Genomic DNA, 270,000 nt, shown 5'->3' on the forward strand with positions numbered 1-270,000 from the left:
TACCAGAGTTTTTGTTTATCCATTCCGAGAAATATCGGATTCCTGGGCAGGTGCAATCCCATGGGTTGTCAGGAAGAAATATAAAATATAATAAACATTTTCTAATTGTAATTGTTGTTTTTTTTGCCTAATCAGGCATTTTAATATTCTGCCTTCCAATGTGCAAATACGGTATCTCATTCGACACTTGCTTGCACTTTGCACTATAGAAACACAAGCCAATCAGGATTTGTTTTTGACAAAATTTATTTGATTCGCTGTTGGTTGGTTGTGATCTCCACATGTGGTATGGGTTTAAAAATATGGAACAGAGTCCTCCCAGGTCTCACAGTATCCAGATCTGTTTCAGTAAAGGGTCACAATTCATTGACCAAGTTGGGAAGTTTTCTTGTTCTCAAAGTTGTGTTCCAAGGGCTCTTTTCAGGATCGTGGCTGAGCCCGGACAACTTCCAACTGCAGTTCGTTTGTAGTAATATTACCAGAGATGGAGTTTTTTAAAGATGTCCGTGAGGTTCTTTTTCATCATTCCCATTACTCCAATTATAACTGGTACAATTTTGGTGTTCTTCAGCTTCCAAGATGTTTCATTTAATTGTTGAGGTCTGGTGGTATTTGGTCATTTTCTTGATTTCTGCATTGTTTAGGCCAAAATTGCTGGGGAAAGAAACTTCAATTCACATTGCCTTCTTTTCTTTTGTTGTCTTTTTTTTTAACCTTAGTACTATATTTGGTCATAATGCTTTGTTATCGATGATCACGAACGACTGGATCATTAGGTCGTATGTGAGTGTTACTTCATCGTTTTCAGTGAATGCTTTTGGTTTATGTTTACATTCGTTTTCTGGAACTGGGATATTGAGACTTTGGCAGATGTGTCAAGGGATTACTCGACATACTTTGTTGTGTCTTTATGGATATAACTGTTCTGGCATGAGTTTTTTACATCCCGATAAAGAGTTTCTGTTTCTCTTTTGAAAAATCTACATTTGTCTGATTGACTCAATCCTGCCATTTTCTTAACACCATTCATGTAGTGACCCTGGTCTTGAGTGTTTATGATGATTCATTCTCCATCCCGGTTGAACTGACCTCTTATTTGCCATTCCAATGAGCCTTCTTTGTCTCTGCCTAATCTGGCCAACTCTTCTTTTTTTTTCTTTTTCTTTTTTATGCCTTCTGCTCTTTTGTTGTTTTCCCAGTTGTCGGTGTATATTTGTTGATGTTTTGGTTTATATTTTTCTTTATTGGCAGTCATTGGGGCTATATTTGTTGTTTCGGTTTAATGTGTGAAACCTTCCATTTGCACCCGTGTTTGGAAATGTTTTCCTTGGTGGGTTACTGGGTTAAAGATACCTTCTTTGATTTGTTGTCTTCATGTTTGCTTACATATTGGAATTGGTAGTCTGTTGAACTTTTCACATACTCAACCAATCTTACTGTTGTCATTCTGTACACTTTGTTGAGCTCCATCAGGCCACTACCTCCTCGTGTTGGCAGGTACATCATTGAGATGCATTGATGTTTGTGTAACATTTTGTGGATGGTGAGGAGTTTCCTTGATATCCCATTTATTGATGTCTAATTGTGGCCAGTTTATTACTCCACAGCTCTACTGGAATACTGGTATTGCGAGTTGGTTACCTTCGCATTCTGCGAAAGGTTATGTATTGGTCGCTGTGTATTTATTTATTTATTTATTTATTTGTGAATATGTGTGTGTGTGTGTGTGTGTGTGTGTTTGTTTGTTATTCGCATAACTCAAAAGTATTAAACCAAATCGCTTGAAATTTGGTGGGATGATGGGTTATTATCCAAGGAACATTTGAATAGATTTTGAGAGCGATCGGGTCAAAGGTCAAGGTCAAGGTCACGGAAAGGTCAAATTCGTATTTTTACCATAGCGCGGTCAATTTTGATCTAATTGGCATGCAACCGATGCCAAAATGTTCAGAATTCATTGCCCAATCTTGTGTTGGGCGACATGACACAATTATGTCATTACCCTTGTTAGCGGGTGGGGGTCAAAGGTCAGTGGGGTCACGACCTTTCTAAATATGCGGTTTTTGTCATAACACTGTCAAATCAAAATCGATTTGCATGAAACCAACACCAAAATGTTCACTGTTCTGTTCCCCCCACTCTCATGCCAAGAACAAAAAAGTAGCGGAGGTGAAGGTATGCGCTCTACCGAGTGCCCATTCTAGTTTGACTTTTATTTTGTTCCTCGGAGAAAGGTATATTTTCAGTATCAGCCTTGTTCTATGCAGGTATTCTTTGGTAACTGTTTTGCGTGTTTGTTTGTGACAATATTTTGTGTCCCTCTTCTATTCTGAGGTATTTGTATGATGGTTTGTTGTCTCGCTCTTGTATTGTTGCATCTAGGTCGATTTTTATGTCGTCCATTTTTGGTGCTTTACCTTGTATGAATGTGTGTGCACTTGACACACTTATCTCGGTCAAATTCCATTTGAATGTCATCGGAGTATTGTTTCACGAAGTCGAGTTGTTCTGCCAATATTTCGTCATTTGGTGCAAATAGTTTTAAATCGTGTACAGTAGATGTTTCACCTCCCCTGTCTCTTTGAATGCTTTTAGCATATAATTCAGGTGTCACTGGAAAATGAATGGCAGCTGGGAGGGATCATTGAGTGTAAGGTTTGTGGGTCGGGAAGTGGTGCATGTCCACAGGTGATGAAGCTCTTGGAGAAAGTGAGGACTGCGGCCCCCTCGCCATGCCTCACCCCCAGTAGCCCAGCATGTAACTGGGATGGAAAATCCCATAGGGAGGAGGGTTGGAAAAGTTGGTAATGGGGCGTAGGAGCCTTGGCGACTGCGAAAGGCCAATGGGTAACCCCCTCTGGCAGGGAATACAGCAAAATGAGCTGTCATGGTGATTGGGCGAGTGGGAATTGAAGGGAGGGGCCTGAGGAATTCTTGGATTTTGGGACTTTGTTTGTGCTGTTTGGGACACAACACACTGCCAAACCACCACTGCCACAATATTATATGGGACTTCACCGCTGCCGAGTTGAGGCCACACCTGCAGGTAATTGCGATGGCATGGCCTTGCAGGAAATGAGTGGTTATTTTTTAGTGTGAATGTGGGAGTGTTTCACGCAGTCTCATGTGATTTGAAATGTGCTATGGAAGGCAGGTAGCCTGTGAAATTGGCTCGGTAGTTTCTAAATTGGGAATTTGAGATCAGCTGATAGCTGGAGCAGATGACGTCCACTAGGAGATGTCAATTAGATGGGTTTGATTTGGTTAAGTTAAATTGTGGTTTAGGTCGGCCTGTTTGTTTGGCTTTTGTTTTTGCCATCTTCTTTCCCTGCCCGAAGGATTCCATCTTCGAAACTTTGAAGAATTTGCATTTATAATTTTTGTATATAACTGCTGTGCATTTTATTCATACAAATGCTGTAGATTGTTAAGAAGAAAAGGTAAGGTTAACTGTAGTCCTCCTCCCACAGTCCTATCTGATTTATTTGGTAAGTTAATTTGGTGTGTAACTGTAAGTGCGAAGGCTGGAATATTGGGTTCTTGACGGAAAACCTTACCAGGAGCCTATGGTTCCGTGGGGAGGGGCAGGGAGGAGATCCCTAGCTAGACTGTGATAAGTGTAGCATGGTCCATGGGTTTCGAGGTTAGATTGCCATGTGACAGGAATCTGTCAGAGTAAGTGACCTGTTGCAGTTTGATGGAGTACTGCTCTCCCCTCTGAGTTGACTCCACTGATTCACATCTTGCTCAGTTTGATGCCGTGGAAACCAATGCTTTCAAGATCATTGGAATCTCTCACGATGAAGCTGATTCGATGAGCCTATCACTTCACCATCGCTGACAGGTCGGTTGTGTCTGCCTTCTTCCACCTCATTTATGGTCTTGCACCCTCTGCCATCTCTGTGCTCTGCCCCCCTCCCCCTCCCTCAATTTTAATGTTTGTGAAAGTGTGATCTATGGCACCTGGTGAGGGTTAGGATTTGTCATTTATTTATTTATTATTCATCCTTGTGTATAGGTTTTCATGTTCCCATCTCCTTCTTTGTGTCTGTTGATTCATTTGGTTTGTTCAGAACTGATCGTCCCATCCACCTTTTCCCCCATGTTCTTTACAAATATATATTTTAAAAGGTAAGAAACGTGTTCAATCCATCGGCCTCCTGTGCGTGTGCCATCAATTTCTGTTTATTTGGGTGACCTTGAGGTCAAGAAGATTAATTAATAACTGAATGCAGTATGTTAGAAACCAATCAGCCATTTCCTGGGACAATGGATCCCATCACAGAAAGCCAGTGTTAACAAAGGCTCTCTGACGTGACATTATGTTAATAATGAGGCTGCTCATTGGAATTGCTATAATTATTATATACTTCTGCACTCTTCTTATTTGCCAGTCCCAGTTCCTAGAGATAACCATGGCGATTTCATCAAGAAAAAAAAGACAACAGAGAAGTGGTAAGGATATGCCAGTTGGTTGCTGTGTTTTGTGTCACCATGACTGTGATGAAGGCAATCGTAGCACAGGCATATAAGCTTGGAACAATCTCAAACAATATGCAAAAGAATGGATTGGATTTGACAGATACGGCACTTTATTTCATGAAGTTCCTTGGGAAAGTGGACCAAGTGGCATATACTTTCATAAATTTCACAAAACTCAGCTGATGAGTGGGACTGCATTCATGGATGCCACTCCTGCATTCAAGGTTGATAATTCAAAGGATAAGTTTTAGGGTGAAAAGTAAAAGCCAAAGAATGTTCCAAGAGTGTCGGTGATTCTGGTTGAGATTCTGATCCATCTGATCTGCCTCATGTAGCTCCATGCAAGAAAATATTTTCAGATAATCACTCGATGATCCAATGTGACAGATACAACTCTTAGTTTTTTTTGATATGTACAGACTGGAATCAAGGGGTTTATGAGGCCATTTCTACTCACCAAGATATGTTTATGTTACTGCACTAATTGCAAACACAAGTTTCTTAAAGCCTGGGATGTTGAAGCCAGATGAAATACCTACTTTGAAAATGTTACTCATCGCATCGAAGCCCTCGAGGCGTGTCTGCAAAATAAATTGACCAAAGGAATATTGCTCTAATCGTGAAGAATTCCATGGAAGAAGTGTTGCAAAAAGTGAAAAAGAAAAACCACATAGACTTCATTGTTGAAGTTGTTGGGATGAACAGCAACTTGAAAGATAATGAAACGGAAAACCAAGAAGGAATCTGAAGAAGTAAAGAGCAAAGATGGAGTCATCAGGAGGAATCTGGATAGGATTCGCCATCAAAGGATCGAAGCTGATATCAACATCTTCCTTGAAGTTTGTGATTCAATGTGTGAAAAGAAATCACAAAGTTGACGTGAAAGCTGTCAAGAGAATTGGGAAAACACAAAATGACCAGCCAAGACCATTGTGGTTTGAGCTGGCAAATTAGGACAGAAAAACAAAATTCTAAGAAATTTTCATAAGCATATTAATCGTGAACCTTCCTCCCCTCCCCCACCCCAAGCCCACCTCCTTACAAATTCCCAGTTTTTCCTTCCTGAGAGTTTACTTCTGTATCCATCTTGTCCACCATGCATCCTCCCCTACCCCTCATTCCTCCCAACATCCTTTATTTCTCCAAGTATCCCTCTATTTTGTCCTTTACCCTACTGTGTTGGTGTTTCAACCCCCTTTCTCTACTGTTCCTTTTGTTTTTGTTGCCTCTTGATCTGTTCAGTGTTTTCCTTCTTCCCTAAATAAAAATAAAAAATATAACAAGATCAAACAAGATCAAGACCTAACAAATAAAAAATCAACAAGATTATAAATTTCAACAAATTGGGATGAAACATAATGTGATGAAAGATGACAGAGAAAGAGCCAGACAGCTTCATGGGTAGGCAAAAGATCGTAAGGTTAACACCACAGAGTGGTGTTACTGCCTTGTCAAGATTCCAACGAAGAACGAAGTAGCTGGAAGAAAACTAGCAACCCAGAGGTCAAATAAATACCCACCATAGCAATGCGCAACTCACATTTAAGTGTTTATTTACCAATCTAGACTTGCTTGATAACAAGATGGGAGAATTATAACTCTGTTAAATTCAAGCCTTCGATTATTGGGATTGCGGAAGCCGAACCTCATCAATTCCGATACCGACCTGTTCTAAGATCAGGGGGTATCAAATGTATCAACGCAACATTGAAAAATAACAATGGCAGAGGTGGTTTTGTATGGTCACGAAACACTATCGGCAAGTGAAATCAACTTGTACGAGGACTATGAAGAGAGTCTATTTGTTAACATAGAACTTTTGAACTAGGATAAACCGATATCAGAGCTAGTTATTTACAAAAATGATGTTGGAACAAATAACTACAAGCCGAAGCCCCTGTGTATGTGAAGAAAATTTTCACATTTGAGATATATTCACGAACTAATTATGGGGAAACTTCAACATGACGAGCATAGATTGAAAGATGTCGACCACTCCACATGGCAAAATACCATGGAATACAAATTTATAGAATGTGTTAGAGATTTCTTCCTTCATCAACATGTTCAACATCCAACCTGCTGTAGATCTGAGCAAAACCCGAACACTTTGAATTTGATTTTTATCAATGAGAAAAACATGATTTCTCATCTGACATGTGAAAGCCCACTTGGTGAGAGTGACCATTGCCTATTACCTTTCAATTTCAACAGCTGTATTGTACCAACAAAATGAGACATTCCTTCAATCGAAGTGACAATAAACAAATGAGGGAAGATCTCAACATGGACTTGGAATCAGAATTTGCTGATACGCCAGATGACCCATGAAAACAGGGAATAAATTATACTGTCTTGAAGAAATTATATGAATATTCTCCAGAAACTCTTCTCTCGCCAAGTTTTTTGGAAAACCAAAGGAAGGTTTCTTTTATATAAGAAATGTCTGGAGGTGAAGCAGAAAAAAAAATCATATTGCTGGCAGAGATACTTAGAGATGAGAAACAGTGAGATGTTTATTGTAAGCAGAAAAACAAATCTATCGTAAGCAGAGAAACAATGACAAGAAAAAAATCTTCAACAGAAGGAAACGGATGTAACCCCACCCCCCCCCCAACAATTTTGGAATTGTCAGATCGAGGACCATAACGAAGTGTGGTCCACCTTAACTTTTGTTCCACAAACCTGATGATGATGTAAATGATCAGCCAAATTTGATACAAATGACCATGAAAAGGCAAAAACACTCTTAAAGTTTTCACATAGGAACCTGCTTGGACAATTCCAGAACCTTCTAATCAACAAGCAAACTCTTTTCTGGAATTTTTTTATATCACTGAAGAGATCATTATTCTATTTAAAAATTTTTTTGAGAAACTAGACATCAAATTCACCTGGACCAAACTACCTTCATCTTGGGGTTTGAAAGAATTGGTGTGATCTGTGTCAAAGCCACTCTCCATCCATTCATCCATCTATCAGGACCATACTCTGTGAAGAGCATTGGTGCTGCCCAAGCAGTCTCCTTGGCTATTGGACACAATCCAAGATGGGTTGCCACTCCGGCGCAGTATACCACCAAGCTGGCACTCATTTTGCCGACCTCAAAAGGATGCCACGCAGAGTCAACCCCACCTGGTATTAATTCAACAGCCAAGTGGGATTTGAACTCAAGATCCAAGGATCCCAAGCCAACCACCCTAACCATTAAGCCAACACCAGGCATTAAGCCACTCTGTCATCTTTAATACTCCTCTTGGAACTGGAAATCTTCCTAGTGGTTGAAAAAAGGCACTTGTGTCAGCTATCATCAAGAGAGGCAATAAAATGGAACCGAATAACTACAGACCAATCATTTTGACGAGCAATATCTGTAAAACACTGGAATCGCTCATCCAAAATGAAATCATTGGTCACATGGAGCATAACAATTTCTTTAGTGACAAACTGATCGGCCAGTCAGTGGCTACTAAACTTCCAACCAGAAAAATGTGAAGTTCTCAGTCTTGGGAATAAAGCAAAAGTTGACGTATCTTATTAATTAAAGAAAGGGGACAATTCTCACACCTTGGAACCTGTTAAATCATGAAGGACCTTGATGTTACCATTGACAGTTTATTATAATTTGAAACACTTATTCAGGACAAAATATCCAAGGCAAACAAAAATGCCAGGCCGAGTCAAAAGGACCGTTATTTACCTCGATGAGGATATATTCATAAGACCCAACAAAGCCTTCATCAGCGTCATTTGAAATATGCTCACTCTTTGTGGAACAAGTTAAAATTTATTGATGTCTTGTAAATATATTCAAAGAACAGCTATAAGATTGGTCCCATTCCTAAAAGGATGTGCTTTTTGAGGGAAGATTTAGAAAACTAAATATTCCAATTGTAGCCTCAATGTGCACATGGAGAAATGATTGAAATCTTCAAGAAGCTCAATAAATACGACAATAAACACACACCTTGTTTGTAGCACAATGCTTCCAATACCATAGGACATTCCTTCAAACAACAAAAACAGAGAAATAATAAGAATGTATGGAAGAACTTTATGCTGAGAATTATATGGTTGTGGAATAGCCTTCCAGTACCTGCAAGAGAAGGACATAATGTGCTGAGATTAAAAAAAATAAAAGATTTGACATGATTTGCTACAATGCAGAGTTCAAGTTCTAGGATAGAGCTTCTCCTTCTGAACATGTACAGCTTGTGGAAAATGCGTTACTCCACCAGGATCTTGACACAGGACTGAACAGACCTGCATCCAGAAGTATTATATACCTTCAATAAACCTTCAATAAATAAACCTTAAATTATTTTGTTGTCCTCATCTGCAAAGAGGAAGATCATTGTTCTCGAAAATAACATATTTACTTGATACTTTGTGAAAAAAATTCATTTAGCACTGTCTGGATTGATTGAGCCATCAGAAATGATACCAGAGTGTTTGTTTATCCACTCCGAGAGATAGCGGATTCCTGGGCAGGTGCAGTCCCATGGGTTTTCTGGGTGAAATAGAGAATCCTGGAAAAGGAACATTTATTTTTCCTTACTTCCTATGGAGTGAAGATATGAGGCATTATATTGGCAATTTGGCACTTCTCAGCACTTTGTAACACAGAAAAGACATCTGAGACATTCAAATTCCGAGTCCAATCTTTGATTACTCTGAAACGGTTCACCCTCAAAACTTCCAAAACTCCCCACCAGAAGTCCCGTGCAGGAAATAATCACCATGTGAACCAAAGCTGAAGCATAAATAACATATTAATGAACCAAATGCAAAATGATGCCACTACACTGCTCCCCCTCCTAGTGAATTAATCGAATGGAAGGTTAAAACAAGGTACATAATGGTGTGGAATAAGAGATGTAGCCTGCCATCTATATGAATAAAAGGCGATGTGTGTCAGTGTGTCTCCTTCATAATTCCAAAACCCTGAAACCTATCAGCCTGAAGCTTTACATGCATATAAGGAAAACTCCAAGGAAGTGCAAGAGTGAAAATTGGGTGGTTGGGTTGATTAAAACACCCCTTTTGAAGATAATTAACGGCATTATTTAATTATATCCTTCATCAGGAAATCCTTGGCCACCTCACTCTCTGGGTCTTAAAGGTCCCATGTCACACAAAAGTACTGAAATTGCATATATATGTCCTCCAGGAGTTTTTCATCGTGATTTCTGATCTGACTGTTTTTTCACAATACTCGTTCTGTAAAATGTAAAATTAAAAAAACAAACTTCTTAGGGAACGCCCCTAAAAATTCTGCTGAAATCTACTGAACGACGCGTAACCCACATGACATCATCTCCAGAACAACAAAGGCTGCACGCAAATTACTCGGGTTGGTGGTCTACATGATTGTATTGGCTTTCTGTGTGTTTCCACATTCGATTGATCGACTCAAATGCTTCATTCATTTCTGCTTTTAAAAAAAATCAAACATTTTGTTTTGAATAATGGATGATGTGGACTTTGATTTGTCTGGTAGCAACAGTAAGTGTTAGAGAAATGAAGGATTTTGGTCTGAATCAGATGGAGAATTGTCGGATAACGTAGTTGCGGGAGGTGAAGTTCAGGCAGCTGGAAATGGAATACGGCCTTACCAGTTCGAGCCCGAAGCAGGACAAGCAGAGGAAACTGGTGATGAAATTCCCGGCGTTCATGATGATCGGGAGGACATCGAAGGAAGACTTGGCAATAACAACTAGTTAGACGAAATCTTATTCGTAATTCAATAATGTAAATTCTACTTGCATACTGCTTGATATCAGAAATATTTTAGTGAGGTGACATGACCAGCGAAGCAGGCATGTTTCTCCGCAGCGAATGAATCGCAAGCAAGGCCAGCCCATGTCATCGGCCGTATCTCTCGGCGCATAAAACGAAGCAATCTCGCTCTGTCCGGATACGATGAAAACTTGTGTGCAGAACACAGCTTGCGACACAATTGTCTGGAGTAGTCCGATAAATCTGACATTCTGTTGCATTTTTATTTATTTTATTCCTACTGTTGTCATGTAGCGCCAGTAGAAAACAATAAAGAATAGAGAATAATAAAAGAAAGCGACAGCACGTCAGATTTATCGGACTAGTCGGACGGAAGACGGATTTATCGGACGACATTGCTTTTGATGATGGGTACTGCATCAGGTTTCAGCCTCCTCAACTTCTTCAAACTGAACAGCGAATAGAGCCCGTGATCAAAGTTACTGTATTCGAAGTGGGTGCTGCAAATGACGCTCGTGTCGCTTGGACCTTTCCAGTTTCCCCTCGTCAGCCTCACTTTAGATGTCCATATTCTCTGAAGATTCTCATCTTTCAGGAATACATGAAGGCTTACACTGTCTTTGGTTGTATTGCTGCATCCTGCGACGATACATCTTGCAGGCATTTTCGAAAGTAAGGCTAAAACTCTTAAAAACTTTTGCGAAACAATCACGGGAATTAAGACGATCAGTGAGATAGCAAACACATCTGCACAATGCATTTGTACGTACTTTATATGGTGCATGACGTCTCATCAATCGACTCTGAGCGAGTCGCGTTCTGGAGATGACCTCAACGGTCACGTGACCTGCGGTTCGCTGAACTCAACTTTTTTGAGGGGCGGGGCATAGCAAGTTGTGAAAAACACTACAAATGTTCAAAATATTGGTCTAATTATCCCATTGTTGATTTTAAAAAGGAAACATGGGTGATTTCTTCACTATGAAGGTCAAGTTAATATATAAATAACCAGAAACTTTTGAATTACATGGGACCTTTAAGGCATTTCCTGCGTAAACTCGCTGGGGTCTGAAGCCACCATGTTATTTGGCCTGCTCAACCATGCTTTGAGTTGGAACAGGCTGTAACGATTTCTTAACGATAAAGTTTTTTTTTTACACTTTCCATTCTCATATCGAATGTCTGTTCATCATCGCTATGAATCGTTGTGTGCATCACTTTTGTAAGTACTATAGTTTTCAAATTAGGAGCTTGGAGTGATTTAATGCATTATATGATATGATTTTCCACAATCTACTCTCACGGACAAGTTAAAGTATATCATTGAAATATTATTTTGGTTTTGAGGATCGAATATCGTCTGGACTAGATAAGTGTTGAAATCTGATAATATAAATAAATATCGAGTCTTATAACTAAGCTGATGTACCTATTTACGTTAAGCTAGTAAGGCTATGTTCCCTCCTCCAGAGATACACAAGAAAATGTGAAATTTCCAAAGCATTAAACTTATCTTTTTCTACTGTTCGGAGAATTATATTGAGTGAACAAAAAATTGAGGAACGTAACAAAATTAACCAGCTTCATTGAGCTATATGATTTCATGCATTCACTGCAAGACCTCACGCCCTGTCCCCCAGAGGGACTGCATATCCAGAGCGTCTGACAGATCTGTGTCTATATTTTCGGAGGTTTCGCGCGTGAGGTGCTCTACAGGGAATCAAAGCAAATCTGGTGAAAAATGGACGTTAAAAAAAGTTATAATGTTTGCTCAGACTCCGAACCGATGTACCACGTGACATGTGCACAGATGAGTAGGGAAGTTGGTGGATTATCTGCAATGTTTATTTCACAGGCGATTGAACTTTACGATGGCTCCAGGGTTCTGCATTAATCTGCAACTCTTTTGTGGATAAAATCATTTTATTTCATAAATTCATATTATTTTATCAACTGTTGTGTGCGCGATGAAGACAGGCTTTAAAGTTAAAGAGATACTTCATGATACGCAGTTACAGCCTGGGCAATGGTTCCTTATCAACCATATCATTGGAGTGCTTACATGAGTGCTTAAGTCACTTGCTGAGCGTCCATTGTCAATGGAAAAAAAAATGTTTGTGAACATATCCCTGAAACGTCCATATAGATGCAACGTTGTTTTTTAGTGAAAGCTACTCAAGGTTTCTGGGTTGTATACATTAAGTACTGTAGTTGGTAATCACACTGACTCCAACATGCTGATTCCGAAAAAATTACTGATAAGCGTGTGTGCGTATGTGTGTGCATGCGCGCGCACGTGGTGTTGTTCATTGAGCAGAACATATTCTTTCTGTTAACTCCCATACCCATATATACAGGGTGGCCTGAAAGTCACTTTACCCATCCCAGTGAAGCATTGTTCTTGAACTCTTTTAATTGTACAGTACTTACAATAATTAATTTGTCATTGTATCTGTATGTGCTCCATCTTTCTTCTGAGTCAGTGTTTCCGCATACCATGGCACGCAAGGGGGCGAGGGCAGAGGGGAAGGGACAGAGGGAAGTGCGAGAAATTTATCAGGGGTAAAGTAACTTTCGGGCTACCATATATATATATATATATATATATATATATATATATATATATATATATATATATATATATATATATATATATATATATATATAATGGGCCAGTAGTGATCCTCGTTCAGTAGTGATCCACGTCTGAGGAACATTGGCACTGGAGTTCATGCACACCCCACCATCAACGTCGATACAGCACATGCTGTAGGAGCCAAATTATTGAACTCTATGGATGGGAAAACACCTGCCGAGTACACATTTAAGAGGAAAGACCAAGTTGTCACCCTCGGCATGAAGTCATCTGTCAAGATTGATGGAGAGCAAGTCCAGGTTGACCCACAACTCCTCTTCCAGAGACTGATCACTGTTGCACAAACAGCAGAAGAACTGGAGTCGGCCTTAAAATATGAACTGTGCAGCTATCCACCAGCTCCCTTTGATTCCTCTCTTCAGCTCCGAGAAGCACACAATGACAAGCCAGTCTTTGCTGATGCCATCTGGGATCTTCTTGGATCCGATGTCCCAGCCGATATCCCCAATGATGGGCAACAGTATGTTTTGGATGGCGGGGCACTTGTTCAACGCATTCCATGGTCTCATGCATCTACATGCAGAGACATATGCCACCAGTACACTGATTATGTAACGAAGAAGTACGGAGATGCCACAGTCTGATGGTTATGCCACAGTCTGAGTGGTTATGCCACAGTCTGAGTTTGATGGTTATGAGAGTACCAACACGAAGGACATGACACACCAGAGACGGTCTAAAGGGAATGCTGGCACTACTGTGACATTTACAGCTGACATGTGTCTCACAATGAAGAAGGAACAGTTTCTTGCCAATCGGCAGAATAAACAGCGATTCATTTTTATGTTGAGTGAAGAGCTTCAGAAGAAGAACTGTGAGACACACCATGCCTCAGGGGATGCTGATCTCCTGATTGTAATGAAGGCCGTGCAGTCTGCTACTGTCACCAACACTGTGTTAGTTGGTGATGACACAGACCTCCTCGTCCTCCTATGCTACCATGCAAGCTTAGAATCCAATGACCTCTTATTTTGGCCCGAGCCAAAGAAGAACACGAAGAAGCCTCGCATCTGGAACATCAAGGCTACAAAGAAAATCATTGGTACAGACATATACAAGCACATACTGTTTCTACATGCAGTTCTTGAGTGCGACACGACATCTCGTCTTCATGCGATTGGAAAGGGAGCTTCCCTCAAAAAGTTCAAAGCAAACAACACATTCCGTGAGCAGGCCAAGGTTTTTGATACATATCCAGCTTCTGTGTGTGATGTGGCAGATGCAGGAGAAAAAACATTGGTGATAATCTACAATGGAAAGTCAACACCCTGGACACCCTCCGGTATCAGCGGTACTGGGACAAGGTGGCTTGGAGCTCCTCTCACGTGCCACCACAGATGTTACCACCAACATCAGAAGCAGCAAAGTATCACAGCCTGCGCGTGTATCTGCAAGTCCAAGAATGGAAGGGATGTGCAGATGAACTTCTACCGACAGACTGGGGTTTGCAGAAGTGTGACGAGGGTTTTGTGCCACTTCAGACATCAATAGCTCCAGCTCCTGAAAAGATGTTACGTGTCATTAGGTGCAGCTGCCAGGCTGAATGTAGCACCATGAGATGCACATGCAAGAAGCACAACATTGAGTGCACTCCAGCTTGTGGAAACTGCAGTGGCTCTGGCTGCACAAACACTCCATGTGACAATGATGAGGATGATGACAACATTGTCGAGTTCTAACTTTAATGCGCTTGATTTTTCTCAACATGTATAGTAAGTTTATAATGGATGTAGTTTCTGAGTTTAATGCGAATTTTCATTTTCATTTCGAAACCTTCGTCAGGCAGATGTGATTGCCCCGAGTGGAATTGTGAATTTTGTCATGTTTCAATGATTTACATCATTATATTGTGTTGCCATAGACTTGATTTCATCTTGTCTTCAACATTTCTTATTTTTTTTGTACAGGAGCCAAAATCAGTATCAGGTAAATATATATTTTTTCGGGACAAAAAAGTGACATTTTTGGACAAAAAACCTATAATTTTTTATTTTACCCTCAATACATTTCACTTTTTTATAATTATTCTTGTATATCAATATACTGACCATAACTAGAAACAATTAGAATGCAGAAAAACATATATTTACATTTTAAAATATCAATCTTTACAATTTCCTCATTTTCCCCGAAGCCGGGTGGCAGCCATATTGGATTTCCATGATTTCAGGACTTTCCCCCTGGAGGATCCCTTAGGACTTTTTTTCTGTCACTGAGGACATATCCAGGAATTAAAATCTGTTGAGTTTGCTTTTGTTGCAATTTGTGGGAGGTCATCCGACATTTTGACTGTACTATAGCCAGGACGATCGGACGAAGCATGTGATGTCTTTTCGGAGACAAGCGTATGTGGTACTTCCTCCCTCTAACGCTGAAAGAGCCTTGAACATCGTTTTAAAACTCAAAATTTATAATCATGATTCCCAAGTTTACCTAACCACTGACACCCTGAAATGTTTCGAATGTGGTAATTTCGGACACTTGAAACGATCTTGCCCAAAGGCGACCTCGTCGAACGATGAAACAAACCTTGTCAACAAGGATACGTCTTCTTTTTCTTCTTCCTCAACCATGAAGGAAGCGAATCCTGTGTCCGGTAATAACCCCCAGTTCTCTCAGTCCGATCGTCCAAACAGCAAAACAAATGTTTGGGATGGTTTCACCATCTTTTCATCAAGGAAGTGAAAGACTTTACCTGATGGTCATTTAACCCAGAAGAAAGGAGCATTTTCAAACGAGGGATCTGTCGGTAATATTCCTGCAGTTGTGACTGACGTCACTCTACAATGTTTACCCAGAATGGACCCGGAATGGACCCGGTATGGACTCGGAATGGACCTGTCATGGATCCGGAATGGACCCGGCATGGACCCGTCATGGACCCGTTATGGACCCGGAATGGACCCGGTATGGACCGGAATGGACTCGGAATGGTCCCGGTACCTACGGCCAACAAGTTTACCCGACTTGCCGGTGAGGACATCGACGTTCCCCTTACACAGACCACTTTACCTGTTATCAAAGTAAACAAAACTGTTTCACTCGTTAAAAACTCTCCTATTGGAAAGTCCATTGACTGTGATGCACAGACCACGAGTGATGTACCTGCTGTCACTTTAATAAATGTTTACCCTAAATCCTTGTCAGCAAGAAATAGTGAAACAAATGTTTCACCCTGTTACTGCTCCGAGTCCATCACGTGGTGAAGCTGGAAACGCAGGAAATGTTAAAATGGATGTTTTACGAGAGACCCCTAAAGTACTGTATACCCCCACGCCGTTGGAGGTCGAATACACCGTGACGGTCGAGGGAAGGGAGATCACTGCATCCGCTGATGGTGTTTCTGTTTCATCAAATCCCCGATTATTTCCGTTACTTCACCACGAGATGTTCCCACAATGGAAGAGCACATAGACCTGGTAACCAGTACAGATCCGTGTATCAATACTGACGACAGTATCGATATGCAGGACTGTACAAGCTTGTGTGACTCGGAAACTAAAACCGTCTCTGATGAATCTGACCTGGAGGAACCAAACAGGAACATTCAGGTAGAAACGGTGGAGAAGCTGACCAGTCAAGGTCCTACCTCCTCTGAACAAATAAGACTCTTCTTACAAAATACATACAGGAAACGCAATATAAACCTGACGGAATACTTTCCAGATCTACCGTCCTTCCTCGAGTGTGCTCAGGCTATCATACGTAAGCCTGACTTATTCGGTTTCCACCAGACACACTGTCACCGCTTAAAAAAAATTGATCGCCAAGGCAAAAAGGGATTCTAATCAATTATCCCACTTCTGATCTTACTCTTCGAAGCTATTATCTTTCTCATGGCCAATTTCAAGATTGGAACGATAAATGTTAACGGTGGTGGGAGTCCGCTCCGCAAGATCCAAATTAAGCAGCTGGTAGTGGTCAACGGTCTTGACATCGCTTTGTTCCAAGAGACCCATGCTGTCCGATCTGTTCAGGCTCAGTGGCGACTATTTATGGACAAAGAATGTTTCTTTAGTAACAACTCCTCGTCGAAGGTAGGCATCATGTTTGTCTTAGGGAAACATTTCCATCTGTTCTGTCTTAAATTTATGAGTATTATTGATGGAGACCTTGCCTCTGTGACTTTCTCTATCAATCAGGTCAAGTTCACAATTCTCAATGTGTACGCTCCAAGCAAAATGATGAGCAGATTTCCTTTTTTGCCGAACTGAGAAAATTCCTACAAACACTGGATTTGCAGACTTGTCTAATTATTGGTGGCGATTTTTAACTGTACTGTTAATGCTTCATTTGACCGGAACGGGCCGGAACCCCAACCATGTACCACAAAACTTTTTGCAAACATCATTGCGATATATAATCTTCATGATACTTGGAGCGTGCAGCACCCTTCTGATCGGTCTTATACATGGTGTCGTCGTTGAAACAACCACATCTCACTTGCGAGGCTTGATCGCATCTATGTAAATTCTCATTTATTACATGGAGTTTATAAATCCGATATCGTGCCTTCTGGTTTCTCTGACCATTCCCGAGCTCGAGTCTTTATTCAACTCTCTAAACCACGTCCAGGGAGCTCTCATTGGAAATTCAATAATAGTTTACTAGAAAACCTCAACTTCATTCAGGCCTTTGAATCCTTCTGGACGGCTCTCCGAGAACAGAAATTAAGCTGTTTCATCCATGGGCTGGGGTGGTTTCTGTGTGACTTTTATGTGCCCGAAGTTTCTCTTCATATTATTGAAGTAGACCATGTGGGACATCAAAAAATTGAGGGTGGACATCTGGGAGCCTGGTCGGATTTGAGAAAATGACGTCACAATTTCAAGCTTTTGCGTTCATGAGGCGACCAAAAATTTGGGGTAGGGGAAACTAAAATGCTTATAACGCCACAACCATACATGATATAACTGCAAACTACCTTTCAAAATATTTGTTGTTATTCACTCTACATGTGACAATATGTAATTTTCTGATTATTATGCAAATTTGCTGTCCAGAGGTCAAAAGGTCATGGAAATCGGGGGTTGCTTAAAATCTGACCCACCGGAAGAAAAATGTGAGTTACAGGCTGCCTGTACCACTTGAGAATGTTTGCTGGCTGTCAGAGGTTGCCAAGACATATCTATATCACATGATATGCATTGTGTAAGAATTAACCCTTTTGTAACATAAACATCAACTTTGATAAATGGTGCTATTTCAGAAAAGCTGATTTTCCTTTGCAGCGGAAGACACATGCCACAAAATAAAGTAATCGAACATTTTCATCAGTATGAATATGATCTATCACCAATTACTTATTTCTTTAAGCCTAAATATCACTTAATTTACTAATTTCTTACAATATTCCCATGTCGTTAACCCACTAAGTCCTAAAACAATCACCTATAGAGGGGGAGGGGGGGAGTTCGGAACATCCTTACTCCATTCAACAAAAATAAACTGCTGAATTTGCTCAGTTTTAGTTATAGTTTCGGTTTTTATATCCAAATGAAGGTATACTGCTGACTGTAGTCACTATTCCAAATCATGCCAATTTGATAATGGGAGAAGGAATACAGGTAGAGGCCAGGAGTACATTTCCACGCAGCTGTAAGTGTCACATATGAGTTCTGTTCGGTTTCAGATACAACCAGCTGGATTTTTACAGCAAACATTCTCGTCTCCCATACCTTGGCACTTGCAGCACTGGCAACAAGGCAGGTCACTCTTTCGACATGCACATCTCTCTGTCGCACATTTCAAGCAAGTACAGTGCACAGCATATTCCTCGGGAATGGGTCTGTTGGCCTTATCCGGATGGAGAAGTTCATCTTCCTCTTCAAATCCGTATAGGAGAGGATTCAACTCAGTCGTATTTGCAGAGAAAATTGATGTCATCACATATGTAGCATAATATGCCCTTAGAATATGGGCCTTTATGGCATGGCTTGTAGGTGGCAACTTCTCGAGTGGGGTTTTGCTGTGGTGATAATTATGATCCCCGAATTCATCAATTGTTGTGCAGGTAGTTCCATTCTTTAGAACTTTCACTAGATATGATTCTGCTCTCAACGTCATCATCAGACGGTCCATTTTGGCTACAACCAAATCCTTGAAGGTAGTCTTCTGGGTTTGCTGGAAAAGAAACTTAACAGTGGTTCAGGGATCTATATACTCTCCCAAGCAGTTTTCAAGTCATTCATATCGCAAAACCGATCCTGAAGATCAAAGTCATACTCTAAAAGACACTGTCTTCTGCTTTCTGCACACTGACGGATAGGGTCATTAGCGCGAATTGTCTCAGCCATATGCTGGACATTGACATCTTTGCCAAAAAACATCACAGACTTATTGGCCTCTTTCGGCAGAGAGAATCTAATTCTATCTCCAAAGTGATTAAGTAAGAGTACATTTACTTCCTTGTTAGTTACTCTTTTACATGACGTAATTTCTCGGTTCACACAGTCTCTTACAAAGCTTAGTTTATAACCAAAGCCTTGATTTATCCCAATCTCTATGTCCTTCACGACTTGTTCCCATGCTTGTTGCTTGTGAGTCGCAGGTTTTTCTGTTTGTCCTTTCTCAAATATACGCTCATAGTTCAGCAAATAACTTTTAATACACAAACTGTGGTCAGCACCAAATACTGCACTAACACTTTGTATGTCACAAGTGCGAGTGTAAACATCATCCTGAAAACTTACGGTTGCCTCCAAGAATTTACTGGCCCTGTCGCTCTCTGATATGCGGTATTTCTGATGCACCCCATGGTGCTTCTTGTATCCACAGATGACACATGATGACTCCCTCATGTCCGGTACATTGGAAAGTCCAGGTCTCGGCGAGATGCTTGAGCAAGATGATGCCTAACGACTGACTTCTTCACTGCCACTAGAAGTGGAGGCGGAAGCTTTACTCATATTTTCCAACGATTTTTTGTGAGTGCAAGTTTTGTAACACAGATTGTCCATATGATAGACAAATTCTTCATCTTCAAGGGTGCGAATTCTTTTGGCAACATGGTCATTTCGTTCTGCAGCAGCCTCACGTATTCGTTTCTGCCCATGTTCAGTGCTTGTGGGGTTTTTTTCTTTCGAAGATTGGCAAATGATGCATTTATCAAGATCAAGGTATTCACTGTCTCCAGCTCCACCAACCAAGCTGACACCAGTGTTCTGCATCTCATCTGAAACAAACCAGAAGGGCATTTCATGAACATGGGTGATGGCAGCATTATTGTAAGTCATAACACACCTGAAAGGCATTCATAATCTGACATCTTGGCAGGATAAATCAACTTTCAGCCCTCTGAAAGCTGTCTGGTGATAAACATGCTATTGGGATAATGAAGATCGGACAGACGTTTAGTTAGTCTGGCGTTGGGCAGGCGGCGTTACTGCTCGACCATTTGCGAGCCTGTTTACATTCCTGTACTTGATGGGGTATGCATGTGGTGTGTAGTGAAGGCTGATTATACTACTGATTTTGTTTAAGCCTTTCAATAGATAAAAACATTAACCACAAGTAGTCTGTGCGTTAAAACATGAGAAATGTCTATCAAATTGAAGATTGTAATGTTGATTCAATTTTTACTTTCACTTTCACCCATGAGGAAATGCACTTATACAGTGCTGCCACCAAGCTGTCAATACTAGAATCAGTGGTGGTGCCCTCTAATAGAATCACGTGGAACTACTCTATTGTGGGAATCCAAAGAAGCCTCAAATGACTGGAGATAATGAGAAATGACTAGAAATAGAGGACTTTAACCTCTGCCCATTTTAAAACAACTGAAATAAAAGGGTTAAATGGTTCATCGTTGTCACAAATAGCAAGAAGTCATTTCCTCTGGGTCTTCTGCTGACATGTATAGCAATAATCTAAAAGAGGTTTACAAAACAATCACCAACCTGTATTGTATGAATAATGTACACTTAGACGATGGAAAAACTGGAATTTCTGACATGTCTGAAATAGCACCATTTATCAAAGTTGATGTTTTCGTTACAAAAGGGTTAATTCTTATACAATGCATATCATGTGATAGAGATATGTCTTGGCAACCTCTGACAGCCAGCAAACATTCTCAAGTAGTACAGGCAGCCTGTAACTCACATTTTTCTTCCAGTGGGTCAGATTTTAAGCAACTCCCGATTTCCATGACCTTTTGACCTCTGGACAGCAAATTTGCATAACAATCAGATAATTACATATTGTTACATGTACAGTGAATAAAAACAAATATTTTGAATGGTAGTTTGCAGTTATATCATGTATGGTTGTGGCGTTATACGCCTTTTAGTTTCCCCTACCCCAAATTTTTGGTCGCCTCATGAACGCAAAAGCTTGATATTGTGACGTCATTTTCTCAAATCCGACCAGGCTCCCAGATGTCCACCCTCACTTTTTTGATGTCCCACATGGTCTACTTCAATAATATGAAGAGAAACTTAGGGCACATAAAAGTCACACAGAAACCACCCCAGCCCATGGACTAGTTCCATTAACCCGTTGATATGGTGGGATTTCGTAAAAACCCAAATTAAAGGTTTCTGTCAACAGTATCGGTTTTTCTCAACAAGGGCTAACCATGAATTAAAAAAATTATTACAGTTAGAGATTTTACAACTCCAACGAGTCATCGGACAAAATAATAGTCACATACAAAAAACCTTAACTGAGAAACGGTCCTTATTAAGGGAAATAACCGAGAGGAATGCACGTGGTGCCTTAGTTCGGATGAGGGTGCGACACCTGATTGAGGCAGACGTACCAACCAAGTACTTCTTCTCTTTAGAGAAACGTCTTCCCAGTAAACAGCTTTCTCAGCTGCGATTGGCAGATTCATCCATTACCTTTACACAATCAGAAATCAAACTTTTCGTGAAGGAATATTTTTCGAAAATATATTCAATGGAACAAATAAATCCTTTTAATGTCGCCTCGATCTCCGTAGGCCTGCCAGTGTTGTGTGCAGATGGGGTTTCCCAACTAGAAAGACCCATTACTTTGGATGAACTTAGCACTGCCCTGCATGGCCTTGCCATTGAAAAATCACCTGGTTTGGATGGACTTACAACCAAATTTTACAAGAAGTTTTGGCACTTATTGGGTCCAGAACTCATTAACACTTTGAACGCAAGCTGCCAGCTTGGAGACTGGAGAGCTACCTCAGAGTTGCCGACGAGCTCTTCTTAACCCTCATCCCAAAAAAGGGAGACATGTTGTGAATTGAAAATTGGCATCCTATCTCCCTTTTATGTACGGACTATAAGATATTTTCAAAAGCCCTGGCATCGCGACTTACTCCTCATTTATCCTCGTTGTTGAAGGAAGACTAATGTTACTGTGTCCCAAAACGTTCCATCTATGACAACATCTCCCTTGTAAGAGACATCATTGAACTGTGCAAGGAAAACCCTAAAGATTTAGGACTTCTTCTCCTTGATCAGGAGAAAGCCTTTGACCGTGTTGACCATCGGTACCTTTTCGAAGTACTTGAGCGGTTTGGACTTGATTCAACCTTCATCTCTTGTATTAAAATACTATACAATAATATTTATAGTGTGCTTAAGATGAACAATGAACTTGTTGCACCTTTGTCTGTTAACAAGGGAATTAGACAAGGTTGCCCTCTTTCCGGGTTGCTTTATGCTCTCTCCATCGAACCCCGACTTGTTTCTTTGCGCTGTAGACTAACAGGGGTTAGTTTGTCCCAACTTGAATGGCCCATCAAGGTACTGGCACACGCCGATGACGTGTGTGTATTCGTACAAGATATCATTGACATTAACGTCGTTCGTTATTGTTTATCCTTATTCGAAAAGGCTTCTTCAGCCAAAGTAAATTGGAGCAAAACGAGCGCCCTTTGGCTCGGTCCATTGTGCTACTTGGCGCCAAGACTTCCTGCTCCACTGTTATGGGCCAATGATGGTGTGAAATACCTTGGAGTGTTCTGAGGTAATAATACCACAGTAGTAAAGAATTGGGCTGGTCTGCTCAAGTTTGTTGAGGGTAAACTGCAAAAATGGAAAGGTCTGATCACATAACTGTCATATCGTGGAAGGATCTTGGTCATCAACACACTGGTGGCCCCTACCTTATGGCACAGGTTCTTCGTGCTGCATCCTCCAGCGGTGTTGCTTCAACAGCTCCAGAAGTGCTTCGTGTCCTTTTTCTGAGACGGAAAACACTGGCTGCGACCTGAGGTCCTCAGTTTACCACTGACCGATGGAGGACAAGGCCTGGTCGACATAAAAAGCTGGCTAATGGCCTTTCAACTCTCGGTTGCTCTTCGCATGCTATACATGTGACCCTCTCCACCATGAGTCAACGTCGCTCGTCACCTTTTGCAACAGGCTGGGAGGCTAGGCTATGACCACTCTCTTTTCCTGATGGACCCTTCCAAAATCGACACATCCCCCCTCTCTGGTTTCTATCAGAGCATACTAAATGCGTGGCAAGCTCTGACAATAACAAGAGCGACACATTCTTACACGAAACAGGTGTTTCTGGAAGAACCTTTGTTCTACAACTCCCTTTTCCATGATATGCCTGCTGATAGGTGTTTTATTCAACGCTTTACCGATAAAGGCATTAAATCTGTCGCAGATCTTCTCAGCCCAAACGGCAGCTGAATCGGAGCTGATGCATTGGCAAGCCTGGTTCGGTGTGCGATCCTCTTGAATCGTGGCACGCATATTAGGTGGTGTGCTTTGGACATGCACACAGCTCGCACCTGCTTGGGAGCAAGACCACCAAAGCAATGAACAAAATGCACATCGAATACCTTCTCTCTCTACCTTTCCTGAACTCGTATGTGCTTTTTCTCTTGCCAGCCCTCTTCCTTGTGCCCCTTTTAACGTCGGCTTCAATGGCCTTCCCAAACAAAAAGACCTTTATTTGGGTTGTGTAAAATTTCTTTCGCAACGGCAAATACCACAGCAGAAGGTTCAATGGAGAGACTTCTTACCTTGTTCTCCCCCTTATTTTCCTAACTGGAAAGGTTTTTATCATCCTCCTGTACCACCACGACATGGTGACCTCCAATGGAGACGAGTACACTGGATCCTTCCTTCTAATCAGTTGTTACACCATTTTTCAAATCTGCTTGTCGATGAATGTCCTTTTTGTAAGAAATCTGAAAACCTTTTACACATCTATGTTGAATGCCAACGGTTGGCACCTTTATTTATTTTACTTCCGAATTGTTTTGTGAGGTTTGGTTTGTTTTTCAACACTTGTGTGTTCATCTACAGATTGGATATCCCACACAAAAATTCCAATGCTGTGTTTGCCAATTTCCTGGTTGCTCAGGCAAAGATGGCAGTATATAAATCAAGGAAAAGAAAACTTGATGGTGTTGGAGTAAATGATGAAGATACTTTGTTTTTGTTCAAAAATCTTGTAATAAGTCGTGTAAAACTGGACTTTGCTTTCTTTTCAGTAACGGGAAGATTACCACAGTTCGAATCAAAATGGTGTATAAAAGAAGTTATTTGCAAAGTCCGAGAGGAATGTTTATCCTTTTGTGAAATGTTTTGTATATAATCCACCCGATTCATGCTTTCCTTTCTTCAGAAATTGTTTCTTGGTTTTCTAGTTTTCTTTCTTTCACTGAAATGAAAATATAACTCTGATTTGGGGGCTTTCTTTTCTATTTTTATCATAAAAAGATACAAAAGTCTCTCTCTCTCTCTCTCTCTCTCTCTCTCTCTCTCTCTCTCTCTCTCTCTCTCTCTCTCTCTCTGTGTCTCTCTCTCTCTCTCTCTCTCTCTCTCTCTCTCTCTCTCTCTCTCTCTCTCTCTCTCTCTCTCTCCCTCTCCCTCTCCCTCTCCCTCTCCCTCTCCCTCTCCCTCTCTCCCTCTCCCTCTCCCTCTCCCTCTCCCTCTCCCTCTCCCTCTCCCTCTCCCTCTCCCTCTCCCTCTCCCTCTCCCTCTCCCTCTCCCTCTCCCTCTCCCTCTCCCTCTCTCCTCTCCCTCTCCCTCTCCCTCTCCCTCTCTCTCTCTCTCTCTCTCTCTCTCTCTCTCTCTCTCTCTCTCTCTCTCTCTCTCTCTCTCTCTCTCTCTCTCTCTCTCTCTCTCTCTCTCTCTCTCTCTCTCTCTCTCTCTCTCTCTCTCTCTCTCTCTCTCTCTCTCTCTCTCTCTCTCTTTTTTCTCTTTCTCTTTCTCTTTCTCTTTCCTCTCTCCTTCTCTTCTCTCTCTCTCCTTCTCCTTCTCTTCTCTTCTCTTCTCTTCTCTTCTCTTCTCTTCTCTTCTCTTCTCTCTCCCCCTCCCTCTCCCCCTCCCTCTCCCTCTCCCTCTCCCTCTCCCTCTCCCTCTCTCTCTCTGTCTCTGTCTCTGTCTCTGTCTCTCTCTCTGTCTCCAGACACGTCCGGGTGGTGTTCCACTCCTGACTTGTCTGGGCGGTGTTTGTCTCCGGACGCGTCCAGGCAGTATTTATGTCTGGACTCGATTTTGCCTCCAGACTTGTCCGGACGGGAGTTTGTCTCCGGATGGGAGTTTGTCTCTTTAGGCCGTGTTTATAATAGGAACAAGTCTGAAGACGACGATGGTTCACGAGCGGTATTTGATGATGTAGATTGTTTCAGAAGTCAAGGATGAGACAATGTGATAATGTTTGACCAAGTTATAAAAATGATCAACATGATGTGGTACGGGTGACAGGTTATTACCTGCAAAATGTCGAAAACCCGGTTTCGTTCAACAACTTAAAAAATTAGACCTTTGCATAACCTTTAAAGGTCAAAAAACAATGTTGTGGACATTAAAATAAGGAAACAGGATACGTGCTATAGTTTTTTGGAGTTAGTTCGTCGAAGAAAGTCGAAAACCCGGTTCGATTCCCACAACTTTGAAAATTTGACCTTTGTGAACTTTAAAGGTCAAAGGTCAAGGATTATGAACTTTGGTGCAAAACTTCCTCTGGAACATTCCAGGAACAATATAACGTCATATAGGCTATATGGCATTTCGCACACTTCGGATTATCCATACTTTGATGAAATCAGCATAAAAACAAACTTGAAGGGGGCTCCACGGGAAAGGTGTTCGAGATAGAGCAAAATGGTTTCAAGAATTTAGGTGGGGAATGATCTCAAGATTATGCATAAAAATATTGTCATCCCAGCTCTCAAAGTTTGGGCAGTCGTATGATTTTTATGTCAAAATTCGAAATTTTCTAAGTTCGTGAGCTTGACATTGGGACAAAAATGAAAAATCGAGCTCCGTGAGGGTATGCAGGTGCCATTGGGCTAACCAAATACCGAAACCCCTGCCAGATTCGACAAACCTCTTGGAGAAGATGGATTTTTATGTCAAAATTCGCAATTTTCTAAGTTCATGACCTTGTGACCTTGACCTTAGGATGAAAATGAAAAATCGAGCTCCGTGGCGCTATGCAGGTGGAATTGGGCTAACCAAATACTGAAACCCCTGCCAGATTCGACAAACCTCTCGGAGAAGATGGATTTTTATGTCAAAATTCTCAATTTTCTAAGTTCGTGACCTTGACCTTGGGACGAAAATGAAAAATCGAGCTCCGTGGGGCTATGCAGGTGCCATTGGGCTAACCAAATACCGAAACCCCTGCCAGATTTGACAAACTCCCAAGGAGAAGATGCAAATTGAAATCAGCTACCCCCTTAAAACACAATTCGCAATTTTCTAAGTTCGTGAGCTTGTGCCCTTGACCTTGGGACGAAAATGAAAAATCGAGCTCCGTGGGGCTATGCAGGTGCCATTGGGCTAATCTAATACCGAAACTCCTGTCAGATTCGACAAACCCCCTCGGAGAAGATGCAAATTGAAATCGGCTACCCCCTAAAAACATGTTTTTTGAGCGTGGCTCCGCCCATAATGGGCGCACCACGCCCATTCTCAGGAAAACACAACTAGATCATGATATAAACCTCCCACCAAAATTTTATCAGGATCGGATCAAAACCCACGGAGCTATGCTCGGGACAGACAGACAGACAGACAGACAGACACACACCAATAACTAATATAGTGGTCACTTATTTTTTTCGTGAAAATATTTTTTTGTGAACCAACAGTACAAAATTGATATCAGACATGATTTTGTTTCCATCTTCACTGTTATTCTATACAGAATCGTTTTGATGAGACAATATGAATTGTAAGTAATGCCACACCACACATCTGCCTTCCCTTCCTCTCACCTCACACTGTCTTCCCTTCCCCCACCCCTCCTCGCTCCCCCTCCCTCCTCTCTCCCCCTCCCTCCTCTCTCCCCCTCCCTCCTCTCTCCTTTCCCCTCCATCTCTCTCTTTCTCTCTCTTTCTCTCTCTTTCTGGCAGCAAAGCAACCAGTGGTATTTTCTTGTGTAAAAATAAAAGACACAACAAATGGAATGGAAAAACAAGCACAATGTCCCCTCTAAATAGTGTGCTGGGAAGTGTGCATGATGCCCAGAGCGAGTCGTATGCTGCCTAGAATAGGGGGATGTTTGAAGGATGTCGTTGTTGTGTCGTCTTCATGTGTTTATGGGGTCTGTGCGGTGATGGACATGTAGTGTCACGATTGATTATGGTTGCCACTTGCATCTACAAGAAACTGCGCACCTCTCCTGCCCAAGTGGTCTTTGTTTTTGCCCTATGTTTGTAGGTGCTTAATGGGTATCGTTAATGTGCAACTTGTGATGATGGAAAGACTAAGAGAATTGTTTTGAGTGGTTTGTAATATATTTATTTATTCGTATGGAGCCTGTGGCTGCTTGGCTGCATCATTTACTGGGGACACTACTGAGCCGCTGATGCAATGCCCCTACGACCACCACGCTCGTACTTATTTCGCCAACCTCAGAAGGATGACAGGTTAAGTCGACCCTCCTGGTGTTAATTCAACACCCTGACAGGGACTTGACCTCAATAGCTGTCAAGCCAACACTAGGCTTGTCTGTAAGGTGCTGAGATGTGTTTGATAGGTTGGAAGACCAGGATGAGCTGGCTGAACCAATTGTATATTGGTGATGTTATTTCTTTGTGATGTCCGAAGTCGGTGCGTGTGCGTGTGTGTCCGTGTCCGTGTCCGTGTCCTGGGTGTGCATATTATTTTTTGATGTTTATGATGTGATCTGTGATCGACATGGATGTGTGTTAAAAGTGATGCCATTTTTTCTTTTTTTGGTGTTTGTGTGTGATAGGGATGCTGTTCAGTGTGATGTGTTGTGCAGCACTCTGTTCCTTGGTGTAATTTGTTAAAAGAATGACTTGATTTTGAGCGGGCTTCCTTTATTTTGTTGATGGTGAGCCAAGGCTTGTATGGTACTGAAGAAAGATTGAAGTTGTGCTTTGGCTATGGTGATGTTGCTATGGGTAGTGGTAACTGGTAATAGTTATGTCATCCACACATGAGGCTATTTGTATGTTCTCGGGTGGTTGTGGAATGTCGGGCATGATAAGATGAAAGAGCGTGCGAGAGAGGGCTGAATCTTGAGGGACTCTATCAGGAAAGTATCATGTGCATGATGAGTTGACGATAAACGTTGTGTGTGACTGATTGCATGTTAGGTAGTTGGCATGGCTTTGGCACAGTGTTTGTGTTGTCAATGTTTGTTTGTGTTGAGTGGTTTGTTCATGAATAAGGGTTTTGAAATGGCGTCAAGCACTTTGCTGATGTCTGTTGTCGTGAGACTGGTGCGTTTTGGTGGTTTTCTACTGTTGATGCCATCAAATGTGTCTTGTGTGGTGTTTATGATGTGAGTGGTAGTGGAGAGGTTTGGTCTGAATCCATGTTGGGTGTGTGAGAGTGAGATGTGAGAGTTTGTGAGTGTTAAGTATTAGGCGTTCTGTAACTTTGCAGTGTGTGTATAGTAATGTGATAAGGATGTTGGAGGCTGCTTTTTGTGGGTTATTTGTTTGGATTGAGGAGGGTAATAATTTTGTTTCCAGATTTGGGGAATTGTGAAAGGCATGATGGCGTTGTAGAGTTGGTAGCTGAGTTTGTGTCTTGTAATCGTTCTTTCCTCTTTTCGGAGGTCTTTTGTGGCTTGTCTTTGCATAATGGTCGATGAGGATGTTAGCTTGTTTTGTGCTTTTTTGTGACAGTTTTGTGGGGTTTTTCATGAATACGTTATTGTTAATTTCTGTGTTTTGTATTTGAATACTTTCGACTGTGCCTGATGATTTGGGTGTTGGTGTGTTCAGGGGCAGGCGACCTAGGCCACTGCCAGCAGCCGGACTTGGGTTGTGCCTGTCACGAAGCTTAAACAAGGACATTTGATGCAGGAGGAGGCTATTTGGGCCATCATACCTGTGCTACAATATCAGATAAAATAAATCTGTTAAGCTAACGACTCAATTTAATTGGGGGTATGTGGGGAGGAGAAAAATGTGGCAGGCTCAGGGATATCCATCCATCCATCCATTGGGATCATACTGTGTGCAGAGCGTTGGTGCTGCCTCTGCAGTCTCCTTGACTATTGGGAACAATCCTGGACGGGTCACCACTCCGACACAGTGTGTGGTCAAGAATTAATGCAATTTAATTCCAGGCTGTAAGACAACAAAAGGTGAAGATTTTGAAAGGGGGTGCAGACTTTCTACAGGCACTGTATAATTATATTATTTAAGTATATTTTACCATCAGTAACTGCCTAGTTCATGAACTAATTTATTTCCACCATATAATCCAGCTGGAATCCCTGACAGTACAACATATCTGTCTTTTGAGGATAATAAACTACAGTCTCTTCCTCACTAGACTTCCACAATCGAAGATTGTATTTTGGGTAATGTTGACAAGGTCAATGTTTTTGACAAACAGGTACAAGTAGAGATGAACAAATATTGATAAATAAACACTGAAATGATGTACCGGTATTCAGGTGTGATGGTGTTCAGTTTTCTTTTTGTGTAGAAAGTCAAGGCTTGTGGAAGATCTAGAACACTGAATGGATTAGTACATAACACAACAAAAGGAACATCTGGGATAAAAGGGGTGGGGGGACACCATGGTGGAGTTAAAGGACAATATAGTTCTGTGCTGTTCTTCCCGACATACCAGTAAACTATCGTGATGGTTCCAGTTCCATGCCACATTGTAGTAGGTGCTTTCTATGAAACCATTCTGCACCAAGACAGGTGTAACCCCAGCAACAAATTGACTGTTGGTACATCAATAAAGTTGATATCAACAATGAATGACTTAGAGCTATGTTATAAATTGAATCGAGGTAAAAAAGAGAATACTGTGATGATATCAAACTAGCAAAACTAATCACCATATTCATTCTCATCATGATAGATGGAAATCGTTGGAGGGTCGAAATATAATGGTGACCATTAACTTGAAATCAGCATAAAAACTGATATAATAAAAATAAAATAGCCCTGTGGGGGACCGACGGTTATTTTCCACAACAGGGGGCGTGAAAATGAACTATTACGGGGAAGGGGCCATGGAGCACGGTCATGGGGAGCACAACTTAAGTTAACGGCATGGTCCTTATGTTTCATGAAGAGTTTGGTCTGCATCTGGCCACCGGTTTCTGAGAAGATTTTTAAATTAATTATCTGAATTTGAGGCGAAATCTCTCTTTTCAGCCTCTTATAGATGGTGGATCTAGACGGGGAGCACAACCCCAGGAGGTCTTACTGTTCTGATGCATCGTACCAAATTTAGTCCACATCGGTAATGTAGTTTGTGAGGAAAATATGTTTTAGTGAATATGAGGGATGGGGGGAGGGAGGCCATGACCCATTTCCAGTGGAGATACGGCCATGGGGAGCACAACTTAAGGTTAGGACATGGTCCCGATGGCTCGTGATGAGTTTGGTTTGGATCTGTCTGGCAGTTCCTGAGAAGAAGATTTTGAATAAAATACCAATATTTGTGGCAAAACCTCCCTTCTACCCCCTTTATAGGGGGTACATGTGGACGAGGAGCGCAATCCCATGAGACCTTGCTATCCTGATGCATCGTACCAAATTTAGTCCATATCGGTCAGGTATCTTTTGAGAAGAAGATGGTTTAGTCAAATGTTAATGGACGTGCGGATGGAAACCGAGACCCACTCTCCAGGATTTCATAAGTCCCAGGACATGGTTTCAGCTACGTCTACAAGATTTGTTTATACCATGTATTTGTAGTGTTTTCTTTTTTGAAATATATTTCAAACACTTCTGTGGTCTCCTCCAACATTTCTGTAGCCACCGTGCAGTCCTGACCTGACCACTTGTGACAATTTTCTATGTGGGTACATCAAAGCTAATGTTGCAGAACATCACATGGCATCTGTTGATGGACTGAAACAACACATTCAGGAAGCCATCGTCACCATAACACGTGGTATTTCAGGAAGCAATTGTCACCATAACACGGGGTATTTCAGGAAGCAATTGTCACCATAACACGGGGTATTTCAGGAAGCCATCGTCACCATAACACGGGGTATTTCAGGAAGCAATTGTCACCATAACACGGGGTATTTCAGGAAGCCATCGTCACCATAACACGGGGTATTTCAGGAAGCAATTGTCACCATAACACGTGGCATTTCAGGAAGCAATTGTCACCATAACACGGGGTATTTCAGGAAGCCATCGTCACCATAACACGTGGTATTTCAGGAAGCAATTGTCACCATAACACGGGGTATTTCAGGAAGCAATTGTCACCATAACACGGGATATTTCAGGAAGCAATTGTCACCATAACACGGGGTATTTCAGGAAGCAATTGTCACCATAACACGGGGTATTTCAGGAAGCAATTGTCACCATAACACGGGGTATTTCAGGAAGCCATCGTCACCATAACACGGGGTATTTCAGGAAGCAATTGTCACCATAACACGGGGTATTTCAGGAAGCCATCGTCACCATAACACGGGGTATTTCAGGAAGCAATTGTCACCATAACACGTGGTATTTCAGGAAGCAATTGTCACCATAACACGGGGTATTTCAGGAAGCCATCGTCACCATAACACGTGGTATTTCAGGAAGCAATTGTCACCATAACACGGGGTATTTCAGGAAGCAATTGTCACCATAACACGGGATATTTCAGGAAGCAATTGTCACCATAACACGGGGTATTTCAGGAAGCAATTGTCACCATAACACGGGGTATTTCAGGAAGCAATTGTCACCATAACACGGGGTATTTCAGGAAGCAATTGTCACCATAACACAGGGTATTTCAGGAAGCAATTGTCACCATAACACGGGATATTTCAGGAAGCAATTGTCACCATAACACGGGGTATTTCAGGAAGCAATTGTCACCATAACACGGGGTATTTCAGGAAGCAATTGTCACCATAACACGGGGTATTTCAGGAAGCCATCGTCACCATAACACGGGGTATTTCAGGAAGCAATTGTCACCATAACACGGGGTATTTCAGGAAGCCATCGTCACCATAACACGGGGTATTTCAGGAAGCAATTGTCACCATAACACGTGGTATTTCAGGAAGCAATTGTCACCATAACACGGGGTATTTCAGGAAGCCATCGTCACCATAACACGTGGTATTTCAGGAAGCAATTGTCACCATAACACGGGGTATTTCAGGAAGCAATTGTCACCATAACACGGGATATTTCAGGAAGCAATTGTCACCATAACACGGGGTATTTCAGGAAGCAATTGTCACCATAACACGGGGTAGTTCAGGAAGCAATTGTCACCATAACACGGGGTATTTCAGGAAGCAATTGTCACCATAACACGGGATATTTCAGGAAGCATTTGACACCATAACATGTGGTATTTCAGGAAGCATTTGGCACCATAACATGGGGTATTTCAGGAAGCATTTGGCACCATAACACGGGATATTTCAGGAAGCATTTGACACCATAACATGTGGTATTTCAGGAATCATTTGGCACCATAACATGGGGTATTTCGGGAAGCATTTAGCACCATAACACGGGGTATTTCATGAAGAATTTGACACCATAACATGTGGTATTTCATGAAGAATTTGGCACCATAACATGTGGTATTTCAGGAAGCATTTGGCACCATAACACGGGGTATTTCAGGAAGCAATTGTCACCATAACACGGGGTATTTCAGGAAGCCATCGTCACCATATCACGTGGTATTTCAGGAAGCAATTGTCACCATAACACGTGGTATTTCAGGAAGCAATTGTCACCATAACACAGGGTATTTCAGGAAGCAATTGTCACCATAACACGGGGTATTTCAGGAAGCAATTGTCACCATAACACAGGGTATTTCAGGAAGCAATTGTCACCATAACACGGGGTATTTCAGGAAGCAATTGTCACCATAACACGGGGTATTTCAGGAAGCAATTGTCACCATAACACGGGGTATTTCAGGAAGCAATTGTCACCATAACATGTGGTATTTCAGGAAGCAATTGTCACCATAACATGGGGTATTTCAGGAAGCAATTGTCACCATAACACGGGGTATTTCAGGAAGCAATTGTCACCATAACATGGGGTATTTCAGGAAGCAATTGTCACCATAACACGGGGTATTTGAGGAAGCAATTGTCACCAAAACACGGGATATTTCAGGAAGCAATTGTCACCATAACACGTGGTATTTCAGGAAGCATTTGACACCATAACATGTGGTATTTCAGGAAGTATTTGGCACCATAACACGTGGTATTTCGGGAAGCATTTGGCACCATAACACGTGGTATTTCATGAAGAATTTGGCACCATAACATGTGATATTTCAGGAAGCATTTGGCACCATAACATGTGGTATATCAGGAAGCATTTGATGCCAGAACGTGTGATATTTCAGGAAGCAATTGTCACCATAACACGGGGTATTTCAGGAAGCAATTGTCACCATAACACGTGGTATTTCAGGAAGCAATTGTCACCATAACACGTGGTATTTCAGGAAGCAATTGTCACCATAACATGTGGTATTTCAGGAAGCAATTGTCACCATAACACAGGATATTTCAGGAAGCAATTGTCACCATAACACGGGGTATTTCAGGAAGCATTTGTCACCATAACACGTGGTATTTCAGGAAGCATTTGGCACCATAACATGTGGTATATCAGGAAGCATTTGATGCCAGTATGTGTGGTATTTCAGGAAGCATTTGGCACCATAACGCGTGGTATTTCAGGAAGCATTTGGCACCATAACACGTGGTATTTCAGGAAGCATTTGGCACCATAACACGTGGTATTTCAGGAAGCATTTGTCACCATAACACAGGATATTTCAGGAAGCAATTGTCACCATAACACGGGGTATTTCAGGAAGCATTTGTCACCATAACACGTGGTATTTCAGGAAGCATTTGGCACCATAACATGTGGTATATCAGGAAGCATTTGATGCCAGTATGTGTGGTATTTCAGGAAGCATTTGGCACCATAACGCGTGGTATTTCAGGAAGCATTTGGCACCATAACACGTGGTATTTCAGGAAGCATTTGGCACCATAACACGTGGTATTTCAGGAAGCATTTGGTACCATAACGTGGTATTTCAGGAAGCATTTGGCACCATAACATGTGGTATTTCAGAAAGCATTTGGCACCATAACACGTGGTATTTCAGGAAGCATTTGGCACCATAACATGTGGTATTTCAGGAAGCATTTGGCACCATAACATGTGGTATTTCAGGAAGCATTTGGCACCATAACACGTGGTATTTCAGGAAGCATTTGGCACCATAACACGTGGTATTTCAGGAAGCATTTGGCACCATAACATGTGGTATTTCAGGAAGCATTTGGCACCATAACACGTGGTATTTCAGGAAGCATTTGGCACCATAACATGTGGTATTTCAGGAAGCATTTGGCACCATAACACGTGGTATTTCAGGAAGCATTTTGCACCATAACACGTGGTATTTCAGGAAGCATTTGGCACCATAACACGTGGTATTTCAGGAAGCTTTTGGCACCATAACACATGGAATTTTGCATCGGTTTTCACACCACACATGGAGAAAAATTATTGAGTGCCGTGACAACAGCGGACGTCATTCGGATGCATTTGATGTCTGAGGAGGTATTGTAATTGTTGTGTTGCTGTAATATTTTATTATTACTCCTGTTATTATCTCTTACTGTTATAACTGTAATAAGTTATAATTACTGGGGCTTCTGGCCCACCCTGGTAGATGGTATAAACAAATCTTGCATCAGCAGTTAAAACAATGTCCTGTGACTCATGATTCACTCTGAATGAAGTTACGGTATTTGGAAATATCTGAACAAGGCATTTTTCCTCCAAAGCTTTGAACAATATATACGTTAAAATATTGTGATAAGAATGACCAGCTTTGGCAAGAAAAAGAGCAAACAGAGATTTCAGACCCTCACCAGGACTTGTTTTGTGTGGTGTATTTTGTGTGGTGTATTTTGTGTGGTGTTTGTGTGGAGGATTACATAATTCATAAGGGACCTAAGTAGAACTGCCACTTTATAACTGCTGACAGAAATGACCGGGTACCAAGATGTCCCGCTTTGATACAAACCCGCTTTGATCGAACACTTGATCCTCACCCTTGACGTTTATTATAATTCAATTGAATTCAGAATGGGATTAAAATAAATTAAATTCAAACCATATAGGTATAGTCCTGCATTGGAGTAATCTGATGGAACCCGAATAAGCAATGAGCAAATATGGAATCATCAGGAGGAACCTGGATAGGATTTGGGTTTCAGCTGCTACTTCTCTAACCTCAAACCCATCCAAGCACACCCAGGTGAGCCTTATTCAAAAAATTTACATAGGGGCAATAGCCCTGGGTGCTCACCTCTTTGCGGCTGAATAAGATAACCAGGCAACCACTAATAGGCATGGACGACCCACAAAATATGTAATGGAGAAGAAAGAAAACACCGATGGATTTTTTTTTTTTTTAATGCCATGAGCAAACTTTGGTACATCACGGGTGGTAAAGGCTATGGTCAAGTTTCATCGAAATCCTGTGTGTTGTTTCATTGTGAATTCTGTGACGTGAAACAAATCCTCATCAAATTTCAAGTCAATCAGATGAAGAGGATTTTAGAAATACTCCCTTAGTTGTTGACCTTGGGCAAATGTTGACCTTTTGGTCCATGTTGACCTCAAAAAGAATTGGCTGGTTGAATCCATTGACAAGAAATATAAATCCTCTTCAAATTTCAAGTCAATCGGATGAAAATTGAGGATTTTAGAAATATCACCTGAGTTGTTGACCTTGGGACTATTTTGACCTTTCGGTCAATGTTGACCTAATAAATAATTGGCTGATTTAATTCAGTGACCAAATATGAAAATCCTCTTCAAATTTCAAGTGAATTGGATGAAAATTGACAATTTTAGAAGTTTGACCTACATTGAGCTTTTTTCCGATGTTGACTGAAAATAATTGGTGGTTGAATTCAGCAACCTGATATGAAAATTCTCTTCAAATTTCAAGTCTTCCGGTTCTGGGTTTGGAGCGTCGACAGGTCTCCTTCAGGGCTCTCTGCTGACGATCTCAAAGTTGAGTTTCCAGTCGTTATCTGTCCCGTTTTAACTGTTTATTTTCTCAGCTACATGTTACTGTGTGTTTTTAGTTCGGTTTTGTTTCAAAAATTGTGCTATTTTGTGAGATTTTGTCGACCTTGTCTTACCGGGTGCTTGAGGCCTACCGGTTCCCCTCAGTGTACGATCGTGTTTATTTGTTTTTTCTCCCCATTACCTTCAATTTCTATCTTCCCCACTTTCCTAACGTCCCCCATCCCTCCCAACTAATCACTCTATTTCTTATCTTAAATTAAAAAAAACCGCTACCTTTCTCCTTGCACACTCACGAGTCTCGATTCTTCTTCTTCTTCTTCTTCTTCTTCTTCTTCTTCTTCTTCATCTTCATCTCTTCTTCTTCTTCCTCGATTTTTTTCTACAACACTTCCATGACCTAATCTGTTGAAAACTCTCTCAAACATTAATATAATAATAACAAAAACGATCTCTAATAATGCTTCATCTTCCTCTTTCACACGTGTGGTCCTCTTTACTGTATCATAATGCACTACTCTTCTGCTATTTCAACAGACTGCTCTCAATTCGACCTCTCCTTCATACCTTGCCTAAAAAAATCCAACTGTTACAGCGTTTCTTCTCTCCATTCTCTGAATTCGCCTTTATTGCATCCATAAAGAATTGTTTTAAATCGCATCTCTGACCTAAAACTAAAAAAAACCCCAGTTTGCTATGAATGTTTGCTTTCCATCAACCATTCTTTTTTTCCAACTTCAGTACCAACTCACCCTCTCACCCCTCACTCTCAAAGCAACCATCCCACTCTTCTCCCTCCAAGCCCCCCTCTCACCTCTCTCAAAAACTCCCACTCACCTTTCTCCCACCATTCATCCCCCTCACTCATCCTTCTCAAAGTTGCCCCCCCCCTCTCATCCACAAAGCTGCCTCCTTTCACTGCCCTCTCACCTCCATCTCTTCACTACACCTCCTGAAATCCTCAACTGCCTTTTTCCCCCTCTCTTGTCCCCCCTCTCCCCCAGCACCACAGGGCCTTTTCTCCTCCTCATTCGGCCCCCTCCCCAAGCTATTCTGCAACCCCCCACACTCTTTCAACAACTCTCCTTATCTCCCCCCTCGTCCCTTGTCCTACCCTTCCCCTACCCCTGCACCCAAAGCCTCCTCCCCTTCCTCTTCATTAAAAGTGTGGACCTCAAATATCCGGGGCCTTCGCTCAAACCTTTCAGATCTTTCCATACAGGTTGCCACTGACAAACCAGACATAATCTGCCTAACATAAACTTTCCTCCCCCAAGACGTGTCTGACTCCCAAGTATCTCTCCCTGGTTACTCCCTCCTCCGGTTTGACAGACCTGAGCCTCGTTCTGGTGGAGGAGTTGCTCTCTTCATCAAAGACTCTATTCCTCACTCTCCATGCACTGCCCTCACTCCCCCACACCCCCAGGAATACCTCTGGCTACGGCTCCCCCTCCACTCCCACCTCATGTTTATATGTGTACTGTACCGTCCACCTAACAGTGATGACTCCATCTACACCTCACTATCCGAAAACATGGACCAACTTCTATCTTCTCATCCAAACTCTCTCTTCCTCATATGTGGCGACTTCAATTGTCATCATGCCAGTTGGCTAGGTGTGGGTACCTCTCTCACCTGTCATGGCACCTCAGCAAAAGCTTTCTGCGACTCATTGGGACTGACTCAATCGGTCAACTTCCCGACGCGGTTCTCAACCAATGGTACTCAATCTCTTCTGAATCTGATTTTGACAAATTTCCCTGACAATATCTGCTGCTCTTCCTCTGCGCCAATCGGTTCTTCTGACCACGTCCTTGTCAAAGTGGACATCTCTCTGGCTATTATCAAAGAACCACCTCACCGCCATCGAGTCTTGCATTTCACTCAAGCCGACTGGCAGGGTCTCCAAGCAGCCATCAAACTTATAGACTGGTCTCCTATCGCTACTTTCTCCAACATCAACTCATCCTGAGAATTCTTTCAAAGAAACTTGCTCTCCCTCATGCACAGATTTATCCCCTCTCGTCTTCAGTTGTCCTACCCTTCCTCCCGCCCTTGGTTCACTGAAGCTTGTGGTGAGGCAGTTGTCCTGAAACAACTTGCCTTTGTCTCATGGAAAGCAAACCCAACTGAGGGCAATCTCAGTTCCTTCCATAAAGCTCGGAACAAGTGTGTATCTACCCTCAGGAGAGCCAGAAAACAACATCTTTCTAATCTCAAGTCTGAACTCTCAAACCTCTCTCCCTCCTCAAAATCCTGGTGGTGTCTAATCAAATCTGTTTCTGGTGTATGTTCTGCCTCCATCCCCTCCCTTACCTCAAATGGCTGCACTGCTGATACCACACGTGATAAAGCTGAATGCCTAAACTTGGTGTTTGCAGCTAAATCTTGTGTCCAAAACCCATCACTTTCTCTACCCACCTTACCCAGTCGCACACAACTGTCCCGGGACTCTGTGTCCTTTTCTCCTGACAAGGTGGAGAGTTTGCTGTCAAACCTCGACTCAGATTCTGCAACCGGTCCAGACGGCATCAGCCCATGTGTCCTCAAAGCCTGCTCTTCTGCTCTTGCTCACCCTCTCTCTGTTCTATTCACCCTCTCATTTGCTCAAGGTCATCTGCCATCTGCTTGGAAATCAGCAAACATCACTGCCCTGCATAAAAAGGTGCAAAAACAGATCCCTGCAACTACAGACCAATCAACCTTCTCACAATTATCAACAAGGTTATGGAATCCATCATCGCTTCAGACATTAAATCCTTCCTCTTCTCCAATGGCTTGATTTCTGATCATCAATTTGGTTTCAGACCAAGTCACTCTACCCTGGATATGCTGGTTCTGCTCTCCCAACAATGGATGGAGGTCCTCAATGCCAGACAGGATATCCGAGCCGTATCCCTGGACATATCACGTGCTTTTGACACAGTCTGGCACCCTGCCCTGCTCACCAAACTCTCTTCCTATGGTATCCAAGGCCATCTCCACTCATGGCTCGCAGACTTCCTATCCTGTCGCAGTCAATGTGTGGCCTAAATGGAGTTCTTTCATCCCCTCTTCCTGTCCAGGCTGGAGTTCCTCAAGGTAGCGTTCTGGGCCCTGTTCTTTTTCCGTTTTTCCTCAATGATCTCTCCGACTCTGGAAAATCCTCTATATCTCTTTGCTGATGACTCCACCCTCTGCCGTACCATCGGACATCCCTCAGACCGGCAAGCAGCAACTTCTTCACTCACTGCAGATCTGGATAAAATCACAAACTGGTCCAACACGTGGAACATGTCTTTCAATCCGGACAAATCTCACACTCTCACTATGTCTCTTCGAAAGGACCGTTTAGAAACCCCCCCCCCCCCATCCACTTTCTCAACAATCCTCTGGAAGAAGTCCTTTCTTTCAAGCTTCTGGGTCTCACTATCTGCCATGACCTTTCCTGGGAAAGTCACATTTCCAACCTGGCCTCCAAAGCCAGTCGCCGACTGGGAATCCTCCGTCGTACAAAGTCCTTCCTCGGCCCACCTGAGCTCCTGACCACTTACAAAGCTTTTGTCTGCAGCCTGATGGAGTACTGCTCTCCCCTCTGGGCTGGTGCTCCTGCCTCCCACCTTTCTCGACTTCACGCAGGTAGAAACCAAGGCATTTCGGATCATTGGCATCTCCCGCAATGAGGCTGAGTCTTTGGGCCTCTCACTCAATCACCGCAGGTTGGTTGGTGGTCTTTCTGTCTTCTACCGTCTCCTCTCCAGCCTCACCCCCCTGCTCTCTCTGCGATTTGTCCCCACCACATTTCCACAGGCGCTCAAGGTCTGCCAACAACCCCCTTCTGGTAAAACTACCAAAATCACGAATCACTGCTCACCTTCACTCTTTCATTCCTCTTTTTTCCCACCTTTGGAATAAACTCCCTCACTCTATTCGTTCCCATTCTTCCCTCCAGGCCTTCAAAACAGCTGTTCACCACCACCTCTTGTCATCCCCCATCCAAATCCTCGATATTTTCTACCTCCGATAATCCACCCAAGCCCACCTCCTTCAAATTCCCTGCTTTCCTTCCTGAAAGTCCCTGTAATGTCCATCTTCTATTCCCCATGTTCCCCGTCCCATCCCTCTCCCTTCCACAGATCTCCTAATGTCTCTGTTCCGCACTATTTTGTCCTTTCCACTCCCTCCCCTCTTGTCTCATGCCCCCCTTGCTGTGCATTGTGTGTTAGCTTTCACACGAGCCTCCACAAGGTATACAAAACAAACAAAAAACAAGTCAATGAGATGAAAATTGAGGATTTTAGAAATACGTCCTTGGTGAGGAAATTTTGCACAGGAAGAGACCATTTGGCCCATCATACCTGCACCACACCAATACCAGATTTAATAAATCCATCAATACCCCTTTCTTTTGTGTGCAGCCTTTTGGCTGCTACACTGGTAATCATTTTGCCGACCATGGAAGGATGACAAGCTGTCAACTCCCTGGTGTTAATTCAGCGGCCAATGGGACTTTAAGTCAAGACCCTACGATCCCAAATCACCACCCAAACCGCTAAACCAACACCAATTCAAGTTGACCTTGGGCCTATTTTGACCTTTTGGTTTATGCTGACCTCAAAAATAATTGGCTAGCTGAATCCAGTGACCTGAAATATAAATCCTCTTCAAATTTCAAGTCAATTGGATGAAAATTGAGCATTTTAGAAATTCCACCTTAGTTGTTGACCTTTGGCCTATGTTGACCTTTTGACCTCAAACAATCAGCTTCTTCCTTCTGACAAACTCTACCATGTGGTGAAGTTTCGTGAAAATCGTTTTAAAATTGTGACCTGTGGTCAACAGACAGATAGACAGACAGACAGACAGACATACAGACAGAATAACAAAATTGACTGACCAATGTACTTGAAAAATCTTCGATTTTGCAAATAACAAACAAATGGAGTAAAAACTGAGTACTCCCTTCCTTTGGTGCCCGGCAACGGCGTCACGTATCACCTGGATATGGAATTGAGAAGGAGCGGTGTACAAAAACAAGAAAACAGAGTAAAAACTGAGTACTCCCTTCCTTCGGCGCCCAGCATTGACGTCATGCATCGCCGAGATGTGGAATTGGGAGGGAGCGATGTATAAGAAACAAGAAAGAAAACGTAATAAAAACTGAGTACTCCCTTCCTTTCCTTCCTTTCCCTTCCTTTCCTTCCTTTCCCTTCCTTCTCCAGTGATGACGTCATGCATCGCCTGGATATGGAGTTGGGAAGGAGCGGTGTTGAAAAAGTCTGATTTCATGCAATGCAATTCCAGGCTATAAGGCAACAAAAGGTGAAAATTTTGGAAGGTGGGAAGGGGGTATGGACTTTTTATGGGCACTGTAATAATAAAAAGAAATACCTCGACAGTGAATATTTAAAAGAGTTAAATTTCCTTATAAATACTGATGTATGGCTGCATCGGACTGACGCTATTCTGGGCACTCGGGCAAACGGGAGCTTTTGACTCCTGAGAATAAATAAAAAAATTGAATGACACTGAGTGCGAAATAAAAGTTTTCTAAAACAAATATTTGTGCAAAAATATGCAGAATAATAACGAGATGGTGAATTTAAAACAAATACACTGATTTGCAAGCCAGAAACTGGTACACCTCGTGTTGCAGAGTACAGAACATGCTCTCGCTGGTCTGGCCGGTTACGTTTAATCCCCCCTCCCCCCCCCGACCCAAATTGTGGTAGATGGTAGTTATCATCAGCTAGCCTGGAGAGCCGAGCGGTTTTCCTTAGGAGGCGGACACGTTGATCCTCAAAGATTATAACGTGCGCAGGAGGGGCAATCGGCACTGGCGGAGCGATGGAACAAAGATGGATGCACAGCACAAGGGGGTTTATACTCGATCCCCACGCCAAATAGACGGACACAGCAACTTAAAATAAACGCAGGGATTTAATGACAATATAAATATTTATAAGGGTAATTTTAAAATGTCGTAATAATAACGTCAAGTAAATTATACCAAAGTTGAGGCGCCTCTACATAAGGACTTAAATACAGACAAGGGGAAACAAAGGAAAAGCAAATCCTCCCTTTATTCTGGCACTTAGTTTGGTCCAGAGATGGTCTCTATGGAACTTGGAATTGAGGTGCTTCGTCCTGCACGTGTACATGCGTCCAAAAATGGCGCCAAAAGAATAAACGTCAGGAAACTCGTGAGCGGTATTCAACATCAGGGCTCAGAGACCGCCGTTCAGCTTCCTCGTCGATTGCGCTTGCCGATCCGCAGCACTCTGCAGAATGACGCTATCTCTTCGGTGATATACACGAGGCGTCGAGGTCGGTCCCTCACAACCCAACCAAGAACCAATGGCCAGCGTCTTGCTCCACCGCGCAAGCCAATTTGCCTCAGCACGAATACAAGAATCACGCCGTCTTCTTCCTGTGTCGAAGGAAACCGATTTTGTCATGCCATGAAGAGAGCAAAGCGAGATCCTCCATCCCAACCATGTTCCTCTCTCAACCGTGGGCGTCCCTCACGCCAGACTCGCGACATTTGACATGGCAGCATGTGTATTTGACATGGCAGCCATTGTTGCCATGATGGCTGAAACACATTCTGATCTTCCAAAGATTTCATCAAAAGAAGATGTGATGCACATATTGATTATATTGTTTGAGACTTCAAAACTTTCAATGAAGTGACGTGTGCTACATTATTGAGGTGTGTAAATATTTTGAAAAACTTGAATGGAAATGGGGCCAAAACAACAAGGGGATTCTTTTTCGGTATTTATAACAGGTCGATTATTGGACCAGCATTTCAGGTGATGATGACAGCTTATGACGACTACATAAGATCAAGGAACAAAGATATGACATTCACATTCTGGAGTTTGTATGTGGAATTGGTTCAAAATGTGCTGCTCTTCATTAGGGCAACCAGAGATGGGGGATTGGTCACTTCACCAAGCAGCAGTCAGAGCTCTTCTGCCATGGATGTTTGTGTGTGAGAGGACAAATTATTCCCGTTATCTCCCTGTTTACCGGTTGGAAATGCATAATCTGGCAGCTGGCCATCCATTTACATTCAATGAATTGCAGATTGGGAATTTTGCTGTTCAAAGACACGCTTTCCATGCTCATTCACGAGTTGCTTGTGATATGATGATCAAACAAACGGACAACAGAGTTTCCAAAACAAAGGGTGGGATGAAATCATTCTAAACCAACAGAGGAGCCAGCAATCGTTGTTTTAGGACACGTCACGAAAGAGGAGCCATCACAAGGCACTCAGGACATGGAAGGCAAAAGTCAACGTTTGAGAACTCATGAATATCAAACAAAGGGGTGTATGACCCATGATGAGCAGGACGTGCAGAACATTATGGAAACCATAACCAGTACAACCCATTTCTCAACGATCCTGAAACAACCCAGTGATCTTATCCATTTATCATCAGGTGTCATTGCTTCACGAGAGGTTTGTAATGACCTTTCTGCATCTCACGAGAAGGGTAACAATGGATTAATCACTTTCTGCAAGGACCATTTGCAAAGAGGCAAGATCGACCTCAACAACACTTTATCAAGGTTGAAACTGAAGTCGTTCACGAATTTAACCAAGACTGTCACCACAAAGGTAAAGGGGAAATACATCGCCCTACGAAGTGATGGAGAGATACTTGCTCTACTTGTCATCATAGGCAGAACTTGCAACATTGATTTGAAGAACATGCTGTCCAACTGCTGAGCTCCACTGCATCTGCCGATAGCAACACCTGACGGATGCCTGGATAAAATTAGCAAGGCTAAGCTACTGCACCTATAAACTGCACGTGATTCTTCACCTGGATGGACGTGGAACCTGCTCAACATAGCGTCCTGGAACTTGCATCACTATACACGCAAGAAGTCTAAGTGCAGAGATGGTGAAGCAGACAGCAAATGTTGTGTGTTTGTAGGTATTCTCTGCACTGAACTGTGTACATGCAAGGAATGTGCTAATTCTGATGAAGACTTCCAAGAAAACAATGACGAGGAGGTTGAGGAAGGGGATGCCGATGATAATGGGGAGATATTTAACTGAACAATCTTCCAATTAAGCATCCATGGTTGATCACTGATTATGTCTCAATAATTCCTTGAAGGTCTCAAATGAACTCAAAAGGTCTCAAATCCTTCCACATCAGGATCTGTAAACATCACCACAGTTTACTGGTATGTAGGGAAGAACAGTGGAGAACTGAACACCATCACTCCTCACCTTAAGCATCATTTCCTAGTCTATTTATCAATATTTGTTCATCTGTGCTTGTATCTGTTTGTCAAAACCATTGACCTTGTCAACATTATCCACAATTCCATCTTTGTTTTTTTTTTTTTGGAAGCCTTGTGAGGAAGAGACTGCAGTTTGTTACTTTTCAGATTCAGATATGTTGTACGAGCAGGGATTCTCGCTGGATTATATAGTGGAAATGGAAACAAAGCAGTTCATGAACGATGTCGTCACTGGCGGTAGAATATATTTTAATAACATGATTATAAATGATATTTGTGTCATAAGTCGAAAATAAAAATCGCACCAGTGGCCGAAGGAAGTAGTGCAATTTGAAATTGTTGATTTCAAATAATGGTGGATTTCAAATAATAGAGGTCTTTGTGTGCATGGGTACGTGGTTGTTCCCCTGACTCTGGTTCTGGGTGTCTGGTTGTCCCCCACAGAAGGTTATAAGGTTCTTCTTCTTCAAATTTTTTTTTACGGATGGAAAGACATACCAAACATAGAAGTGGCTGCACCACTTAAAAATACATCTTCAGTAAATATTTAAAAGAGTTAAATTTATTTATAAATGCTGATGTTATAGTTGCATCGGAATGGCGACTCGTCCACGATTGTAACCCTATCCAAGAAGCTGTTTCTGCAAAACTGACACTTAGTATAGACTATAGAACATGGTACATGATAATGATGTTGTAATGCCATATCTGCCAAAGGTAATTCTCAATGTGATTAGAATGTGAAAATATTTTGGTTGTGGATCATATTTGTAAAATATTGCATAGATGGGTGATAAAGGGAACCCAAACGCAATTTTTTGTATTTTCCTGAAAACCATTGAAAATCATTCTTCATGGTCTATTTTGATGGGAAAACATTTGTGAAATTATTTTTCCAATCACAAAGTGCTGAACAAGCCCTAAAGTGTCTATTTTCAACTTCGCCAGTGACGTCACACTCAGAACCCACTTTGATTCAAACGGTGGCTTACATAAAGGAAAAGGTATGATTTCAAGATCGGGATTCCATTACTGATTAGACCGTCATTACTCATTAGCAACTCTGAAGGTTCTCAGCATGTTGAGAACTGATCAGAGGGATTTTGAAGAAACTATTGGAGACAAAATTAGGGATGGAAACGCTCTTGGGGGAATAATGGAGCTGTATTGTTTGGAGCTTTCGGCGAGTGATTCAGATGAAGTTGGTGACAATGGAGGTGTTCGGGAATATGAAAACACTGGTCGCATGCTCATGACATATTGGTCGGTTTTGTTTTTCCGTTCAATTGATGGTTTATAAGGGATTTTATATGAATTGATAAATCAGTTATATTACTCCAGCAGAAACACGGCACAGACACAGCACCCCTGTTGTCCTGCTCCAGATGATTGTGGGTATTGTGGGGGTGATGGCCGATGTGGGATTTTGTGGGATGGTGGAGGATGTGTATGGGGTAGTGGTCGGTATTGTGGGGGTGATAGTTGATGGGGGATTGTGGAAGGATGATGGAGGGGTGTGGGGTGGAGGAGGTGTATGGGGTGGAGGAGGTGTATGGGGTGGTGGTAGGTATTGTGGGTGTGATAGTTGATGGGGGAATTGTGGAAGGATGGTGGAGGAGGGTTGTGGGGTGGTGGTCGGTATTGTGGGGGTGATAGTTGATGGGGGATTTTGGAGGGGGGGAGGTGTAGGGGGTGACCCTGAAAGTTTTACCATCTTCGGTGAAATCTTCTCGAAGTAGATGGTAAATACATAGATACTTTCTCTTCACTATAAATATCTGGTGGTTCATTTGATATGTATAAATTTGTGTTGACAATAAATAATTATTTTCAAGTGTTCTTGTGGTAACTTCCGGGCAATGGCAGCAGGTGTTTGATTCACTGCTCAAATTGTCCGTGTACATGTGCTGGTAGCTGGGTTGAGATGGTGTTACAGTTTCGAGCGACGGCTGTTTTTCCACTTAATTGTAGGGACGTGATCCCGTCTCAATCGTGGTGGATAACCGCAAGATCTAGCCATCTTTGTTAGTTCATAACGGTGCTCTGTAAAACGTTCAGAGCAGAAAAGTGAACATTTTGTAGGCCCGATCCACACTCAGGTATTTCACACAAACCTCGTCCAATTTCTGACAAACTTAGGGTCTTTCGGCCATTGGTGTAAAATGAAACCATATTGTTTTATATTACAATAAAAGCACCAAGGACGCATCTACTCGACATATTTATGAAAAATCGTTTGGGTTAAATCGTACTGCGATGTAACCCGTCTACAGTTCGATGATGGCGATCGACTTACGGAAAACCATGAAAAAGAAGAAGATATTGACTTTGAATCGTAAACTTAACACTTTATAAATTGGAATAAGCCACATATCTATTTTATCGGGTATCAAGGGATAGATTAGTGTTGAGTATAGGCACAAATGCGCCATTTTGTTGTCGGTCATGGGAGCTGATACGTATGTAGCCATCTGGTCAGGAAACCAGAAGAACTCGTTACGGAAGAAATTGTGAAAATTGTGAAAGAGCATTTTTCACCAAAGCCTCATACAACCCTTACAAGCCTCAAGTTGAGGGTTGCTTGCAAAAACTGGTGCAGTCCATCAGTTCATTCCTGGCAGAAGTTTGAGTGGCAAGCGAACGCACTGAGAGTACGGTTTGATGCTTTATGAGTTCACACGGGACCGGTTCATACTTGGGGCGAGTAATGAAATCCTGCAAAAGAGGCTATTGGAAACTGACAGAGTTACATTAAAGATGGTGGTTGAAGAAGCATTTGCCCACGAATCAGCTGGAAGTGGAGCTGCTGTGATTCATGAAGGCTCTGGGGGAACCAATCATCGAGCACACTCCAGCTGTTGGCGTTTATGCCAATGAAGATCGTCGACTGTTGAGATATGGTACAAAACATGCTCCAAACAGATGCCGATTCAAAACCGTATCATGTCTGTGTTGCGGTAAAATGGGTCATATCGCGCGCGAGATGATGTGCTCATCAGGTCGACTCCAGTTGTCGGGGAATGACTCAACCGAAGTGGAGAGTCCATTATCTGGATTCATCAATGGGTGTGGCTGCACCAGATTCGGAGACGTCAGGAATGGGGATCACTCCTCAATGGAACGTGGTAATGTGGAGTACGGTACACTACATCACACATCTAGTTCTGTAGCTTTTACGTGAACAGTTGACATTGAAGGGACCAAGGTTGACATGGAGATAGATAGGGAAGATCATGCTCTGTGATCAGTCAGATAGTGTATGATTTTCTGGAAAAAAGACCACCATTGCTTCATTATCTCCATGCTATTAAGATGTTGACTGGTGAAATAGTCCCCTTGGTAGTGGAGGCTATTGTCACAGTGAAACATCGAGGTCAGCAGCAGTCATTGCGAGTTGTGGTTACTCAGCGTGGCCCCAGTTTATTGGGCAAGAACGGGCTTGATCAGCTGAATTTGAACTGGGCGGAGATCAAGCAGCTCAAGATGCATAGTCATCTCGAGGAGACAGAGTTTGCTGATAATAAGGACTCATTTATTGGGGTCAGGTTGTTGGCATGAATGTTACAATGTATTTCAAGACAAAATTTAAGGCCAAATTTTTGATGGCTAGACCAGTGGCATTTGCTCTGAAGCAGAGGATTGGCTCTGAACTTGTTTGAGGTCTTGGTTGAGAGGGTCAAGTATCAAAGAGGGTCTCTCTAATTGTGCCGATTTTGAAACCTGATTCATTGAGAATATAGTAGCCTGCAGAAGTATTCACCCCCAACCAATAATGCCACATTTAGATGAATTATGAATTATGTAGAACCAATTTTTCCAAATGAACTTTTTTATTCATAAACGAAGAGGTCAAACTAAATACTATTATCGTTGAAGGAGGTTACATTTCAGGAATACCTGCAAAAAATATTAACAAATCAAAATTCACTGGTTGTAAAAGTATTCAGCCCCTAAGTTCAGGACTTGGTGGAAGCACCTTTTGCAGCAATGACTGTTCTGAGTATTTTTGAGTAGATCTCCACAAGCTTTTCACAGTGAGATGGTGAAATCTATATTCATATACTTTGAGGACCAAACCTGGTAAGACTACTGGTAACTGGGATGCTTTAAGTCGTTTACATATACCCGAGGGAAGGATACCAGATGCCCCAAAGGTACCCAAGTTTTATGTTGTCTGGCAGTTAATGGACAATCTTTCAGATGGACAGAGGGAATGGGGTGGGGTGTAGTTAACGAGGGTAGAAAAATCAATATTTTGGATTGGGGACGATCTGAGATGGTGGTGAACAACTGTCTTGATCACCTGGATGGAAGAATGACATTGAAGATGATGTGGAAGTTGGTTCCACTGGTGGGGAAAAAGAGGAACAAATTAATGGAGGTGAGCAGTGATCCTGGATTTAGGTAGTTTCACCAGAAGGGGGTTGATGGTTTGCCCAAGAAATGTGGTTTGCCTAAGAATGATCATGGCTGATAATGAGACCCAGGAGTATGAGTGACAACTTTCTCAAGATAATTGCTAAGAAAGCTGATGGTGCGGTTTGACAGAGACAGACAGAGACAGACAGAGACAGACAGAGACAGACAGAGACAGACAGAGACAGAGAGAGACAGAGACAGAGAAAAAAAAGCTGCTGCCTGCCTATCTGAAGGATGAGGGATGTCACGACAGAGGGTAAAGTAATCAGGAAATAAATGAAGGAAATTTTCCTAAGTGTCAGTGAGATCATTATTCATTAATGAAGAGCAGGAATGGGACTGGCCGCAGAACACTGCCTTGGGAAGGTAAGAACCCACATCTATCTCCTGCCTTAGCCAGGAGCAGAGATGAAAGGATTCCGTTGAGAGCCACACGTTAGCTGCAAGAGCAGACAAAGTCTGCTTTAGACCTTGACACCCTTTAGACCCCTTAAACCATTTCGACCCTTTGACCACTTTAGACCCTTAGACTCTTTACACCTTAGGGTCTGAAAGGGTTTAAGTGTACTTTCACTGAACAAAATCTAATGGAAAGTTTTTTCATCAATTCAGGACCCTCTCATCCTACATAGTTTTCACTGTATGGATACAATCGTTTATCTCAGGCCTTTCAGCCTAATTTTCCCTAATTTCCCCCTTTTCCCCTTCTGGGACCCTAATTTTCCATTTTATTACATGACAGTTTTTAATGCTGATCCCAAGTTAATGGTCACACACCGTTATATGTAAGCCATTCAACTGTTTCCACCTATCATGATGAGAATATGGTGATTGGTTTTGCTCGTTTAATATGATCATTGACTTTGCTGTCACAAAAGTATTTTCTTTTCCACCTCAATTCAATTGAGAAATTAGCTCTTAGTCATTTAGATATCAGCTTTAATGGATGTACCAACAATCCATTTGTTGCTGGGTTTAGGCTTGTCTTTGTGCAGAATTGTTTCATCGAAAGCACCAATACGATGTGGCATGGTACTGGAAACATCACGATAATTTACTGGAATGTACGGAAGAACACCACAGAACAGGACACCATCACACCTGAGTACCTGTGCACCTTTATTTGTCAATATTTGTTTATCTGTACTTGTAGCTGTTTGTCAAAACCATTGACCTTGTCAACATTCGCCACAATGGAATCTTTGTTGGATTGTGGAAGCCTCGTGAGGAAGAGACTGCAGTTTATTCTCATACAGAGTCAGATACGTTGTACTGGCAGGGATTTCAGCTGGATTATTTGGTGGAAATAAAGTAGTTCATCAACTATGCCGTCACTGATGGCAAAATATACTTTAATAATACCTCATATAATTATAAATTATGTTTGTGTCATAATATTTGTAATTAACTATGGATTGGTCTCGTGTGGGGATCTCCAACACTTTCCAGCTGAGACAAATTAATTGATCATTTTAAATCAACTGGGAAGCTTTGTTTATTGTTGTGCAGATTTCTTTGTTGAGACTACTTATGTTAATCTGTGCTATCTATCTCATATTTATCCAAACTGTTTCTTTGTACCTTTTAGAAACCCACGGATAGAAATTACCGTGAAAGAACAGAGCTGTGTGTCACGATGACACTTTGCAACAGGAAACATGTTATACATATACTCGTTCTGCAGCATCTTTAAAAATGAGGACGAATGCAGGTATGTGGTCGTAAGAGGAATTCCAGTCAAAATTTATGTAAAGTTTGATGTTTTCACAAATGATCGTTATGCTGTTGACTGCGTCTGTCTTTTTTACAAACTCTCCTCTGGCTGAGCTCTCTCTCTGCACTCTCAACGCTCCCCAGCAGCTCCAGGATGCACACATTCTTCCAATAACCCCTTCCTGGTTAAACTCTGTTCTCCCATTTGTGGAATTGCCTTCAGAGGCTGTTCTGTTCGACTCTTCTTTCCATGGCTTCAAGGAGACTGTGTCGCACTATCTCCTCTCATCTCCTATCCCAGCTACTTGAGATCTGTGTAAATATCTCACCACCCTTTTTAACCCGACCAAACACAGGTTCTTTCCACCTCATTTTCCTCTTTTCCTTTTTGTTAATTCCCTTGCTTATTGTGTTTACCTGTTGTGCGACTGCCCCACTGTCAGTTTTGGTTCATTGCCTTCTTATCGTCCTTAATCTCACTCTTCCATGAGCCTCGATCATGTCATTGTTTTTTTTTTTAATCAAAACACCTCCTTGAGGCTATCCTAAAATATTCCCCTCCCCTTACCCTTAAATTAAAGGATTAAAAACCCTGCCAAATTAAAAATCTCTGCCAGTACAACGTATCTGACTCTGTATGATAATAAACTGCAGGATTAAAAACAAAACCTGTCAAAGGGCGGAGGAGCTCCTTGTGAGCCAACGGCCATCCATATCTAGTGCCCAACTGTGTCTGCGGACGTCCTCCTGCAGTTGGGTCACTTCTTATTAGGAGGTTGGTGGCAGGATTTGCACTCCAGCCACCGTAAAACGCTTCATTCCGCAAAACGCAAAAACGCAAAGAAATCTGAAAACCCACTCCGTGGGAGTACCTCCTGTGCAGCTTCCCTTCGCAGGGCAGCTCACCGGATGACGGGATTGGGGCAAAGCCTTCGGGACCCCCAAACTTTGATAGGAGGGAAACCACGGGGTAACATCCCTGGGTCAGATTGCGGGAGAGTGTGTCGGGGTGGTGCTGTGGTGTCGTCCACCAGACGGCGGTCTCCTTGGGTTAACCTGAGGCGGTCCCTTCGGGTGGGTGCCTGGAATGTCCTATCCCTAAGAGAGGATGATCACCTGTCTCTGTTATCATCTGAGCTCAAGCGTTTGGACATCGGGATTGCAGCTCTCTCTGAGGTTCGGAGACCGGATTGCGGCGAGATAATGGTGGGTGGTTACACCTACTATTGGTCTGGTCACTCTGATGGTTACCATACCCAAGGAGTTGCTGTAGCTGTGTCCAATAAGCTGACCCCAATGATAATTGAGGTAACACCGGTCAACGAGCGTATTATGAGATTAAGGATTCGTCACTCCTTAGGTGTCATTTCCCTGGTCTCTGTTTATGCTCCGACTGAGGCGAGTGATCTCACCGTGAAGGATGCATTCTACGCCACACTCGAGTCTGTGGTTGATCAGTGCCCCAGACGAGATACACTTCTAGTCTTGGGGGATTTCAATGCATCGACTGGAACTGATAGGGATGGTTATGAGGTGTGTGTTGGTCCCCATGGGTCAGGAACTATGAACCAGAATAGCACTAAGTTCCTTGACTTTGCAAGAAGTCATGGACTTAGGGTGGCTGGTTCATGGTTTCAGCGCCCACAAGCTCATCGCTGGACTTGGTATTCCAACGCTGGCGGTGTGGCAAAGGAGATTGACCATGTCCTCATTGACGGTCGTTGGAGGATGATCCAGAACTGCAGGGTCTACCGGAGTGCTCAGTTCCTCAATACTGACCACAGGCTTGTTGTAGCAACTCTAAAGCTGCACCTTAAATCCTGGAGAATGGTACCATCCCAGCCGAGGCTGGATGTTGCCAAGCTCAGGGATGAGAGAGTAGCTGAGGAGTTTGCGAACAGGCTGAGTGGACACTTGGGTGGTCTGGGTGCTTTGGGGGATCCTGAAGAGTTGTGGAGCGCCTTCAAGACCACCGTCCTTGATGTTGCCGGTGGATGCCTTGGAGATCACCGCAGGGCAAAGAAGAATTTTGTCTCTCAAGGGACACTGGATACCATTGACCAGAGTCGCAGGGCCAGGCTGAATGGCAGAGCTGAGCTGTTCAGGGAGCTGAGGCGTAAAACTGTACATGCACTGAGGGTGGACAAGGAGGCCTATGTGCGAGGAATCTGTGAGGGGGTAGAGCATCACCTGTGGACAGGTGATTCTCGTCCCACTTACAGGGGAATTCGCGCATTACGTTCATCCAAGCCCATCCCTCGGAGCACTGCAGTTCGAGCAGAGAGTGGTAGGCTCTTGACAGAGGAGTCTGAAGTGAAGGCCCGCTGGGCCGGTTACTTTGAGCGGTTGTACCAGGCTGATCCCCCAACTGTCGAGTTGGACGTCAAGGGTGTTACAATCCCTGTTGCTGACCCTCGAATCAACTGTGGTCCACCTACGCTTGTGGAAACACGGGCTGCGGTGAACCAGTTGAAACGGGGCAAAGCTCCAGGGATCTGTGGCATCCATGCCGAACTTCTCAAGGCTGGTGGAAATGCTGCACTCGTGTCATTGCATGCAGTTTTGTGCTCTGCCTGGAACACAGGCATCATCCCAACTGACTGGAAGAGGGGCCTTGTTGTCCCTCTCTGGAAAGGGAAGGGTGATCGCCAAGACTGCAACAACTACCGATGGGTGACGCTGCTCTCAGTGCCGGGCAAGGTCTTTGCTCGGATAATTCTCGATAGGGTTCGCCACCATCTGCTTGAGCACCAGCGTCCAGAGTAGTCAGGCTTTACACCAAAGAGGTCAACGATTGACCGTATCCTTGCACTTCGTGTCCTCACCGAACGCAGACGAGAGTTTCGGCAGGGGCTGCTTGCAGCTTATGTTGATCTCTGTAAAGCGTTCGATTCAGTGAATCGGGATGTCCTCTGGAGGATTCTTGGTCTTCGTGGGGTGCCACCGAAACTGATCGATCTGATGTCTGAACTCTACTCTGGTACTGAGAGTGCTGTGAAGTGTGGTGGTACCATCTCTGACTTATTTCCAGTTGTTACTGGAGTTCGTCAGGGATGTGTACTTGCCCCCACACTTTTCAGCACTTGTATGGACTGGATTCTAGGGAGGATGTCGGAGAGATCAAGTTGCGGTGCATCATTTGGGAATGTCAAGATCTCGGACCTTGACTTTGCAGATGATGCAGTCATCTTTGCGGAGACTTTAGACATCCTCTTGGGGGCCCTCGAGGTGCTGAATGAGGAGTCGGAGCCGTTGGGATTACGGGTTTCTTGGGTTAAAACTAAGATCCAGGCTTTCGGTGACATCTTGGATGCTGCTGTCCTGTCTGTGTCTGTTTGTGGTGAGGATGTTGAGGTCGTGGAGAGATTCACTTACCTTGGCAGTGATATTCATGTCTCTGCTGGCTGCGAGTCAGAGGTCAATAGACGTCTGGGTCGGGCCTGGGGAGTCATGGATTCACTGGATCATGGGGTGTGGCACTGCCGGTACCTGTGCGGGAGGACGAAAGTCCGAGTCTTCAGGTCCTTGGTACTTCCAGTCTTGCTCTATGGGTGCGAGACTTGGACTCTGACCAAGGATCTGAGATGGAGACTTAATTCCTTTGGTACCAGGTCTCTTCGGAGAATCCTTGGCTATCGCTGGTCGGATTTTGTGTCCAACGAGCGGTTGCTGAGAGAGACTCGGATGAGATTTGTTACCTGCATAGTCCGTGAGCGTCAGTTGCGGCTGTATGGACATGTGGCTCGTTTTCCTGACTCTGATCCTGCTCACCAGATTCTCTCAGCGAGGGAGTCTCATGAGTGGAGGAGGCCAGTGGATCGACCACGTTCCTCATGGTTGCAACAGGTTGACCATCATCTCAAGGAGATGGGGATGGGCCTGGCATCTGCCTGGGGGATGGCCAGACGGAGGCCCCTGGAGTACCGGCGGAAAGTGGACGCAGCGACGTGCTGTTTTGGCACATGCTCCCATACCTGACCTGACCTTACCCTTAATCCTTGAAGACAACGCCGTGTCTCTTGTGTTATCTCCCACATCTTCCCAACTTGATTTATTTAAACTCACCTTTTAAGTTTATGTAGAGGTAAGCAACAGCAAAATTATTTTTATACCTCCGAAGCTGAAGTGTGGAGGCATTAATTTTCTGGTTGTCCATCCCTGCGTCCATCACATTCAAAAGGTCAATTGTCTGAGGTCATGTGGCCTTTGATTGAAAATCTTTGGTACCGTGATGACTTTTGAACTGCTGCAGAGGATTTAACCAACCTTGACAAAAGTGTAGACTCTAATATATATAGATTAATATATATAGATTAATATATATATAGATTAATATATATATATATATATATATATATATATATAAATATATATAGATATACCGTAGATATATATATATAGATTAATATATATATATATATATATATATATATATATAAATATATATATCCATTAATTGATGAAATACCCCCCACGCCCCATCCTCCCCTCCCCCCCCCCCCCCCGCCAAACCGGCCACTCCATTAGAGAGAGTGTTTCTATTGAACCTAAATACACCCGAACCATTAGATCTCTCAAGCTTTGCAAAGTTAACAAGAAAAAGAGCAATTAGAGATTGCAGACCCTCACCAGGACTTCTTTTGAGTGGTGTTTTTTAATAGGTTTTAGGGTAAATCCAATATGGCTGCCAAACCATGTGACCTATGATATATATGTGAACTTTTTGTTCCTTATGGACAGGTGGTCATACGTGTAAACTTTTGCCTCGATTTGTTCAGCCACTTCAGAAAAGAAGATTTTTGAAGGTTTTTCTTTCAAAACAATATGGCTGCCAAATCACGTGACCGATGACGTCATTAAAAAATTTCTGTGGACCATTTTATCCCTAAATGACCCTCAAAAAAATTCATACTGATCGGATGTGGCGTTCCACAGATGCAATTATAATGTCATAACGAGAGCACCTATGATGTCATAAAAATCACACTCATTCCCCATGAGTACTTGCTATGTGCCAATTTTAATTTTTTCCTTGGTACGGTTTCAAATACAGAGGTCCAAAGTTTTTCTGTTTTTCCAATATGGCTGCCACACCACATGACCTATGATGTCATAATTATCAATAAATCTTTCTCCATGAGCAGTCGCACCAATGGTGAAAATTTAGTCTCAATCCAACTAGCGGTTGCAGAGAGAAACACAAAAGTTCTGTGCGTACAAACATACAAACGGACAGACAAACAAACAAACAAACAAACAAACGAAAAATCATTCGGAGAGTGACAATTTGGCAAAACAGCACAAAGTAGAATGGCACTCGGAAAGCGCATACCTCTGCCAGGTGGAACAGTTCACATTTTGTATCACACTGATGGGCTGGATCCGAACCAAGATCCAATCCGCTTGTTCTTGTCACCTATTCTACTCATCCACCTTGTTTTGTCATAACTCGTCCACAACTTTTTGAGATATAGTGATATATTTAGTTTATGGCTCTATCTATCAATTTTAGAAATTAGGCCTGTGATTTTAGAAATTAGGCCGACCAACGATGTTGACCTTTTGACCTTAAAATTAATTTGTAGTTGAACTCAGTGACCTGACATGAAAATGCTCTTCAAATTTCAAATCAATTGGATGAAACTTGAGGATTTTAGAAAATTTGGCCCAAATTGACCTTTTGGCCTATTTTGAACTTTTGGCCAATGTTTTGCTCAAAATTAATAGATGGTTGAATTCAATAACCTGATATGCAAATGCTCTTCAAATTTCAAGCTAAATGGATTAAAATTGAGGATTTTAGAAATTTGGCCTGTGTTGACCTTTTTGCCTGTAGTGACCACAAAAATAATAGGTGGTTGAATTCATGTCAGGTCAGGTATGGGAGCATGCGCCAGAGCAGCGCGTTGCTGCATCCACTTTCTGCCGGTATTCCAGGGGCCTCCGTCTGGCTATCCCCCAGGCATATACCTGGCCCATCCCCATCTCCTTGAAATGCCAATCAACCTGCTGCAACCATGAGGCATGTGGTCGGCCCATTGGCCTCCTCCACTCATGAGAGAATCTGATGAGCAGGATCAGCGACAGGAAAAGGAGTTACATGTCCACACAGCCGCAGCTGACGCACACGGAATATGCAGGTAACGAATCTCATTTGAGTCTCTCTCAGCAACCGCTCATTGAACACAAAGTCTGACCAGCAATAGCCAAGGATTCTCCGAAGAGACCTGGTACCAAAGGAATTAAGTCTCTGTCTCAGATCCTTGGTCAGAGTCCAAGTCTTGCATCCATAGAGCAAGACTGGAAGCACCAAGGACCTGAAGACTCGGACTTTCGTCCTCCCGCACAGGTACCGGCAGCGCCACACCCCATTATCAAGTGAATCCATGACTCCCCAGGCCCGACCCAGACGTTTATTGACCTCTGACTCACAGCCAGCTGAGACATGAATATCACTGCCAAGGGAAGTGAGTATCTCCATGACCTCAACATCTTCACCACAAATAGGTAGAGACAGGACAGCAGCATCCAAGATTTCATTGAAAGCCTGGATCTTAGTTTTGACCCAGGAAACCCATAATCCCAGTGGCTCCGACTCCTCATTCAGCACCTCGAGGGCCCCCAAAAGGATTTCTAAAGTCTCCACAAAGATGACTGCATCATCTGCAAAATCAAGGTCAGAGATCTTGACATTCCCGAACGATGCACCGCAGCTTGATCTCTCCGACATCCTCCCTAGAATCCAGTCCATACAAGTGCTGAAAAGTGTGGGGGCCAGTACACACCCCTGACGAACTCCAGTAACAACTGGAAATAACTCAGAGATGGTACCACCACCTCCCACAGCACTTTCAGTACCAGAGTAGAGTTCAGACATCAGATCGATCAGTTTTTGTGGCACCCCACGAAGACCAAGAATCCTCCAGAGGGCATCCCGATTCACTGAATCGAGTGCTATACAGAGATCAACATAGGCTGCAAGCAGCCCCTGCCGAAACTCTCGCCTGCGTTCGGTGAGGACCCGAAGAGCAAGGATACGGTCAATCGTTGACCTCTTTGGTGTAAATCCTGACTGCTCTGGACGCTGGTGCTCAAGCAGATGGTGGCGAACCCTATCGAGAATTATCCGAGCAAAGACCTTGCCCGGCACTGAGAGCAGCATCACCCCTTGGTCGTTGTTGCAGTCTTGGCGATCACCCTTCCCTTTCCAGAGAGGGACAACAAGGCTCCTCTTCCAGTCAGTTGGGATGATGCCTGTGTTCCAGGCAGAGCACAGAACTGTATGCAACGACACGAGTGCAGCATTTCCACCAGCCTTGAGAAGTTCAGCATGGATGCCACAGATCCCTGGAGCTTTACCCCATTCAACCGGTTCACCGCAGCCTGTGTTTTCACAAGCGAAGGTGGACCACGGTTGATTGGAGGGTCAGCAACAGGGATTGTAACACCCCTGACGTCCAACTTGACAGCTGGTGGATCAGCCTGGTACAACCGCTCAAAATAACCGGCCCAGGGGGCCTTCACTTTGGACTCCTCTGTCAAGAGCCGACCACGCTCTGCTCTAACTGCAGTACACCGAGGGATGGACTTGGATGAACGCAATGCGCGAATTCACCTGCAAGCAAGACGAGACTCATTTGACCACAGGTGATGCTCTACACCCTCACAGATTCCTCACACATAGGCCTCCTTGTCCACCCTCAGTGCACGTACAGTTTTACGCCTCAGCTCCCTGAACAGCTCAGCTCTGCCATTCAGCCTGGCCCTGCGACTCTGGTCAATGGTATCCAGTGTCTCTTGAGAGACAAAATTCTTCTTTGCCCTTTGGTGAGTTCCAAGACATCCACCGCAACATCAAGGACGATGGTCTTGAAGGCACTCCACAACTCTTCAGGACCTCCCAAAGCACCGAGACCCCCCAAATCTCCACTCAGCTTGTTCGCAAACTCCTCAGCTACCCTCTCATCGTTGAGCTTGCCAACATCCAGCCTAGGCTGGGATGGTACCATTCTCCTGGATTTAAGGTGCAACTTCAGAGTTGCTACAACAAGCCGGTGGTCAGTATTGAGGAACTGAGCACTCCGGTAGACCCTGCAGTTCTGGATCATCCTCCAGCGACCATCAACGAGGACATGGTCAATCTCCTTTGTCACACCGCCAGCGTTGGAATACCAAGTCCAGCGATGAGCTTGTGGGCGCTGAAACAATGAACCGGCCACCCTAAGTCCATGACTTCTTGCAAAGTCAAGGAACTTAGTGCTATTCTGGTTCATAGTTCCTGACCCATGCGAACCAACACACTCATAACCATAACCATCTCATAACCATCCCTATCAGTTCCAGTCGATGCATTGAAATCCCCCAAGACTAGAAGTGTATCTCGTTTGGGGCACTGATCAACTACAGACTCAAGCGTGGCATAGAATGCATCCTTCACAGTGAGATCACTCGCCTCAGTCGGAGCATAAACACAGACCAGGGAAATGACACCTAAGGTGTGACGAATCCTTAGTCTCATAATACGCTCATTGACCGGTGTTACCTCAATTATCATTGGGGTCAGCTTATTGGACACAGCTACAGCAACTCCTTGGTATGGTAACCATCAGAGCGACCAGATCAATAGTAGGTGTAACCTCCCACCATTATCTCGCCACAATCCGGTCTCCGAACCTCAGAGAGTGCTGCAATACCGATGTCCAATCACTTGAGCTCAGGTGATAACAGAGTCAGGTGATCATCCTCTCTTAGGGATAGGACATTCCAGGCACCCACCCGAAGGGACCACCTCAGGTTAACCCAAGGAGACTGCCGTCTGATGGACGACACCTCAGCACCACTCCGACACACTCTCCCGCAATCTAACCCGGGAATGTTACCCCGTGGGTTCCCTCCTATCATCAAAGATTGGGGGTCCCGAAGGCTTTGCCCCAATCCCGTCATCCGGTGAGCTGCCCTGCGAAGGGAAGCTGCACAGGAGATACTCCCACGGAGTGGGGTTTCAGATTTCTTTGCGTTTTCGTGTTTTGCGGAATAAAGGGTTTTACGGTGGCCAGAGTGCAAATCCTGCCACCAACCTCCTAATAAGAAGTAACCCAACTGCAGGAGGATGTCCGCAGACACAGTTTGGCACTGGATATGGATGCCCGTTGTCTCACAAGGACCTCCTCCGCCCTTTGACAGGTTTTGTTTTTAATCCTGCTGGGTGTCCATATCCAAACACCCTCCTCACCAAAAAACCTGGTGGGGGAAATGGTTTAGTTGCTGACAACCCGACCATGGAACAGGTTAGTACAGGTTTACATGATACCTGTGGCAAGTCACAGATCTAATCTGGCCTGACCTGACCTGACTGAGACTTGACTGAGTTGAATTCAGTGACCTAATATGTAAATCCTTATCAAATTTCAACTCAATCGGATGAAAATTGAGGATTTAGAAAATTTGGCCTTTTGGCCTGTTTACCTCAAAATTAATAGGTGTTTGAATTCAGCGACCTGACACGAAAATGCTCTTCAAATTTGAAGTTAATTGGATTAAAATTGAAGATTTTAGGAATTCGGCCTATGTTGACCTTTTGGCCTAAGTTGACCTCAAAAGTAATAGGTGGTTGAATCCAGCGTTCTGATATGCACATAGTCTTCAAATTTCAAGACAATTGGATGAAAATTAATACTTTTTACAAACAATGTGGAAATTTGGCCAATTTGGGGTTGACCTTATGGCCTTTGTTGACCTTTTGAACTATAATAACCTCAAAAGTAATAAGTGGTTGAATTCACTGGCCTGATATGCAAATCCTGTTAAAATTTCAAGTCAATCAGATGAAATTTTAAGATTTTTAATAAAATTTGGCTCAAATTGGCCTATTGGCCTCTGTATACATTTTCGGTCAACCGAATTTTATGAAGCTTCAATGCAGGACCGTCGCAGGATCGGTGACATTAATCTCTGAAAATTTCAAAACGATCGGTTCAGCAGTTTAGGCTGGAGGCAAGCGGACAGACAAACACACAAACAAACGGAGGCGATCAACATACTTGTCACAAAAAAAAATTTGGCCAAATAACAAACAAACACACCCAAATGCAATACCCTCAACTCTGGCGAGGGTAACTATAGTTAGTTATTGGATGGGAGGCTTTCCTGGAATGTTGGGTATCGTTGGCTGAGGATTGGCAGACCTACTCATGTGAAAGAAAAGGTTCGATCTTTACAATCTCATGGTTGAACAAATAGAGAATCAACCCTTGAAAGAGACCGTTTTGAGTCCATCAGAGGTGCCCACGTACACAAGGACCTGGTGTCTTTGCATTAGGAGCTTGAGGAAATGCAGAAAAATACTCAACACGCCAAAGTTGGTTTGAGACGACACAACGAGTGAAGCAGGAGCTCGAAGGAAAACTACAATGGGTGGACTTCAAGCAGCAGTGCACTTGTTATCTCGTGTCATCCCCAATTCTGACCCATGATCTTCATTAACCCCATTAACCTTTCCTAACCCAATCATCTTTCTTGCTGGGTTCAGTGTTTCCTGCCCTCCTCCCTTTCTTCTCATCCTGTTCATTCATTCCCTTGATGTTTGTCTCACAGTCCGATCTACCTTTCTATTGCACGACCCTCACTCCTGTAAAGAAAAGAAACAAGATCGAAGGTCAAAGGACTTTGCTTTGATGGAAAATCATTTTTTGCAGCATTAACTTGTAAACCACTGAAATGACTCCAACCAAACTTGGTACAGTACGCATTGTAATGCAAAGACGAACCGATTCAATTTTTGGCTCAACAGGTCGAAGGTCAACTGCCAATTGAAAATCGTTTAGCAGACCATAACTCGAGTTAGAAACATCTGATGTCTCTTCTTCCCTTCTCTCTTGTCCTCTCTTTCACGTGACCTTTAATTGAGATCAAGTGTCACAATGGGTTGACAATTGTGCCATCTAACACGGCAGAGCCACATCCATTGAAGCATTTGCATAAAAAAAATATATATATATATTGGTAGTTTGCTTTGGTACAATTTCAAACAAAGTAATCCTGAAATTATTGTATTGTGCAGTGATCATTTTTATCTAAAAGTACACATTGACTTGATATTTTGGGAAGATAATCCTTCAGCACTGTCTGGATTGACATTGTTTGAGCTATCACGAACAACACCAGAGTGTTTGTTTATCCATTCTGAGAAATATCGGATTCCTGGGCAAGTGCAGTCCCATGGGTTTCAGGGAGAAATATAATGTAAAATACAATGATCGTCCTTTTGAGTTTCATTTTTATTTGCCTAATCCGGCATTTTAATATGAAAGATTTCATTGTGCGACTATCTATCTCATTAGGCAGTTGTTAGAACTTTGTATCACAGAATCACAAGCAAATGAAAAATGAACTTTCGACAATATTTATTTGATTTACAGCACACAGCTGGATATATTGTTGCGGTTCTGTAAAACCACATACCTCAAAGGCAATGGCACACAACATACAGCGATCCCAAGGCAGTTATTTCAATAGTATATTTCTCGTTAGTCCCTTCCATATGTCTAGTGGGTTAAAAGGGGAAAAATGCATTGCGTGGGACTCTCAGATTTAGGTCTTTAATATCTCTTATATCCTCACTTTAACCTTTTCCTTTCCGTTACACAAAACACGCAAACAAACACACACGTCACGCAATAGAGACAAACAGTACGCTATGAGCGTCGCTAATACACTCGCGCTGTAAATGCTTCATGCTGACAATACACCATTCCTTTTGAGTGGGGCACATTCTTCGTTCAAATGTACGCGTGCTTTCCCAATCACCAGCTCACCTCAGACTTTACCCGCTCACCAAACCTCACCATGTTCACCTCAACCGCTTCCCACATCTGGGAAAAATACCCCCACAACAACACACACTAAAACCCGACTTTTATTCACCATTTCACCATGAATGCCAAGTGGCACTTGGCCTTCACCATCCATCCATCGGGACCATACTCTGTGCAGAGCGTCGGTGCTGCCGAAGCAGTCTCCTGGGCTATTGGGCACAATCCTGGATGGGTCACCACTCCAACGCAGGATACTCAAAGAGTTCAATCATCCCAGCAAGATGGTACTTATTTTGCCAACCTCAGAAGGATGACATGCTGAGTCAACCCCACCTGGTATTAATTCAACAGCCAAACAGAATTTGAACTCAAGACCCTAGAATCCCAAGCCTGCCACCCTAACCATTAAGCCAACACCAGGCATAATCTGTCTGTTTGTTTGTCTGGCCTTCACCATGGGTGCCACATGGCAATCAACCGCTCACGGCAGATGCTGCATTGCCACCACCTCTCACTAAGAATACAACCACAAGAGAGACCTGCTCTATGACCATTTCAACTGCCCCATGGTCACCAAATCTGCAGCGAAACCTCATGGGGCCCAGGAGGAATGCAGGACAAGTTATTCGAGGGATTAACATGAGGCGCGAACGTGCGCTGTGGCTTATGAGGGGACCTGCGGGTCACGCAAGAGTTCCAAGTTGGAATGGAGGTGCACGTTCGTGGCCGGGGCACACGCGCAAAGATCGCGGCCCCATGTAAAACTCGGAGCTCCGATCAATCCCAAGGTTGGCGAGCAACTGAGCCAGTTTCCGGCCCCGGAGCCTGGCGGGGCGTGGCTATGGCCGCTGTTAGAGTACCTATATATAGAGAGTAGCGACATAGGGGGACCAGAATTTGATGGTCACGTGACACATGGGCGCCATTTTGTTTCACACTCTAGCGCCAAGCTACGCATCGAATCCAGATCTTCACCGAGTGAGCTCAGAGAGACCGAGTTTGAAACTGAGTGAAACTTTATTAGTCAAAATGACGGGTTGTTGCGCCTTTGGGTGCAGCAACAAATCTGAGAAGGGGTACAGGATGTATAGGTTTCGTTTTCAATTTCTGCATTTAAGCTTTTAGCCGTCGACAGTGCCTTTAGGCACGGCTCCCGGTATTGGAAGCATGTCATCATGTGACCCATATAAACTTTCAAGGACATCTAAGCTTTTAGAAGTTGTTATCTATGGAAAGAAGAGAAAATTCGTTGTTTTGATAAGTAATTTGATGAACAATTTTGGTATTTGTCTATTTCTTATGTTGACCAAAAACCAGTCAAGTTTTAGACTAAAAAAAAGGGCAAAATAATGTACACATATGGACATTGACATGTATGGTAGAAAGTCTTACTGTATATGCGTTGAATGTGTTACCATGGTAAAGATTATTGTAATAAGAATTATATCAATCATAGCAGCAATTGATATTATTATTGATTTATTTGATTTATAGCCTGTATGATTAAATTGGAACAAAAAATTACCTATAGAACCACTGCCCCCACGCCTGCCCCAAAAATGAAATGCATTAAATTTGGGGGCCCTCTTTATGCATGCCGTTGATCTTATTTATTATCATAACCCCAGTAAGGATCAATGGTAGTCTGGGATGTTGGCATCTAGAAAGCTAACAATATGGGCAATCATTATTTAGCAACCCAATTAATTTACATATTTATCACTTAATTGCACATTCTTATGAAAATACACAATTTGTAATGAATTGTCTGTTTATTTGGTTACCATGGCAACACATTAGATGGGGTTTCATAAAAAAAAAATCTAGCCAACAATCTCTGACCTTCATACTTTCATTTGGTGTATTTCCATTTTTGTTCAGAATCATCAATCATGTAGTATTGTCTTGAAAACTTGCTGTCAAGTTGTTAATATTTCACCAAAATTAATTTTGCTGTAAACACTAATATATAACTAATCATGATATTACGTATTTATACACTTGAATTTGAAAATGCCTGCAGTGTATGAACAATACAGGTAACTCTGCATGCATGTAAGTCAGCCTTATTAAGTCGAATAATCGCACGTTTAAACAAATTTTGAAACCATATTATGCAAGACGTGTTATTTACCTTCTGTGAGGCAGATTTATTCTACGTCGAACAGATTTCTGTGGTCCCAAGAGATTCAAGTTAAGCAGAGTTACCTGTACTTATAATTTGTAGCATTTCTTTATCGTTCATCATCTTGCAAATTGATGGAACATTGTTGACAGAAATAAAATAGCAAGTCAAACCTACTGCGATTTTTCATGGACTGTTTCTTCACAAGATTGTACCAGTTGAATACTTAACATAAGCATTTTGACATGAACGTGCTTCATAGATTCATCCAATAATTGCATAGCAGGCCTGTGCAATTAACTATTCTTTGCCCATAAAAAAGGGTCATTTCAATTGTTAAGATATTTTTGAAATCTGATACAATCATTTTGGCATAGTCACTTTTTGGTGTGTTTGAGAGCGTGTTGGGTGGTAACTATGATGATAAATTACATGTAGGTATCGGTGTTTGTTGTTTTTGTTTGTTATGGGTGAGATGATAATGTGGTGAGATGAAAAAAAGTAAAGATGGGTGAGGTGGGGAGGGATGGGTAGGGGCAGGTATGGATCAAATTGAGGCCCCAACTTAGGCCTATGGACTCGAGATTTTTATTTGGCTCGACTTCATGTCATAAGCCTACACAGGCCGAGTTTCTCCCAAATGTCTCGTTCTCTGGCAAACTTACTCTGAGTTTCCCGTGTAATGAGTACATGCATTTTAACATTTTATCACTTTCAACCCCATTGATTCTATAATCAAGATCTCTGGCCGAGTAAAACATGAGAATAAATATATATGTCCAGTGATGTATCCCACCCTCCTGATGTATTGCTTCATTCATGCATGCTGCTATGGCGGTAGCGCACGCACCACGCGTTATCCAGAGTGAAACAAAATGGCGCCTATAGCTGAGTTGTCGCTACTCTCTATATATAGGTACTCTAGCCGCTGTGGCCCAATAGAAGAGTGGGATTTGGCCAAAAGCGCATTGCTATCCAGTACTTGGCCACTCCCTTCACTCAGGCTCATAAAAAGGGGAGAGCGGAGCCTCTCCTCCCTTCTTTGGTCACCCTTCTTCAGCTCCTTCTTGTTCTTCAGTCAGCCTGCTCTCCTGCATGAGTTCATCCCATTCGCCCTGCTCGCTGGGCACTGCTGCTGCTTGCCTTCGTGTTCGGGGCTGTCGGTGCTGCTGCCGAAGAAACGTGGAGTCGGACGGGGTGAGCAAGCGGGCAATCCACAATTTGGTCGGGGCAGAGCGCAAGGCACCACGACCCTCGTAACCAAGCGGGGAGGGGGGATCACACACTACTGCCGCAAGGTGGGGCCACTCCGTTCGAGCGATCCCCAATAGGTGCAGACATTTACACTTACAGACATTTCCACAGATAGGATAGGAACTTAATTCTTACGCATCTTCTTCTTCCATCTTTCTTTCCATCTACCTCATCTACTGTGGATCCATAAAAGATCATTAAAGCGGGCGAAGCCCAATTGTTCTTTTACGGGCCGAACCGAAGGAGCGAACATATTGACCCGCATTCACATTTTCCTCTCACACTACACCACACTCCCCATCCCACATCCGCGACATAATCAGTATTCCTCCCACCTACCTCTCCCTAAGCATTCTGGGTTGCGTTGGTCAGCTCACCTCACCAGGAACTGGGAGGACGTTTATCCTCAACTGTTCTTTCTCTCTGCACTAAGTTTCCTTGGATAAGATTGTAGAAGGTATATGGGATAGCTCTGCTCTATGTCTGCTTTTGTAAGATTTCTGTCTTTTGTCGCACCCCACAAATTCCTTGCTTTCCATGCTGTACATATGAATAAATCCCATCGCTGTGCCACATACCTTTCCTTGCTTTGGCTGTAAATAAATGCCCTGTTTAGAAATGTTCCCAGCTCATTTTCATGTTTTCTTTCAATGGTCGAGCATGGCCCGCACCCGAGCTGAGCTGGGACTTTATTCCCAACAGATTCATTTCGTAGCTGATATGTACTTGGCAGTTCCGCTCGGCTTCACCTGATGCGGAAGGTAAATTGGTTAACACAAGAACGTATCGGCGGCATGTTCCCTGGTAGACGTGACCCATAGGTGAACGGTTTTACACAGAGGACCCTAAGTCACGTGGTCGAGTTATTGGCGTTCGCAGTCGATTGGCGACCCACTGCATCATGAAGTTATTTGTGTGCGACGGCCTGCAATTCCGGTGAGTCTGGTGAGTAAACCGAGGCAGTCCATCCCTCGTGGTCTCCCTGCAACACCGGGTCCTCAACAATATATCAGTATTTATTTTTTTTACAATATTTAGAAGTTTAAGTTGCAGATTGAGGTAGCTGCCATTAGAGTATTAGCAATGGTAGCCCGAGGGCAGAAGGACATCAGAGTATCAATTACACTCATCGGCAGAAGTCAAAGGCACAGTTGCTTCATTTGAAGCAGAAGCACTGTAAATTAAGTAGCTGCTGTTATGAGGCAGTTTTGCTTCATTTTCATCCTTATCTGCTTTACACCTGCATTTCTTCCTTCCTTCCATGCAAGCGCTGCTTCATCAGGATCAAGATTACCGCACTGTGGTTTCTGAGTGCCACTCAAATGTTTTTTCATCATCTGTGTTCCTAATTATCTAGTTGTCCTCGAAACTAACGAAAACTCTCCCTCTGTGTATGCGGTATTTGAACTGGAATGTCCGCCATTAATCACATAATGGACTGTGGTGATGTCACACACCAGGAAATGGAAGTACGTATGTTGTTTTTTTTTCAATTTAAATACGTACAATGTTTCTTTCTAAGAAGCATTAAATTATACACATAATCTTTATTGAAATGTCTCGCGATGTGTACAATAAATAAATAAATAAATCTCTCGCTATGGGCCCCTTCTGAGTGTGGGCCTGGCATCGAGGAACCATTGGTGCCATTGTAAACCTGGCACTGCTTGTTCTTCTAACTCTGTACTTACTGTACTTTTTCTTCCAAAACAGGGGAGTTACAACTCACATATGAGCCTTTTGTCTCGCCAGGAGGGAGAGAATTTGTTTGGCGGTAGATGAGAGTCCCAACAATCCCAAAACTCAAGAATAAGAATAAGTAAAATAAGAAGCACCTCCGAGTTATGACAGTGCTTTATGATCAATGATCAAAAGGGTAAGCATCAACATTATCAAGTTATCTAATCCCGACAAGTCGTGTACTACTTCTCGTGACATTCATGATCAGATTTCACCAAACATCCCGACCCTGCACTTCTTTCCGCTCTGGCAGAGACACCTTGATTGTAGCTTTTATCCCATCCATCCAGCCATACAAGTCAACCTCTTCCTCTTCTTTCCTCAACCCTTCCCAGTATGGTGTTATTTTTCCAGACTTTCGTTTTCTGCATGCAGGATGTGTCCATAGTATGACAGTTTCTGGTTTAGTATCAGCGCTTCTCATATAATTGGTGATTTAAATAATTCAAGCACTGATTTGTTTGTTGTTTTTGTAATCCATGGAATTTTTAACATTCGTCTCCAACACCACATTTCAAAACTGTCAATCTTCTTCCTTTCTTTCTTTTTCACTCTCATCGACTCACAACCACACATCGCAACCGGAAATCCCAGAGGATTCACATCTTTGGTTTGTGTTGTCACATCTTTGTCTTTCCAGATCTTTGTCCATCCTGAGATTGCTGTTCTCCCCAATGCTAGCTGTCTATTCATTTCTCCTCTACATTTCCACTCACTTCAAATGTCGAACCCAGGAAGATGAAACTTTCCACGATTTACACATGATTGTCTCCCAATATATGCTTGGTGTTGGCTTAATGGTTCGGGTGGTGGGCTTTGGATCATGGGTCCTGAGTTCAAATCCCGCTCAGCTGTTGAATTAATACCAGGTGGGGTTAACTCTGTCTGTCATCCTTCCGAGGTTGGCAAAATGAGTGCTAGCTTGTTTGTCTATTGTGTTGGAGTGGCGACCTGTCCAGGATTCTGCCCAATAGCCAAGGAGACTGCTTAAGCAGCACCAACACTCTGCACAGGGTATGGTCCCAAAGGATGGATGGGTGTCTCCCAATGTGAAACACGTCGATCTTTTCGGTTGATAAGATTTTAGTATTTTTTAGATTTAAATAAAAATCAGCTTTTTCACTTTCCTTCTTCATCATCTGCAGCAGTTTCATCAAGTCCTCTTTACTTTATACCAACAGAATGGTATCATCAGCATACCTTAATGGTTAAGGTGGCTGGCTTAAGACCTTTCAGAGTTAATACTAAGTGGTTTGACTCAGCCTATCATCATTCCGAGGACTGCAAAATGAGTACCAACTTTCTAGTAACAGGGGGTACTGTATCAGCAGCACAGCCACGCCCCCCAAAAAATGATACAGCCAATCAGCCACAGGCTGCATGCGAATAAATAAATAAATAAAGCATACTTCAGATTGTTTATACAACTTCCTTCAATTCTGACTCCAGCCTCGATGTCATCCAAGTTTGATTTCATCATGATGTCCTCATCAAACAGGTTGAACAAGCAAGGGGAGAGAATGAACCCCTATCTGACCCCTTTTTCAATTCCAATCCATTCTGTCTCTCCATACTCTGTTCATATTGCAGCTTCTTGTTTGGTGTACAGGCTTCTTATCAGATGTATCAGGTGCCCCAACATCTTCATTTCTCTCAGCATAATGCACATCAATTCATTGTCAACACAATCAAAAGCTTTGCCATCTTCACTTTAAGAGATCGTGTGTGTGTGTGTGTGTGTGTGTGTGTGTGTGTGTGTGTGTGTGTGTGTGTGTGTGTGTGTGTGTGTGTGTGTGTGTGTGTGTGTGTGTGTGTGTGTGTGTGTGTGCCGTTTTTCTCAGAGATGGCCAAACGGACATATTGCAAACTTTGAGAGGTTCATCAGTGAGTGTTTTCGGAAGAAAAATTGGAAATTTCGAAAGTATAGTTGGAATATTTTGCTTAATTTTTTTTTTTAATTGCTCTGTAGTGCCTAAGCATTTGTAGCTATGTGAAAGGTAATGTTAAACGATTGAGACCCCATTCCTTAGTGGGTGTAGTGAAGTGTTTTAAGCCCCCACCGAAAATACAACAAAACCTAGAAGAGCACTCGCTAGAGCGCATACCTCCACCAAGCGGATTAGTTTACGTTTTGTATCTCAGTGATAGGCTGGATCTGGATTCGGACCTGAATGAAAATTTAATCGGCTTATTCTTTTCATCGAACCAACTCATCCACCAAGTTTCATTCGAATCCATCCATATTTTTGAGATATTGTGCTATACATTGTTTTAGCCCCGTCACTCAATGGTGAAGAATCACTTTTAAAATTCTCAGATTCAGATTTTCACCAATATCAAAAAGTTCAACATCATCGATAGCAAAGGAAAAAGTAGACATAAAACCGACAATATCCAAGGAGATAGGCATGAAAAGTCGATCCCATAATACTTACGGTGCTTTTTTCTCATTTTCATCAATGATGTCTTCGACTCTGGAAAATCCTCTTTATCTCTTTGCTGATGACTCTAACCTCTGCCATACCATCTGTCATCCATCAAATTGGCAAGCAGCAGCTGCTTCACTCTCTGCAGATCACAAGCTGGTCCAACACATGAAACATGTCTTTCAATCCTGACAAATCCCACACTCTCACTATATCTCTCCAAAAGGACTGTCTGGAAAGCACCCCCATATACTTTCTCAACAATCCTCTTGAAGAAGTCCTTCCATTCAAACTTTTGGGCCTCATTATCTGCCGTGATCTGTCCTGGGAAAGCCACATCTCCAAGCTGGCCTCCAAAGCCAGTCACCACCTGGGCATCCTCCATCATGCAAAGTCCTTCCCTAGCTCCTGACCACAAACAAAGCTTTCGTCCACAGCCTGATGGAGTACTGCTCTCCCTTCTGAACGGGTGCTCCTGCCTCACCTTTCTCGGCTTCACGCTGTGGAAACCAAGGCATTTAAGATCATTGGTACCTTCCACGATGAGGCTGAAACTTTAGTTCTCTCACTCTCTCACCACAGGCAGGTCAGTGGTCTTTCTGTCTTCTACCGTCTCCTCTCTGGCATTCCCCCCCCCCCCTTTGCTCTGTCTTATACCTGTCCCACTCATATATCTGCAGGGTGCTTTAGGTCCACCAGCAACCCTCTTCTGGTTAAACCAACAAAATCATGAATTACTGCTCACCTTCATTCTTTCATTCCTCTTTTTCCCCATCTTTGGAACAAACTCTCACACACTCTTCAATCCCACTCTTCCCTCCAGGTCTTCAAAATAGCTGTTCACCACCATCTCTTATCTTTCCACATCCAAAACCATGATCTTTTCTACCCTCCGTTAATCCACCCCAAACCAACCTTCTTCATATTCCCTGCTTTCCTTCCTGAAAGTCCCTGTGGTGTCCATCTTGTTTACCCTGTGTCCCTCTCCCTTCCACAGATCTCCTCATGTATCTATTCCCCACTGCTTTGTGCTTCCCTCTCCAATCCCTCTTGTCTCCTGCTCCCCTTGTTATATGTTCTATGTGTTCGCTCTTATACGAGCCTGGACATTGTCTATAAAAATAAATGAAAAATCAATTCTTCCTTGTTACAACCCCAACCTGCCCACCAAGTTTCATCCGAATCCGTCCACAACTTTTTGAGATATCCTGCTACATGTCGTTTTTGGCCCTATCTCTCAATGGTGAAGAATCACTTTTAAAATTCTCGTAGTCGGATCTGGATCTTCACCAAAATGTAATCATTTCATCCTTGTCACTTAACCAAGCTCTCCAACAAATTTTGTTCCAATCTGTCCTCAATATTTTGACATTTTTGTTCACAAACAAACAAACAAGAAAGATGTCGTGCATAGCACGATACCTGCGAAATCCATAAAACAAATTTGACCTTAAAAACAATTTGTGGTTGAATTCAATAACCTAATTTGTAACTCCTCTTCAAATTTCAAGTCTGGAAATTGGCAATTTTAGAAATTTGGCCTATGTCGACTTTTTGACCTGTGTTGATCTTTTGGCCTATGTTGACGTTAAAAATAATTGGTAGTTGAATTCAGTGTCCCGATACAGAAATCCTGTTCAAATTTATAATCAATCAGAGGAAAATTGTGGATTTTAGAAATTTAACAATGTTGTTGACCTTTGGCCTATGACAGAATAACGCACAAGACCAACCAATATACTTGAAAAATCTGTTTTTCACAAGTAATAAGCAAACATACTCAGACAGGCAGACAGAATAATGCACAAGACCAAACAATATACTTGAAAAATCTTCGATTTTTGTAAGTAAGAGAGAGACAGACAGACAGGAGTGAAAACATAACCTCCATCCACCTTCAGTGGGTTGAGGTGAGGTGGAAAACTCGAAACCTACTCAAGTAACTCGAGTCACAATACAGGTTGAATCATTTATTTAATACATGATCATGGGGAAAGACAATCAATGCAACGTTATTACTTTATTGCTTGATGTTCAAAACAGAGTTTCTTATATAGGGAACAGAAAACACATTCTGATAAGAGACAAACAGAACGTTTTCAAGGACGTGGTCATGACTCTGTTCCAAACGCAAGTTCCTTTAGTATGTCCTCAAGCACTTTCAAGCTTTATCAGATATTTGCATCGTTTTGTTGTCCTCCCCCTTTACGACTATTGTATACTTCATTTCATCGTAATGCCCTGTGATTCCAAGAGATTTACTGCACAGCAAATTTGTTGTTCATTCATTATAATGAAGCATTCCTGCGCCTCACTGGTGCCAACCAAAGCAGCTTTATTCAATTTAACTTGCCAACCAAGTGAAATTAAAAAAAGATTATATTGTTACACAGTTAACTAACACACTATATCTATTCATTTATAAAACAACCATCAGTATGCAATGATCCATTATCAAGTATATTTTATAGTATCAGAGCAGCAAACATAACAGAGGGGTACACATTTCATTTACCTAAGTATGCACTAATAAAATCAGATCCTTCACCAGACGCAGATGTGCTTGGGTCAGGATGGGGATTTTACATTCGGTATTATTTTTGCCGTATAGTTTGAAAGTCATCTGGTTTGAAACGTTCACTTTGAGTGGTACAGTGGTGGTGTTGAGCAATCCACGAGTGCATTCAGTTGAGCACTTTCTTAAAAATGAGGAAGGCAAACAATATATTAGTTCTGCAATCGTAATGAGTTCTGATGAGATGAGCAAACAAAGAAACTCACATACAATGAGCAGTCCACTCTGCAAATGTAATGAATTTTGACATTGTCATTGTCAGAGACCTAATAAGCATGTTTTATGCTGCAGACACTTTAAATCTTTATCTCAACTCTGTCAGTACCTTTACTCACAATGTTTTCTGGTGAACCATTCCTTATATGGTGACAAAGTGACTTCAGCTGATGCTTTACAACATATTTCATACCTCCATATTGTTTAAAAGCATTTGAAAGCAAATAAAAAGAAATTAGTAATTTGTGGACAAAGAGTGCTTATTCCAGTATGGAAAACATTCGTTTCAGCATGATCAAAATAGAAACACAATTTTTTTGTGATAGTCATGTGATCCACAGAGCTTTCTATCACCATTTATGTCCATATTCGCATTTCACAAGATGGGATTAATTGTTTTACTTCCACAGAAGTAAACATCAAATGAAAATTCTGATCTGTAACACTTTTTTTCTCTCTCGCATTCCCTCCCATGTGTCCTTAAATTTTTCATGTGACCTTTAATCTATCTATAATTCCAGCAATGTGTGTGTGTGTGTGTGTGTGTGTGTGTGTGTGTGTGTGTGTGTGTGTGTGTGTGTGTGTGTGTGTGTGTGTGTGTGTGTGTGTGTGTGTGTGTGTGTGTGTGTGTGTGTGTATGTGTGTGTGTGTGACCGCTGTTTCTCAACAACCACCTGTCCAATCTTATTGAAACTTGCCAGATATATTGCTGGGGACCTGAGGATGTTCCTTTTCAAGGTTTGATATTAATCGGACAAGTGCTTCCCAAGTTATGGCCATTTATTTACCAAACCAATGACAGGACACGTTGCTGCGTGGGCGTGGCCGATGGGGGAAGAGAACCTCAGCCGCGTTCCCCATTACGGTTTACAACGTACGGGCTTCCGGATAGTGATGACTTCGTGTATTCTAATAATTTCTCAATTAATTATGCGCATTTATAGATAAACACAATGCCCCAAGTTATGATCGTTTTCATATTAGACGGTGCATAAATTTCGGTAACATCAGAGTGAGCTGGTATGCTCTGAACCAGGAAGTAAAAACAAAAAAAAATTCTCTTCTCTTCTCTGTGTTTTTCCTTGTGATGACATTACGAAAAGGCAAAATACGTTGGCGCTAATTGAATAATTGGCCATTAAAACTAAATTGTGAATAATCGTAACTGCGATATGCGAACTTCCGGGCCACGCACGTACGGGCACGTGAGAGCGAAGGAACGGCCTGTGTGGTTGTTGTTTGTTGCTCGTGGTTTGAATTTTTTTTTTTTTACGGGCACGTAGCCTACTAGTTGAGATCAAATGCAACAGTGGGTTGACATCTAACGTAGGCAAGTGCACATCCATTGACGCAGAGCCGTCCAATTATTGATATTTTATGATTTGTTTTGGTAAACTTCCGAACAAAATAATGCTTAAATCATTGTATAGTGGTCATTTTTATCGATAAGTACACAATGATTTGATTTGTCATTAATACTTTGGGAAGAGAAACATTTAGCACTGTCTAGATCAAGGGAGATAGACATCACTATCAAATCTCATATTCTTCTTCTTGCGAACGGCAGCTTAGCTGCTGGGGAAGTGTGTATCATGGGTGTCATTTCTGGGGGGTATCATTGCTGGGGTATCATTTCTTGGAAGTGCGACTGTGTCGCTGATGCGGTGCCCCTCTACCAGTAGACACTGGTACTCATTTCGCCAACCTCTCACTCTGCTACTGGACCGAATGGCATCAACAAACATGTCCTAAAAACTTGCTCTGCTGCTCTTGCACATCCTTTCTCTGCCTTTTTCACCCTATCATTTGTCCTAAATGATGTTCCATCTGTTTGGAAATCTACCAACATCACTAAATTGCAGAAAAAGGGATCCCCTTAACTCCAGCCCTATCGACTTACTTCCAATCATCAGCAAGGTCATGGAATCCATCATCACAGTTGATATCAAATCCTTTCTTTTCTCGAACCTAATTTCAGATCACAAATTTGGATTCATACCAGTTCAATCCACCTTGGACATGCTGCCTCTATTCACCCAAAAATGAATGGAGGCCCTCAATGTCAGACGTGAGACCAGAGCTGCCTCTGAACATAACTCAAGTCTAGCATTATTGGCGGAGACTAAACCATCTCCCCCATCAGGTTTCCTGGTGAGGATGGTGTGTGGATATGGACACCAAGCAGGACTAAAAACAAAACCTGATAAATGGTGGAGGAGCTCCTTGTGAGCTAATGGCCATCCATATCTGGATACGAGAACCGTAAAATGCTTCATTCCGCCAAACACGAAAAAAAAACCGCAAATAAAACTAAAAAGTCACTCAATGGGAGTACGTCCTGTGCTGCTGCCCTTCACAGGGCAGCTCAGTGGATGACGGGATTGGGGCAAAGCCTTCAGGGCCCCCATTCTTTGATGATCGGAGGAAAAGCATGGGGGTAACCTTCCTAGGTCGGATTGTCGTGTTGTGCGTGTTGCGGTTGTGTTGAGGCGTTGTCCACTGGAAGGTGGTCTCCTCTGGTTAACCTGAGGTGGTTCCTTTGGGTGGGTAAATGGAATGTCCTCACTCTAAGAGAGGATGATCACATGTCTCTGCTTTCATCTGAGCTCCAGCATTTGAACATCAGTTTTGCATCACTCTCTCAGGTTCAGAGACCAGATAGTGGTGAGATCTTGGCGGGTGATTAAACCGACAATTGATCTGGTTGCTCTGATGGTTACCACACCCAAGGAGTTGCTGGAGTTGTGTACAGTAAACTGACTCCCATGATAATGGAGGTAACACCGGTCAACAAGCAGATTATGAGACTGATAATTTGTCACTCTTTGGGTGTCATTTTCCTCGTCTCTGTATATGCTATGACTGAGTTGAGTGATTTCACTGTGAAGGAAACATTCTTCGCTCCGCTCGAGTCTGTGGTAGATCAGTGCCCCAGGCGACATACTCTTCTTGTCTTGGGGGGATTTCAATGCATTGACTGCAACTGATAGGGATGGTTATGAGAAGTGTGTTGGGTCTGGAGCTGTGAACCAGTCCAGCACTCACTTCCTTGACTTTGCAAGGAGTTCTGGAGTTAGGGTGGCTGGTTCATGGTTTCACCTCTGAGAGCCTCATCGCTGGACTTGATATTCCGATGCTGATATTCCAATACTCTGACACCACTTGATATTGCAGTGGTGTGGCAAAGGAGATTAACCATGTGGTCATTGATGGTCGCTGGAGGATGATCCAGAACTGCAGGGTCTACCGGAGTGATCAGTTCCTCAGTTCCGAACACCGGCTTGTTGTAGCAACTCTGAAGTTGCAGCTCTAATCTTGGAGAATTGTACCATCCAAGACCAGGCTGGATGTTGGCAGGCTCAAGGATGAGAGGGTAGCTGAGGGGTTTGTGAACAGCTGAGTGGGGATTTGGGGATTCAGGGTGTTTTGGGGGGATCATTAAAAGTTGTGGAGTGCCTTCAAGACTACTATCCTTGATGGTGCCAGTTGTCGACTTGGAACCCACCATCACATGAAGAAGAACTTTGTCTCCCAAGAGACACTGAATACCATTGACCAGAGCCTCAGGGCCAAGCTTAATGGCAGCACTGAGCTGTTCAGGGAGCTGAGACATAAAACTACTTTCACTGAGGGTGGATAAGGAGGCCTATGTATGAGGAATCTGTCAAGGTGTAGAGCATTACCGATGGTCAATTGGTTATTGTCCTTTTTACAGAGGAATTTTTGCATTGCGTTCCTCCAAGCCTTCCATCGGTGTACTGCAGCTAGGAAAGAGAGTGGTGATCTCTTCACAGAGCAGTCAGAAGTGAAGGCCCCTGGGCTGGTTACTTTGAGCGGCTGTGCCAGGCTGACCCACCAACTGTGGAGTTGGATGTGAGAGGTGTTACTCTCCCTGTTGCTGATTCTCCAATCAACTGTGAAATGCCTTCGTTTGTGGAAACACAGGCTGTGGTGAACCAGTTGAAAGAAAAGTGGGAAAGCTCTTGGGATCTATGGCATCTGTGCTGAACTTCTCAAGGCTGGTGGAAATGCTGTATTCATGTCATTGTGTGCTCTGTTGGAAACGCAGGCATTATCCCAACTCACTGGTAGAGAAGCCTTGTTGTTCGTCTCTGAAAAGGGAAGGGTGATCTCCAGGGCTGCAACAACTACCCAGGGGTGTCACTGCTCTCAGTGCTGAGAAATGTCTTTGCTCGGATAATTCTTGATCGAGTTTGCCACCATCTGCTTGAGCACCAGTGCCCAGAGCATTCTGGCTTTACAACAAAGAGGTCAATCATTGACCGAATCCTTGCTTTTCAGGTCATCACCGAACGCAGGCGAGAGTTTCAACAGGGGCTGCTCAATTCCCGTTGTGATCTCCACAAAACATTCAATTCAGGGAATCGGGATACCCTTTGTAGGATTCTCAGTCTTCATGGGCTGCCATCAAAACTGATTAATCTGATTTCTGGACTCTACTCTGGTACTGAGAGTGTTGTGAGGTGTGGTAGTTCCATCTCTGACTTATTTCCAGTTATTACTGGAGTTCGTCAGGGGTGTATACTAGCCCGCACACTTTTCAGCGCTTGTATGGACTGGAGTCTGGGGAGGATGTCAGAGAGATCAGACTGCGGTGCATCGATTGGGAATGTCAACATCTCTGACCTTGATTTCGCAGACGATGCAGTCATCTTTGCAAAGATACTGGATGTACTTATGGGGGCTCTGCGGGCACTGAATGAGGCATCTGATACACCGGGATTATGGGTTTCCTGGGTAACAACTAAGATCTAGGCTTTCAATGACATATTTGATGCTGCTATCTTGTCTATCTGTTTGTGGTGAGGATGTTGATGTCACGGAGAGATTCACTTACCTTGGCAGTGATATTCATCTCTCCACGTGTTGTGAGCCAGAGGTCGATAGATGTCTAGGTCAGGCCTGGGAAGTCATGGATTCATTGGATCATGGCATGTGGCACTGTTGCTACCTCTGCAGGAGTAGGAAAGTCTGACTTTTTAAGTCCTCAGTCCTTCCAGTCTTGCTCTATGAATCCGATCCTTGGACTCTAACTAAGGATCTGAGAAGGAGACTTAACTCATTTGGAACCAGGTCTCTTCGGAGAATCCTTGGCTATCATTAGTCAGACTTTGTATCCAACGTGCAGTCGTTGAGGGAGACTCAGATGAGATTTATTACCTGTATTGTCCATGAGCGTCAGCTGCGGCTGTATTGACACATGACATGTTTTCCTGTCGCTGATCCTGCTCACCAGATTCTCTCAGCGAGGGAACTTTGTGAGTGGAAGAGGTTAACAGTCCAACCACATTCCTTATGGTTGCAGCCAGTTGATCGGCAACTCAAGGAGATGGTGATGGGCCAGGCATCTGATGGGGAATGGCCAGATGGAGGCCCCTGTAGGCAATCTTGCGGAAAGTTGACGCAGTGACGCACTGCTCCAGTGCATGCTCCGGTACTTGACCTGATCTGGCATTTGCCTGACTTTCCAAATTCTCTGCCTATGGTATCTAAGGCCAACTCCACACATGACTTTCTGACTTCCTCTACTCTCGTAGGCAACATGTGGCTATCAACGGATTCCTTTCATCTCCTCTCCCTGTCAAAGCTGAAATTCCCCAAGGCATTGTTCTGGGCCCAGTCCTATTCCTGATCCTCAAAAATGATATTTCTGACTCGGAAAAATCCTACTTATCTATTTGCTGATGACTCCAGCCTTTGTCGTGCACCCCTCATCCTTCAGACAGGCAGGTGCAGCCTCTTCCCTCTCTTCTGACCTTCAAAATAATCACACGCTGGTCATACACTTGAAATATGTCTTTCAATCCTGACAAATGTCACACTTAATATCTCTCTCCGAATGGACCATCTGGCAAACCCTTCTAGCTACTTTCTTAATCCAGCAATATCATCATTAGCCAGGGTCAGAAAAACACAAGTAGCCCATGTTAAACAGGAGGTCCAATTTGGTCTGTGTGTCAACTTTGGTGGCAATTAGCCCAGTAATTTTGGAATGATTGGCGTTTCACACAAACACGCACACACACACACACACACACACACACACACACACACACACACACACACACACACACACACACAATGCCTTTTATTTCGAACATAAGGACATTTTCTTTTCCAAGTTCATCAAGAACATTTTCCACTGAAAAGTATTTTTCATGTCTTGAAGATGTGTTATTGACTACAAGCTGTATTTTTATGCCAAATCCCACTTATTTTGATTTTGCAAGACGTACTTTCTCAAAGTCAACCCAGGCCCAGCTCTTGCATTGGCAGGGCAACTACTAATAATCTAAACTTCAACCTCTGCAGCATTCATGGATGCCATTTTTACGACCAAGGTTGACAAGTAACAGGATAGGTTTAAAGGTGAGAAGAAAAAGCCAAATTAAGTGACAAGAGTTTGGGTAATTCTGGTCCAGATTCTGATCCATCTGATCCTGGTGTGGCTCATGCAAGAAAACTGTTCAGTAAATCACTCAATAATCCAATGTAACAGATTATACCTCTAGATTTGTTTGATTTCTGCAGATATGAACCAGGGGGTTTATGAGGACATTTCTACTCACCAAGATCTGTGATGGTCCTGCACTAATTGTAAACATATTGTCATATCCAGGGGGTTAGCCCCTACCTGGACGGAAAGCCAAATGATTTCCCTTGGAGGCTTACAGCCGAGATTCTTGGAGATTGTGGTGCACGCGGGACGAGAGGGTAGCAAAATGCACAAAACGGACAGAAGCAAAGTACAGCGGTTTATTCTCTAACCCACAGCAATCAGATAACACAAGCAACTTAAATAAATACGGGGTTCAATGAAAACAAATGAAATATTTACAATGGTAATAATTCATCAGTGTAATAATAACAAGCTCAAATGAACTAAGATCCTCGTCCTCTTAATGATGACGTCATAAAAACGAATATGACGTCATTGTGATGTATCAGGTTTGCGATAAATTATCTGTGCTAATGCCCGGCTTGATTCCCGCAAACAAAATTCAAACAGCTTGCCTAGTTTCGGAGATAATGGTATAGGTGATTTCCATTAGCGGAGATATTATGACGTCAACTTTTTTTCTAGGAGGAATTTCCAAAATCGGAGATGGTTACTGCCTGCGCGTGGGCTTTCTGCATATACATGGCAAGTTTCACGAAAATCCGATGAAAACTCTGGGTTGTGAAACAAAAAATGTCAAAAAAATAGGAATGACGTCATAAAAATTGATATGACGTCATAGTGATGTATCATATGTGCGGTAATTCATCTCTACTAATGCCCTGTTCGATTCCCACAAACACAATTCAAAAATCTTGCCTAGTTTTGGAGATAATTTTTTGGGCGATTTCCATTAACGGAGATATTTTGACGTCATAACTTTTTTTCTCGGAGGAATTTTCAAAATCGGAGATGGTTATTGTCTGCGCAGCGTATTTTTACATATATATGCCAAGTTTCAGGAAGTTTTGATGAAAACTGTAGGTTGTGAAACAAATAAGTCCACAAGAACAACAACATGAGTAAGACTTAGAGATCCTCCACGAGGATCTAAAAATGGAATGTGAGGTAAAACTAAATCTAATTTTGAGGAACCTCCACATAGACTTTAATACAGACAAGGGGACAGATAAAATAAAATAAAAATCCCTTTTATACCTGCACTTAACTGTGTGCTCAAGGGCGAGTTTCGGAAGTTTGAAGGTGACCAAAACGCTTCGTCCCTTCGTGGGAATAAGTGCCCAAAATGGTGCCAAGCCACTCTCTGGGCAGGAAAAGGTACAGGAGGCAATTCAGGTGGCTATACTCAACACCAAGGCTCATATACTGGCGTGCAGCTTCCTTCTTCGATCGCACTTGCCGATGCCGCTGCTCTGCAGAATGGTGCCATCTTACTCTTGATGACACAACACGAAGCTTTGAGACTGGTTTCTCACAATCCAGCCAACAGTCAATAGCCAGCGTTTTGCTCCACCACACGAACCAATTCGCCTCAGCACGAACACAAGAATCGTGCAGTATTTTTCACCGTGTCAAGGGGAAGCCAGCTATAATGCCCTTCTCTTCCACCCACCATCTCCTGCCTCCCTCGCTTCTGCCCCGCTCCTCTTCTACGATCACATAATGTGAGACTCTCTGACCGCAATCCTCACTCTCCTCCCCTCTAATGTCATGCCCATCAATCATCCACTCTGGTGGCGTGGTTTGCTCGTTGACCCCTGTAGGGGGGAGACATGACCCTTTTTATCACTGGTCTTGAAATGCAAAACCATAGGAAAAGGTCACAGGGAGCAATAACATACTGGAAGAAATTATCCTTAAACCCTACTTAATTTACACAGCACCACCCCCTCCCCCCCCCCCCCGGTGGTGACGCATAACATTTAACCTCACGGTTTCCCTACTTAATTTACATTGAAATGTCTCCTACACGTCCATGAATCAAGCAACTTTATACGAACCTATCTTTTCTATGAAATTTCTCCATCTCCCCACAAACATAACAATATGGATCTTACTGCCTTGAAGAGCGATGGATGTTGAAAACAAATACAATGCCCATGAAAAAAAACACAGGCTTTGGAAGCCAACCCAAAAATGATCCCAAATCATTGACATCTCCTGCAATGAAGCTGAGTGTCTCTGTCTATTACATCGCAGGTAGGTTGGTGGCTTCTCTCTATTCCACCATATCCTTTTTGTTCTTGCACCCTCTGATCTCTCATGGCTCTGTTCCTCACAGGTTTCTGCATGGCATACACAGTCTGTAAGGAACCCTCTTTCTGTTGAATCTCCCAAAGTTCAGCCTCACTGCTCACCTCAACTCAATTGCGACTCTTTTTCTCTCAACTGTGGAACCATCTTCCCAATTCTGTTCAGTCCAATTATGTTCAGTCCCGCATGTTTATTACCTCCGCCACCAAAGGTGGACGGAGGTTATATTTTCACCCCTATCTGTCTGTTTGTCTGTGAACAGGATATCTCAAAAAGTTACAGCTTCAGATGAAGTTTGGTGGACAGGTTGGGTGTGCGAGAGGATGAATTGATTAGATTTTGGTGAAGATCCAGATCCGTATCTGGATAGTATAATTTTTTAAGCGATTCTTCACCATTGAGAGATGGGGCCAAAAATTAAATATCGCACAATATCTCAAAAAGTTGTGGATGGATTCAGACGAAACTTGGTGGATGAGTTGAGAAGGTGACGTGACAAGAACAAGCCGACACGATTTTGGTTCAGGTCCCGATCCATATCCAGCCTATCAGTGGGATACAAAACATAAACTGTTTGGCGTGGTGGAGGTTGGTGCTCTACCGAGTGCCATTCTCATTCTTTTTCTGTTTCATCCCCATTTTCCACTTCCTTTTCTTCCTATGTTTCATTCAGCTTGTGAGCAGCTTGTTCACCCCCATGTCTCCTTCTCCCTCTCCCATTGATCTCACTCGAACCACTACTCTGCCATTAGTGTTTTTTCCCTTTCCATTTTGTTACATTCCTTTCTTCTCTGCCTCTTCCACGAGCCTCGATCATGTATACCCCAAAAAATCTTGTTTTTTTCTCTTTTGCTATTTCTTTCATGTAACCTTTAATTCAGATCAAATGTAACAATGGGTTGACAATTTTGACATCTAACGCGAGCACTGGTACAGCCATTGATGGATTTGCATGAAATTATATATTTTTCCTTTGCTTTGGTACATTTCCAAACAAAAGAATCCTTAACTTATTGTGTTATCATTGTGCAGTTATCCTTTGTTTGACTCAGTACTTAGGGAAGAGAAACATTTAGCACTGTCTGGATTGACATAGCCAGAAGTACCAATAAGGACACCAGAGTGTTTATTTATCCACTCCGAGAAATAGTGGATTCCTGGGCAGGTGCAGTCCCAAGGGTTTTCAGGGAGAAATATAAGAAATAATTTTTAAAAACTGTTCCATTTTTATGCACTTGATCAATATTCCATGGTGTAAATATCTCTCTCATCCAGTGCTTGTTAGCACTTTGTAAAACAGAAACACAAACAAATCAGGATTTTTATTTTTCCACCAAATTTATTTGAATTACTCTATATTCTTTACTGTGATACCGTAAAGGTTATTGGACCGACTTTTAACACCTATCTCCTTCAGCACGCTGCTGTCCATCCATGTTCCCATCTGTGGTCTCGCAGTGGCTTCATCATCACTTTTTCTTTTGCCATCGATCATTTTGAAGTTCTCCTGGAAAACTCAGCCACCTTGACAATCCAAAACCATAGTTGTATCATTTTTTCTGCTTGTTGTTCCACCTCCACACTTCCTGTACTTTGTCTTCCAAAACTTTTGGACAGAGGAGTCACATGAGGGCCTATTTTATATTCACCAGCATATTACCTGTGCAGGGTGATTGCATCACCCCACTACAATCGCACACACACACACACACACACACACACACACACACACACACACACACACACACACACACACCACATACTTGTGACCAATTAAATTTTTACTGTGAGTAAACTTACACATGCAATTCTGACAACTCCTCAACAAAAAAAGCATCAACCTCTCCTCCAAATCCAAAGGAATCGAGACCCTCCCCACACTCAAGCCTTCAAGCCTCCCCCCACCAAAAGGCCTCTACTTCCTCCACCCCTCAAAGCCTCCACCACCCCCCTTCCAAAGCCGTTTCATCTTTACTCTTACCTTCCTCCCACTCATAAAAGCAACGTGCATTCCCACATCGAAACAGCAGAATATTTAACTTAACACTTTCTGCTCCCCTGTCATGCTATCACTGACTTCACAGAAACCCGTCACTGTCATCTGTTCAACTCACAATTTTAACAACACATCATGGTCACCTGGTCTGGTGCTGGGACGTGGTAGCAAACACCCGGTTCGGATCGGTCTCGGCTCTGAACTTGGATAAGTTTACAGTTTGTTTGTTTTTTTTAGTTTTTTTGTTTTCTTTTTGGAGGCTGATGAATGTATTTGTAGTTGCAATGTGTTGAAAGTGAGTCGTGGACAGGGAAAATTAAGAAAGGAAGAAGACTTACAGTTTTGAAATGTGGTGTTGAATCAAATGTTACAAACAGTCCCAATAAGAACAAACAAATCGGTGCTTGAAGAAATTGGGCCACCGGATACGTTAGAAGATCTGATGTGAAAACAGAAACTGTCATACTTTAGACACATCATGCATGCATAAAACGAAAATCCAGAGAAATCAACCAAGCTGAGTGTGGTGAGGGAACACGAAGAAGAGGCAGACCATGATTGTGCTGAATGGGGAAAAGACTGCGACCAAGCTTTCTCTTCCAGAGCTTTGGGAAGCAGTGCAGTATAGGGATGTTTGGAGACATCTGATCATGAATGTCACCAGAAGCTGTTCACGACTTGACGGAATTAGCCAACTCAGTCATGATCTTGGTCATGGGTTCATCGCTGAAAGTTGGAGAACATGGGTACAGAAAACTCTTTGGCAGTCAGCTATTTATGTCGTGGGTAACTTTTACTTGCATGATGTCCTGATTTTGTCAAGGAGGTGGAGAATGCGTATGTTGTTTGCTCATGCTGACGTACAACGGTGAAGTGATGACATGGGCCATGTAAGTACTGCAACAGTTTACCTGATCACTTTTTTTTGGACACTTAGTCAAGGCTCATGTAAGAACTAACACAGAACATATAACAAAGGGAGCAGGAGACAAGAAAGAGCAAGAGAGGGAAGCATAAAAACAGAAGGGAGCAGGGACATCAAGATATCTGCGGAGGAGAGAGGGATGGGGGCAGGGTATGTGGGGTAAACAACATTGACACCAGAGGGACTTTCAGAAAGGAAACAGAGAATTTGAAGGAGGTGGATTTGTGGTGGATTAATGGGGGTAGAAAAGATCATGGTTTTGGATGGGGGAAGATATAAGATGCTGGTGAACAGCTGTTTTAAAGACCTGGAGGGAAGAGTGGGATCGAAGAGAGTGTGGGAGTTTGTTCCAAAGGCAGAAAAAGAAGAATGAAAAGGTGAAGGTAAGCAGTGGTTCTTGCTTTTGGCAGTTTCACCAGGAGGGGATTGCTGGTAGACTGAGCGCCCTGCAGAAATATGAGGGGGATAGAGCACAGACACAGCAGTGGGTGCAAGGCTGGAGAGGAGTCGGTAGAAGACAGAAGGACCACCGACCTGCCTGCAGTGAGAGAGTGAGTGGCCAAAAGACTCAGCCTCATCGTGGGAGATGCCAATGATCCTAAATTCCTTTGTTTATATAGCATGAAGCCAAGCAAGCTGTGAGGCAGGAGCACCAGACCAGAGGGGAGAGCAGTACTCCATCAAGCTGTGGATGAAAGCTTTGTATGTGGTTAAGAGCTCAGATGTGCCAAAGAAGGACTTTGCATAACGGAGGATGTCCAGTCGGCGACTGGCTTTGGAGGCCACCTTGGAAATGTGGCTTTTCCAGGAAAGATCATGGAAGATAGTGAGACCCAGAAGCTTGATTGACAGAACTCCTTGAAGAGGATTGTTGAGAAAGTAGATGGGGTTGGGGGTGGGGGGGGGTTCCAGACGATCCTTTCGGAGAGACATAGTGAGAGTGTGAGATTTGTCAGGGTTGAAAGACATGTTCCAAGTGTTGGACCAGTTTGTGATTTTATCCAGGTCTGCTGAGAGAGTGAAGGGGCTGTTGCTTGCCGACCTGAGGGATGACAGACGGTTCAGCAGAGGATGGAGTCATGGAGATGACTTTTTGGCAGAGGGTGCAAAATGATCAAGAGTATTTTCCAGAGAGTCTGAGAAATCATTGATGAACAAATCACTCTTGCAAAAAAAAAACTCCGGGACAGGGATTTACCACTTTCATGGATTTTACAAGCACGAGTCTCTGTAGAAGAGGAAATTTTCACGCCGAGCGACATTTAAACATGTTCGCGCGTTTTTAATTTTGCGGAGTTGGCAAAATGACAGGTGACAATCTCAACGATGTTAACTATGTGAGATCCCAGCGAACGTGAAACTACAGTAAAGCACATCAAATAAAGAGTTAATTGAATGCAGAGATTGGTAAATTCATGGGCTCCCGGAGTATTGGATATGGTTTATTCCAATCTTCAGTCTCGGCATCGCTGTCTCCACAAACTCATCGGGGAATTTCGTCAATTCGATTCTGAATACTTTTTTCGAGGAATCCATCGACTCAAGTGTGATTTCGAGTATTTTTATTATTATTTGGTTTTTTTGGGGGGGGGTGGGGGACTATGAGATTCCATTTGCAATGTGCCAAGAACAACAGCATGCAAATTCCAATCGCTGGCAAGGAAGTTTGCTGTGACAATGATACATATACCTGGGTTTGGCATGATGTCCAGATGTGTGCCCTGAGGAGCAATCGAAGTAGCAGCATGAATCATCTAAGCAAGCTTTCACTTGGTTTCAGGAAGCATATTCACATGATTGTGCGATTAATTTGGAGGTCATATTTACAGTACAAAGCCCCCCACAAAGTCTTTGAACTTGGAGTATTCAATAACAGATACAAGCCTCACAATCATATTAATCAGCATCTGGATAATGTGATCTGGTTATAAGTGTGATCCTGTTAATATGATCTGGATACTGTGATTTTGCATTGGGGAATCAGCGTCGCACTTGGAGCTGTTCGAGCGTTTACAAAACGTGCCTTGAATGGTCGATTGAGAACTTGTTGCCATTTGGTTTCTTTGATTCCACATTCTCAACCATCACTAATTGGTGCTCAGTCTGTTGCTTGGTTTTTAAATTCTTGGCATATGGGATGTATTGTGGTGATGAGTAATCTCTATTTAAAGGCCCTGTCACACCTTGACGTTTTAGCCAGCGTATGGAAAGGTATCAAAATGTATGTAAAATGCTGGCGTACGCTGAACTATTGATTTTTTTAAGTTTTGGGCGTATAATAACGTGTTGGACGTATGCATAACGTATTAGTAACGTACACAGAACGTTTCAATCACATATAGATAACTTATACCAACGAATGCTGAGCGTGTTGTCAGCGTTCATAACCTATGCCCAACGATAGTCGAACTTATGCATAGCACGGCAGCGTATCGCCGACGATCACGTGGCGTAGGCTATTCATAGGCTGCGGCTCGACGATTCAAATCATAACCGCACTAGACATCGAAGTGTGAAGCCGCTGTCACACCTTGACGTTTTAGCCAGCATATGCCAACGTATGAAAAATTTGCCGAACCAAGCTGGCACACGTCGAATACGTTATGAGTAAGTTTTGTATACGTTAAGAGCACACTGGCATACTTCGTAGTACGCTGGCATACGTCGTAGTTTTCTGGCATACGTCGTCATACGCCGAGTATGTCGAGAAATTTTCAGCATGTTGAAAATTTATCAACGTACTCGGCGTATGACACATGTTCCGCATATGCTGGCCATAAGTTGTAGGCACGTTTCGCGATCGTTGACACACGTCGACACACGTTACTTGCACGTTACTCATAAGTCGAAACACGTCGAGGTAATGGTTAGCGTCAGTGTTCCAGTCTCCCTGGGTTTTATTTTTTTTCTTCGGTATGACGGTGATGTTGACACTTCGATTTTTAGTGCGGTTATGATTTAAATTGTTGAGCGGCAGCCTATTAATTATATTATTTTATAACCGCACTAGAAATCGAAGTGTCAACATCACCGTCATACCGAAGAAAAAAAAAGAAAAAAAAACCAGGGAGTCTGGAACACTGACGCTAACCATTACCTCGATGTGTTTCGAATTATGAGTAACTTACAAGTAACGTGTGTCAACGATCGCGTAACGTGCCTACAACACGTTACTCATAGGTTAGAAATAAGTTTCGGGTACACTAAATATTACCTCGACGTGTTTCGACCTATGAGTGACTTACAAGGAACGTGTGTCGACGTGTGTCAACGATCGCGTAACGTGCCTACAACTTATGGCCAGCGTATGTGGAACGTGTGAGTCATACGCTGGCATACATCGAAAAATTTCAAGCATGGAAAATTTGTCTAACAGCTTGGCGTACTACGACGAATGCCAGCGTACTACGACGAATGCCAGCGTGCAACGACGTATGCCAGCATACTACGACGTATGCCAGTGTGCTCTTAACGTATACAAACTTACCCATAATGTATTCGACGTGTGCCAGCGTTTTAGACAAATCTTTCATACGTCAGGCATACGCTGGCTAAATCGTCAAGGTGTGACAGGGCCTTTAGAGAGGAAGCATTATTTTGGACTTGTCTCCTTTATCCTTCCTGGAATGTTTCTGAACTGCGTTTCTGAACCTCTTGAATGACAGGTTGTTAAAATTTCTAATACATACAGGCTTATTACCTCCACCATCGAAGGTGAAGGAGATAATATAAGGTTTTCACCCCTCTCTGTCTGTTTATTACTTGCAAAATCGAAGATTTTTCAAGTATATTGGTCAGTCGATTTTGTTATTCTGTCTGTCTGTCTCTCTGTCATCACCTACAGGTCACAATTTTAAACCGATCTTCACGAAACTTCACCACAAGGTAGAGTTTCTCATAAGGAAGAAGCCTGATATTTTTGAGTTCAAAAGGTCAACATAGGCCAAAGGTCAACAACTAATGTTTCTTTCTAAAATCTAAAAGGATTTCTAAAATCCTCAATTTTCATCCGGTTGACTTGAAATTTGAAAATGATTTATATTTCAGGTCACTGAAGTCAACCAATCAATTTTTTTAAGGTCAATTTCGAACAAGAGGTCAACATCGGTCCAAGGTCAACAATGAATGTGTTATTTCTAAAATCCTCAATTTTCATCTCATTGATTTAAAATTTGAAGAGGATTTATATTTCAAGTCACTAAATTCAACAAGCCAATTAATTTTGATGTCAACATCAACCAAAAGGTCAAGATAGATCAAAGGTCAACAAAGAAGGTGGTTTTTCTAAAATCCTCAATTTTTCATCCCATTGACTTGAAATTTGAGGAGGATTTTCATATCAGGTCACTGAATTAAACCGCCAATTATTTTTGAGGTCAAATTTGTTTTCTGGATTTTGCAAGTATCGTGCTCTGCATGACGTCTTATTCTTGATTGTTTGTTTGTCTGTTTGTGTGCAGGATATCTCAAAAGGTTGTGGACGGATCCAGATGAAATTTGGCGGGTCATCTGCTTGGCTTGGCTTGACTGAATTCCTGAACGTTGGGTGTGTGGCAAGGACGAACTGATTAGATTGCCCATTCCCATCCCTCAGTGTCTTCACAGTGAGTTTATAAGCCAATCAGAGGTAAGAAAAGAAATTCATTCAGAAAGCTCTTCTTTCGCGGAAGTTGGAAGGACTTGGAATCGACGACAATTCCAGTTCACTATTTGATTTCTTTCGATTCCATCGCTGGAACCGAGAATTGAGTATTTAGGAATCAATTACACCCACGAATACTTTAAATATTTCCTTGTTGGCAACACAAACAGATGGTGCATCTTTAATTAAGTTTTCAGTTTTCAGGAAACATTGATTTTCATCTGCTTTTGAAATTGGCTTCAAATAATAGAGCGAGTGTGCGTAATATTCATAGAATGAGCGTGCGTAATATTTTGCATTAATTTGTGGACACTGAAATATGGTGAGACTTGGCCAAACAATGGGTGGAGGAATGAGGAACAGGAGAGGACAAGATGGATAGAGAAGGAAACTCACAGGAGGGGAAAAATGAAAGTTTGGAAGGAGAAATGCATGGGGTAGGTTGGAGTGAGGGAGTTAGCAAGGGTACAGAAGGTTTAAGACCACTTAATCAAATATACAAAGGTTCTTCCACAAACTACTTCATCAAATATATAAAGCTTTTATTTATGATGTCTGCACATAGGATGCACCCGAGGAGTTGCTTGCAGTGTGCAAGCATGCCCCAATCGTACTTGAAAACACTTTCTCGGTTAGGAAAGCAGATCCAAAGATGGAAAAAATACCAAATGCATATCTCGTCATGTTGCTGTTTGCATCCGGTAAGGAATTCCAAACTTCAAACACAATTTGGTGTCGATTCTTAAGATCAACCATTTCAGTTTATCTGTGCTGAAGTTCCAGAGTATATTTCTGTCATTCTCGAGTTTCGAGTTTCATCACCAAGCCTCTGAATTTAGAAATCCACATGTCCTTTTTCTTGAAAATCAGCAAATTCAAGTTCTAGTGCTGCTGAAAAGTGTAGTGTAGATTTGTTTGTTTCAATGGGTTTCAAAACAAATGATAAAGTTTCCTTTTCCTTTCTGAATTCCTGAAATCACTCCGCAAAAGCTTCTCGCATTTTCGGAACAGGCAGAGGGGATGAGAGAACTCCATTAAGGGCCACATGTTGGCTGCAACAGGAGAGGAAGTCTGCGAGCCACGAGTGGAGATGGCCTTGGACAACATAGGAAGAGAGTTTGTTGAGCAGGACAGGGTGCCAGACCGTGTCAAAAGTACGCGATATGTCTACGGAGATGGCTCTGATTTCATGTCTGGCATTGAGTATCTCCATCCATTGTTGGGAGAGCAGAAGCAGCATATCCAGGGTAGAGTGACCTGGTCTGAAACCAAATTGATGATTGGAAATCAGGTCATTGGAGAAGAGGAAGGATTTAATGTCTGAAGCAATGATGGATTCCATAACCTTGCTGATGATTGGGAGAAGGCTGATTTGTCTGTAGTTGCAGGGATCTGTTTTCGCACCTTTGTTTATGCAGTACAGTAATGTTTGCTGATTTCCAAGCAGATGGCAGGTGACCTTGAGTAAATGAGAGGGTGAATAGAACAGAGAGAGGGTGAGCAAAGAGCAGAGGAGAAGGTTCTCAGGACACGTGGGCTGATGCCGTCTGGACCGGTTGCAGAATCTGAGTCGAGGTTTGACAGCATGTTCTCCACCTTGTAAGAAGAAAAGGACACAAAGTCCAGGGACAGTTGGGTGTGACTGGGTAAAGTGGGTACAAAAAGCAATTGGTTTCGGACACAAGATTTAGATGCAAACATCGAGTTTAGGCATTTAGCCTCTCAAGTCAATCAGATGAAAATTGAGGATTCTAGAAGTTTAGCGGATGTTGATCTCAAAAATAATTGGCTGGTTGAATTCAGTGACCGGAATTATAAATCCTCTGCAAATTTCAAGTCAATCGGATGAAAATTGAGGATTTTATTACCAATTGACTTCGATAAAACTTTGCACACGGAAATGCCAAAGCAATGTCAGAATTGGACAAATGAACACTTTTTCAAGAGTCGGAACTGCTGCTGAGTTTAATTCTGGAGCTTAGATTTTGTAATTCAGCTTAGTTTAAGAGATTCGCGAGGTTATCGCATGTGCGGAAATGAAATCAAGCCATGAACGCTGGTGTTTCTGGGCATTTAAAAGGATTGCAATGTACCCAGCGATTCATAGCTATGATGAACAGGCATTCGATAATATGAGTGAGGAAAGTGAAAAAAACATAAACTTTATCGTGAAGAAATCGTTGTGGCCTGTTCCAAGTCAAGGCATGGTTGAGCAGGCAAAAAAACATGGTGGCTTCAGACCACAGCGAGGTTACCTTGGATACGCCTAAAGACCCCATAAGAGTGCGGTGACCGAGAATGCACCTGATAAAGGATATTATTATTAAAGAAGACTGTTAATTATCTTCAAATGGGGTGTTTAATTCACCCAAACACCCAATTTTCACTCTTGCACTTCCTTGGAGTTTTCTGAGTCTACATGCAAAGTTTCAGGATGCTAGGTTTTATAGTTTTTTGGAGTTATGGAGGACACACGCACACACACACACACACACACACACACTCACTGATACAAACACACACTCGCTGATACAAACACACATACACACACAATGACATTTATTTGTATAGATGTAACACGCCAGTACACAAACACTTCACAAAACTAGACAACCACCACATAAAACAAGTCCTTGTGTGTGTCTGCAATCTGATTGCTCTTTTTCTTCTTTCTTTTGCTTTGGTACATTTCGGAACTAAATATTGTTTATATTATTGTGTTATCATTCTGCAGTGATCATTGTAATCTAAAAGTAGACATTGACTCAGTACTTTGGATGGAGAAACATTTAGCACTGTCTGGATTGACCCTATTCAAGTCATAAACGATACCAGAGTGTTTATTTATCCACTCCGAGAGATAGCGGATTCCTGGGCAAGTGCAGTCCCATGGGTTATTTATATTTTTGTATTCCTTGTCTAGGCTCGTATGAGAGCTAACACACAACGCACAGCAAGGGGGGCATGAGACAAGAGGGGAGGGAGTGGGAAGGACAAAACAGTGGGGAACAGAGACATTAGGAGATCTGTGGAAAAGAGAGGGATGGGGAATATATATCTACATGGGGAATACAAGATGGACATTAGAGGGACTTTCAGGAAGGAAAACAGGGAATTTGAAAGAGGTGGGTTTGGGGTGGATTAACGGGGGTAGAAAAGATCGAGGATTTGGATGGGGGATGATAAGAGGTGGTGGTGGACAGCTGTTTTGAAGGCCTGGAGGGAAGATTGGGATTGAACAGAGTGAGGGAGTTTATTCCAAAGGCAGGAAAAAAGAGGAATGAAAGAGTGAAGGTGAGCAGTGATTCGTGATTTTGGTAGTTTTACCAGAAGGGGGTTGTTCATGGACCTTGAGCGCCCTGTGGAAATGTGGTGGGGTCAAATCGCAGAGAGAGCAGGGGAGCGAGGCTGGAGAGGAGACGGTAGAAGATAGAAAGACCACCGACCAACCTGTGGTGAGAGAGTGAGAGGCCCAAAGACTCAGCCTCATTGCGGGAGATGCCAATGATCTGAAATGCCTTGGTTTCCACTGCTTGAAGCCGATAAAGGTGGGAGGCAGGAGCACCAGCCCAGAGGAGAGAGCAGTACTCCATCCGGCCGCGGACGAAAGCTTTGTAAGTGGTCAGAAGCTCAGGTGGGCCGAGGAAGGACTTTGCACGACAGAAGATTTCCAGTCAGCGACTGGCTTTGGAGGCGAGGTTTGAAATCTGGCTTTCCCAGGAAAGGTCATGGCAGATAGTGAGACCCAGAAGCTTGAAAGAAAGGACTTCTTACAGACGATTGTTGAGAAAGTGGATGGGGGGAGGGGGGTTCTAAATGGTCCATTCGGAGAGACATAGTGAGAGTGTGAGATTTATCCGGATTGAAAGACATGTTCCACGTGTTGGACCAGTTTGTGATTTTATCCAGATCTGCAGTGAGCGAAGAAGCTGCTGTATGCCGGTCTGAGGGATGACAGATGGTACGGCAGAGGGTGGAGTCATCAGCAAAGAGATATAGACAGTTTTCAGGGTGAAATCTGAAATGTAAAATATAATGAACTTCTTTCATGAAATTGTGTTTGAGTTCCATTTTTCTTTGCTTAATCAAGATTCCATTGTGCAAATATCTCAAATAGGTGCTTGTTAGCACTTTGCAAAACAGAAACACAAACAAATCAAGGTTTTTATTTTCGACCAAATTTAATTGATTTACTATCTGCTGTATATTCTGTATAATAACACTTTAAATGTTATTGCATCGACTCTTAACGCCTATCTCTGACATGCTGCTCTCCATACTCCCTGAGGCGGTCTCTCCGAGACTTCATCATCACTTTTTCTTTCGTCTTCGATCATTTTCTCCTGGCAAACTCAGCCATCTTGACAATCCAAAACCATCTACTTTTCTCATTGTTATTCTTATTGTTCCACCCAACACTTCCTATACTTCTTCTTACAAAACTTTTGAATGGGGGAGTCGCATGTGGGCCTATTTTATATTTATTTATTTCGTTGTAAAGAAGTTTTTAGGACAAAAGAATTTCAGAATTTTTAATTTTTTTATTTTTGGAAAAGGTCTATATTTTTTTCTAACCCACTATCTATATATTAATACTGAAGGACCAATTTTGTGCTCCTCCTAGCGGTCGCGTCACGTTTTTCTCAGTACTGTGACCTGAGAAGTTTTGACACGGTGTTTGTACGTCAAAGTAGACACGTGCCCAAATCAGGGGACTTCTTTACAAGGAGTCGTGTACACCAAAAATGTCTTGTACAAGGATGTTTTGGAGGCCTAATTAGGTAAGGCCATGGAGTACATCGACTGGGATCCGGCTCTTACGAGAGCCGCCACTGGTTGTCATATTGGGCTCATGGAACGGAATCCGTCTGTGACGGGGTTTCGGCTTGTAATTTAAAAATACACTTGCAGGACGTAAGGTAAAAATGGCTCCAAAAATCGTTTGTTCACTCTTTTAATGGTAATTATTGTATGCCTGATTCTATATTTTTACATTTTTAATGTATAAATACAACACAGAATCACAGTTTGTCTATGAGCCCTCGCTCACGAAGCGAAAAGCAGGGCTAAGACATCAGTCACGTACGTATGTGTCTGCCTTTTGGTATCCCCTTTTCTCTGCAACTGCTTGTCGGATTGACCTGAAATTTCACCATAGATTGAAACTTGGCTACTGTACCATGGGGAATAAGTGCGACTTTTAGTTAACCTGGAACTCGGTTCCAGGGAGCTTATGGGATGGCACGCCGTCCGTCCGTCCATCAGTCCGTCCGTCTGTCCATCCGTTCGTCCATCCATAAACACTTGCAACTTCTTTTCTGAAACTACACACATGATTTCGATGAAACTTCACAACAACCTTCATCACCCGTGATGTACTGAAGTTTGTTCATGACATTAAAAGAAAATCGAGGTCTGAGGGAGTCTACAGGAGAGCTGGCCCCCAAATATGTATTTGTTTTCTTCTCCGAAACAACAACATAATTTCGATGAAACTTGACCACAACCTTCATCAGCAACCTTCATCACCCATGATGTACCAAAGTTTATTCACGGCATAAGGAAAAGCAGGGTCTAATGGGTTCTATTGGGGGGAGGGGGTGTTTTCGCACTAAAATAGGTATTTACTTTCTTCTCAGAAACTACAAACACAATTTTCATGAAACTTAACCACAACCTTCATCACCCGTAATGTACCAAAGTTTGTTCACGGCATTAAAACAAAATCCATAGGTATTTAATTTCTTCTCAGTTACATCTTTTGTGGGTCATCCACACCAACCGGAGGTTCCCTGGTTTTCTTATCCAGCCGCTACCAGGTGAGCGCTCAGGGGTATTTCCCCTATTTTTTTTAAATTTTAGGTTGTATGCACAAGTCCAGAGATAAGGGAACTTTCTCGCGTTGAAATCACCATCAGAGCTTTAGCAGTTATTGAGGTAGGTTGGGCTCCAGTTCTATATTGTTTTGAGGGCAACAAACTTATGAATAAGAAGCAGAAGAAGAAGTACAAATTGGTGTTTTCGTTATCTCTCATTGTGCCTCTTGAGCGATGTATTTTGGCATCTCTTTAAGTCTTGGTAGTTCAGGAAACCCTGGAGAATATGACTTCACTCTTGAGTAGTTTATATGCGTAGTATTGTGTACACATTTGAATGGGTAGACATTTTTTGTCCCGTATCATCCCTCCATGTGGAGAACTACCGCACTCCGTGATATATGTATTTATATATACAGTACACATATCAAGTAGCTGGGACAGGAGATGAGAGGATATAGTGCGACACAGCCTCCATGGCACCCTGGAAGGAAGGGTGGGATAGAACATTCTCTGAAGGTAGAACAGTCTCTTTTCTTATTTGCTTTGGCACATTTCCAAATATAACCGTGCTCATATTATTGTGTCGTCATTGTACAGTGGTCAATATTATCGATAAGTACACATTGACTTGATGTTTCATTGATACTTTGGGAAGAGAAACATTTAGCACTGTCTGCATCAAAGGAGCCTTGTACCCGAATTATACCAGAGTTTTTGTTTATCCATTCCGAGAGATATCGGATTCCTGGGCAGCTGCAATGCCATGGGTTTCAGAGAGAAATATAACATAAGATAGAATGAACATCTTTTTGAGTTCCATTTTGATTTGTTTAATCAGCCATTTTTTATATGAAGGATTACATTTATTATTATTATTATTCAATATCATGATTGTTATTATTGCATTACATTGTTGACTGAATCCTGCAGTATTATATCTCCCATACCTTTCTGTTATCACTTCTATTTTCATTCACCTTTGTTCAAGTTTATAGAACTTAGAACAAAATCAAAGTGATTTAATACTTTGGTATATTTATGTTTGTTTCACACTCACAAAAAACATGTGCCATCATTAAAAGCGACCTCTCTTTGCAGAAGATGAAGTGTCGTGGCATAATTTGGTTGATTGTGGAACGCTAGTTGGACATACTAGTCAAGCCCATTGGCCTTGCACCAACCCTAAACCACGGGAAACAAACACACACACACACACACACACACACACACACACACACACACACACACACACACACACACACACACACAGTTACAGGACGTCACCTCTGGATAACTCCAAGGAGACGGCGTGTCTTCAAGAGACCATAGACGCTGTCCGCAACACTCAACTTTGGCTGGATCTTCTTGCCCGTTTGGTCAATCTTTTAATGGTAATTATTGTGTGTCTGATTATATAATTTTACATTTGTAATGTATAAATACAATACAGAATCACAGTTTGTCCATTGCTCACGAAGCGAAAAGCAGGGTTAAGAAATCAGTCACGTATGAACGTACGTGTCTGCCTTTTGGTATCCCCTTTTCTCTGCAACTGCTTGTCAGATTGACCTCCTTACACCTTCGGTGGCATTGGTAAAAACAAGAACAGTGGAGGAGGATTTGTGAACAGGTGCACTGATTCCATCTGGACCCCTTTCTAAAGCAGCATCTAGGCTGGTTCGAAGTTTTTCTTCCTTTTAAAGTGGAATGACATGATTACCAAGAGACAATAATAACATGGAAAGGTGGAAACAGAAAGGTATGGGTTCGGTACACAAGCTCGAGAGACCAACCCAAAAATGATCCCAAATCAATGAGATCTCCTGCGATGAAGCTCAGTGTCTCGGCCTGTTCCTCTGGCATTACAGACAGGTTGGTGGTCTCTCTCCATTCTACCACCTCCGTTTTGGTCTTGCAACCTCTGTCCTCTATTGGCTATGTCCCTCCAAGGTTTCTCCAGGGCATACACAGTCTGTCAGTAACCTTCTTCCGGTTTGATCTCCCAAAGTCCAGGCTCACTGCTCACCTCCACTCCTTTGTTCCTCTTTTCTCTCACCAATGGAACCAACAGCCCCAGTCCCCAGTTCTTCCCTACAGGGCTTCAAGACAGCTGTTCAACACTACCTCAGGTCATTCCCCATCCATCCTCATGATTCTTTTCACCCCCAAATGACTCCATTACCCAGCACTCCCTTTTTCCACTTTATTGTGCTCCTCCAACTCTCCCTCACCTCTTTTCATTTCTCAGTTGTCAGTTGGTTTATTACTTCTGCCCCTGAAGGTGAAAGGAGGTTACGTTATCACCTGTCTGTTTATCTGTCTGTGAGCATGATATCTCCAAAAGTTATGGACGGATTCAGACAAAACTTGGTGGACACGTTGGGTGTGGGACAAGAATGAATTGATTAGATTTTGCTGAAGATCTGGATCTGGATCCGAGAATTTTTGAAAATGATTCTTCACTATCGAGTGATAGGGCTAATAACGATATATCAGGATATCTCAAAACGTTGTGGACAGACTTGGACTAAACTTCGTGGACAGGTTGGGTGTGTACCAGGATGAATTTAATCGATTTTGGCGAAGATCCGACTCTGGATCCAGATTCGAGAATTTTTTTAATGACAAGTGATTCTTCACCATTGAGAGATGGGGCGAAAATCGATACATTGCACAATATGTCAAATAGCTATGGAAGAGTTGTGACAATTGTGTTATCATTCTGCAGTGATCATTGTAATCTAAAAGTTCGCATTGACTCACTACTTCGAGAAGAGAAACATTTAGCACTGTCTGGATTGACTGAACCATCTTTAATAATGATACCAGAGTGTTTATTTATCCATTGTGAGAGATATTGGATTCCTGGGCAGGTGCAGTCCCAAGGGTTTTCAGGGTGAAATATAAAATATAATAAACTTAAAAATAAAATTATTTTTGAGTTCCATTTTTCTTTGGTTAATTAAGATTCCATTGCGAAAATATCTCAATAGCATTTTGCAAAACAGAAACACAAACAAGTCAGAATTTTTATTTTCAATCAAATTTATTTCATTTACTATCTGCTGTAGATTCTACATCGTGAGAATGTGAAGGTGAATAACAATGAAAAACAGGCAGTGTTACAACTTACCCTTGTAACAACTAGCCCCGATCTCCCCAAAGCAACAGAAACAGTAGCTCGTCATTCTCAGAGTCCTGTATCTATCGATAATTCCAGCTATCTGTGTGTCTGTGTGTCTGTGTGTGTGTGTGTGTGTGTATGTGTGTGTGTGTGTGTGTGTGTGTGTGTGTGTGTGTGTGTGTGTGTGTGTGTGTGTGTGTGTGTGTGTGTGTGTGTGTGTGTGTGTGTGTGTGTGTGTGTGTGTGTGTGTGTGTGTGTGACCACTGTTTCTCGACAACCACTGCTCCAATCTGAGTGAAACTTGCCAGGTATATGCCGGGGACCTGAGGATGTGCCTTTTCAAGGATTGATATTAATCGGACAAGTGGTTCCCAAGTTATGGCCATTTATTTACCAACCAATGATAGGACACGTTGCTGCGTGGGCATGGCGGATGGGGGAAGGGAAGCCCAGCCTCGTTCCCCATTACAGGTTACAACGTACGGACTTCCGGATAGTGATGACTTCGTGTATTCTAATAATTTCTCGATTTCTCATGCGCATTTATAGATAAACACAATGCCCCAAGTTATGATCGTTTTCATATTAGACGGTGCATAAATTTCGGTAACATCAGAGTGAGCTGGTATGCTCCGAACCAGGAAGTAAAAAATTTTTCCTGTCTTCTCTTCTCTTTTTGTTTTTCCTTGCGACGACATTACGAAAAGGCAAAATACGTTGGTGCTAATTGAATAATTGGCCATTAAAACTAAATTGCGAATAATCATAACTGCGATATGCGAACTTCCAGGCAACGCACGTACGGGCACGCGAGAGCGAAGGAATGGCCTGTGTGGTTGTAGTTTGTTGCTCAAGGTTTGAATATTTATTTATTACATTTTTTTTTTTTTTTTTTTTACGGGCACGTACTAGTTATATCAATGATCAAAAGTATGCCTGGTTAATGGTTAAGGTAGTGGGCTTGGGATCCTAGGGTCCTGAGTTCAAATCCCGCTCAGCTGTTGAATTAACACCAGGTGGGGTTGACTCTGCCTGTCATCCTTCCGAGGTCGGCAAAATGAGTGCCAGCATGCTGATATACTGTGTCGGAGTGGCGACCCGTCCAGGATTGTTCCCAATAGCCAAGGAGACTGCTTGGGCAGCACCAATGCTCTTCACAGAGTATGGTCCTAATGGATGGATGGATGGATCAAAAGTATGCACCACTGTTAAAACAATATAAGTATCATAAAACAAATATTATAAAGAACAAAACCAACAAGGGAAGCTTAAAAGTGAGAAGGAACATGATGAGTGAGGAAGAGATGGGGAAATGGATCGAGAGAAGAGTTGGTAGGGAAAAGTGGGGTTGGTTAGGGAGAGTTGGGGTGAAAAGGAAAGGGGAAATGGAGTAGAATAGATCAAGAGAAGGGAATAAAAAGAAGAGGAAGAATATAGGGAATGCAATTTTTGGCTGGGGGAGGCACTAACCTGATATTTCTGATTCACACATTCCACAAGTAATACTCATTGGTGTAATGGTTAGAGCATCCATTCCGAGTCTGGGAGGTCGGTGGTTCAAAGTTGTTCAAACCCTGACAGAGTCGTACCAAAGACTTTTAAAATGTTGCGAGCTGCTTCCTTCCTTGATATTCAGCATTTGAAAGTAAAGAGAAGGACAAGTAGAAGAAAACAGACAAAGGAAATACAATAGCAGTGGAGGATGATTTGAGAACACGGGCACGGATTCCATCTGAACCCTTTCTGAGGCAGGGTCCACACTCCACAAAACTGTTTCTACCTTTTCAGGTGAAAAAGTCAGTTACCAGGAGATTAGGTGCATCAGGATAAGACCAAAACAAGGATATGAGTTAGGTCCATAAGCTTTAGAGTGCTCAATGTAGTTCAGACAATCTTCCTTATCTCGAGCAGAATCGTCATTGAAGTTGTTTGTAGTGAGAGAGAGGATGTTTGGAGAACACACACTCGAGACAGACTGTACCTTAAATAAGAGATCAAAACTATCTCTCTGAACATGTCTCAACATTCTGACATCCTGCTTTGCTTCTTAAGTTCACTGCCTGCAGCAAACAACATGGATTTTCACTCTTGCATAAAGTTCTGCCAAACTAAGACAGATGTCTTGACCATGTTGAAAGAAAGGGTTGTTGAAAGTGTGAAGGTGAAAGTAATGATGCAACATTGCATTGTCCGGTTATTGAGCGCAGAAACAAAAAAATTGAGAAGAACAAGCCACCTGGTCGTGTTTGGAAAGGAGAATAATCCTATTTTTGAAAAGGACAGTAAACCTACATTAACCATCATGAAATATATATTTTTAAAGAAGCCCTGAATACAATGAAGAAGCATTTTGGTTCTTCAAGCAAGAAATATGAAAGAGGTTTTAAAGAAGGAAAGGATTTTTTTTAATGGGCAAAAGAAGGAGTCTGGTAATAGGAGGAAATCAGTTGAGGGGATTTTTCAGTTGTTTTATTTCTGTGTAAACGTTTATTTCTCTCTCTCTCTCTTGTTGAGATAATTTGAGAAGAACAAGAAGAATTGTAATTGGGGAAAATCGGGAGAATATTTGCCTGGTGTTGGCTTAATGGATAGGGTGGTGGGCTTGGGATCCCAGGATCCTGAGTTCAAATTCCACTTGACAGTTGAATTAATACCAGGTGGGGTTAACTCGGCCTGTCATCCTTCTGAGCTTGGACAAATGAGTGCCAACTTGCTGGTATCCTGTATCGGAGTGGCGACCCGTCCAGGATTGTGCCCAATAGCCAAGGAGACTGCTTTGGCAGCACCAACGCTCTGCACATAGTATGATCCCAATGGATGGATGGGAAAATATGAAATGCAGGAGAGATCAGAAATGATGTAACAGGCTTAGACTCATGAGTTGCATTCCCAAGACAATGACTAAAACAACAGTGCCCTTCAATGTTGTGGTAGAAAAGACCAAAGCACATTGCACTGGCAGTTTCTACACAGATTTAATTTAATTTACTTTTAGAATTTTTTGTCACTATTTCTCATCTCATGTCCCATCCCTTCCCCTTTCCTTTGCCCTCATTATTTCCCTCGCCAATTTCTCATCAATGTGTCCCTCTTCCCTTCTGTCTGTGTGCTTCCTCACTTTCCATTGTGTTCTCGTGGTCTGTTCTGGTTTGAGCTCTTCTGCATGCCTCAATTTTGCACACCAAAATAATTATTATAATGCTTTGTTACTTTCTCCACGAGCTGTTGTTGTTTCCCATGACTGCTCACTCTTGGAAAGCATGGAGAGCATGCTATTCTCTCCCGAGCATGAGTTGGTGAAGGCCTGATCTAGTGCTGGGACTTTGTGACGATCAATTGTTCGGATTGAGCTCGGTTCTGAACTCAGATAAGTTACGAAATTTTTTTAAAGTTATTTAAAGGAGGCTGATGAATGCTCCTGTATTTCCAGTTGCAATGTGTGGATGTGAGTCATGGACAGGGAAAAGGAAGAAGCCTTTCCCTCATCCACTCAATCAGACACTGCTTCATAGAACTCCAAAAGATTTGTTAAACAGGAACGACCTTTGTTAAACCTTCGCTGACTACCATTAATTAGTTTGTATTTATTTAAATGGTGGCTCATCTGGTCCTTAATTAATGTCTCCAACACCTTCCCCACAACTGACGTCAAACTAACAGTTCTAAAGTTCCCAATTCTTCTCTGGATCCTTTCTTAAGGCCTGGTCACACCTTGACGTTTTAGCCAACGTATGCCGATTTTTGAATTTTTTTTCTAAAACGCTGGCAAACGTTGAATACGTTATGGGTAAGTTTTAATAACATTAAGAGCACGCTGTCATACGTCGTAGTACGTTGCCATAAGTCGTTGTACGTTGGCTTTAAACGTTGTACTTTTCGGTTGTCCTCAAATTTTTTCATGCTTGAAATTTCACGACGTATGCCGGCGTATGAGTCACACGTTCCGCTACGCTGGACACAAGTTGTAGGCACGGTCTGCGATCGTTGACAGACGTCAACACATGCTACTTGTAAGTTAATCATAAGTTGAGACACGCCGAGGTAATGCTTAGCATACCCGAAACTTATTTCTAACCTATGATTAACGTGTTGTTGGCACGTTACGCGATCGTTGCCACACATCGACAGACGTTACTTTTAAGTTACTCGTAGGCTGAAAGACGTCGGTATAATGGATCGTCCTTGCGTCAGCGTCCACGGCCACGGCCAGGACACTTATTTGCAGCATTCTTCAAACTTTTCTTCGGCATGACGAGGATGTTCACACTTCGATGTCTAGCTTGGCTATGATTCCAATTGTCCATCGGCAGCGTCTATTTAAAATAGTCGAGTTTGAGCGTTTTAACACGTTCAGAAGAAACGCTTCAAATTTCCAAACCCCAGCGTCAAAAAAAAAAAAACAAAAAAAAAAACAAAGGCGAGTGACAGCAATTTAAATCGTTCATTGTAAACAATGAAACTAGCTGAGTGGTACCATTTCAAAGTCGTTGAGTGTAAAAAAAATCCAATTGTTGAGGCAAGCGTATACTTTCAATAGTGGAGATGCAGCCATTTAAATCGTTGAGTGGCAGCCTATGAACCTACCCGTGGACACGCGGACGCAAGGACGATCCATCATAACCCACACCCTCCCCCTCACACCCACCTACTACTGCCAACATGAACAAACTACAACTAATACTAATACTAATACTAATACTAATACCAATACTGATACTGATACTGATACTGTTACTGCTGACATGGACATCGACTCAAAAAGGAACTCGAAAACACTGTTGGGTTCCCCTTTTATGAACACCATTTTAATATACCAATTCCCAAAACCGCTGGGAACACGTCTTTATATGGCAGTTGTAAGCGAGAAACACATTCATTTTTTTTTTTTTGTCGACCGGAAGACGTCATTGGAATACATCTACATACGTCGATGTGTGTTGGGACGACGTAAAGAATTGGTTCAAAGCACATCAAACATAAGTTAGAAATAAGTTTAGCGTAAAAAAGACATGACCGCGACGTGTTTCGACTTATGAGTAGCTTATAAGTAGCGTTTGTGGACGTGTGTAAGCGTCCACATATCGTGTGTAAAACTTATCCCCATCGCATGCGGAACGTGTGTCATACGCCGAGTACGTCGTAAAATTTTGAACATGTTTAAAATTTCTTGACGTACTCTACTTACTACGACTTATGATAGCGTATTTAGCGTTCTACTCACGCATACCAAACTTACCCATACCGTATTCGACGTGCCCCAACGTTTTAGACACACTTTTTGTTACGCTGGCAAGATCGCCAAGGTGTGACTGCGATTTTGACCCTTCCATTTCTACGGCAGTTATGATTTGAATCGTTGTGCGTCAGCCTTTTAATAGGCTACGTCACGACATCGTAGGCGATGCGTGCAACGCGCTATGCCTGAGTTAGACTATCGTTGGGCATCGGTTGTGTAGGCCGACAACAGGTTCAGCATTCGTTGGTATAAGTTATCTATAACACAACGAAACGTTCTGTGTAGTTACCAATGCGTTACACATAAGACCAAGTCGTTATGAATACGCCCAAATCTTTAAAAAAAAACATCAAAAGTTCAACGTAAGCCAGCGTTTTACATACATTTTAACATGTTGCCATCGCTGGCTAAAACGTCAAGGTGTGACCGGGCCTTTAAATATTGGTGTTACCTTTGCTCCTCTCCAATCCTCCGGTACCCGTCCTGACTGGAGGGAACTATTGAAAATATCCGTTAACATCTCGCTTACCTGCTCAGCTGCCTCCATCAATTCTCTCAGGTTCATATTATATTGGCCCCGGAGCCTTATCTTCTCTTTGATTTCCAAGCTGTTCCTTTACTTTCTCCACTCCAACCTCGATCTTCTGTAAAAGCCCTTCCTCACCTCCTTGATAGATACTCTCAACTATTGGGTAAATGAGGGACATCAAGCAATATCTTCCACACCGGTGTGGCCCATGTGTTAATTAAGCAAATAACATCCCAGAATGCTTCGGGTCATGTATAAAAATGCTGCACAGACTTGTTTGCCTATATGTATGGCTGGCATGGCTGGAAGAGGAGACTCCCACAATGCCCCCATCCGCAGAGTACATGCGGTCACCCAATGGTTTGATGAGCATGACACTGATGTTATTCATATGTCATGGCCTTCTCATTCACCAGATCTGAACCCAATCGAGCATTTACGGAATATTCTGGAACGATGCCTGAGACGGCATTTTCCACCTCCATCAAACAGGTGTGAGTTGATTGACTTTCTCGTGAAAGAATGGTGTTTCAAACCTCAAGCAGAATTCCAGATGCTGGTGTACGATGCCACAGCGCATACAGGCCGTACTGGCCACACGTGGTGGCCCAACACCCCATTAAGTGACTTTACATTGGTGTTTCCACGACTTGTATGATCCAATCTCTTATACCTCAAAATGACACCAATCCCATGCACTCCCTTTTTCCAGGTTATTGTGACCACCATTGCCCCTCCCTCCTTCTCCCTCAACTCTTTTTGTTTGGTCGTTGTCGGTTGATTTGTTCCTTTTTGTTTCATCCCCACTTTCTTCTTTGTCCTCTTGTTGTGTTTCATTCAGCTTGTGTGCAGCTTGTTCACCCCCATATGTCCTTCACCCCTCCCGTTGACATCACTGTCACTTCTACTCTGCTGTTGATGATCTTTTCTCTCCAGTGCTTTCTCTCATGTAACCTTTGATTGAAATCAAATGTAACAATGGGTTGACAATTTTGACGTCAAACACCGGCAGAGACACATCCATCAACGCATTTGCATGAAATCATATTTTCTCCTTTGCTTTCGTCCATTTCCGAACAAAATAATCCTTAACTTATTGTGCTATCATTATGTAGAGATCGTTTTTTATCTAAAAGTACACATTGACTCAATACTTAGGGAAGAGAAACATTTAGCACTGTCTGGAGTGGCTCTGCCATAAGCGTTAACAACGACACCAGAGTGTTTGTTAATCCACTCCGAGAGATAGCGGATTCCTGGGCAGGTGCAGTCCCATGGGTTTTCCAGAGAGAAATATAAATTATAAAACATAATGAACTTCTTAATGAACTTATTTTTGAGTTCCATTTTTCTTCGCTTCATCAAGATTCCATTGTACAGATATCTCATTCAGTGTTTGTTGGCACTTTGCAAAACAGAAACACAAACAAATCAGGATTTTTATTTTCGACCAAATTTATTTGATTTACTGTCGTTAATTTATATACATCACACACACACCACACAGTAGTAATCATGTAAACGTTAATGGATCTACTTTTAACGCCTATCTCCTTCGACACGTTGCTGTCCATGTTCCGTAATAATGTGGTCTCTCAGAGACTTCATAATCACTGTTTATTTTGTCTTCCATCATGTTGAACTTTCCATGACTTCTGGCAAACTCAGCCATCTTGACAATCCACAAACCACAGTTTCATCATCGTTGATCAACTAAAGAAGAAGAGTAAGTAAAATAAGAAGTGGCTCATCGTTCTGAGAATGCTGTATTAATTATCAATATGATAAAAAGGGAACACACCAACGTTAAAAACAACACAGTATTTAAATCTTGGCGAGCAGTGAGCGAGCTGCTTGTGAACGGTGCACCTTCGCACGTTTACAAAAATGGCGGCCATGACGTCATCGCCAGATCTACCGTCACGTCAAGTTTTAACATGACAACACCATTTGAGCCCCCAACATGAGTGATATATTAAACACACACATTTTACTATGATCAAAAAGAAAAACAAACACTCACACAAACTTAATCTCACAATTCAGAATGTATTTTTTGAAAAGCCAGATCAGTTCGTCTGTACTCTCTCCAACCAACTATGTGTTGAAATAAAGAAAAGTTTATTTTATTTAGTACCACGTGCTAAGGCCTGGCAGGGTGGCCCAGATTTGAGGTATGCAAACACGGCTCTCCGCTGTCGAGCCTGGGTTCGAATCCCGACCCAGCTATAAACTGTCATTCAGGTGTTTCACAGGCAGGGAGATTCATCAATGTGCGTGCCGTTCCTCCGGTGGAGATTAAGCCGGGTGTCCTATCTGCCGGTATTTGTTATTTCGTTGTGTTTCACATTAGTTGGTGTCTTTCTTGGCGTTGACAAAAGAAGATAAAGCTTTGGGGCCGGATAAACATCCGAGATTATTGAAGATGACAGAGCAACTAACCATGACGATAACATATATAATGTCATGCGTGTCTGCTCTGCTAACATGAGTCTATGTCGTTGATCCATGTTAGGCCTATCTTTGCTCATACAATGTGAAAGCCATTCAGATTCTCCGCAAGAACAGCCACATCACTGATCCATCCAGACTTCAATTGGGTGGAAGCATCCAAAGTTTTCCATGCCTCCACATCTTCGAGGATGTAAATACTTGTTATAAACATAAGATAATTCACGAAATCTGGAAGTGAAATCGTGAAAATGTTCAGCTTGCTTCTGGACCTTGCTGTATTCGGCAATTCAGACGGGACTATATCTCTCTATAACATGTATTTTTATAATATCGCTTCCTAGACAAAGTGTCCAACATAGTGACATTTCCAAGCTTCAGGACAACCTTTGACCATGATTATTTGGCAATGAAACTGATGAAAGCACAATAACCCAACCAATGGTGTACGTGGGAGTTTTGTTAATGGAGGTGGAGCTCACTTCTCAGCGAGCTACACCTCAGATGGATAAGGTTTGCCAGAGCTCTGTCCTCCGGCCGAACTACACCCTGCACTGTGCTCCGGCCGAACTACACACCTGCACTGTGCTCAAGCTTTTATTTTCTGTTCCGTTCTTGCTCTTCCACGTGCTTTAATTTTGCGTAAAAAAAAATCTCTCTTTCTCTTTCTCTTTCTCCTTCTTCTCTCTCTCCCCCTCCCTTTTTCCACTTTATTGTGCCCTTCCACCTCTCCCTCACCTCTTTTCATTTCTCAGTTGTCAGTTGGTTTATTACTTCTGCCCCTGAAGGTGAAAGGAGGTTACGTTATCACCTGTCTGTTTATTTGTCTGTGAGCATGATATCTCCAAAAGTTATGCACGGATTCAGACAAAACTTGGTGGACAGATTGGGTGTGGGACAATAATAAATTGATTTGATTTTGCTAAAGATCTAGATTTGGATCCGAGAATTTTTTGAAAATGATTCTTCACTATCGAGTGATTGGGCTAATAACGATACAGCAGGATATCTCACAACGTTGTGGACAGACTTGGACTCAACTTCCTGGACAGGTTGGGTGTGTACCAGGATGAATTTAGTCGAGTTTGGCGAAGATCCGACTCTGGATCCAGATTCGGGAATTTTTTTAATGACAAGTGATTCTTCACCATTGAGAGATGGGGCGAAAATCGATACATTGCACGATATGTCAAAAAGCTATGGAAGAGTTGTGACAAAACTGGGTGGATGATTTGGGCCGGTGACAATAACAAGCCAATTCGATTTTGGTTTCAGGTCCAGATTCAGATCCGATGTTTCAGTGGGACACAAGACGTAAACTGTTCCGCGTGGCGGAGATGTTGCGCTCCACCCAGTGCTGATCTCATTATTTTTCTGTTTCTTCATCACTTTTCCCTTCCTCCTCTTGCTGTGTTTCATTCAGCTTTTTGAACAGCTTGTTCACCCCCATGTGTCCTCCTCGCCTCCCCTTGATCTCACAACTTGTTCCCTCACTTCTTCTCTGCTGTTGGTGTTTCCCCATTTCCATTTTGTTACATTCTGTTCTGCTCTACCTCTTCCACCAGCCTCGACCATGTATCCAAAAACTCTTTTCTCTATTGCTCTTTCTTTCATGCAACCTATAATTCAGATTAAATGTAATAATTTCGACATCTCACGTGGGTAGAGACACATCCATCAAGACATTTTGGTGACATTATATTTTTTACTTTGTTTTGCTACATTTCTGAACGAAATAATATTTAAATTATTGTGTTATCATTCTGCAGTGATCATTGTAATTTAAAAGTACGCGTTGACTAAATACTTTGAGAAGAGAAACATTTAGCACTGTCTGGATTGACTGAACCAGAATAAATAATGATACCAGAGTGTTTATTTATCCATTGTGAGAGATATCGGATTCCTGGGCAGGTGCAGTCCCAAGGCTTTTCAGGGAGAAGTATAAAAGAATAATAAACTTAATAATAAAATTATTTTTGAGTTCCATTTTTCTTTGGTTAATTAAGATTCCATTGTGAAAATATCTCAACAGCATTTTGCAAAACAGAAACACAAACAAGAAAATTATGCAACCAGCAGCCAAAGGCTCCATTTGAAACAACACCAGCAACAACAATGGTTTTACGATTAATTCTCAACACCCTTAAAGTGGCGTCACGGCTTTTTATTTTACTTCAACTCCATTCACATTTTATTCGATCAAAACTATAAAATGTTTCACTTAAAGATTACAATGTATAAAAATAATTTAAAATTTTATTTTCTGTGACTCATAAACTGATAGAAGGATTTAATAATAACTTCTCTGATAATTCGCTGCCAATTGCAAATCGAACCACTGATGTAGCAATCTTCCTCTGACAATTCATGATAAAAGTATTGCCTTCGTTAGGCTGTAAAGTATTTGCTACATGTATTGATCGTTGTAAATAATGGGTGGTGGATCCTCATCACCTTGATTTCCTAAGCTTTGATCTTGTGTTGAAAAAAAAAATCACTCTGCAGTTACACATGAGGTAGTGCAGTGTGGGTGGAGGGATGTGCAGTTCAGCTGATCCTCGTTTATATTTTTATGAATCGTTTTCTTGAAAATATACATTTGGTCTAAGATGAAAAATTTCAAGGTTTTATTAAATTGACAACTTTTGCATTATTCCTTTGATTTCTAAGTGCCATTTTTACAATTTACTGACATCACCACCATCAGGTAAGAAAATGTGTTTTTAATGGTTCCTATGAAAGCATTTTCCAGATTCAGATATGTTGTACTGGCTGAGATTCCAGTTGGGACTGATGTAAGACCTTTGCTGTTACAGTAAACTTCTGTACCACTGCATGAACAGGGAGGAGGAACATACAGACCTCATATTTTATCAACTACACTGGTCTGCGTCATTTCAGAGGTCTCAGTTTTCTCAACGGTTTCTACATGCTTTTTGCATGCTAAATTTAGAAATGTATCTCATTTCGCTTAATCAGGTCAAGTTTTTATGCAATCTCAATTTTAAGGAAAAAAAAAATAATCAAAATTTTTGTTTTTTTAATTAGCATTTTTTAAAATTCAAAATGAGACTTATATTGACAGAAAATGTACAAACTATACACAAAATGACGCACAAGTACACTTCATGTGAAATTCATCATTAAAAAGACGAAGGAAAACAATTAATGTGGAATAAATGGCTTTCACAAAGATTTCCGTCTGTGTTTCGCATCTGTAACATCTCTCTTGAGGCACCAACAGTAGTCTGCAAGCATGTTGACATCCCATCGGCCCTGGTACCTCTCTTCCATCACTCGGATATCCTGGTGAAACCGTTCTCCTTGCTCCTCGCTGACATCACCACAGTTTTCCGGAAAGTAGTCTAAATGCGAGCTGAGAAAATGCATCTTTATGGACATTCGTGCACCAAGAGCCTGGAAGCTCTACAGGAGCCCTTCCGCAACACATTCATACTCTGGACTTCGGTGATTGCCTAGAAAGTTCGTCACAATGGATTTGAATGAGAGCCAGGCATTCCTCTCATTGCTCTCCATACTTTCGTCGAATTTAGGATCTTTCATAAGCTCCCTGATCTGAGGGCCATCAAAAATGCCTGCTTTCAGTTTGGCCTCACTTACGCGAGGAAATTTCTTGTTCAGGAAAGCAAAAGCTCGACCTTCTTTGTTCAGTGCTTTGACAAAATTCTTCATAAGTCCGAGCTTGATGTGCAGTGGCAGAAGGCGAATCTTCTGAGGATTCACAAGAGCATATGACACAACGTTGTGGGAACCTGGTTCCAGGCCAGATCTTTTTGGCCAGTTGCGTTGTTCATCGTGCTGCTTGTCTGCTCGGCTGTCCCACAGACAGAGAAAGCAGGGGTATTTGGTGTCGCCACCTTGTAGACCCAGCACCATGGACACAACCTATAAATAATAAAGACATCGCATATTTGTTTTAAAATTTGTTATTCCAGTTTATTAAAAATAGATATTTTAATCCATGTTAGGAATATTTTAATAAATAAAGTAGAAAAATATATGTAAGTAGGTTGACACCAACATACCTTTAGGTCTCCACAAATCATCCAATTGTGATCTTTGTACTTCAAAGCAGTTAGCAAATGCTCCATGTTACGAAAGTTCGCAGTCATCTGCACCGAGTGACCCACCGGAACAGACGCGATCTTGTTGCCATTGAAGAGTAGTACTGCTTTCAAGCTTCTACTTGAGGAATCGATGAAGAGCCGCCATTCTGTAGGATCATACGCTAAACCCGCAGCTGTAATGAGGCCGGTGATGTTGCTACAGTAAACCAGAGAAACTTCATCGTCCGAACTAAAATATTCTCGAAACTCTTCTTCACGGCTGCGGTACCAGGAGAATGTTGTTTCATATCAGGAGCTAACAAACAATTTTCACGAAGTCATGACCCTAGCAACTGAGCAGATTCTTTGGACAAACACAAATCTCATGTCAAATCGTTCAACTCCGCTTGGCTAAAGAGTTTGGGATGACTTGTCTCGCCCGTAGGTTGATATGTACCAGATATGTCACCATCTTCCATTTGTTCATCGGAATCGGACACCGAATGTCTGCAATTTTCGGGCGGTGCTGGAATTGGAATTCCTGGTCCATAAGGCACTGGTTTAATGGCAGATGGCACGTCTGGATACTTTAAGTGTTGCCTGTTTTTTTCGATTTATGCCTAAAATGAAAGAGATAGACATACCGTCGAGGGGGTGACATGATATCATAGACTCCTGTAGAGAAGGACTGGAACCTCCCATGCTCGGGGTTTGTAACTTGAGTCTGAAGGATTAACTTGAGTCCGGGGCTAAAATGACTTCAAGAAGGGCTAGAGACACGATCTCGGGATCCATATAGGGGTTTTTGAGGACGGCGAGTTCAATAGTGTCATTTTCAACACCACCTGAGGTCATCTTCAAGGTCAAAAGGTCATATTTCAAGGTCAAATTACTGAATTTTGGTATTTTTTGGCCCGTTTTTGTGTCTAACTCATAAACGGTGAGAGATGGCTGATTGTAATAAGATGCAAGTGTGTAGAGCTGTCAAACTTTGATATTTATTGTCATATATCGTATTACATAAACATTATATGCACGTCACAACACTATGCCTATTACAACTATGTCTATGTCTATCACTGGTTGGAGAGCTTTTCTTGCCTCCTGAGGCATCCCAAAGCTTTTTCTTTGTCACTTACATTGAGGACATGAGCTTTCAAAAGAATGTTAGCTAAAGTAGTACATGCAGCATTACTACAAGCTAAAGGTGCATCTACAGAGGATAACAGCTGAGCAAAATGAAATTGGCAACACATTTTAGTCTTGTCATACCAATTATAGGCATTATGTACAAAAAAGACGGTTGACATAGTCGGCACACTCAATCCACCTCTATTCAAATTATCTAGAAACTCAGATGACACCGCGTTACCATCCTCATCATCAATGATCTCCTCCATACTAGTGCAATCGCCATATTTATGAACAAGGTGTCCGGCCAAATAAACTACTTTATGCTTAAGGGCATCGTCAGACCCCAAGAGATCTTGAGTGTCTTGAGGAGCAATGTCGTCAATGAGTTCACTTTGCTCATCTGGATTTATGGAAGTTGTACAGTTCTTGTCGCAATCAATCACACGAGAACTAGATTCGGGCATAATGTCATGCTTAATGAGTGTTTGCAAATTTACAATTATAGCTGCAGCCATAATATAAACTACGTCAGTGTAGAAGTTTCCACCGCTTCTTTGCCTGGCTTGGCTGAAAAACTTTTCCAAGGCTTCATCTGCAAATATAGCAGGAAGAACGTAGTCAAAGTCTTTCTCTGCCAGAAGCAATTTGGCAGCATCCACATTATTACGTGTGGACACAGTGAAGGCTTCAGCAGTTTTCTGAGTTAGCTTCAGCTTCCGACCACCACCTCCTTGCCATGCGCAGGTCGATATAATTTGGCAGGCCTGCTCCAGCCTAGTGAAACTTGTACAGTCTGCTGTCCAAGGCTGTCTGGATTTGTCTCGCAGATGGATAGCTGAGAAACGGTCTTTCACGTTCATCATCTTGAACCACTCACTCATTATCTGGGTGAGGATGATTGTGCCTTCGCTGATGCCCAGTGAATCCTTGAAGGTCTTTAAAGCAGCGACAGTCTTGTCATTGAACACTTGGCATACCAATGGTATTCTCTGGCGTTGAAGGGGCTTGGGGAAAACAGCGGTGTGCGTCAGCTTGGTTAAGCGAATAGGAGTAGCACGGTTCATCTCATAAACCTTCTGAATATCACTCCAGTAAGCTTTGTACTCATTACCATCTACGACAAATGAGAGTGTCTTGCCATCAGCAGTAGTCCAGTTGTTGCGAACATTTTTGAAGATGTGCACGTCGTCGTACACAAAGAACATAGATTGCTCTTGAATTGACAGCACTTGGCAACTTCCTGGTCCTCCAAGTTTTGAATAAACACTGCGGTCGGTATTGCAATTGTCACATATCAAAGAAATCACAGTACCGCCAGCACCAACTACAGCTGATGCAGCTTCGATAAGTAGTTCCTTCAGCTGATCGACAGTTAGTTTGTTGCAGGGCAAAATGCGTAGAATATAGCGTGGACCACCGAAATGGCAGGCAACTTCAACAACCATAGCATGTGAAGCAAGCATTTCGTGTTCACCACCCGCTGCTGCATTTTGAGCATATCCTACAACATGCCCTCCAGAAAATCGCAATGTCTCGACCAGCTTTACCTTGTCAAACATTAAATTGATGAAACACTGCTGTGGTTTAAGCTGGTCGAACAAGGTTTTGAGGTTGGAGTCCTGCTGACTCCGAGCAAGCATCTGTTTTACCTTATTTGTTGATGGTAGAATGAATAAGCCGGATCGACGAATCATTTTGTCTGCACTGGGTGATATGTTGTGAAGCTGCATTGTGAAAATCATAGTATCAGTAGCAAATCGGCGACGATCAAGAGGTTTAAACATAAGATGCAGCTGCGTCAGAAGGAAGGTGAAATGAGGAAGCTCGTGTGCCTCAATGTAAGTGACAAAGAAAAAGCTTTGGGATGCCTCAGGAGGCAAGAAAAGCTCTCCAACTAGTGATAGACATAGTTGTAATAGGCATAGTGTTGTGACATGCATATAATGTTTATGTAATACGATATATGACACCCGAGATCGTGTCTCTCGCCCTTCCAGAAGTCATTTTAGCCCCGGACTCAAGTTAATTCTTCAGACTCAAGTTACAAACCCCGAGATCGTGAGGTTCCACTCCCTATAGGAGCCTATGCATGATATATAAAGTTAAACAATTTAGAATGTTTTGGAATTTATTAAACGTAAAGTTAAACTCAAATAAAATTGATAAACCCACCTTGTAGGGTTGTCATACAGAAATAAGAGTCATTAGTATGATCTCTTCCCTCCCTCCACACCATTGGGATACCAAAAGGCAGACACTCAATCTTCTTGTGGCTCCAGTGCCGCAGACTCTCAACGCACGTTTTGCAGCATATGTGAGTTTCATTCCCACCACCAAGTTTCATTCCAAAGTATGCGTGATAGCTTTTCCTTACAAAACGTGTGATGTTCGACTGCTGGTCCAGCATGGTCACTGTACCACAGATATAGCAGAACTTGTTTGGGTCATTCTTGCACTTTCGATTCATGGTGAATCACAGTAATGTCATAGTAAGGAGCACACTACGCAGGACGTACTGCCGATCACGTGCACCGAAGTGGGCAGCGCACACTAGACTGAGCCACGCAGCTGCTGGAGCGACTGAAGTTGGGTGTTGCCAGAAACAACGATTTATCTATATTTTTCTGAAATTGAAATGAAAGTAATTGAGAAGGCACTTTCTTCCACATTAAGTGTACTTGTGTGTCATTATATGCATAGTTTGTACATTTTCTGTCAATGTAAGTCTGATTTAGAATTTTAAAACTGCTAATTAAAAAAACAAAAATTTTGATTATTTTTTTTTTCCTTCAAATTGAGATAAAACTTGACCTGATTGAGCGAAATGAGATAAATTTCCGAATTCAGCATGCAAAAAATGTATGAGGACCGTTGAGAAAACCTCGACCTCTGAAAAAAATAATTTCAAATGCAGCCCAGTGTTATCCATGTGAATTACATTTAATTTTCGAGAATTTTTTAATGACAAGTGATTTTTTTCACCAAGAGATGGGGCGAAAAACGATACATAGCACGATATGTCAAAAAGCTATGGAAGAGTTGTGACAAAACTAGGGGGATGATTTGGGTCGGTGACGAGAACAAGCCGATTCGATTTTGGTTTCAGGTCCAGATTCAGATCCGGTGTTTCAGTGGGACACAAGACGTAAACTGTTCCGCGTGGCGGAGGTGTTGCGCTCCACCGAGTGCTGATCTCATTATTTTTCTGTTTCTTCATCACTTTTCCCTTCCCCCTCTTGCTGTGTTTCATTCAGCTTTTTGAACAGCTTGTTCACCCCCATGTGTCCTCCTCGCTTCCCCTTGATCTCACAACTTGTTCCCTCACTTCTTCTCTGCTGTTGGTGTTTCCCCCATTTCCATTTTGTTACATTCCGTTCTGCTCTACCTCTTCCACTAGCCTCGACCATGTATCCAAAAATCTCTTTTCTCTCTTGCCCTTTCTTTCATGCAACCTATAATTCAGATCAAATGTAATCATTTCGACATCTCACGTGGGTAGAGACACATCCATCAAGACATTTTGGTGACATTATATTTTTTTACTTTGTTTTGCTACATTTCCGAACAAAATAATATTTAAATCATTGTGTTATCATTCTGCAGTGATCATTGTAATTTAAAAGTTCGAATTGACTCAATAATTTGAGAAGAGAAACATTCAGCACTGTCTGGATTGACTGAACCACCAGATTGACGAATGATACCAGAGTGTTTATTTATCCATTGTGAGAGATATCGGATTCCTGGGCAGGTGCAGTCCCAAGGGTTTTCAGGGAGAAATATAAAATATAATAAACTTAATAATAAAATTATTTTTGAGTTCCATTTTTCTTTGGTTAATTAAGATTCCATTGTGAAAATATCTCAATAGCATTTTGCAAAACAAAAACACAAACAAGTCAGAATATTTATTTTCAATAAAATTTATTTGATTTACTATCTGCTGTAGATTCTACATCGTGAGAATGTGAATGTGAATAACAATGAAAAACAGCTAGTGTTACAACTTACCCTTGTAACAACTGGCCCCGATCTCCCCTAAGCAACAAAAACAGTGGCTCATCATTCTCAGGGTCTTGTATTATATAAATGATCAAAAATGTATGCACCACCATTAAAACAATACAAGTATCATAAAACAAATATTATAAAGAACAAAACCAACAAGAGAAGCTTAAAAGTGAGAAGGAACAGGATGAGGGAGGAAGGGATGGGGAAACGGATCGAGAGAAGAGGTGGTGGGGAAAAGTGGGGTTGGGGAGGGAGAGTTGGGGTGAAAAGTAAAGGGGAAATGGAGTATAATAGATGAAGAGAAGGGAATAAAAAGGAGAGGAAGAATATAGGGAATGAAATTTATGGCTGGAGGAGGCAATAACTTGATATTTCTGATTCACACATTACACAAGTAATAATTGGTGTAATGGTTCGAGCATCCATTCCGAGTCTGGGAGGTCGGTGGTTCAAACTTGTTCAATCCCTGACAGAGTAGTACCAAAGACTTTTAAAATGTTCCTTCTTTGATATTCAGCATTTGAAAGCAAAGAGAAGGACAAGTAGAAGAAAACAGACAAAGGAAATACAACAGCAGTGGAGAAAGATTTGAGAACAGGGGCACGGATTCCATCTGAACCCTTTCTGAGGCAGGGTCCACACTCCACAAAACTGTTTCTACCTTTTCAGGTGAAAAAGTCAGTTACCAGGAGATTAGGTGCATCAGGATAAGACCAAAACAAGGATATGAGTTCGGTACACAAGCTTTGGAGTCCTCCGTGTAGTTCAGACAATCTTCCTTATCGAGAGCAGAATCGTCATTGAAGTTGTTTGTAGTGAGAGAGAGGATGTTTGGAGAACACACACTAGAGACAGACTGTACCTTAAATAAGAGATCAAAACTATCTCTCTGAACATGTCTCAATATTCTGACATCCTGCTTTGCTTCTTCAGTTCACTGCTTATAGCATTCAACATGGATTTTCACTCTTGGATAAAGTTCTGCCAAACTAAGACAGATGTCTTGATCATGTCGAAAGAAAGGGTTGTTGAAAGTGTGAAGGTGAAAGTAGTGATGCAACATTGCATTGTCCGGTTATTGAGCGCAGAAACAAAAAAATTGAGAAGAACAAGCCACCTGGTCGTGTTTGGAAAGGAGAATAATCCTATTTTTGAAAAGGACAGTAAACTTATATTAACCATTCTGAAATATATATTTTTTAAAGAAGCCCTGAATACAATGAAGAAGCATTTTGGTTCTTCAAGTAAGAAATATGAAAGAGGTTTTAAAGAAGGAAATTTTTTTTTTTTAATGAGCAAAAGAAGGAGTCTGGTAATAGGAGGAAATCAGTTGAGGGGATTTTTCAGTTGTTTTATTTCTGTGTAAACGATTATTTCTCTCTCTCTTGTTGAGATAATTTGAGAAGAACAGGAAGAAGTGTAATAGGGGAAAATCGGGACAATATATGCCTGGTGTTGGCTTAATGGATAGGGTGGTGGGCTTGGGATCCCACTTGGTTGTTGAATTAATACTAAATGGGGTTAACTCGGCCTGTCATCCTTCTGAGGTTGGAAAAATGAGTGCCAGCATGTTGGTATCCTGTGTCGGAGTGGCGACCCGTCCAGGATTGTGCCCAATAGCCAAGGAGACTGCTTTGGCAGCACCAACGCTCTGCACGGAGTATGATCCCAATGGATGGATGGGAGAATATGAAATGCAGGGGAGATCAGAAATGATGTAACAAGCTGAGCAAAGACTCATGAGTAGCATTCCTCAGAAGATGACTAAGACAACAGTGCCCTTCAATGTTGTGGTAGAAAACACCAAAGCACAGTGCACTGGCAGTTTCTACACAGATTTAATTTAATTTACTTTTACAATTTTTGGTCACTATTTCTCATCTCATGTCCCAACCCTTCCCCTTTCCTTTGCCCTCATTATTCCCCTTTCCCATTTCTCATCAATGTGTCCCTCTTCCCTTCTGTCTGTGTGCTTCCTCACTTTCCATTGTGTTCTCGTGGTCTGTTCTGGTTTGAGCTCTTCTGCATGCCTCAATTTTGCACACCAAAATAATTTTTATAGTGCTTTGTTACTTTCTCCAAGAGCTGTTGTTGTTTCCCATGACTGCTCACTCTTGGAAAGCATGGAGAGCATGCTATTCTCTCCCGAGCATGAGTTGGTGAAGGCCTGATCTAGTGCTAAGACTTTGTGATGTCTCAGTTGTCAGTTGGTTTATCACTTCTGCCCCTGAAGCTGAAAGGAGGTTATGTCATCACCTGTCTGTTTATTTGTCTGTGAGTATGATATCTCCAAAAGTTATGGACAGATTCAGACAAAATTTGGTGGACAGTTTCGGTGTGGGACAAGAATGAATTGATTAGATTTTGCTGAAGATCTGGATCTGGATCCGAGAATTTTTTGAAAATGATTCTTCACTATCGAGTGATTGGGCTAATAACGATATACCAGGATATCTCAAAACGTTGTGAACTGACTTGGACTAAACTTCGTGGACAGGTTGGGTGTGTACCAGGATGAATTTCGTCGATTTTGGCGAAGATCCGACTCCAGATCCAGATTCGAGAATTTTTTAATGACAAGTGATTCTTCACCATTGAGAGATGGGGTGAAAATCGATACACAGCACAATATGTCAAAAAGCTATGGAAGAGTTGTGACAAAACTACTGGGATGGTTTGGGTCAGTGACAAGAACAAGCCGATTCGATTTTGGTTTCAGGTCCAGATTCAGATCCGGTGTTTCAGTGGGACACAAGACGTAAACTGTTCCGCGTGGCGGAGGTGTTGCGCTCCACCGAGTGCTGATCTCATTATTTTTCTGTTTCTTCATCACTTTTCCCTTCCTCCTCTTGCTGTGTTTCATTCAGCTTTTTGAACAGCTTGTTCACCCCCATGTGTCCTCCTCGCTTCCCCTTGATCTCACAACTTGTTCCCTCACTTCTTCTCTGCTGTTGGTGTTTCCCCCATTTCCATTTTGTTACATTCTGTTCTGCTCTACCTCTTCCACCAGCCTCGACCATGTATCCAAAAATCTCTTTTCTCTCTTGCCCTTTCTTTCATGCAACCTATAATTCAGATCAAATGTAATCATTTCGACATCTCACGTGGGTAGAGACACATCCATCAAGACATTTTGGTGACATTATATTTTTTTACTTTGTTTTGCTACATTTCCGAACAAAATAATATTTAAATCATTGTGTTATCATTCTGCAGTGATCATTGTAATTTAAAAGTACGAATTGACTCAATAATTTGAGAAGAGAAACATTCAGCACTGTCTGGATTGACTGAACCACCAGATTGAATAATGATACCAGAGTGTTTATTTATCCATTGTGAGAGATATCGGATTCCTGGGCAGGTGCAGTCCCAAGGGTTTTCAGGGAGAAGTATAAAATATTGTTGCGAATTCGCGCCCGCCGGCGTGCGGACGGCCACGTAACTCGGATCGCGGCACGTCGCCCACCGGACGGACAATTCTGTCGTGACCCTCTCAGACTAACGCCGGGAGGTCGTCACGAGTGGGCCTTTCGACCTCACCACAATCATGCCAATCGGCCACCCGCGTAGGATAGGGTTGTTCACCAAACTCGACCTACCTAAGTACCCACGCGGATGGTAAACCGGGCGATCGTACCTCGCCGCAGGTCGACTCCGGACACGAGCCGCTTGGGCGGCCCGTTCCGTGCTATCGGGATAACTGAGCGGTGTTATCGTCGACCTCGACAGTTCAGATTATTTACCGGGCGTTTTGCACCCACTACGAACCCTTTACGTGAAGCAGGATGGAGATTCACTTCGAGAAAAGACGAAGCGAAACGGGAAAACAGTTCACACAATGCACATTTATTTCCTGGCGCACGGAAAGCACGTAAATACAGCCATACAGTCAAAATGCACATAAAGCAAGCAAAACAATAAAAGCAACAATGACGCAGAGTTAATACTGACTACGTGCACACACGGCAACACTTATACAGCTTTACTTCGCAGACGGCGCCAGCACACATTTACACAAAAGCAAAGGAAAGGAGCCACCCTCATGGACAAGGAGGCAGACAGGCCCGTTGGCCAAATGTGCGTGGGACTGAAAGTAGCGGCCAGGTCCGCGAGACCGGGGGGGATCCTACCCACGTCCTCGTGACGCGTTGGCGGGCGAGCCGCATTTGTGGCGCGCGGCTGTGCTCCGACTCCGTGCTCCTTGGCAGGTTTCGTTGGCACCACATGTGGGGGGGATGGGAACGGGGCCCCCTTTTGCACTATCTCAGCGCGGGGCAAAGGGAGATTGTTGATGCCCTGGACGAGGGGAGTGGCTGGCTGGCTTGGGTCCCGTGACGAGACGAGCGATCCCACACGGCACCCTCGTCGCCTACCGCCGTCCTTCTTGCCTCAGACCCGAGCTCCCTTGCCTGCAGTTCCACCGCGTGCACTCGCCTCAACTTCACCAACGCAACGCGTCCCCAACAGCCACTTCTCGACGACCCTCTTCAGGCAACTCCAGAACTCAACTCTTCCTGCAACTCTTCTCAGTTCCGCACTCTCCTCACCCGACGGACTCTCAATTCGCCTTGTGCTCGCCTATATATAGGCGGTCAGGAGTAGCCAATATGCAAATTTTAGGATCAGAACGTGATTGGAGGTGGGGCCACACCGCCCCCCGCCCCCCCCCCCGGTCAGCCGTTGGTCAGGCAAAAATGGGCGTGAACCTCTCCTGATCCTAAAATTTGCATATACGGACTTCACATACACAAGCTTGGAGGCGGGGCCAAACCGCCCCGCGCTCGCAAATTGGACGGAGGAGAAGTGGGCGTGTAGCGCTTTTGATCCGAATTTTCCCCTCAGAAAGGCCGCCATTTGCGCTCGCGGCTCAGTGCGCTCGGCACCAAACGCCGAACGGGCCTGAGACAGCCTGACGTTCAGTGTTCACAGGTGGTGCGGGAATGGCCGTAGAAGGAGAGAGGTGAAGGTGGTGGAGGGTTTTCGGTGGTGGTTTGATGAATATGGTGCCGTTTGGGAATGGCGGTGATGCGATGATGTGGGAGCGTAGATGGTGGCGGTGGCATGGTTGTTGTGTGATGGCGGTTGAGACGTGGTTGGTTCAAAATAAAGATAGAACAGAAAAACGACTGACTCAAAGCGTCGCAGCCCGAATGAATCACATGAATTCCCTCTATACAACGGGTTTGGGCTAACTACACATGTACCTATGGAGATATCTCACCTGAGGGTCCTTTATGGTGTAATGTGAATTTCCACAGCCGTAACAATATAATAAACTTCATAATAAAATTATTTTTGAGTTCCATTTTTCTTTGGTTAATTAAGATTCCATTATGAAAATATCTCAATAGCATGTTGCAAAACAGAAACACAAACATGTCAGAATAGTTATTTTCAATCAAATTTATTTGATTTACTCTCTGCTGTATATTCTACATTGCGAGAATGTGAATGTGAATAACAATGAAAAGCAGGCAGTGTTACAACTTACCCTTGTAACAACTGGCCCCGATCTCCCCTAAGCAACAGAAACAGTGGCTCATCATTCTCAGGGTCTTGTATAATATCAATGATCAAAAGTATGCACCACCATTAAAACAATATAAGTATCATAAAACAAATATTATAAAGAACAAAACCAACAAGAGAAGCTGAAAAGTGAGAAGGAACAGGATGAGGGGGGGAAGGGATGGGGAAACGGATCGAGGGAAGAGGTGGTGGGGAAAAGTGGGGTTGGGGAGGGAGAGTTGGGGTGAAAGGAAAGGGGAAATGGAGTAGAATAGATGAACAGAAGGGAATATAATGGAGAGGAAGAATTTCGGGAATGCGATTTATGGCTGCGAGAGGCACTAACTTGATATTTCTGATTCACACATTCCACAAGTAATACTCATTGGTGTAATGGTTAGAGCATCCTTTCCGAGTCTGGGAGGTCGGTGCTTCAAAGTTGATCAATCCCTGACAGAGTCGTACCAAAGACTTTTAAAATGTTGCGAGCTGCTTCCTTCCTTGATATTCAGCATTTGGAAGAAACGAGAAGGACAAGTAGAAGAAAACAGACAAAGGAAATACAACAGCAGTGGAGAATGATTTGAGAACAGGGGCACGGATTCCATCTGAACCCTTTCTGAGGCAGGGTCCACACTCCACAAAACTGTTTCTACCTTTTCAGGTGAAAAAGTCAGTTACCAGGAGATTAGGTGCATCAGGATAAGACCAAAACAAGGATATGAGTTAGGTACACAAGCTTTGGAGTCCTCTGTGTAGTTCAGACGATCTTCCTTATCGAGAGCAGAATCGTCATTGAAGTTGTTTGTAGTGAGAGAGAGGATGTTGGGAGAACACACACTCGAGACAGACTGTACCTTAAATAAGAGATCAAAACTATCTCTCTGAACGTGTCTCAACATTCTGACATCCTGCTTTGCTTCTTCAGTTCACTGCCTGCAGCAAACAACATGGATTTTCACTCTTGGATAAAGTTCTGCCAAACTAAGACAGATGTCTTGATCATGTTGAAAGAAAGGGTTGTTGAAAGTGCGAAGGTTAGAGTAATGATGCAACATTGCATTGTCCGGTTATTGAGCACAGAAACAAAAAAATTGAGAAGAACAAGCCACCTGGTCGTGTTTGGAAAGGAGAATAATCCTATTTTTGGAAAGGACAGTAAACCTATATTAACCATCATGAAATATATATTTTTAAAGAAGCCCTGAATACAATGAAGAAGCATTTTGGTTCTTCAAGTAAGAAATATGAAAGAGGTTTTAAAGAAGGAAAGGATTTTTTTTTAATGAGCAAAAGAAGGAGTCTGGTCATAGGAGGAAATCAGTTGAGGGGATTTTTCAGTTGTTTTATTTCTGTGTAAACGTTTATTTCTCTCTCTCTTGTTGAGATAATTTGAGAAGAACAGGAAGAAGTGTAATAGGGGAAAATCGGGAGAATATTTGCCTGGTGTTGGCTTCATGGTTAGGGTGGTGGGCTTGGGATCGCAGGATCCTGAGTTCAAATTCCACTTGGCAGTTGAATTAATACCAGGTGGGGTTAACTCGGCCTGTCATCCTTCTGAGGTTGGAAAAATGAATGCCAACTTGCTGGTATGCTGTGTCGGAGTGGCGACCCATCCAGGATTGTGCCCAATAGCCAAGGAGACTGCCTTGGCAGCACCAACGCTCTGCACGGAGTATGATCCCAATGGATGGGAGAATATGAAATGCAGGAGAGATCACAAATGATGTAACAGGCTGAGCTTAGACTCATGAGTAGCATTCCTAAGAAGAAGACTAAGACAACAGTGCCCTTCAATGTTGTGGTAGAAAACACCGAAGCACAGTGCACTGGCAGTTTCTACACCAATTTAGTTTAATTTACTTTTAGAATTTTTTGGCACTATTTCTCATCTCATGTCCCATCCCTTCCCCTTTCCTTTGCCCTCATTATTTCCCTCGCCAATTTCTCATCAATGTGTCCCTCTTCCCTTCTGTCTGTGTGCTTCCTCACTTTCCATTGTGTTCTCGTGGTCTGTTCTGGTTTGAGCTTTTCTGCATGCCTCAATTTTGCACACCAAAATAATTTTTATAGTGCTTTGTTACTTTCTCCACGAGCTGTTGTTGTTTCCCATGACTGCTCACTCTTGGAAAGCATGGAGAGCATGCTATTCTCTCCCGAGCGTGAGTTGGTGAAGGCCTGATCTAGTGCTGGGACTTTGTGATGATCAATTGTTCGGATTGAGCTCGGTTCTCAACTCAGATAAGTTAAGAAATTTTTAAAAGTTATTTAAAGGAGGCTGATGAATGCTCCTGTATTTCCAGTTGCAATGTGTGGATGTGAGTCATGGACAGGGAAAAGGAAGAAGCCTTTCCCTCATCCACTCAATCAGACACTGCTTCATAGAACTCCAAAAGATTTGTTAAACAGGAACGACCTTTGTTAAACCTTCGCTGACTACCATTAATTTGTTTGTATTTATTTAAATGGTTGCTCATCTGATTCTTAATTAATGTCTCCAACACCTTCCCCACAACTGACGTCAAACTAACAGGTCTAAAGTTCCCAATTCTTCCCTGGATCCTTTCTTAAATATTGGTGTTACCTTTGCTCCTCTCCAATCCTCCGGTACCTGTCCTGACTGAAGGGAACTATTGAAAATATCCGTTAACATCTCGCTTACCTGCTCAGCTGCCTCCATCAATTCTCTCAGGTTCATATTATCTTGGCCCCGGAGCCTTATCTTCTCTTTGATTTCCAAGCTGTTCCTTTACGTCCTCCACTCCAACCTCGATCTTCTGTAAAAGCCCTTCCTCACCTCCTTGATAGATACTCTCAACTATTGGGTAAATGAGGGACATCAAGCAATATCTTCCACACCGGTGTGGCCCATGTGTTAATTAAGCAAATAACATCCCAGAATGCTTCGGGTCATGTATAAAAATGCTGCACAGACTTGTTTGCCTATATGTATGGCTGGCATGGCTGGAAGAGGAGACTCCCACAATGCCCCCATCCGCAGAGTACATGCGGTCACCCAATGGTTTGATGAGCATGACACTGATGTTATTCATATGTCATGGCCTTCTCATTCACCAGATCTGAACCCAATCGAGCATTTACGGAATATTCTGGAACGATGCCTGAGACTGCATTTTCCACCTCCATCAAACAGGTGTGAGTTGATTGACTTTCTCGTGAAAGAATGGTGTTTCAAACCTCAAGCAGAATTCCAGATCCTGGTGTACGATGCCACAGCGCATACAGGCCGTACTGGCCACACGTGGTGGCCCAACACCCCATTAAGTGACTTTACATTGGTGTTTCCACGACTTGTATGATCCAATCTCTTAGACCCCAAAATGACACCAATCCCGTGCACTCCCTTTTTCCAGGTTATTGTGACCACCATTGCCCCTCCCCCTTCTCCCTCAACTCTTTTTGTTTGGTCGTTGTCAGTTGATTTGTTCCTTTTTGTTTCATCCCCACTTTCCCCTTTGTCCTCTTGTTGTGTTTCATTCAGCTTGTGTGCAGCTTGTTCACCCCCATATGTCCTTCACCCCTCCCATTGACATCACTGTCACTTCTACTCTGCTGTTGGTGATCTTTTCTCTCCAGTGCTTTCTTTCATGTAACCTTTGATTGAAATCAAATGTAACAATGAGTTGACAATTTTGACGTCAAACACCGGCAGAGACACATCCATCAACGCATTTGCTTCAAATCATATTTTCTCCTTTGCTTTCGTACATCTTCGAACAAAATAATCCTTAACTTATTGTGCTATCATTGTGTAGTGCTCGTTTTTTATCTAAAAGTACACATTGACTCAATACTTAGGGAAGAGAAACATTTAGCACTGTCTGGAGCGACTGAGCCAGCACTGTTACGAACGACACCAGAGTGTTTGTTAATCCACTCCGAGAGATAGCGGATTCCTGGGCAGGTGCAGTCCCATGGGTTTTCTTGAGAGAAATATAAATTATAAAGAAATAAAAAATGAACTTCTTAATGAACTTATTTTTGAGTTCCATTTTTGTTTCATCTTGCGAACGGAACACCTTCGCATGTTTGGAAAATGGCCGCCATAGTCTAATTATCCAGCCTCGATCTTCTGTAATGTTCCAGTACCTAAAAGTTCCTGAAAGTCCCTGTAATGTCCATCTTGTATACCCCGTGTTCTCCGCCCCATCCATCTCCCTTCCACAGATCTCCTAATGTCTCTTTTCCCCAGTAGTTTGTCCTTCCCTCTATCCCTCCTCTCTTGTCTCATGCCCCCCCCCTTGCTGTACATTGTGTGTAAGCTCTCATACGAGCCCCGACAAGATAGACAACAAAGAAAACAAAAAATTTCAAAATGATTGGTGATTATATCTTCAATTATACCATCACAGAGAACGACATTGAAACATGCATTTCATACTTTTATTGTCACTTCTACTTTTAATCCTAATTCTTTAGAAATCTACAAACATGCAAAACCCCTCCACCCTTTCCTCACATGGCACATTGGCAAGTCCACAGAAAGCTTGGTGGCACCTCCTCCTGACTCCCCATTTATTTTATTTTTTTCATTTTCCTGGGACACTCTATACCCACTGTGAACATAATCAATTCGTTCAGGGAAGTTATTCTGTTTCTTTGCTTGACATTTCTGCACACATTTAATTTTATTTACTTTTACACTTTTCTGTCGCTATTTCTCATCTCGTGTCCTCTCACCCACCATTGTCCTCTTCCCAAACCCTCCACCCACGCTCCCATCCCCCCTTCCTTTGTTTTCATTATTCACTTCTCCCATTATTCTCATCAATGTATCATTTCATCCTCCTGTTCACATGTTTCCCCACTTTACATTGCTCCAGTGGTGTAGTGCCTAATTTTGGGGTACTGGAGCTCGGCAAAAATGGCGGCCATGACATCATCGCCGGATCTACCGTCACGTCAAGTTTTAACATGACAACACAATTTGAGCCCTCAACATGAGTGATAAATTAAATACACACATTTTACCATGAGTAAAAAGAAAAACAAACACTCACACAAACTTAATCTCACAATTCAGAATGTATTTTTTTGAAGAGCCAGATCAGTTCGTCTGTACTCTCTCCAACCAACTATGTATTTAAATAAAGAAAAGTTTATTTTATTTAGTACCACGTGCTAAGGCCTGGCAGGGTGGCCCAGATTTGAGGTATGCAAACACGCCTCTCAGCTGTCGAGCCTCGGTTCGAATCCCGACCCAGCTACAAACTGTCATTCAGGTGTTTCACAGGCAGGGAGATTCATCAATGTGTGTGCCGTTCCTCCGGTGGACATTAAAGGCCCTGTCACACCTTGACGATTTAGCCAGCGTATGCCGACATATGAAAAATTTGTCTGAAACGCTGGCACACGTCGAATACGTTATGGGTAAGTTTTGTATACGTTAAGAGCACGCTGGCATACGTCGTAGTATGCTGCATACGTACTACGTGAGCTTCAGGATGTGTGGTCCTATTTATATTTATTATTGCACCTTGACTATGTCTATTAATTACGGACAATTGGAACATACCTTTTAGACATCAGGACGCTGGCATACGCTGGCATCAATAGTACGCTGGCATACGTCGTAGTACGCCGAGCTGTTAGACAAATTTTCCATGCCTGAAATTTTTCGACGTATGCCAGCGTATGACTCACACGTTCCGCATAACGCTGGCCATAAGTTGTCAGCACGTTACGCGATCGTTGACACACGTCGACACACGTTACTTGTAAGTTACTCATAAGTCGAAACACGTCGAGGTAATGTCTAGCGTACCCGAAACTTATTTCTAACCTATGAGTAACGTGTTGTAGGTACGTTATGCGATCGTTGACACACGTCAACACACGTTACTTGTAAGTTACTCATAAGTCGAAACACGTCGAGGTAATGTTTAGCGTACCCGAAACTTATTTCTAACCTATGAGTAACGTGATGTAGGCACGTTACGTGATCGTTGACACACGTTACATGTAAGTTACTCATAAGTCGAAACACGTCGAGGTGATGGTTAGCGTCAGTATTCCAGACTCCCTGTTTTTTTTTTTTCTTTTCTTCGGATGACGATGATGTCGACACTTCGATTTCTAGTGCGGTATAATATAATATAATTAATAGGCTTCCGCTCAACAATTTAAATCATAACCGCACTAGAAATCGAACTGTCAACATCACCGTCATACCGAAGAAAAAAAAAAACAGGGAGTCTGGAACACTGACGCTAACCATTACCTCGATGTGTTTCAACTTATGAGTAACTTACAAGTAACGTGTGTCAATGATCGCGTAACGTGCTTACAACTTATGGCCAGCATATGCGGAATGTGTGTCATACGCCGAGTACGTCGAAAAATTTTCAACATGCTGAAAATTTGTCATCGTACTCGGCGTACTCCGACGTATGCCAGCGTGCTTCAGCGTGCTCTTAACGTATACAAAAACTTACCCATAACGTATTCGACGTGTGCCAGCGTATTCGGCAAATTTTTCATACGTCAGCATGCGCTGGCGAAAACGTCAAGGTGTGACAGCGGCTTAAGCCTGGTGTCCTGTCTGCCGGTATTTGTTATTTCGTTTTGTTTCACATTCGTTGGTGTCTTTCTTGGCGTTGACAAAAGAAGATAAAGCTTTGGGGCCGGATAAACATCTGAGATTATTGAAGATGACAGAGCAGGTAACCATGACGATAACATATATAATTTCATGCGTGTCTGCTCTGCTAACATGAGTCTATGTCGTTGATCCATGTTAGGCCTATCTTTACTCATACAATGTGATAGCCATTCAGATTCTCAGGAAGAACAGCCACATCACTGATCCATCCAGACTTCAATTGGGTGGAAGCATCCAAAGTTTTCCATGCCACCACATCTTCCAGGGTGTAAATACTTGTGATAAACATGATAATTCACTAAATCTGGAAATGAAATCGTGAAAATGTTCAGCTTGCTTCTGGACCTTGCTGTATTCGGCAATTCATACAGGACTATGACTCTCTATAACCTGTGTAGTTATAATATCGTTTCCAAGACAAAGTGTCCAACATAGTGACATTTCCAAGCTTCAGGACAAGCTTTGACCCCGATTATTTGGCAATGAAACTGATGAAAGCACAATAACTCTACCAATGGTGAACGTGGGAGTTTTGTGATGGAGGTGGAGCTCACTTCTCAGCAAGCTCCTCCTCGGATGGATAAGGTTTGCCAGAGCGCTGGGATCCGGCCGAACTACACCCTGCACTGTGCTCAAGCTTTTATTTTCTGTTCCGTTCTTGCTCTTTCACGTGCTTTAATTTTGCGTAACAAAAAAATCTATATGTGTAATTCTCTCTCTCCCTCTCTCCCTCTCTCCCTCTCTCCCTCTCTCCCTCTCTCCCTCCCTCCCTCTCTCTCCCTCTCTCCCTCTCTCCCTCTCTCCCCCTCTCCCTCTCTCCCTCCCTCCCTCCCTCCCTCTCTCCCTCTCTCCCTCCCTCTCTCCCTCTCTCCCTCTCTCCCTCTCTCTCCCTCCCTCTCTTCCTTATGCAAGGCCACATCTTTGAAGTTACAAACTCGGGGAACAAATACAACTTTTGTGAGGGGTAACATGGGCTATGTCGTCATGGCCTCACGCAGGAGTGAGTGGCAGGAATTGGGAGGAACGGTGAATTCTCATTTAGATTTGTACCATGTTGCACCACCTTGTGGTGGTGACAGAGAGTTTTAAAATTTCCTTTTTTGCCTGGGCCAAGCTGACGTTAAAGCATGCTTCGCACAGGTAGATTTGTCCTCTTTTCCTTCTTCCCCCCCCCCCATCCCTAAAAAAACAAGCGGAGGGCCCTGTCAAAGCCTGCCATCATGTGTAAGATATTTCTCGCAGGAAGGGACATCAGGACCAATGTGGAGCGAAGGGAGGGGGTGGGACGTGGACAGGGATGGGGAGTGAGTGGCAGGTGAGAGGTTAAGGCACTCTATACACAGGTAAATTTGTCTTCCTTTCCTTCTTGCCCAAAATTTTTCGCAGGCAGTAGGTTCTACTCGTCAGTCTTGAGAGCAGTGTGTGTGTGCGTGTGTGTGTGCGTGTGCGTGTGCGTGTGTGTGTGTGTGTCGCCGTTTTTTTCAGAACTGGCTGAACCGATCTTCATCAAACTTTCACGGTTCTTCAGTGAGTGCCAGGGAGTGTTTTTTTTGAGAGTTTTGAAAAAGAAGTTTTAATTTTTTGGATTTTTTTTTCTTTTAATTGCTCTATCATGCCTAAGCCTTTGCAGCTATGGGAAAGGTGATATTAAATGATCCCCAACCCCATTAGTTCATGGGTGTAGGGAAGTGTTTTTGCCTCACACAAAAAATAGACCAGCCAATGCTGGCAAACCCTGCTTGTATTGGATATACACAATGTTTTCAGAAAGTATTCACACCCTTTAACATTTGTCATATTTTGTGTGTTACAGCCTGAATTTAAAATGGATAAAATTTAAATTTTTTGTCACCGATCTATACAAAATACCCCATAATGACAAAGTGAAAAAATATTTTTAGAAATCTTTACAAATTAAATAAAAATGTAAAGCTGAAATGTCTATCAATAAGTGTTCAACCCCTTTGCTATGACACTCCAAATTGAGTTCAGGTGCATCCATTTTACTTTGATCATCCTTGAAATGTCTCGACAACTTGATTGGAGTCCACCTCTGGCCAATTCGATTGAGTGGATATGATTTAGACAGAAACAAACCTTTTTCGATAAGATCCCACAGTTGACAGTGCATGTCAGAGCAGAAACTCCACCATGAAGTTCAAGGAACTGTCCGTAGAACTCTGAGATATAATTGTGAGGAGGCATGCATCTGGGGAAAGGTATAAAACAATTTCTAATGTTGAAAATTCTCAAGAGCACATTGAGCTCCACCATTAGGAAATGTAATGAATATGGAACTACACAGACTCTTCCTAAAGCTGGCCGTGTGACCAAACTGAGCAACTGGGCAAGAAGGACCTTGGACAGGAAGGTGACCAAGAACCTGATGACCACGCTGACAGAACTACAGAGTTCCTTGGCTGAGACAGGAGAACCTGCCAAAAAAACAACCATCTGCAGCACTTACCAAATCTAGGCTTTATGGGAGAGTGGTCAGACAGAAGCCATGCCTGAGAAAAAGGCACATGACATGATGACAGCATGCCTGGAGTTTGCAAAAAGGCACGTGAAGGTCTCTGAGAGCATGAGGCAAAAGATTCTGTGGTCTGACGAGATGAAAATTGAACTCTTTGGTTTGAATGCAAAGTGCTACATCTGGTGGAAACTGAGCACAGCTCATCACCCATCCAACTCCATCCCTACCGTGAAACATGGTGGTGGGTGGTGACAGCATCATGCTATAGGGATGCTTTTTATCGACAGGGACTGCGAGACTTGTAAGGATAGAGGGAACAATGAATGAAGCCAAATACAAGCAAATCCTTGAAGCGAACCTACTTCAGAGTGCAAAAAAACCTTAGACTGTGGTGAAGATTTACGTTCCAACAGGACAATGACCCCAAGCATACAGCCAAACAACGCTGGTATGGCTTCAGAACAAGAACGTGGAAGTCCTTGAGTGACCCAGCCAAAGCACAGACTTGAATCGCATTGAGAATCTGTGGAAAGACTTGAAGATTCCTGTTCACCGATGCTCCCCCATCTAATTTGACAGACCATGTGAAAATCAGCAGGGAAGAATGGAAGAAAAATCCCCAAATCCAAATGTGCAAAGCTGATACAGACACACCCAAGAAGACTCGAAGCTGTAATCACTGTCAATAGCGCTTCTACAAAGTATAGACTCAGGGGGCAGAATACTTATGTAAATGAGATATTTCTGTGTTCCATTTTCAGTCAATTTGTGAACATCTCTAAAAACATGTTTTCAATTTGTCATTATGGGGTATTTTGTGCAGACCGGTGACGATTTTTTTTTAAATTTAATCCATTTTAAATTCAGGCTGAAACACAACAAAATGTGACAAAAGTCTTGTAGTGTGAATAGTTTCTGAAGGCACTCACTGTAAAGCTCATTCTAACCACTCACTGACTCATTGACTGACTGATATTAATGCTGGTTACCTTCCAGGTGACGTAGAAAGATGAAATTTCGGTGCCGACGGACATGGAAGCCCATACACCAGGAAAAATCACAGAACTGGCAGAAAGCGTCTGCAGATGAAAATATAAATAAATGAAAATAAATAAATGAAAAAAACAAATGCAAGTGAGCGACTCGAGACAATGGGGAAGCATGGTTCGTTATTGCTTACAATGTGTAAGCATAGCCCGCTAGTATATACAGTATATATATATATATATATATATATATATATATATATATATATATATATATATATATATATATATATATATATATATATAAAGTAGAGTGCTTTGTTCCTTTCTCCACGAGCTGTTGTTTCCATGGCTTGGTTCCATGACTGCTCACTCCTGGCAAGCCTGGAGTACATACTGAACACTCCTTCCCGAGCATGAGTTGAGGGAGGCCTGGTCCCACATGTGGACTGGAGTTGGCTGATTCAAGGTTTTACAAAGCCTGTTGTTGGCTTAACTGTTAAGGTGGCTGGCTTAAGATCTGAGGGTCTTGAGTTCAAGCTTTGTCAGACCATTGAAATAACACCAGGTGGGTTGACTCAGCCTGTTATCCTTCTGAGGTTAATCAAATGAGTGCCAGCTCGCTTACTGGTAACTAGGGCACTGCATCAGCGGCACAGCCACGTTTCCAGAAAATGTTGCAACCAGCAGCCAAAGGCTGCATTTGAAACAACAACAGCGACAACAATGGTTTTACCATTAATTCTCAACATCCTTAAAGTGGCGTCACTGCTTTTTATTTTACTTCAACTCCAATCACATTTTTATTCGATGAAAACTATAAAATGTTTCACTTAAAGATTACAATGTATAAAAATAATTTAAAAATTTATTTTCTGTGACTCATAAACTCATAGTAGGATTTAATAAAAACTTCTCTGATAATTCGCTGCCAATTGCAAATCGAACCACTGATGTAGCAATCTTCCTCTGACAATTCATGATAAAAGTATTGCCTTCGTTATGCTGTGCAGTATTTGCAACATGTATTGATCGTTGTAAATAATGGGTGGTGGATCCTCATCACCATGATTTCCTAAGCTTTGATCTTGTGTTGAAAAAAAAATCACTCTGCAGTTACACATGAGGTAGTGCAGTATGGGTGGAGGGATGTGCAGTTCAGCTGATCCTCGTTTATATTTTTTATGAATTGTTTTCTTGAAAATATACATTTGGTGTGATATGAAAAATTTGAAGGTTTTATTCAATTTACACCTTCTGCATTATTTCTTTGATTTCTAAGTGCCATTTTTACAACTAACTGACATCACCACCATCAGGTAAGAAAATGTGTTTTTAAGGGTTTCTATGAAAGCATTTTCCAGATTCAGATATGTTGTACTGGCTGAGATTCCAGTTGGAACTGCTGTAAGACCTTTGCTGTTGCAGTAAACGTTTGTACCACTGCAGGAATAGGGAGGAGGAACATACAGACCTCATATTATCTCAATTATCCATGTGAATTACATTTAATTTTATAATAATCACAGAATCATAGACTCTGTGTGGGGGTCCCAGAATAATTGCTGAACACCATCCCCAAAACAAAATATCAAACAAGGTAAACTTATTAAACTTCATAAAGCCCCGATCATTCTCTGTCATCGTGGTTTTATTTCGAACTTGATCCATGGTCGATTCGTGTATCATCTAGTTCGCTGATGTAACCCCCCCCCCCCCAATAACCTCACCCTTTCAAGCAAGAGGTGGAATTTAGAAAGAAGAGGATTTTCATGAATTAGTCTCAGCATGCATATTTATTTGAGGATGTATCATCATTCAGCAAATGTCGTCTTGCGTTTTCTTTGAAGCCACAAACTGCTCACCCCGTCAGAGTTATACTCTATTTTGGCATAGCCCAGAAAATTTACTCGACCTCATTTATGGAGGAGATACAAAAACTGCAAAAAGTCTACAAGAGTAAAGTTGCAAGTATAAACAGCATTAAAAATGCCAAATAATATAGGGATAACAATGCTAAAAATTATGCCAAACAAGGGAGACATAGCAGCTTGGAAATATGCAAGATCCATCTCCACACCTTTTTTATTACCTCTGCCACTGAAGGTGAAGGAGGTTATGTTTTCACACTCTCTTTCTGTTTGTTTGTTTGTCTGTCTGTGTACAGGCTATCTCAAAAGGTTGTGGACGTATTCGGATGAAACTTGGTTGGACAGGTTGGGTGTGTGACAAGGATGAATTGATTCGATTTTGGTGAAGATCTGGATACGAGAATTATTTAATTTTTAAAGTGATTCTTCACCATTGTGAGTTTGGGCCAAAAACGATATAGTCCTGTATAGCATGAAATTTCAAAAATGTATTAGGCCCGATATGTTCTCATGGATCAGGCATTACGTGGTGGAGGTATTCGCTCTACCGAGTGCCCTTCTAGTTTTTGATATAATTATCTGGTGTGTCCAGCAATCGGTTTAACATGATTTATTTCTCGGAGTCATAAGTGCAAGGTGACAATTCATGAACATAGTAAGGAAATATCGGTGACATTCACACTTCTCCATTTCTTGAAAATGACTGATGCCGGATAACTTCCGTTGAAACGTATGCATTCACAGCAGCGGGAAAAAAAGAAGTTTTCTGTTATGTGCTGAAGTGTTTCAGAAGAAATGCGACTTATTTCATCGCGGATGGTGTCTTTGAGTTTCGGTAACGTTTTTGGTCCATTCACATAGACCGTAGACTATAAGTAGCCCCATTAAAAAAAAACATCTGGAGATGACTGAGGGTGACTGGGATGGCCATGCAATGCCCCCAAATGTTTAAACAACATGATTTGGAAATGTCTCAAAGCAACAGCTGCCTTGTTGCATTGCTTGTACCATCCTGTTGAAAGAAAATGTCACTGAAGTCTGGGTTGCGGAGACGTGATTCAGGAATGAAAAATTCTCTCGTAGTATTTCGTGGTACCGACCAACATTCACAGTCACAGTTTCCCTCAGATCATTCTCAAATAAATAAGTGCCTATCTTGAGATAGCACACCAAACGGTCTCTTTCTGGCTGTGTCAAGGTTTTTCATGGATTTTGAGAGGATTTGTGTTTCTCCATTTTCAATAGATTTGTTTGTTCACATACCCCGACAAATGAAAATGTGATTCCTCAGACATGATGAGGGTTTCACCGAGATTTGGGTTATCTATCACAAGCCCATTGATAATGTTACACATTTCCATTCGACTTGAATTGTCTGTTGATTTCAACTGCTGTGACACTTGGATTTTGTAGGGATATAGACTATGATCCTTCTTCACAATTGTTTGCATATTTTCCCTGTTAATGCCGAGCTCTTCCTTCTTGAGACTTCCTTATCGCCGACTTCTTCTTCTGTATGACTGTTTCTCGCACTGTTTTAATTGTTTCTTCATTTCTTAATGAATTCCTTTGTCCTGACCTTTTTGGATCTGCTACGCTGCCAGTTGTTCTGTGTGCTTTTATGTAGCGCAATGTTAAATTCCGTGTCATATGGGGCATGTTCGCAAACAAAACTTTGCCCGAAACTAACTTTGGGCAATTGTAATAGAGCAGTGATTGGCAAAATAAAGCTCCACAATGATGGCTCTGTGTTCCACAATCCATTTTTCAATTTAAATTTTTTTTATGATGCGGTTCAATTTTACAAAGCTTAGTCCTTCACATCACCTGAAAAAAAATAGATATATTTATTGTAGAGTTGTTCATCAGGTGTGGTGTTGGCTTAACAGTTAAGGTGGTTGGCTTCGGATCCTCGGGGCCTGAGTTCTTGCCCCTTTTGGGCTGTTGAGTTAACACCAGGAAGGGTTGACTCAGCTTGTCATCCTCTGAGGTTGACCAAATGAGTATCAGTGTACTGGTAACAGGGGACATTCCATCAGTGGCACAGCTCTGCCCCCAGCTAATGATGCGACCTGCAGCCTTGTGCTGCACATGAAGGAGGAGGAGGCGATTGGGACCATACTCTGTGCAGAGCGTTGGTGCTGTGTAAGCAGTCTCCTTGGCTATTGAGCACAATCCTGGACGGGTCACCACTCCGACACAGTATACCAACAAGCTGGCACTCATTTTGCCGACCTCGGAAGGATGATAGGCTGAGTTAACCCCACCTGGTATTAATTCAACAGCTGAGTGGGATGTGAACTCAGGACCCTCTCAGATCCAAAGCCCACCACCCTAACCATTAAGCCAACACCAGGCATAAGGAGGAAGAGTTGTTCATTTTTAAAATGTGTTCATGAAATAATTGTCACCTTGTACATATGCTGTACACATTCTAGGTTGTTTGGTGTCTAATTAGTAATTGATTGTAATTGGCTTGTTGCCATGTATATATTTGTTCTGCTAAAGCCGGACCACATTTTATGCACTCGGAAAGAAAGAAAAGTTGACACGTGTCTGGTTTTAATCCGTTGTTGGGGCAAAATAGGACCTTATGATTGACTTTATTTTACAGACGTGATGCTTTCTCCGATATGTACTGTGGATGGTGTCAAAGTTATTACAGAAACCGACTACCCTCTCGTGGTTTATTTCTCTTATTATCCAAGCATATCATGTCATGTCCTTTCCCTTTCCCGTTGCCTCATTTCCTCCTCACCATTTCATAACAGTCATCAAGTGGATTGTATTTTCCGCTTTGTTTCCAAATCTGCCTTGCTATCTGTGTATTTGTGCCAAAATATGTTATGGATAATGACGTGGATACCTGTACCTGACCACGGATTTCTCGGTTCACTTCTCCATGGACATTCCTCTCTTTGCCCAGTTTCCCTATATGTTACCTCGCATTGTTCCCAGTGTCTACACACACTGTCATGAGATTACATATATGTAGGAGAAAGCTATCATTGTTGTCAACGCTGAATAAATCGTTATGTTCATAGTATACCTGCTGCTTGCTCACCAAATTCTCTGATTGCTTTTCCTATCCTCAGGAATTTATTCACTGCTTTCCAACTGGTTATCAAACTTCCCAAAAAACACCCATCCTCATTTACACATCGCTAGGTTAATGTTTCTGTTCACACTTTAATTTGGTTGGGAAAAAAGATGGGATAGACCTTACATATTTAACCTCCGCCATCTTCGAAGATGGATGGAGGTTACTGTTTTCACCCCTGTCTGTTTGTTTGTTTGTTTGTTTGTTTGTGAACAGTTTTACGGAAAAACTCCTCGACGGATTTCGACGAAACTTGGTGGGGGGGTTAGGTATGGTCCAAGGATCATGCCATTAAATTTTGGACTTGGTCCCCCCCCCCAAAAAAAAATTGTTAGAGGAAAAAAATATTTATTTTTTGCATTTCTACATGTTTTAAGTGATTTCCAACCCCCCCCCCAAAAAAAAATTGTTACCCCCCCAAAAAAATTGTTACCCTCCCCCCAAAAAAATAGAGAATTTTTTTTGCATTTCTACATGTTTTAAGTGATTTCCAACCCCCCCCCAAAAATTGTTACCCCCCAAAAAAAATTTGTTAGAGAAAAATTTTTTTTTTTGCATTTCTACATATTTTAAGTGATTTCCAACCCCCCCCCAAAAAAAAATGTTTGAGAAATTTTTTTTTGCATTTTTACATGTTTTAAGTGATTTCCAACCCCCCCAAAAAAAATTGTTACCCCCCCAAAAAAAGGGAAAATTTTTTTGCATTTCTACATGTTTTAAGTGATTTCCAACCCCCCCCCCAAAAAAATTGTTGGAGAAAAAAACATTTTTGCAATTTTTTTTTAACAAAATTTCGAATTTTTTTTGCATTTTTACATGTTTTAAGTGATTTTCAACCCCCCCCCCCCAAAAAAAAATAATGTTGGAGAAAAGAACTATAACTGTCAGCACTGTTGACATCATATTTAATGAATAAAGGGGCTGTCACACCTTGACGATTCAGCCAACCTATGCCGATTTATGAAAAATTTGCCTCATACGCTGGCACACGTCGAATACGTTATGGGTAGGTTTTGTATACATTAAGAGCACGCTGAAAAACACTGCCATAAGTCATAGTACGCTGGCTTTAATCGTTGAACTTTGTGGTTTTTCTCAACTTTTCGGATGCTTAAAATTTTACGACGTACTCGGCGTTTGGCTCACACGTTCTGCTTTGCTGGCCATAAGGTTTAGGCACGTTATGCGATCGTTGACACACGTTATTTATATGTTACTCATATGTGGAAACACGTTGAGGTAACATTTGCGTACCCGAAACTTATTCATAAACTCTAGGTAACGTTTTATAAGCATGCTACACGAACGTTGTTCACAGCTCGCAACGCGCTACTAGAAAGTTTCTCATACATCGAAACACATCAAAGTAATGTTTAGGGAACCCGTGACTTATTTATAATCTACGAGTAACGTGCTGGGGAATTAGTTGTAGAGCATGTCCTACGAACAAATACGTATATAGACGTATTTGACGTCTTCATGACGACCACAGAACTTACTGAACACGTTTCTAACAAACAGCTGACGTAGAATGACGTATTCGCAGAGATTTGGGGAATTGGTATATAAAAAGGGCCTTCGCAGGAGGAACCCGTCTTTTTTTTAGACTTCGTGGTGAGTACATGTTGATGTCAATCCGAGAGGTGGAGAATACGGCAAGGCTGAGACGACAATACCTACCTGTCCTCGAACATCAACATGACCTCATCGAGTTGACACTGCACCAGTTACGTGCCAATAGAGCCGGGAGAAGAAGACATGAAAGGAGGAGAAGGTAGTGGGTCAGACCATGGATCGGAGGCGACGCCATTACGGCATATATGACCAGCTCATGGTGGAACTCCGGAACGAGGACCATGCATCCTTCATGAACTTCCTGCGAATGCCTCCAGCGATGTTCGACGAGCTGTAGCCAGAGTGGGTCCAAGGATTACCAAGGATTATTATGAAATCATTTCAATAGTCCAGTGGAAGCGATTTAACTCGTTCAATGGAAACGATTTCAATTGCCGAGCACCAGCGTCCAAAAACAATAGGCGAGTGACAGCAAGTTCACTCGTTCAATGGAAACGATTTGAATTGCCTTGCACCAGCGTCAAAAAACAATAGGCGAGTGACAGCCGTTTATTAAAATAGTTTAGTGGCAGTCAATGGATAGCAAACGTCACGTAATCGTAAACGATGCGTTCCCACGTTATGCATACGCTAGACTATCGTTGGGCATAGGCTGTGGACGCCTAAAACACGATAAGCAATTGTTGGTATAACTAATCTATAAGTTATCGAAGCGTTTTGTGTTCATTACTAGTACATTATGCATTTGTCAAAGTCTTTTTTAATAATTTCAATAGTAAAACAAAGAAATATTTCATCTTCGGAATGTGGAAAAAAAATTAGCCCTTTCAGAACATCGAACAATGGTGCAAAGTATTCTCCTATTCGTTGACGCAACGAGGATCCATCATCACCCACAGCCTCCACATCACCCTTACATACTACTACTGACATAGACATACTACTACTACTACTACTACTACTACTACTACTACTACTACTACTACTACTACTACTATTATTACTGTCACGCACACCTACTACTAGTAATAGTACTGCTCATACTACTACTGACATAGACATACTACTACTACTACTACTACTACTACTACTACTATTATTACTGTCACGCACACCTACTACTAGTAATAGTACTGCTACTATTGATACTACCGGTGCTCACATCTACTCTGGAACAATGATGGGTTTTTATTGTGAAGCCCATTTGTATATACCAATTCCCCAAAACGCTGCCAATACGCCAGTACACGGTAGAAGTAAGTTAGAAACACTTTCAGTAAGTTCTATGGTTGTCCGGAAGACGTCAATTTAATTCGTCTACATACGACAATGTGCGTTTTACAAACGTCACAAATAGGTTCATAGCATGTTACTCAAAGGTTATAAGCACGTTTTACTTAGGTTCAAAACATGCTACTTATAGGGAAAACGCACGTTACTCTTACATTCATAGCACGCCAGTCATTGGTTCAAGGCCAGTTATACATAGTTTCAATGCACGTTACTCATAGTTTCCAAGCACGTTAAACATATGCTAAGCTGAGGCTACTCATTTGTTCAAAGCACGTAACTCATCGATTAGAAATTTGGTTTCAAGTAGGCCCTATGTTGGCCATTACCTTGACGTGCTTTGACTTATGAGTAACCTACAAGTAACGTGTGTTCGCCGTGTTTAAACGATCGCGGAACGTGCTAGGAACAGATGCCAACGCATGCGAAACGTGTGAGCCTTACATCGAGTACGTCTTAAAATTTTCAGCATGCTTGAAATTTCACGACGTACCAAATGGACTAGGTAATATGCCAGTGTACTTCAATGATTTCAAGCATACTCTAAACGTATACACAACTTACCTGTAGCGTATCTGACGTGTGCCTGGCGTTGTAAACATATTTTTCATAGAATGGCATACGCTGGCAAAATCGTCAAGGTGTGACTGCGATGTTGACACTTCAAATTCTCAGGAAGTTTTGATTTCAATCGGCGTCCGGCAAGTTCTTAACTGGCTCCGCCACGAGTTCGCCGGCGATACGTATAGCGCGCAAAGGGTAAGTTAAACTCGTTTGTCATAGGTTTTGAACGCCGACCACAAGGTAAGCATTCATTGGTAAAAGTTATGTATAACACAACGAAACGTTCTGTGCCCGTTACTAATATGTTATGCAAACGATCAACACGTTATGAATACGCCAAAAACTTAAAAAAAAAAAAAAAAACATCAAAATTTCAGCGTACGCCAATGTTTTACATACATTTTTATACGTTGCCATTGCTGGCTAAAACGTCAAGGTGTGGCAGGGCCCTAATATATAAGGTTCACTTGAGTGACCCAGCAGTATTGGCGGCGGAGGTTTTGCACTCTCCCGGGTGCTTCCCCTCAAGTTAACCTCCGCCATCGAAGATGGACGGAGGTTACTGTTTTCACTCCTGTCTGTTTGTTTGTTTGTTTGTTTGTGAACAGTATTACGGAAAAACTCCTCGACGGATTTCGACGAAACTTGGTGGGGGGATTAGGTATGGTCCAAGGATCATGCCATTAGATTTTAGATTTGGTCCAAAGTCGAATATGGCCACTGTGGCGGCCATTTTGAAAAAATATTTGAATTTTTGTTTTTGCATTTCTACATGTTTTAAGTGATTTCCAACCCCCCCCCCCCAAAAAAAATTGTTAGAGAAAAAAAAAACGGAAAATTTTGCAACTTTTAAAAAAAAAAATGTCGATGTTATTTGATAAATATTTGAATTTTTTTTTTTTTTTGCATTTCTACATGTTTTAAGTGATTTCCAACCCCCCCCCCCCCCCTCCAAAAAAAATAAAATAAAATGTTGGAGAAAAGAACTATAACTCTGTCAGCACTGTTGACGTCATATTTTATGAATTAGATATTAGGTTCACTTGAGTGACTCAGCAGTATTGGTGGCAGAGGTTTTGCACTCTCCCGAGTGCTCCCCCTCGAGTTTCATGCTGCTTTCCTTACCTTGTTGGCATCATTGTGCCATTTTAATACTTCATATACTTGTTAGATATTAAATTGTTCACCATATTATCTTGTTTTTAATCCTTACAGCTGACTTCATCACAGGTTCAAATTCTGGACCAACATTGTCGATTGACAGACTGGCCGAGGTGCCAATTTTACCAGAAGTGAGTACTTATTTAATTATAAAGTCTCCGACAGTGTTATTGTCAAAGTCCCAATCTCCTTGGCCTATTGCTGCAGAGGTATCTCAATGCACACAATCCAGCTGTTTGCAGAGACCAACTCACAGAGACTGCAATCTTCTTCCCATTTCCACTGCATCTGACATTGATTACACAACACCTACAAATCCTTCCACAATAAAACCTACTTTGACGGAGGTAGGAAAAAAAACATGGTTTTTGATGGGAGATCATCCCAGACGGTGGTTAACTGTCTTGAAAACCTGGATGGAAGGATGATATTGGAGAGAATATGGAAAATGATTTTACAGGCAGGAAAAAAAGAGGAGCGAATGAGTGTAAGCGAGCAGTGATTCTGGATTTTGGAAGTTTCACCATAAGGTGATTAATGGTAGACAACTTGGAGGGACAGTGCACAGAAAGATCAGAGGAAGCAACACCTGATAGGAGGTGGTAGAAGAAAAAGAGACCACCGACCTGATTGCAATGTAAAAGTGATAGGCCCATGGACTCAGCTTAATCGTGGGAGATTCCATTGATCTTGGAGGTCTTGGTTTCCACAGCGTCGAGCTGAGCAAGGTGTGAGGCAGAGGAGCCTGCTTGGAGGGAGGAGCAATGCTCTATCAAGCTGCAGAAGATGGCCTTGCAGGTGGAAAGGAGTTCAGATGTTCCAAGGAATGACTTTGTATGATGGAGGATGGATTCCCACTCGGCGGCTGGCTTCCGAGGCCAACTTTGAAATGTGGTTTGGCCAAGAAAAATCATGGCTGATAGTGAGACCCAGGACTATGAGTGACTGAACTTTCTCAAGATAATTGTTAAGGCCTCGGTCACATTTGCCACGGCGGCCGTGGGATCTTCAAAATCTACAGCGACTAGCAATTATACGGCGGCCGGAGTATTTCCACGGTCACACAATTTTGCAGTCACATATGTTTTTATTTTTCGGGTAGCCTCACGGTGTATTTATAAATTTTGGAGACCGAAAACGTAGAGGTGCCGTACGGTCTTTGATTTGATGTCGGTCTTTGATTTGATATCGCACGGTGACCTTAGGGCGTTCCTGCGGCGGCCATATAATTTTCAAGGCAGATGCAAGGTGCCCGCAAGGCAACCGCAGGGGGACCGCAGGGGGGCCCTAAGGCGAACTTGTGGCCAGACAGATGGTAACGAGTGGGTTTTTTTTGTTTGTTTGTTTGTTTTTACCAGTCCTTTTGTTTCGGCTTGTCGAATTGCTACGGCGAACGTAGAAATGAAAAAAGTTATAACTCCGCGCTATAATCCCACGGCGACCCTACGGCCTGTAAAATATAGCCATACGGCGTAGGGCCACCCTGAGGCCACCTCAGAAACTCTGCGGCCGCCGCACGTTTCTGTCAATTCAGAGGGCGTACGGCCGCCGTATCCTCGCCGTAGAGCAAATGTGACTTAGGCCTTAGAAAGCTGATGGTGCAGTTTGCCAGAAAGTCCTTTGTGAGAGAGTGTTTGTTTGACCAGGTTGTGATTCTATCGATGTCTGAAGAGAGGGAAGAAGCTGCTGCCTGCCTATCTGAAGGATGAGCGATGTCATGACAGAGGGTTGAGTAATCAGCAAATAAATAAAGGAGGTTTTCGTCGCTGAAGTAGCAGGAATGGGACTGGCCGCAGAACACTGCCTTGGAGTACTCCTGCCTTAACTGGGAGAAGAAATGAAAGGATTCCGTTGAGAGCCACACCTTAGCTGCAAGAGCAGAGGAAGTCAATCGATCAGCATGTGTGGAGTTAGCCTTGGATGTCACAGGCAGAAAGTTTGGAGAGCAAGGCAGGGTTACAGACTGTATCGAAAGTTTGAGATAAGTCGAGACAGATAGCCCTGATCTCATGTCTGACATTGAAGGGCTCTATCCATTGTTGGGAGAGTATAATCAGCATGTCCAAGGTAGAGTCACCTGATTCGGGCCTGTTTTTTGTGCAGAATTGTGCCGTTTCATCATCGCCACTGATGCACAACATCGCTAGAAACATAGCGATAGTTTACGGGATGTCTCGATGAACACCATGGAACTGAATACCGTCACACCTGAGTATCTGTGAATCTTTTCAGTGTTTATTTGCAAATATTTGGTCATCTGTCTTTGAAACTGGTTGTCAAAATAATTGACTTTGTAAACATTACCTGCAACATTGTCTTGATTGGAATGTGGAAACCAAGTAAGGAAGAGACTGCAGTTTGTTATCTGCCAAAGTCAGATACTCTACCGGTCAAAAGTTTTAGAACACCCCCATTTTTCCAGTTTTTACTGAAATTTAAGCGGTTCAAGTCCAGTGAATAACCTGAAATGGTACAAAGCTAAGCGGTAAACTTCCAGAGGTTAAAAAAAGTTTAGGTTTCCAAAAACTGAAAAATAATATAAATTTCAGAGTTGTTAAAAAAGGCCCTTTTCAGGTAACAAGTCATGGGTTCGCAACTGCAGCTGTTCTGCAGCAATGGAAGTAAATTAAGCCTTGAAAGTTGATGCAAACAATTACTTCAGATGTCCCAACTTTTGTTGATTAGTTACCAACCCTCTGTCTGTATAAAAGCAGTGTTGGAACAGACTGTGTTGCTGCACCCTCTGAAGCATTATTTGGACAATATTGCACTGCAGGAAGTAGTATATTGCTATCATAATGGCAAAAAAAAGACAATTAACAAAGAAAGACAGACAGACCATTATAACCCTTAAAAGTGAAGGTCTTTCCTTTAGAGAAATTACAAAGAAAAACCAAGGTGTCAGTGAGTACAGTTTCCTACACCATCAAAAGGCACTTGGAAACTGAAGGAAACTCTGACAGGAAGAGGTCTGGCAGACCCAAAGCCACAACACAATCAGAAGACAAGTTTCTGAGGGCCAACAGCTTGTGTGATCGGCGGCTCACAGGACAGCTGCTTCAAGCACAGCTCAACACTGGTCGAAGTAAGGAAGTCTCAGAAACAACTGTGAAAAGAAGACTTCGAGCTGCAGGTTTGACAGGTCGAGTGGCAGTAAGAAAGCCATTGCTAAGAAAGCAAAACAAGAAAAAGAGGCTTGGCTGGGACATGAAGCACCGCGAGTGGACTACTGAAAGCTGGAAGGTCTTACGGACCGATGAACCAAAATTTGAAATCTTCGGTTCATCACGCAGGGTTTTTGTACGCGGTCGAATAGACAAAAGGATGGTTCTTCAGTGTGTGACACCAACTGTGAAACATGGAGGAAGCATGATGATCTGGGGCTCTTTTGCTGAATCCAGAGTCGGCGACTTGCACAGAGTGACTGTCACCCTGAACAAAAAGGGCGACCACAGCATTTTTCAGTGCCATGCAATACCCTCTGGTCTACGCCTAGTTGGTTAGGGGTTCATCCTTCAACAAGATAACGACCCAAAACATACCTCCAGGCTATGTCAGAACTACCTTAGAAGAAAAGAACAAGATGGAAGGCTTCAAATCATGGAATGGCCAGCACAGTCTCCAGACAAACCCCATCGAGCTGGTTTGGGTTGAACTGGACAGAAAGGTGAAAGCAAAGCAACCTACAAGTGAAACACATTTGTGGGAACTTCTGCAACAGTGTGGGGAAAACTTTCCAAACAATATTTGATTTCCATTGGAGAAAGAATGCCACGAGTATGTTCGGCTGTTTTATCTGTAAAAGGTGGTGACTTTGACGAGTCAAAAATTTAGATTAAATTTTGTTCAACAAAACGATTCCATTATTTATTTTTTTATCTGCAATTGTTTATTTGTTCTCTGCTTTAATTTCAGAGTTCATTGAAACATTTAACTGCTTAAATTTCAGTAAAAACTGGAAAAATGGGGGTGTTCTAAAACTTCTGACTGGAAGGGTACGTTGTACTGGCAGGGATTCCAGCTGGATGGTATGGTGGAAACAAAGTAGTTACAGGAATATTTCATCACTGACGGTAAAATGTGCTTTTATAGTTGTACACCGCTCCTTCCCAATTCCATCTTCAGGTGATGCATGACGTCATCACCAGGCGCCAAAGGAAGGGAGTACTCGGTTTTTACTCCGTTTGTTTTCTTGTTTTCTTTCTTGCTTGTCCAGGCGATATCTCAGCCATCCTTTTTTAATATATACAATGGCAAGGCTCATTTTAGAGCTCACACACAGAATGTATAACAAGGGGAGCAGGAGATAAGAGGGGTGGGAGAGGGAAGCACAAAGTGGGGAACAGAGACATGAGGAGATCTGTGGAAAGGAGAGGGATGGGGTGGGTTACACCGGGTAAACAAGATGGACACTACAGGGACCTTCAGGAACGAAAGCAGGGAATATCAAGGGGTTGGTTTGGGTGGATTAATGGGGGTAGAAAAAAATCATGGTTTTGGATGGGGGAAGAAAATAGATGGTGGTGAACAGCTGTTTTGAAGACCTGGAGGGAAGAGTGGGATTGAAGAGAGTGTGGGAGTTTGTTCCAGAGGTGGGAAAAAATAGGAATGAAAGAGTGAAGGTGAGCAGTAATTCTTGATTTTGGTACTTTTACCAGAAGGGGGTTTCTGGTGGACCTTGAGCACCCTGTGGAAATGTGGGGGTTGGGAGGGGGGGAGATCACAGACAGAGCAGTGGGGGGAGCGAGGCCGAAGAGGAGACGGTAGAAGACAGAAAGACCACCGACCTGCCTGCAGGAAGAGAGTGAGAGACCCAAAGACAGCCTCATCGCAGGAGATACCAATTATCCTAAATGCCTTGGTTTCCACAATGTGAAGCTGAGACAGGAGAGAGCCGGGCGCACCAGCCCAGAGATTGAGAGCAGCACTCCATCAGGCTGTGGATCAAAGCTTTTTATGTGGTCAGGAACTCAGGTGTGCCAAGCAAGGACTTTGCATGACAGAGGATGCCCAATCGGTGACCGGTTTGGAGGCCATCTTGGAAATGTGGCATTCTCAGGAAAGATCATGGCAGACAGTGAGACCCAGAACCTTGAATGAGAGTACTTCTTAGATGGGTGTTGAGAAAGTAGATGGGTTGGGGGGGGGGGGTTCCAGAGGGTCCTTTCAGAAAGACATGGTGAGAGTGTGAGATTTGTCAGGATTGAAAGACATGTTCCAGGTGTTGGACCAACTTGTGATTTTATCCAGATCTGCAGAGAGTGAAGAGGCTGCTGCTTGCCAATTTGAGGGATGACAGATGGTACGGCAGATGGTTGAGAAACGGCAGCTGTGGTGCAGTATAACAGTTGTTGTGTGGTGATTCGTGATGGTGGTGATTGAGGTTGTGGCATCAATGTTGAGTGCAGGAGAGCTTGAGCTGGGGTCTGATGGTGTGGGGATTATTATGAAGTCATTTGGAAGTCGTATGAATGTTGTAGCATTGGTGATCCGAGTACAGTGAAGGTTGAGGTGAAGTGTTTGCTGGATTATGGGGCATGATTTGAATGTGACATTGGAATGCAGATGCTAATGACTGCTATTTGTTATGGCCTGCATGCTTTCATGATCGAGAGGGCATGTGTGAAGTAAAATAGTTTTAAAAATGGGAAGAAAGGCCTGCTGAAAATACATGCAACACATATGACTCAAAAACCCACTGCACAATCAGGAAGCGCTATCTAAAACGAATACTATTAAAAATAGGAGGGCACTCGATAGAGCGCGTACCTCCGCCACGTAATGCCTGATCCACGAGAACATATCAGGCCCAATACATTTTTGAAATATCATGCCAAACAGTACTATATCGTTTTTGGCCCGATCTCTCAATGGTGCAGAATCACTTTTACAATTAAATAATTATTGTATCCAGATTCAGATTTGGATCTTCACCAAAATCGAATCAATTCATCCTTGTCACACACCCAACATGTACACCAAGTTTCATTCAAATCCGTCCCTAAGTTTTTCAGATATCGTGCTATATATCGCTTTTTCCCTATCTCTCAATGGTGAAGAATCACTTTTTAAAATTTCAGATCCGCATCTTCACCAAAATTGAATAAATTCTTCCTTTTCACACACCGAACCTGTTCACAAAATTTCATCCGGATCCGTCCCCAACTTTTTGAGATATCCTGCACACAAACAGACAGACAAACAGACAAGCAGTCATAGACTGGTACTTACGAAATCGTCAACTTGACCTCTGACCTTGTCTAATAAAAGCTGTCTCTCGAGAAGGTAGCGACGCAAACCAGAAGTTTCTACGATGATTCTGTACCAAACCATCAAAAATCAAATGTTTGACCTCACTGTGACCTTGACCTTTGACCGATTGTGACCAAAGTCTAATCAGCGCTCGCCACCACCCTTCTGAATCACGTGGTGTAATTTGACATTGGTAGCTTCTTCCGTTCTCGAGTTATCATTTTTTGGATGTTTGACCTCACTGTGACCTTGACCTTTGACCGATTTTGACCAAAATCTAATCAGCACTAGCCACCACCCTTCTGAATCACGTGGTGTAATTTGATATTGGTAGCTTCTTCCGTTCTCGAGTTATAACTTTTTTTTAGGATGTTTGACCTCACTGTGACCTTGACCTTTGACCGATTTTGACCAAAATCTAATCAGCACTAGCCATCACCTTCCTGAATCACGTGGTGTAATTTGACATTGGTAGCTTCTTCCTTTCTCGAGTTATCGTGCCTACAAACAAACAAACAAACACACAAACACACGATGGAAGTCATCAATATACTTAAGAAATCTTTAGATACATAAGTAATAAGAAGAAAATGTCATGCAGAGCATGATACTTGCAAAATCCATAAAACAAATTTGACCTCAAAATAATTGGTCGTTGAATTCAGTGACCTGATATGCAAATTTCCTCTTTAAATTTCAAGTCATGGGATGAAAATTGAGGATTTTAGAAATACCACCTTAGTTGTTGACCTTTGACCTATGTTTACCTTTGACCTCAAAAACAATAGGCTTCTTCGGAATGACAAACTCTACCATGTGGTGTAGTTTGGTGAAGATCGGTTTAAAATTGTGACCTGGAGGTGACAAACAGACAGACAGACAGACAGACAGACAGAATAACAAAATCGACTAACCAATATACTTGAAAAATCTTTGATTTTGCAATTAACAAAGAGACATAAACAGACAGAAAGGGGTGAAAACAAAACCTCTTTCACCTCCGGTAGCAGAGGTAATAACTATGTTCGGACCGCGATGTATTGTGTACCATTACACAGAACTGCAACAATATCATCCCCGCGCTGGCCTCAAGCACATCTGGGCTTCGTGAAAGGCAAGCTAATGCTCAAGCAGTACATCAGGCGGGTATGCAACAAGGCTGTGAAGAGCAATGAAAATTTGGTCCAATGGACCAATGAGCCCACGAGTCGTTTAAAATTTTAACCTCCGCCATCGAAGATGGACGGAGGTTACTGTTTTCACCCGTCTGTTTGTTTGTTTGTTACTTACGAAATCTAAAGATTTCGTAAGTATATTGATGCCTTCTGTTTCTGTTTGTTTGTTTGTTTGTTTGTTTGTAGGCACGATAACTCGAGAACGGAAGAAGCTACCAATGTCAAATTACACCACGTGATTCAGGAGGGTGATGGCTCGTGCTGATTAGATTTTGGTTAAAATCGGTCAAAGGTCAAGGTCACGGTGAGGTCAAATTTTCGATTTTTGATGCTTTGGTACAGATAACTCGAGAACGGAAGAAGCTACCAATGTCAAATTACACCATGTGATTCAGGAGGGTGATGGCTTGTGCTGATTATATTTGGGTCAAAATCGGTCAACGGTCAAGGTCACAGTGAGGTCAAACATTCGATTTTTGATGGTTTGGAACAGAATCATCGGAGAAACTTCTGATTTGCGTCGCTACCTTCTCTAGAGACAGCTTTTATTAGACAAGGTCAGAGGTCAAGTTGACGATTTCGTAAGTACCAGTCTATGACTGCTTGCTTGTTTGTTTGTTTGTTTGTAGGCACGATAACTCGAGAACGGAAGAAGCTACCAATGTCAAATTACACCGCGTGATTCAGGAGGGTGATGGCTAGTGCTGATTAGATTTTGGTCAAAATCGGTCAAAGGTCAAGGTCACAGAGAGGTCAAACATAATTCCGTAAATTCATGTGGAGAAATGAAGTATTTTTGCTTCACTCGACGTTACGAGTTCGTTTTAACTTCGATTTTAATTTTGTCTTCGGTTTTTGCGATCGCTTTGGACGCTTAAAACTCGGTTGTCGAAATTCTGGAACAGCGATGAATAACTGATATATATATAATAAATAATAAGTCTTTTATCAGATTCTTCTGAAAAATAATACACCTATTGTCTGGCATATCCTGCTGGAACTGAATCACTTTTTTTTTAAAAATAAAAACAAAAAAATGGAATTTTTACAAGAAATCTAGTTTTTGTCTGGGACTCATTATCTGCAAACCACAGTGTAAAATCGTAGACCACAATGAATTCAGAATTCAAGCTCCCCTTGGGCTTCTGACTGATTCATGCTTTTATTAGACAAGGTCAGAGGTCAAGTTGACGATTTCATAAGTACCAGTCTATGACTGCTTGTTTGTTTGTTTGTTTGTTTGTGAACAGTATTACGGAAAAACTCCTGGACGGATTTCGACGAAACTTGGTGGGGGGATTAAGTATGGTCCAAGGATCATGCCATTAGATTTTGGACTTGGTCCAAAGTCCAATATGGCCGCTATGGCGGCCATTTTGAAAAAATATTTTAATTTTTGTTTTTGCATTTCTACATGTTTTAAGTGATTTCCAACCAAAAATAAAAAAAAAATTGTTAGAGAAAAAAAAACAAAATTTTGCAACTTTTTTCAAAAAAAATTCGATTTTATTTGAAAAATATTTGATTTTTTTTTTTTTTGCATTTCTCCATGATTTCAGGGATTTCCAACCCAAAAACAATTGTTAGAGGAAAAAAACCCAGAAATTTTGCACCTTTTTTTTTTCAAAAAAATTTCGATTTTTTTTTTTTGGCATTTCTACATGCGCGTCGATCTAGTTTAGTTTATTCAATCGTGGTTCAGTAGAGTCTGATCCGTTTTGACCTACAATGAATAGGATATCAGGTTCACTTGAGTGACCCAGCAGTATTGGCAGCGGAGGTTTTGCACTCTACCGATTGCTTCCCCTCGAGTTCATATATGGAATTATTTCTTCATGCATCAGTGCTGAAGTGTACAAACTATGATTGAGGTTCGATTCTAATGACAGCTCACTCTTGGCAAGCATGGAGAGCATGCCAAATGCTCCTTGAACATGAGATGAGGGAGGCCTGCTCCTGAACACAACTGAAATCCGATGTTTTCAGCGTTTAGGGTCATTTCTCATCGTCCTCCAAATGTGAAACAAAATTTTAATGAACTCTAAAAACTGCTTAGATTTTCATTCTGTCAAAAGTATCAAACATTTTATTCCACAATCACAACTTTAAAAAATAAATAAAATAGAAAACCTAGTTTGCAGTGCTTCATGAACTGATATTAAGATTTAATAATAACTTCTCTGATAATTCACAAGTAATTAGCAATGAAGTAATTGTGAAGAAATCTCCTCTGCCCATTTATGATGAAAGTATTAACTTAGTTGTGCTGTATTTACACGTTTATATAAACTACTAAAGTTCTGCCATTGACATGCATTGATATTCATGTTTGCATCGAGAGATGGTGGATAGCTGAAAAATTATTCGTCAAACAAATTATGAAACTGAAAAGGTGTTGTAAAATGGGTTAAAAAATGATGTCACAAAATGAGTGGTGGATCCCGACAAACCCAATTTTTCATGATTGTTGATTTTGTATTGACTACCTTCTGCAGTTACAGTTGCAAGGGGGGAAGCTGGTATATAAATTGGCCCATGACAGGGATGAGGATAAGATGGTAAGGACATGAAAGGGGTTGAGGGATGGTGATTGCAGATGGTGGTGGGAGGCTAGTGACAGAGAGGGGGGGCATAAGTATTGAAGGTGTGGGAAGGATATTTCAAACAGCTGTTGAACTGAGAAAGAAGGAACGGTGAGCTGGAGCTACCATGTAACATAGAGGGGAAAGTGGAGTTGGTGGAGATCACAGAGGAGGAAGTGCGAACGGCATCGAAGAGGATGAAGAAGGGAAGAGCGCCAGGCATTGATGAAGTGTGTACAGAGATGATGATTGCAGCGGAGGAAGCAGGTGGAATCATTATTTGTGTCATTCTGCTGAACCCTCTACTTCTTGAAGCTTGTCATTTTAAAAAGAGAATGACAACACAAAAGCAATCCATAATCGTGTGTGTGTGTGTGTGTGTGTGTGTGTGTGTGTGTGTGTGTGTGTGTGTCCTCAGGTCAGGTCAGGTATGGGAGCATGTGCCAGAACAGCGCGTCAGGTCAGGTCAGGTATGGGAGCATGTGCCAGAACAGTGCGTCGCTGCGTCCACTTTCCGCCGGTACTCCAGGGGCCTCCGTCTGGCCATCCCCCAGGCAGATGCCAGGCCCATCCCCATCTCCTTGAGATGATGGTCAACTTGTTGCAACCATGAGGCACGTGGTCGGCCCACTGGCCTCCTCCACTCATGAGACTCCCTCGCTGAGAGAATCTGGTGAGCAGGATCAGCATCAGGAAAACGAGCCACATGTCCATACAGCCGCAACTGACGCTCAAGGACTATGCAGGTAACAAATCTCATCCGAGTCTCTCTCAGCAACCGCTCGTTGGACACAAAATCCGACCAGCGATAGCCAAGCATTCTCCGAAGAGACCTGGTACCAAAGGAATTAAGTCTCCGTCTCAGATCCTTGGTCAGAGTCCAAGTCTCGCACCCATAGAGCAAGACTGGAAGTACCAAGGACCTGAAGACTCGGACTTTCGTCCTCCCGCACAGGTACCGGCAGCACTACACCCCATGATCCAGTGAATCCATGACTCCCCAGGCCCGACCCAGACGTCTATTGAGCTCTGACTCGCAGCCAGCAGAGACATGAATATCACTGCCAAGGTAAGTGAATCTCTCCACGATCTCAACATCCTCACCACAAACAGATACAGACAGGACAGCAGCATCCAAGATGTCACCGAAAGCCTGGATCTTAGTTTTGACCCAAGAAACCCGTAATCTCAACGGCTCCGACTCCTCATTCAGCACCTCGAGGGCCCCCAAGAGGATGTCTAAAGTCTCCGCAAAGATGACTGCATCATCTGCAAAATCAAGGTCTGAGATCTTGACATTCCCAAACGATGCACCGCAACTTGATCTCTCCGACATCCTCCCTAAAATCCAGTCCATACAAGTGCTGAAAGTGTGGGGGCCAGCACACACCCCTGACAAACTCCAGTAACAACTGGAAATAAGTCAGAGATGGTACCACCACACTTCACAGCACTCTCAGTACCAGAGTAGAGTTCAGACATCAGATCGATCTGTTTTGGTGGCACCCCACGAAGACCAAGAATCCTCCAGAGGACATCCCGATTCACTGAATCGAACGCTTTACAGAGATCAACATATGCTGCAAGCAGCCCCTGCCGAAACTCTCGTCTGCATTCGGTGAGGACACGAAGTGCAAGGATACGGTCAATCGTTGACCTCTTTGGTGTAAAGCCTGACTGCTCTGGACGCTGGTGCTCAAGCAGATGGTGGCGAACCCTATCAAGAATTATCCGAGCAAAGACCTTGCCCGGCACTGAGAGCAGCGTCACCCCTCGGTAGTTGTTGCAGTCTTGGCGATCACCCTTCCCTTTCCAGAGAGGGACAACAAGGCCCCTCTTCCAGTCAGTTGGGATGATGCCTGTGTTCCAGGCAGAGCACAAAACTGCATGCAACGACATGAGTGCAGCATTTCCACCAGCCTTGAGAAGTTCAGCATGGATGCCACAGATCCCTGGAGCTTTGCCCCGTTTCAACTGGTTCACCGCAGCCCGTGTTTCCACAAGCAAAGGTGGACCACAGTTGATTCGAGGGTCAGCAACAGGGATTGTAACACCCTTGACGTCCAACTCGACAGCTGGGGGATCAGCCCGGTACAACCGCTCAAAGTAACCGGCCCAGCGGGCCTTCACTTCAGACTCCTCTGTCAAGAGCCTACCACTCTCTGCTCGAACTGCAGTGCTCCGACGGATGGGCTTGGATGAACGTAATGCGCGAATTCCCCTGTAAGCGGGACGAGAATCACCTGTCCACAGGTGATGCTCTACCCCCTCACAGATTCCTCGCACATAGGCCTCCTTGTCCACCCTCAGTGCACGTACAGTTTTACGCCTCAGCTCCCTGAACAGCTCAGCTCTGCCATTCAGCCTGGCCCTGCGACTCTGGTCAATGGTATCCAATGTCCCTTGAGAGACAAAATTCTTCTTTGCCCTGTGGTGAGCTCCAAGGCATCCACCGGCAACATCAAGGACGGTGGTCTTGAAGGCGCTCCACAACTCTTCAGAACCCCCCAAAGCACCCAGACCCCCAAGTGTCTACTCAGCCTGTTCGCAAACTCCTCAGCTACTCTCTCATCCCTGAGCTTGGCAACATCCAGCCTTGACTGGGATGGTACCATTCTCCAGGACTTAACTTGCAGCTTTAGAGTTGCTACAACAAGCCTGTGGTCAGTATTGAGGAACTGAGCACTCCGGTAGACCCTGCAGTTCTGGATCATCCTCCAGCGACCGTCAACGAGGACATGGTCAATCTCCTTTGCCACACCGCCAGCGTTGGAATACCAAGTCCAGCGATGAGCTTGCGGGCGCTGAAACCATGAACCAGCCACCCTAAGTCCATGACTTCTTGCAAAGTCAAGGAACTTAGTGCTATTCTGGTTCATAGTTCCTGACCCATGGGGACCAACACACACCTCATAACCATCCCTATCAGTTCCAGTCGATGCATTGAAATCCCCCAAGACTAGAAGTGTATCTCGTCTGGGGCACTGATCAACCACAGACTCGAGTGTAGCGTAGAATGCATCCTTCACGGTGAGATCACTCGCCTCAGTCGGAGCATAAACAGAGACCAGGGAAATGACACCTAAGGAGTGACGAATCCTTAATCTCATAATACGCTCGTTGACCGGTGTTACCTCAATTATCATTGGGGTCAGCTTATTGGACACAGCTTCAGCAACTCCTTGGGTATGGTAACCATCAGAGCGACCAGACCAATAGTAGGTGTAACCACCCACCATTATCTCGCCGCAATCCGGTCTCCGAACCTCAGAGAGAGCTGCAATCCCGATGTCCAAACGCTTGAGCTCAGATGATAACAGAGACAGGTGATCATCCTCTCTTAGGGATAGGACATTCCAGGCACCCACCCGAAGGGACTGCCTCAGGTTAACCCAAGGAGACCGCTGTCTGGTGGACGACACCTCAGCACCACTCCGACACACTCTCCCGCAATCTGACCCAAGGATGTTACGCCGTGGTTTCCCTCCTATCATCAAAGATTGGGGGTCCCGAAGGCTTTGCCCCAATCCCGTCATCCGGTGAGCTGCCCTGCGAAGGGAAGCTGCACAGGAGGTACTCCCACGGAGTGGGTTTTCAGATCTTTTTGCGTTTTTGCGTTTTGCGGAATGAAGGGTTTTACCGTGGCCGGAGTGCAAATCCTGCCACCAACCTCCTAAAAAGAAGTGACCCAACTGCAGGAGGACGTCCGCAGACACAGTTGGGCACTAGATATGGATGGCCGTTGGCTCACAAGGAGCTCCTCCGCCCTTTGGCAGGTTTTGTTTTTAATCCTGCTGGGTGTCCATATCCAAACACCCTCCTCACCAGAAAACCTGGTGGGGGAGACTGTTTAGTCGCCGACAACCCGACCATGGAACAGGTTAGTACAGGTTTACATGGTACCTGTAGCAGGTCACAGATCGAACCTGACCAGCACGTCGCTGCGTCCACTTTCCGCCGGTACTCCAGGGGTCTCCGTCTGGCCATCCCCCAGGCAGATTCCAGGCCCATCCCCATCTCCTTGAGATGATGGTCAACCTGCTGCAACCATGAGGCACGTGGTCGGCCCACTGGCCTCCTCCACTCATGAGACTCCCTCGCTGAGAGAATCTGGTGAGCAGGATCAGCGTCGGGAAAATGAGCCACATGTCCATACAGCCGCAACTGACGCTCACGGACCATGCAGGTAATAAATCTCATCCGAGTCTCTCTCAGCAACCGCTCGTTGGACACAAAATCCGACCAGCGATAGCCAAGGATTCTCCGAAGACACCTGGTACCAAAGGAATTAAGTCTCCATCTCAGATCCTTGGTCAGAGTCCAACTCTCGCACCCATAGAGCAAGACTGGAAGTACCAAGGACCTGAAGACTCGGACTTTCGTCCTCTCGCACCCATAGAGCAAGACTGGAAGTACCAAGGACCTGAAGACTCGGACTTTCGTCCTCCCGCACAGGTACCGGCAGCGCCACACCCCATGATCCAGTGAATCCATGACTCCCCAGGCCCGACCCAGATGTCTATTGACCTCTGACTCGCAGCCAGCAGGGACATGAATATCACTGCCAAGGTAAGTGAATCTCTCCACGACCTCAACATCCTCACAACAAACAGGACAGCAGCATCCAAGATGTCACCGAAAGCCTGGATCTTAGTTTTGACCCAAGAAACCCGTAATCCCAGTGGCTCCGACTCCTCATTCAGCACCTCGAGGGCCCCCAAAAGGATGTCTAAAGTCTCCGCAAAGATGACTGCATCATCTGCACAATCAAGGTCCGAGATCTTGACATTCCCAAACGATGCACCGCAACTTGATCTCTCCGACATCCTCCCTAAAATCCAGTCCATACAAGTGCTGAAAAGTGTGGGGGCAAGTACACATCCCTGATGAACCCCAGTAACAACTGGAAATAAGTCAGAGATGGTACCACCACACTTCACAGCACTCTCAGTACCAGAGTAGAGTTCAGACATCAGATCGATCAGTTTTGGTGGCACCCCACGAAGACCAAGAATCCTCCAGAGGGCATCCCGATTCACTGAATCGAACGCTTTACAGAGATCAACATAGGCTGCATGCAGCCCCTGCCGAAACTCTCGTCTGCGTTCGGTGAGGACACGAAGGGCAAGGATACGGTCAATCGTTGACCTCTTTGGTGTAAAGCCTGACTGCTCTGGACGCTGGTGCTCAAGCAGATGGTGGCGAACCCTATCAAGAATTATCCGAGCAAAGACCTTGCCCGGCACTGAGAGCAGCGTCACCCCTCGGTAGTTGTTGCAGTCTTGGCGATCACCCTTCCCTTTCCAGAGTGGGTCAACAAGGCCCCTCTTCCAGTCAGTTGGGATGATGCCTGTGTTCCAGGCAGAGCACAAAACTGCATGCAACGACATGAGTGCAGCATTTCCACCAGCCTTGAGAAGTTCGGCATGGATGCCACAGATCCCTGGAGCTTTGCCCCGTTTCAACTGGTTCACCGCAGCCCGTGTTTCCACAAGTGAAGGTGGACCACAGTTGATTCGAGGGTCAGCAACAGGGATTGTAACACCCTTGACGTCCAACTCGACAGCTGGGGGATCAGCCCGGTACAACCGCTCAAAGTAACCGGCCCAGCGGGCCTTCACTTCAGACTCCTCTGTCAAGAGCCTACCACTCTCTGCTCGAACTGCAGTGCTCCGAGGGATGGGCTTGGATGAACGCAATGCGCAAATTCCCCTGTAAGCGGGACGAGAATCACCTGTCCACAGGTGATGCTCTACCCCCTCACAGATTCCTCGCACATAGGCCTCCTTGTCCACCCTCAGTGCACGTACAGTTTTACGCCTCAGCTCCCTGAACAGCTCAGCTCTGCCATTCAGCCTGGCCCTGCGACTCTGGTCAATGGTATCCAGTGTCCCTTGAGAGACAAAATTCTTCTTTGCCCTGCGGTGAGCTCCAAGACATCCACCGGCAACATCAAGGACGGTGGTCTTGAAGGCGCTCCACAACTCTTCAGAACCCCCCAAAGCACCCAGACCCCCCAAGTGTCCATTCAGCCTGTTCGCAAACTCCTCCGCTACTCGCTCATCCCTGAGCTTGGCAACATCCAGCCTTGACTGGGATGGTACCGTTCTCCAGGATTTAAGGTGCAGCTTTAGAGTTGCTACAACAAGCCTGTGGTCAGTATTGAGGAACTGAGCACTCCGGTAGACCCTGCAGTTCTGGATCATCCTCCAGCGACCGTCAACGAGGACATGGTCAATCTCCTTTGCCACACCGCCAGCGTTGGAATACCAAGTCCAGCGATGAGCTTGCGGGCGCTGAAACCATGAACCAGCCACCCGAAGTCCATGACTTCTTGCAAAGTCAAGGAACTTAGTGCTATTCTGGTTCATAGTTCCTGACCCATGGGGACCAACACACACCTCATAACCATCCCTATCAGTTCCAGTCGATGCATTGAAATCCCCCAAGACTAGAAGTGTATCTCGTCTGGGGCACTGATCAACCACAGACTCGAGTGTGGCGTAGAATGCATCCTTCACGGTGAGATCACTCGCCTCAGTCGGAGCATAAACAGAGACCAGGGAAATGACACCTCAGGAGTGGCGAATCCTTAATCTCATAATACGCTCGTTGACCGGTGTTACCTCAATTATCATTGGGGTCAGCTTATTGGACACAGCTACAGCAACTCCTTGGGTATGGTAACCATCAGAGCGACCAGACCAATAGTAGGTGTAACCACCCACCATTATCTCGCCGCAATCCGGTCTCCGAACCTCAGAGAGAGCTGCAATCCCGATGTCCAAACGCTTGAGCTCAGATGATAACAGAGACAGGTGATCATCCTCTCTTCGGGATAGGACATTCCAGGCACCCACCCAAAGGGACCGCCTCAGGTTAACCCAAGGAGACCGCCGTCTGGTGGACGACACCTCAGCACCACCCCGACACACTCTCCCGCAATCTGACCCAGGGATGTTACCCCGTGGTTTCCCTCCTATCATCAAAGATTGGGGGTCCCGAAGGCTTTGCCCCAATCCCATCATCCGGTGAGCTGCCCTGCGAAGGGAAGCTGCACAGGAGGTACTCCCACGGAGTGGGTTTTCAGATTTTTTTGCGTTTTTGCGTTTTGCGGAATGAAGCGTTTTACGGTGGCTGGAGTGCAAATCCTGCCACCAACCTCCTAATAAGAAGTAACCCAACTGCAGGAGGAAGTCCGCAGACACAGTTGGGCACTAGATATGGATGGCCGTTGGCTCACAAGGAGCTCCTCCGCCCTTTGACAGGTTTTGTTTTTAATCCTGCTGGGTGTCCATATCCAAACACCCCCCTCACCAGAAAACCTGGTGGGGGAGACGGTTTAGTCGCCGACAACCCGACCATGGAACAGGTTAGTACAGGTTTACATGGTACCTGTAGCAGGTCACAGATCAACCATGAAACCTCGTGTCCTAGCAGAGTAAAAGATTTTCTCGAATTGTCTTTCTCTCTATTAAATTTGATTTATAATTGCCGCTTTTACAATAAGCCTCTATCAGGCAAGAAAATGTGTTTTTTTATTATTTGCAGAAATCCAGGTTCCAGATCCAGATATGTTGTCTGGGCAGGAATTCCAGTTGGAACTGATGTTCGACCTTGACTGTAACATTCAACTTTTGTACCACTGCAAGAACAAGGAGGAGGAAGCAACGGTTCTCATATTATACTCTCACAACGTTTTATCAATGTGAATTACATTTTATTTTAAATCAATTACAGAATCGTAGACTCTGTGTGGGGGGGGGGGGGGGGGTGAGCCCAGAATAATTGCTGAACCCCATCCCCAAAACAAATCTGTAAAATGTCATACACGTTAAACTTATTAAGCTTCATCAATAATTAAGCATCGATCATTCTTCATAGGCGGCTTTGAAATGCTTGAAGACATTAGAAACAATCACTAAAGTGCAAATCAGGCAAAAGTTAAATTGGAAAACCAAAATCGAATCAGTTGGTCCTTGTCACACACCTAACCTATCCACCAAGTTTCGCCTGAATCTGTCCATAACTTTTTTGATATATCCTGCTCACAAACAGACAGAGAGGGGTGAAAACATAACCTCCGTCGAGCTTTGGTGGTGGAAGTAACAAACATGTTAGATATGAAAAATAAATTGAGAATAAAAACTAGAGAGTTCGTAGAACACCTTACCCCACTCGGTCTTGAGAAAAAAAATACGACATGGGAAGGGGTTTTTTTTTTTTAAACTCTTTTTTTTTTTTTTTTTTTTTGTATACCTTGGTCGAGGCTCGTATGAGAGCTAACACACAACTCACAGCAAGGAGGCATGAGACAAGAGGGGCGGGAGTGGAAGGGACAAAACATTGGGGAACAGACACAGGTGAACTGTGGAAGGGAGAGGGATGGGGATGGGACGGGGAACATGGCGAGGAGAAGATGGACATTACAGGGACTTTCAGGAAGGAAAGCAGGAGAATTGAAGGAAGTGGGCTTGGGTGGATTATCGGGGGTAGAAAAGATCGAGGATTTGGATGGGGGAAGATAAGAGGTGGTGGTGAACAGCTGTTTTGAAAGCCTGGAGGGAAGAATGGGAAAGAATAGAGTGAGCAAGTTTATTCCAAAGGCGGGAAAGAGAGAGGAATGAAAGAGTGAAGATGAGCAGTGATTCGTGATTTTGGTAGTTTTACCAGAAGGGGTTGTTGGCGGACCTTGAGCGCCCTGTGGAAATGTGGTGGGGACAAAGCGCAGAGAGAGCAGGGGGGCAAGGCTGGAGAGGAGTCGGTAGAAGACAGAAAGACCACCGACCAACCTGCGGTGATTGAGTGAGAGGCCCAAAGACTCAGCTTCATTGCGGGAGATGCCGATGATCTTAAATGCCCTGGTTTCGACAGCGTGAAGTCGAGAAAGGTGGGAGGCAGGAGCACCAGCCCAGAGGGGAGAGCAGTACTCCATCAGGCTACGGACAAAAGCTTTGTAAGTGGTCAGGAGCTCAAGAGGGCCGAGGAAGGACTTTGCACGACGGAGGATTCCCAGTCGGCGACTGGCTTTTGAGGCGAGGCTGGAAATGTGACTTTCCCAGGAAAGGTCATGGCAGATAGTGAGACCCAGAAGCTTGAAAGAAAAGACTTCTTCCAGAGGATTGTTGAGAAAGTGGATGGGGGGGTTTTGTAAACGGTCCTTTCGAAGAGACATAGTGAGAGTGTGAGATTTGTCTGGATTGAAAGACATGTTCCACTTGTTGGACCAGTTTGTGATTTTATCCAGATCTGCAGTGAGCGAAGAAGCTGCTGCTTGCCGGTCTGAGGGATGACAGATGGTACGGCAGAGGGTGGCGTCGTCGGCAAAGAGAAATAGAGGATTTTCCAGAGAGTCCGAGAGATCATTGATGAAAACCAGAAAAAGAACAGGGCCCAGAACGCTACCTTGAGGAACTCCAGCCTGCACAGGAAGAGGGGATGAAAGAACTCCATTTAGGGCCACACGTTGACTGCGACAGGAGAGGAAGTCTGCGAGCCATGAGTGGAGATGGCCTTGAATACCATGGGAAGAGAGTTTGGTGAGTAGGGCAGGGTGCCAGACTGTGTCAAAAGCACGTGATATCTCCAGGGATACGGCTCGGATTTCCTGTCTGGCATTGAGGACCTCCATCCATTGATGGGAGAGCAGTAGCAGCATATCCAGGGTAGAGTGACCTGGTCTGAAACCAAATTGATGATTGGAAATCAAGCCAATGGAGAAGAGGAAGGATTTCATGTCTGAAGCGATGATGGATTCCATAACCTTGCTGATGATTGGGAGAAGGCTGATTGGTCTGTAGTTACAGGGATCTGTTTTTGCACCTTTTTATGCAGGGCAGTGATGTTAGCAGATTTCCAAGCAGATGGCAGATGACCTTGGGAAAATGAGAGGGTGAATAGAACAGAGAGAGGGTGAGCAAGAGCAGAAGAGCAGGCTTTGAGGACACGTGGGCTGATGCCGTCTGGACCGGTTGCAGAATCTGACTCGAGGTTTGAAAGCAAGCTCTCCACCTTGTCAGGAGAAAAGGATACAGAGTCCAGGGACAGTTGGGTGCGACTGGGTAAAGTGGGTAGAGATAGTGATGGGTTTAGGACACAAGATTTAGCTGCAAACACCGAGTTTAGACATTCAGCTTTATCACGTGTGGAATCAGCAGTGCGGCCATTTGAGGTAAGGGAGGGGATGGAGGGGGAACATACACCAGAAACAGATTTGATTAAACGCCACCAGGATTTTGAGGAGGGAGAGAGGTTTGAGAGTTCAGACTTGAGATGAGAAAGATGTTGTTTTCTGGCTCTCCTGAGGCTAGATACACACTTGTTCCGAGCTTTGTGGAAAGAACTGAGATTGCCCTCAGTTGGGTTTGCTTTCCATGAGGCAAAGGCAAGTTGTTTCAGGACAACTGCCTCGCCACAAGCTTCAGTAAACCAAGGGCGGGAGGAAGGGTAAGACAACTGAACACGAGAGGGGATAAATCTGTGCATGAGGGAGAGCAAGTTTCTTTGAAAGAATTCCCAGGATGAGTTGATGTTTGAGAAAGTAGTGATAGGAGACCAGTCTGTAAGTTTGATGGCTGCTCGGAGACCCTGCCAGTCGGCTTGAGTGAAATGCCAGACTCGACGGCGGTGAGGTGGTTCTCTGATAACAGCCAGAGAGATGTCCACTTTAATAAGGACGTGGTCAGAAGAACCAATTGGAGCGAAGGAAGAGCAGCAGATATTGTCAGGGAAATTTGTCAAAATCAGATCCAGAAGAGATGGAGTGCCATTGGTTGAGATCCGGGTCGGGAAGTTGACCGATTGAGTCAGTCCCAATGAGTCACAGAAAACTTTTGCTGATGTCCCATGGCAGGTGAGAGAGGTACCCACACCTAGCCAACTGGCGTGATGACAATTGAAGTCGCCACATAAGAGGAAGAGAGAGTTTGGATGAGAAGATAGAAGATGGTCCATGTTTTCGGAGAGTGAGGTGTAGATGGAGTCATCACTGTTCGGTGGACGGTACAGTACACATATAAACATGAGGTGGGAGTGGAGGGGAAGCCGAAGCCAGAGGTATTCCTGGGGGTGTGGGGGAGTGAGGGCAGTGCAGGGAGAGTGAGGAATAGAGTCTTTGATGAAGAGAGCAACACCTCCACCAGGACGAGGCTCAGGTCTGTCATACCTTAAGAGGGAGTAACCAGGGAGAGATACTTGGGAGTCAGACACGTCTTGGGAGAGGAAAGTTTCTGTTAGGCAGATAATGTCTGGTTTGTCAGTGGCAACCTGTATGGAAAGATCTGAAAGGTTTGAGCGAAGGCCCCGGATATTTGAGGTCCACACTTTTAATGAAGAGGTAGGGGAGGAGGCTTTGGGTGCAGGAGGTGGAGGGGCGGGGGAGGGTAGGACGAGGGACGAGGGGGGAGGTAAGGAGGGTTGCTGAAGGAGTGTGGGGTATTGCAGAATAGCGAGGGAGGGGGCCGAATGAGGAGTAGAAAAGGCTCTGTGGTGCTGGGAGAGAGGGGGGACAAGAGACAAGGAAGATGGCAGTTGAGGATTTGAGGAGGTGGAGTGAAGAGATGGAGGTGAGAGGGCAGTGGAGGGAGGCAGGTTGGTGGATGAGAGGGGGGCAACTTAGAGAAGGAAGAGTGAGGGGGATGAAAGGTGGGAGAAAGGTGAGGGGGGAATTTTTGAAAGAGGTGAGAGGGAGGCTTGGAGGGAGAAGAGTGGGATGGTTGCTTTGAGAGTGAGAGTGAGGGGTGAGGGGGGTGAGTTGGCACTGAAGTTGGAAAAAAAGAATGGTTGAAAAAAAGAATGAACGAACTCTTGAAAGTTCGTGTTCTGATTGGTGTTCCACAATGTTCAAAATATAACATTAAATTAGTATTAAGCAATTCCTTGATCATTACCTTCCCCCTTTGTGCGCATGCACAATCAGGATGAGATTCTGTACAATTTGCCAAATTAATATCCAAGGAAGTGCTGAACTGCAGGTTTGTGTTCCAGTTCATGTTCGATTCATGTTCTACAGTGTTCAAAACATAAATTACAATTGAAATTAAGTATTTCCTCAATAGTAGACTGATGTCTATCCTGTCGACAGAAATACAGACAGAGTGAACCAATTGCTGAACTACACGTTTACAGTAAATATTTCAAATAATGAAATGTAATGATGCCGATGTTCCACCAATCGTTGTGTTGCTTCCTGCGGTTCGGGTCTGTTTTTGTGCAGAATTGTGTCATTTCATCATCACCGCTGATCCACAACATCGTAAGAAACATAGTGATAGTTTACTGTTATGTGGAAAATGGAAATGAATACCCTCACACCTAATTATCTTTTCAGTGTATATTTGCCAATATTTGTTCTTCCGTCTTGATACCTGTTTGTAAAAACCATTCACCTTGTCAACATCACCTACAACATTGTCTTTATTGGAATGTGGAAGCCGAGCGAGGAAGGGACTGCAGTTTGTTCGCCGCCAAAGACAGATACGTTGTTCTGGCAGGAATTCCAGCTGGAGGGTGTGGTGGAAACAAAGTAGTTACAGGAATATTTCGGCACTGATGGTAAAATATTCTTGAGTAATATTGTTATACTAGCAGGGTACCCGTCACTGATGGGTTTGTTGACATCTCACCTCAAATGAGTGTATATTGGTAGAAATGGAAATTCAGTGTTAATTTTCAGTGCGCAGATGTCACAGTTGTTGGAGCTGGTAATCTTGGCAATCTCATTCCATTCCACCAGCGAAGATTTCCAATGCATGCTTGTTGTAACTCCTAAATACTGCTTGGGAGTGAGGGTGATATTATGAAAGCTTGGTTGGGAAACAAATTTAGGCACATTTTGTGCCTCCCGCCTGACGGAAGATCACCAAAGTTTTTTTCCATGCAACCGACCACCAACTGGCCCCTATCTCTCTCCACATCACTTCTTCAGTCCCCAACTTGCCCCCTCTCTCTATACTCCCCATAGCTTTGCTTTTGCAAATTTCGGTTCAGTATTTCTCACAGCATTTAATTCTGGTTTCCCATTTGATGATCCATAGCTCAGTCGTTTTAATTTCACTTTTCCACATCAGTTTTGATTCGTTATTGCAACTTGTGATACAACGCATGCCTGGTGTTGTCTTAGTGGTTTGGGTGGTGAGCTTGGGATCAGAGGATCCTGAGTTCAAATCCCACTTTGCTGTTGAATTAATACCAGGTGGGGTTGACTCTGCCTGTCATCCTTCCGAGGTTGGCAAAATGAGTGCCAGCTTGCTGGTATCCTGCGTCGGAATGGCAAACCGTCCAGAATTGTGTCCAATAGCCAAGGAGACTGCTTAGGTAGCACCAACGCTCTCTACAGAGTATGGTCCCCATGGATGGATGCAACGCGAATGGTGCACAAAAAAGTCGTTAATTTTTGGGGGAATATTTTTCGATTTTCTCAAGGGTGTAGAGGGCTCTAGAGTGGCTTAATGGTCATAAGTATCATAAAGGGCTCGAAAGTGTTAAAAGGGTCTAAGGGTCTTAAATGAGTCGAAATGTCTAAAGAGGGTCTAAGGGCGAAAGAGCAAAAGTGGTCTAAAGTGTCCAAAGGGTCTTAAAAGATCTATAGGTCTGAAAAGTGTCGTAAGGGTCGAAGATCATCTATACATCTCAAAAGGGTCTAAATGGGTATTCAAGGGTCGAATCGAATGAAGCTGTAGTAAAGAAATTACATCATGTTAGTAAATCAATTAACTCTGGAGTGCAAAACGGCAATAATGGGCCAAATGACCTCCTCATGACTGTTTTAAACACCTATGTAGGTGCATCGTGGTTAAAAATCTGATCGTAGAAAGTTTGGTCGTGAATTAACTTTGGGAGCTCAAAACAGTAAGGTCACAAAAAAAAACATTTTTCTTTTATATATAGAGATGGACAACGTATTTTACTGTTGCAGCCTCTTCTTCCTCTTCTCAGGAAGGTGGCGTCACTTTTTTCGATCCTCGTGGAGGATCTCGAAGTCTGACTCACATTGTTGTTCTTCATCTTCTTCTTGTGGACTTTTTTGTTTCACAGCCTACAGTTTTCATCGAAACTTCCTGAAACTTGGCATATATATGTAAAAATACCCTGCGCAGACGGTAACCATCTCCGATTTTGAAAATTCCTTCGAGAAAAAAGTTATGACGTCAAAATATCTCCGCTAATGGAAATCGCCTCAAAAATTATCTCCGAAACTGGGCAAGCTGTTTGAATTATGTTTGTGGGACTCGAACAGGGCATTAGCAGATATGAATTACCGCACATATGATACATCACTATGACGTCATATAAATTTTTATGACGTCATTCCTATTTTTTGACATTTTTTGTTTCACAACCCAGAGTTTTCATCGGATCTTCCTGAAACTTGCCATGTATATGCAGAAAGCCCACGCGCAGGCAGTAACCATCTCCGATTTTGGAAATTCTTCCGAGAAAAAAAGTTGACGTCATAATATCGCCGCTAATGGAAATCGCCTATACCATTATCTCCGAAATTAGGCAAGCTGTTTGAATTTTGTTTGCGGGAATGAAGCCGGGCATGAGCACAGATAATTTATCGCTAATCTGATACATCACAATGACGTCATATTCGTTTTTATGACGTCATCATTAAGAGGACGAGGATCTTAGCTCATTCGAGCTTGTTTTTCTTCCATCAAACAGCTCACAATGAGATCTCTCGGCAAAGCCATGGTTAATGGAGATAAACATCATCAGAACCTCATTCAAGGTGATGGGAAAGCTCAACCAGAAAGGTCGAAAAAGTCCTTTAATAACTCGTTTTAATATGTAATGAAAAAGGTTGTTACATAATGGCTCTGGAAACACCCCTGAACCCCCTGTAAGTGTAAAACTCAATGATGTTTGGACATACACCCACCCACACTCCCATTCCCAATCTCCACGTGTCAAGGGGCTGTCACACCTGGACGTTTTAGCCAGCGTATGGCAAGGTATCAAAATGTATGTGAAACGCTGGCGTACACTGAACTTTTTTTTAATTTTTGGTTGTATTCATAACGTGTTGGACGTATGTATAACGTATTAGTAACGGGCACAGAACGTTTCAATCACATATAGATAACTTATACCAACGAATGCTGAGCGTGTTGTCGGCGTTCACAACCTATGCTCAACGATAGTCTAACTTGTGCATAGCTCATGGCAGCGGATCGCCGACGATCACGTGGCGTAGGCTATTAATCGGCTGTGGCTCGACGATTCAAATCATAACCGCACTCGACATCGAAGAGTGAAGCCGCTGTCACACCTTGACGTTTTAGCCAGCGAATGCCGACGTATGAAGAATTTGCCGAACCAAGCTGGCACATGTTGAATACGTTATGGGTAAGTTTAGTATATGTTAAGAGCACGCTGGCATACGTCGTAGTACGCCGAGTACGTCGACAAATTTCCAGCATGTTGAAAATTTCTCGACGTACTCGGCGTATGACACACGTTCCGCATACACTGGCCATAAGTTGCAGGCACGTTACGCGATCGTCGACACAGGTTACTTGTAAGTTACTCATAAGTCGAAACACATCGAGGTAATGGTTTGCGTCAGTGTTCCAGACTCCCTGGTTTTTTTTTTTTATTCTCTTCGGTATGACGGTAATGTTGACACTTCGATTTCTCGTGCGGTTATGATTTAAATCGTTGAGCAGCAGCCTATTAATTATATTATATTATAAACGCACTAGAAATCGAAGTGTTAACATCACCGTCATGCCGAAGAGAAGAAAAAAAAACAGGGTGTCTAGAACAATGACGCTAAACATTACCTCGACATGTTTCGACTTATGAGTAACTTACAAGTAACGTGTGTCGACGTGTGTCAACGATCGTGTAACGTTTCGACTTATGAGTAACTTACAAGTAACGTGTGTCAACGATCGCGTAACGTGCCGACAACACGTTACTCATAGGTTAGAAATAAGTTTCGGGTATGCTAAACATTACCTCGTCGTGTTTCGACTTGTGAGTAACTTACAAGTAACGTGTGTCGACGTGTGTCAACGATCGCGTAACGTGCCTACAACTTACGGCCAGCGTATGCGGAACGTGTGCGTCATACGCTGGCATACGTCGAAAAATTTCAAGCATGGAAAATTTGTCCAACAGCTCGGCGTGCTACGACGTATGCCAGCGTACTACGACGTATGCCAGCGTGCTCTTAACGTATACAAACTTACCCATTACGTATTCGGCGTGTGCCAGCGTTTTAGACAAATTTTACATACGTTGGCATACGCTGGCTAAATCGTCAAGGTGTGACAGGGCCTTTAGATAAGACATCATTCAAAAGGTTGGAGATATCGATAATATTGTAATAAATGGAATGTATCTCACATGTGATTGAGTATTTCTGTGAGAGTGACCAGAAACCATTTTGAAAATTAAAAGCATTCATGGTTGCCATGGTTACGGGCTCCACCCACGACGATATCTCGTCATTGGAATTACCGTTAATAACAATAATACACACTACAAAAAAATTCTCATTTGAGGTGAGGCATCGACGATGAAATTAATCAAACATCAAAAATCAAATCACGATGTTAACTTGGTTCTTTCAAACGATATGTTGAATGTATATTTGGTGAAGTTAGCTAAGATGGTAACCTCTTTTTTGACAAACTTTTTTTTCGTCCTTGAAAGTTATGTCCTAAGATGAGCAGTAAGATTACCTTTAAAAGAATGTATAGGTTTTGTTTGTACGATATTCGGTTTTTGAATGATTCACGATTTGAGAGGTCACGTGACTTGTCTTTCGCCGATTTTACCGATCACGGTAAGGTATTAATTGACGTTACTTTTCACACTTCATACTGTAATGTACTGAATGGAAGATGCTTAGCAGGCAGACACGATGCGGAGGAACAGTCGAGCCGGGCTGTGGTGCACAAGCACGAGCGCGAGCGTACTCTGCCCGTGGCTCTCCTTTATTGCGTATTAGCACACTCACGAGCCGGACGACTCCAGCATTACTACGACGCCTCAGGCGGCGCGCACACCTTATATTCCTTGCAGATACGATGACCACTCCGACCACTCCCACACCACCATGCCCTTCCCCGTAGGCCCGCAGACTCCACCACACTCCTCCCCCCTAAAACTATGATTATTAAATGATCACCATTATAAGAAGCATAAACAACACGAAGGATTTCGGTATAATAACCATGCAAATAAAATGAAAACAGCGAAGTATAACAGCACACCACATCATATAATGCGTGAAAGCGAGTTAATGGAGCTGCCACGACCAGATTCCGAAGACACAGCACCTCCCAAATTCTGGCGGCGTTACCGATATGAAGCAGCAAGGCTAAAAGCACAGCAGCCCTACACAGCGGAAACGCCCCCAGGCGGCTCATGCTGACATGGCCCTCGCCGAGGTCGTGGCGATCTTTCGAGCCAACCTCCCCCGGCACCATCAAACGCCTCCGGCCCACTTCCCCCAGGCAGACCCGACGTAGATAAACATTCCGAGGCCGGAAGCCCGCTGTCTGGAAGCCGTGGCGCCAGCGGCAGCCTCGATCGACCTTGGCCGGGGGCGCTGAACAGCGCCGCTGGCTGTACGCACTTAATGCTCCAAAACAACTCACGCACCACAATCAGTTGAGACGCCAACGCCCGTCTAAACGGCCTTGAGCGAACACAGCGAGCTGCGCTCGCAACCAGAGGTGGGGGTAACGCCGACCAGTGCACCAGTCTTGGTTCCGAGTCGATCTCCGAGACCCACACAGCAGCTAGACGGTAGCAATTCCATTTAAACCACACTTCAATCATAGGCTCGTTATAAATCACTACGAACATCATTCGAAGCATTGCAAACTCATTTTTCCGTACAGCACGCTCTTTTGATAAAATCCCAGCACATGACAAAGCAACAACCCGCGGCCCGGGACAATGGAAGGCCAACCCAACCTCTTTATTCGCCACCACCGCTCCCAAAGCCCCCACATCACATTGATCATAATACAAATCCCATTGATTGATCTTCGCCAAATCCACTTTCACACGGGAACTGCTGGCATTAATTTCAACAACGTTAAACTGCATCACTAGAGCAAGGAAAAACACATATGCCATGAACAACAACCCACAACCCACATCACGAGTCCGTTTCTTGGTTGTCGACTCGATGTTGTGACTCGCGACTCCCTTCAACGCCACGGGCTCACCGCAACCTGTCGCAGCCGCCCGAACAACACCGGCGCGCATTGCCTCACGAGCGCTACCGAAACGCGGGAACTCATCGCGAGAGCTGATACGGCTCTCGCCGCTCCCGAACCGCACATCACCGCCGCAGGCAGCAACGAACGGCCGTTCCCGTTGCATCGATGCGGCCCCCGCCGCCAGAGCCTCGCCCTCGGTACTCGACGAAGGCCTCGAAGAGAGCACTGGCACAACTGGAGGTACGAACCGGAGATCCAGTCCGAGGTGCGCCAGCCAGTCCCGACCCAAAAGGGCGGGCCCCTCCCCTCGTACAACGAACACCGAGAGCCGGGCGCGTCGACCTCGGTAGCGCACTGAGACGTCGGCCCTCGCAAGCGGTGCAATCGCTTCACCGGTGTACGTGTATAACGACAAGGCCGTCTTGACCAGGCGAATACCGCGAAGACCACGAGCCGCCTGCTCACCCATGACCGACACCGCAGCCCCGGTATCCACGCAAAACACGGTCGGTTCGCCATTCACTTCGACCACCACCGTGAAAGGCGTCGTCATCTCCGAACCAACGGAAAACAGACTCAACCGTGGTTGCATCTCCTGCTCCGGCTCGCCGGCATCGTCATGCCCCGGTTGCAGGCCGATCTCCAGGTCACTGGGGTCCTCCCGCACCTCGTCATCCAAGACCCCAACGGAGGCCCCCGCCATCCAACACACACGCTTCAAATGTCCCACCTTGTGACAATGCAAACACACGGTGTTCTTATACGGGCACATTTGTCGCAGGTGCGGACCCCCGCACCCCCAGCACCCCCGGAAAGCCCCTTCGCTTCCGGTGCGACCGTGCTGCGGTGCCCCTCGTCCCGCACCGCCAGGCGCGCGTGCGACCTGCGGCACTTGAGCCATCGCGCGGACTCCGGGCTGCGCGACCTGCGGCACTTGTGCGGTCACTGCGTGGACCTCGGGATTAGCCGACATGCCCCAGCTGGAGCTACTCATTACGTCCTGGCCAGCAATGGTGCGGACATCCGTGAGTGTCTGCTCGACAGACGAAGCAGTCACGACCGCCGAGTCGAATGTGATGTCGGTCAACCGCAGGATAGCTGCTACCATCTTTGCATCTCGCAGACCAGAAATAAAACGATCTCTGAGCCGTGCCGGACGCTCCTCTGTCGTGAATTTGCAAGGCACAGCCAAATGCTTCACTCGTGCTACGAAGTCTGCAACGCGCTCCTCGCCACCCTTAGTGAGGTGATCGAACTGGAACCGCGCGAGATGTAACGACTTCTCTGGCGCCAAGTGGGTCTTCATTTTCGCCACGATGTCCTGAAACGATAGCCCGTCATCACTGGGCCTACTTGGAGCCACCAAATCACTTAGCAGCCGGTAGTGCTCCGTTGATAGCGAGGCGAGCAAGATCGCCTTGCGCTTCTCTTCATCCTCTACATCATTCGCGCGAAAGTAGCAACCTAACTGTTCAGAAATCAACTCGAACTCATCTCCCCCGAACACGGGTACGCGTCCGTGCGCCGTTCCCCGACCTTCTGCCATGCTCGTGCTGGCGAGACCCTTGGTTCCGTAGCTTGGAACCGCACGGGTTACTTGCCGCCCTGCACACGCCGATCCGAAGATCCTCGTCAGCCAACTGTAATGTACTGAATGGAAGATGCTTAGCAGGCAGACACGATGCGGAGGAACAGTCGAGCCGGGCTGTGGTGCACGAGCGCGAGCGTACTCTGCCCGTGGCTCTCCTTTATTGCGTATTAGCACACTCACGAGCCGGACGACTCCAGCATTACTACGACGCCTCAGGCGGCGTGCACACCTTATATTCCTTGCAGACACGATGACCACTCCGACCACTCCCACACCACCATGCCCTTCCCCGTAGGCCCGCAGACTCCACCACACATACTATATTTGATGATCGGAGATTACCACCTCACCAAATATGTCGGTATCCGGGTTAACATCCGAAGGAAAATGGGCTTTTTATGAAGCATTGTTTGTATATATGGATCAACCCTTGCTGAGATGGCGGCAGGTGGCAGCTCGGGTGTTTATAATTTATGAATTGTGAAAAATAACGGTTTAAAATCCATATTTCGGTGCAACGTGGAAAACAGTGTTATATCCGATAAAGTTTTGTGGTGATCAACATTTGGAGCTCAGAGAAGTAGGGTCATAAACAGACATTTCGCATACGTACATATATATATATATATATATATATATATATATATATATATATATATATATATATATATATATATATATATATATATATATATATATATATATATATATATATATATATATATATATGTCTATGACATATCTATTGCATATCCAAAATGATCCTTTGTGTCGAGTCACTTTTCATGTTGATGCCCAATGATGAACTTGTTATACAAATGTGATGTCAGGTGATCGAAAGTCGTCGATACAAGCTCAAATGAGCTAAGATCCTCGTCCTCTTAATGATGACGTCATAAAAACGAATATGACATCATTGTGAGGTATCAGGTTTGCGATAAGTTATCTGTGCTAATGTGCCCGGCTTGATTCCCACAAACAAAATTCAAACAGCTTGCCTATTTCGGAGATAATGGTATCGGCGATTTCCATTAGCGGTGATATTATGACGTCAACTTTTTTTCTCGGAAGAATTTCCAAATTCGGAGATGGTTACTGCCTGCGCGTGGGCTTTCTGCATAAACATGGCAAGTTTCACGAAGATCCGATGAAAACTCTGGGTTGTGAAACAAAAAATGTCAAAAAATAGGAATGAAGTCATAAAATTTATGACGTCATAGTGATGTATCATATGTGTGGTAATTCATATCTGCTAATGCCCTGTTCTAGTCCCGCAAACAGAATTCAGAAAGCTTCGGAGATAATTTTTTTCGGCGATTTCCATTAGCGGAGATATTTTGACGTCATAACTTTTTTTTTTCTGGGAGGAATTTTCAAAATCGGAGATGGTTACTGTCTGCGCAGGGTATTTTTACATATATATGCCAAGTTTCAAGAAGTTTCGATGAAAACTGTAGGCTGTGAAAGAAAAAAGTCCACAAGAAGATGAAGTACAACAACGTGAGTAAGACTTAGAGATCCTCCACGAGGATCTAAAAATCAGAATCACGGTTCTTGTCTAATATTCCCGACGTGAATAAGGCGGGAAAAAGCTACCCAGCTGGGCCGAGTGAACAAGAACCAGAACGAGGCGGAATGTTAGTTTGGTTCAATCAAAACCGAATGTTAAAACCAGCAGCATGAAGTTCCTGCATTATTTGCTTTCTGAAAACAATTAAACGATGCATGGACTTGCAAAGAGAATCCCGTTGAATAGTTAGGAGGAAAAAGAAAAACCGCCGACTCACACACGACCAAAAACCTCAACCGTCGCCCTTTTAAAAATGGATTCTACCCATTCATCCACCAGTCTACGTCGGGTAACCAATCAGAACTGGCTATGATACAGTCGCGTGATGTTGGACCAGGGAATGGTTTGTGCATGCTCTTACAAAGCAGGTCACAACAATGCCATATCTGTGAAATGCATTTCTCAATGTGATTATAAAATAATTTGAGTGAAAACATGTGATATTGTTACGAATCTGGAAGCCATTTGCACACAGACAGAGAGCAGCCCCCGCAGTTCAGTTATTTTGATAAGTATGTGTTTATAGTCAGGGTCCCGTCCTTCTGTCTAATGGGAATTTCGTGTGTGCACTACGAGTTACTTTTTTGTCAGGTTTTTTTTATATCTTTAAATCTGCATCCTTTGTTTTCGCACCATCGCCATCCATCGCCCACGTGCAGCGTGTCACGTACAGTGGTGAGGTTCCCTCCGCCCACCGTGAGCTCGTCCAATCAACGGCGGCCACGAGTCGCCAAACAACCCCTCATCGGAGGGGAGTCCCTCAGAGCGGTTCCCTCGACCTGCGAGGGAGGGGAAGGAGAAGAGAGGTAGTGAGCCGTGGAGGAAAAAGAGAGGAAGCCTCGTCTTGCCTGCTGGCATTCTCGTCTGGTCCGTTCCTGTGCTGGCTGGCATCCGTGGCGTCGTTCTTGGTCCCTGGTGCTTGGTGCTGCGTGGTTGGTGGCAGGTTCGAGTCCCGCCATCGGACAAGCTCGACCAGGCCGCACGAGGCGGACAGGTGCAAATAGACCCACGGGGTCAATTTTATTTTGGGTGTGTGTGTATGTGTCCGTGGGCCCCATCTGAAAGTAGAATTGTTTAGTGCCTTGTACATTGTGAATTACATTTCTTATTCGTGATAACTCTGCTCTGTGTGCTCCCCTCCCCGATTATTCTTTGTAATAAACCCCTGTGTTAAATGCACCAGCTCGTTTTCTGTGCTTTCTCCCATTGACCCAGCACGGTGCGTGTTGAGAATTAGTGAGGCCGTCGGAGCCGGTAAGTTGTCATTGGGTCCGGCGCGGCTCTCGTAACTCCCGCTCGGTATGCCGGACCTGAGTCGGTACACGCGACTCGGTTCAGAGAGGGTCGGCCGAGGGTGTGGTTTCCCCAGTAGCTAGATGGCATGAGTACTTAGGTAAATTGGAATCTAGACAAGTGGACCCTACCTCACGCCGTCGAAATATTGGCGACCACGGTCCGCTAAGGGACCCGTGACGTTTGGAGTTATCCAAGGGTCACGACCTTTCAATTCCGGTGTTCGGCGGGGTCGGCCCGACTGCTCCCCCTGGTGGTCGTTTATCGCCGCCGAACCCCGGCCCACAACAATATTATGTACAAATATTTTGTCTTACTTTTATGTTGTCATTCTCGTGTTTTTTAAAATAACAACAAGCTTCAAGAAGTAGAGGGTTCAGTGGAATGACACAAATAAAGTATTGATTTGAATCTGGGAGGATTTACTCCATCATGAGGTACCTGCAATAAGTGATATTTGGAATAAATAATGGAGAAGGACTATGACCCTGACACACTGTGTTGTGTTGAACACCGAGTTATTTTGGAATCTCTATGCTAGATATGTAATCATGGGAACAATAGTTTCAATATGTTTTTAATTAACTACATAATCAATTGTCTCATACAGGTGTCTGCAAGAATTCCCAGTCGAGACAAATGAATGATTTACTTCTAAATCATCTGGGAAGCTTTGTTGATTGTTGGGCAGATTTCTTTGTTAAGATTACTTTCGTTAATGTTGGTTGGTAATCTGTCCCATATTTATCCAAACTATTTATTTGTCCATCTTATAAACCTACATATAGATTTCAGTGCAAGAGCATTATTGTGTCTTCTGAGGACACTTTGTAACTGGTACGTAACATGTTTCACTATTCTGTGACATGATCTGTAATATAATCTGAGGAAGAGACTGCAGCTTATTATGGTCCACCCTCAGATATGTGGTTCTGGCAGGAATTCCAGTTGAAACTGATGTAAAGCATTTATGTTCACGAACCATCCATCGTTGTGCTGTCAAAGGAACACTGAAACAGCAATTGCTCATGAAATGTATTTTATATCAAAATTAATATTAAAATCACATCGTTGTCTCAACGAACATTAAATTATAATGAAATCTGTAATCAAGGGTGCACAATTATTTAATAATTTGAAGAGTACAATGTTATTTTGCTTCAGCTGTTTTTCTGACTGCGAGAGATTACATTAGGATTAACGTAATTGAGTAAAGCTTGTACCTGTTGTAGATGGAGCTCTGGTAGCTAAAATCTGTTGTATACAGAGCTTTAGTAGCTTATACCTGTTGTCGATGGACATCAGGTCGCTAAAATCTGTTGTAGATTGGTCGCTAATTGCTTGTACCTGTTGAAGATGGGTCGCTAATTGCTTATACCTGTTGTAGATGGGTCGCTAATTGCTTACACCTGTTGTAGATGGCCTGCTGGTAGTTCATACCTATTGCAGGTAGACCCTGGTAGTTTATCGCTGTTGTAGATGGGCCTCTGGTACTTTATACCTGATATAGATGGGCCTCTGGTACTTTATACCTGATATAGATGGGCTGTTGGTAGTTTATACCTGATATAGATGGGCTTCTGGTACTTTATACCTGATAAAGATGGGCTGCTGGTAGTTTATACCTGTTATAGATGGGCTTCTGGTACTTTATACCTGATATAGATGGGCTTCTGGTACTTTATACCTGATACAGATGGGCTGCTGGTAGTTTATACCTGTTATAGATGGACCTCTGGTAGTTTATACCTGTTGTAGATGGGCGGCTGGTTGTTTATACCTGTTATAGATGGGCTGCTGGTTGTTTATACCTGTTATAGATGGGCTGCTGGTTGTTTATACCTGTTATAGATGGGCCACTGGTAGTTTATACCTGTTGTAGATGGGCGGCTGGTTGTTTATACCTGTTATAGATGGACCTCTGGTAGTTTATACCTGTTATAGATGGACCTCTGGTAGTTTATACCTGTTGTAGATGGGCGGCTGGTTGTTTATACCTGTTATAGATGGGCTGCTGGTTGTTTATACCTGTTATAGATGGGCTGCTGGTTGTTTATACCTGTTATAGATGGGCCACTGGTAGTTTATACCTGTTGTAGATGGGCGGCTGGTTGTTTATACCTGTTATAGATGGACCTCTGGTAGTTTATACCTGTTGTAGATGGGCGGCTGGTTGTTTATACCTGTTGTAGATGGGCGGCTGGTTGTTTATACATGTTATAGATGGGCGGCTGGTTGTTTATACCTGTTATAGATGGACCTCTGGTAGTTTATACCTGTTGTAGATGGGCGGCTGGTTGTTTATACCTGTTGTAGATGGGCGGCTGGTTGTTTATACCTGTTATAGATGGACCTCTGGTAGTTTATACCTGTTGTAGATGGGCGGCTCGTTGTTTATACCTGTTATAGATGGGCGGCTGGTTGTTTATACCTGTTATAGATGGACCTCTGGTTGTTTATACCTGTTATAGATGGGCGGCTGGTAGTTTATACCTGTTATAGATGGGCGGCTGGTTGTTTATACCTGTTATAGATGGGCCGCTGGTAGCTTTTACCTATTGCTACATTTGAGCCTTGGGGTCGTAACTGCTCAAATCTGTCTCTCTGGGTTCTTCCCAATATCTTTGATGTTTGTTCTTCTCTTTCACATGTCTCTTCGGTCTTTCACTCTTCTCTTTCTACTTTTTCACATTTCCCTTCATTCATGATAATTCTTCATTTTATATTTTCCTCTCTTTTATCCCTCCTTCACTCTTAATTTCTCATTCTTTACCGATCTGTCTATGAATAAGTGAATTCTTTCAAATTTGTTTCTGTAATACTCACTTGGCTGCACCTGGATGGGTTTGAGGGTGGAGGAGTCACGGCTGAAACCCGAATCCTATCCATTATCCTCCTGATGACTCCATATTTGCTCTTAGCTGATTTTCCTTCTGATGACTCCAATGCAGTATTTGGTCTTTCATTGATGATGCAAAGTGCGATGAAGTGCTATTTGCCCAATATAAATCTCTCATTTCATAACTCCATAATAAGGAAAGAAACCAGATGGGAAAACATGTCCCTTGTACAAGAGTCACTATTTCACGCTTAAAACCCATGGGACTGCACCTGCCCAGGAATCCGCTATCTCTCGGAGTGGATAAACAAAAACTCTGGAATTGTTTATGAAACCTGGCACAATCCAGAGAGTGCCAAATGTTTCTGTTCCCAAAACATCAAGTCCTGTGTTATTTTAGATTACAATGATCACTGCTAACAGAAACCCGAATCATGTCCAGGTTCCTCCTGATGACTCTGTCTTTGTTCTTTTCTTCTCTGGGATCCTTCTTATTCTCCTCCTCTTCCCTTTATAAGGGGTGGGGTCTGATGGCACCGAGATTCTGCCCTGCCTTGACCACAATACTCCTCCACCTCCCTTTGTTCTCAGCTAACTCTCTCCACTCTCCAACCACCCTTACTTGACTGATATCCCTCCTCACACAATCCTCCCATCTCAACCATGGTCTACCTCTTTTCCTCCAACCTTGCTCCCTAAACCTATCCGCTCTTTTTGCCATTCTCTTTCCCCCCATCCGCATGAAGTGTCCAGCCCATCTCGTCTGGCATTTCACCAATCTCTCCGTCGAGCTCATCTGCACAACAATCTCCTCCCTCAGTTCATCCAACCTCCTTCTATCCACCCTCTTCACTCCCACAATCCTCCTGACACAGTTATTGCAAACCTGCAGCCTCCGTTGTCTCTCTGTCAGTGCCACTGTTTCCAGACCATGAAGGTTGGCTGGTGTTACACATGACAACAGAACCTTCCTTTTCCATTTTATTGATACCTTTCTGTTTGCCATTACTTCCTCCACCCTCCTCCATGCATTCGCACACACCTGAATCCTCCTCCACGCCTCTACCTAGGACTTACCATCCGCGGTCACTGTTCCTCCCAGGTACGCAAGCCTATTTCCCTGTCTGATCTCCTTTTCTTCTAACCTGATATTAATTTATTTTCTCTGCTGTCTGACCCACATCACCACAGCCTCCATACTCATCTTCAGCCCATGTTCCTCAAATGCCTACTTGCACTCCCCCAGTACTTCCTACATCTCCCTCCCACATCTCCCTCCCACTCTCCACCACAACATGTAAAATATGTACGTGTGTGTTAAAGTCTCCCTCAATGCACAACATTACATCCAGCTCAACCACTCCCATCAGCCTCTCCAGTGCGTCCCAAAATTCCTGCTTCTTCGCCCCAGTCCTTCCCATTTGTGGCCCATATACGGAAATAACACAAACCATTTGCCTCTGTACCGCCAACCATGCCATAACTATCCGTCCATCCAATCTGACCACCTGCTTGCTGATCTCTTCTGATGCTATCATGCCCATACCATTACTCCTTCCATTCCCACCCATGTGCAACTGCTTGTATCCTCCTATCAACCTCCTCACCCTGACTTCTTTCCATCTGGACTCCTGCACACACAACACTTCAAATCTCCTCTGCATCATCCCCACTACCTCGACTCCTCTCCCCACTATTTTGGGGGCAATTCCCCCGTAGACCCATTTCGACCCCAATTTTTTTAATGTCATGAAAGAACTTTAGTACATCATGGGTGATGAAGGTTGTGGTAAAGTTTCATTGAAATTGTATGTGCAGCTTCAGCGAAGAAAGCAAATACCTATTTGGGGGGAGGGGGGCGCAACTGCTCCCCACACCCCACCACCCCCAAAACCACCTCACCCCGTAGACCTCCTTTAGCCTCGATTTTTCTGTTTGTTTAATAGCGCGAACAAACTTTGGTACATTACGGTGATTAATATTTTGGTGAACTTTCATCAAAATAGTGTGTGCGTTTTCGGAGAGAAAAGCAAATACCTCATGTGGGGGGCAACACCCCCGTTAGACCTACTTAGACCTCAATTTTTTTTTAATGCCGTGGAGAAACTTTGGTACATCACGGGTGATAAAGTTTGCAGTCAAGTTTCATGCAAATTGTGTGTGCAGTTTTGGAGAAGAAAGCAAGTAACTATTTTGGGGGGCAACCCCCACCCTTCTCCCCCCTTTCCTCCTTCCCCGTCCCCTGTATATCTCATTAAGCCTCAATTTATTTTTTTATTGCTGTGAACAAACTTTGGTACATCACGGGTGACGAAGGTTGTAGTCAAGAGTTACATTGGCATTGCATCTGTTGTCTCTGAGAAGAAAGCAAATACTGTGCCTATATTGGGTGAGAACTCCTCCCCCCCCCCCCCTGTAGACTCCTTTCAGACCCTTTTTATTAAAAATTCTGCAAACAAACTTTGGTACATACTGGGCGATGAAGGTTGTGGTGTGGTTTCAGAGAAAAAGGCAAATGCATATTTTGGAGGGCAACCGCCCCCCCCCCCCTATTCTCCCCATTAATGAGTGCAGATTTTGATGTGGTCAATGCACCTTCGTTGGGCATCAGATTTGAAGCTTGTGGCTAAGTTTCATCAAAACTGTGTGTTTGGTTCAATAAATAATGACAATTATTTTCGGACTGACTCGTTCGCTCACTGACTCACTCACCTATGGACACTGCTCAATCATATAAGCTCACTGCATTAAAGTCCAGATAAGCTAATAATAATAATGAAAATAGTTTTACAATATTTTTAATGTCTTCTCCATATTTTCATAATCAAGCTTTGTTGGATATTTGATGACAAAAGCTGAAATGGTAAAAAGTTACGGCCCGGACAGGCACACAGACAGGCAGACACACAGGCAGACAGATACACAGACACACAGAAGTGATTACAAAACCCCATCTTCCTCTGTGCAGGGGATGCTCTAATAATAACTTCTCTGATAATTCCTTAAGGCCCTGTCACACCTTGACGATTTAGCCAGCGTATGCCTGACGTATGCAAAATTTGGCTAAAACGCTGGCACACGTCGAATACGTTATGGGTAAGTTTGTATACGTTAAGAGCACGCTGGCATACGTCGTAGTACGCTGGCTTTTTTTCGTAGTACGCTGGCATACGTCTTTGTACGCTGGCATACGTCGTAGTACGCTGAGGTGTTAGACAATTTTTGCATGCTTGAAATTTTTCGACGTATGCCAGCGTATGACTCTCACGTTCTGCATAACGCTGGCCATAAGCTGTAGGCACGTTACGCGATCGTTCACACACGTCGACACACGTTACTTGTACGTTACTGATAAGTCGAAACACGTCAGGGTAATGGTTAGCGTCAGTGTTCCAGACTCCATGGTATTTTTTTTTTCTTTGGTATGACGGTGATGTTAACACTTCGATTTCTAGTGCCGTTATAATATAATATAATTAATAGACTGCCGCTCAACGATTTAAATCATAACCGCACTAGAAATCGAAGTGTTAACATCACCGTCATACCGAAGAAAAAAACCAAAAAAATAAAAAAAAAACAGGGAGTCTGGAACACTGATGCTAACCATTACCAACGAATGCTGAACCTGTTGTCGGCCTACACAACTGATGCCCAACGATAGTCTAACTTAGGCATAGCGCGTTGCACGCATCGCCGACGATGTCGTGACGTAGCCTATTAAAAGTCTGATGCACAACGATTCGAATCATAACTGCGGTAGACATGGAAGTGTCAACATTGCGGTCACACCTTGGCGATCTTGCCAGCGTATGCCGACCTAAGAAAAATGTGTCTAAAACGTTGGGGCACGTCAAATACGGTATGAGTAAGTTTGGTATACGTGAGTACAACGCTAAAGTACGCTATCATACGTCGTAGTAAGTAGAGTACGTCAAGAAATTTTAAACATGTTCAAAATTTTACGACGTACTTGGCGTATGACACACACTACGCATGCGATGGGGATAAGTTTTACGCACAATATGTGGACGCTTACACACGTCCACAAAGGCTACTTATAAGCTACTCATATGTCGAAACACGTCGCGGTAATGTCTTTTTTACGCGAAACTTATTTCTAACTTATGTTTGACGTGCTTTGAACCAATTCTTTACGCAGTCCCAACACACATCGACGTATGTAGACGTATTCCAATGACGTCTTCCGGTCGACAAAAAAAATAAATTAACGTGTTTCTAGCTTACAACTGCCATATAAAGACGTGTTCCCAGCGGTTTTGGGAATTGGTATATAAAAATGGTGTTCATAAAAGGGGAACCCAACAGTGTTTTCGAGTCCTTTTTGAGTCGATGTCCATGTCAGCAGTAACAGTATCAGTATCAGTATCAGTATTAGTATTAGTAGTAGTTTGTTCATGTTGGCAGTAGTAGGTGAGTGTGAGGGGGAGGGTGTGGGTTATGATGGATCGTACTTGCGTTTAACGATTTAACGATTTAAATGATAAACTCAACGATTTAAATGGCTGCATCTCCACTATTGAAAGTATACACTTGCGCTCAACAATTGGATTTTTTTACACTCAACGACTTTTAAACGGTACCACTCAGCTATTTTCATTGTTTACAATGAACGATTTAAATTGCTGTCACTCGCCTTTGTTTTTTGACGCTGGGGTTTTGAAATTTGAAGCGTTTCTTCTGAACGTGTTAAAACGCTCAAACTCGACTATTTTAAATAGACGCTGCCGATGGACAATTGGAATCATAGCCAAGCTAGACATCGAAGTGTGAACATCCTCGTCATGCCGAAGAAAAGTTTGAAGAATGCTGCAAATAAGTGTCCTGGCCGTGGCCGTGGACGCTGACGCAAGGACGATCCATTATACCGACGTCTTTCAGCCTATGAGTAACTTAAAAGTAACGTCTGTCGATGTGTGGCAACGATCGCGTAACGTGCCAACAACACGTTAATCATAGGTTAGAAATAAGTTTTGGGTATGCTAAACATTACCTCGGCATGTCTCAACTTATGATTAACTTACAAGTAGCATGTGTTGACGTCTGTCAACGATCGCAGACCGTGCCTACAACTTGTGGCCAGCGTAGCGAAACGTGCGAGTCATACGCCGGCATACGTCGTGAAATCTCAAGCATGAAAAAATTTGAGGACAACCAAAAAGTACAACGTTTAAAGCCAACGTACAACGACGTATGGCAGTGTTTTTCAGCGTGCTCTCAATGTTATCAAAACTTACCCATAACGTATTCAACGTGTGCCAGCGTTTTAAAAAAAAAATTCAAAAATCGGCATACGTTGGCTAAAACGTCAAGGTGTGACCGGGCCTTAAGCAGTCTCCTTGGTTATTAGGCACAATCCTGGACGGGTTGTCATTCCGACACAGGATACAAGCAAGCTGGCACTCATTCTGCCAACCTCAGAAGGATGGCAGGCAGAGTCAACCCCACCTGGTATTAATTCAACAGATAGGGGGATTTGAACTCAGGATCCTCGGATCCCAAGCCCACCACCCTAAATGAAGTCTTATTATATGCCTTCTAATTAATTACTTCCTGTTTCAATGTCATTTGCACCCTGACTACGTATATTAATTCCATACTACTGGAACGTAACTTTTAAAGTTAAACCATTGAAACCTTTAATTGAGATTGCTAAGACCCCTCAGACCTTTGAAGACACTTTAGACGTCGTTATACATTTTTGGCCTTAAGACCCCTCAAATCCCTTAAGATCACTTGACACCCCAAAAACCCTTTAAGACCATGAGACAACTCATAACCTCAAGACCTTTTAAGACCTGCTAAAACACATAAGATTCTTGAAGACCCCAAAGAACCCAAAGACCCCGAAGGCCACACACCCTTTAAGACCCTCAAAACCCCCAAGACAACTTAAGACCCCAAAGACTCAAGACACCCATGAGTTTTAAGATGCTCAAGACTCTTTGAGACAATAAATACCCCCCAAAGACCCTTAATACCCAAATTCATTTAAGCCCCCCCCCCTCCAAGACCCCTAACAACCCCAAGAATCTTAAGACTGCAAAGGCCCTCAAGAACATTGAGAACTTTAAGACCTCCAATAAGCTTAAGACTCCTCAGACCTTTAAGACTCGTAATACCCAAAGGACCCTCAAATACTCATAAGACCCCACCAAAACCCTTAAAATTGCCAAAACTTCCAAGACCCTTAAGACCCCCTGACCAGAAAAGAGCCTTATTCACCCCCCGATATCCTTTAAGACCCTGGAGACACTTAAGACCCGTAAGACCGTCAAGGATCCCTATCACACTTAAGACTCCAAAAACCCCCAATTCCCTTAAAACCACTATGACCCTTTAAGACCCCTAATACTCTCAAGAACCCCTGAGGCCCAAAAGACCTCCAAGTCCCTTAAGACCTCCAAGATTTTTAAGCCCCACAATACCCTTAAGACCCCCTAAGACCTTTAAGACCCCAAGACTCCTAATACCCCTTTTACTTTTAAGACCCTTTCAACACTTTAGACAACTTTAGACCCCTTCACCCTTCAGACCTATTTTACCCTTTAGACCTCGAGAATCTTTAGATCCCACAATGTTACACCGCTAAAGTCTCTTGACCCCCTTTAGACCCCTTGCACCTTTCAGAAATAGTAGACAGCTTGGACCCTTGACCATTTCGAGCTTTAGACCACTTAGACCTTTTTAGATCATTTTTACATGCTTCAGAGATTAGATCCTTTCAACCCCTGAGACCCAGAGTACTATTGCACAGATGCCAACCCTCCCGATTTCATCGGGAGGCTTCCGAAAATTCACCCAAACTCCCGCCCTTACGATCACTATCCTTATCCTCCCGAAATTTTGATATTTTTGCACTGTTCACTAATCAGAATGTACTAGTATGAGAATTGAATGAAAAGCATCGTCTGCTACGTATAGCATGTGGTAACTCCATAACGTTCGCTGCTACCAAATTGTACGTAAAAAATTGCAAATTCAAATGAGGAGCAGCGAAACATTGGGTCTGGATCTCGCTTATGCGATCATGCACTGAGATTTAGTGCATGCGGTATGTGTGCAATACAGTGCATGCGGTATGTATGCACAGTGTATATGCATGCGATACGCTCACTGCATGCAGCTGGGCCCCGTACCAGCCCGGCGGTCGCGACCACCATGCGGTGTTTAACAGCCGCTAGAGTTCTACGAGTCGCGCTGCAGCTGTGGAACATCGACTTCGAAGTTACCGATGCTTCAAGCCCTCGATGTTGATTACGAAATGGCACAAAAGAAGCTTACGAAGACCAAGAAATGGTTTCAGAAGTACAAGACCGAATACAGTCTCCAATACCCGTGTATTCGAAAGTCTGAAAGAGGAATTCATCATGCGTATTGTACAGTATGCAGCGTTGATATTTCAGTTGAGCACGGAGGTCGCGATGATATTCGGAAGCACGTTGGAAGCAAACGGCACACAGACATTGCAAAGGAGAGATCTTCGAGCACGAGTACCGGTATACTTCTGAATTATTTCACCAAACAAGGGACAAGCGAGGAAGAGGATGTTACCCGAGCGGAACTTCTCTTTAGTGGATTTATTGTGGAACATAACTTGCCCATATCAGTCTCAGATCATGCTGGACCTCTATTTCAAAAGATGTTTCCAGATTCAAAAGTTGCTTCAAAGTATGGATGTGCAAGAACAAAAACTTCAGCAATAATTGGTGAGTTGTCAAATGTTACTGCTTCATCTATTGCCGATATTGCTAGACTAGCTCCATTTAGCCTAGCTACAGACGGAAGCAATGACAGTGGTGAGGCCCAGCTATATCCTGTCCTGATTTCGTACTATGACAACAGTGCTGGGATTGTGAAGCAAGGTTTGCTAAGTTTGCCTGCGTGCAAACAAGATTCCACTGGAGAAAACATTTTCAAACTGCTTGATCATGAGTTCAGTGACAGGAAAATTCCGTGGGGAAATTGTGTTTCCTTTTGTGCTGATAATGCCTCTGTCATGGTGGGCAAGCACAAAGGAGTCGCTGCTTATATCCACAAACAAAATCCAGAGTGCTACATCATGGGATGCCCTTGCCATATGATGCACAATACGGCCAAGAAGGCGGCTCAGGCCTTACCCATTGAATTAGATGACTTTCTCATCGATATTTACTACTACTTGGACAAAAGTAGTAAACGCGTCAAAGGAGTGAAAGCACCGCAAGAACTCTGTGATGCCCCGACACACAAGATTCTGAAGCATGTCGCAACAAGGTGGCTGTCCCTTGGTCAGTGCCTAGACAGGCTGATTGAACAGTGGGAGCCACTTCGCCTCTTCTTCAAAGAAGAAGTACGAAGAAAAATGCAACCAACTGTAGCCAAGACTCTAACAACGAGCAAGAAGGACGGCACTGTATCTACTGCCAGTACTGGCACTGCAGGATCAAGCACTAGTGGAGCAGCATTCACCACTAACACTGCAGTATCTGCTGCGAAGAAGACAGCAGGGACAGCACCAAAACCAATGCTGAGAGCAGGTAGCATCACCGGCCCTTCATCACGTTCATCTACAAAGCAGATCCCTTCAGAGTCGAGAAAGACTGTGATAGTCCCATCTACAGGCAAAGAAGGACCCAAGTTAAGTTCTGCTTTTGCCAAATCACTTGATAGAAGCTCAGCAAAACCTTCAAATCAGAGGTCTTCTTCCTTGGCTGCACCTACCTCAAGCTCTCTCCTCAAACGTAAAATTGGATCTGGTACTACGAGTCTGACCTCTTCTGCTGGCAGTAAACGCAAGTGTGATCGCCCTGCGGCTAAGTGTACTACGAGTTCTACAACTAAAAGCGCATCTTCCTCAAACACTGTGCAGGAATCTAGAGAAAAACGTGTCAACAGGATGTTCTTGTCTCCACAAACAAAACTCTATTGTTTCTTCCTTCGATATGCTAACAAGCTTTTTGAGAAGGGGAATCTTCTGCTCCAAAGAGACGAACCCTGTATTCATCTCCTGCACGGAGAATTGAATGGTCTTCTGAAAGATATCTTCGTACGGTTTTTGAAACCATCGGTGTCATCGGTTGCTCTGGTAAATGTACCCTTCTCTGACAGAAATCATCAGAAGAATGATGAGGACCTCATGATTGGGAACGATGCCAAACTGTATATAAGGGAACAAAGGAGTCTCAAGAAATCCACCTTCACTATGAGTGAGTCAGACATCCAAGGTTTCTTCAGTGCAGTTCGCTCATATTATGTGAAAGCCTGCAATTACATCTTCAAAACCTGGCCGCTAGATGATGAATTAGCCAAGCATGCTCAGGTGCTGGATGTTAAGCTACACCAAGAAGTGGGGTTTGACTGTGTGGAGTTTTTCATCAAGAAATTCCCCTGTCTGTTCAGTGGCGGTGATAGTGACATAGACAGTCTTGAGAGTGAATTCGCTCACTACCAGGCAGACGCCTCCATAGCTACAATTGCTACTGAGACAGTGAGAGTGGATGAGCAGTGGCATCGGATTTCACAGCTCACAGATCCCTGCACTGGTGCCAAGAAGTATCCTAATTTGAGCAAAGTGATGAAGGGAATCTTGGTCATTCCTCATTCGAACGCATCATGTGAGCGGGCACTCAGTCTTGTACGGAAGAATCAAACTGAATTTCGTCCCAATTTGAGTGTCAAAACCCTGGAAGCTCTCTTAATTGAAAAACTAGCTCATAGCACCCCTTGCTACCAGAGAGAATACAGCAAAGACATAATCAGAAGGGCTAAAAGAGCCACACAGCTGTCACTCAGCAAAGCTGCCATGGAAAAAGCAAGCAGCAGTAGTACCAGCCAGTAAGGTAAGAAAAATATTGCTTCTTTTGTGCTTTTTGTTAATCTTTGATTGTCCCCTAACTTACTAATATTAACATACATGTAACATTAAAAAGTGCACAATTTTCCCCTTTTTTTGTTCAAAAAGTGGGAATTCTTAACATGTTAAATGCTCCAAAATAGGGCTCAGAGGGCACTAGAGAGCGTCTAGAACCCCAGAGCTTCCAGGGCCCTAAGGCGGGCCCTGGATCCCGACGCAAGGGTCGAGCGCTCTGCGCTCGAGATGTGCGCTTCGCGCACGTTATTTGGTGTCGGTTGCAAATCCTCCCTAATTCTGATTTCCAAAAGTTGGCATCTCTGCTATTGCGATGTACCCTTTAGACCTTTAGATAGATCATCTATAACATTTTATATGCACACCAGGGAGCCTCGTGAGTGGAGGAGGCCAATGGGCCGACCACATGCCTAGTGGTTGCAGCAGGTTGATCGGCATCTCAAAGCGATTGGGATGGGCCAGGCATCTGCCTGGGGGATGGCCAGACGGAAGCCCCTGGAGTACCGGCGGAAAGTGGACGCAGCGACGCGCTGTTCTGGCACATGCTCCCATACCTGACCTGACCTGACCCCCACACAGAGTCTATGATTACTTCAAAATGAAATGTAATTCCCATGGATAAAGAATTGTGATAATAATATGAGATCTGTTCTTCCTCCTCCTTGTTCCTGCAGTGGGACAGAAGTTGGGTGTTGTTGCAGAAGCCTAACATCAGTTCCAACTGGAATTCCTGCCCGGACAACATATCTGAATCTGGAAACTGGCTTTCTGATAAATAATGAAAATACTTTTTCTTGTCTGATGTACGTTCATTGCAAAAGTGTCACTTATAAATCAAATAAATAATACAGAAAAGAGAATACCAATTTGAGAAAACCTTTAACTCTTCTCTCAGACTTTATGTAACACCACCCCGTGCCCCTGCCCACCCCCATGCCGCCTGCAACCACATCTGTTGATTTTCACTCAGAAAGAATGGCTGAAAATAGTTTGCACCTGCAAAGTTTATTTTTTCCAAAACAAAATAAACGAGAAGGGCACTCGGTACAGTGCATACCTCCGCATCACAATGCCTGATCCATGAGAACATATCGGGCCCGATACATTTTTGAGATATCATGCCACACAGTAATATATCGTTTTTGGCCCAACCTCTCAATGGTGAAGAATCACTTAAGCAATTCTAGAAATCAGATCCAGACCCAGATCTTCACCAAAAACTAACCAATCCATCCGTGTCCACACCCAACATGTCCACAAAATTTCATCCAGATCTGTCCACAACTTTTTGAGACATCCTGTACACAATCAAACAAACAGACAAACAAAGAGACAGAAAGGGGGGGGGGGGGAAATAACCTCTTTCACCTTCGGTGGCACAGGTAACAAGAGCGAAATCGATGGCAAGCCATCGCAAATCCCCACACTTCCCACCGAAAGCAAAGTTGAAAGATGGCAAAAAAGTTCCGTGTGTGAACCTATTGTTCTTCAGGAATGATCCAATATTAAATTTTGAATTAAAAAACCTCTCCCATTTTGACCCTTGTAACCCGAAATCCCCAAAACATGGGGTGTGAACCGGAAGTCAAATCCCAAAAAATTGTTGCATATTCTTTGTGTCCCACAATGCTGATTGCATACATTCCGTAATAAAAATGTTTCAAAATGTGCCCGTAATTATATTTTTTGGTTTTTGACCTCATGGGTGGGGCCAAAGTTGACACTGCTCTCTCTCTCGCTCCTTCTTGCCGTGTAGTGATCACAACTATTGTTTGGTGAATTTCTGAACAATGGTTTCGGGGGTGCGTGACGGTTGTAAAGATGGACAGACAAATGGAGCCGATTACAATTTCCCCTCATTTCTGTCAAAAAGCATGGGGATAATTATGAACAAGAAAAAGAGCAATCAGAGATTGCAGACCGTTGCCAGGACTTGTTTTGTGTGATGTATTTTGTGTGGTGTTTGTGTACTGGTGTGTTTCCAAATTAATAAGACATAATTAGAACTGCCACTTTATAACTGCTGGCAGTGATGACCGGGGACCAAGACGTCCCGTTTTGATTGGACACCTGACCCTGACCCAAGACATATTTTTATTATTATTATTAAACTGAATTTAGAATGGGATAGAAATTAATTGAATTCAAATCAAATGGAAGATCAAATAGGTACAGTCCTGCATTGGAGTCATCAAATGGAACCCAATCAAGCAAAAGGTAAAGATGAAGTCATCATGAGGAACCTGGATAGGATTCGGATTTCAGCTGCTGCTCCTCTATCCTCAAACCCATCCAGGCACAGCCAAGTGAGCCTCATTGAAACAAAAAACAAATAAACAAAAAACAACAACAAGGGAACCCAGATAAAAATAATTTAATAATTCTAGCTGCCAGACCATCGTCAGATCAAGTTGAAATTTAAAATGTGTATTCCCCATTGCTACTAGATCATAATTGTGACGTTTCCCATCAAGTAATTAAGTGGTTCCAGACAAAACATTATTTCATATTTTCTTCAATCCAATATGGCCACCAAATCATGTGACCTATCAATTATTCCTTAACAAACTTATCCACCCATGGCTGGGGGAACATTTGTGTGAAGTTTCCCCTCGATCTCTCCAGCTGTTCTGGAGAAGATTTTTATTACAGGTTTTCGGGTAAATCCAATATGGTTGCCAAACCATGTGACCTATGACATCATATGTATGAACGTATTATTCTTCATGGATAGGCGGTCATACACGTAAAGTTTTGCCTCAATCTGTTCAGCCACTTCAGAGAAGAATATTTTTGAAGGCTTAAAACACACAAACAATATGGCTGCCAAATCACGTGACGGATGACGTCATCTTTTTTTTTCTTTTTCTGTGCACCACTTTATCCTGAGATGACCCTCAAAATTTTCATACTGATCAGATGTAGCGTTCTACATGTGCAATTATGATGTCGGACCGAAGGTACCTATGACGTCATAAAAATTCACACTTATTCCCCATGAGGAGTGGGTGCTTGCCGTGTTCCAAGTTTCAATTTTTTTCCTTGGTGCGGTTTCAGAGATCCAGAGGTTCAAAGTTTTTTTCATTTTTCCAACACGACTTATGACATCATAATTATCCTTAAAACATTCTACGTGATTTGTCACTCCCGTGTTAAAAAATTCCTCTCAATCTGACAAGTGGTTGCAGAGAAAAATACTAAAGTTCTGTGCAGACAAACAAAAAAACAAACAAACAGACAGACAAATGAAAAAATCACTCATCGAGTGACACTTGGTGAAACGGAACAGCACTCAGTGGAGCGCATATCGCCGCCAGGCTGAATTGTTTACATTTGCATGCAACTGATAGGTCAGATCTGAATCCAGACCTTAACCAAAATCGAATTGGCTTGTTCTTGTCACCTAACCAACTCATCCACCTAGTTTTGTCATAACTCGTCCACAAATTTGAGATAACATGAAATACATAGTTTTTGTCCCCATTTCTCAATGTTGAAGAATCACCTGAAAAATTCTCGAATCCAGATGCGGATTCAGATCTTCACCAAAATCGAATCAATTAGTCCTTGTCACACACCCATCCTGTCCACCAAGTTTCATCCAAATCCGTCAACAACTTTTTGAGATATCATGCAATATCCTTTTGAGCCCCGTCTCTCAATGGTGAAGAATGAGTTAAAAATTAAATAACTATCATATCCAGATCCGTATTCGGATCTTCACCAAAATTGAATCGGTTCGTCCTTGTCGCACACCCAACCTGTCCACCAAGTTTCGTCAGAATCCATCCATGCCCTTTTGAGATATTGTGCTATATAACGTTTTTGGCCCTATCTCTCAATGGTGAAGAATCACTTGATAGGTTCTCAGATCCAGATCCGGATTCAGATCTTCATCAAAATTAAGTATTGCTCTCGTTGGCTGGTCACTTACACAACCAAAAAATTTCAGAACGATTGTTTGAAAATTGTGGCCAAAAATCGTGTGACAAACAAACAGACAAACACTACAGACCAATATACTTGTAGAATTCTTTTTTTTCCACCAAGTAACAAACAAACTGACCCAAATGCAATACCCTCTCCTTCAGCGAAGGTAAAAACGTGAGTTCGTGGGGATCCACCACCCATTTTGTAACATCATTTTCTCACTCATTTCACAACACCATTTCAGTTTCAAACATCCACCAGCAGCTTGGCACCAAACAATGAAAAGATTTTCAAAAATAGAAAAATCATTTGCATTACTAATATAATTTTTCAGGTATCCAACACACATATACAAACACAAATATGAATGCACACAGAAGGCAGCACCATAGTTATATATAACCAACGGCTGAACAATTTTTGAACGTCCGTGAAGCCAGGAATCTGTGATTGAAGCTGTGAAGCCATGAGTGAAGCCATGAAGCTGTGTTTGAAGCTGTGAAGCTGTTTGTGAAACCATGAAGCTGTGTATAAACCTGTGAAGCTGTGAGTGAAGCTGTGAAGCCTCAGTATATGCCTTATAATTACTTACTGTTTGAATGTCATTTTTAAAATCAAGCCCATTTTTCAAAACCTTAAGACCCCCTTTTTCCTTTAAGACCCCCAAGATCCTTAAGACCCCTAAAACCCCATCATTTTAAGACCCTTGCAACACTTTAGACACCTTTAGACCCATTCAGTATTTCGACCTCTTATACCCTTTTGGACCCCAAGAACCTTTAAACCCCACAGTGCTGCACCCCTTTAGTATCTTGACTCCATTTTGACCCCATTAACTCAAACACCATTTAGATCCCTTACACTTTTCATGCATGTTAGACAGCTTCGACTCTTGACCATTTTGAGCTTTAGAACACTTAGACCTTTTAACAGCCTTTTTTCATGCTTCGGAGATGCGGCTCTTTCAAACAAACAGACCCTCACTACGATTGGAATATACCCTAAAGACATTTAGACCATCTTGAACCTTCTAGGCACACATTTGGCAAACATGTAGATTGTAGAGTCTTCATGCAAAACACAAACTCTACTTTTTTCAGCAAGCACTGTGGAAACTCGACCCACCCAGAAGTTGGGTGCTGTGCTATTTTTTTTTTTTTTTGAAATCTGCCTGAAACAAGGATGGAGAGCCACTAAATGTGTATGGCTACAAAGAAAAAGAACAGGAAAAACTGGCAAAACCCTCACCGAGTTCTGAAACAAGAAAACCTCCTCACAGGACTAGTGTGCAGGAGGGGGTAACGAGGCCAGGTGGAAAAATATTTTTTTTTTCCCCTATTTCTTGTTTTTTTGGGAGATACCATTTCCGTACTGGATGGCCATTGGCTCCCAAAGGGAGTTTATCCACCCTTTGTCAGGTGTTGTTTTTAGTCCTGGCAGGGTGTTAGCGCCACCCTCTACACGAGCAAAACCAGTGAGAGGTATCGGTTTTGCCACCGATAACCCGGCCATGCGGCAGGTGGCACAAGTTAAATATAATTGCAGCACAACAAAGTTAATACTTTCATCATAAATGGGCAGAGGAAGATTTCTTCACAAGTACTTCATTGCTCATTGGTAAGGGCCCTGTCACAACTTGACGTTTTAGCCAGCGTATGGCAAGGTCTCAAAATGTACGTAAAACGCTGGCGTACGATGTTTTTTTGAAGTTTTGGGTGTATGATAACGTGTTGGACGTATGCATAACATGTTAGTAACGTACATGGAACGCTTCAATCACATATAGATAACTTATACCAACGAATGCTGAGCGTGTTGTCGGCGTTCACAACCTATGCCCAACGATAGTCTAACTTATGCATAGCGCGGAAGCGTATCGCCTACGATCACGTGGCGTAGGCTATTCATAGGCTGCTACTTGACGATTCAAATCATAACCGCACTGGACATCGAAGTGTGAAGCCGCTGTCACACCTTGACGATTTAGCCAGCGTATGCCGATGCATGAAAAATTTGCCCAACCAAGCTGGCACACGTCGAATACGTTATGGGAAAGTTTTGTATACGTTAAGAGCACGCTGGCATATGTCGTAGTACGTTGGCATACGTCGTAGTACGCTGGCATACGTCGTCATACATCGAGTACATCGAGAAATTTTCAGCATGTTGAAAATTTCTCCACATACTCGGCGTATGACACACGTTCCGCATATGCTGGCCATAAGTTGTAGGCACGTTACGCGATCATTGACAGATGTCGACACACGTTACTTGTACGTTACTCATAAGTCGAAACACGTCGAGGTAATGGTTAGCATCAGTGTTCCAGACTCCCTGTTTTTTTTTATTTTTTGTTTTTTTTCTTTGGTATGACGGTGATGTTAACACTTCGATTTTTAGTGCGGTTATAATATAATATAATTAATAGGCTGCCGCTCAACGATTTAAATCATAACCGTGGCGTAGGCTGTACATACCTGTACATACACCTGTACAATCATAACCTGTACATACACCCAAAACTTTAAAAAAAACATCAATAGTTCAGCGTACGCCAGCGTTTTACGTACATTTTGAGACCTTGCCATACGCTGGCTAAAACGTCAAGTTGTGACAGGGCCCTTACCAATGAGCAATGAAGTACTTGTGAAGAAATCTTCCTCTGCCCATTTATGATGAAAGTATTAACTTTGTTGTGCTGCAATTATATTTAACTTGTGCCACCTGCCGCATGGCCGGGTTATCGGTGGCAAAACCGATACCTCTCACTGGTTTTGCTCGTGTAGAGGGTGGCGCTAACACCCTGCCAGGACTAAAAACAACACCTGACAAAGGGTGGATAAACTCCCTTTGGGAGCCAATGGCCATCCAGTACGGAAATGGTATCTCCCAAAAAAAACACCAAATGGGGGAAGAAAAATTTATTTTTCCACCTGGCCTCGTTACCCCCTCCTGCACACTAGTCCTGTGAGGAGGTTTTCTTGTTTCAGAACTCGGTGAGGGTTTTGCCAGTTTTTCCTATTCTTTTTCTTTGTAGCCATACACATTTGGTGGCTCTCCATCCTTGTTTCAGGCAGATTTCAAAAAAAAAAAAAAGCACAGTACCCAACTTCTGGGTGGGTCGAGTTTCCACAGTGCTTGCTGAAAAAAGTAGAGTTTGTGTTTTGCATGAAGACTCTACAATCTACATGTTTGCCAAATGTGTGCCTAGAAGGTTCAAGATGGTCTAAATGTCTTTAGGGTATATTCCAATCGTAGTGAGGGTCTGTTTGTTTGAAAGAGCCGCATCTCCGAAGCATGAAAAAAGGCTGTTAAAAGGTCTAAGTGTTCTAAAGCTCAAAATGGTCAAGAGTCGAAGCTGTCTAACATGCATGAAAAGTGTAAGGGGTCTAAATGGTGTTTGAGTTAATGGGGTCAAAATGGAGTCAAGAGACTAAAGGGGTGCAGCACTGTGGGGTTTAAAGGTTCTTGGGGTCCAAAAGGGTATAAGAGGTCGAAATACTGAATGGGTCTAAAGGTGTCTAAAGTGTTGCAAGGGTCTTAAATTGATGGGGTTTTAGGGGTCTTGAGGATCTTGGGGGTCTTAAAGGAAAAAGGGGGTCTTAAGGTTTTGAAAAATGGGCTTGATTTTAAAAATGACATTCAAACAGTAAGTAATTATAAGGCATATACTGAGGCTTCACAGCTTCACTCACAGCTTCACAGGTTTATACACAGCTTCATGGTTTCACTCATGGCTTCACAGCTTCAACCACAGCTTCAAGGCTTCACTCACGGCTTCACAGCTTCAAACACAGCTTCATGGCTTCACTCGTGGCTTCACAGCTTCAATCACAGATTCCTGGCTTCACGGACGTTCAAAAATTGTTCAGCCGTTGGTTATATATAACTATGGTGCTGCCTTCTGTGTGCATTCATATTTGTGTTTGTACATGTGTGTTGGATACCTGAAAAATTATATTAGTAATACAAATGATTTTTCTATTTTTGAAAATCTTTTCATTGTTTGGTGCCAAGCTGCTGGTGGATGTTTGAAACTGAAATGGTGTTGTGAAATGAGTGAGAAAATGATGCTACAAAATGGGTGGTGGATCCCCACGAACTCACGTTTTTACCTTCGCTGAAGGAGAGGGTATTGCATTTGGGTCAGTTTATTTGTTACTTGGTGGAAAAAAAAGAATTCTACAAGTATATTGGTCTGTAGTGTTTGTCTGTTTGTTTGTCACACGATTTTTGGCCACAATTTTCAAACAATCGTTCTGAATTTTTTTGGTTGTGTAAGTGACCAGCCAACGAGAGCAATACTTAATTTTGATGAAGATCTGAATCCGGATCTGGATCTGAGAACCTATCAAGTGATTCTTCACCATTGAGAGATAGGGCCAAAAACGTTATATAGCACAATATCTCAAAAGGGCATGGATGGATTCTGACGAAACTTGGTGGACAGGTTGGGTGTGCGACAAGGACGAACCGATTCAATTTTGGTGAAGATCCGAATACGGATCTGGATATGATAGTTATTTAATTTTTAACTCATTCTTCACCATTGAGAGACGGGGCTCAAAAGGATATTGCATGATATCTCAAAAAGTTGTTGACGGATTTGGATGAAACTTGGTGGACAGGATGGGTGTGTGACAAGGACTAATTGATTCGATTTTGGTGAAGATCTGAATCCGCATCTGGATTCGAGAATTTTTCAGGTGATTCTTCAACATTGAGAAATGGGGACAAAAACTATGTATTGCATGTTATCTCAAAGTTGTGGACGAGTTATGACAAAACTAGGTGGATGAGTTGGTTAGGTGACAAGAACAAGCCAATTCGATTTTGGTTAAGGTCTGGATTCAGATCTGACCTATCAGTTGCATGCAAATGTAAACAATTCAGCCTGGCGGCGATATGCGCTCCACTGAGTGCTGTTCCGTTTCACCAAGTGTCACTCGATGAGTGATTTTTTTCATTTGTCTGTCTGTTTGTTTGTTATTTTGTTTGTCTGCACAGAACTTTAGTATTTTTCTCTGCAACCACTTGTCAGATTGAGAGGAATTTTTTAACACGGGAGTGACAAATCACGTAGAATGTTTTAAGGATAATTATGATGTCATAAGTCGTGTTGGAAAAACGAAAAAACTTTGAACCTCTGAATCTCTGAAACCGCACCAAGGAAAAAAAATGAAACTTGGAACACGGCAAGCACCCACTCCTCATGGGGAATAAGTGTGAATTTTTATGACGTCATAGGTACCTTCGGTCCGACATCATAATTGCACATGTAGAACGCTACATCTGATCAGTATGAAAATTTTGAGGGTCATCTCAGGATAAAGTGGTGCACAGAAAAAGAATAAAAAAAAGATGACGTCATCCGTCACGTGATTTGGCAGCCATATTGTTTGTGTGTTTTAAGCCTTCAAAAATATTCTTCTCTGAAGTGGCTGAACAGATTGAGGCAAAACTTTACGTGTATGACCGCCTATCCATGAAGAATAATACGTTCATACATATGATGTCATAGGTCACATGGTTTGGCAACCATATTGGATTTACCCGAAAACCTGTAATAAAAATCTTCTCCAGAACAGCTGGAGAGATCGAGGGGAAACTTCACACAAATGTTCCCCCAGCCATGGGTGGATAAGTTTGTTAAGGAATAATTGATAGGTCACATGATTTGGTGGCCATATTGGATTGAAGAAAATATGAAATAATGTTTTGTCTGGAACCACTTAATTACTTGATGGGAAACGTCACAATTATGATCTAGTAGCAATGGGGAATACACATTTTAAATTTCAACTTGATCTGACGATGGTCTGGCAGCTGGAATTATTAAATTATTTTTATCTGGGTTCCCTTGTTGTTGTTTTTTGTTTATTTGTTTTTTGTTTCAATGAGGCTCACTTGGCTGTGCCTGGATGGGTTTGAGGATAGAGGAGCAGCAGCTGAAATCCGAATCCTATCCAGGTTCCTCATGATGACTTCATCTTTACCTTTTGCTTGATTGGGTTCCATTTGATGACTCCAATGCAGGACTGTACCTATTTGATCTTCCATTTGATTTGAATTCAATTAATTTCTATCCCATTCTAAATTCAGTTTAATAATAATAATAAAAATATGTCTTGGGTCAGGGTCAGGTGTCCAATCAAAACGGGACGTCTTGGTCCCCGGTCATCACTGCCAGCAGTTATAAAGTGGCAGTTCTAATTATGTCTTATTAATTTGGAAACACACCAGTACACAAACACCACACAAAATACATCACACAAAACAAGTCCTGGCAACGGTCTGCAATCTCTGATTGCTCTTTTTCTTGTTCATAATTATCCCCATGCTTTTTGACAGAAATGAGGGGAAATTGTAATCGGCTCCATTTGTCTGTCCATCTTTACATCCGTCATGCACCCCCGAAACCATTGTTCAGAAATTCACCAAACAATAGTTGTGATCACTACACGGCAAGAAGGAGCGAGAGAGAGAGCAGTGTCAACTTTGGCCCCACCCATGAGGTCAAAAACCAAAAAATATAATTACGGGCACATTTTGAAACATTTTTATTACGAGAATGTATGCAATCAGCATTGTAGGACACAAAGAATATGCAACAATTTTTTGGGATTTGACTTCCGGTTCACACCCCATGTTTTGGGGATTTCGGGTTACAAGGGTCAAAATGGGAGAGGTTTTTTAATTCAAAATTTAATATTGGATCATTCCTGAAGAACAATAGGTTCACACACGGAACTTTTTTGCCATCTTTCAACTTTGCTTTCGGTGGGAAGTGTGGGGATTTGCGATGGCTTGCCATCGATTTCGCTCTTGTTACCTGTGCCACCGAAGGTCAAAGAGGTTATTTCCCCCCCCCCCCCCTTTCTGGCTCTTTGTTTATCTGTTTGTTTGATTGTGTACAGGATGTCTCAAAAAGTTGTGGACAGATCTGGATGAAATTTTGTGGACATGTTGGGTGTGGACACGGATGGATTGGTTAGTTTTTGGTGAAGATCTGGGTCTGGATCTGATTTCTAGAATTGCTTAAGTGATTCTTCACCATTGAGAGGTTGGGCCAAAAACGATATAGTACTGTGTGGCATGATATCTCAAAAATGTATCGGGCCCAATATGTTCTCATGGATCAGGCATTGTGATGCGGAGGTATGCACTGTACCGAGTGCCCTTCTCGTTTATTTTGTTTTGGAAAAAATAAACTTTGCAGGTGCAAACTATTTTCAGCCATTCTTTCTGAGTGAAAATCAACAGATGTGGTTGCAGCCGGCATGGGGGTGGGCAGGGGCACGGGGTGGTGTTACATAAAGTCTGAGAGAAGAGTTAAAGCTTTTCTCAAATTGGTATTCTCTTTTCTGTATTATTTATTTGATTTATAAGTGACACTTTTGCAATGAACGTACATCAGACAAGAAAAAGTATTTTCATTATTTATCAGAAAGCCAGATTCAGATATGTTGTCCGGGCAGGAATTCCAGTTGGAACTGATGTTAGGCTGCTGCAACAACACCCAACTTCTGTACCACTGCAGGAACAAGGAGGAGGAAGAACAGATCTCATATTATTATCACAATTCTTTATCCATGGGAATTACATTTCATTTTGAAATAATCATAGACTCTGTGTGGGGGTCAGGTCAGGTCAGGTATGGGAGCATGTGCCAGAACAGCGCGTCGCTGCGTCCACTTTCCGCCGGTACTCCAGGGGCCTTCGTCTGGCCATCCCCCAGGCAGATGCCAGGCCCATCCCAATCTCTTTGAGATGCCGATCAACCTGCTGCAACCACTAGGCACGTGGTCGGCCCATTGGCCTCCTCCACTCACGAGGCTCCCTGGTGTGCATCTAAAATGTTATAGATGATCTATCTAAAGGTCTAAAGGGTACATCGCAATAGTACTCTGGGTCTCAGGGGTTGAAAGGATCTAATCTCTGAAGCATGTAAAAATGATCTAAAAAGGTCTAAGTGGTCTAAAGCTCTAAATGGTCAAGGGTCCAAGCTGTCTACTATTTCTGAAAGGTGCAAGGGGTCTAAAGGGGGTCAAGAGACTTTAGCGGTGTAACATTGTGGGATCTAAAGATTCTCGAGGTCTAAAGGGTAAAATAGGTCTGAAGGGTGAAGGGGTCTAAAGTTGTCTAAAGTGTTGAAAGGGTCTTAAAAGTAAAAGGGGTATTAGGAGTCTTGGGGTCTTAAAGGTCTTAGGGGGTCTTAAGGGTATTGTGGGGCTTAAAAATCTTGGAGGTCTTAAGGGACTTGGAGGTCTTTTGGGCCTCAGGGGTTCTTGAGAGTATTAGGGGTCTTAAAGGGTCATAGTGGTTTTAAGGGAATTGGGGGTTTTTGGAGTCTTAAGTGTGATAGGGATCCTTGACGGTCTTACGGGTCTTAAGTGTCTCCAGGGTCTTAAAGGATATCGGGGGGTGAATAAGGCTCTTTTCTGGTCAGGGTGTCTTAAGGGTCTTGGAAGTTTTGGCAATTTTAAGGGTTTTGGTGGGGTCTTATGAGTATTTGAGGGTCCTTTGGGTATTACGAGTCTTAAAGGTCTGAGGAGTCTTAAGCTTATTGGAGGTCTTAAAGTTCTCAATGTTCTTGAGGGCCTTTGCAGTCTTAAGATTCTTGGGGTTGTTAGGGGTCTTGGAGGGGGGGGGGGGGTCTTAAATGAATTTGGGTATTAAGGGTCTTTGGGGGGTATTTATTGTCTCAAAGAGTCTTGAGCATCTTAAAACTCATGGGTGTCTTGAGTCTTTGGGGTCTTAAGTTGTCTTGGGGGTTTTGAGGGTCTTAAAGGGTGTGTGGCCTTCGGGGTCTTTGGGTTCTTCGGGGTCTTCAAGAATCTTAAGTGTTTTAGCAGGTCTTAAAAAGTCTTGAGGTTATGAGTTGTCTCATGGTCTTAAAGGGTTTTTGGGGTGTCAAGTGATCTTAAGGGATTTGAGGGGTCTTAAGGCCAAAAATGTATAACGACGTCTAAAGTGTCTTCAAAGGTCTGAGGGGTCTTAGCAATCTCAATTAAAGGTTTCAATGGTTTAACTTTAAAAGTTACGTTCCAGTAGTATGGAATTAATATACGTAGTCAGGGTGCAAATGACATTGAAACAGGAAGTAATTAATTAGAAGGCATATAATAAGACTTCATTTAGGGTGGTCGGCTTGGGATCCGAGGATCCTGAGTTCAAATCCCCCTAGCTGTTGAATTAATACCAGGTGGGGTTGACTCTGCCTGCCATCCTTCTGAGGTTGGCAGAATGAGTGCCAGCTTGCTAGTATCCTGTGTCGGAGTGACAACCCGTCCAGGATTGTGCCTAATAACCAAGGAGACTGCTTAATGCCCGGTCACACCTTGACGTTTTAGCCAACGTATGCCGATTTTTGATTTTTTTTTTAAAACGCTGGCACACGTTGAATACGTTATGGGTAAGTTTTGATAACATTGAGAGCACGCTGAAAAACACTGCCATACGTCGTTGTACGCTGGCTTTAAACGTTGTACTTTTCGGTTGTCCTCAAATTTTTTCATGCTTGAAATTTCACGACGTATGCCGGCGTATGACTCGCACGTTTCGCTACGCTGGCCACAAGTTGTAGGCACGGTCTGCGATCGTTGACAGATGTCAACACATGCTACTTGTAAGTTAATCATAAGTTGAGACACGCCGAGGTAATGTTTAGCGTACCCGAAACTTATTTCTAACCTATGATTAACGTGTTGTTGGCACGTTACGCGATCGTTGCCACACATCGACAGACGTTACTTTTAAGTTACTCATACGCTGAAAGACGTCGGTATAATGGATCGTCCTTGCGTCAGCGTCCACGGCCACGGCCAGGACACTTATTTGCAGCATTCTTCAAACTTTTCTTCGGCATGACGAGGATGTTCACACTTCGATGTCTAGCTTGGCTACGATTCCAATTGTCCATCGGCAGCGTCTATTTAAAATAGTCGAGTTTGAGCGTTTTAACACGTTCAGAAGAAACGCTTCAAATTTCAAAACCCCAGCGTCAAAAAACAAAGGCGAGTGACAGCAATTTAAATCGTTCATTGTAAACAATGAAACTAGCTGAGTGGTACCGTTTAAAAGTCGTTGAGTGTAAAAAAAATCCAATTGTTGAGCGCAAGCGTCTACTTTCAATAGTGGAGATGCAGCCATTTAAATCGTTGAGTTTATCATTTAAATCGTTAAATCGTTAAACGCAAGGACGATCCATCATAACCCACACCCTCCCCCTCACACTCACCTACTACTGCCAACATGAACAAACTACTACTAATACTAATACTAATACCAATACTGATACTGATACAGATACTGTTTCTGCTGACATGGACATCGACTCAAAAAGGACTCGAAAACACTGTTGGGTTCCCCTTTTATGAACACCATTTTTATATACCAATTCCCAAAACCGCTGGGAACACGTCTTTATATGGCAGTTGTAAGCTAGAAACACGTTAATTTTTTTTTTGTCGACCGGAAGACGTCATTGGAATACGTCTACATACGTCGATGTGTGTTGGGACGACGTAAAGAATTGGTTCAAAGCACGTCAAACATAAGTTAGAAATAAGTTTCGCGTAAAAAAGACATTACCGCGACGTGTTTCGACTTATGAGTAGCTTATAAGTAGCCTTTGTGGACGTGTGTAAGCGTCCACATATCGTGTGTAAAACTTATCCCCATCGCATGCGGAACGTGTGTCATACGCCGAGTACGTCGTAAAATTTTGAACATGTTTTGAATTTCTTGACGTACTCTACTTACTACGACGTATGATAGCGTGCTTTAGCGTTCTACTCGCGTATACCAAACTTACTCATACCGTATTTGACGTGCCCCAACGTTTTAGACACATTTTTCTTAGGTCGGCATACGCTGGCAAGATCGCCAAGGTGTGACCGCGATGTTGACACTTCCATTTCTACGGTAGTTATGATTCGAATCGTTGTGCGTCAGCCTTTTAATAGGCTACGTCATGACATCGTCGGCGATGCGTGCAACGCGCTATGCCTAAGTTAGACTATCGTTGGGCATCGGTTGTGTAGGCCGACAACAGGTTCAGCATTCGTTGGTATAAGTTATCTATAACACAACGAAACGTTCTGTGTCCGTTACCAATGCGTTATACATAAGACCAAGTCGCTATGAATACGTCCGAATCTTTAAAAAAAACATCAAAAGTTCAACGTCAGCCAGCGTTTTACATACATTTTAATACGTTGCCATCGCTGGCTAAAACGTCAAGGTGTGACCGGGCCTTTAGGCAGCACCAACCCTCTGCACAGAGTATGGTCCCAATGGATGGATGGACGAGGCTTCATAGTTAGGGAATTTTAGCAAATTATGTTGACCATCTGTGAAAAAATTGATTACCAAAAAATTTCTTCACTAACGTATTCATCTAGGTGTCTACTAACACCTATCAATTAGTGCAAACCCAAATCCTTGTGGAAAATTCTGGGGAGCCAATCAAAGTTCGGGTGCTCAGAGGGCCTGCGCGAAAAAAATCAGAAAAATTAACTTTTGCCAATATTGCCTTGTGGGGATGTCTAACTAGGGGTGTTTTTGGGATGCTGAATTGATTCCAACCATTAGATTTGAGGAAAAATGAATCCCTGGCCGTAAAATATTGATACGATACATTTTTAGATATCTCAGACTGTGTTTTGCGGTAATTTGGCCCAATTGATTCAGATTGTTCAAATTGTGCTGAAACCAGCATACAACATTTTTGAAACCACTGCTATATTGTTGGTTATACTTGTGCTCATGATCAGTATAACTCTCTGTGTTAGCTGGCGTTAGCTAAGAGCTTTTAGCTATAAAATGATTGTGTACCGGACTCAATAGAAGTTGAATATATTCAACGTAGAGTGGACCTATTAATGTTAAAACACATCACTGTATGTGTGCTCTGTCTGTTTTGTGTCAAAATTTCATGTCCTGTTCGTTGTTTACAAAAAAATGTCTTATTTTTTAGGACAGTATGGACAAGGATGTGACTGAACCTGGCTTGAGGGGTTTAATCTGTGGTGGTTCCGGGATTGAAAAGCATACGCTCTCAAAAGTCTCCAATAAAGGCCACCCACGGATCTTATCACATTCTGAGCTTGTGGGCGACGCGCAAAGGGAGCAAGGCTGTATGTACAGCTGATGCATCAGCGACAGGAGAGTCCCATGTTCCAGGAAACTCTATCCAAGTTCACTTTGTACGGCAACCATGTCGTCAGGTTCTCAGACCATGAATGGTCCGGCACATGGACCGACATCACGATAGAAACCACACTCATGCGTGAGGAAAAATCCTCCGGTGGTCTAAACAGAGGCCGCTTTCAGAATGAGTCTTCTCATAAGTCTTGGGTTCAGACTGTGAACCACTTCTTGTTCATTCACCAAGAGCTAGAAAGAAGCATGGTCAAATGTGGGGTACCTGTCCACACCGACGTTAAAAGAGCCCAAATGAAGAGAGATAACGATGCTGTCAACACCATAGTTGGGTGGTTGGAGGAAGTCAACCCTTTCGATGCCACACGGGACAAGAAGACTCTGGTGTCCTTCTCAACTGGGTTCAGCAGCATTCCCGAAGACCAAGTCAACGCTGATCAAGCAGAAGAAGTTGGCAGAGCCATACAGGCGAAGATGGATGGGAAAACTGTTGTGGATGCAATGGTAACCAAACACAAGGTCAAATCACTTGTAAGCCTCAGATCTGGACCCAAAGTCAATGGCGAGAAGCTGGTCATTGACTCACTGAAGCTATTCAACCGCCTCATTGTCATCAGTGAGCGTGAAGTCAAGACCAAAGAAGCTCTGCGCTTTGAGTTGACGCCAAAACCGATGTCTCTGTTTGACAAAAATCAAAAGTTGCGAAAGCCAGACAAGGCTACCCCAGCAAGGTCCCTGAAGGCATGTGTGGCACCTGTCGAACAACCCCCTGCACAAGCCTTGTGGTCGATGGTGGGTGGCTCCTGCACAATGTCAAGTGGGAGGCTAACCTTACTTGGAAGGATGTTGCGGAGAGCTACCTCCGGTTTGTGAAGTCCATGGGGAGCCATCGCCTCCGGATAACGGTGGTCTTTGACGGATATGGCAGCTCCACCAAGGACCATGACCACTTGAGACGAACAAATAATGCATGCTGTGACATTCAGATCCGTCTGGATCTCAAAATCATCATTGCAAGAGAAAAGTTCCTCGATAACAAGAACAACAAAGCCCAGCTCGTTCTGCTCCTTACTGAGACATTTAGTAGGAATGGAATCAGTGTACAGCAATGCTCCGATGAGGCCGACACCTCCATCGCCCGCGTAGCTCTAGATGAGGCAAGAGCTTCATATCACGGCTTCACTCGCGACTTCAAAGCTTCAACTACAGCTTCATGGATGGACTGTGTCTCGTTTTTAGCTCACCTGGAACAACAAAAATTTCAGCTGTTAGTTATATAAAACGATGGTGCCCGCTGGACAGGAGGCAAGCCATTTGGGACATTGCAGCGTGCTTCCACAAGAAGGCGCAAGGCATCTGCTGGGATGTAGGCAAGCCATTTGGGACATTGCAGCGTGCTTCCACAAGAGGACGCCAGGCACCCACTGGCAACGAGGCAAGCTTTCATGTGCATTCATATTTGTGTTTGGCTTTGGGCGTTGGATACCTGAAAAATTATTTGTAATACAAATGATTTTTGTATTTTTTATAATCTTTTCGTTGTTCGATGCCAAGCTGCTGGTGGATGTTTGAAACTGAAATGGTGTTGGAAAATAGGTTCGAAAATTATTTTACAAAATGGGTCATGGATCCCCACTTTTTCATGATTGTTATCCCCATGCTTTTTGGGAAAAAAATGGGGGGGAAATTGTAATAAGCTCCGTTTGTCTGTCCATCTCTCCATCCGTCACGCATCTGCGAAACTATTGTGCAGAAATTTGCCAAACTTTGGTGTTATGATCATCACAAGGCAAGACGGGGCGAGAGAGCAGGATTAACGTCGGCCCCACCCATGAAGTCAAAAGGTCAGATTCCACAAAAATACAATTACGGACACATTTTAAAACATTTCCTTGTTTTTCTGAGACATTGCATGCAATCATCATTGGAATATGTAACGATTTTTTGGATTTGACTTCCGGTTCATGCCCCAAGTTGTGAGGACTTAGGGTCGCAAGGGTCAAAACGTGAGAGTTTTTAAAATTAAAAATTCCATACTGGATCATTCCTGGTGGAATATTTTGCCATCTTCCAACTTTGCTTGAGGTGGGAAGTGTGGGGATTTGCGGTGGCGCGCCATCCACTTCGCTCTAGTTTACTTTGTATTGGAAAAAAATAAACTCTGCAGTTGCAAACTGTTTTCATTCATTCTGTCTGAGTGAAAATCAACAGATGGGCTTGCAGCCTGCAAGGGGGGAGGGGGCATGGGGGTGGTGTTACATAAAGTCTGAGAGTGGAGTTAAAGGTTTTTTTCCCAAATTGACATGAATCTCTATTATTTATTTGATTAATAAGTGACGATTTTACAATGAACGTACATCATACAAGAAAATGTGTGTTTTGATTAATTGTCAGAAATCAAGTTTCCAGATGCAGATATGTAGTTCTGGCTGAGATTCCAGTGGGAACTGATGTAAGGCCTTTGCTATAACAGAGAGCTTTTGTACCACTGCAGGAACAGGGAGGAGGAACAAACAGATCTCATACTATTATCACAATTCTTTATCCATGGGAATTACATTTCATTTTTGAAACAATCACAGAATCATGGACTCTGTGCGGTCTGTGTGTACCAGAATAATTGCTGAACCCCGTCACCAAAACAAACTGTAAAATATCAAACATGTTAAACTTATTAAACTTCATAAAGCACCGACCATTCTTTGTTAGCGGTTTGTAAATTCAACTCCACTCCTAAAGTCATTACAAACAATCACTGAAGTACAAACCAGGCATTATTAACATTGTACAAGATTATAGTGTTCCATAATCCAAGAGGTTCGATCAAAATTTCCTTCATCTCAGCAAGTCGTCTTAACAATAACCGCATGAAGATCCACATGGATTTAGTGATTTATTAACTACAAGTTCTCTGTAACTGGTTATATTCAGAACTTGATTCACAGCCTCCTTGTGTATCATCAGGGCCAGTGGTTTTCAAACTTTTTTTTAGTTGTGACCCAATTTCAGAACCTCTCTACATCGCGCGACCCAAAAGATTCAAAACCCAATTCATAATCTATAAGATAAGATTTCATACGACACAAGAACATTTACTGTTTACTTTATTCACCATCGTCATGTTTTCATCGACGAGTAAACGGAGAATAGCCGACAGTATCCAAATGGTACAGTTGAATGTTTCAGAAGTTTAGTCCGAATGACATTTAGATATATCAGTGACAAGGATGAGCCTGTTTTTCAGAAACCAACTTCTCTATTCGTGGAGAAGTAGATGACAATGCCAGGATCATATCATGCTCCATTTCTGGGCGATTTCTGTACTTTGTTTTAATCACCACCATGGTGGAGAACGACTGCTCACAAAAGTATGATGAAGGATATGGCATGAGAACCTTAATGGCGCGCCGTGACAGGGTCGGGTACAACGGCGGCATTTTGCACCAGAATGTCGACAACGAATTCGTCCGCGCAAGAGCCTGCGCTCCTGAATCCTGCTGGAGCTGTACAAGCTCTTCCTGTGCTGTATCATCTTCATCGGCAATCGAGTCGAGTGGAGCCGTGAAAGGGTCCCGAACCACAGAAAAGGACTGCACATCCAGCTCAGGGAAATAGTGCTCGAACTGTTCAATGAGCGACCGAAGGTGACGTGCTATCTCCCCAGAAAGACTGTCGAGCTCAGTATCATCATTCTGGCAGGTCGTTAGATGCTCCACCAGATGGGGGAAAAGGCTGAAGCGCTTAACAGCTGCTTTGTCTGCCAGTCATTTTAGAGTTGCCAGAAATCCGCTCATTTTGTCGTGAAAAATCATGAGGTTGGCGTCTTTGCCTTGGAGGGAGCCGTTGAGGACATTGAGATGTTCAAAGATGTCAACGAGAGAGCACAGTTCTGACAGCCAAGAGTCCGACTCAAGCAACGCTACCCATGCCGTTTTCCCTTGTGTGCGTAGGAACTCGTTCAGTTCATCTTTGAGCTCGTAAACGCACAGAAGAAGGTTTCCTCGAGAACCATGTGAAGATCTACATGGATTTAGTGATTTCTTAACTGCAAGTTCTCTGTAACTGGTTTTATTCAGAACTTGATTCACAGCCACCTTGTGCATCATCTGGGCTGACACCATGGCCTGGAGGTGCGGCCATTCACCTCTAAGCTGTCCAGTCTGAGTTTGATTCCCGACCCAAGTATAAACTGTCAGCCTGGTGTTTTACAGGCAGGATGATTCATCAATGTGTGTGCCGTCTCTCGGATTGATGTTTCACGGGTGTCCCGTCTGCCAACATGAGTTTGTGCACTTTAAAGATCCCACGGTGTCCTTCATGAAAAGTAGGTGAGCTATCGCCGGCACCATGGTCAAACTCCAAATTCCTGCCCAAACTTGTCGAACGTCAGGCCTGGCCAGCTGGTTCATGAAGACTTGGGCCAAGCTTCCCCTGGCTGTCCCACAATAGAGGTGGGATAATTATGGCAGAAGAAGAAGAAGAAGAAGAAGAAGAAGAAGAAGAAGAAGAAGAAGAAGAAGAAGAAGAAGAATGCCGTCTTTGTCAAATGCATTTCTCAATGTGATTATAAAATATTTTGTGTGAAAATATGTGATATAATGTGAAACATTGGATTCCACTCCTTCCCAACTGGATATCCGGGTGATGGATGACGTCATTGCCAGGCACAGAAGAAAGGAAGTACTCAGTTTTTACTCCGTTTGTTAATTGCCGGAATCCTTCGGATTTCGGTAATTATGTTGGTTGGTTGTGTGTTTCATTCTGTGTGTCTGTCTGTCTGTCTGTCTGTTTGTGTGTTTGTTTACCCTGTAGCAGCCACACCGTTTCAGCGATCATGACCAAACTGGGTACAGACGTCGGCCCTGGTCAAACTTAGACACTTGTCGTTTTTGGTGAATCTAGGTCAAAGGTCAAGGTCAAGGTCAAGGTCACCGCAAAACCGAAATTCTTATTTTCGCAATAACGTCCGCTAAAATGGTCGTATCGACTTCAAACCAAATCCAAAATGTGCATCTTCCAATTCTGCATCCAACCATATGTCTCATTGGGGTATCACACCAACACCCTTCTTCGTGGTCGGGGGTCGAATGTCGGGGGGGTCGGGTCAAAACTTTCAAATTGCGATAAAAACGCCATTTCAAGTCCGATTGACTTCCAAGTTATGATCATGACCAAACTAAGTGCAATAACTCATTAAACAGAAGCACTATCGACTTGTAAGAACCAAATTGATTTCCAGATTTTTGTTTTTTCAGAGATCATAGAGATATGACAAAGTTATTCTGGTAATTCCTTGCTCAACGAGCAATTTCATTTGTTTGTTTGTTGGTGTACAGAATATCTCAAACAGTTCTGGGCGGATCCGAATGAAATTTTGTGGGCAGGTTCTGTGTGTAACAAGGACAAACTGTTTCGATTTTGGTGAAGATCCAGATCCGGTTCCGGTTCCGACGACTCGAATTTTTGAAGTGATTCTTCACCATTGAGAGATTGTGCCCAAAACTATATATAGCACGATATGTCAAAAAGTTTTGCACGGATTCAGATGAAACTTGGTGGACAGGTTGGGTGTATGACAAGAAAGAATTTCGATTTTGGTGAAGATCCGGATCTGGATCCAACTACTAGAATTTATAAAGTGATTCTTCACCATTGAGAGATAGGGGCATCAACGATATAGTCCTGTACAGCACGATATTTCAAAAATGTATTGGGCCCGATATGTTCTTGTGGATCAGGCATTGCGGGGTGGAGGTATTCGCTGGACCGAATGCATTTCTAGTTTATTTTGTATTGGAAAAAATTAACTCTGCAGTTGCAATCTATTTTCAGCCATTCCATCACCAGATAGTGAAAATCACCAGATGGGGTTGCAGCCTGCAAGGGGGAGGGCAGGGGCATGGTGGTTGTGTTATGTAAAGTCTGAGAGTGGAGTTAAAGGTTTTCTCAAATTGGCATTCTCCATACTGTATTATTTATTTGATTTATAAGTGACGATTTTACAATGAACGTACATCAGACAAGAAAAAGTATTTTGATTACTTGTCAGAATGGCAATTTCCAGATCCAAAGATGTTGTCCGGGCAGGAATTCCAGTTGGAACTGATGTTAGGCCTTTGCTCCAACAGAGAACTTGTGTACCACTGCAGGAACAAAGAGGAGGAATAGCATATCTCAAATTATTATCACAATTCTTTATCCACGGGAATTACATTTCATTAGGAAATAATCACAGAATCATGGACTCTGTGTGGGGGTGTCCCAGAATAATTGCTGAACCCCATCCCCAACACAAACTGTAAAATACCAAACATGTTGGAATTATTAAGCGACTGAAAGCACCGATCATTCTTTGTCGGCTTTTTAAACTCCTCAAATCATTAGAAACAATCACTGAGGTGTAAAACAGGCATTATTCACTTTGTACCAGATAATATTCCATATTCAGAGGTTTGATGAAAATTTCCTTTAGCTCATCAAGTCGTTTTAAGAATAATCACATGAAGGTCCACATGGACTGAGTGTTTTATTAACTTCAAGTTCCCTGTAACTGGTTTTATTTAGAGCTTGATTCACATCCTCCTGGTGAATTATTTGGGCCGACGTGATGGCCCAGAGCAGGGGTCAGCGTCCCAAGTAACTAGAAGAGCCATTTTATTTCAAATTCGATCAAAAAACACAGTATATTAAGAGCCACAAGGCATTTAACCACTATCTCAAAAATCCAGGGTGACTGCTCACGTCCACCCATTCGTTGGTCTGTTTTTCTCACCTTTGAAACCAACATCCTTTTTCTTTCTGACAGGTCTTTACAACAGTTGTTCACCACTCTTTCAGATCATCCCCAAGCCAAAACCATGATCTTTTCGAGATTCAGTTCCCTGAATCCACCTTAGTTAAATTTATTGAAATCCGTTAATCCGTTCTCAAGTTATAATATACGACAAACAAACAAAAAACCAATGTCACCCCAGGGTGACCAGTATCTTGCCAAAATGTGAACATGAGTGACTTATTTATTCGATTAAAGTTACTCAAAAAATAGGTTTCGTCGACCTTGATGCTTGACCTTTTTGTGACCTTGACCTTTGACCTTGACCTTTATATTTTCGTACGGTTAATGGTATCTCTCCAGGACCGTTGTACATGAAATATCAAGAGATTTTGATGAGAGCTGAGGAAATAAAATTTTCATGAAAAATCCGTTTTTTCGTCATGACGTCATCAAATGACGTCATAGCCTCAAACTTTTGACAGATCTGGAAAGCACTTATCAAGCGCTTTCATATGAGGTATTACTCGATATGGTATCTAAGATTTCAAAATTTGACCTTGGGGTCAAAAACTTTCGACCTCCAGCGCTAACCATGAAGGTCAAGGCCGGTCACCACCAAAAATTAATCAGCTGAGCGTCAGACCATGAACGATATTCCCATGAAGTTTGAAGACGATCTGATCAAAATTACTCAAAAAATAAGGGTTTCGTCGACTCCCCTGATTTGCGACAAAGTGACCTTGACCTTGACCTTGAAAATTTTATGCGCTGAAAGGGACCTCTATAGGCCTCTGATATGCGAAGTTGCAAAAATTTCCAATGATAACTGTGCTCTGCAGAGTGATCGATACGTGATTACAGACAAACAAAATAACAAAAAAAAACATACAAGCTGACTAACATATCTTGCAAAAACTTCGTTTTGGCAAGATAACAAACAGACAAACACGGCTCCTTTTATGATATTGATTTTAACAAATGTAAACACAGTGATGTTGTCCATGTGTAGTTTTGCTTTATTTCCTTGTACTCAAAGTTGGCACATCAGAAATGTGGTGACATCACTCGCACACCCTCTATTGAAGGGGGAGTTGTCAAACGTTCTCAAACTAACATGTCGTTTGTTATCTAAATATGACGTTCGTCATTGGGATTCTCACTTACTTGCACAGCAAGGATCAGAGCATTGCTAGGTTTTTTTGAAGGGAATTCAAATTCGAAACTGAGGCTGGAGGTTGAGCCTGCACAGCAGGTTGAGGCTGTGCTGTTTCCGCCAAGATGTCCGAAATAACCGCAGCGAACGATGTGCGGAGCACGATGTGTAAGTCGTGCTCACATAATTCGCTGGTAATCGGATGTATTTTCCTGTTTATCATTGTCAAAGTTCTGAACTTTAGTATTTTTTCAAATTGTCATTGTTTGTCCGTCTGTCTGTTTGTTAACCTCTGCCATCTTCGAAGATGGATGGAGGTTACTGTTTTCACCCCTTTCTGTTTGTTTGTTTGTTTGTTTGTGAACAGTATTACGGAAAAACTCCTCGACGGATTTCGACGAAACTTGGTGGGGGGGTGGGTAGGTATGGTCCAAGGATTATGCCATTAAATTTTGGACTTGGTCCCCCCCCCCCAAAAAAAAATTGTTAGAGAATTTTTTTTTTTTTTGCATTTCGACATTTTAAGTTATTTCTAACACCCCCCCCCCCAAAAAAAATTGTTAGAGAAAAAAAATTGTGGCATTTCTACATGTTTTAAGTGATTTCCAACCCCCCCCCCCAAAAAAAAATTGTTAGAGAAAAAAACTTTTTTTTTGCATTTCTACATGTTTAAAAGTGATTTCCAAACCCCCCCCCCCCCAAAAAAATTGTTGTCAACACTGTTGACATCATATTTAATGAATAAGATATAAGGTTCACTTGAGTGACCCAGCAGTATTGGCGGTGGAGGTTTTGCACTCTCCCGAGTGCTCCCCCTCTTGTTTGTGTGTGTGTTTGTCCACACAGAACTTTGGTATTTTTCTCCACAACCACTTGTTGGATTGAGAGGAAATTTTCACCAAAGGAGCGACTTCTCCAATATAATGTTTTATGATAATTATGATGTCATATGTCATATTGGAAGAATTTGTGGCAGCCATGTTGGAAAAACGGAAAATCTTTGCAACTCTGTGTCTGAAACCGCACCAAGGAAAAAAATTGAAATTTGGCACATGAGAAGCTCTCACTCCTCATGGGGAATAAGTGATTTTTTTATGACAACATCGATGCCTTCGACATGACGTCATAATTGCATATGTAGAACACGACATCTGATCAGTATGAAAAATTTTGAGGGTCATCTCAGGATAAAATGGTCCACAGAAAGAATATGATGATGTCATTGGTCACTTGCTTTGGCAGTCATATTGTTTTTTTGCTTTTTTTAACCTTCAAATATCTTCTTCTCTGAAGTGACTGAACAGATTGAGGCAAAACTTTACATGTATGACCATCTATACATGAAGAACAAAAGCTTTGCACATATGATGTCATTGGTCACATGGTTTGGCAGCCATATTGGATTTACCCTAAAACTTCCAAAAATCTTCTCAACGGTCTGCAATCTCTGATTGCCCTTTTTACCCCGTGGGGTCAAACACCCAGCGGGATCTAAGCGCCACTTGCGTGCTCTCTTTTCTTGTGTACAGTTCATTTGAACGTCTATGTCTCCATTATTCGTGAACAGAATTCGATGAAAATTGACAGACATATACTAGACACATGCGCAGGCATTAACTGAGCCCAAAGTGCGATTCGCAACGCAAAATTAAGTCTCAAATGATGATGTGAAACTCGCCTCACTCTTGTGAGGTGTTCTGGTTTCTTTTTCTGATGTGATGAAAATATTACCAAATTTCAAAACTATCTGTTGGCCGTGCCATCGCTCACCTGAGAGTTGTACAAATGAACTCCCACAGGGTATGTTCGCAATTCAAACTTGTTCTTGTTCATAATTGTTATCCCCATGCTTTTTGACAAAAAATGAGGGGAAATTGTAATCGGCTCCGTTTGTCTGTCCATTTGTCCATCCGTCACGCACCTCCGAAACCATTGTTCAGAAATTCACCAAACAGTAGTTGTGATCACTACACGACAAGAAGGGGCGAGAGAGCAGTCTCAACTTTGGCCCCACCCATGAGGTCAAAAACCAAAAAATATAATTACGGGCACATTTTGAAACATTTTTATTATGAGACTCTATGCAATCAGCATTGTGGGACATATAGAATATGTTACAATTTTTTGGGATTCGAGTTCCGGTTCACACACCATGTTTTGGGGATTTCGGGTTACAAGGGTCAAAATGGGAGAGGTTTTTAAATTAAAAATTTAATATTGGATAATTCCTGAAGAACAATAGGTTCACACCAGTGTGACCACTCCTTGGCTTTTTTCACAAGATCTTGGCTAATCGTTGTTCTCCTTGGTGTCTTGGTTTTCTGTAGGTTTTCTTGGCGTATAGGTTTTCTCTTATCATCGCTTTTCCGAAACCTTGTGAATTCTTGGCTTTTTTCATTGGCTCACCTTGGCATTTATGAAAAGGAGGAGTGGTCAAACTGGTTCACACACGGAATTTTTTGCCATCTTTCAACTTTGCTTTCGGTGGGAAGTGTGGGGATTTGCGATGGCTTGCTATCGACTTCGCTCGAGATACCTGCGCCACTGAAGGTGAACGAGGTTATGTTTTCACCCCTTTCTGTCTCTTTGTTTGTCTGTTTGTTTGATTGTGTACAGGATATCTCAAAAAGTTGTGGACAGATCCGGATGAAATTTTGTGGACATGTTGGGTGTGGACAAGGATGGACTGGTTAGTTTTTGGTGAAGATCTGGATCCGGATTTGACTACTAGAATTTTTAAAGTGATTCTTCACCATTGAGAGATAAGGCCAAAAATGATGTCGTACTGTATAGAATGATATCTCAAAAATGTATTGGGCCCGATATGTTCTCGTGGATCAGGATTTATGTGGCAGAGGTATGTGCTCCGAGTGCCCTTCTAGTTGATTCATGAATTATTTAATTATTCTTTCTTGCTTGTTGAAGCGATATCTCAGCCATCCTTTGATCGAGGAAGCTGAAATTTGGGAACAAAATTGAAGATGTGCTTTGGTTAAAATGTTATTATTATTTAAAAAAAAACTGATAAATCACTTAATTATTGTCGATTTATTAATTATTATTTATTTTATTTCTCATCCTGGTAATATCTCAGGCACATTTTGAGGTCGGAAGCTGATATTTGGACATGACATTGAACAAGTGATTTGGCTATAAAGAGTATTTTTGATTGATGGATTAATCAATGAATCGATTAGTTATTCATTTTTCGATTAATTACTTAATTTTCAAAAAGTTACAGATTCGGATGAAAGTGTTGGTTTAGGTATGCTATTCGTCAATTGAATGAGAAATCAATTATTTTACGATTTTTATTTATATATTTAATTATGCAATTAATAAATCAATTATTGTACACTGCTCCCTTAAAATTCCGTTCCCATGTGCTGCAAGGTGGCATCGCCAGGCACCGAAGGTGCCCCGGCGATGTCGCGTGGTGGAGGATTATTTATTTATATATTTGGCATGGGGGCGGTGTACTTTGAATGTACCTCCACTTGTTTTGTATTGATTTTATGTTGTCATTCTCCTTTTTAAAATAACAACAGGCTTCGAGAAGTAGTGGGTTCAGTGGAATGATTCAAATAAAATATCGATTTGAATCTGGGAGGATTTACTCCATCATGAGGTAATAAGTGATATTTGGAGGAAATAATGGAGAAGGAATATGACCCTGACACGTGTGTTGTGTGAACACCGAGTTATTTTGGGATCTCTCTGCTAGATATGTAATCATGTGAACAATAGTTTCAATATTTTTTTACTTAACTACGTCATCAATTGTCTAATACAGGTGTCTGCAAGAATTCCCAGTGGAGACAAATGAATGATTTACTTCCCAATCATCTGGGAAGCTTTGTTGATTGTTGGGCAGATTTGTTTGTTACGATTCCTTCCATTAATGTTGGTGATCTGTCTCATATTTGTCCAAACTGTTTATTTGTCTATTTTCTTAACCTACAGATAGATTTCAGTGCAAGAGCATTGTTGTGTCTTCTGAGGACACTTTGTAACTGGTACGTAACATGTTACACTATTCTGTGACATGATCTTTAATAAAATTTGAGGAAGAGACTGAAGCTTATTATTGTCCAGCCTCAGATATGTGGTTCTGGCAGGAATTCCAGTTGAAACAGATGCAAAGCATTTATGTTCACAAAACATTTTTAAATGGACCACTGGTTGCTTATACCTGTTGTCGATGGAGCTCTGGCAGCTTATACCTGTTATAGATGGACTACTGGTAGCTTATAGCTGTTGTAGATGGAGCTCTGACAGCTTATAACTGTTGTAGATGGACCACTGGTAGCTTATAGCTGTTTTAAATGGACCACTGGTTGCTTATAACTGTTATAGATGGACCACTGGAAGCTTATAGCTGTTGTCGATGGAGCTCTGACAGCTTATAACTGTTGTAGATGGACCACTGGTAGCTTATAGCTGTTGTAGATGGAGCTCTGGTAGCTTATACCTGTTGCTGCATTTGAGCCTTGGCAATGAACTGCTGAAACCTATCGATCCGGGTTCTTCCCGATATCTTTGATTTTGTTCCTTTCTCTTTCAACTCTCCCTTCATTCTTTGTACTTTTTACCATTTTTCTTCAATCGTGATAATTTTTGCTTTTTCTTTTCTTTTTGTTCATTTCCCTCTCTTTTTTCTCTCGTTACCCTTAGTTTGTCTATTTTTTAATCTATATATCTCTGAAATGTGAATTTTTCCAATTTTTTTTCTGTAAGGCTCACTTGGCTGTGCTTGGATGGGTTTGAGGGTGGAGGAGTTGCAACTGAAACCCAAATCCTCCGAATGACTCCATCTTTGCTCTATACTTCATCCTGCAGGTGTGACAAATTTTTATTCATTCCAAACTGCTCAGATTTTCAATCGGTCAAAATGTAAAATGTTTTATGGACTTCTGGTAGCTTGTACATGTTGCTGCATTTGAGCTTGGGGAGTAACTGCTGAAATCTGTCTTTTTCTTTGTTATTATTATTTTTTGTAAACATTGTCGAAGCTCGTATAAAAGCTAACACACAGAACATTATAACAAGGGGAGCAGGAGACAGGAGGGGTGGGAGAGGGAAGCAGAAAATAGTGGGAAACAGACACATGAGGATATCTGTTCAAGGGAGAGGGATGGGGTGGAGAACATGGGGTAAACAGGATGGACATGTCAGGGACTTTCAGGAAGGAAAGCAGGGAATATGAAGGAGGTGGGTTTGGGGTGGATTAACGGGGGTAGAAAAGATCAAGGATTTGGATGGGGGAAGATAAGAGATGGTGGTGAACAGCTGTTTTGAAGACCTGGAGGGAATAGTGGGATTGAAAAGAGTGTGGGAGTTTGTTCCGGAGGTGGAAAAAAAAGAGGAATGAAAAAGTGAAGGTGAGCAGTGATTCTTGATTTTGGCAGTTTAACCAGAAGGGGGATGCTGGTGGACCTTGAGCGCCCTGCATAAATAAAGGGGGGACAGAGCAGGGGGGTGAGGCCAGAGAAGAGACGGAAGAAGGCAGAAAGTCCACTGACATGCCTGTGATGAGAGTAAGACTCAAAGACTCAGCTTCATTATGGGAGATACCAATGATCCTAAATGCCTTGGTTTCCAAGTGTGAAGCTGAGCTATGTGTGAGGCAGGAGCACCACCCTAGAGGGGAGAACAGTACAACATCAGGCTGTGGATGAAAGTTTTGTATGTGGTTCAGAGCTCAGGTGTACCAAAGAAGAACTTTACATGATGGATGATGCCCAATCATCAACTGGCTTTGGAGGCCAGCTTTGAAATGTGGCTTTCCCAAGAAAGATTATGGCAGATAGTGTGGCCCAAAATCTTGAATAAAAGTGACTTCTTCAAGAGGATTGTTGAACAAGTAGATGGAAGCGGGGGGGGGGGTGGGGGGGTCCAGACGGTCCTTTTAGCGAGACATGGTTGGAAGACATGTTCCACGTGTTGGACCAGCTTGTGATTTTATCCAGATCTGCGGAGAGAGAAGAGGCTACTGCCTGCCAATCTGAGGGATGGCAGATGGTACGTCAGAGGGTGGAGTCATCAGAAAAAAGATAAAGAGGATTTTACAGAAAGCCACAGAGATCATTGATGAAAACAAGAAAATGAACAGCACCCAGAACACTGCCTTGAGCAACTCCAGCCTGGACAGGAAGAGGAGATGAGAGAGAGCCATGCGTTGACTGCGACAGGAGATGAAGTCTGCAAGCCATGAGTGGAGATTGCCTCAGATACCATAAGAAGAGAGTTTGGTGAGCAGGGCAGGGTGCCAGACCACATCAAAAGCTCGCAATATGTCTCGGGAAATGGCTTGATCACATGTCTGGCATTGAGGACCTCCATCCATTATTGGGAGAGCAGAAGCAGCAAATCCAGGGTAAAGTGACCTGGTCTTAATCTAAATTGATGATCGGAAATCAAACCATTGGAGAAGAGGAAGGATATAATGTCAGAAGCGATGATGGATTCCATAACCTCACTGATGATTGGGAGAAGGCTGATTGGTCTGTAGATTCCAGGGATCTGTTTTTGCACCTTTTTATGCAGAGTGGTAATGTTTGCTGATTTCCAAGCAGATGGCAGATGACCTTGAGCAAATGAGAGGGTGAATAGAACAGAGAGAGGGTGAGCAAGAGCAGAGGAGCAGGTTTTAGGAATCTGTCCAGGTTCTTCCTAACATCTTTGTAATTTGGTCTTCACATTTTTTTTTCATAATTCTCTTTATTCATTCTAATTCTTGCTTTTTGCTTCTCTTTCATACCTTTTACTCTGTATTACTCTCTTTTGCTCCCTATCTCTCGAAGGAAAAGTAAATTCTTGCAGAAATTTTTCTGTAAGGCCTACTTGGCTACACCTGGATGGGTTTGAGGGTTGCGGAGTAGCGGCTGAAAACCGAATCCTCTCCGGGTTCCTCCTGATGACTCCATCTTTGCTCTTTACTTCTTCGGTTTCCTTCTTTGTGTTCCGTTTCATTATTTCACAATTGTAACATTAACTAGAACTGCCACTTTATAACTGCTGGCAGTGATAACCGGGTACCAAGACGTCCGACTGAGTTACACAACGTGTTCAATCTATTTATTACGTATGCAGGTATCCTTTTTTTCCTGGGGAGATCGTCGGTATCAATTGAAATGGCACTTAAATTATCTGAACGCAAAGTAATATATGTGTGGGAAATGTCACCATGGGTCCACAGGGTAAACCGGAACTCCACCGAGTAATACGAAGTCCCCCACACGTCTCTCTACTATGCAGGATTGATGAGTCATGAACTGATTAACACGCCACATTCAATCTATTTATTACGTAAGCAGTTATCCCTTTTTCCTGAACACAAAATTGGTCTCAATTGAATTGGTGTTTAAATAACTTGAACACAAAGGAATAAATGTTGACACCATGGGTGCTGAGGTAGGATTTTACAATGAACGTACATCAGACAAGAAAATGTGTGTTTTGATTAATTGTCAGAAATCAAGTTTCCAGATCCAGATATGTAGTACTGGCTGGGATTCCAGTGGGGACCGATGTCAGGCCTTTGCCATAACAGCGAAGTTCTGTACCACTGCAGGAACAGGGAGGAGGCACAAACAGATCTCATATTATTATAGAAATTCTTTATCCATGGGAATTATATTTAATTTTAAAACAATCACAGAATCATGGACTCTGTGCAGTCTGTGTGTCCCAGAATAATTGCTGAACCCCATCCCCAAAACAAACTGTAAAATATCAAACATGTTAAACTTATTAAACTTCATAAAGCACTGATCATTCTTTGTTCGCAGTTTTTAAATTCAACTCCACTCCTCAAGTCATTAGAAACAATCACTGAAGTACCAACCAGGCATTATTAACATTGTACAAGATTAGTGTTCCATAATCCAAGAGGTTCGATCAAAATTTCCTTCAGCTCAGCAAGTCGTCTTAACAATAACCGCGTGAATATATTTGAGGACGTATCTTCATCGAGGAAATGTTGTTTTGCGTTTTCCTTCAAGCCACAAACTGCTCACTGCATCAAAGAAAATTTCTCTGCAAAAATTGCTCGACCTCATTTGTGGAAGAGATACAAAGACTGCAAAAAGCTGTCTCAGGTAAAGTTACAAGTATACAGACAGCATTGAAAATGCCAAATAATATGGGGATGGCAATGTTAAAAAGTATGTGAAACAAGGTAGGGATAGGAGCTTTAAAATATGCAGGATCCATCTCTACATAATGTTTATTACCACCGCCACTGAATATGGATGGACGCTGTGTTTTTACACCTGTCTGTTTGTTTATTACTTGTAGTACACCAGCTAAACATGGAAAAGTCCTCTTCAAAACGATTTCTAGTGAATTTTTTGTTCATAGCAAGCAACCATGCTAGATCAATCAGTCATAGGGTGGGGAAGAAAATGTAGGTGGATGCCACCCTTGATTTTGACCTTTAAGGTCATTTTCAAGGTCAAAAGGTCAAATAGGTCAAATTTTGTGTTTTTTTTTACATTGTGCATGAATTGACATCAACTTTGCCTCCTCTATCCATATAAACTTTATATTTTCAAAAACATGCATTTAACCTGTTTAATTAACAAGTGAATTTTAAGTTTTACACATATGTGTATGGCATTCTGAAACACAAAAATGTGATTTTCTCGAAATGTGTTTATTTTGCGTGTTAAAGTAATTTACACACCGAATCTTTTTGGTTTAAACTATCACACACATTCAGTATACTAATTTGTCACTGTAAAATCCTAAACAAACTTTTTTTGCAATGGCCACTCGCTTTATCTTTAATTAAATACTGTGTAGCCCCCTCTTGTGGCAGTCAGATTTGTTCTAGTACACCAGCCAACATCTGATTTTATGGTGAATTGCTTGTTTATAACAGGCACCCACGCCGGATCAATTATAGTCATCGTGTGGGGAAGAATTTAATGTTGGTGGATGCAACCACTGATTTTGACCTGAAAGGTCATTTTCAAGGTCAAAAGGTCAAATAGGTCAAATTTTGTGTTTTTTTTACATTGTGCATGAATTGACATCAACTTTGCCTCCTCTATCCATATAAACTTTATATTTTCAAAAACATGCATTTAACCTGTTTAATTAACAAGTGAATTTTAAGTTTTACACATATGTGTATGGCATTCTGAAACACAAAAATGTGATTTTCTCGAAATGTGTTTATTTTGCATGTTAAAGTAATTTACACACCGAATCTTTTTGGTTTAAACTATCACACACATTCAGTATACTAATTTGTCACTGTAAAATCCTAAACAAACTTTTTTTGCAATGGCCACTCGCTTTATCTTTAATTAAATACTGTATAGCTCCCTCTTGTGGCAGTCAGATTTGTTCTAGTACACCAGCCAACATCTGATTTTATGGTGAATTGCTTGTTTATAACAGGCATCCACGCCGGATCAATTATAGTCATCGTGTGGGGAAGAATTAATGTTGGTGGATGCAACCACTGATTTTGACCTGAAAGGTCATTTTATCCTGGACTTTTCCCTGTTAAAAGTTCATTTAATGTTTATATTTGCAAAAAGATAGTTATACTATTGCTGAAGTACACAGTCTCTGCAACATGCAACATTGTGTATTATATGCCTTAATGTACGGCCCGACATGTATGATGCGAAACAGCAAACTTTTTTGATCTGAAAAAGGGCTATACGGTTTCGCCATTTATCCATCATTACAATGTGTTTAAAATATTAATTAAATTAATGTGATGTTACTGAGTGTGACCAGCTGGGTGACACAATGGAAAGGGAACATACAGTATTGGGTGTGCCGCATAAGCCTACATGTACATGCATGTGTATCGGCATGAGGCTCTTGGTATGAATCTACTGGCCAGTTGGATTACAGCAGTCAATCGCATCACATCCGCAGGCAAAAGTGCACCTGAAGTTCTCTCTGAAGCAAGTACATCGAGCTGTTCTGCATTTTGATTTGCATCCACAGGATAGCAGCTCCAGGCAGGCTTTTGGGATTGGGGGTAGCCTTGTCCAGACGGCTTTAAGGCAACCGGACTCCTTCCTCCAAGCTGAGGTGTCTGTAGGCGATGAGACATCTATGTGTTCCTGGTCTGCTTGCAACCAAATCTTCGCCTGATAATTGGCACGTGTAGCGTGAAGTTCCAGTGCATCCCTTGTCGGTGGTAACATCTCTAGTCCCTTCTTAGCCTTTCCAAAGAGTTGGAGCCTGGCATGGTTGACGGTTCGTTGGTCAGGTGTCCCATACAGGTAACACACAAACTGTTCAATAGGTGCAAGGTCTCCATCACGACCGATCCCCTTGACAAGAAGTGGTTGGCTTTCAAATGCTTTCCAGCATGACCTCTTTGCATTGCCACTGAAATAAGATGTTGTGTCACAACCTGTTAGCGCATGGAAGCTGAGTAGGTTTTCCCTCACAGGTTGTGTAAGTCTCTCAGATACGGCATGTAGTGGGTAACATTTCCGATTCTTTACTGTTCCAGACACCATCCACACTTCAGATATTCTTGTTGATACAAAGTGTATCAGAAGTAGCATGACATCTGTGTCTCTGCAGATTACGAGCACTCTTTGGTATCCTTCATTAACTGCCTCACACGAATGGAGTATCAGCCTGGTATCAGCCTCTTCATGGTTTCCGTGAAGCCTGGGGTCATCTCTCCTTGTTGACCTTGCATCAGTAGCATCTGTAAATCCGCCTCCGGTTATCAGCTCAAATCGCCCGGGCAGATCTTTACCTTTCTTTATGATTTCCTCAGCTAAGAAATTGGCAAGATCAGCTTTGTTTTCATCCAAGGCAATGAACTGGACCCAAACCTGTGGGAGTGGGACATTGGGCCCATCGATGAGCTTGCGGATTGGTATCTTTTTTTTTCCCAGTCGCTTTGAGCGAGTCACTGCCTTGATGGAGCTTTCCCCGATGTAGCGATCAAATACTACATCAACTCTTGTTGTGTGCTGTCCAAAGGTGACGTGTTACAGTTTTTACAAATACATCAGCATATTCACCAAATGTCTGACACCCAACAGGCTTTCCTAGAGCTTGGATGAGGGCGTGACCATCTATAATCACACATGTCTTCTTGTCAGCTTCTGGAACTTCAGGAGGTACTTGTAGTCCTGCCATCAATATGTTAATCAGCTCCGACTTTGAAGCAGAGTTCATCTTCCCTCCAACCTTGGCCAGAGACAGTGGGATTGGAGAGAGTTCATGCTTGAGAATGGTCGCCATTTCCAGTGGTCGCCCGGCGGTGACAGCATTGAGCAATCGCTGCAGTAGCTTTCTGTCAGCTTTGATTGTTTTCTGTACATTCTGTTTAGTTGATACATTTGCCTTGTACGAATCAGCGAAGGTTTTTGAGTGGTGCTTCCTGAGTGTGTCATGAAACCCGACAGTTCCCTCAATCAGCCATAAGAATGTTTCTTTGTACATAGTACTGCATCAACGGTACGGGGCAATACATGTGTAATTTGACCCAAATGTGGTATGATGGTCCGTTTTACGGCATTCCGTCATTCCAAACACAATTTTAGTTTGTCCTCTGAATAGTTGTTTAACGATTAACAATATGGTTTAACTCAAATCTAAATGTGGAATTGCCAGGCTCAAACTTAGACCAAATAAAGACTCCCCGTACACAGAGTATACCAGCCGTCAAATAAGACATGTAAATGCTCCGGTCCCGTTTCCTTAATTGGCCCAGATAATTGTTGTATATATCTCTCCAACCAACACATGTCTATTTTTTATCAAAGTTACTCACTTTTGATGTGCAGTTTGCGTCAATTATGTACACTGCCTGATAAAGCATGGTCACAACACCAAACCGCCATGTTGGAATTTCTTTGAACAAATCTGCCACAAGAGGGGGCTACAAAGTGTTTAAGAACAAATAAAGCAAGTGGTCATTGCAAACAAAATAATTGTTTGGCATTTTACAGTGACAAAGTAGTTTATTGAACGTGTATGATAGTATAAACCAAAAGATTCGGTGTGCAAATTACTTTAACATGCAGAATAAACACATTTCGAGAAAATCACATTTTGGTGTTTCACGATGCCATACACATAAGGGTAAAAAATAAAATTCACTTGTTAATATAAAATAGTAATGTAAAAATAGTTTATATGGATAGAGCCAACAAAATTGATGTCAATTAATGCACAATGTAAAAAAAACACAAAATTTGACCTTATTTGACCTTTTGACCTTGAAAATGACATTTAAGATCAAAATCGAGGGTGGCATCCACCCACATTTTCTTCCCCACCCTATGACTGATTGATCTAGCATGGATGCCTGCTATTAACAAAAAATGCACCCCAACGTTAAATAAAATACATGTTGGCTGGGGTACTTTTGTGAAATCGAAGATTTGTAACTATATTGCTTGGTCTGAACTGTTATTCTGTCTGATTCTTTGTCTATTTGTTTGTCAATCACCTATAGGTCATGCAATTTTACTCAGATCTTTCCAAAACAGAACCAGCTGGTTGAGGTAGTCTCAGACAAGAAGCCTATTTTTTCAGGTCAAAAGGTCAAGGTCACATAATTCGTCAATTTTCATCTGATTGACTTGATATCTACACAGTGGAATGCAAAAGTATTCATCACAGACCAAGAATGCCACATTTAGATGAATTATGTAGAAACAATTTTTCAAAATGAACCTTTTTATTTATAACTGAAGAGATCAAACTAAACACTGAGAGTTGAAGGAGGTTACATGTCAGGAATACCTGTAAAAACCATGTACAGATCAAACTTCACTGGTTGTAAAAGTATTCAGCACCTTTGGTGTGTACTTGCTGGAAACACCTTTTGCAGCAATGACTGTTATGAGTATTTTGGGGCAGATCTCTACCAGATTCGTACAGTGAGATGGTGAAATCTTTGCTCATTATTCACATGAAAATTGCTCTAGTTCTGCCAAGTTGGATGGGGAACGTCGATGGACTGCGATCTTTAAGTCTCGCCATAAATGTTCAATTGGGTTCAAGTCAGGACTTTTTTTATTTTCTTCTTATTCAGCCACTTCAGAGTGTCCTACTGAAATGTAAATCTCTTACCCAGTTTCAGATTCATGGCTGACTCAAACAAGTTTTCATCAAGGATTCTCCTGCACTTTGCACCGTCCGTTATCCCTTCCATCATGACAAGCTTGCCAGTCCCTACTGATGAAAAACAGCTCCATAACATGATGCTGCCACCACCATTCCTGACAGTAGCGATGGTGTTGACTGGGTGATGTGCAGTGTTAGGCTTACACCAGATGTAACACTTTGAATTTCGACCAAAAATTTTGATTTTTGTCTCGTCTGACCACAAAAAAGGAAACAGTATATTGTTGATTGATGAGTACTGACCCCCATCTCAGACATAGAGCCTTGCAGATCTTTCAAAGTTATTGATGGCTTTACAGTGACATCCCGAAACCAGTTTCCTGCTTGCCCAGCTGCTGAGTTTGGATGGGTGACCTTATCTGGGTGGTATGATATGTCTTCCACTTCTTAATGATGGAGTTCACTGTACTCAAAGGTATAATGAGTGACTTTGAAATCTTCTTATAATCCTCTCCTGAATGGTGTTTCTTCACCACTTCATGTCTGACTTATTTGCAAAGCTTCTTAGTCTTCACATTTGCCTTGTTGGTTGACCAAGTGAGTGGTGCCTTAAAACTCCTTAGATAAGTGGGGGAGCTTAATGTTTAAGTTAAACCACTGATTACGCACAGGTGAAACCTACTACACTTATTTTGTAAGGGTCATTCCTCTCTATGCCTGGTGTTAGCTTAATGGCGAGAGTGGTGGGCTTGGGGTCCAAGGGTCCTGAGTTCAAATCCTGCTTGGCTGTTGAATTAATACCAGGTGGGGTTGACTCAGCCCATCATCCATCTGAGGTTGGCAAAATGAGTACCAGCTTGCTGGTAGACTGCGTGGGAGTGGCGACCCATCCAGGATTGTACCCAATAGCCCAGGAGACTGCTTAGGCAGCACCAACGCTCTGCACAGAGTATGGAACCTATGGATGGATGGATGGATTCCTCTCTGGCATATATAGATTACAGTACATCGAGGTTCAGGCCTCAAGAACGTTGGGGGTGTATTCAGTTACCAAGTTTCTTGTCGAGCGCTCGCCAAGTGGCTTCAGCATTCCAGCAAGCACATAAAGAACGTCTGGCTTTGCAAGCGCCAGCTAGCTGCTTGGTAACTGAACACACCCCGGTATCTTAATACGGATATACACATCAACACAGAGATCCTGTGCATTAGCTATCGTCATACAAATCTTATTATTTTCAACATGGCGGCTGCAAAGAAGCAAAAGGTGGATAGTGCATGCAGGAGATTCTAGTCATGCTGGCAAAGTGAATAATTTTTAGCTCGCTTGTTCGAAGAACAGAGAGCTATAGCGATACCCCTGGCGTGAGTGTGAGCGTGAGCATGAAAATGTTAAATTTTTTTGTATAACGGAAAAACTCCTCAACGGATTTCGATGAAACTTGGTGGGGGGGTTAGGTATGGTCCAAGCATCATGCCATTAGACTGGACTTGGTCCCCCCCCCCCAAAAAAAAATTGTTAGAGAATTTTTTTTTTTTGCATTTATACATGTTTTAAGTAATTTCCAACCCCCCCCCCCCCCAAAAAAAAAAAATGTTAGAGAAAAAAAAATTTGCAACTTTTTTTTCGACAAAATTTCGATTTCTTTTTTTTTGCATTTATACATGTTTTAAATGATTTCCAACCCCCCCAAAAATTGTTAGAGAAAAAAAAAATTTTTGCAACTTTTTTTTCAACAAAATTTCGATTTTTTTTTGTTGCATTTCTACATGTTTTAAGTGATTAGGATTTCGACGAAACTTGTGGGGGGGGTCCAAGGATCATGCCATTAGATTTTGGACTTGGTCCCCCCACAAAAAAAATCGTTAGAGATAAAAAAAAAAAATTGCATTTCTGCATGTTTCAAGTGATTTCCAACCCCCCCCCCAAAAAAAAATTGTTAGAGAATAATAAAAAATATTAATTGTTAGACTCATCTTTTAAAAACGATAAATGTATAACCTGGCGAGCATTGGGTGGCTTCGACACCAACTCTGGTTTACAGAGTACCGAGGCAAGTTTGTGTGTTTAACTTGCCAGGAATCGGTTGCAGTAATGAAAGAATTTAATGTTAAGAGACATTATGAATTGAAACACAAAGCGTCTTTTAAGGCATATACTGGACCAGAGAGAGAACAGGAAGTAATAGTTGGCTGCACGCTTATCCTCGCAACAAAACCAGTTTTATCATGCTACTCAAACTCAGGAGAAAGCTACCAGGGCTTGCTCTGAGGTGGCTATTCTTATAGCGTAGCATGGAAAACCTTTTGCCGAGGGTGATTTCATGAAGGAGTGCATCACAAAAACTGTGGACATTGTGTGCCCAGAAAAAAAAAAACAAGACTTTTGCGATGTTAGTCTTGCGAGAAACACGGTCACCCGGCGAATTGAGGATTTGTCGACTAACCTTAAGGAGCAAATATCAGGCAAAGCACCGTTCTTTGATTTCTCTTCATTCACATGTGACAAGACCACCGACATGACAGGCAAGACTCAGCTGCTCATGTTTTTTTTCCGAGGGATTGATGACTTTTGCATTACTGAAGAGCTCCTCAATAATTTGGAGCCTGACTGGGACAACAAAAGCAGCAGATATTTTTGAAGTTGTATCAGTCGCCACTCAAAACCTGAATCTCACTTGAAACAAGTTGTGTTGAATTACAACGGATGGTACTCCAGCCATGATAGGTGAGCATAACGGAATGGCCTCCATGGTTTGCAGGAAAGTTAATGAGTCAAGGGGCAAGGCTATTAAATTGCACTGTATTATACACCAGGAAGCTTTGTGCGCAAAAGTGACCAAACTGGGGGATGTAATGAGTGCAGACGTGGAAACTATCAACGTAATTCCATCAAGAGCACTCAACCTCAGAGAGTTTCTGGAATTTCTATCTGCCCTCAAATCTGAGATTGACCAATTCTTGAGAGAACAAAGAGAAAGAGACATAAAATGTCATAGCCCCCATGATTTTAGTAATTTTTCAGTACAGAGTTAAAGGGCTAGCCCATATTTACAAGATTTATGTGTACGAGTATCTGACTTGAGTGGTCTTGTGACATTGAAGATTGCATACGATTGGGTTATACAGTCATGAATGTTAATGATTTGGGTCACGTAGTTATATTGTGTGAGATAGTTGGTCACGTGACATGTATGATGTTTTCAATTGGGAATGCAAAGTTTGCACAGAAGGCATTTAATGTTCATATATTTTGGGGGGAGACATATTGATTGACGCAAACTTACTGATTGTTTATAACATGTAATAATATTTATTTGTGTATAAAATAAATTCTAGAACTGAAGACAATAGAAAATTATCATTCAGTTGAAAATGCTGTCTGATCAGTTTTTGTAAACTACTTAACTTTAGGTGGTTGGGGTGAAATTGAAATGAGTAATCAGAAGTTTTTTTAAATCTCATGAAAGATGCTTCATGGTATCGGTATGAAGAAAAAATAGTACCGTGTGTCCTGAAGCTAATCTGGATCAGCAGCAACAGTCACTCAAACCCCCCGCAGACCCCAACGACACTGATTTTTTTTTTTTTTTTAACGCCGTGAAAAAACTTTGGTACATCACGGGTAATGAATGGTGTTCATTGAAATTGTGAGTGTGGTTTCAGAGAGAAGAGCAAATACCTATTTTGGGGGGGGTGGGGGCTAAAACCCCCCACAGACCTCCCTAGACCTTGATTTTTATTATGACATGAACAAACGTTGGTACATCATGGGTGATGAAGACTGTGGTCAAGTTTCATCGAAATCATGTGTGTAGTTTTGGAGAAGAGAGCAAATACCTATTTTGGATGGGTCAGCCCATCCCTCCGCCCCCCACCCCCTGTAGACCTCTTTAATTAATGGAAATTTTGATGCAGTCGATATACTCTGGTACATTTCTGGTGATGAAGGTTGTGGTCAAGTTTCATAAAAATTGCGTGCGTGGTTTCGAAGAAGAGAGCAAATACACATTTTGGGGGGAGGGGGGCGTCAAAACCCCCGTGTAGTCCCCTTTAATGAACACAGATTTTGATGCGGTCAATACACTTTGGTACATCATGGGTGATAAAGGTTGTGGTCCAATTTCTTCTCTGAAACGACCCACACAATTTAGATGAGAGGAAATACCTATTTTAGGGGATAAAAAAACCCCCATAGACACCCTTAATAAGCACAGATTTTGATGCGGTCAATGCACCTTCGTTCGGCATCAGATTTGAAGCTTGTGGCCAAGTTTCATCAAAATTGTGTGTTTGGTTCAAGCGATAATGACTGAAGTCTTTACAGACTGACTCACTCACTCACTACCCTATGGACACTGTTCCATTGCATAAGCTCACTTGACTAAGGACCAGGAAAGCTAATATTAGAACAACATTAGTAAATACATGTCCGAGAAATGATTGAGGACGTGTTAAGTACCGGATTTTTTTTAACAACTAAAATGGCCGCCAGTCTACCAGTCGGCCATCTTTAATCAGCTTGCATGAAGTGAGGTGCACATGTTTGCCATGACTTATGCCAAGTTTGAACAAAATCAGACCATGCATGTCCAAGAAATGTTTGGGAACACATTTAATTAACAAGATGCCACTATTCAACCATCTTGAATCTGATGTCGAAAAAAAATGTATGTGCTTATGTAAGCTGTCATTCATTACCTGTGTGCCAAGTTTGAAGAAGATCGGGAAATGCATGTCCGATAAATGGTTAGAGACACGTTTAAGTCAGGAAATGGCTACCAGTCGGCCATCTTGGATGTGATATCGAAACAAAATGACGTGCATATCTAAGCTCTCATTCATTATCTGTGTGCCACATGTTTGAACAAGATTGTAAAATGCATGTCTGAGAAATGGTTGAGGACGTGTTCAACATCAGGTTTTTACAACTAAAATGGCTGCCAGTCGGCCATCTTTGATCGATTTGTGAAGCAAAATGTTATTCATATGTACACCATAATGTGTTGTCTTTGTGCCAAGTTTGAACAAAATCGGTCCATACATTTCGGAGATATATCTTCGGACGTACGTACGATATATTGTTGTGGTGCCGGGTTCGGTGGCGAGGACGACCGCTAGATGGAGCAGTTGGGCCGTCTCCCACCAAAATTGAAAGTCGTAACCTTCGGATAACTCCGAAGGTCACGGGTCCCTTAGTAGACCGTGGATGCCAATATTTTGACGGCGTGGGGTAGGGTTAATTGTCTAATTCCAATTTACCTAAGTACCCACGCCGTCCAACTACCGGGGAAGCCACACCCTCGGCCGACTTTGTCCGAACCGAGTCGCTATTACAGACTCAGATCCGGTGTAACCGAGCGGGGATTATCAAAGCCTGCTGGACCAAATGAACAATTTATAGCACAAACGGCCTCCCTCTTTCTCAAGCCCGCACCATGCTGGGTCAATGGTAGAAACAACAGGCAACGAGCTGGTACATTTAACAGCTTGGTTTATTTACAATAATCGGGAAGGGAGACACAGAGCAGACTTAATCACGAATATGCAGGAAAATGTACAATGGAATCACTTAAACAGTTCTACTGACAGACTGGCCACAGACAGACACACACACCCACAAAGAAATGGACCTCGTGGGACTTTATTCGACCCTTCAGCCGAGGAGGATAGTTCAGCTGGGGATCAGAATCTGGCCGGGTACCTGGCCGCCTTGTGCGGTTTCACCGACTCCAACCCGCCACGATGGGACTCAAACCCACGACCCGGAATCCAACGAGCCCCTGATCCTGGCTGCCACAAACGACGATACGAGCACCACAGAACACCTCCGCCATGACCACCACCACCACCACCACCACCACCACCAGGAACCCGAAAAAGTCCGCAGACTACCAAAAGACCTCGGAAAAGACCTCAGACCAAGACCGCAGACGACGACCAAAGAGCCCCGACCCCCGACACGACCACCTTTCTTATCCTCCCCCTCCCCCCCCCTACACGGGTGGAGGGATCCGCTCTGAGGTAACTCGCCTCCAGATTGGTCGGGGAGCGTCGGGCGATCGGTGTCCTCCCCTCATTGGACGAGGCGAACATCCCATCTGGCTGGGGCGGGTTGGCCCTGAGGTGATCTCACCCCCGATTGGATGAGGGGAACTTCCATCTGGCTGGGACGGAGTCGGCCCTGAAGCGAGGGGCTCCGGCCATGCCCGTAGCCTTGAACACGTGGGTTATGGCGCCGTGGTGTGAAGTGAATTGATGTAGAAAACTAACTAAAAATAAACTCTCAGCGCACACATGAAATTCCCATTAGACATACGGGAGGAATTTTAACTATCCACATTTACTTAACGAAATAACTCAAGTGCGGGGACTCTGGCTGTTGTGTGCAAATGGCTGCCGGATTCGTAACAATATAACCCAATCCATAAGCCCCCCGTTTCGGACTAAGTCCAACGGAGGCTTAAAAACGTCTGCCCACCAATGAACTAAGTGACCCTGTTTGGTTGGCAGACCTGGGCTTTTTAACTGAGATCACCGGACAGCTGAATGTGCTCAACACAACCTTGCGAGGGAAAGACACAATTGTGTAACAAATGTACTCGCACATGAAAGTACTTGCCATGAAGCTCCGTCTGTTTGAGAGACAAGTCAGTGAACCCATTGCCACACACTTCCCCTCTCTGCAGGAGGTAATTGACACTTTCCCAAAAGCCAACATCCCTGAGCAGATGGGGAAATATGTGGCAGTATTCACATCAATGATCACAGAGTTCGACAGGCACTTTCAGGATTTCGTTGCCATTGCACTCAAGGTCGTTAACATGTTCTCATGCCCCTTCTCCATTGAGGTGGATGAAGCACCAGAGGACATACAGTTGGAACTCATCAAGATGCAGTGTGGTGACACACTCTGCAGTCGTCTCCAGCAGCTCCCCCTGCCAGAATCCCGCAGCTTGGAAAAGACTCGATTTCCACAGACAAGGTGCCACACAAAAAAAAATGCCGGTTTTGTTTGGCTCCACGTACATTTGTGAGCAAACATTTTCTCCAATGACGCTAAACAAGAACTGCTTGAGATCAAAGATTACAGACGGTCACCTTTGCGATGTCCTGCGAATCGCATCAACAATCCTCACGCCTGACGTCGCAACGATTCTCCAGTCCAAGGCAAAACATCACTGTTCTCATGAGAAGTGTCATTGGTGAGTAAAATCTCTTCAAACTCACCTTTTATTCGGCTATAATAATATTCGCATAACTTAAACTGCAATGGATATCTGATATTGGCTTCTGTGTGCCGCATGTCTGAGCTTGCTTATTATTCACCCGTTCCTCGCTCAGCGGAGAACGGGGTTTTGCAATCACTTCTGGTGTCTGTTTGTGTGTCTGTGTGTCCGTCCAAGCCGTAACTTTGTTTTACCATTTGAGCTTTTGTCATTAAATTTTCAACAAAGCTGTATTTTGAGAATATGGAGAAGACAAATGAATAATTTGGTCAAAAGGTCAAAGGTCAACATCACATAAAATCGCCAATTTTCATCCAATTGATCTGAAAATTTATATAGCTATAATAGGTTGCATCGGTATTTTCAGATGCTTTCTCGTTCTATATTTGTTTTGTTTTTTTCTGATAGGGAGCCTGTGGCCCATGATATTCATCGGGTTTTTTTTCCGTCTGACCTTCAGTGAAAAAAGTTTGGACACCCCTGCTCTATACTTTAGATGCCTTGAGTCCCTTTAGATCTCTAAGACCCTTCAGTACCTTTAATACCACTTAAGATCCCTAAGGCCTGCTGTAACTCAAACACTTAACACCCCCAAAACCACAAAAACCCTTCAGACCCTTAACACCCCCAAAAAGCTGAAAAAAAAAAATATATATATATATATATATATATATATATATATATATATATATATATATATATATATATATATAAATACCTCTTAAGACCCTCAAAACTGCAAAAACCCCGAAGACCCCCAAAATGCTTAAGACTGCCAAAGATCCTTAAGACCCCCAAAATGCTTAAGACTGCCAAAGATCCTTAAGACCCCCTAAGATCATTAAACCCTATATACCCCATTAGAACCCTTAGACCCCGAACACCCCACAAAGCCCCTGTTAGACCCTTTAGAACCCCAAGATATGTCAGAACCGTTAGACCCCATAGACCCAGTTAGAACCCTAAGATCTTGTAGACCCGGTTAGAACCCTAAGACCCCTTAAAACAATAAGACCCCATTGACTCATGAGACCACTACCACCTTTTAGAATACCAAGACCCCATTGTAACCCTCAAACCATTATAGACCCTTTAAAAACATAAGATCCTGAACACCCTATAGACCTTGTTAGACCCTTTATAACTCTATGACCCCTATTTGACCCCCCAAAATAGGTATTTGCTCTCTTCTTTGAAACTACACACACAATTTTGATAAAACTTTACCACAACCTTCATCACCCGTAATGTACCAAAGTGTATCGACCGCGTCAAAATCTGCACGAAATAAGGAGGTCTATGGGGGGTTTTGACCACAAAAGTAGGTATATACTCTCTTCTCTGAAACGACACACATGAGTTTGATGAAACTTGACCACAACGTTCATCACCCATGATGTACCAAAGTTTGTTCACAGCATTAAAAAATATGAGGGTCTAAGTGAGTCTGCAGGGGGTTTAAGTGATTGTTGCTCCTGATCCAGGTGAGCTTCAGGATGCGTGGTCCTATTTCTATTTATTTTGCACCTTGACTATGTCTATTAATTACGGACAATTGGAACATACCTTTTAGACATCAGGACCTTCATGACCCTTACGCATTGTCAGGCCAGATCAGATCTGTGACTTGCTCCAGGTACCACGTAAGCCTGTACAAACCTGTTTCATGGTCGGGTTGTCGGCGACTAAACCATCTCCCTCACCAGGCTACCTGGTGAGGAGGGTGTATGGATATGGACACCCAGCAGGATGAAAAACAAAACCGGTCAAAGGGTGGAGGAGATCCTTGTGAGCCAACGGCCATCCATATCTGGTGCCCAACAGTGTCTGCGGATCCCGTCCTGGGAGTTGGGTACCTCTTCTGGGGGGTTGGTGGTAGGATTTTCACTCTGGCCACCGTAAAACACTTCATTCCACAAAACACAAAGTAAACTGAAAACCCACTCCGTGGGAGCACCTGCTGTGCAGCTGCCCTTCACAGGGTAACTCACCGGATGAGGGGATTGAGGCAAAGCCTTCGGGACCACCATTCTTTGATGGCAGGAGGAAAAGCATGGGGTAAACTTCCTGGGTCGAATTGTGGGGGTGTGTGTCAAGGTGGTGCTGAGATGTCATCCACAAGACGGCGGTCTCCTTGGGTTAACCTGAGGTGGTCCCTTCAGGTGGGTGCTTGGAATCTCCAATCCCGAAGAGAGGACGATCACCTGTCTCTGCTATCATCTGAGCTCCAGCATTTGGACATCAGTATTGCAGCACTCTCTGAGGTTCAAAGACCGGATAGTGGTGAGATCAGAGTGGGTGGTTACACCTACTATTGGTCTGGTTGCTGTGATGGATACCATACCCAAGGAGTTGCTGCAGCTGTGTCCAATTAGCTGACTCCAATGATAATTGAGGTAACACCGGTCAACGAGCATATATAGAGACTGAGGATTCGTCACTCCTTGGGTGTCTTTTCCCTGGTCTCTGTGTATGCTCCAACTGAGGTGAGTTACCTCACTCTGAAGGAGTCATTCTATGCCATGCTCAAGTCTGTTGTTGATCAGTACCCCAGGCAAGATACTCTTCTGGTCTTGGGGGATTTCATTGCACTGACTGGCACTGATAGGGATGGTTATGAGACCTGTGTTGGTCCCCATGGGTCTGGAAATATAGAATAGCACTAAGTTCCTTGACTTTGCAATGAGTTGTGGACTTAGGGTGGCTGGTTCATGGTGTCAGTGCTCACAGCCTCATTGCTGGACTTGGTATTCCAATGCTGGCAGTGTGGCAAAGAAGATTGACCATATGCTTGTTGATGGTCGCTGAAGGATGCACCAGAACTGCAGGGTCTCCTGGAGTGCTCAGTTCCTCAATACCGACCAACGGCTTGATGTAACAACTCTGAAGTTGCAGCTTAAATCCGGGGGAATGGTACCATCCTAGCCTAGACTGTGTGTTGGCAAGCTCTAGGATCAGAGGAAAGCTGAGGAGTTTGTGAACAGGCTGAGTTGGGGGGGGGGGGGTTGCGTGTTTTGGGGAATCATGAACAGTTGTGGGGTGCCTTCAAGACTACAGTCCTTGATGTTGCCGGTAGATGTCTTCGAACCCACCATCAGGTGAAGAAGAACTTTGTTTCCCAAGGTACACTGGATACCATTGACAAGATTCACAGGACCAGGCATAATGGCAGAGCTGAGCTGTTCAGGGAGTTGAAGCGTGAAACTGTAAGTGCGCTGAGGGCGGACAAGGAGGCCTATGTGTCAGGAATCTGTGAAGTGGTATAGCATCGTATGTGGTCAAGTGATTCTCATCATGCTTACAGAGGAATTTGTGCATTGTGTTCCTCCAAGCCTGTCCATCAGTGTACTGCAATTATGGAGAGTGGTGGGCTCTTGACAGAGGAATATGAAGTTAAGGCCTGCAAGACCAGTTACTTTGAGTGGCTGTACCTAGGCTGACCGACCAGCCGTTGAGTTGGAAGTCAGGTGTGTATAGATCTCGATTGCTGACCTTCCATTCAACTGTGAACCACTTTTGTTTTTCTGGAAACACAGGCTGCGGTGAACCAGTTGAAAGGGGGGTAATGCTCCTGGCATCTGTGGCATCCATGCTGAACTTCTGAAGGCTGGTGGAAATGCTGTACTCATATCATTGCATGCAGTTCTGTGCTCTGTTTGGAGCACAGGCATCATCCCAACTGATACTGGACATCCTTATGGGGGCCCTTGAGGGGTTTCATGAGGAGTCAGAGCCACTGTGATTACAGGTTTCCTTGGTCAAAACTAAAATCCAGCCTTTCAATGACATATTGGATGCTGCGATTTTGTCTGTACGTGTTTGTGGTGAATACGTTAAGGTCACGGAGAGATTCACTTATCTTGGCAGTGATATCCATGTCTCCGCCTGTTGTCAGCCAGAAGTCGATAGACATCTGCGTCAGGCCTGGGGAGTCATGGATTCACTGGGTTATGGGGTGTGGTACTGTCAGCACCTCTGCAGGAGGATGAATATTTGATTCTTTAATTCATTGGTCCTTCTATTCTTGCTCTACAGATGTGACACTTGGACTCTGACCAAGGATCTGAGATGGAGACTTAACTCCTCCCGGTACCAGGTCTCTTTGAAGAATCCTTGGCTATCATTGGTCAGACTTTGTGTCCAACAAGCAGTTGCTGAGAGAGACTTTGACTTAGACGAGATTTGTTACCTGTATAGTCCGTGAGCATCAGCTGTGGCTGTATGGACATGTGGCTCGTTTTCCTGACGCTGATCCTTCTCACCGGATTCTCTCAGCAAGGGAGCCTCGTGAGTGGAGGAGACCAACGGGCCAACCACATGCCTCGTGCTTGCAGCAGGTTGATCGGCATCTCAAGGAGATGGGGATGGGCCAGGCATCTACCTGGGGGATGGCCAGACAGAGGCCCCTGGAGTACCAGCTGAAAGTGGAAGCAGCGACATGCTGCTCTGGCACATGCTCCCATACCTGACTTGACCTCTCTTTGTAATCCCGTCAGTGAATTGAGAGGTCGTATTTGCTGGTGCTTAATATAGCATAGTTATTTACTTTTTCAATGTTCAGAATAAGCGTAAAAGTAATTAAATGTCATGTTAGATATGCGTCACTATAACAGTATTTTCTGATAGAGATGTCAAACCTCCCCTCATGTGTGTGTCTAAAAATCATCAACACTGGGAGCCCTTATTTAACGTTTATATCCTCCATTATCTGTGTTAAATGTGTCTTTTTAGCATTTTGCAGGCCACAGCACACACGTATAGGCAGCAAAGTGTCATTATCAGTGTGAAACGACGAGTCCTTGTGAGTTTGTGGGGGTGGGGGAGGTGGGAGAGGAGGAGTTTGCCCCCTCCCACCTTCCAGGACAAGAGCCAATTGCGGTTGGGAGAGGAGGGGCCAACCACATCATCAGCACAGGTGGAGGCCCGAGGAAGTAAATGCGGGTACATTGGGCAGAAGCAAAAAGATGCCCGGATTTAGCTTAGGGAGAATCTGCAGTGTCGATTTTGCAGAGCCCCCATCCAGCCAACCATGCCTCTCCTCCTGCATCTTACGCTTGTCCTCTACTGGCGTGGCACCACCTTGCAGTGACTGCTGCTTCGCTACCAGCATCGGTCCTTGCTTGTGCTTCCTCAAGTCTTGTGGTTTCCTGCTGGACATCACCTGGTATTGCTGTATTTTCAGCCTCTAATGTCCATCTCCTGTGATGTGTTTGATTGGACCCAGATAAGGCGTATATAATTAAGCATTTGTTGTTGATTCGTGGGCATATGTATCAAGTAGTGGGTAAGGGGATTTCTCATTGTTTTTTTTTTAATTGACTCTCATCATTGCTTCTTGTAAATTCCCTCCTGGCGTGGCATTTCTTTAATAAACAATAAATGGCATCCAATTCAAAATGGAAACATGTAATTACTATGAAGTACAAGCTTGGGGAACCTTGCGTTAAAAACATTAATGTGAAACATAACCATACAGAATTGAGGAGCAAAAATTATTGATGAAACATCCAAAGAAAAGTTGTGGCCTGGCAGGATGGCCTAGAGTTCTGGCCTGGCAGGATGGCCTAGAGTTCTGGCCTGTCAGGCCAGAACCTTTGAACCCAGGTTAAGGCCCTGTCACACCTTGACGATTTAGCCAGCGTATGCCGACATATGAAAAATTTGTCTGAAACGCTGGCACACGTCAAATACGTTATGGGTAAGTTTTGTATACGTTAAGAGCACACTGGCATACGTCGTAGTACGCTGCATACGTACTACGTGAGCTTTAGGATGCGTGGTCCTATTTATATTTATTATTGCATCTTGACTATGTCTATTAATTACGGACAATTGGAACATACCTTTTAGACATCAGGACGCTGGCATACGCTGGCATCAATAGTACGCTGGCATACGTCGTAGTACGCCGAGCTGTTAGACAAATTTTCCATGCCTGAAATTTTTCGACTTATGCCAGCGTATGACTCACACGTTCCGCATAACGCTGGCCATAAGTTGTAGGCACGTTACGCGATCGTTGACACACGTCGACATACGTTACTTGTTTGTTACTCATAAGTCGAAACACGTCGAGGTAATGTTTAGCGTACCCGAAACTGATTTCTAACCTATGAGTAACGTGTTGTAGGCACGTTACGCGATCGTAGACACACGTCGACACACGTTACTTGTAAGTTACTCATAAGTCGAAACACGTCGAGGTAATGTTTAGCGTACCCGAAACTTATTTCTAACCTATGAGTAACGTGTTGTAGGCACGTTACGCGATCGGTGACACACGTCGACACACGTTACATGTAAGTTACTCATAAGTCGAAACATGTCGAGGTAATGGTTAGCGTCAGTGTTCCAGACTCCCTGGTTTTGTTTTTTTTCTTTTCTTTGGTATGACAGTGATGTTGACACTTCGATTTCTAGTGTGGTTATAATATAATATAATTAATAGGCTGCCACTCAACGATTTAAATCATAACCGCACTAGAAATCGAAGTGTCAACATTACCGTCATACCGAAGAAAAAAAAAACCAGGGAGTCTGGAACACTGACGCTAACCATTACCTTGATGTGTTTCGACTTATGAGTAACTTACAAGTAACGTGTGTCGACGTGTGTCAACGATCGCGTAACGTGCCTACAACTTATGGCCAGCATATGCGGAATGTGTGTCATACGCCGAGTATGTCGAAAAATTTTCAACATGCTGAAAATTTGTCGTCGTACTCGGCGTACTACGACGTATGCCAGCGTGCTTCAGCGTGCTCTTAACGTATACAAAACTTACCCATAACGTATTCGATGTGTGCCAGCGTATTCGGCAAATTTTTCATACGTCGGCATACGCTGGCTAAAACGTCAAGGTGTGACAGCGGCTTCGCACTTCGATGTCTAGTGCGGTTATGATTTGAATCGTCGAGCCGTAGCCTATTAATAGCCTCTACCACGTGATCGTCGGCGATACACTGCCGCGCTATGCATAAGTTAGACTATCGTTGAGCATAGGTTGTGAACGCCGACAACACGCTCAGCATTCGTCGATATAAGTTATCTATATGTTATTGAAACGTTCTGTGTACGTTACTAATACGTTATGCATACGTCCAACTCCTTATGAATACGTCCAAAACTGGGAAAAACATCAATAGTTCAGTGTACGCCAGCATTTTACATACATTTTGATACCTTGCCATACGCTGGCTAAAACGTTAAGGTGTGACAGGGCCCTTAGACAGTTTAGAGGTGCATCTAAACTGCCAAGCCTGGGTTCGAATCTCGGCCCAGCTATAAACTGTCATCCTCGTGTTTCACAGGCAAGGCGAGGCATCAATGTGTGTGACGTCCTTTGGATGGAAGTTTAATTTGGCATCCCGTCTGTCATCATTAGTTGGTGGACGTTAAAGATCCCACTGTGTCCTTTGCAAAGAGCAGGTGAGATATCTCTGGCACAATGAACACATTCCAAATTCCTGCCCTAACTATTTCGTGGAGCATCAGGCCTGACCAGCCTGTTCATTAAATACTTGTGCCAAAAATTTTCCACGGCCAACCCCACAAGAACGTGGGAATAATTGTGGCCATTAAAAAGAAGAAGAGGATCCCAAGAATCGTTCTCTCATGAAAAAAGTTCAATTTATACCCTTTTGCCTCTACATAGAACTTTTAGAACTTTCACAAACTTTGAACAGGTTCTCTGAAAGAGAATCTTAATCTGAGAGACTTGTTCTATAACTCATCCAAAATACTCCATAAATCATATTGAAGAAAATATGGGTTGAAAGATACGTCAGAAATTGTCTTTTTTTATACCTCGTCGAGGCTCGTGTGAGAGCTAACACACAACGCATAGCAAGGGGGGGGGGGCAAGAGACAAGATGGGTGGGAGTGGGAAGGACAAAACACTTGGGAACAGAGACATTAGACTTGTGGAAGGGAGAGGGATGGGGCGGGGAACACGGGGAATACAAGATGGACACTACAGGGACTTTCAGGAAGGAAAGCAGGGAATTTGAAGGAGGTGGGCTTGGGTGGATTATTGGGGGTAGAAAAGATCGAGGATTTGGATGGGGGATAATAAGAGGTAGGAACAGTTGTTTTGAAGGCCTGGAGGGAAGAATGAGATTGAATAGAGTGAGGGAGTTTATTCCAAAGGCGGGAAAAAAGAGGAATGAATGAGTGAAGGTGAGCAGTGATTCGTGATTTTGGTAGTTTTACCAGAAGGGGGTTGTTGGCAGACCTTGAACATCCTGTGGAAATGTGGTGGGGACAAATCGCAGAGAGAGCGTGGGGGGGGCGAGGCTGGAGAGGAGACGGTAGAAGACAGAGAGACCACCGACCAACGTGCGGTGATTGAGTGAGAGGCCCAAAGACTCAGCCTCATTGCGGGAGATGCCAATGATCCGAAATGCCTTGGTTTCCACAGCGTGAAGCCGAGAAAGGTGAGAGGCAGGAGCACCAGCCCAGAGGGGAGAGCAGTACTCCATCAGGCTGCGGACGAAAGCTTTGCAAGTGGTCAGGAGCTCAGGTGGGCCGAGGAAGGACTTTGCACGACGGAGGATTCCCAGTCGGCGACTGGCTTTGGAGGCGAGGTTTGAAATGTGGCTTTCCCAGGAAAGGTCATGGCAAATAGCGAGACCCAGAAGCTTGAAAGAAAGAACTTCTTCCAGAGGATTGTTGATAGAAAATGGATGGGTGGGGGCGGGGTTCGAAACGCTCCTTTCGAAGAGACATAGTGAGAGTGTGAGATTTGTCCGGATTGAAAGACATGTTCCACATGTTGGACCAGTTTGTGATTTTATCCAGATCTGCAGTGAGCGAAGAAGCTGCTGCTTGCTGGTCTGAGGGATGACAGATGGTACGGCAGAGGGTGGAGTCATCAGCAAAGAGATATTGAGGATTTTCCAGAGAGTCAGAGAATTCTCTTGGCTCATGTTTGGGGACAATTGAAGGTTTTATGGAGTTTTTAGCCCGTCGGGCGTCCCTCCTCCAAACTGTTTCATCATCGGTTTCAAGCCGTTTCATCATGGAACAGGAAAAAAAAAAAAATCTTAAAGTTCCACAAAGTTATAAACGTCTCAAAAAGACCATCATGAGCTGGGGGTGCAGCACAGCTTTGGAGGTCCAATTGGCTGTCTCAGACAAAGGTGCACCATGACCTCTTATCTGGTCCGAAGGACCAACTCATTGTGACCTGTTCATAAGAACGATTGAGCGGATTTGCTCTTGTGAATGTTCAATCAACCCCCACATGATTGTCGACCCTGTACGATGGATGTTTTCCCCAACAAATGTCAACAGAACTGGCAAAAAAAAAACATTTTGCATATAAATAGGATTTTTTTAAATCCTAAAAAATATCTGGAATTTTTTTCTCATGGAAGGAAATTGATTTCAGCTGCACCAACCTCAATAAAGGACCAGCACACATATCACTATCATGAGTATCCTCACTCATACTGTACACAAAGAGATAAAAAGGACGGAGCCAACTTGATAAATATCTCTACACACCATCCGCCATGAATTGATGTAAAATCGTTATCAGTCATAATTGTATCTGAATGTGCTCCATCGTACAGAAAGCAGCCTGTTGTTGGATTAACCGCTCAGGTGGCTGGCTTAAGATCTTCGGGTCTTGAGTTGAAGCCGCTATTGGTCTCTTGAATTAAGACCGGGTGGGTTGATTGAGTACCAGCTTACTGGTAACAGGAGGCACTGCATCAGCGGCACAGCTACGCCCCCAGAAAAATGATGCCGCCAAGTAGCCATAGGCTGTGAATGAATGGAAGAATGAATGAATAAATACATACATACAGTATCTCGAACAAAGGAGTAGCGGCACGAACCAGCTGGCCAGGCCTGGCATTCAACCAGTCTTCAACAAGTGTGTGTCCGCAACATTTGACGGATACAGTCGTGCCTGGTTGAGCCAGGTGTCCAAACAGGCACATGTGTTCCCCAAGTAGGATTCTCATTGAGTCGAAATAGTCGAGTATTCAAAGACTTCCTCCTTTCTCCATAAGCTGGAGTTTCCATGGCTTGATTCCCATGGCTGCTCACTCTTGGCAAGCACAGTGAGCAGGTCAAACACTCCTTCCGGAATGGCAGTTGAGGGAGACCTGTTCCTGCGCATGGATTGAAATTGGCAGTTTCAAGGTTTTCTTGGAGGATTACTCCTCATCATCCTCCAAGCATGTGAACCTTCAAAAAAAGTTTTTTTTCGCAACATCTCAAATTATCATGACATTGAAAACATGAAAGATTTAATTTCATAATCATAATGTATGCAGGAAATACTGGGGGGAGTGGAAGGAGGCATTTGATAAACATGGGATGAAGATGAGTACGGAGATGACTCAGGTGATGTGAGTCAGGCATTTGAGCAAATAGATGAATATCAGGTTAAAGGGGAAGGAGATCAAACAGGGAAATAGGTTTGAGTATCTGGGAGGAACAGTGACCGGGGTGGTAAGTCCGAGGCAGAGGTGTGGAGAAGGATTCAGGTGGGTGCGAATGCGTGAAGGAGGGTGGAGGGAGTAATGGCAGATATAAAGATATCAATAGAATTGAAAGAGAAGGTTGTGTTGTTGTGTGTAACGCCGGCCGACCTGTACGGTCTGGAGACGGTGGCACTGATAGAAATACAACAACAGAAGCTGCAAGTTTGTGAGAACAACTGCGTCAGGAGGATTGTGGGGGTGAAGAGGGTGGATAGAGGGAAGATGGATGAACTGAGGGAGGAGATTGGTGTGGAGAGATTGGTGAAATTCCGGCTGGGATAGGCTGGACACTTGATGTGGATGGGGGAAAACAGAATGGCAAAGAGACCGGATAGGTTGAGGGAGCAAGGTAGGTGGAAAAGAGGTAGACTGCGGTTGAGATGGGAGGATTGTGTGAAGAGGGACATCAGTGCGGGAAGGGTGGTTGGAGATTGGAGAGAGCTGGCTGAGGACAGTGGACGGTAGAGAAGTATTGTGGTCAAGGCAGGACAGAAGCTTGGTGCCATCACAACTCACTCTTTATAAAGGGAAGAGGAGGAGAAGAAGAAAAAATGGTTAGAGCATCTGCTCTGGGTTTGGTCGGTCTGGGTTTGAACCCTGGCCAAGTCGTACCAAAGACTTTTAAAATGGTACGTGCTGCTTCCTTGCATTTCAGAGGATAGAGGACGAAAAAACAACCCTGGGTAGTCAATGTGGCAAACCACCCAGTATAAACATTACCAATAAACTGCTTCGACAACACTAATGCTCTGTAAAGAGCATGGTACATTGAATCAAATCATTGTACACAGATTCCTGCACTGTAATTAAAATCCTTCATTTAATGACATAAAGATTTAATAATAACATACCTGACTAGAAGGGCACTTGGTAGAGTGCATACCTCCACCCCGTAATGCCTGATCCACGAGTATATATCAGGCGCTATACGTTTTTGAAAAATCATGCCATTCAGGACTATATCGTTGTTGGCCCTATCTCTCAATGATGAAGAATCACTTGAAAAATTCTAGTAGTCTGATCCGGATTCGGATCTTCACTAAAATCGAATCATTTCTTCCTTGTCACATATCCAACATGTCCACCAAGTTTCATCAGAATGCATACACAAGTTTTTGAGATATCGTGCTCCATATCATTTTAGCCCTATCTCTCAATGATGACGAATCGCTTCAAAAATTTAGGGAGTCGAATCTGGATCCAGATCGGGATCTTCACCAAAATCTAATCAGTTCGTCCTTGTCACACACCCAACAACCTGTCCACCAAATATCATCCGGATCCATCCACAACCTTTTGAGTTGTTGACCTTGGGCCTATGTTGACCTTTTGGTCTCTTGTTGAGATCAAAAATAATTGGCTGGTTGAATTCTGTGACCTGAAATATAAATCCTCTTCAAATTTCAAGTCAATCGGATGAAAATTGAGGATTTTAGAAATCTCACCTAAGTTGTTGACCTTTGGCCAATGTTGACCTTTTGACATCAAACAATAGGCTTCTTCCTTAAGACAAACTCTATCATGTGGTGAAGGTTTGTGAAGATCGGTTTAACACTTTGACCTGCAGGCGACAAACAAACAAACAAATGAAATTGCTCGTTGAGCAAGGAATTGCCGGAATAACTTTGTAATATCTCCATGATCTCTGAAAAAACCAAAAACCTGGAGTTTGATCTTTCGAGGTCACCAGATTTGCCTTGACCTTGTGACTTCAAGTCGTGACAAGCTATGGATGCGCGAGATCAAACCTCCCTGGAATGAAACCAATAACAACGAATTCACAACACTTGAACTTTGTTGCCATGGTAACTGGAAGTGGCTGAACCAAATTTCATCATTTTTGGCATATTATAGGACACTCATACCAAGATACCACATGCCAAATTGGACGTCAATCGGGAGCCACCTTGACCGTTAAGCCAACACCAAGCTCGTGCGTTAATAGATGGTTTAAAAAAATTCCATGGTGGATCTCTGAAAAATTGTTCAAGAAACACAATGGTCAATCCGAAATAAAAGAAAAGTTAAAAAAAAAAAAACAAGTTCAAGAAAAGAGGAGTTCAAGAAATCCCCCGTCCTAAAACCAATATTAGGGCAGCCGAGTTCAAATCACACGTTCTGGCAACCATTTGGACACTTGCTCGGTTCCAATCCCAAAGCTTGTTGTTGTCCGGGTCATTGACGAACCGGCTTGGCCAGGCTTGACCTTCGACTTAGGTTCGGGCAGGAATTTGGAATTTGTCCATGGTGCCTGCGACTGCGATAGCTCGCCGACTCTTCACGAAGGACACCATAGGATCTTCAACATCCACCGATGAATTCCGGCAGCCGGGTCTCCCAGTTTCACGTCTATCCCAGGCACAGCACCACACATCGTGCAACATCAGGATGACAGTATATAGCTGAGTCGGGATTCTAACCCAGGTGAGACAGCCGAGAGGCGAGTGGCGTTCCCCCAGACATGGAATCAAAAGGCACAATAAGTTTCACTCGAAATGTCTGTGTGAAGAAGTAGGGACATTAACCACAAATTGGTAATCACGGACATAGTTATTTGGTGTTATTAACTTTAATCGTTATGATTTGTTGATGTGGCTCGACTTGCGGACTCGCAGAGAGGACAACTATGGTTCAGGGTTTCTCCAGTGAAATGGAATGAAGTCCTTGCTCGTAGGTAGTGGCTCCTTTACACTGTCGGACCACAGACAGTCCATTGACTTCACAGCCTTCCAAGAGCCCAAAACACACCAGTAAAAGGTTCATGCGCAACACAACCTCGCCGAGACCATCGTTCCAGCAGTACCTGTTCAACATCCTGAATTAGGGTTCGTGAACATAGTTGTCCCACACTTCCATCCAAATGCACCCAGCTCCAATGTTTGCCAACCCCTCTCTTTCCGAGTCGTGTCACTTCACAGAAATAGAATATTCTCTCACCCATGGGACTCGTGTTGCCAACACGAGCCAAACAGAAGGTCCAACCTGACCTCAATGATGACATGCTGCTGCTGCTTCCTTTATTCTCACTCGCCAAACCCTTCCACACCCTAATCTTTCCTCCCACCGATCTCGGGACGATGATCGGTCTGAGTCTGACAGGGTTGTGCAGAGGCAGCACACCTACTTTTGAGTAAGATTTGTGCTTTGCAAGAGCAGGGTTTTTTACTTACGAAGTCTAAAGATTTCGTAGGTATATTGATGCCTTCCGTTTCTGTTTGTTTGTTTGTTTGTTTGTTTGTAGGCACGATAACTCGAGAACGGAAGAAGCTACCAATGTCAAATTACACCACGTGATTCAGGAGGGTGATGGCTCGTGCTGATTAGATTTTGGTCAAAATCGGTCAAAGGTCAAGGTCACGGTGAGGTCAAATATTCGATTTTTGATGGTTTGGTACAGATAACTCGAGAACGGAAGAAGCTACCGATGTCAAATTACACCATGTGATTCAGGAGGCTGATGGCTAGTGCTGGTTAGATTTTGTTTAAAATCGGTCAAAGGTCAAGGTCACAGTGAGGTCAAACATCCAAAAAATGATAACTCGAGAACGGAAGAAGCTTCCAATGTCAAATTACACCACATGATTCAGGAGGGTGGTGGCTAGCGCTGATTAGATTTTGGTCAAAATCGGTCAAAGGTCAAGGTCACAGTGAGGTCAAACATCCAAAACATTCGATTTTTGATGGTTTGGTACAGAATCATCGTAGAAACTTCTGGTTTGCGTCGCTACCTTCTCAAGAGACAGCTTTTATTAGACAAGGTCAGAGGTCAAGTTGACGATTTCGTAAGTACCAGTCTATGACTGCTTGTTTTTGTATTCAGTCGAGGCTCATGGAAGAGCGAGAACACTGAACGGATCAGGAGGCAACAGAACAAAAGGAACAGTAGAGAGAGAGGGAGGGTGAACACCAACGGCAGGGTTGAGGTATAAAATAGAGGGAGACTGGACAAATAAGGGATTTGGGGAGGAATGGGGGACAGGAAAGGACGCATGGGGGTAGACAAGATGGACACGGAAGGAAACACCAAGGAAGGAAGGACTGAAAAAACAAATAGTTGGTCTTTGGTGGATGGTTACTGGGGGTAGAAAAGATCATGGTTTTGGATGGGGGGATGATCTGAGATGGTGGTGATCACAGCTGTCTTTAACAGGGAAGAATATAATGAGATTGAAGAGAATGTGGAAGTTGGTTCTGCAGGCAGAACGAATGAGTGGAGATGTGCGGTGATTCTGGATTTGGGAAGTTTTGCTAAAGGATTGATGGTGGACTGTGCATGTGTGATGGTGGACTGTGCGTGTGTGATGGTGGACCGTGTGTGTGTGTGATGGTGGACCGTGTGTGTGTGTGATGGTGGACCGTGCATGTGTGAAGGACCGTGCGTGGTGGACCGTGCATGTCGATTGTGGACCATGCGTGTGTGATCGTGGACCCTGTGTATCTACGGTGGACTGTGCGTGTTGATGGTGGACCGTGCATGTCGATTGTGGACCGCGCATGTCGATTGTGGACCGCGCATGTAATGCTGGACCGTGCGTGTTGATGGTGGACCATGCGTGTGTGATCGAGGACCCTGTGTATCTACGGTGGACCGTGCGTGGTGGACCGTGCATGTCGATTGTGGACCACGCATGTGTGATGGTGGACCGTGTGTGTTGATGGTGGACCGTGCATGTCGATTGTGGACCGCGCATGTGTGATGGTGGACCGTGCGTGTTGATGGTGGACCGTGCATGTCGATTGTGGACCGCGCATGTGTGATTCTGGACCGTGCGTGGGTGATGGTGGACCATACGTGTGTGATCGTGGACCCTGTGTATCTACGGTGGACTGTGCGTGTTGATGGTGGACCGTGCATGTCGATTGTGGACCACGCATGTGTGATGGTGGACCGTGCGTGTTGATGGTGGACTGTGCATGTCGATTGTGGACCGTGCACGTCGATTGTGGACCGCGCATGTTTGATGGTGGACTGTGCGTGTTGATGGTGGACCGTGCGTGTGTGATGCTGCTAGGTCGTGCGTGTGTGATGGTGGACCGTGCATGCCAATGGTGGACCGTGCGTGTTGATGGTGGACCGTGTGTGTCGATTGTGGACCATGCGTGTGTGATTGTAGACTCTGTGTATATACGGTGGACTGTGCGTGTGTGATGCTGCTAGGCCGTGCGTGTGTGATGGTGGACCTTGCATGTCGATTGTGGACCATGCATGTGTGATGCTGGACCATGCGTGTTGATGGTGGACCATGCGTGTGTGATCGTGGACCCTGTGTATCTACGGTGGACCGTGCGTGTTGATGGTGGACCATGCGTGTGTGATTGTGGACCCTGTGTATCTACGGTTGGCCGTGCATGGTGGACCGTGCATGTCGATTGTGGACCGCGCATGTGTGATGGTGGACCGTGAGTGTTGATGGTGGACCGTGCATGTCGATTGTGGACCGCGCATGTGTGATGCTGGACCGTGCGTGGGTGATGGTGGACCATGCGTGTGTGATCGTGGACCCTGTGTATCTATGGTGGACTGTCCGTGTTGATGGTGGACTGTGCATGTCGATTGTGGACCACGCATGTGTGATGGTGGACCGTGCGTGTTGATGGTGGACTGTGCATGTCGATTGTGGACCGCGCATGTCGATTGTGGACCGCACATGTTTGATGGTGGACCATGCGTGTTGATGGTGGACCATGCGTGTGTGATCGTGGACCCTGTGAATCTATGGTGGACCGTGCGTGTTGATGGTGGACTGTGCATGTCGATTGTGGACCGCGCATGTTTGATGGTGGACCGTGCGTGTTGATGGTGGACCATGCGTGTGTGATCGTGGACCCTGTGTATCTATGGTGGACCGTGCGTGTTGATGGTGGACCGTGCGTGTGTGATCGTGGACCCTGTGTATCTACGGTGGACCGTGCGTGTCGATGGTGGACCGTGCGTGTGTGATCGTGGACCCTGTGTATCTACGGTGGACCGTGCGTGTCGATGGTGGACCGTGCGTGTGTGATCGTGGACCCTGTGTATCTACGGTGGACCGTGCGTGGTGATGGTGGACCGTGCGTGTGTGATCGTGGACCCTGTGTATCTACGGTGGACCGTGCGTGGTGATGGTGGACCGTGCGTGTGTGATCGTGGACCCTGTGTATCTACGGTGGACCGTGCGTGGTGATGGTGGACCGTGCGTGTGTGATCGTGGACCCTGTGTATCTACGGTGGACCGTGCGTGGCGATGGTGGGCTGTGCAGGACCAGAAAGGAGGCGGTATAAGACAGACCACCAACATGTCTGCAATGGCAAAATGATAAGCCCGTAGACTCAGCTTCACCGTGGGAGATTCCAATGATGTTGAAGACCTTGGATTCCATGGCGTCAATCTGAGGAAGGTGTGAGGCAGCGAAGCCAGCCCGAGTGCCTCACACCTTGCTGTGAAGCATTGTTGATGGACAGGAGTTCAGGTGTGTCAAGGAAGGACTTTGCACAATGGAGAATGCCCAGTCGGCGGCTGGCTTTGGAGGCCAACTTCGAAATATGTGGTTTGCCCAATAAAGATCACGGCTGATAGTGAGACCCAAGTGTTCGAGTGACTGAATTTCCTCAAGAGGATTGTTTGTAAGAAAGTCGATGGCGGGTAGAGAGAGGCTATCCCACAGTGTTCGACTTTCACGACTGAGGAGGCGAGCTATCACCGGCTTCCTGCGCATATCAACAACTGCAGTCAAACGTCCAGCCAGCTCAGCCGGATCGTGAAAGACTTGGGCCAACAACGCTCCCCTGAGCCGACCCCAGCAGAAGGCGCAAGTCATTCGGGTCGTCACAGAAGTATAGTGTCGTACATACCACGTAGTGCCAGCTATGTCGGGACTATGACGTCATTGGAATGTTCATGGTCACGGTCCAGGCAGGCACGATGGTGTCGCTCCCTCTTTCGAGCCGGAAACGAGATGCACGCGATTTCCTACCTGGGGAATTGTTTTGCACACCTTCAGAAAACAACATTATGAATCCTTCTTCCGGCAGGAAAAGTAAATTATTCTCTCCTTACAAATTCACAGTAAGTAAGATGCAGACGAAAGGCAAGGACGAGACAAAGCAACCGCAATTATGACGAACAATCAAACACATCTATGACGCGAAGCAAGTCACACACAAAAAAGAAATCACGTGACACTTAATGTCATTCGACTAGTTAATGGAGTTTAACCACCGTCAGATTAAACTAGCGAGAATCAGTAAATAAATAGATGGTCCGAATGAATTCTGTATTCGTGGAGAATGAGACATCAAGAAGAATACAACAATAGCAGAGATCAAAGAAAGTACAAGGATGATTAATAATTAATGAGGAATTGTTGCGTGCCCCCATCATGCCCCTCCTCCTCTCGAGCGATCTTACTCTGCACCACGTGCTCTTTCCGACCAATCAGGCGTGACCACGCCCCTTATTTTGCCGCGCTCACGCTGTGCCACGCCCCTTTGAAGGTTGCCCTGTGGTTGCAGCGAGACGAGCGTGTCTCGGATTCTTGTCTGGTTCTTCCTGCTGGGGTCGGGTTGCCGTGACCACGTTTGTGATCTCGACCTTGCCCTCTCCTCTCCTCTCCCTTCAATGAAAGCTTTTGCCGTTACAACAAACTCTCAGAACTTCCAGGTATAAACGCGGCCGGGAAGACGAAAGAACCTTGGAAGTGAAGGAGGCGCGGAAAGTAGGTACAACAGAAGGTACACGGAGCGTGGGAAAGTTTCGGGGTTCTCCACAGAGTATGTGTAGCTGCTGCTGCTGAAGTTGGCACGTGGCGATGGACGGGTTCCAGTTCTTAGTTCCTGTGAGTAGCTGGGAGTCGAGGTTAAGTGGAGGGCAGACCACAGGAAATGAAGAATCTGGAGCAAACGGTGGTGGTGGTGGATCCATGGGAGGAGAGTCACGAAAGGACGTTGGTTTGAATTGCACACAAGATGCGAGAGAAGCAAATGTGGTTGAAGCCAGTGAAAATCCTCAAGTTTGTGGGCCTGCGTGGGTTGCGACATGTGGACCCGGCGGACTTGAGGCGGGTGGATCTGGCGGAGTCGAGTCAGGTGGACCCGGGGGAGTTGAGGCGGGTGTACCCGGGGGAGTTGAGGCGGGTGTACCCGGGGGAGTTGAGGCGGGTGTACCCAGGGGAGTTGAGGCGGGTGTACCCAGGGGAGTTGAGGCGGGTGGACCCAGGGGAGTTGAGGCGGGTGGACCCAGGGGAGTTGAGGCGGGTGGACCCAGGGGAGTTGAGGCGGGTGGACCCAGGGGAGTTGAGGCGGGTGGACCCAGGGGAGTTGAGGCGGGTGGACCCAGGGGAGTTGAGGCGGGTGGACCCAGGGGAGTTGAGGCGGGTGGACCCGCCGCAGTAAGTGTTGATGGGTCCACCGCAGTGAGAGTTGCTGGTCCTGCCGCGGTGAGAGTTGCTGGTCCTGCCACGGTGAGAGTTGCTGGACCACCCACGGTGAGAGTTGCTGGACCCTCCGCGGTGAGAGTTGCTGGACCCGCCGCGGTGAGAGTTGCTGGACCACCCACGGTGAGAGTTGCTGGACCCCTTGCTGTGAGAGTTGCTGGATTTGCCACGGTGAGAGTTGCTGGACCCGCCGCAGTGAGAGTTGCTGAATCCGCCGCGTTGAGAGTTGCTGGACCCGCCGCAGTGAGAGTTGCTGAACCTGCCGCGGTGAGAGTTGCTGAACCCGCCGCGGTGAGAGTTGCTGGACCCGCCGCAGTGAGAGTTGCTGGTCCTGTCACAGTTAAAGCCGCTGGTCCCACCGCAGTTAAAGCTGGTGGTTTTGTTGGGGGTAGACTGACAGGAGGTGCAGCTGGTGGACCTGCTGGAAGTACATTTGGTGGGCCCGCTAGAAGTATAGCTGGTGGGCCCGCTGGAAATGTAGCCGGTGGGTCCACGGGAAGTATAGCCAGTGGGTCCACAGGAAGTACAGTTGGTGGGTCCACTGGAAGTACAACTGGTGGATCCACAGGAAGTACATTGGACGGATCAGGAGTGGTTCCACCAGGGCATTCGGCCCCGGGGGCGCTTGTGTGCTGCCACAACGGTGGACCTCGTGCTGTGCGAGTTGTATACGTGGGACGTGAGGGAGCCGAAGGCGAGGCAGTACTCCGTGCCATACAAGATGCCTGCGAGACCACTGATGCACTCTTGGAACACGCCACCTTCGGGAGCCTCGATTTCGGAGAGGCTGCGGTGTTGGACTCGTTCTACTATGCGGGTTGGGAAACACTCAGAACCATGCATGCCATGTGTGCTGTTTGTTGTGATAACCAATCAATTATATTTGCCCTGCATAGAGAGAGGTGCACATAAGCTTGCCCAAATTATTGGTGCACTCTGAATTTCCCTTGTTCGTGCCTAACGCTGTACATATGGTGCTGTGATGTAGATGTGGCGCTGGTGGAGGTGGGAGATTGTTACAGACAGCCCTCTCTTTTCTACCACGTGGGTGTCCGGGAGTCATTCAACTCGCGCAGCACGGCGCTGCTGTACGGAGGAACAGACCCGGACACGGCCAGCTCCCTGCAGGTAGGGTACCACATGCTTCATCACCATGGTGTTGAGTGTTTTCTTTGTGGAGATGTAATCTTAATGCATCTTACGAGTAGCTTGGTGTTCATTTTTGTTTTACTCTCTCGGGTTTTTATTTTAATAAATATTTGATGCTATATTTCTGTCTGCTTCCCAAGATTTTTTTTTCAAAAAAGTTGTTTTCATTGTTAATGAAATGAAGCGATACCTGTTCGGAGCTCTGCTTTGAGAGTGTCAAGAATAACAGGCAATGTGTGGGTGAAGATGTCTGTCTGCAGGTCGTGAATGTCTCCAATTACAATGTTGATGAACCCATAGCTCATTGGTAATTCCCACTTGGACCATGTGATGTGATTTTCTCTCATCACGTGACGCCGATGAGTCCATTACAAGAAGTTCAATTTGCACTCTGGATAAATAAAAGTGCAGTGGTTCTTCAGTTCTGTCCAAGCAATGCCTTTTTGGGTTTTTATCTGCTTGTTCATACAGTAATTAGGACTTCAACCCTCAAACTACATTCATCCTTTTACTTTTGTCTGAAATGAGACATTGCATTGCATGGGTTTCCAACATTACAGAAAATCAGAGACCATTTCTTTCTTGTTTGTGCAAATATGGTGGAATTTGGATTTCCCCTCCCTCCACCGCCCCCAACACACCCCCCTCCACCACCCCACCCCTCCCCCCACTCACCCCCTCCACCCCCACCTCTCCCACCATACAATCTACAACATTGGAACTTTGTCTCCGCTATTTAATACCAGACTACCAGAGAGCAGACGTTGCTGTTACAATTATAACTAATGGGGGAGCACTCGGTAGAGTGCAAAACCTCCGCCGTCAATACTGCTGGGTCACTTAAGTGAACCTGATATCCTATTCATTGTAGGTCAAAACGGATCAGACTCTACTGAACCACGATTGAATAAACTAAACAAGAGGGGGAGCACTCGGTAGAGTGCAAAACCTCCGCCGCCAATACTGCTGGGTCACTTGAGTGAACCTGATATCCTATTCATTGTGGGTCAAAACGAATCGGACTCTACTGAACCACGATTGAATAAACTAAACTAGATCGACTCGCATGTAGAAATGCCAAAAAAAAAATATAAATTTTTTTTGAAAAAAAGGTGCAAAATTTGTTTGTTTTTTCTCTCACAAATTTTTTTTGGGGGGGGGGGGGTTGGAAATCACTTAAAACATGTAGAAATGCAAAAAAAAATTCAAATATTATTAAAATAAAATCAAAAATTTTTTGAAAAAAAGTTGCAAAATTTTGTTTGTTTTTTTTCTCTAATAAATTTATTTTTTGGGGGTTGGAAATCACTTAAAACATGTAGAAATGCAAAAACAAAAATTAAAATATTTTTTCAAAATGGCCGCCATAGCGGCCATATTGGACTTTAGACCAAGTCCAAAATCTAATGGCATGATCCTTGGACCATACCTAATCCCCCCACCAAGTTTCGTCGAAATCCGTCCAGGAGTTTTTTCCGTAATACTGTTCACAAACAAACAAACAAACAAGCAGTCATAGACTGGTACTTACGAAATCGTCAACTTGACCTTTGACCTTGTCTAACAAAAGCTGTCTCTCGAGAAGGTAGCGACGCAAACCAGAAGTTTCTACGATGATTCTGTACCAAACCATCAAAAATCGAATGTTTGACCTCACTGTGACCTTGACCGTTGACCGATTTTGACCAAAATCTAATCAGCACGAGCCATCACCCTCCTGAATCACTTGATGTAATTTGACATTGGTAGCTTCTTCCGTTCTCGAGTTATCTGTACCAAACCATCAAAAATCGAATATTTGACCTCACTGTGACCTTGACCTTTGACCGATTTTGACCAAAATCTAATCAGCACTAGCCATCACCCTCCTGAATCACGTGGTGCAATTTGACATTGGTAGCTTCTTCCGTTCTCGAGTTATCGTGCCTACAAACAAACAAACAAACAAACTAACAAACAAACAGAAACGGAAGTCATCAATATACTTACGAAATCTAAGTAACAAACAGACGGGTGAAAACAGTAACCTCCGTCCATCTTCGATGGCGGAGGTTAACTAGCCGGGAGGTGACGATGGTTTGCGGGCATTATTGAACAATGCCACGATAGGTACAATTGAGTTCGTGCAAGCTTTTGAGGAAGCCCTACCGTTTTTACAGCCATTTTTCCCTGCTGTGCAGGGGTTTGGCTTTTTTTCTTGAGGCAATGTTTTATGGCCGGATGCCCTTCCTGACGCCAACCCTGGTCGCCTCTTACGACACACAGGGATATGGTACACCTATTCTAACCGGGGCATACACCGGGACCAGTACACTGGCACTCATTTCGCCGACCTCGGAAGGATGACAGGCTGAGTCAACCCCCTGGTGGTAATTCAGCAGCCAACGGGGCTTGAACTCAGGACCCTGGGATCCCAAGCCACCATCCTAACCACTAAGCCAACACCAGGCTCGAGGAAGCCCTACCATAAAAACCTATCTCTTCCGTCAAAATTGACCAAATCAAATCAGATTTTTTTAATATGTTGTATTTATGGACATTACGCACAACTTCGAGGAAATGAAATTGCGAGAAAAAAATCGAGAAAAAATAAAAATAAATGAAAAGTTCAAGTGGGTGTGGCTCCACCCACAAGGGGCGTGGGACGCTCCTCATACAAAAAGACACAACGAGACCATGATATCTCGCTTGCGTCCAAGTTTCATCAAGATCACATCAAATGTCATGTAGCTATGCTCTGGGGAAAGTCACAGACAGACAGACACACAGACACAACAAAAATAGTGGTCACTGCTGGCGCCCGCGAACCAGTAATAAAACGAGTTTCCATAAAAGGAACTTCAACACAGGAGGAGGACATGAGGCCCAGCAAACCCTGCACTCTGGTTGCCAACATATGGTTGTTTCTTCATGCTCTATCCTTTTTAAACTTCTCCCATCCATGGAAGCACTTTCCAGAGACATAAAATTGTCTCCAGAAAAATTTTTCATGCTGTCATCGGTCGCATGATTCGGCAGCTATATTATTTAAAAATAAAACAAAACCTTCAAAAATCTTCTCTGAAGTGCGTGAAGATCGAGGCAAAACTTTACACGTATGACCACCTATCCATGAGTAACAAAAGGTTCACAAATATGATTTCATAGGTCACATGGTTTGGCAGCCATATTGGATTTATCCTAAAACCTATAAATCAATCTTCTCCAGAAAGACTGGACAGATTGATGGGGAAACCACACAAATGTTCCCCAAGCCATGTGTGTACAAGTTTGTCAAGGAATCATTGATAGGTCACATGGTTTGGCAGCCATATTGTATTGAAGAAAAATATGAAATAATGTTTTCTCTGGAACTACTTAATCAATCGACGTGAAACTTCACATTTATGATCTCGTCGTGATGGGGAATAAATGTTTTAAATTTCAACTTGATTGGACGCATGGTCTGGCAGGCAGAATAATTTAATTTGGTGATATGGGATCTTTTTTGTTTTTGAACAAGGCTCACTTGGCTGGACCTGGTTGGGTTTGAGGGTAGAGGAGTAGCAGCTGAAATGCGAATCCTATCCAGGTTCCTCCTGATGACTTCATCTTTGCTTTTCGCTTGTTTGGGTTCCTTCTGATTACTCCAATGCAGAACTGTACCTATTTGGTCTTCAATTTGATTTGCATTGAATTTATTTTAATCCCATTCAGAATTCAATTGAATAATGAATAATAATTTTAAAAACGTCATGGGTCAGGGTCAGGTGTCTGATCAAAGCGGTGTTGCACCAAAGCAGGACGTCTTGGTATCCGGTCATCACTGCCAGCAGTTATAAAGTGGCTGTTCTAGTTATGTCTCATTAATTACATAACACCAGTACACAAACGCCACACAAAATAAGTCCTGGCGTGGGTCTGCAATATCTGACTGCTCTTTTTCTTGTTATTCCTTTGCATGCAACATGTGGCTGCAGGTAGCATCATTGGCTGAGGGTGGGGCAGTGCTGTTGATACAGTGCCCTCTGTAAGTAAGGGCAGGAATTTCTAATTTGCCTCTCCTTCAAGTGTCACAGACAATGTTGCAATTCAATTTCCAAAAATATAACATAATGGCAATACCCTTTGGTGCTCACCTGGTAGTGGCTGGATAAGATAACCAGGGAACCATTGGTACGCATGGGTTACCCACAAAATGTGTAATGGAAACGCTGTGGAAACCAAGGCATTTCGGATCATTGACATCTCCCGCAATGAGGCTGAGTCTTTGGGCCTCTCACTCTCTCACCGCAGGCTGGTCGGTGGTCTTTCTGTCTTCTACCGTCTCCTCTCCAGCCTCGCCCCTCCTGCTCTCTCTGCGATTTGTCCCCACCACATTTCCGCAGGGCGCTCAAGGTCCGCCAACAACCCCCTTCTGGTAAAACTACCAAAATCACGAATCACTGCTCACCTTCACTCTTTCATTCCTCTTTTTTCCCGCCTTTGGAATAAACTCCCACACTCTATTAAATCCCATTCTTCCCTCCAGGCCTTCAAAAGAGCTGTTCACCACCACCTCTTATCGTCCCCCATCCAAATCCTCGATCTTTTCGTTCACCACCCCCGATAATCCACCCAAACCCACCTCCTTCAAATTCCCTGCTTTCCTTCCTGAAAGTCCCTGTAATGTCCATCTTGTATTCCCTATGTTCCCCACCCCATCCCTCTCCCTTCCACAGATCTCCTAATGTCTCTGTTCCCCACTGTTTTGTCCTTCCCACTCCCACCCCTCTTGTCTCATGCCCCCCATTGCTGTGTATTGTGTGTTAGCTCTACACGAGCCTCGACAATGTATACAAAAAAAAGTGTAATGGAGAAGAAAGTAAACACCTATGGTGGTTTTTTTAATGCTGTGAACAAACTTTGTTACATCACAGGTGATGAAGGTTGTGGTTAAGTTTCATCAAAATTGTGTGTGTAGTTTCTGAGAAGAAAGCAAATAATTATTTTGGGGGAAACCCCCATCAACCCCCTTAGGGCCCGATTTTATTTTATTGTATTTTTTTAATGCCATGAACAAACTTTGATACATGCATGGTGATGAACATTGTGGGAAAGTTTCGTGGAAATCATATGTGTTGCTTCAGAGAAGTTGCAAGTATTTATGGACTGACGAACGGACGACGTGCCAACCCATAAGCTCCCTGGAATTATGTTTCATGTGCACTAAAACTTAACAAAGAGGGGCTGAAATAGACTGGAAAAGTTTACACCATTTGGCCTGTTAAACACCTGCGGTTTTCTTTCCAATTAAAAAAGCACGATGACATGATTAAATGCTCTGATATTACAAGCTTCAAAACGATTCAAAAACACAATCACTTCTTATCCATCTTTGAAAACATTCCCAACACGAGCATGGTTCTGAAAGACAGAGTTGTGCACTATAATATCCTACTATATTACGGGTAAATAAGACATTTCTATGTTTGTATGTATGTATGTACATCTGAAAATAAATAAGGACTGTCTGGCAACAGGGCTGGACCAATCACCAAATTTTGCATATATGTTCGCAGTAGCCAAGGTCAGGTCATGGGCACAGAGAACATTTTTTTACAAGGAGAGATGATCTATGATTTTCACCCGATGTCCACCAAATTTTGCATATGTGTGCTGGTAGTACCCAGGGCAACTCCCTTCACCTCACCTGTGAGAGGGGGTGGGGGGAGATGACTTGCCAATGCTCCCGAACGGAGCGGGTGTTTCTTGTAACAAAAAACATCCCACACTCTCACCTTGTCTCTCCAAAAGGATTGTCTGGCAAACCCTCCCATCTACTTCCCAAACAATCCTTTTAAAGTGGTTAAGTCATTCAAACTCTTGGGCCTCACCATCAGCCATGATCTTTCTTGGGCAGACCATGGTTCCAAGATGACCTAGAAAGATAGCGGCCAACTGGGCATCCTTCATCGTGTGAGGTCTTTCCTTGGCAAATCTGAACTTTTGACAATCTACCAGGCCTTCATTCTCAGCTTGGTGGTGTACTGCTCTACCCTTTAGGCTGTCGCCCCTGCCTCACACCTTGCCCTTCTTGATGCTGTGTAAAGTAAGGCCATCAAAATCATGGGGATCTCCCACAATGAAGCTGAGTGTGTAGGGCTGTTACTTTTGCATCACAGATGGGTTGGTGGCCTCCCTGTATTCTTCCACCTTCTTTTTGGTCTTGCACTGTCTGCCCTCTTGAGGCTCTGTCTCTCCCACGTTTTTTGCATGGTCCACATGGTCTTCCAGTAACCCTCTTCTTCTTAAACTCTCAAAATCCAGGCTCACTGCTCATATCCACTCGTTTGTTCCTCTTTTCTTTTACCTGTAGAACCAACTTTCCCAGACTGTTCAGTCCCATTCTTCTCTCCAGGGCTCCCTTGTTCATTAGTTATCAGTTTGTTTGTTCCTTTTCTGTTTTATCCCAGCTTTCCTCTTCCTCCTCTTGCTGTGTTTCATTCAGCTTGTACACCCCATGTGTCCTTCTCCCCCTCCCCTTGATCTCACTCTCACTTATACTCTGCTGTTTGTGTTTCCCCCTCTCCATCATGTTCCATTCCATGCTGCTCTAGCTCTTCCACGAGCTTCAATCATGTCTACAAAAAAAAGAGCTCAAAGGTCAAACTCCAGATTAGTGTGTGTGTGTGTGTGTGTGTGTGTGTGTGTGTGTGTGTGTGTGTGTGTGTGTGTGTGTGTGTGTGTGTGTGTGTGTGTGTGTGTGTGTGTGTGTGTGTGTGTGTGTGTGTGTGTGTGTGTGTGTGTGTGTGTGTGTGTGTGTGTGTCACATGGTATGACAGCCATATTGGATATTAAAGGAAATATTTGAAATATTTGGACATGAAACCACTCAACAAAATTAATGGCATAAATTAGTACAGGGTGATAACATGGGGTATATAGGGTGATGATGATGACATCATTGGTGAAGTGGTATTGCAGCCATCATTGGTTGAATCAAAATCCGTATCCAAAAAATCTGAAACTTCGTATATCATTCTGATCTTTGACCTGATGTGAGTGAAGAATTAAATGTATGATGTCATCGGTCATGTGATTTGGTGGCCGTATTGGATTGAAAATATAAAAAAAACATCAAAAGTCTTCTCCAGAACCGCTTAACAGATCAATGCGAAACTTCATACATATGATCGACTAACCATGGGGAATATAGTTTGAATTTTTTTTCATATTCACCTTTATTGATGCAATCTAACCTTAATGTGCGCAAAAGTGCTTGTTAAATATCCTAATAATTAAGCTACGGATAATGGCAATGAATGTGACATAATAGGGTGCATGGATGATACGGGTATATGGGCCATAATAGTGGCGTGTTCAGTTCATTATGGTATTTATGGTCAGAATAAGTGTGTGAGGTGAGACTACATATATTACGAGAATGACGAGTGACGTTAGTTATATGTTTTTTTTGTATGGGGACTTTGAAACTGGGTTTGTACACCTTGACCGAGCTAAAATCCAAGGCCATTTTCAGGCATTCCCCAGGCTATGTCCAGTATTTTCCAGACCAATTTAACCACACTTCATCTCTTTTATCCTCCTCCTCTCCCATCTATGGAAGCACTTTTCTGAGGCTGTTCTGTCTCACTCTTCCCTCCAGGACTTCGAGCAAGCACTGCACCTCCACCTTTTGTCATCCCCATTCTGACCCATTATCTTTATTACTTCTACTAACCTTTCTTAACCCAACCATTCTCATTTGCTACTTTTAGTGTTTCCACCTCCCCCCTCTCTTTTCCTATTCATTCATTCCCTCTTGGTGTTTGTCCCACTGTCAGTTTTACCTTACTCTTCCATGAGCCTCGTTCCTGTAAATATATTTAAAAACCTGTCCTTCACTTGTGTGCCTCCACTATGCTGTATGTTTCCACTATGTTTTTCTTCTTCTTCTGTTATATTCTGGTCAGTTATGTGTTCCAGATCTTACATGAGACTCGACTTTGAACACAAGTATGTAGATTTGATTACTAGACAGGTTTTGGTTAATTTCCCAACAGGCATTTTGGAAAAAGAATGTACTGTGGGTAGATGGGATGGGGAGCAAGTTACTTTTTGTTTTAGCCAAGACCAGGTGAAATTAACTGATCATCAATATGACTGATCTGGAACACCTATAGCCCACAGTATGTAATACTAAAATCAGAATATGTACACTGAAATATAATTTATTACACTCCTTCATTTTACCAACAAAATACTCATGAAATTTGAATGTTTCTCACCAAGTGACGTTGCCATCTATGTGCCCTTTCAACTAGTAACAACTAACATCAAGCTAACAATAAGTAGTGAAGTTTTTACAAACAATTTAAGTTTTTATTTCCTGATGGCTCGCTTTGCTCAGAACGGGTGACGGAAGTTGCTTTGTCATGGGATCTTCCTCAGAACTTGCTTTCCACATCTTGTGCTCCAGACATGTGGTTCTTTACAGCTTCTTTGCCCACATTTCGTCCCTCAAACACACGTTCGAACACTCGACAGTACGCTCGTTGAGTGCCTTTTCTTATCTGCAGCCAACTAGTTTGTACTCCCTATATCCAGCCAATGATCCTGCAAACCTGATTTCCTCATTGTTTTGAATATAGCTTTTGTTATCATAATCTCACAAGCTATTTTTGTGTGTCCCACTGGGAACATTCGATGTCCAACAGCTGCACCCACTACCTTGCGAACATGTGTTGGCCCATTCTCCAGACAGTATGACTTCCCTTTCATTTATTATTAAGAGAAAGACAAGGGGACATAATTATTGTAAGAAAATCTACATCATTCTCCTCTAGGATTGTGTCGCCTTGTTCTCTGAGAGGACCTGGAAAAAGCGGTAATTTATTTTTTGTTGTTGTCCATGTTTCAAGAGCATTTCAAAGTGGGACATTTGAGCAACAACAACAAAAACAACAAAAATCAAGAATGGAGGCAATCATGAATTTTGAGTCGGTGATTTTCCGTTTCAAAAAAGCCCAGTTCTGTTTTGCAAAATTAATTCTGTGTTGTGTTGTATCGGAGCTTCTAAACCAGACTCTTCAAAAGGTCCCAAGTACGCCTTGTCTAACTGAGTGCGTCTGGCACTCTTCCTTGCAGGTGCCTTTCGGCATTTTTTTTCTTTTCTTCTAAACTCTGGAGAAAAATGTCAGAAGTCAATGCAATTCAAGGATTTTCAAGCTCTGTCCGAACAGTGTTAAAAAGTTGTTTGGCTTCCCAAATAAATAAATATCAACAATTATTATCGATGCGAAAATCTAAATCAGGAAAATATTTGAATTATACATATTATTCTATACTTGCCAGGCCCACCCTCCCTCCCCTGTATGCACCGTGTGTGCATCATCCCAAACCACCCCCTCCCTCCTTCCCACATCATTATCATCGTCGTCAATGTACATACGATTGACTGCATTTGCACAGCCGATGCAGTAAGGGTGATGTTGCGTGGTTTGCTGTTGTCTTCCCAGTAGTCAGTTATGACTTTGGAATTTATTCACAGTGTTTGTGATGACTCGTCTACTCTTCATGAAAGACACCCGGAGATATTTAACTTCCAATAACGCCACACGTGCTGGTGGACAGGTCCACCTTCTTAGCGTCCATCCAAGGGACAGCGCACGTATTGATGCCTCGCCATGCTTGCCATGCACCAAGATGGTAGTTTATTGGTGGGTCGAAAGTCAAACCCAGGCTAGACACCTTTAAAGCAAGTGCACATGCCTCGAGGCTATTCTGCCAACAAATATCAATGCATACATGATCAAGAGGATGACCATTGGAGTAAATATTTGGGAAAAAATTGGCAATCTGGTTCACAATAAACTCATTAACTGTAATTTTGCAATATGAATGGAGCCAGCAACTTTGCAATATCTATAAATCGTGCTGCTGTCGTGCAATAGGGAAGATCTGCAAAGCAAAGGTAGTTTAAATTATGCAACTTGAAATGACCAAGTGAGCAATGACCTCAAGGTTGATGCTTTTCAGCATGAAAATAAAGAACTAGTCTTTCTGGTGAAGGCTCATGTCAATCTGTGGTGGCGGACAGATAGAACAATTGGTGAAATTAACAAGATATTGATTCGGATTAATAACCGCCATGGGAAGCAAGGAGAAGCTGACATTTCAGGCATTAACTCTTCGTCGGAGTATTCGTTAACTCTTCCCTATTGCTATGACGAAGGGTTAATGCCTGAAACGCAAGCTTCTCCTTTGTTCCCACGGCGGTTCACGTACCTCAATTAACGTCTTGTTGATTTCATCCACTTTTTCAGCATTGATTGCGAGATGCTGTAACTCTTAATGATTTTTAATGACTTTACTTATATTTGTTATTCTTCACACACTATAGTTTGTTGCCGTTGCACTGCATTCAGTGTTGCCTTTTTCTGTTTTCTTCTTTGGTTAAAAAGGGTAAATAATCTGTTGAAGATAGTGATAACGGATACTGTTATTGTCCAATTGTATTTGTCAGGTTGTTAAGAGGTTTTAAAATGCACTTATTCTGCTTTCCTCGTCATCGCTGTCATTAACACAAGTGCGGTTCAAGGAAGTTGAACATATAGATTTTTCTTGGTTGTACAGGGGAGGATATCAAAAGTCATGTCCTCCTCCTCCCCCATTCTTCAAGTATAGAGCCAAAAACATGACTTCCATTCCAATGGCATCAGGAAACTCAATCATTGCTGGGAAACATTTGAGACACTTGCTGGAAATTACAAAGGAAGGAGTAACATTTCTGTTAAGTTTTGTTGGTACAGGACTGGGAGGGAGGGGGAGGTGGTTGAGTCAGGAAACTGGCTCCCCTTGTTTTATTAGTATATAGAAGGGAATGTGAGAGACCAACATATTCAAGGTCATTGGAATCCCCTGCAATGAAGCTGGGTCTATGGGCCTATCACTTTCTCATTGCAGACAAGACAGTGGTCTCTCTTCTACCACCTCCGTTCTGGTCCTGAACCCTCTGTCATTTCTGTGCTTTGTACCCCCCTCCCAACCCCCCAGGTCTGCAGCGGGCATGCGGTCCACCATCAGCCTCCTTTTGGTGACCCTCCTAAAATCCAGAATCATTGCTCACTTCCACACATTAATTCCTCTGTTTTCCTCACATATAACCACATTATCTTCAATTTAATTTTTCCCTCCAGATATTCAAGACCGCTGTTCACCAGTATCTCGATGAACACACCATCCAAAACCATGATATCTTATACTCCCAATAATAACCCCCCCCCTCCCCACACCCCCACTCTCCAAACCTCTCCAAATTTCTAGTATTTCCTTCCTGAGAGTTTTCTTCTGTATTTATGTTGTCCATCCACGTGTGCTCCCCTCGCCCTCATTCCTCTCCACATCCCTTATTTGTCCAAGTCTCCCTCTATTTTGTCCTTCAACTCTGGTGTTGGTGTTCCCCTCCCTCCCCCCTCCATTTGTCTACTGTTCCTTTTGTTTTGTTGTTTCCTGATGCATTCTGTGTTCTAGCTCTTCCATGAGCCTTGACTTTTTTTTTTCTTTAAAAAAAAAATCACCAAACCGAAAAATGACCTTTGATACAAGGAGTATCTGTAATTGGACTGCAAGGTGCAATGCCCTCAAAGGATGGCCATCGTCGTTACCCGTCCTTGGGATATATCCCATGAGAAATAGGCAATAGAGTATGGTGCATGCCGGTTCTACTGTATTTGAAAAGTCCTATCTGGCTTGGGTTTACAGTTGTCTGCCTTTGTCCTATAAGAGCTCCTCTTCTACTCTGAATCTGAAGTCGTTTTGGGCATGTACAGACAAGGCATAGCCATGAGGCCTCTGTGTGGCTCTCGGTGAGAATATAATTAGGTTAGGTTAGATAATGCACTCTTAATGTTTATTAAACTGGGAAGCCTACCCCCAGGGAATCTTAAAACTGCATGGGCTTCAGTTACCATGTCTCGATGATGATTTGCATAGTTCCTGCCCTTTAATGTTGGCTGTTCCTCAACAACAATAAAAACAACAAAAACAGCAGCAACAGCGGAAGGACAATAGTTTCCTCACAGTGTTCGTTGGCCGACTGCCCAGCCAGTACAAAGTGCTTATGGTTTAGGTGTGGCTGCCATGAGGTAAGTTGGACTCGATGCCGTGCTGGGAAAGTGAAATTAAAATGGTTTTGGAGGGGAGGGATCAGGGTTATGTGGGGTAAAAGGTAATGCGAGCAAAATAGAAAATCATGGCGAGGATACATGCTTGTTTACCTGGACGTAGGTGAATGGTTTGTGGTATTTGTGGTAAATGGCAGGAGTGGTCATTAACTGCCAAAACATGCTTTCATGCTTAACCACAACGAGTGTGGTAGGAAGTACTTCCAATTGTAATTTTGTGCACCTGCTTCACTGGCATTATGTTTTTACTTAATCCCCTACTGTCTCCCTCCATAATACACAGAAGACCCCCTTAGGCTCATTGGAATAGTTAGATGGCAGAGCCACTAAATACATTCAGCTAATCAATCTTTCGAAAGGATTTGATCACAAGAGATCTTGTAGACATAAATAAGGGTCCTGTGGCTGGCAGCTGCATCGTCACAACTGGCAGGAGTGGTGCCAGGTTTGATTCCATGAACATCCAAAACAACAAAATAACAAATTAATAGGGGATGTTTGTGGCCACTAGGTCTCCTAAGAGTTATAAAGGATAATATACTTTGGGGCTTGTGAAGGACGTTCTGTTTAGTTGGTCTTCTTGATTCCATTGTTCCGCAGGCCTCATGTGGTTCAGTGTACACGTTCCTGACCTACTGTGTGGCACCATGCGGTCAGGCCATCTTGTGCGAGTGGGAGTCCGGGCTTCGAAAACAATCTGTTGCATCATCGGCCATAGAACATCCAGTTGGCCAGCCCAATGGCCCTTTGCTTGTTGAGCGACTTGTAGAAATGCTGCAGCATATCCAAGTTACATCAAGGTTGGGTATACCACTGATCTCTGTGCTCCATACTTCATAATCCCTCACCATTTGTGATAAACTCTAGTTTTGCTTTGTGGCTCACCCTCTCTCCTTTCTTTATGCATGGATGACTTCACTTTTGATAGTTCATAAAAACAAGCCAACCCCAATCTGCTCTCACTGCCTCACTTCAGACTGACATATCTGCAAACTATTTAAATTTTAACAGTGATGAAATGCAAAATTCCCTTTCAGATTTAATCTGCCACTAAATTTGCGAACACATGTCATGATCAGCATGATATAAAAAAGTTATCTCGCGTCAACTTCTGCTTCAAGGTACCTTAAAGGGAGGACTGGGGAGTTAAGGTCGGGGGGGGGGGGCGTTAGTCCCTCATGAACAATATCAGTTACAATTCGGCAAGAGAGCCTCGTGTCATTCATTGCTGCCTTTTATCTCTGGAAATAGTTTCCCTTGTTTGCCTTGACATGCATGGGCGTACGAGCCAAAGAAATTTCAGGGGGCGGCTACTGATTTACCCGAATGTACACTTCAAGCTATTGTGTGCCTTATTTTTTGGTAGTCCGGGTCCATTTCTTTTTTTCACATTTTACTTGATAGCGATAGGGTCGCTTTTACGATTTCATGGGGAACATTTTGTTTTTTTCATTGTGACCTCAACACATGTGATGATGAACGATCTGAAACAAAGGAAAATGAATATACATAAAAGAGGTGCATTATAGACATTTACACCAACAGGCAACAAAACATGGTATAAACTACATGGCCACTCCACTCGATTAGAGTGCAAACCTCCGGCAGAGATTCAGGTCACACAGTGGCCCCACCACCATCTTCCCCTTCCACTACAATTCCCCCTTCCACCACCATTCCCCCTTCCACCCAATCATAGCACTTCCCCAAATGCAAGGACAGCCATAATAAGCCAGCCATTGCATGGGTGATGCCCTCCATCATCATTTTAAACACTTTTGAGCAAACTAAACAATCAAACTAAGGCAATTCCAAAATGGTTAACTAAAAATAGGACCACTGTACCTGCAGCTTATCTGGGCCCTGGCCTAATGTTGTAACCCAAATTTGGATACATTCTGACTGCTAGGTCTGGAGAGGAAGATTTTTGAAGGAATTTAACGTGATTTTCCAAAAATTTACCAAGTCCGCCATTTTGACACACTTCCCAAGGGTATTAACATACAGGACACCTGGTCAGTCTGCGACGGGACAAAGCATTCATCGCCCATTTTGTCGACAGTGTCTGAGTATGTCTCGGTGCTGACGTGCCATGTCCATGCTGTATCGTGTCCATGCCGTATTGTATCCCACCATCGTGCCCATGCTGTGTCGTGTCTCTGGTCATGTGTCGTGCTGTGTTCATTTCCACGCCGCGTTTCTGCTGGAATAATATAACTGATTTATCAATGAATACAAAATCCCTTGTAAACCTGCAAATTGAACAAAAAAACAAAACCTTCCAAACTGTGGTGAACATGTGACCGGCGTTTCCATCTTCACTAACACCTCCACTGTCGCCATCTTCGTCTAAATTGCTCGCATAAGGCTCCAAACCATTCGACTCCATAAATCCCCCAAAAGTTTTTCCATCACTAATTTCGTCTCCATTAGTTTCTTCAGAATCCCACTGATCAGTTTTAGAAGACTGAGAACCTTCAGAGTTGCTAACGACGGTGAAATCAGCATCGGAATCCGAGCTCGAAATACGCTGTTTCTTAATGTATGCCGCCGTTTCGATCAAAATTGGTTCAAGGTGTGACATCACTGGCGAAAATCGAAAGTCAACACTCCAGGGCTTTTTTTTTTATACTTTGTGATTGGCAAAATTTTTTAAATTTTTTTTCCCCTTCAAACTAGACCGTGATTAATTATTTTCAATGGTTTTCAGAAGAAAAAAAATGTGTTTGGGTTCCCCTTTAATAAATGATGATCGATGTTTCTCTGGACATTTTGCGTTCCTCATAGTTTTGCAGGATCCTTGGCTAAAAAAAGCATCAGATATCTGTCATAACTCTTCGATAAATAAAGTAAATAGTTGTCCTTTAAGTGATTTTTCTTTTTAGGTTGGATTACATAAAATAATTTATCAGGTTATGCACACTCTTTTCCATGCAGTCTAACACCCACCCCCCACTTTCCTTCTGCTAGTGCGCGGTGCAAGGCAACCGTGCTGGCAGAAATTCGACGAGCACGACGAGATCTTCAGGGAAATCTTCTTGCCAAAGAACTAGCTCGGATCCGCCAGCGCCTCGATACCACCGAGCTCCTCAGTCCCGACATCGTAGTGAACCTTCTGCTTTCCTACCGAGACGTGCAGGTCTTGCTCACACTATATTGCATGGCTTTGGAGTTTGGGAAACTGCCGGTGCTGATGTTGTTTTTTTCGTATGACCTTGGCAGGATTATGACGCAATGGTCAAGTTGGTCGAAACCCTTGAAATGCTGCCTACGTGTGACCTTTCTGATCAAAACAACATCAAGTTCCATTATGCGTTTGCCCTAAACAGGTAAGCTTGACTTGTGATGTGTCTTGTTCCCATGCTTCCTGATTCTGTGAAGTTTCACAGTCATTATTGCACTAAAGTTCACAGGATGTTTAGTTCTACAAATGTGTTGAAATCTCCCACAGTTTTCAATCGATTTGCCTTGCATCAAAAAATTCATTTATCTGTAAGTTGAGTATCTGGTTTAAATATGAAATATTCTTATGCCAAGTTGTTAAGTATATTTGTGGAGGGAGGGAGGTGGGCTTGATTGTTGCAATAATTCAAAAAGGAAGTCACTGGTCTGGCTAGTGTTACTCTGGAGGAGCGTTGTTCATGGGTGTTCTTGTGTCTCAATGGCACCAAGGAAGTGTGTGCCTCTGAAACAGTTGACTTGTGCACTGTGTTTGTGCTGATACCTTTATGAGTCTGTTTTATCTGTTAAAAACTACCTCTGGCACTCCAACTCTGAAGCTACTTCGTAACTCCCACATGAAGCTTCACCTTCCTCACACAGGAAGTCACTTCCTTTTTGGAGCCACAATTGCAAACAGCTATGTTCACTAAGTGAGAGTTATTGGCTGCAGCTGCCACATGGAGTGAGTTGTGATTGGCATGGAGTTTTTTCAATAAATACTTTGCCAAGGGCCATCTCCATATTACATATGCGAAAGTGGTGGAATTTATCCCTCTGAACTCCCACTCTACCACTATTTCCTCCTTTATGTCCCAATAATCTCCCCCCCTCCATTCCATTCATTGTGTGTCTCTTTTTTTTTTTTTTTGTATACCTTGGTCGAGGCTCGTATGAGAGCTAACACACAACTCACAGCAAGGAGGCATGAGACAAGAGGGGCGGGAGTGGAAGGGACAAAACAGTGGGGAACAGACACATTAGGTGAACTGTGGAAGGGAGAGGGATGGGGATGGGACGGGGAACATGGCGAAGAGAAGATGGACATTTCAGGGACTTTCAGGAAGGAAAGCAGGAGAAATGAAGGAAGTGGGCTTGGGTGGATTATCGGGGGTAGAAAAGATCGAGGATTTGGATGGGGGAAGATAAGAGGTGGTGGTGAACAGCTGTTTTGAAAGCCTGGAGGGAAGAATGGGAAAGAATAGAGTGAGAGTTTATTCCAAAGGCGGGAAAAAAAGAGGAATGAAAGAGTGAAGATGAGCAGTGATTCGTGATTTTGGTAGTTTTACCAGAAGGGGGTTGTTGGCGGACCTTGAGCGCCCTGTGGAAATGTGGTGGGGACAAATCGCAGAGATAGCAGGGGGGGCAAGGCTGGAGAGGAGTCGGTAGAAGACAGAAAGACCACCGACCAACCTGCGGTGATTGAGTGAGAGGCCCAAAGACTCAGCTTCACAGTCTTCACAGTCTTCACAGCCAATTCTCCCCTTTCTCATTCTCCTTTCCAACTGGCTAGCCCATTCAATATGAAACATTCATTGTGGTCTATTACTGACTGATGCAGTGTCTCCGAGAGGCCCCACCAATGTTGAACCTCAATTATGAGAACAACTAGTTCTGGGAATAATAAATTCCTTATGTTTCAACAACCTAGTGAAAATTGGTATTGTGTTGACTGATATTGGAAATGACATTGGACTTTGATAAACGGCTTGTCGAATGGCCTTCGTGTATGAACTTGCTCTTTTGTTCATTTGAACCAACTTTGGATGCTGACTGCGTGTATGCAAGGACATTTTCTCATCTGTTGAAATTATTACCTGCACCACCGAAGGTGTACAGAGGTTAGGTTTTCACCCGTTTGCCTATTTGCCTCTCTGTCTGTCTGTGACAGGATATCTCAAAAAGTTATGGATGGATTCGGACAAAACTGGTGAACCGGTTGATTGTGTGACAGGAACAAACTGATTCGATTTTGGTGAAAATCCGGATCCGGATCTTATAATTTTTTCAGTGATTCTGCACCATTGAGTGTTTGGGCCAAAAGCGATATCTAGCACGATATCTCAAAATGTTATGGATGGATTTGGACGAAACTTGGTGGACTGGTTGGGTATGTGACAAGGACAAATTTATTTGATTTTGGTGAAGATACAAGATCCAGATACGAGATTTAAAAAACAATTTTTTTTATCATGATTCTTTACCTTTGAGAGGAGAGGAGGAGATTGGGACCATACTCTTTTGCAGAGCGTTGGTGCTGCTAAGCAGTCTCCTTGGCTAATGGGCACAAGCCTGGACGGGTCGCCACTCCGACACAGTAAACCAGCATGCTGACACTCATTTTGCCGACCTCGGAAGGATGACAGGCCGAGTTAATCCCCCCACCTGGTATTAATTCAACAGCTGAGCGGGATTTGAACTCCAGACCCTCGGATCCCAAGCCCACCACCCTAACCATTTAGCTAACACCAGGCATACCTTTGAGAGATGGGGCGAGAAACAATATATAGCATGATATTTCAAAACGTTGTGGAACAAAACTTGGTGGATGAGTTGGGTAGGTGACAAGCACAAGCCAAATGTATTTTGGTTGAAGGTGCGGATGGAGATCCGGCCTATCAGTGGGCGACGAAATGTAAACTGTTCAGCCTTGCAGAGGTGTGAGCTCGATCGAGTGCCATTCTATTGTAATTAGTTGTCCTTTCTCTGTGCAATCTTTTGTTTTATGTGTGGCAATCAGCTAAGCATCGTGTGTGAAACAGCTTTTGTGCAAACACGGTAATTGGCTTTTGGCTATAAAGAGAAAAGAGAGTATTCCACAGAGTTCCAGTGTGCTGCGATAAGTGATGAGAAAGGGTTTTAACACGTGTACGAGAACACTATATCACGAGGATAATTGCATTTACCAGTGATTGATTTCAGTGCTGTCAATGGAGCAATGACTCCAAACGAAGAACTTAGACCTGTCTTTCGCAAGAAGCTTGCTTATGGGAAGCTGGCACTGCTGCTTTGTGATGCTGCCTGGTTACTAGAACCAGCCAGGATTTTATACATTACATCCACAGATGCTTTCTGCAATCACTTTTTGCCAATAACATTCCACTTAAGGCACTTTGGATCATTGGCACACACATAACCTGAGCAGTGACAAAAACCGAATGAGCAAGTGCATTTTTTTAAATTAAAAAAACAGTGTATGGACCATTGAGGAGCTTGTGTATGTTCAACATGCAGGATTAGGACACATCAATGGACTTTTATGTGAATTTTAAGTACATTAGTCAACTATGGACAAAGCAACACAGTATAATAATGCGCAGTGTACGTGTGGTCACATGGGAATGCCGAACAGGCCAACCCATATCGTATTCCACATTTAGTTCAGTGCATGAAAAGACATTTAGCCTCTTAAATTTGAATCAAATTTCAATACTTCTGCACACCCAAGGTTGATAATTAGGGTCAAAATGTGCACCACTCAAGATAAATTAGCATGGTTAGAACAAGCGACCAAATATATGCACGTCAAAAAGCAAGCCTGCTGCCTGAACCGTGGACTTCATTCACGTGGTAAAATGAAAACTCGCGCACGTGGATTACCCGAGAGGAGCATGGATTACAAAATGGCAACTGGACAATTAGGGAGTGAGCCGATGCGTGAAAAATAGCTTCAGGTGCACGAGACTAGTGGCGTTTCACAAGCATTGAAGAACCGTTCTGAGACTGAATTTCAAAACATTGCTCAAGAACCAGGAGAGTTTTTAATGTGTCTGCCTTCAAGTACGACACAACACATCCTAAACTGCATATTTACTTTTCAATTTGCCACTCGCGGTACTATAGTCTCGAATAAATTTGATTTGGATTTTGTCGGTTTGGAGTTGCACATGATGCCGCTGCACCCCACCCTGCCAGGATTGAAGTCCCTTTCGGAGCATGGTAGGCTGTGAGGATCGAGCTACTTTGGTTTGAGTAATAGGCGTTGTTAGCTCTTAAAATGGATGGGTCAAATGTTTCCCACCTACAAGGATCTCAGGCTTTCAATCGTTCTACTGTTCATGACTTCTATCTCTGCCAATGGAAATAAATGAGCTTAAACAGTCACGATCAGACAGATGGGTAGAACTAAATAAAGGACTATTGTTGTACATAGACAAACAACTTGGAGACAAATATGCAAAAGTA

General features: G+C 43.3%; 4 protein-coding genes and 1 long non-coding RNA gene across 7 annotated transcripts in view; 3 read left to right on the forward strand and 2 right to left on the reverse strand.

The window, feature by feature from the left end:
* Window positions 1-2,967: 2,967 nt before the first annotated feature.
* Window positions 2,968-187,716, forward strand: LOC147034220 (uncharacterized). Its single transcript, XR_015057577.1, has 4 exons — window positions 2,968-3,046; window positions 3,752-3,844; window positions 50,611-50,733; window positions 186,747-187,716. It is a non-coding gene; the product is annotated as an uncharacterized LOC147034220 (long non-coding RNA).
* Window positions 187,717-196,551: 8,835 nt separating this feature from the next.
* The window catches only part of LOC147034221 (uncharacterized), a 150,708-nt gene continuing 77,259 nt past the window's right edge, over window positions 196,552-270,000 (reverse strand). The window contains exons 3-6 of the mRNA XM_085878875.1: window positions 217,532-217,662; window positions 211,866-212,062; window positions 208,210-208,310; window positions 196,552-197,536 (exon numbers count right to left, since the gene is read on the reverse strand). Coding sequence (XP_085735001.1) covers window positions 197,446-197,536; window positions 208,210-208,310; window positions 211,866-211,997 — 324 coding nt within the window. The 5' untranslated portion in view covers window positions 211,998-212,062; window positions 217,532-217,662 and the 3' untranslated portion in view covers window positions 196,552-197,445. The remainder of the gene's footprint in view (window positions 197,537-208,209; window positions 208,311-211,865; window positions 212,063-217,531; window positions 217,663-270,000) is intronic.
* LOC147034222 (uncharacterized) lies at window positions 200,925-235,754 on the forward strand. Of its 3 annotated transcripts, XM_085878846.1 has the most exons (5): window positions 200,925-204,011; window positions 214,059-214,111; window positions 214,833-214,934; window positions 234,428-234,518; window positions 234,668-235,754. In XM_085878846.1, exon 1 carries the CDS (start codon window positions 202,156-202,158, stop codon window positions 203,038-203,040), a length of 885 nt encoding a protein of 294 aa, XP_085734972.1. In that variant the 5' UTR covers window positions 200,925-202,155; the 3' UTR covers window positions 203,041-204,011; window positions 214,059-214,111; window positions 214,833-214,934; window positions 234,428-234,518; window positions 234,668-235,754. The 3 variants fall into 3 exon arrangements, 2 of the variants coding, with proteins under 2 accessions (XP_085734972.1, XP_085734961.1); XM_085878835.1 differs by having other exon boundaries at window positions 234,428-235,754; XR_015057569.1 differs by lacking the exons at window positions 200,925-204,011; window positions 214,059-214,111; window positions 214,833-214,934 and adding an exon at window positions 212,429-212,645 and having other exon boundaries at window positions 234,428-235,754.
* LOC147034223 (uncharacterized) lies at window positions 219,174-221,534 on the reverse strand. The gene is made up of 2 exons (XM_085850670.1): window positions 221,177-221,534; window positions 219,174-221,070 (listed from the first exon to the last, which is right to left on the reverse strand). The coding sequence occupies exons 1-2, from the start codon at window positions 221,532-221,534 to the stop codon at window positions 219,950-219,952; spliced, it is 1,479 nt and encodes a 492-aa protein (XP_085706796.1). The 3' UTR covers window positions 219,174-219,949.
* The window catches only part of LOC147034224 (mitogen-activated protein kinase kinase kinase 15-like), an 87,442-nt gene continuing 65,818 nt past the window's right edge, over window positions 248,377-270,000 (forward strand). The window contains exons 1-5 of the mRNA XM_085878810.1: window positions 248,377-250,118; window positions 250,290-250,429; window positions 263,197-263,396; window positions 265,567-265,735; window positions 265,819-265,925. Coding sequence (XP_085734936.1) covers window positions 248,678-250,118; window positions 250,290-250,429; window positions 263,197-263,396; window positions 265,567-265,735; window positions 265,819-265,925 — 2,057 coding nt within the window. The 5' untranslated portion in view covers window positions 248,377-248,677. The remainder of the gene's footprint in view (window positions 250,119-250,289; window positions 250,430-263,196; window positions 263,397-265,566; window positions 265,736-265,818; window positions 265,926-270,000) is intronic.

This window comes from Eptatretus burgeri, chromosome 1 (assembly GCF_056783735.1).
Source record: "Eptatretus burgeri isolate ZD-2024b chromosome 1, Ebu_testis_v1, whole genome shotgun sequence".
NCBI lineage: Eukaryota > Metazoa > Chordata > Myxini > Myxiniformes > Myxinidae > Eptatretus > Eptatretus burgeri.

Coding starts and splice junctions, on each gene's coding strand:
- LOC147034222 (XM_085878835.1), top strand. CDS start 202,156: ATGCATCAGCGACAGGAGAGTCCCATGTTCCAGGAAACTCTATCCAAG.
- LOC147034223 (XM_085850670.1), bottom strand. CDS start 221,534: ATGTACAAAGAAACATTCTTATGGCTGATTGAGGGAACTGTCGGGTTT. Junction 221,071..221,176: donor AGAAGCTGACAAGAAGACAT/GTGTGATTATAG, acceptor TGTAACACGTCA/CCTTTGGACAGCACACAACA.